Source organism: Rhinolophus sinicus, chromosome 18 (genome assembly GCF_057876585.1).
Source record: "Rhinolophus sinicus isolate RSI-liver-muscle chromosome 18, RSI-T2T, whole genome shotgun sequence".
Taxonomy (NCBI): domain Eukaryota; kingdom Metazoa; phylum Chordata; class Mammalia; order Chiroptera; family Rhinolophidae; genus Rhinolophus; species Rhinolophus sinicus.
The window spans coordinates 8,759,467-9,047,824 of record NC_142518.1 but is presented as its reverse complement, the minus strand read 5'-3'; the positions used below and the strand labels follow the sequence as shown (position 1 = coordinate 9,047,824).

Genomic DNA, 288,358 nt, shown 5'->3' with positions numbered 1-288,358 from the left:
AGTTCAAAACTACATTCTAGAAAGATCACTCTGGCTTTGGTCAGAGGACCACAGTCAGAGCGGAGTCAGGGAGAACAGTTGTAAGGCTTTTGCTGCAAATGGAAATATAAACTGCCTGGGTTGAGGCAGGGCAGGGGTAAGGGAGTGAAATGGCTCTGAGAGCTGTTGAGTAGGTGGGATTGAAGGGGCTTGGCAGGTGGATGGGCAGAGGAGTCAGTGAGAGGATGAACCTGGCTTGAGTAGTTTAGGGGGTAATGGTGTGCTCTCTGAGATAACAGAGCAAGGAGGAGGAGCACTTAGGGTGAGTGAAGAGGAAACCATGGATCGAGTTATGCCCCTGGTTAGTTTGAGGTACAGTGACACCCTCATGAAGATGTCAAGTAGACCCACAGACACTGGCACCCACAGATTTAGCGCACTTGGTTTTGAATGTTCTTGAGGGTCATGACATTGCTAGAATGCTAATGTAAATCCGGAGGTGGAAGGTTGGTGTTTAAGAATGAATCGTGTAGCCTATGCGTGAGACTCTTACATCTACATTTTTGGAGGGATAAGGAGAATTCAGGAAAGGTGGGCAGAGACAAAAGGGAGAAGTGCTTGTAGGGTGAGAAGGAGGAGACAATAAATACAATTCAATCATGTGGAGTTTGAACAGACAGAGTGACATGCAAAAGCCGCTAAAAAGTCAGGCCTGGACCTTGGGTGGTATCAGGACTGGAGCTGTAGGTTAGAGACAGAAGTCTCGTCCACTTTGCCAAACTGCAGCCTTTGATTTCTTAGCTCCATTAAGTGGGGTGGAACTCAGAAACAGACCCTAGCATTTTCAGTTTACTTTCTACAAGGCATCCTGTCAAAATTTGCAGAGGCAGGTTAGCTCTTTAACAATCTGCAAAGGGATTGACGTGAATAATGAACTTGGAAGAGAGAATGAAATCTAACCCACATCAGCAGAATTACGTCTTTATCTCCACACGCCATGGATGAAAAACAAGCATGGTATTTGAAGCCAGAAATGTGCTCAATTTTCACTTCTAACACTTTATTTTTTTCCCTTATTTTAACTTTACTGATGTCTACGTGATACTGCCCTCACCCCCCAAAAAAACTTGGCAGGAGTTTCTTCTCCTCCCTAACATTCCTCCACACCCACACACTGCCCCCCACATACACAAACCCAAAGCATTATTACTAGGTAGTTTAACTCAGAAAAGCATTTACAAATGTAACTTCTTTGTTGGTAAAGAAACACATGGTGATCATTTAAAAATATTGAATGGTGAAAGGTATTCCTGAGGTCTTTAAGACAATAGATTAAATTGGAATCCTTTTCTGCAGTAACATTTGCTGGCACCAAGTTAATTGCTGAAGTCCAAGTAGCATCTCTGCTTCACCTGAGTACCATATGTACCTGTGGCTAATTGACAGACAGATCTCGAAATCCCTGACTCATCTGCACACCTTGTCCTTAGGAATAAAAGTCAATCTCTTTAGGAGAGCTCCAGCCTGAATCATTCATACCAAATCCTTTTGGTGTATACAGAACGGTAGGTTTCTTGGAGTCAGAGACAAATTTGTGAAATCAGGACCACGGAATGGCCCAACTGACTCTTTTCCATCGATGCAAATGTCTTGGCTCTTAAAATGAAGTCTGGATGTCAGATACAGAGATGAAGAGAGTTTATTCAAGTCTCAGCAGTACCTAAATCTGAAGATACCAGCAATGGTGCCCTAATTTTTTCCAGAATTTCTTGTATTCAATGCAGACTGAATGTTTTCTCCTTCTGAAACACATTTCCAAGGACTATGGTAGAAACCACTGTCTGGTGACTTTAAAGGAAAGGGTTGACTGATTGAAGGCCTGTACATTTCTTGGGTTGTTCAATTGCACTTTAGCTTAGAAAACAAAAGAGAATACCATATCCAGTTATCTGACGTCTTAATTCACCCTGATGTCCTATAGGCACATTAATTCAATCTGGCTCAAACTGAACTTATTATCTCTCCCCACAGTGTTGCTTCTTCTCCCATATTCCTATCCTGATGGGCAGTACCACCACCTACCCAGACATCCAATCAAGAAGAATGGGAGTTACCTAAGACCTCTCCTGCTTCTTCACTAGTCTCCAAATTCTCCTGATTCTATCTCTTCAGTCTCTCATTTCCATTCTCTCCTCTGCTTTCCCACCACTTTAATTAAGGTCCCCACCGTGTTTTACCTTGTCTATGATAATAGCGTTCTATCGAATTTTCCTGCCTCCAAACAGCACACCACTCCTGATTACAGCAATTGGCCTTGTCCTCCTTACAAAATGACCCTTCTGTGCTGCAAGTCTGACTTAAGGCCCCTCAGCGGCTTCCCATGACTGCAGGATGATGTCTGAACTGCAAGGCTTTCCCTCTGGGGAAAAAAAAAAAAAACCTGGTCTCTGTCTTTCCTCCTCCCCTGTGGTCCTTCTGCTGTGTGACCCAGTATTTCAGCCATATCATAGGATGCCATGCCATCCTTGTATATGCCAAGTTCCAGGGACTTGCCATCTGTTTCATGTACTCCGCATGCTCTGTTCTCTCTGCCTGGAGCGTCCTTTCCCCCAGCCCCGACTGGGAAACTCCTACTTATATTTTAAGAACATCTTACCCTTACTAGCAGCCAGCCTGTTTTTCCTAACCCTCACCAAAGCAGTTAAAACATTGCCTTGCCATGATATTATCTGAAATCTATCTTTGCTATCATTCTGTGAGCACCTCGAGGAGCCATGATCCATTTGTTTCTAACCCTAGCTCCTGTGATGCCACAACAAAGTGAGGACGGCAAGTCATTTGGCCACAGTCCTAAGGTTTCAAGGAAATCACAGGGCTCTTCAAAGGAGAGTAAGCCGCAGAGCTCCTTTTATTGTCCACTTTGCCCTTTTCCTTGTGTTACTTAGGGACTAGAATCTTTGGCATTCACTGTTTTCCTAGGAGGTACCAGTGGGACATGGAGTTAATGAAAAGAAGTGCAAGAGGGATGGCTGTGTGAACTGTGCAAGGGGCCGATAGTCATGTTTAGACTGAAGGGAATTTGGGAAGCACAATCATGGCCTAGACCTATGTTTTTCTAACTTTTAAAAACGTGACCCCCGCAGAAGGATATACAGTTTTGTTATGAGCCAGTCCACATAAACACATACACAACAGGAATAAAAAAAAGTGAGAAAAAGGTTCATGAAGTAGTTACAGTTACCCTTACTATATGGCAGGCATTCTAATATTTTCTATTCTAATGAGTCTATCTTGTTCTATTTTGGTTTTTAAAGATTTTGGTTATGACCCAGCACATGATTTTATAGTTCACCGATGGGTCATGACCCAGTCTGAGGAATCCTGTTGCCAAATGCCTCCTTTTCACTCAGGTACCACGAATCCTCATTTATAGTCCTGGATAGGTGCTTGGAAGCTGCGACCTTAAGTGAAACTAATTTGACCAGAGACTGATTGATATGAACAAGAATTAAGTTCCTACAGCTTAGTTCTGGACACAAAAATATCACCAAACTTTTAAATAAAGACCCCAACCACTTCTAATGTGAAACTTTGAAATAAATGTGAGCTCTACACACATTTGAGAAAGATGAATGAAAACAAGTCAGAAAATGGATTCCGGTTCCGGGGCACGGGTATCGGAGCCTGTCCCGGCAGCTCGGGGTGCCCGGCGGGACCCTCCTGGGCAGGACGCCCTTCCATCTCAGGGCCACTCACACCCACCCACACTCACTTAGACTCGGACAACGCAGACACGGCAGTTCACCTCACGTGCACGTCCCTGGGACGTGGGAGGACACTGGAGTCCCCGGAGGAAACCCACGCACATGTGGGGAGGAAGCACAAACCACACAGACAGTGGCCCCTGCCTAGGACTGATTTGTTTTTCTCATCAAAATTAGAAGGAAATGACATTAAACGAAAAAGATGTCGTTTGAGGACTTGCTGTACATGCTTATGTGCAGATGAAGGCGGGCAGTGCAGCTCAATTCGGACTCTTCCAAGAGCTAAATAAAGTTGCCTGACTAACAGCATGAAGTCAGAGACTGGAATAGCTAATGGCCTTTTGGTCCTGGCAACTTTGGTCATAGGGATTCGGATGCCTCTGTGCTCTGGCTCCACCAGTTCAGACCGCTTGCAGCAGCCACACTGGGGGTCAGTCTACTCAATGTGGTGCTTCTCCTGTAATTTCTGCTGCTGTGGTTGTTCACTGTGCATATCAAACTGACTGACAATTAGCGGCTAAGTGTGTAAACAAAGCCCACGCAGAATTTAAATTCCTTACTGATGTGCAGTAATGTTTGTGAAGAAATCATTGTTTAGTCCATTGGATTTCACATACAAAAATATGTTGTCTAGTATTTTTGCAACCATGCAAGAGGAGAAAAGAGGAAATTAGAGAGCAGGGCAGATACAAACAATCCAAAATGACAAGTACTATAACTTTCAAATATGTCTTAAGGCCAATTTTAAAATTAAATTATTTAATTATTTGGTTAATTTAATTAATCTAATTGGTTTTTTTTCTTTGAAGTTCATTGGGGTGAGAATTGTTAGTAAAATTACATAGATTTCAGGTGTACAATTCTGTATTACATCATCTATAAATCCCATTGTGTGTTCACCACCCAGAGTCAGTTCTCCTTCCATCACCATATATTTGATTCCCTTTACCCTCATCTACTATCCCTCCTGCCCCCTTACCCTGTGGTAACCACTAAACTGTTGTCTGTGTCTGAGTTTTTGTTTCTTTGTTTGTCTTCTTCCTCTGTTGCTTTCAGTATTTTGAATTTTAAAAATTTCTTTGATGAAGTTGAGTTCTTTGTTGGAGGACCTTCCCCCGCTCCCTTGCATGATATGGTGCAACATTCCGGCTGGCAAAAGGCAAATCCCAGGGCTATGTGCTCACTCACTAAGGGCTTACAGTATTAAGAGACACAAGAGTGGATGCAGATGATAGAGGAAACCCTTGGTTATCCATTAAAATTACCCAGTGAGCTTTAAAAAATTTCAGACCAGTTGAATCGGAATGTCTAGGGCTGGTGACCAGGTGTCAGCATTTTTTTCAAGCTCCCCCGATGTTGTAGCTTAAAAATACACCCATAGACTCTTTGCTATTCCTTTCCTCAATACGTAAAACTTAATTTCTCCCTCCTTGACAGTGGGCTAGACATAGTGACTTGTTTTTAACAAGAGCATATGGCGGCAGTGAATATGTGTGACTTCCAAAACTAAGTCATGAAACACTTGAGACTTCATCCTGGCTTTCTCTCTTGAATCACATGCTTTGGGGGAAGCCAGCTATCATGGCTGTGAGAACACTCAAGCAGCCCTATAGGGAGTTCCACGTTGTAAGGAACTGAGGCCTTTCTGATGGTTGATTTCATGTGTCGACTTGGCTCGGCCACATGGTGCCCAGCCATTTGGACAAACATTATTCTGGGTGTGTCTATGAGGGTATTTCTTGAAGAGATTAACATTTGAATAGGGAGACTGAGTAAAGCAGATTGCCCTCCCTAATGTGGATGGGCCTCATCCAATCAATGGAAGTCCTGACTAGAACAAGACTGAGTAACAGGAAACTCCTCTTGCCTAAGTGCATGAGCTGGACCATCAGTATTTTCCTGCCTTCTTACGTGAACTAAAACATCTGCTCTTCTTGGGTCTCAAGCCCAAGCTTTTGTATTGGAACTGACACCATCAGCTCTCCATGCTTTTGAACTTGTACTAGAACTACAACATCGACTCTCCTGGGTTTCCAGCTTGCTTACAGCAGACCTTGGGACTTCTCAGCCTCCATAATCATGTAAACCAATATATATATACATACATATGCATATGCATATGCATATACATATATAAATTATTGGTTCCTCTCTGGAGAACACTGATAATACAGCCTTCTGCCAATAGCCATGTGAGTGCGCCGTCTTGGAAGCCCCAGTCAAGCCTTCCGATGACTGCAGCCTGAGCTGACATCTTGACTGCAACCTCATAAGAGATGCTGAGGCAGAACCCCTAACTAAGCTTCTCCAAAATTCTTGGCCCACAGAAACTATGTGGGATAATAAATTTTTGTTGTTTTAAGATACTAAGTTTTGGGATAATTTGTTACGTAGCAATAGATTACTACCACCAGGTGATTCCAATATGCAGCCAAACTTAAGGAGCACTGGCTTACTCTTCTGTCAGTAAAAATCATGACGATCAAAGGGATCTTGACCACTTATTTGTATTGTAAGGGATCTGTCAAATGTCTAGCTGAAGCAATGGATCTGCAGTGCTAACTCTTCTTCAGTTTTCAGTATTTTCCAGTTTCATCTTTACATCCAGTCAAACCCTGCATCAGTGAGCTTCATAACTGAACCATATTGCATTGACCTGGCTGTTTCCTTTATGCACTCTGAATTGACTTCCCAGCTTCAATAATTCTGTTATCGCAGGTTTGGGTGTAGACATCTGTTTGGGACAGGGTAAAGGCCCTGTGAAAGACATAATACTGTTCTAAATTTCTCTGCTTGTTTGAACCTTTCCTCTTGATTTTCAGAAGAAAATTCCACAAAAACAAAAAATAGAAGCTACTAGACACAAATTCCTTCGAATTTCTTGTCATTAAACTGCTTTTGTATGCAATCTTTCCTCTCTTTTAGCTGTTATTCTTAAAGAGTCGATGTCTTCTTTTCATAGGCTAATATTTACACCTGTGCTCTGCACCAGATTATCTCCTCCTCTCCTCAAGGGCTGGTCTGCATCTTCTCCATTCTTTCTCTTCTGACTTCTCTTTAAACTACTTATGATTTAAGACCCTTAAAGATTGGACTCTTTCTCCAGCTGAACTGTAGTCTCCTAGAAGGCAAGGGCAGTATCTTGTTAATAGTCATTGAATATATGAGTGAATGCATTAGTTTTGAAAATACTGAAACATTTAATGGACAATAGAGTTAGTCTTTTTCAGTATCTACCCAAAACTTTGCATTTCATTTTGTTGAAAAGGAAAACTTAAATGAAAGTTAGAGCCTCTTCTCCAAAGGCGTAGTAAGATAAGCTACAATGTATTACATTTAATATAGAGATGCATCTTGCTGGTGGTCAGCTGTCAATTTGGTAACCTAACGACCACTTCACAGCATTTAAAGCTTCTTATTGAAACTGAGAAGCTAAATATACAAGACACCCTTTCTCTTATTGCTACCTAAGTGTTCTTGATTTCTCTTCATTTTATAAAGTCAGAAAGGCATGTTGATGCAAAGAGCCTAATGAAATTTTCCCTAGGAAGAGAATCAGTGTAGCAAGGCATTATTAGATGTGAGAATCTTATAGCAGGGTTGCTATGATATGTCTCAATCACACCATTTATTACATTCTCCTTTTGCAATGTAAACTACAAACCAACTACATTGGCTTTTTCCATCACACCCAATATTGTGCATATTCTGTCCTTACTCTGTAGGCTTTTCCTGGAAGTGTCTGTCTACTGCCACAACTTAGAGAGGGTCAGCAAGACACAGAGGAAAGAACATGGACTTCGTATCTAGTGAGAGTTAGTTGAATCCTAGTTCTACCACTTATTAGCTATGTAGTTTTGGGGAAGTTATTTGGTTTTTCAGGATCTCAGTGTCCTCTGCAGTAAAAATAATGTACAGCTCAGAGTTTTCATGGACATTAAATGGGATTTTTAAAAAACATTTATTATAGTGGCAGTTTCATTGCTTTCTGTATTCACAGATGACTTCCAAGTATATGTAGCCTCACTTTTTTACTTAGATCCAGATCAGTGATTCCAACTGCGTATCTGAAAGTCATCTCATAAACAAATCTTCAACACAGTGGCTCTACTCATCTTTCCTTTTATCCTTTCTCTTCTGGTGTTCTCTAGTTTAACAGCAACACCGCTTAGTTATCCAATCTAAAAACTGTATATCATCTTCCATCTTCATCTTCCTCAATCTTCATCCCAGGATCTGCCAGTCAACAAACTGTTGATTATGCCTCTAAAATACTGTAGACATATAGCCTGTCTTCTTTATCCCCACTTCCACTGCCTTGGTTCTGACTCTTGACTCTTCAATCTGGACCATTGCTTGGCTCCAAGTAAACTGCAGTATATCATCCATCTGTTTACACACAAGACACAGTCTTAACAGCCCTTGTAGCTTCAGGGACCACCCACAGTGCTTATCAAGGACCATGCAATTGGCAATGATGTGGACCTCAGTAGCCTGAGCTAGTGAGTCACCACATCCCTGCCCTTGGCACCTTGCACCATTAGCTCCAGGGTCACAACTTACTCCCGCATGCCCCCACCCATAGATGCAGGTCTTTTCTTACTAACGTCAGCCAGTAAAGTCTGGATGAGGTGACTGCTTCTTCAAATGCACAGATACCTCTGGAAGGCTACAGGGATCACACAAAAAAATCAGGGAAACATGACTCCACAAAAGGAATACAGTAAACTTCCAGTAACCAACTCAAAAGAAGTGGAGATACAGGAATTCCCTTACAAAGAATGAAAAATAATTCTTCTAAGGATGCTCAGAGAACTACAGGTAAACAATGTAATGAAATGAAGAAGACAATACAAGAAGAAAATTATAAGTTCAAAAAGATAAAAAAATTAACATTTTGGAGCTCCAAAAAATAATTACCAGACTGAAATTCAATAGAGAGCTTCAACAGTAGGCAGGACCAAAGAAAGAATCAGGCAGCTCTATAAAAGATCATTTGAAATTATCCAGTCAAAGGAACAAAAAGAAAAAGCAATGAAAAACAAATTGGAATCCCAGAAGAAAAAGAGAGGGAGAAAGCTTATTTAAAGAAATAATAGCTGAAAACTGCCTAAACTGGAGAAGAAACTTGGAAATCCAAATACATGAAACTAATATGCACTCCAAAATTTCAATCCAAACTAATCTTTTCCAACACACATTATAATAAAACTGTGTAAAATCAAAGATAAGGAGATAATTTTTAAAGCACCAAAAGAAATAAAAATTTGTCGTACAAGGGAACCCTCATAAGGTTATCAGCAGATTTCTCAGCAGAAACCTTGCAGGCCAGGAGAGAATGGGATGATATATTCAAAGTGCTGAAAGGAAAAAGAAACTGCCAGCTAAGAATACTTTACCCAACAAAGTTCTCCTTCAGAAATGAAGGTGAGATAAAAACTTCCCCTAACAAATAAAATCTGAGGGAACTCATCTTCACTAGACCTGCTTTACATGAAATGCTAAAAGGAGTTCTTCAAGCTGAAATGAAAGTACACTAACTAGTAATATAAATACCTATGAAAAATATACAACACACTGGTAAAGATACACATATGGTCAGATTCAAATACTCTAATATGGTATAAATACTGTAATATGGGGTGTTAACCACTTTAGTAGAGAGATTAAAGGACAAAAGTACTAACTATAGCTATAGTTACAATAATTTGTTCATGGATGCACAATATAAAAAGGTATAAATTGCAACATTAAAAATAAAATGTGGGGATGGGAGTAAAAGAATAAAGTTTTGTATTTGAGCAAAGTTAAATTCTTGTGAGCTTAAAATAGACTATTATATCTATAAGATGTTTCAAGTAAGCCTCAGGGTAAGCACACAGTAAAATCCTGTAGTAGATACACATAAGATTAAGAAAAGGGAATCAAAGTATACCACTACAGAAAATTGTCAGTTCACAAAGGAAGACAGCAAGAGAAGAAGAAAGGAACTACAAAAACAGCCAGAAAACAATGAACAAGATGGCAATAGTAAGTCCTTACCTATCAATTACTTCGAATGTAAGTGGATTACATTCTCCAATCAAAAGTCATGGGGGTGGGAGATGAGGGTAAGGGGGATCGAATATATGGTGATGGAAGGAGAACTGACTCTGGGTGATGAACACACAATGGGATTTATAGATGATGTAATACAGAATTGTACACCTGAAATCTATGTAATTTTACTAACAATTGTCACCCCAATAAATTTAGTAAAATAAAATTAAAAAAAAAAAAGTCATGGAGTGGTTGGATGGATTAAAAACCAAGACCCAACTATATTCTGCTTATAAGAGACTTGTTACAGCTTCAAGGACACAGATAGGCTGAAAGTGAGGGGTGGAAAAAGATACTCCACGCAAATGTAAACTGAAAGAGAGCAAGGGTAGCTATACTTAACATCAGACAAAATATACTTTAAGTCAAATTATGTAATAAGAGACAAAGAGGCTCATTATATAATGATAAGTGGGTCAGTTCATCAAGAAGATATTAATAACTGTATATATATCTCCACTCAGTATTGGAGCACTAAACACATTAAGCAAATACTAACAGATCTGAGAGGAATAATAGACAACAATACCATAATAGTAAGGGATTTCAGTACCTCAATTTCAAAATAGCCTAAGTGTCCATCGATAGATGAATGGATAAAATAAATGTGGTATATATGCATACCATGGAAAAAAGAAGGAAATCCTGCCATTTGTGACAACATGGATAGATTTGGAGGGTATTATGCTGCGTGAAATAAGTCAGACAGAGAAAGATAAATAATGTATGATCTTACTTAGATATGGAATCTAAAAACATCAAACTTAATGGAACCAGAGTAGAATAGTGGTTGTCAGGCGCTGAAGTGTGGAGAAAATTGGGAAATGTTAGTCAAAGCATTCAAACTTTCAATTACATGATTTACAAGTTGTGGGTATCTAATATACCACATGGTGACCATAGTTAACAATTCTGTATTGTATTCTTGAAAGTTGCTGTGAGAGGAGAGATTTAATGTTCTCACCATAACAGCAACAACAACAGCAAAATGCTAATTATGTCAGGTGAAGGATATGTTAAGTAACCGTATTGTGGTAAACATTTTGCAATATATACGTGTATCAAATTATCACGTACACCTCAAACTTACACAATGTGGTATGGTAATTATATCTCAGTAAAGCTGCAAAAAAGAAGTACTGAGAATGCATGTTAGAAAAAGTCTACACCTCAAATTCTTTATCCACAACATAGAACCTAAATGGCACATTTCCTTTTTTAAATTGTCCAGTATTATAAATGGGAATATTATTTATGACAAAATGTCTAGATTACTTCCAACTTACTTTTAATCTTTCTAACTCTTGGCAAATTACATCTCCTTTTATAATGCAACAGTATGTTTAATTAAAGAAATGATGCGTTGATATTGAAACCCAGCCCCTGATATCTGTTGGCCAACAGGGTTCCATATATATTCATCCCAGAAAATTGCTCAGCTTTAGGGAGGGACAGGTCAGCTAGGCGGGGAGGGAGAGTCAGGTTCTAACCAAAGTAGGGCGTGATAAAGTGACTGGCTTCTTTGGAGAGCCTTGCTTTTTCTTTAGATCAAACATACTCAGTCTTGAAAAAAGTCCTCTCACTAATTTGTGCACGTATTTCTTTTGAGATTGATGCTTTTGGAAGGAAAGCACAAAATGACAGTGTCTGTGAGCAGTGCTTTTAGCAAGATATTCCTGACCCAGTTAAAGAATCTCAAATTCCAAGCAAAAACCCCATGCTCCCAATCAATTTCCTCGCAGTTCTGACATATTTTTAGTGAATTCATTACAATTTTTAAACTTTTTCCAATATAAAATATTATGAATATAAATGTAAGATTTTTAGGTTTAATACAGTTGTCATCCATTTTTTGTTTTTGTCATTCTTACCCTAGAAGGAATGGAAGCTGTTCTGGAAATCAGGCTGATAAAATGTCCCATTTTCAAATGTGTTAACAAATGTAATTGGTTCATATAAAAAAGGACATGGAATCTCAATGGCTACCTTAGGAAGAAAAGGTATATTAACAATTGAGAGAATAATAAGGTTTATCGTTGCTTCAACTATAATGAACACATCATAGAACATGCATTTTGATGGTCTAGGTTATAGTTTTAGTCATTGCAGGTTATAGCTTTCTCACCTTTTGGGGTGGGGGGTGTTGCTGAGAAACAATAAGATAATCTCTCAGCCCTAGCATGCCCACCTTCTATGGACTGTGTAGAAAATGTCTGTGGTGCCTATGTCCCCTCCATTGCCTGCGTCTAATTTCAGCCCTGGCTATGGTGCACAGATTCCTTGCATGCTCAGATTTACCACAGGTGTCTGTATTAGTTTACTAAGGCTGCCGTAACCAAGTACCATGAACCGAGTGGCTCACAAACAGAAATTGATTGTTTCACAGTTCTGGAGGCTAGAAATTTGAAATCAAGGTGTTAGTAGGCCATGATCTCTCTGAAGGGCTAGGAAAGGGTGTGTCCCAGAGCTCTCTTCTAGCTTCTGGCAATTCCTTGGCTTGTAGCAGCAGAACGCCAATCTTCACATGGTCTTCTCCTCGTGTGTTTGTAGGTGTGCCCAAATTTCCCCCTTTTTATAAGGATGTATCAGTCATATTGGATTAGGTCCCACCCTGATGACCTGTGGTTATGATATTGACTAAAAAATATGTTTTTCTTGTCTCCATAAACATGGCCTGCCTTGCTCGTATGATTAGTGTAGACATATAGAAAAAGTAACTTTATTGCTGAAAATACCTTTGCGACCTTACTCCCATTTTGGCAGGTGAGCAAACTGAAGCTCAGAAAGTATAATTTTATGATAATACAAGAAGTTAGAAGCAAAGTAGGGCTAGAACCTAGATTCTCTGATATCTAAATTAGCAGTTTTCCCACTACACATTTAATTCCTATTGCCAGGAATACTTCGTATATTAATAAATGTTGTTCCTTTCAGAGGGTGTTTTACAAACTTTTAAGGTAATGGAATGTAAACTTCTTAAAGACAGGGAAGATTCCTATTTATATTTGTGACAAATGGAGTTAATGTCTTTCATAGAATGGGTGCGAAATAGATACAATGTTAGCTCCATAATAGCACAGATTTTTGTCTGGTGTGTTCACTGATATATACCAAGAAACTAGGATAGTGCCTGGCACACAGTAGACATTTAACAAACACTTGTTGAGTGAACAGATGAATGTCTACATGCTTAAAAGACAAGAAATAATTGTTTGTCTCTTGCTTTCTAGTAGAGGGCCACCTAAAATCCGTTAATAGTACAATTACATATGCCAAAGAATGTTCTAGATTGTTTACATAGATCCATGATCTAATTTAATCACCACAATATCGCCATATGGTAAGGAAACTGAGGTTTAGAGGAATTTCATAACTATTCCAATATCACAAAACTAATGATTGACCCAACCATGTCTTGAGCATGTTGCCTCTTATTAGCGTAGCTTAGATAACTGCAGTGTTAATGCTATAGAAAATGAGGGCACAGGAGCTCATGTCTACCCATAAATGAAGCAACCATGTTGCAGACATCATAAACCAAAAGGTGAAGGACTCAGTCTGAGGTTTCTAGACATTGAATCTGATAAGAGTGATGACTCATCCTAAACCAGAAAGAGCCTTTATTTCAACCTGTTAGGTTGTTATAGGTCTGCTGGGAGTGAATTTTATTAAACTAAAATGACTTTCATTGTCATAATCCCTTATGTTATTAAATGCCATTATTAATTGTTGGTTTTCTTTGTTCAATTTATTCTTTCTGAGAAAATAATGTCCTCCGTAGGACAAGGGCAAGCAAATAGAATCTCCTCCTTGGGAAATGTCAGCTCCTTTTGACGGTCTGAAACAATATATCCCAGAGGTTAAGTGGAGGGCTCTGCAGTCAACATTATGACTTTGAGAAGTTTCTTACCCACTTTAAATTACGTGTTCAACATCTGTAAGATGGGATGAAAAAAATACTTAGCTCGTAGTACTGTGGTACTAAATGAAATACTGGATGCTTTGCATAGGACCTGCCTCTAAATGTATGCCTTTGTAAATGCTGTAATACTGTTATTTGTTTGAAGAAAGAGTGCCTTTGCTGGGGTAGGGCTTGTTTCTCTGGGCCTGCAGACACAGCATCGAAGGTTAAATGTGCCCAGATGATTCGGTCCCTTATGTGATGTGGAGCCTCACCGTCCTTACAGCTGTGCCGTCCAGCAAGGTACCACATGTGGCTCTTGAGCACTCCGAATGCAGCTAGTGCAACTGAGGAACTGCCTTTTTAATTTTATTTAAATTTCATGTGTTTACATTGAGACTTAAATAACCACTTGTGACTAGTGACAACCAGATGGGAGAGCACTACGCTATGTCCTGCTGGGGATGGGACTTTGCAAACCTTTGCCCGCTGATTCCATGTTAGGCTCTGCCAGCAGGGAGCACCAGAGGGAGACTTCTGGGAGGAGGAGAAAGGACTTGTTCCTGCCCGTCCATTTCCATTCCTGTCAGTGAGTGCCATTGTTGCTGGGAAATGGCTTATTGGTATCCTCACAGGACAGAATTCAAGGACGCACTGAATAAGCCCATCAAGCAGTGAATTTATTAAAGGAGGACAGTACACTCTCCAGAAGGGAGAGTGGGCAGGCCTGGAGGAGGGCAACTGTGCTGAAGAACAAAGAGGCGAAGGAATTTATTACTTCTAAAATGAGGGTGCAGATATTTAACATTTAGGGGTGGTGTTATAGGCGTTCCTAGGCGGGTCCTCGCTGATTACTCCTTCCTGTCAGGAGGAGGGATTTTTGTCCTTATTTGGCTCCTGTCGGAACTGTCATGGCGGCACAGGGGGTGGAGATTTTCCCTAACCACAGTGCTAATAATATTATGATCCATTATAATTAACTAAAGTTCACCTTGAGGGACAAGATGGCGCCCTGGATCTGCTCTCAGCCACTGAAATCTAGTTCTGGCCGGTCTGGTTGTTGTACTTTTTCTTAAGGATGATCTCATCTCCCTCCTTTGTTTTCCCGCACTTCCTCCTTCCCTTCCTCCCCCTCTCTCCCTGCAGCCCTCTTCTTTCTGCCTACGTAACACCATGGCTGCAATGGTTCTTCACTCTGACAGTGGCAGTTGGTTTCAATATTCACCACACTCCCAGAACTAGCCCCACTGTACCCCTCAGAGATAACCAGGACCAGCTGGGCAGTGCCCACCCCGCCCCTTATGTTTCCTGGTCTGAGTCCCAATTCCATGGGGCTCTTCTTCCAAACCTTTAACTTCCTATTACCTTAACCTCTTACATAGGGGTGAATTATTGCTTCAGTTTCCTCATTTTGTCTTTTGTCTGAGAACAGTTCAATCAGTTCTCTAGATTAAATCTTGTCTGTTAAAATACCAGCACAGTGTTTGTTTTCCTGCCTGGGCTCCAATACAGGCTTCCTGGGATCTCAATCCATGTGGGGGTCGGTTCCCCTGCTGCAGCCAAGTGCAGCTCCAGCCCCACAACTTTACCTAGGACTTCACCTCTGATGCAGTCTAGCTAGGGTGTCTTTCCTTCTGCTAATTCTTAACCTCACCTTTTAGCCAGAATGGTTTACATTGTATTTTAACCATACCTTCCTCACCTTCTGCTTCTATTGCTTTTCTCACTGGATCTCAGTTTTTTAATATATTAATTTTCCACTTTTCTTTACATTGGGATTTTGATTATTATTATTTTTGTTTTGTCTTTTGCTTTTCTCCTATCTTGTTGGTCTTCTCATTTAAAGCCTTATATGTTTTATGTATTTTTTTCTTTCTGTTTTTTATACTGACTGGGTTTATAAAAAATTTTGAAATGAACAAATTAGCTTTTAAAAATTTTATTATAGATGTAAGTCTCTTTGCTTCTTTTTTTATTCTCTTTGTTTCATACATGCTTTAAAATTATTTTTAAATTGTAGTAAAATACACTTCACATGAAATTTGCCATCTTAACCATTTTTAAATGCACAGTTCTGGGGTATTAAGTACATTCACATTGTTGTGCAGCCAACACCACCATCCGTCCCTGTAACTCTTCTCATCTTGTAAAACTGAAACTCCATCCCCATTAAATAATAACCCCATTTTCTCCCCACCCCCGCCCTTGGCAACCGCCATTCTACTTTCTGTCTTTATGATTTTGACTACTCTAAGTACCTCATATTAATATAACTAGAATCATATAGTATTTGTCCTTTTGTGACTGGCTTCTTTCAGTTAGCATAATGTTCAGGGTTTATCCGTGTTTTTCCATTGCAGAATTTCCATCCTTAAAAAAAAAAGCCATCCTTTTTAAGGCAGAATAATATTCCGTTGTATGTACCACATTCATTCATCATTGGACATGTGAGTTGATTCCACATTTTAGCTATTGTGAATAGCACTGCTGTCAGCATGGGTGTGCATCATATATGCTATAAATGACTTTTCATAAGGATCGTAAGAACTGAATGAGTCCCAAAGGGCAGATGAGAGAATACTTTATACGCTGAGGGAAATGGAGGTTTTTCTCCCTCTCACTTCCTCGCACTACTCTGACTCCCCAAAATGTATCCCCCAGCCTAGGTGAGGCATGTTCTCCCAAGACAGTCATCATGTAGTGACTGAGGCCATTTGAAAGTTACTTCTTCTCAGATTCCTAATCCCCATTTTGCTTTTGACCCATTTTTCTCACTGGAACATTTTTGCATGCTGACATTTCACATCATTCAACTCATTGAGCTCTAAATTCATGGTCTATGAAATATATTATCATTGGCTTCTAGACAAATCCTTCTGGTGTTACAAACCTGGAGAGCTTGGCAGCCTGGGCAAGCTCTGAAGGTAGCAGCCCGGGCAAGGATGACCCATGGTGTTCTCAGGTGGTAATGAACTTCGTGATACCAGTAGAGGCCCAATAAGAAATTATGTTGCCACTTCTTGGACAGTTTTACCCCAATCTATTTCCTGCCTATTAATTATGAGGCTCCTTCTCTTCACTTTCTTATCAGGGACATGGAAATGCTCATTTGAGGTACACTTTTCCTCAGCTCCCTCCCCTTGCCACCAAGGCCAAAGAGAGACTAGGTGAAACCGGCATTAGCACAAATAGGAGTTTAAAAATAGTTTATTTCCTTTGGGGGAGGTTCTTTGATTTGTCAGGTTCCATTCTTGGCAACTGACGATAGGCAAAGGACCAGACGCCATCACTTTTAGATAATAGGTCCAAAATGCCACAGCCCTCACTCACATGGGGGTCAGGAAAAGTCCTCTCAGAATATGAAAGCTGCTGGGCAAGGCTTTTAAAAAGTTTTTTACCGTCACCCTTGCAGTAAGTGCTGCTGTGCATCACCCAGGTTTCTCTTCAGGACTGAAGCATCCATCCCCCCACCTGGGGGCACTGGTGGCTGACAACTCTCGGAGACCCTCTTTGGGGATTGCCCTTGGCTGAAGAGAGCCACCTGGTAAGGGTCACACCCCTTCCTCAGGGACAGCCACAGCCATTGACTAGCTGATACAGGAGTAGAACCCCCCCACCCCCACCCCGCATCCAGGCAGGACCATTTAAAAGGTCATCTCAGTTTCAGCACTCTCCACACAGGCTCCGCTGAGGCCATTGTTATGAATGTATTGCAATTAATTTCTCTCTAAGCCTAAACCTGCTTTCCTCACCTCTTTACGGGTGTTCCCAAGAGCACTCCTACAGCTAATAGATTTGGTGCCAGGGGTGATCTGAGGAAGCTCACTAAAATGCGATTTGGGAGGTGCGTCAGGACCCCATCACTGGGCGGAGGTAAAGTACAGACAATTTCTGGTATACCGAAGCCCTGTGATTGTGGAAACTTTCAAATGTGGCAGCCAACTAGGGGAATAAGCTGCGGTGCTGTCACAGCATAACTGTCAGAGAAGTGCTGGCCCTCTGAGGGAGAAAGGGGACTGTCCCCAAAATTGCTGCAGGATCTAGCCAATATATGCTCTTAGGGTCCAAAAGAGAACTATGGTACTGGGTCTTGAGGGTGCTGGACTAGGGGAGGGAGCAAAAGGTAGGGTCAAAGAGAGTGTATTGATTTGGGCTCACTTTTCTGTGATATAGGATTTGACACCCTGGTAAGGATACAAGGAAACCATGCTGACACACAATTATGATGGCTCTTGGAAGCTTGGAGAACACAATGGCCTGCACTAAGTCAAGTAAAAATGATAGAATTGTCTTAGCAGATAGTGTAGAAAGGAACCAAAAGGGTCAGAGAAATGGGCACCCTAGCCTGGATATACTGTGTAAGACTGGAAAACCCAACAGTTGATTATACCCCAAATCCCCAGAGCATGGCAATATGTTACCTTCCATGGCAAAAGGGACCTTGCAGATGTGATTGAGGATTTTGAGATGGATTAGATGAGTGGGCCCAATTTAATGACAAGGGTCTTAATGAGGGATCGAGAGAGGCAGGAAAGTTGAAGAAGGAGCTGTGATGACAGAAGCAGAGATTCAAGTGATACCACTGCTGGCTTTGAAAATGGAGAAGGGGGACATGAGCCGAGGAGTGCAGCAGCCTCTGGAAGCTGGAAAAGGTGAGGAAATGGATTCTCCCCTAGAGCCTCCAGAAAGGAACCCACTCTTGCCGACACCTTAATCTTAGCCCATTGAGACCCATTTCAGACTTCTGACTTCCAGAATTGTAAGAGATGACATTTGTACTGTTTTAAAAAGCCATTAAGTTTTTGGCAACAATAAGAAACTAATACTAATACAGGCATGTTTTGCTAACATAACACATCTGCAGCCATCAGCATTTGGGCATTTGTAGCTGTTGCATTCATGGTAATGGAGCAACTATCCAAGCCGTCCAGATGATCTTCTCCGGTAGTTGTGCAGCAGCATTTCCACACTGAAATGTCTGTTGTTTTATTGTCAATTACATTCTTTTGTATTCCTCCTTTAGATGCTCTCTCCTTTGGGTTCAAAATCCTCAAGATGTGTTCCCACAAATATCTCCCCTATGTTTTGCCTCTTATAGTTTAACAAAGTCCTAAAGGTCTTCCATGGTATAAACCTTCTCTTCCTGAATTTGATTCCACACTCAGCCCCCCTGGCAGGGCATGCGGGAATCTGATGATGGTTATTGACTGAGTGACACTGGTTGGTGGGGTACAAAGCGTTAATTTCGTTCTGCAAGGTCACACACTCAGGCCAGGAAGTAACAGTTTCTCTAAGCAGGGGTAAGAGAACTGCTCTGCAGACACAGGAGGCCCCGTGGGAGGCACTTCCTAGGGGGTTGGGGATTTAGGATACTCAAAGTGTTTCAGGTATTGCCACTCAAATTGCTGGAATCACACTCTTTCCAGGTCACTGCCTTACATCAAAGGCCTGGAAGGGCTGTGAATCCAGCTGATACTGCAATTCACCAAGTAAACTTGGATTCGATCAGACTCAAAGTCTGAGTTAGATTTTTGGACATTTTATTCCTACTGCTTGCTGTAAGAGAGACACAAATTTAAAGCATGTTATAAAAAATCTTTGACTTGAATCTGTGCCTTGCGGTGAAGGCTTAGGCATATGAGTTGTTGTTCTTGACACTTTAAGTTCCGCACTGCCATCAGGAGCGGCCATCCCACTTAATTAGCTGTGTCAGCCTGCTTAGTTTGAGCTCCTGGGCTCCACTATCAGATTATGGACGGAAAGGTCAGTGCGTTTTCCACCCTTACGACTCAGAGTATGGTCTGCAGACCAGCAGCAGGACAGCCCCCAGGAACTTGTTAGAATGCATCATCTCAGGCTCTGTCCTCGATATGCTCAACCAGACTTGCCTTTTAACAAGACTCCCCAGGTGACCCTGTCACCTTACAGCCTGAGAAGCACTTTACACTCAACCTTACTCTGTTTACACAGGTAAACCAGGCTGCATTCAGAGTTTTGCTTCTCACCATCTGCTGGCTCTGCATTCCCTGTGGTTTTCAATTTGCGGCTTCAAGCGCTGGGCCCAGCTTAACATATACTCTATTCTCTCAAATTGAGGCCTAGGAGGAAAGGGTGCTGTCCTCTCCCCAAGGAGCCCTAGAAAAAGCAGATTTCTCTCAATAGTTCCAACTGGGTCACACATTCTTCCTGAACCAATCACTGGGGCCAGAGACATGAGATAGGTATGCTGACCATGGTCAGAGGCTCCCAGGCTATATAACTAGGGGTGTGATCTAGTCGGAAGTGCCCAACAAACGTTGTCCAGGAGTAGTTGATGGGATATCCCAGGAGAATATCTGATCTGACAAGTATTGTTGTACCAGAAAGGCAAATAAATTCTGGGCCAACAAAACAGCAGTTGTTTACTATGCATTTCCATTGAGTTTAGTTTTTTTAACCCATCCCCTAACAACCCCTTTGGCAACCATCAGCCTGTTCTCTATACCTGTAGGTCTGTTTTGTTTTGTTTGTTCATTTATTTTATTTTTCTTCAGATTGCATGTGTGAGATCATACATATGATATTTGTCTTTCTCTGACTTATTTCACTTAGCATAATACTCTCTAGGTCCATCTAAGTTGTTGCAAATGGCAAGATTTCTTCTTTTTTATTGCTGAATAATATTCCATTATGTATACATACCACATCTTCTTTATCTAATCATCTATGATGAGCATCTAGATTGCTTCCATATCTTAGCTATTAATAGTAATGCTGCAGTGAACATAGGGGTGCATATATTTTTTTGGATTAGTGCTTTTTCCCCCCTTTGGCTAAATACCCAGAAGTGGGATTACTGGATCATATGGTAGTTCTATTCTTTTTTTTTTTTTTTTTTTATTAAATTTATTGGGGTGACAATTGTTAGTAAAATTACATAGATTTCAGGTGTACAATTCTGTATTACATCACCTATATATCCCATTGTGTGTTCATCACCCAGAGTCAGTTCTCCTTCCATCACCATATATTCGATCCCCCTTACCCTCATCTCCCACCCCCCCACCCCCCGCCCCCGTTACCCTCTGGTAGTTCTATTCTTAATTTTTTGAGGAACCTCCATACTGTTTTCCATAGTGGCTGAACTAATTCACCGTCCCACCAACAGTGTACAAGGTTCCCTTTTCTCCGCATCCCTGTCTATACTCGTTGTTTGTTCATTTATTGATGATGCTATTCTGACAGGAGTGAGGTGGTATCTCATTGTGGTTTTGATTTGCATTTCTCTGATGATTAGTGATGTTGAGCATCTTTTCATATGTCTATTTGCCATTTGTATGTCCTCTTGGGAGAAATGTCTATTCAGGTCCTCTGCCTGTATTTTAATTGGCAGAGACACTTTAAGTTAGTTTATTTTTGGTGGTTTGTTATTTTAAGTTGGTTTGTTTTTGGTGTTTTAATGGTTTGTTATTTTAAGTTGTTTTTTTTTTGGTGTTAAGTTGTATGAATTCTTTATATATTAACCCCTTATCAGATATATCATTGGTGAGTTGTTGTGATGGCTCCCACTGAGAGTGAGCTGTCTTTCCTGGTGGGCTCTGCCCCATCACTGAATGTCTCCTTGCTCAGCTCAATTTCGACAGTGATATTTCCCCTCATCTTGTGAGTGAAGGCTGGCTCACACTCTGTCTTATTGCCATTCTTCCCAGAATGAGTTGTTGGGATCCATCCTTTGTTGCATGAATGGTCCCCTCTCCACTGCTGGTGACCTCATCTGCAAACCTGCAGAATCACGTACATGCAGAAACTTCTCAGGAACGTTCTACATTGGTCTACTTAGACCTACAGTTGCAATTTTCATTTCAGGGGTTTGCTCTCCAGTTATGACCAATATTCCTTTCCTGGTATGTAGCCTAATTAATAAGGTCCCCAAGATGATGGCTTCTTTCTGTGTTTTAAACTTTGCAGCCTATGAGTGACCTAGCTTTTAAAATATCAATCCCCTCATATTTGTGATTTGAGGCTCCCCAAGAAATAAAATATCACAAGAATAAAGGTTACTCCCATCTTAGTGAACACTCTTTTATTACCTGTGCCACATTCCCTCAGCCTACCTGTGCTGGCATATACCACCTCTTTACTTTTCTGCCTCAGAGCTTTTGCCAAAGTGGAGAGAGCTTTATTGATACACAGGTAGAGCAACTTGAAGTGAAGAAACTGTTGTCAGTAAATAATGGCCCTACCCTTCCGTCTTCCAAAGGGGGCATTTCTGCAGCATATTCTACCTGTTTCTAGAGGGTCCCCAGTGGGATAGAACCCAGCTGCCCTCAGTAACCAATAATACACCTTTTGTTGGCTTTTTCTCTTTTCCAATGAAAATCTCTTTCTCTCTCTCTCTCTCTGTCTATACTACTGCTTCCTGAGGTCAACTTCCAAATTAACTACCTGTACCCCTAAGCCCTGGGACACCAATTTTTGGACTAAATCCACTCTACTACCTGTCTTTATACAGCCTGCTCATGAGCCAAGAATGATTTTCACATTTTTAAATGGTTGAAAAAAATCAAAAGAAGATTTTGTGACACATAAGAATTATATGAAAATCAAATTTCAGTGTTTATAAAGTTTTACTGGAACACAGCCACACCAGTTTTTATATATTATCTATAGCTGCTTTTGCACTGCAATGCAGGGTTGAGTAATTGAGACAGAAACCATCTGGCCCGCAAAGCCTAAAATAGTTACTGACAATAGTGAAAGTTTGCTTACCCATGATCTAGGCATAAATGTTACATTAAAATTGAATTCTAACATTGTCTGTGAAGTATAGACTAAACTCTAAACTTCTGTGTTGCATCAAAATCATTTCAGAATATTTTAGACACTTGAAAAGTTTAGCAGAATTTCTAATTATCATTAATAACTTACTTTTTAGACCTCAGACTAAGATTTAATGTAGTAAACTCCCTTCTGGTTATATGTACACAACGTGAAGTTTAAAACCCCAGAAAACTGTTTCAACATTTAACTTTAACATATACTTCTTAAATAATCTATTTGGTGCTTGGCACACAGTAGGCAGGTAAAATATTTAATAATAAAAAATGACTGTACTTTTCTGATACCAAGTAGTTCTGTTTCATGATAGAAAATTAGCGTCTTATAGAGACACATGTTTCATTTTGTAAGATAAGTGGTCCTGGGCCACAGGGAAACAAGCCTCCTTTTTATAGTTGGCCATAATCACGGTTTGAAATTATATGATCTATTCCTGTCTTTCTAGAGCATGAAGCCCTTTGCACACAGAAAGTAATCAACACCTAAGATTTTTTTCATTTTCCTTTATTACATTTTGTTATACTTGCAAGTTCCTCGTTACTTAGTAATGTACTTGGAAAATGTCCAATAAATTACATTTAGTATCAACTACGGTTTATTCATGTATCTGATTCTATTCCTGTGGAATGCTCTCCCTTACTGAAAAAATCGTTACTAGTTTTCCATTGCTGACAGGTTACATCCAGATTCCTTAGTTAGACTCATCTGGACACAGCCTGTCTCTCTGACCTTATCTATCCCGCTACCATCCAGTTAAATGTCCTCTATTCTGAGAAGCATCCCCAACCTCTTGGCCTCCAAGTTATCTCTTCTCATGCATTAGGTTCCCCAGAAGTAGATTTGGAGACAAGGGTTTGTGTGTGAGTGATTTCTTAAGGAAGTACTCTCAGGAGAAAATGGTGAGGGAGTGGGGGAAGGAGGGGAAGGAAGAGTGTGACTGCAGGTGAAATCCCGCCCAGGGGATTTCAGCCTGCTCCTGCATGGGAAATCTGGAGTGGAAGTTGCTTCTCAGCCTTTGTCTTCCTTGAGGAACAGGACCTGGACTTTTGTACTCTCACAGCCCTGAGTCATTGGCTCAGGGCTGCTCAGGGCCTAGTAGGAGTCTAAGGCACTGTGTGGCTCTAAGGGCATCTTCTGGACCAAGTCGCAGGGATAAGCTGTCACAAACGAAAGCTAGGGGATGGTGCACAGAAGTGGGAAGAGGGATCTCAATGTCTGTTACATCATTTTCCCCTTCAAATGCTTGCCATGTGGCATGGACCAGCTTCTACTCCAAATACCCTTGGAAGGAGCGAGCCCTGGGAGTGAGTCTTGGCTCCCTACCCAACCAAGGGACCATGGTTATATGTCTAAACTTGTCGTAGTTTCTTAGACTGTGCTTCTTTAAATGAGTACAGCTCTACGTCCTTCAGAGGATTACTCTGCAGATTAAAGAGGATACCTGGGAAACCAGTACATGATAGGTCTTCCACACGTGTCAGATCTGAAATTGTCTCCCTTTGCCAGTCTCTCCTTTGCTCTCCTGGCCATATTCTCGAATTATTCTGTATTATATGACACAACGGAATGAACTGTGAGCTTCTCTATCTAGTACAGTTAAGCACCATTGCAAATGATGCGTCATGCCCTAGTCGGGTTAAGCAGGACTGCTCAATCTCTGTAGACATTTTGAACTGGATGATTCTTTGTAATGGGGGGCCGTCCTGTGCATGTAGGTTGTTTAGTAGCATCGTTGTAGCACTTCCTAGTAGTATGTCCTAGTAGCACTTCCCCAAAGTTGTGACAAGCGAAAATGTCTCCAGACACTGCCAAATGTTCCCTAGGGAGCGAAATCACTCCTGGTAGAGAACTACTAGCTTAAAGAAATTCCTAGGAGCTGTGCAGAGTTCATTTCAATCTCGGAAACCATGAAGGTTAATTAACAAACAACAGCACCTTTTAAAAAAATATATAATTTTATTAGTTTCAGGTGCACAAGACAAAGCAAAACTTAGACGTTTATCATTTATATCCTTCACACTGTGTGAACCCCCCCTCCCCCATCCACTATCCCTCTGACATCACACAGAGCCATTACATTTCCACTGTCTCTATTCCTAATGCTGTACTCCGCTTCCTGTAACCATATACATACACATATATACATATATATATATATATATATATATATATATATATATATATAATTATAGTTGGCATTCATTATTGTTCAGCTTAAGCTTCAGGTGTACAGTGCAGTGATCAGGCATCTACATCATCCCTGAGGTGGTCTCCTAAATGGGATACATGTCCATCGGATAACCTACAAAATCTTTACATTCTTGATTACGTTCCCCAAATTAATTTTCAAAACCCCGTGGCCATCTTGTGGTTACCAACTGTTTTCTAATCCCCTCACCTTCCCCCTTATCCCCACCCCCCTCCCGTCTAGCAACCCTCAGTTTTTCCTCTATGTCTCCAAAACTGTTTCTGATTAGTTCATTCACTTATTCTTTTCTTTAGATTCCGCATATAAGTGAGATCACATGGTATTTGTCTTTCTCTGTCTGACTTATTTCACTTAACATAATAGCAACAGCACCTTTTAAATGCTGGAAATATTTTCCTCCTTCCCCACTTTAAGTAATGGCATTTTTTGTGCATGGTTTTTGTTTGTTTGGTTGTTGTGGACATTGGGGAGGGTGAAAGAAAGGAACTTCACATATTCCAAATGCAAGAATTTGAAGAGCCAAGCTTTTAGCGGCATGTGGGTCTCAGAGACCCAGAGAGCTCCCATCTCAATTCTCTGATGGAGCCAGGATTTGAATGCAGACTGCCTTGCTCTGTCAGTGTTTGGGAAGCAGCCATGGAAAGACACATGTGCCATTGCTCCTGGAGTAGTGGGGCCAGGGGGCCAGGGCTATCTCAGCCCATCTTCACGGCTCCCTTCTCAGCTCAGGTACCCCGTAGACTGGAATGTTTCCTTCAGTACTGTTTGCAGATGACTAGACTAGTCCAACCTTCTTATTTTACAGATAAGGAACTTTGGTCCAGAAAGGTAAAGGAACAATTCAAAGTTTCATTGCTCATTTTCAACAGCTGAGAGTTGAACTGGCCCAGTGCTTTTTCCTCAGCAGCCCTCACAACTATCTTAGCCAGATGTCCAGCAGGTATTTTTGACAACTTGAAGTAGGTAGGCATTTTCCCCAGGATCAGTCTGAACTACTTGCTTTGTCATTGTCGATGAACCCAAAAGATGCTATATCCAAGCTGATGATGTGTGGTTTCTAAGAGGAAACATCTCTTTTCCTCATTTTCACCTTTGCCACAATTGCAGAGCCCTTGACACCTTCCTCTTCCCCCTCCAGTGGTTTTGAGAGCTATCAGGCGATCTAAAATGTGCCCACAAACAAATCAGCAATTGTATTCCCTTTCTCCTTATTATCCCCAGGAGGCCCGTTAGTCTGAGGCTCTGCCTTCTGCTAGCTGAGTTTGTGGCCATGGGTGACCTGTGCTCTGTGCCCTGCTGCTCTTACTTAGAGACCTGGTGTGGAGTGGATGGATAATCTTTTCCCTGTTGTCCTCTGCCTAGCAGCTTCTGTGCCCTGGAACTTTACAGAGTTTTTAACGAATGTGACTAGGAACCCTACAAAAGGCACAGACATTTGTCCAGTAGTAAGTGCTGGGTAGAGAGATCACCCAAAGTAGCTGAAGAACGGATTCTATGTGGTACTCAAACTGGATCAAGCTGCTTGTGCAAAATTGTTTGCTTTCTTTTGTTTTAATAAGTTCTGTCCCAGGAGGCCCCTTAATTCCTCAAACAACAACAAAAACGAGATTTCTGACAGGTTCAACCCACTGGACCCACAGATATGCCCAGGCAGTCTTAATTCCCCTTGGTGACCCAGTGGAAGCTCAAGCTAAGACTTCACTATGCTATAAAAAGTAATTCCCACAGTTCAGGATTTTTCTACACCTTGGACTCTTTTCTAGCCACTGAGCTGGTCTGGAATAGATATCTTCCTTTCTCTTCTCCTTCCTATCAGCACCGGGATTCCCAAGTGTCCTCATAAGACCATCTTCTGACTCAGCCTAGTTCCACACTCACTGGCCAAGCATTTGATCCTGTTGAAAGACAGAGTAAGGAGGGTGGGGGAAGGATTAGCAGTAGGAAAATCTGCAAGTTTAGAACAGAGGGTTATATAGTAATTAGTGTTAAATAATAATTTTCAATTTATAAAGGCTCTTGTATATATTTAATACACGTAACAACCCTGGCAGTTGGGCACTGCTTTCCTTATACGATTTTAATTTTTTTGAAAATGCAGCACCAGGAAAATGCTGTATGTCCTCAGAGGAATAGGTATTCACTTTCCTTAACAAAAACCAAATATATATAACCTCATTTTTTTGTTCATGCCCTGACTTTTAGGAACCTCAAGTTCTAATGGAATGAATATTTATAGCCATTATATCAACCTTTATAGTTAGTATGCTTTCTCCCTTTTCTTTGTTCTGATTTTCTATTTGTTTCATCAGCTTCGGGATTATTGCATACTATCAGTTTTCATAATCTGCTTCAAAGGTTTTGAAAGAGGATACATACAAGAAAAATAAATTAATAAAAAAAAAAGAGAGGAAGGGGAGCTGAGAAGTAAAGAGAAGAAGGATCTCCCGTATTGAAAGAAAAGTGAAAAGTCATCATTACGATACCAAAATAAAAAAGATTGGTTTAGAGGAATGGAAATAACAGAGCAGAAATAGAATAGGGCCCCAAAAGAAAATGTTCTAGTTTATAAAAAAAGAGACATGGTTAGGGCTTCAGGAACCAGATCCTTAGCTACCTGTGAGAAGCTAGGAAAGAAAATATGTATTGGAACTTTTGTAGTTTTCCTCTGAGTACAATCATAGGAAATTATTGAAGATTCATTGGAAAAATTATAGGAGATTATTGAACTCTCATTAAATTTATAAAATGTAATTAAATTTTTTATGGCTACTTAATATTCTTTCATACTGATATACTCTAATTTATCTAACCATTGTGCTATTTTTGGACATTCAGGTCATAGGCATTTATTGTTTCATCTGATCTTTATTTGCCCTCCTTCTTTTGGGTAATTGCTCCTTTTCCAATCTAATCATACGATTTGGGTGAAGGCTGTTAAACAAAGAACCTCATCATGCACCGGTAGTTGGTACAACAGATGGATCTATGGCTCAGGCTGGGCCACTCAGATGCTTTCTCTGGGATCTCTTTGAATTAGGAATCCTATTGAGTGTACAGATGTGAGGCTATGAGCAGAGTTGTAAGCAAAGAAGGTTTCACTTCATGGAGGACACAGCAAGAATGAAGAAAGTTGATACCTACAGAGTGTTCTGGTGACGTAGACCTCCTGATTCAGGTGTCTCTAACTAGAATCACACTCCTGTTGGTTATGAGAACCACAAAATCTTATTTTGCTAAAGATGGTTTCCCCCTCAGCTTTATTGAGGTATAATTGACAAGTAAAAAATTGTAAATATTTATGATGTACAATGTGATGATTTAATATACGAGGTCGGACAATTAAGTTCGCGGACTCATCCTAGAAAAAGTGCTACACACCTCATTGCTGAATATCACTATGGTCACCTTTGAAGTACTCCCCTTGTGAAGCTATGCACCGCTGCCCGCGCCTAGTCCACCCTTCAAAGCAATTTTGGAACTCTTTTTCTGGAATGGCCATCAGAGCTGTCATCGTATTACTCTTGATGTCCTGAATGTCATCAAAATGTCTTCCTTTCAATATTTCCTTTTTCTTTGGGTCAAGAAAGAAGTCATTGGGGGCCAGATCAGGTGAGTAGGGAGGGTGTTTCAATATAATCATTTACCTACTGGCTACAAACTCCCTCACAGACAGTGCTGTGTGAGCTGGTGCATTGTGATGCAAGAGCCATGAATTGTTGGCAAAAAGTTCAGGTCACCTAACTTTTTCACGCAGCCTTTTCAGCCCTTCCAAATAGGAAACTTAGTTAACTGGCCAGTTGGTAGAAATTCACAATGAATAATCCCTCTGATATCAAAAGAAGCTTAGCAACATCATTACAAGTTCGCAAACTTAATTGTCAGACCTCGTATGCCGTATTAGATTAAAGAAAATTGAAGACGAATCAATGAAAACACACATGACCAGGTGGTCTCACACATCAGCCCAATGATTCAGCCTTCACCTCGCCAATGGTCTTATGACAACTGCATTTTAAACGTTTGCCCAAAGAAAATACCCATTATTAGAACTGCACAAAGCTTTGATTGTTAAGTCAGCAGGGTTTCCTTAGTTTTTCTGCCTTTTTTTCCCTATTTGCTTTAGTATTAACTCAAAATTTTATGTTTTCTGAGGGAAGAACACACATTTGATTCTTCCCACATATCACTTCCAGGTGTTTACCAATTTACTTCATGGCTGAATGAATTTCTTATACATATTAGTTTTTCCCAAAGCACCTGGCGTAGTGAAGCACTCGATAAACATTTATGGAATAAACAAAAAAAAAATGCATGAATATATGAATGAATAGAAAAAGAGTAAATGAAAGACTGTAGAATGGGTCAATGAACTAAATGTTTTCAAAGTAAAATTTTCCCAAACACCAGAGAATTACAGCTATCTAATTTATCAGTATAACAAATAGTTAATTTATCCCTCTCTTGAGCAGGTTTTCTCAACCTCATCACTGGTGACATTTTGGGTCTGATAATTGTTTGATTTGGGGGTCTATCCTGTGCATTGTAGGATGTTTAGCAGCATCCCTGCCATTGACCCATAAGATGCCACCCCCGTCCCCCACCTTGTTTTGACAATAGGAAAATGTCTCCAGGCATTGCTGAGTGTTCCCTGGGGAGCAAACTCGACCTTGGTTGAGAACCATAGCTCCTAAGATCCTTTGGTTCCCCATCTTCGCTTCTCTCCAGCTACATATTTAATAATGTGTAAATCATTTTTAAACGTCTTTGTTTCCTCCAGCAGCTGAGTGGATATTGGCAGATTTCTCAGTTGTCTAATGTGCATTTGCCTTTCCCATCTTTGCTTGAAGAACTGCAGGACCTTATATTTAGAACAAACATCACTTGCATGTCACCAGCATTTTGGGGCTGAATCAAGCTGTCAGGCTCTGTTATGTTGAAGCTGCTGTTGCCAACTTCAGTAAGCAAAAACAACTACAAATGCTTTCTGACTTCCCTAACAAAGAGTCCTGGTTGACAGATTTAATTCAATCAAATAGATACTGAGGCATTTCATTAATAAAGGACAACCGTAACTGCCATTTCTGAGCTTCTTACTCTTTAACTAGAGAAGGGGGAGGGGGGTTGCTTCTTAAATAATGGAACCATTCTTGATTATTGTGCCTCATAAAAACAAAAGCAAGATAGTGGGTTAACAGTTACCTATTGTATTAGTCATCACTTATTGTGTAGCAAATTACTCCCCAAACTCAGTGGCTTTAAATAACAAGCATGTATCTCAGTTTCTGTGGTCTGGAATTGAGGAGCAGTTTCCTCAGGATGGTCTGGTTCAGGTTCTCTCCTGAGGTTACAGTCAAGTTGTCAGCTGTGGCTGCAGTCAGATGAAGATTTGATTGAAGCTGGGCTGGGGAGTTGTGTCACTCAAATGGCTATTGGCAGGTAGGTTACCAGATTGCAGAAAACAAAGCAAACATACATGCAAAACCCAGTTAAATTTGAATTTCAGAAAACAATGAATAATTTTGTAGTATGTCACATGCAATATTTGTGACATACTTCTACTAAACTTATTCATTGTTTATCTGAAATCCAAATTTAAATGGCATTTTGTTTTTATTTTTATCTGACTACCTTATTGACAGTGCATCTCAGTTCCGTGCCATGTGGGCCTTTCCAAAGGGCTGTTTTTGTATCATCATGGCATGGTGGACAGCTTCCCTGATAATGAGTGACAGGGAAGTGGAGACTGCATTGTTTTTCATGGTCTAGTCTTAGAAGTCACGTGTCATTATTTCTGCCAGTTTCTATTGGTCACTCTGATAGAGTGTGGGAGGGGATTATACAAGGGTGAGGTCATAGGGTGCCATCTTGCAGGCTGGTTCCCACATTTATATTGTGGGATTTGAGAGCTGCTGGGAAAAATCTTCTTCAGTCTTCAGATATTATCCTTTTGTGGTAAGCAGAATTCTAAGGTAACCCCTAATGAGTTACGTCCTTGTATAACACTGTCCCTTTGAATATGGGCAGAACCTGGGACTTGCTTCTAGCCAACAGAACATGACAAAGGTACTGGGATGCCATTCCCTTGATTAGGTTACGTTATACTCCTATGGCAAAAGTGATGGGATTTCCTAATTCTTTTACATGTACGAGTCCCTCTTAGCCTCCGGGAGCAAGAGACTCACCGTTGCTGGCCTTGAGGAAGCTGACATGCTGAGAGGCCTGACATGAGAGGAGCTGACATGTTAGAGGGCCCGTGACAAGGAGGCCGGTGGACTCTAGGAGTAGATAGTGGCCCTCAGCTGACAGTCAACAAGAAAGTGGGGATCTCAGTCCTACAGTGGCAAGGAACTAAATTCCACCAACAATCGTGAGCTTGAGAGAGGACCCTGAGGCTTCCAAAAGGAATGCAGTCCCGGTGACACCTCGATTGTAGTCTTGGGAGACCCTAATGTAGAGGACCCAGCTAACCAGCGCCTGGATTTGTGATGCATGGAAACTGACACAATGTGTGTTGTTTTAAGCTGGTAACTAGTGGTAATTTGTTACGGAGCAATACACAACTAGCTCATCCTTCTATATTTTGCGCTTCATTGGGGCTGATGTTCTACCTTTGGGAGAGTATTAGTAAATCTTACTCTCTTCACATGCACTCTATTAACATTTGTGCACTTACACAATCTGCCTGAAGAGATAAATAAAGCCAATTTGCAAAACTTGATTCAAGAAATAGTTGTAATTAAATGTGGAGAATTGTTCAGATAAGTGAACAACAGGGGACTTGGAGCACCTAGCAGGATGAGTTAACATAGTCTAGGAATTCAGGAAACGGCTTCTGGAGGAAGTGATGTTGAAAGTTGGAAGGGCAAGAGCTTTTTAGGCAAAAAGGAGAGGTGCAGAGTATGAAAACGGAATTTTTAAAAAGTATAAACTATTGTGTCATGACTTACAAAAAAGTGCATAAATTCTCAGTTTGTAGCTTGACAAATTTTCACAAAGCAAACACCCATGCACCTATTGCTCAGATCATATTACCTGCCTCCCCCAAACCCCCCATGTGCCCCATTCCAGAGAGTAACCTGCCCTCCTTCTCTGTCCTGACTTGTAGCACCATAGTTTAGTTTTGACTCTGTTTGTACTTTATATACTTGGACTAATACAGTATGTGCTCTTTTTTTGTATCTGGCATTTTGTCTCCAATGTTGTGTTTGAGATTCATTCATGTTGCATAGAGCTGAAGTTCCTTTCGTCTTATGGATGCATTGTATTCCCTTTTTAGAAGATAACCACATTTGTACATGCCAATGTGGGTGATCTGGGTTGTTTCCTGTTTGGCACTATTATGGCCAGTGCTGCTCTGAGCGTCCCAGTGCGTGATTGGTGAAAGCAGCACACGTTGAGTAGATGCCTAGGAGTGGAACTGAGTCATCAGATAAAGGCATTGGACTTCTGAAGTCAAGGAGGGGGACATCTAAGTTGTGTATAGGGGACTAAGCAACCTAGCCCCAGCCTGCCTTCCCATGCTTGGTTTAGGCCACCTCCTGCAATACAAGTGTTCAGAGGAGAGAGTGGTCTAAACAGATGTTAGAAAGGTGAGCCAGTGCTAGATTGCTCTCTGCCCTGCAAGCCACATTTAATTTGGACTTTATGTTAGAAGAGTTTATTGAGTCTGGTGTTGATGTTTGCTGAAGTACGAGCTTGCATTTAATATATAATCATCTTTTTTTTTTTTTTTTTTTTTTTTTTTCCTGGATAAACCAGAAGACTTAGCTGGCATTTTTCACGGAAGAAATGTGGAGGGTGGTAGAGCTGCTGGTTTGTTTTCATTGACTGTAATGCATTCCTTAGTAGCCATGCACTCTGTAAATGCCACTGTAAAAAAGAAACAAACAACAGGAAAAGCATCAAGGCCACTGTCCACCTGGAGGCCTTCAACCACAGCAATGTTGCTAGCTGTGGAGAGAAGCGTGGTTCCAACACTTTGGTGATAGAAATGCAGGCTGATGCTTGAGCAAACTGGGCACTGTTGGTTCTCTCTGGTTGGAGATGTGGAGTCAGTACACCCTCCTCCTTGCACTGAGCCAGTTCCGTCCAGAATGTCCCCTCCCCATGTTATGACTGGGCTTCCCCTCACTGACTCCTGCTGCTCAGCCGTTCCATCCCGCCCAGGCTTAATCTGAGCGTCTACACCTGCACACCTTCGTGCTCCCTCCCCCTCTCTAGAAAGCTGGCTCTCTAAAGAGGTATATCTTGTCCTCTCCAGCAAGGATTGCACCTGCCTGAAGCCTGTTTCTTGTCTCTTCCCCATGTGTCCACCATCTACTCTCTACCTTCCACTCATTTTCCCAGCTTGCCATCATCTTTCTCACTGCTCTATATCTAGTCACTAAATCCAATCCATTCCATCTAGAAAACCTTCTCATGACCAGTTTTTCCTTTCCACACTTACTGCTGATTTTCCACCCCTATTTCAGGCACTCAGCATCTCTTGAATGACTCCAACTGACTCCCTTGCCCATTCTCCCTACTCTACTTCATTTCCCCCCCCATATGTCCAGAAAGTAGTGTCTTTTTGATACTTTCCTTCTGCCTACAAGCCACAGTCAGGTTTTCACTCTTGGGGCTTCTGAGACTCTCGCTGCCCATTCTGTAAAACCTACAGTCACTGTTCTGGAAAGTGATGAGATGCATGGGCGCACAGTGGACCCATATTCCTTGGTGATGGTTGCTTAGTCCTCTAAAAGCTTAGTCTTTGTCTCACAATCACTGCTAATGCATTGTCTATACACCCTGCCCCCCTCTGCAGGTGCTCAAGGCTCAGGACTCCCCTCAAACCTGTTCCTAGTGTATCGCTCAACCTAAGGAGTCTTATCGTGTACTTCTGCCAGCATTGTGTCTGCAAACTCCTCATAATCTCTTACCCTCTACCTAATCACGAATCATTGTCCATTCTGTTTCAAAGCCTATCTCATGGCAGTCTCTTCTGTCCACCTCTTCTGCCATGCCTTCATTCAAACGCTTATCATCTCGAGAGACATTTGCAACTGACTTCCTTGTCACCATCCCTTCCTTCCGTAATTTATTTACAATTATCCAAATTTATTCTCAAATACTAAACTGCAATGTTACTCAAAAGCCTTTTAAGATGACCTCTATAAGAATATAGTATATTTTATGGCTATTTGACGAGATTCAATAATATGGATAGACTACATTTTGTTTATCCATTTATCAGTAAATGAACATTTTAGTTGTTTCTAGCCTTTGGTGATTATTATTAGTGCTGCTACGGATATTCATGCACAAGTTTTTATTTGGATACCTGGCTTTCAGTTCTTTTGGTATAAACCTGTTGGTAGCATTGCTGGATCATACAGTAATTCTGTATTTAACTTTTTCAGGAACTGCCACACTATTTCCCACAGGGGCTGCACCATTTTACATTCCCCACCAGCAATGTGTGAGGGTTCCAGTATCTCCACATCCTTATTAACACTTGTTACTTTCTGTTTTTTGTTGCTGTTTTATTAAATTATATCCATCCTAGTACATGTGAAGTGGTATCTTACAGTTTTGACTTGCATTTCCTTAATGGCTAATGATGTTGAGCATCTTTTCATGTGCTTATTGGCTATTTGTGTGTCTTTTTTTTGAGAAATGTCTATTCAAGCCCTTTGTTCATTTATCCATAGGGTTGTTTGTGATTTTTGGTATTGTATTCTAAGAGTTCTCTACATATTCTGGACATAAGACCCTTATCAGATATATGATTTGCAAATATTTTCTTCCATTCTATATGTTGTCTTTTCACTTTCCTGATAGTGTCCTTTGATGTCCAAAAGTTTTAAATTATGATTAAGTCCACTTAATCTATTTTTTCTTTCATTGCTTGTGCTTTTGGTGTCATCACTAAGAATCTGTTGCCAAATCCAAAGCCAGAACTACTTTCAGATTTCCACTTCCTACCATAAGCCTTCATCCCATGGTTTACCCAACGTGAATGAGTTCCTAGACATGTCATTTCCTTCACCTAGCAAACGTTTTCCCTTCCTCCCTGATCCAATTCAAATATCACCTCAGTAAATTCTCTAAACCCACAGGGAGTGTTATTTAAATACTTTCCCCCTTCAGGAACTGATCCTATCTCTGTACTCACCTGGTATATAAATGTGTTCCTTTCCTTTTAAGACTGTGGTGCTTTGAGCACAGGAATGAATTTTATTTTTCTCTGAAGCCTATGCCTTTAGTAAATGCTCAATGTTTGTGGCATGGATGGATGAATGAGTAATTATGAGAAGCAATACATTATCTTGTCATATAGCTTTAAAGCCGTTCCTTGTATCCCATCAGTTTTGTGGAGAGGAGAGATAGATTTCTCACTGCAAAGGTCAGATAGATGTAAGACTGATCAAAACACATGGCATTGTCACTTGGTACTGAATAACAAGCAAGGTATTTCTTTTTTATTATTTTTAAATTAAATTTATTGGGATGACAGTTAGTAAAATTACACAGGTTTCAAGTGTGCATTATCTGTATCACATCATCTATATATCACTGGGTGCTCACCACCCAGAGTCAGTTCTCCTTCCATCACCATATATTTGATCCCCTTACCCTCATCTCCCACCCCCCACCCCCTTCCCTCTGGTAACCACTAAACTATTGGCTGTGTCTATGAGTTTTTGTTTCTCATTTGTTTGTCTTGTTCTTTTGCTGTTTTTGGTTCATATACCACATATCAGTGAAATCATATGGTTCTCTGCTTTTTGTGTCTGACTCATTTTGCTTAGCATTATACTCACAAGATCCATCCATGTTGTCACAAATGTTCCTATATCATCTTTTCTTACTGCTGAATAGTATTCCATTGTGTATATATACCACAACTTCTTTATCCATTCATCTATAGAAGGACATTTTGGTTGTTTCCATGTCTTGGCCACTGTAAACAAAGCTGCAATGAACATTGGAGCACACATGTCTTTATGGATAAATGTTTTCAGATTTTTTGGGTAGATACCCAGGAGAGGGATTGCTGGGTTATATGGTAATTCTATTCTTAATCTTTTGAGGAACCTCCGTACTGTTTTCTATAGCGGCTGCACCAGTCTGCATTCCCACCAACAATGTATGAGGGTTCCTTTTTCTCCACAGCCTCTCCAATGCTTGTTACTATTTGTCTTGTTGACGATTGCCATTCTAACAGGGGTGAGGTAATATCTCATTGTGGTTTTGATTTGCATTTCCCTAATAGCTGGTGGGGTTGAGCATTTTTTCATATATCTGTTGGCCATTTGTATGTCTTCTTGGGAGAAGTTTCTGTTCATGCCCTCTGCCCATTTTTTAATTGGATTGTTTGTCTTTTTGTTGTTGAGTTGCATGAGTTCCTTACATATTTTGGATATTAGCCCCTTATTGGAGGCTTTGTTTGTAAATATCTTCTCCCAGTTGGTTGGTGGCTTCTTTATTTTGTAGATGGTTTCTTATGCTGTGCAGAAGCTTTTAAGTTTGATATAGTCCCATTCATTTATTTCAGCTTTTTTTCCCCCTTGCCTTTGAGGTCAAATTTATAAAATCCTCTTTGAACCCAAGGTCCGTAAGTTTAGTACCTATGTTTTCTTCTATGCAGTTTATTGGTTCAGGTCTTATGTTCGACAAAGGAACCAAAAACATTCAGTGGAGAAAAAAAGCATCTTCAATAAATGGTGCTGGGAAAATTTGCCACATGCAAAAGAATGAAACTAGACTGCTATTTGTCACCATATACCAAAATTAACTCAAAATGGATAAAAGACCTAAAGCAGCAAGATTTCTCTTGTTTCACCTACTCCTTGTGGCATTTTTTTGGAGTCCTTCCAATTCTCTGAGGCTGCCGTGCCCATGTTTGCATGAGAAGTCAGGAAAGGGGAATCTCACACGAGGTCTAACTTGGACTTCGTATTTCTATAGAGATACCCTACATCCTATTTTATTTAAAACTAGAAACATGCTCCTAATAAGGAAAAAAGTCAATCATGGCAGTTTGGAATTCTTTCATAGAAGTATATAAAAAATGAATGTTATAGGGCTGCCTGGACTTTATTATCTGATTGCAAACATAGTTGTAATAAGACACAAGACTATCTGTAACGTGGTTACTTTTTTCTTTCCGCTTCTGTTCCTCTCCCATATCTCATGCTTTCTTTCACTCTTCCCCTTTGTCCTTGTATTAGGGCAATCAGAGGGACTATGCTTTCAGCAAAATACCATTTCTTGTACTTAAGGATTTTGTAGTTCGTGAGGCTGGGGACAGTACCTTTCAGGGAAGCCAGACTCCCCGGTCTGCACCGAGAGAGCCTTTCTTAGGTTGAGATGAGATGCCCCGATTTTATACTTGTGTGGCCATGACTTCCCAGAAGAGCTGCACTCCATGTGATAATAAGCTCACAGCCCATTGTGAAGTGGCCTCTATGCCCATGTGAGGCCATGACAATGTAACTTTGCAGTGTCGCCTGTTATTTCTGCACAGTTCATTCTGAGAATTTACAAAAAGGCCCCACACTACTAGGGAAAGACAGCCTATTCCCTAGCCCCGCTAACAATCAAACCCCAGAGCAGGATCTAAGCTATCCCATCTGTCACTGGTTACTCTCTGAAAGTCAGCCAATCAGTGACAGTCTCACACTTTGATAGTCAGCTGATGGGAAGCTGCTGACTGAACACGTGTCTAAGGCTGGCTACTCCCATCCCTTAGAGAATTAAATGTAACCTCAAAACAAACCCATTCCCTAAGTCAGGGGTTTGTTTTGCTAAAAGTGATGCTGCCTGATCAGCAAAACTCTCCCTTACTTAAGTAAAAAATAAATTCAGGCTTTTGATTTCCAAGAGTGTGTGATAGTCTTATCTATCCTCTGTCAGTTTTCCATTATCTCTTGAATGTCTGTATATTCCAGTATTGCAGAGTTCAATCATCTATGCTATATATGCTGAAGACAATAGTTATCAAGCATAAAGGTGTATCCATGCTATATACAGAGGGTGCCAAAAAATGTACACACATTTTAAGAAAGGAAAACTGTATTAAAATTGTGATACTCAATATATACCAAGAACAAAAGGTGAATACAAGTCACATTTGACTTCTGCAGTTACAAGAGGTGCTCAAAGTGGTTCCCATTAGCGTCCAGACACTTCTGATGACGGCGAAGTCCTGCTTGAGCAACGTTGACCAAAGTGTCCACTTGTAGACATTTCCTGACATCCTAGGGGTATATGATGTTAAGTCTTGTGGTTATTGAGCATACATGAAGGTATATTTTACATAGTCACAGGATAAGAAAAGTATGATATCAAAGGGGATTGGATAAGCATTTCATTTATTCAGTTTTGAAAACTTTTCTGTTCATATAGTTTGATTTTTTTTTTTTTTTTTTTAGGTTAGAAAAGTTGAGTTTTCAAATTCATGGCCCTTGAGTCTAATTCTGCCTGGGAATGTGCTTTTAAAATACTTAAGCCAACATCTAGAAACCTGAAAATGTCACATGTAAATCTAGATTTTCCTATTTTGTGGGGAGAATGGTAAATGTGACATTGCAGGGCCTGTGTTACTGCATAGCAGCGCTCGGCAGTAACCAAGGCGCTGCTGCCACCGTCTTTAAAGGGGGGATAGGCTCTACCGCAGCATCAGTTTCTCTATCATCGCCCCAAGAGGGACAAAGATCACCAATTTCTCTTTATTATCATTCTCTCATTTTTCTTACAACAGTGACCTATTACTCTGCACAGAATTGTGTGTCATTCAGTTTTTTGTGTTAATTGCATTATCGCTCCAGAGAGTGAGCATTGTAGTTCATTTCCAGGCTTTTAAATTTGACCCCTTTGACCAGTTTTTGAAAACCAGGATGACAAATCCTTTACTAGTCAGCTTGTTTTATAAGCCCTTTTCCCTCACTGCTGTGGCATCTTGCTTTCAGATTCTTTCAAGGCTAGACATTTAAGTGTTTATCCCTCACTATTTTGGAGGCTTTTGTCTTTTCTCATTATTTCCATTAATAGCACAGTCTTTCTTATTTGAAAAAATATTTTATCACCTGCCTTTAACTGCTGTGCTGGGTTGTAAAAATGGCCATCAGTGATTCTCCTTCTTCTCTCTGTGATCTGTGGGCGTGCTCTCACACACGGACCCTTGGCTGGTCTTGTGACTTCCTTTGGCCAGTGAGACATTAACACATATGATGCAAGCAAAGGCTTCGGAAGCACGTGTGTACTGGGGCTTGCTCTCTTGCTGAGTTTCCAAGCTGTGACGACCAGCATGTGAATGCGGGCTGGTGAGTCCCACAGCTCACTCATCCTGATCACGCCAGCTCCTGCTCAGCCAGCTGCCAGGCACGTGACTGAGGTCATCCCAGGCCCTCCTACCCCATGTTGGCCCAAACCAGAAGAATCATTTAGCTGGCCCACTGAGTTGTGAGAAATGACCAATTTTGTGGTTGTAATAAATTTTCATTTTAAGCTTCTAAGTTTGGTGCTAGTTTATTATATGGCAAAAATTAACTGATACAACCTAAATTAAAGAGCATTCTAGTGTAAAAGAAGACCTACATTTTCCAAAAATGTCAATATCATGAAAGAAGACAAAGACCAAAGAATTATTCCAGATTGGAGGAGAGTAAAGCGGCATGAAAATCAAATATACTATGTCGTACTGGATTGGGTCTTAGACTGGGTGGGGAAATGCTCTAAAAGACATTGCTGGGACAATTGAAAAATCTGGAATGTGGACCGCAGAATAGATAATAGTATTGTGACAATAGTCATGTTCTCGAATTTGATAATTATATTGGGGTTATGGAAGGAAATATCCTTGTTCTTAGGAAATACATGCTGAAAGGGGCATGATTTATGCAACTTGCTCTGTGAGAAAAATAACAGTAATAATATTCTCTTGCAGAGAATACATACTAATAATGTGTGTGTGTGGGAATGAGGAAGAGAGAGCGAGAGAGAGAAGGGGGGGGAGGAAAGTGGGAGGAGGAGATGCTTATAAAGCAACTGTGGCAAAATTTTAAACATTGATCAGTCTGGGTAAAGTTAGATGGGGTTCTTTATACTAGTTTTGTATCTTTTCTTTAAATTTAAAAGTATTTTAAATAAAGTGAAAAGAAAAACTTCGATAATTGAGGAAATAAATTAACTAGTTTCCTTCAGAAACTTCCTAAGAACATTATATCTCAATACATTTGTTTTAAGCAAAAGCCAAGACACTTATTTATGTAGACATCAGACTTGGGGGCTTATGATTGAAATGGGAAATGGAAAATGCTGGAATCATGTTCATTTTATGCCAAATACATGTGGAGATAAACAGAAGCCCTTTACAGGTATGGAGAGGCTGCTGGATAGGGATCAGAAAATCTGGATTTTTGTCTTGATTCTGCTACAACTATCTTTATGTGTTAAAGCATATTACTCTACTCTCTTGGCCTCAGTTTTCTTCCCAGATTAAATGGGAAGGTACTCTCTTAAGGTTCCTACTGATGCTACCATTTATGAAATTCTTATATAAAATGAAACCAAATGTGTTGATAAATGACTTCTAGTGTTGTAATCTTAGTGATCCTTTGCTACTATTATGTGATACCTATATTTATGGCGATAGATGGGTACCTTGTTAAATAGAAGTATAGTAGAAGTGCAGTGAGCATGGGCTCGAGTTATTACGTGGTTGCCGCTGTAGAAGCTAGACTATCTGCAATGTATTAGCAGAGAGTAATTTTTGCATGATCATGGTATTGGAAGTCCTCACTGGTGATCAGGGGAAGTGATATAGATTGAAAGGGCTGGGACTGGTAAGAATCAGCCCCCCCCACACACACACACATATAGCCTTAACTCCCCAAAATGACCCGGGAAAGAAAAATCACCATGACAGAAATGACAGGGTAGCATATGGAACAGAAAGACACATTATAATCTGGGAGACATGTAGTGGATTGCTCATAGGGAAGACTTGTATTTTTAGCAGCACTAAAATTTAACCCAAATAAGAATACCAGTGTCACTGTGAAAAAAATGTCCTGGACCCTTTTGTTATTGTAAGGGATTTGGGGCATATAACATAAAATGGCATTTTTCAGAAAAGTGGTCGATGTCTCTTGGAGCTTGACACCCTGCAGCCTTATTCTGCTCCCTCACCACCTCTCCTCCATCTTTATGGCTTGCTTTCACATTTCTCCCCTCCTGTTCCTTTCACTCTTGTTTTCCCTCCCTTCCAAAATGTGGTGGCCGTTCTGATCAGTATGTAAGCACTTTGGGAGTGTCTCATTGGAAGGTCGTGATTTTTAAAAACTTTTTATTGTTGTAAGTATTCAGCTTAATGAAGTTTCACAAACTGAATGCACTCTGTAAGCAGCACCCCCATTTCAAAAGACAACATTGCCTGCATCCCACGAGCCTTTCTCACGTCTATTGCCATTCAGTAGCTCCCTCCAAGGGTAACCACCATTCTGATTCCAACAGCATAGATTAATTTTGTACATTTGGAACTTTATGTAAATGGAATCATACAGTAGGTATTCTCTATCTTTTGCTCAATATGTGTGAAATTCATCCATACTGGTGCCTGTAGCTGTAGTTTGTTCATTTTTATTGCTGTGTAGTATTGCATGTAAGATATACCACAATCTATTTGTCCACTCTATTCTTGGTGGGCATATGTACTGTTTTTGCATCGCAGCTATTTATGAACAGTGCTGCTGTGAGCATTGTGGTGCTTGACTTTTGGTAAATATGTGTACGTGTTGGGGGTGTACCTGGGAGGGGAATTGCTGGGCTGTAGGAGATGCATGTGCTCAACTTCAGGAGATGTTGTGAGGGCGCTCGTTTGTGAGTCTTTTATGGGCCAAGCACTTGCCATGCCGTCTCAGTGAGTCTGCACAAAATCCTTTCGGGATCTTACTGAGCTTATTATGTTCCCGCTAAACACTTTGAGGTGTAGAAGGGTTACATACACTGTGCAAGGTCCCTTATTGTTTGGGCTGGCACAGAGATGAAAACCTAGCCTGATTTGACTTCAAAGCCTGTTTTTCATTATATTTTATTTTTTTTAATGATGTCCTCCCATAAGCTTCTGATTGCTCACTTAGAACCATGCTGGGCTATTTTAATATGATTTAAGGACAAATGACAGTGGCTTTCCAAGAAATGCTATCTGTTTTATTGGCAATGTTCCTAGCTCTAAAAACCTGTGATGTTTATATGGCCAAGAGTTACTGGCAAAAGGAAAAGATGCAAAATGGTAGAGATCTGTATTCTCCCAGTTTTCAGGTGAGGCAGAGATGCTTACCTGTCTCCCCAAGACTTGAGCTCCCCTTTTACAGTGTTAAGTTTTTGCTGGCAAATCAGGACTGTCCCCACTGTATCTGGTGGGACCACGTGACAGGTTCTCACCACAGGAACGTGAGTGGTAGTGAGGTGTGTCATCTCCAGGCATAAGCGGTTAAAAGCAGGGGTTCCTTCTTCTCCCTGTCTTTTCTTTGCACACCAGACAGATACCAGGATTCAGCCTGGGCCTTTGAGTCCCGTGCTGGAGCCATCAAGGAGCCTGGGTCCCAAATCACTGCTTGGAAGACAGGAGAGGCCAATCAGAAAGGCTGACCGGTATTTGGGCTTTGTATGAGTGAATGATAAACTTCTATTGTGTTAAGCCTCTGAGATTTGGGGCTTCTCTGTTATAGCAGCTTGTGTTCATTACCTTCACTAATATGCCAGGAGAGTCTTTACACTTAGCCTCCATTTCCCCCTGCTTCCATCATTTGGATGCTGGTACTTACTCCATGGCTGAAACCTTGAAGACTTATTTCCCTGCCTCCTTTCTGGCCAGGATGATTGGAATTAAATGCCCTACTTTGCAAGGTCTTGATCCGATTATCTTTGTGAATCATCTTTAGCCCCATCATTTATTGCATTTGCTGTGAAAATGTGATGTAATTTGATGTAAGTTAGCCCTTGAACCTCTTTGTTCTTTGTGAAGGAAGCCATTACAGAATAGAAAAAGGCCTTTTCATGGCAACAATGGAAAATTTAGTGGAACGTCTTTTCATATATAGCCATGCATTCGTACAACTCTTTTATCCTTTTTTCAAGCTTCAAGCCTTGCAGAAGCTTTGTGAGCTAGGACAGGCAGCTTTTGTTGTCTCTATTGGGCAGCTGAAGAAAATGAAGCGCAGAGAGGTTCAGTCATGCTGGACTAGAACCCAGACTTGTGACTCCAGTCTGCTGTCCTTTGGAGGCATCAGGAGTGGGGGAATTATCACAGAATTTCCCAAAGCACATGCTAATGGGCTGCTACACTTGGGAGTCTTCTGTCTGGGTCTGAGGAGTCAGTTACTTAAAGAAATCGGTCATTTCTCAATAAGTCCTTGAAAGTTAATTTCTTGTGGGCTAATTTTACACGGTAGTTTCCCACGTTTTATTAGCCTATTCTAGGGGTTTAATGTACAGCTGTGTACATTGACCACTATACAACCATATCTGGCAGCTCATATACTCATACAATGGATGATAGGAATGCCCCCAAGATCCATGTAAGGGTTTTGGCACATTCTAAGCACAGATCTGAGCCCTGTATCTATAAGTGTAAGCCCTTTTTCTTTCTACTTCAAGACTGTGAAACTAGCAAGTTTCCCAAATTCAGATGCCTACCATCTCTTCCTGGATGCTCGGTTTTCTTATTTCCAGATTCACTCTGGATGCGTGCCATAAGGTCTTGTGCAAATGTTCTCTCCTTGGTTTGCCTGTCTAACAAGATTTGTCTTCCTTCCTCTGCTCATCTCTCTTTCTTGTACATCCCATGTCTTTCCAAGGCCTCCCCATCCTCACCTTTCTTATGAACTTCAAGACGATTGATCCAACCATGGAGATTTTGATTCTCAGTACTCTTCACACACACTGCAGCTCGTCACTGTGTTTCTGTCCTGTAGATCTCTCATGTAGAATACCTTCTCTAAGCCTTCTCACTCATCCGAGTCCTGCTTGAGCCTTACTCTACATTCAGGTTCCCTCCAGACCTTGTGATCTTCCCGTCCTCTCAACACTGCCACCAGATGCTGGGGAAGAGCCCTGGAGGAGAAATCACAGTCCCTGCATTCTGGCATGACATTTCCATGGACCCTGTGGCCCTGGGCAAGCCCCTTAGCTCTTCTGAGCCTCCGTTTCCATTTCTACAAAATGAGGGCATTTGGCTAATGACCTCAAAGTTTCTTTCCAGGTAGCAATTCTCTGAATTTAGGCTTGATTTAAACTAATGGGATCAAACCAAGTTTTTGGCACATGCCCTGTTTAGTTTTCCACAAACACCGGAGCATATTCAGAAAGTCTTGATCTATTTCCTGGCAGTAAGTACCTAGGGATCCAAGTCAATTGAACTCTTTGCGGAATAATTAAATCATGCATGTATTCTTTCATTAGCATACATTTACTGAGTGTATTAGTTGTCTGTTGCTGCACAACCAATTGCCTTAGAATTTAGCAGCTTAAGACAACAGACATTTATTATTGCACCGTTTCTGTGGTCAGGAATCTGTGCACGTCTTAGCTCGGTGCCCTGGCTCAGAATATCTTACAGTCAAGCTATTGGCCAGTATTGCACTCAACTCAAGGCAGAGGATTTGTCCCAGGCTCATCTGTGTGACTGTTGGCAGATTCAGTTCCACAGGCCTTGTGGGTCTGAGACCTCAGTTCCTTGCCGGCTGTTGGCCCAAGGGCGCCCTCAGTTCCTGCCACACGGGCCTCACCATAGGATGGTTCAACATACTGTGGTTTGCACCTTTAGAGCAAGCAGGCAATAGGGGCTGGAGAGAACAAGACAAAAGGCACTGTCTTTCGTAACCTCATGTCACAAGTGACATCTGGTCACATTTGCTGTATTCTGTTTTTTAGTGGAGGCCAACAAGTAGCCATCTGCTTTTTCCATTGAGTTGTGAACTAGTTGAGAAATCAGACAAATAGGTGAGGCAGATGGGAGGCCCAAAATGCAGACATCTCTTAACGTTGCTTTTCTGTTAATGAAATCAATTGTTCTGCACAAAAATGCTAAAGGAGACCTTTTCCAATTATTTTAAATGGGAAAAATTACTATGCGTTACAAATGAACCCCAAACCCTCAACCAACTAAAACACATGAAAATGCCTGTGCGTAAAGAACAAACTGTCATATCACAAGGTGAAATGCTTGAAACATTGCTTCCTTGATGCCACTTAGTTAAGATGGTTGTTAACAAGCGGTTGCTTTGTCTCCAGTCACATCTTACTGCCAGCAACATTCTCGCCGATTCACACTCTGGAGCACTAAAATATCTGTACGTGCTTCTGATCCATCTAAACTTGATTTATTCTAAATGCCAATTGTATTAGGAGTGAAACGTGGGATGTTTCCCACACGCTCTTTTGTGAAAAAGGTTGTATTGATTTTTTTAAGGATAAATGTAATTTTTGAATACAACCCTTATTCGCCTGAAAAGTACTTAGGTGGTTTGGATATTAAAAACCAAGAGGAATTTTCCTGAGAAAACATTAACCGTGGGCACATTCTATGTGGCATACCTGTTTCGCTTGCATTGTAAATAGTGCTAATATTGGGAAATGTGATTTACATCTGTGGGCGAGCAGGCTCTAAAATTCTGTGCTCTACAATTAGTCAGATTTATCTGTTGACTCACAGACTGTGCTGGAGAACTGTGGGCTTTCCCTGAAGGGAAACGTTGAAAACATTACCTCCAGGTATAAAACATTTCCATTATGTTGAAAACATATGGCAAGATCAGAGCACAACATGCCATTTTGGAGGATTGGCCATCCCCCCCAAAAAAGGAAAGTGGAGGAGGTAGGAAAACACCTTCAAATACCACAATCAGATTTAATCCTTTACTTTCTGGGGTCAGGGTGTGGGCAGGGGGGAGGTGAGAGAGACCAGAAGAAATACCCTCCTGGGCTCTCTCCACGTGTAAAGAAACCACTCAGTTTAGGAGACACGACCCTCGCCACAAGCCCTGGAATGTAGTTTCTAACCCTTTACATGCATGAATCTAACAATGGCATTGCAAGTCAGGTGCTGCTGTCATTATTGCTATTATAGACGGAGAAACCGAGACTCGGAGAGCTGAAGGAACAGGAACAGAAAGTGATACATTGGAGACTTGAATCCAGGCCTGTCCAGTGCTAAAGCCTGTGCTCTTAACCACGGTGATCACACCTTATGGTGTGCATGCTGTGCTTAACTCTGGTTTGTAACTGGATGTGCAATGTTGTTGAATTTGTAGCTAGTAACCTGGTGAATTTGGACACATTTTTAACTCATAACATTTTTTATCCATGTTTCTAGAGTCCATTTTTGCCCCTGTCTTTGTCCAGGCTAGTTCTCCTTTGCGTAAGTTCTGTTCAGCAGTATATGGATCTTGTCAGGTTTCAACAGGAATATTTAATTCTAAAACTTCAGAGCTCACCCCTCTCTCATCTCCCTCTAATCTCTTCTGTACTCTGTAGCCAGAATTACGTTCTGAAATGCAAAATTGATCCTGCCCTTCTCCTGCTTAAAACCTTGTAAGGACGTGCCATTACTTATAAGAGAAATCCAAGATCCTTAACCAGGCATGGGACTTTATATTTTTATCCGTGCTTTGCTCTCCAGCCTAATTTCTCATTTCTATTCCAGAATAAAATCCAACCGTTTGAAACTATCTGCAGCCGGCATCGTTTCTCTGTGAAGGGGGATGTGGAACACCGAGAGTTTTGACTGAAATGATTTAGTAAACATACACCCATAGAATCAGAGATCCCCAGAAGGCTGCAAATATATCTCCAATGTGCCCCCTATTAGAAGCCCCAAAGGAACCCAAATATATTCATAGTGAGTTGTTGTTAAGACTGTTTATTAAAAACCCAGAGTCCCCAGTCATCAGTCGTAAGGCTGTCATTGGGTTTGGAGGTAAACAGAGACTCCCAGCAAAACAGTGAGTTGTGTGTTTGTCCAACCAAGTGGGAAAGGTGACTGTTGTTGCCGAATTCTGAACAGCTTGAAAGAGAAAGAAGCTGAGGAGGTATAGCTGCAACCGAAGAAAGAGTAGTCTCTTCAGTGAGGCTAGAGAGGAATGATGTAAAATCAGCCTTAATTCGTTTGTAACCTGAGGTTGGGATCCTCTGGCTCGGGCAGTAACCCACAGGCTGGACAGAGCTGGGACACAGTACCTTGGGGTTGATTTGCAACCTACTGTGGCCTTGCCACTTCATTAACAGCTTGTTAAGTCAGTCCCCACAGACAATAAGAAAATTCCTGATGAGAGGGAAACAATGTGAGCAGTACTGAACATTACCTTGAGAGATACCTCCCAGGATCCGCTAACAGGACCTTTTTGCCTGTCTTGATGTGTCATGTTCAGATATTTAAGTCTACAGACCTTTACATGTGAGCCCATTTTAATGACACTGGAGAGCAAAACAGAAAAAGAAAGTTAGATCCATCCAAGGCTTTCCTGCGATCAATACCATAAATTACATTTTAGACCCTCCAGGTATTAATCTTCTGCTTTGTTTCAGAAAAGCAATTCCATTTTCCTAGCATGGTCTCTTAGAAATAATACTGCTTCTCCATGGTTCTTTTGAAATTTTCCCCCCTCAGGGAGAAAGAAAGGCAAGCTCTTTCCTTTTCACCTCCCTTGCTCCTACAGCCCTTATCTCTCTTAAATTGAATGTTCATTGATGCTCTAAAAATACTACGCACAGAGAAAGGGCAGATGTGAAAATATTTTTTAATATTAACAGCTTGAATATAAGCTGTTTTCAGTGCTTTCTGACACTCCTTGTTTTCATTATTTTGTTTAACAAATATTCATTGTGTTGCCTAAAAATATTTTTTGCTGAAATAATATAATGCTAATAATATTTGTTGAACACTTGTTAAGGGCTAATGATTGTTCTAAGCACTTGACATGAATTGACTAATTTAAATTCCTTTAGAATTCTGTGAAATAGGTATTATTTACACATTAGAACTCTGATGCATAGACAGTTTTGAACCTTTGCCCAGAGGCTCACAGCTAGTAAAAGCAGAACTGAGATTTGATCCCAGGCAATCTCACACCAGCAATTGCATGCTCAACCACTAAGCAAGATCTGGCTGAATCTGTATGTACCTTACACTGGGCTAGGTACCTGGAAGGCTGTACAAAATTAGACACAATGGATACCCGTATTGGGCAGAATAGTGTTCCCCCAAAATTCATGTCCGCTTGGGATTTCAGAATGTGACCTCATTTGGAAATAGGGTCTTTGCAGATAAAATTAGTTAAGATGAAGTCATACTGGATTAAGGTGGACCCTATAAATTGTCCTTATAAGCCGAGGGAGATTTGCAAACAGACAGATACACAGAAGGAAGACAGCCATGTGAAGATGGAGGCAGAGATTGGAGTGATGCAGCTACAAGCTAAGAATGCCAAGAACTGTCAGCAGCCTCCAGAAGCTAGGAAGAGGCAAGGAAGTATTCTTCTCTAGAGCCTTCAGAGGAAACATGGCCCAGAACTGTGGGCTACTGCCGGAGCCAGAGGATCCCAAACCTCAGGTTACAAACGAATTAAGGCTGGTTTTACATCATTCCTCTCTAGCCTCACTGAGGAGATGATAGGCTTTGAGTGGTGTCATTATTAATTAAAGGTGGGGAGGAAGAGAAATGAGAACTAATATTTACTCAATACCCATTAAGTGGCAGCTAACCAATCAATTTAGTCCTTACCTACAATTGTATGAGGTAGATATTACTATGTTGTATTTTACAGTAGCTTCAGTCCTGGGCCATTAAAGCATTACCCAAGGACACCCTGCAAATTTGAGACAGAGGGAGAATTTGAACTCACATCTGACCCCACAAACTATGCCTTTACCACCATGCCACCTGCCTACTGGAAGAATGGGCAAATAATCATGTGGACATAGAATAATTTAAAGGAGAGAAATTGCCCTTTCTAACTTTCTCTACTTGGGATACATGGGAAAAAGCTCATGGGAGTTATTAGAAAAGAACCAGGATAGAATTCATGGGATTTGGGTTCTGAGCCCAAAGTTACATGAACACACTGTGTGATACGGGGCACGTCATGTTATTGCTCTGGGTCTTGGTCCTGTTAAGGTATGACATTAACAGTCAGATATTAGGTAAGGATTAACTTTGAATGGTATTTGTTAGAAAAATTATCTGAAACTTAGAAATAGGCAAAAAAAAAAAAAAAAAAAAAAAAAAAAGCTTACAGGTACTCTTTCAGTGCGGTATTGGGCTTCACATTGTATTGTCTGGGCTATTTTACTGCTCCGTAGAGGCAGAAGAGAACGTGTCGAATTTTGTCCAATGGAAGTGCAAGTAGTTTCTGTCCAAAGAAGAGATAACCCCAAAGGTTACTGTTTATGGCCTTGATGGATATCAACCACTTTTGTATCTAACCCAGGAAACTTATCCTAACATTGCTTATAAATACCTAATTTCTCAAGTGCTTTTTGGATTGGTTTTAGCGGTTTACTGTTTTTTAAAATCAATTCATAAGTTAAATACAATTTTTGACATGTTAATTTTATATTTGCATGAGAATCGTGATTTTATCTTTTTGAAAATTATGCTTGGAGAGTATTTAGATAGAAAGCCTCAAATCTACAACCATTCTGGAATCTCTGGGTCCTCAGAGAGGAAGGCCAGTGTGATTACACGCTTCACAAAGAGCACCACCAAGCTTTGCTCACCTCTTTGGAGGTGCAGTCACCTATTTATAACTCATTTGTGCCAAAGTGATAATGTACTTTTAAATGCTGGCTCATGGTCTACAAACATCTAATGCACACTACCCTCAGCTTGAAGGAAACTATATTCGTTGTTATTTCTAAAGTGCATTTGCACCAAAGTAGGACTATTGCATCTTATGTGGGGGCATGTGTGACCATGTGAAGGTCCCTCCTTCAAAAATTGAAATAAACTTTGTAAATTGAATTCCATTGGTCTTTTTTTCAACCCCAGTATCTTTTAGGCCATTCAGTCACACAACATAGTGACTGAAGGTGTTCTTCATGGTGTATGGACAATTTTGAGGTATTTCTCTTAAGGATTTTCAACAGAAAGATTCGATTATATGCCTTCCTTTATCAATTTATTGCGTCATCCATGAGGGTGGGTCAGAGGTACCGTGACTTTTTATTTCCAACTTTCATTTTCCTAGATAGTGTGGTTATAGTGAACGGCTATAGGAAACTGCTGAATGTCCAACTTCTAACGTGGTAGGTGACTTTGGGTGAGGCATTGAACTCGTAGAGCTTCTGTTTACCTATTGATAGATAAGGATGGATATTGATTCTTTGTAATCTGGCCACCTTGGATGATCATTAGAATTGAATGCTATTATAGATACCATAACATGCTGATATGTGGAAAGTACTATGTCAATATGAGGCTGTGGTGTTATCTTTAGTTCTTCTAGTTTGTGATCTATGAAGAGCGTGTATTACTTGAATCATTCAAATTATACTTAAAAAAAAGAAAACAAAAACCAAATTGATGAAAATAAGGAAAAGCTTAAAGGAGACGTTGAAAGTTGAAAAAGGAATATCTGGCAGACATATGATTTATATTCATCCCACAAATTGGCTTCAGGCTTAAACTAAGAAATGCATAAATTAAAATAAAATTTCCAAATAGATTTTTTTCCCAAAGCTGTGAATCATGCGGTATGGAATTTTGTGCTGTGGTTTAGTTAGAAATGTCCTGCTTTATATTAATGGAGTAAGCAAAATGTAAAATGATATTCATTTAATCATTCTTTAAAATTAAAGTTTATTGTGTTGACAATATTCATTTAATCTTTATTGGAAGTTTGACTTTCAGATTTTGGCAGCTCTGTTCAGTGGCATGGATGAGGAGCTTAATGCTAACACTGTTTAGAAGAATTTTTAAAAATCTACAACCAGTCTGGTTTGTAGCATCTATTTTGAGCCAAGTTGTTTGAAAATACCATAAAGAATCTTAAGCCTTAAGTCATCTTGATGTGTTCTTAAAGCCCAGTGGTGGGAATTGAAAAATGTTTAAAAGACAAATCCCCCAGTAACCCATTATCTGATAAATGGTGGCAGTAGTTGGTTACCTCATATTATTGCTTGAGTGGGGAAAACTTACATAACTTTGTCAATAGGCACAGCTTATCCTCCTTCACCAACTTTTCCCTGGTGATAGGAATAATATTCACTGGGCACTTGAGCTTTGGCAGGCATTGCAGAGAGCTCATGGAAACATAGCCACAACAAGCTTCCTTCCAGAAGCTTCCAGTCTCATGAAAGCAGGAAGCACGTTCTCTCCCTCAGAGCCATGATTTTACTCTTAAAACTATTTTCCTTCAAATCCTGTTATGAAGAAAATGTCTTAAATAAAATCTCCCATAACATTATAGGGGAATTATCTATTTCATCAGACTATGTGACCCTCAAACTCCTTTCCCTGAGATTTTCATCTTATTTATGTAACCCATATCAGTACATTCAAGAGTTCTTTCCATTGAATGTAGACTAGAATTAGAGAAAAGCCAAGAATCCCTCTTGCCATCCACGACGTCTTTACCTACTTAAGTCGCTGGCAGATATGTTCAGAGGTGAATCCTTTTAAAATTTTCTAATGCGGGGACCATGGCTCCCAGAAAATTACATGGTATATACATTGAGTAGACATGGTCATTTAGTTGAGGATTTTCCCCCAAGGCACATCCCAAGTCTGCCATATGCAGCATCACGAGCTAGTGACCTAGCTCTTCCTAGGTCACTCATGGATTCAGGCCCATCTTTGGGAGGCATTTTAGCCTCAGTGTTACTGTTTTGTAGTGGGAGGAAGAGACTCAAGACCCATCAAAGACTTGGCTTATTTTTGGGGAGAGAAATGTGCAATAAGACAGAAATAGTGTTTCAGAAAGGATGACACAAAAAGCCTGGCATTAAGCTCGCCAGAGTTAGCACTGTGAAGCTTTTTACCCAGTGGATAACTAATACTAGTCATAATAACAATAATTTTGTTATTATCTATTAGTTATTGAGAATTTTCTATGTGTGAGACTCCGAGCTAATGGCTTTACTTGCATTTTTCTCAGTTTATCCTCTTCAAACTCTATGAAACAGGAACTACTCAGAAAAGTCAGGTAACCTATCCAAGATCAAACTGTTGATAGGTGGCTGGGCTAGTCTTCTTATCTCCAAAGTTCATGCTTTTAGCCATTCTGCAATATTCCTCCCTATGGAAATGATTCAGTATTTGAGCAGGTTTAAATGGCCATAAATATTGATTTATGAATTCACCTCTTCCTGAAAATGTTATAATGGAGATCTTTGGTTAAGGAAAATCTAGGTCAAGATGAGTTATCTCTATTTCACTGGGGTTCTCAGAAAGCTTTTTCATTTTGGAACTTCATTCCTGACAAAATCAAGCTGGGTAGGTGGACAGGTTGGTCTTTTGTATTTCTTTTCACTTTGAGATTCTATGATGCCTCAGTATTCTTGGAACATTTCTAGGTCTCATATGAAGTATCCAGTGTTAGATTCTGCTTACAATGACTGCTAATGCTTCCACGTCTCCATGTCCCTATTTCTACAGTGAGAATAACATATTTTTTCTTTCTTCTTGGGGCTACTCTAAGCTACTATTATACTACAAGAATAATATAATAGCCTTATAAATTCTTCAAGCTTATAAGGAAGACCAGAAACAAAAATCCAAGTTACAGTTGTCATCTAAATTATTCACATTGCAGTGCAAAAAGAGAAAGACTCATGGAGAAGTTTTGTGGCACACTCAGCTTTATTGAAATTGAACAAGTACTTTTTTTTAAATAATCCCTTTTACAGCACATGTAAAATTTAATTTTTTCATTATGTTTTTACAGGTTGTCTTTTATCTGAGTAAGCAAAAATATGTCTTTTATTTTTTTTTTCTTACTTAAAACATGTAGCCAGGATTCAAACCACGTAGCTCTGGTACCAAAAAGGCAACGGGTTATGAAAATCACAGTACAATTTTAAAATTCTTTAAGTTAGTTAAGGATATTTAAAACGATATTCACTTGGGTTGACAGTAGAAATCATGGGTCAGTTGACATTAGGACTAGTAGTTACACCTACAATGAGAGCAGTAATGGGAAGTTCAGGCTAACATGAGCTACACCATTCAGGACACACCATCTCCATAAATACTGTGGCCAAGAGGTTGCGATGGCTAAATGACACTTGAGCACTTCACACGTAAATACAGCCAAAGCGAAAAACATAGTGCGCTAACTTGGATCTAAAATAAAATGGGCGTTCATTTTTAAGAGGGTATACTATCAAATCAATTACACGAGACACAATTTAAACCCCAAAATTACATCTAGGAAAGAAAAAGAATAAAATGCACACCCACACAGACAGTAAAATAGAAATCTGTTCTTTGTGATTGGTGTTTATTTTTTGTTGCTTTTTTTGATAAGTAGAAATAATCTGTGACCCACAAAAGGATTTCTCTGGTGAAACACTAATTACAGACATTGTAAAGAACTTAGCTCAGGAGGCTTGTTTTAAAAATGAGGCAGCATTTTCCTGAAAAAAGTTTGGTCCTCAGCTCACTGTAGGCTAGTCACTATGGTCAGATGGTAAGCATTTTCCGTGTGTGTGTGTGTGTGTGTGTGTGTGTGTGTGTGTGTGTGTGTGTGTGTTTTAAGCTAACTTTTCAGTACCAGAATTTGTCAAAACCAAACCAAAACACAAATTGCACTCAAGAACTTGGCCTTGCGTATCATGTCTAATTGATGCATCATCTGAGAGAACAATGGTAAAGACTATGAAGGGAATTACGCTCACGTGATTCTGCAACACCTCAATTTTGTGCAAACATTTTCCTTCATTGCCAGATAACTTACAGGTGCCAGGAAACCTGCCCCATGGTCCTCCCTCCCCCATCCCCCAGTCTTCTCCTCTGTCAAAGTGATATAAAGACAATTTCACTGTGTATATACAAGCACAACACTTTAGGCAAGAAGGTCCCAGGGTCTGAAGGGCACATCTATTTCTTGTGGACATCCTCATGCCGAATGATCTTGTATGTGATCCAGTAGAAGATGTTGAAAATGAGGAAGGCCAATGGGAAGGCAGCTCGAGATATTGTGTCAATCCTTTTTGCCCGGTCCACAAACTTCTTCTTGATGGCATCTGCATCTTTCGGGGGTGCTGGGAGCGGGTTGGCAGGTGTGGCCTTGACAGCTGTTCCATCCTTCACTTGGAGGCAATGACCCATCCCATAACCACTGAAATTAAAACGACTTTCACGAGTAACATCTTCTTCCTGGGAAAATAAAGACAAAGGAAGCACACATTGGTTGTCAGTCAAATCAGACGGAAGATGCTTAAAATTCTTCAGAAGTAAAAGATAAATCACAGTTAACTGGTGGCATGGGAGGCTTTTGGGCTGGGTAGTTTTCTTTCAAGTTTAACTCCATTATTCATGGAATAGATACAGTTCATTAACTTTTCAGGCTGAGAAATTAAGGGTAAGACTAATGACTTTGTGGTCATTTTCATTAATTAACGAACAGAGGGTGGGGATGGGAGATGAGTGTAAGGGGAATCAAATATATGGTGATGGAAGGAGAACTGACTCTGGGTGGTGAACACACAATGGGATTTATAGATGATGTAATACAGAATTGTACACCTGAAATCTATGTAATTTTACTAACAATTGTCACCTCATTAAATTGAAAAAACAAACAAACAGAAAGACCTATGTTATATTTAGCACTGACTGTCCCAAAATCATGTTTATTAATCTATAGCTTTGATTACACTGTTTTAAAGCCAAGTCTCCAAATCCCAAAAGTACACTCTAAATCTCTCGTGGACCACTTGTTCATTTCCTTCCTTCCTTCCTTCCTTCCTTCCTTCCTTCCTTCCTTCCTTCCTCCCTCCCTCCCTCCCTCCCTCCCTCCCTCCCTCCCTCCCTTCCTTCCTTCCTTCAAAAAAGTGTGTACTGAACCCCTGCTATGTACCTGGCCCTGTGCTAGAAATTTCTAGTACTATGGCCCACCCATTCACAACCCAGTTCCATCTATTAACATTGATTTTAATAGTAGATGTAAGATTAGCCTTTAAATGTATATGTTTCCCCTCCAACCCTCTAATTCATTTTGGTTATATGGCAGAGATTAAATAGTCATTATTTGCTGTTGAATATTTCTACCATGGCTAATTTTTCTGCTGTCCATTTTTATCATTGATTCTTTGGCTGATTATTTATCTCTACCATATTTAAACATTTTAGCTGATGTCAGTAGTATTTTGTGTTGATTATTTCTACATGAATTGGATAAAAGACTGAAAAATTGTATTTATTTCTGGGAGTAAAGAGTAAATACCCTTAGTAGAGACAAATGTATAGACTCTGGGTGTGAGGTTGCGTCAAAATGGTGGGGTTGAAAAGGCAGGATTGAAATGACCTACTTAATAAAAATTTAGTTGTAAATAGCCATCAATTGAATCTCCTTCTGCAACTAGATTATTGCCTTCCACGACACTATGCAAATCCTTTGAATAAGCAGAGGCACTGCTCTCTTTACCTTGCCAGATAATAATACTGGTTATATTTCCCAAAAGACATAAAAAATTGGTATTCATGTTTTATTTCATCAATGTTTGTTTCATGTCAATAGTGCCTTCGGCCACAGATAAAATATATAATGAAAGAAGGACTATTAACATAATATGAATGACAGCCCAACTGTAATCCAAATGGTACAGCAAGGACAAATTGTATCTTGTGTATTGAAATGAGTTTTGTAAGGTCAACAGGAGATCCCCGGATAGGTAAGGAAAGTAAGAAGAGTATTTCAGTTAATTATACTTTATCCTATACAAAATGGGGAGTAAGAGAGTGTGTGGTTTAAAGAAGTGCAAGGACTTCAGAATGCTTAGACTACATTATAGTATATGTACTCGGATGGTGACTACAGAACCTGGAAGGAAAGGCAGATTGGATTCCATGTGGCTCACTTAGCGAGATTAGTAACACGTAGCCTGAACATGAAGAGGAGAATCCAACAGAGTCCTCGAGGCCTTTGGCTTACCGGCACTGCCCCCCGTAATCCAGTACCTCTGATGAGGCCAGCCCTAAACGTGGCTACTCGTTGCGTTGCAACCTGCCAATGACTAGGGGGGATTCGAGCTGGAGAGAGAGCAGATGTGAGTCATTGCCAAACACTCCATGTCACCCTTCACTGTATAGATCAGATCTCTAGGAAAATCAGGCTAGAAAACAGAAGGCTCATTTACCTGATGCATTAGATCTTATCAATGAATGCATCTAGTACTACCAATAGCAGACAGTAATCATAACTTTCAATCAGCCCATTTATGTCAGGAAGATCAGGCCAAAGCTCTTATAATAAAGTGACCGTAAAACTACTTTATAAAACCATCTGCCCAGTACTTTTATTTATATGGGACTGTCCTATACAAGTTGGTTCAAGATACTCTGTCTCATTTCTTAACAAAATTTATTGAGAGATTTTTCATTCAACAATGAATTGTTCAGTGCTGAATCTATGGCAAGCATTATGCTGGGTGCTGGGAGAGAGTTGACGAAGTTGGACAAGGGCCCTACCTGCATGGGGCTTTCAGAAACCAGTGGAAGAAGCAACCTAAAGGCATTATCATGCAAGGAAGCTGGCAAAGAAGACTAGACTACTGACATTAGAGTTCTTCCATGTACTCAGCTATACAAGCTCAATATGAAGATGTAAATTGGGCTCAGATTCAGGTATTCAGTCGGTTTTCTTTGCCTTAAAATCTGAATGAGATATTTCATGGATGTAAAAGTTTCAATTTAGTGTAGTATTTCAAAAGATGGAATAAACAGATATTAATCATTGCAGTGTCATTGGAACATGTATTGAGTACTTTGCAAAAAAGGAAGCACAGAGATCATTGGGGGAGGGCATGTGCTTATCACATGGGTTATAGCCCTTCTTGGACATCCTATTACTAATTGGTAATTAAGTCTCAACCAGTGAGAGAAGTAGAAACGGTGCCAGTGGTTTAGTAAAGAGAGATCCACACTAGGAATTTTGGGTATTTGGGTTCTAGGCCTGGCTCCAAGGGTTATAAGCTGTGTTGATCTTAGGGAAGATATTTATTCTCTCAGGGATCTCATTCCCAAAATGTTGAGGCTGGACTGGATCGGTGTGTCTCAGCTTTGGCTGCCAGGGAACATTTGTGAATATACGTATGCCTGCCTCCCCTCTCAGCCCCTTCCAGACCAACTGAATGAGAATCTCTGGGAATGAGAACTGAGAATCTGTAGTTTTAAAAACCCAGCGACTCTAATGCAAAAGGTTGGAAACCAGTGGCCTACATGAGCTCTAATGTCCAGCTCTAAAATGCTGAACCTACTCTATATTACTGAGTCTAAAATTACTTTTCAAATGGAAACAATCCCTTGAAAAACATTTCCCCTTATCTGCCTAAATTTACCGGCTGTTTATCCTTCTCATAGCTATAGAATCTTGTAAATTGCTGTTCTTACCTCTATAAACATTTAAAAACTCATGATTAAGCATATAGTTTACTGCTTAAGTGAGATAAGATTATTTTAAAATTCCTGGGCCCCTGAAGAAGTAGGAAGGGTAGTTAGCTGGTGACCTGTGTTTAGCATATAAAACAAAAGGAAATTCAAATACACATGTCCATGTTTCTTTTTAGATTGACTCAGTCATTTAATGTCTATGGTCTTTCTTCACGTACTATGAATGGGCAGCTGAATAGGTCAACTCGTTCCCTTAACTACCAGAGCTAGAACAGAATGATGCCAGGTTAGGTTATCATTATGTAGTGTATTTCCATGCAAACTGTGGGTGCTTAATAAGTGTTTGTTGAATAATGAACAGAAGGGAATTTAAAGAGGTTTTGCTCTATGGTTGAAAATAGTTTCCTTATTCATTCAACATTATTTCAAATTGTGCTTCTTAGCATAGTTGCAGCTAATTAAATCAATTCTTTAAAACTCTTCACCACAAAAATAAATCTGTCGTAGGTAGAAATTATCCATTTAATGTTTCATACACAGGAGATATGAATGCTAGTTTAAGGTCCTCTTATTTACCATTATGACTCATTCAGTGCCTTAAATATAGAACCTTAAATTATCCACATCAAAGGGTATGGTTTTGATTCAGAAAACGTAATTGCAACCAATTTGAAGTTTTGTGTTATAAAGAAGGACTAATTGCCTTTATAGCAGGTTCAGAATAAAATGTTATGGTAATATGGCAAGATTCCTATATGAGGGCAAAATGCAGATGAGGCTGAGCCATGGATAAACTGAAGCTAAAATAAAAAACAATCCGTAGGCACAGCTTAGTTGAACGTATTCACAGGGAGAGTCAGTTAGATCTTCTCAGTAAGAATAGAATTTTAGGCATATATTATCCATTTCTTCTCATTATCCAGGAAACCAGTTAGTTAATTATTGCTGCTGACCAGCCATCTTCAGTAACTTGAAGTAGAAAACATTTCTGGCTCACTCTGTTTTGTTAGTCACTGATTAAATTCCCACAGGAAATGAATCATCCAGTCAAAATTTCAATATATACAATTTCTATATCCCACTTTGCTAAAATCTTAAATCTTGTCTGCTGTATGAAGCACTGCCATGGCACTATGCAACTCATTTGAGACTTGTTTATTTTATGCAATTTCACTTATTATAAAATTTACGCATTCCTGTGTTTGGAATAACTCTTGTCTAGATGTGAAATTGGACCTAAAGCATCACCAGAATTGCATTGTAGTGAATTGTTTGTGAAAAGAAAATGATTTCATGTATTTGATCCCTTTCACCCTCATCTCCCACCCACTTCTTCCCCTACCCACTGGTAACCACTAAACTATTGTCTGTCTATGAATTTTTGTTCTTCATTTGTTTGTCTTGTTCCTTTGTTTTCAGTTTTATATACCACATAGACTTTAATTTAAAAAAAAGAAAATAATTTCAATATAATTTAAAAATTTGGTACTTAATAAAATGAAAGATTTTAGCAGAGCGCATAGTTTCAATTATTCTTTCATGCACTAGAGAGAAGGAAATAAAGACTCCTGAAAATTGGGGTAAGGGAAAATTCTTTCCATCACATTTCTCACCCAGATTCTATGATTGGATTGAGTCTCCCTTCTTTTGGAATAAGAAATTTCTCAGTTGGAACAGAGGTTGTAGTGAGCCTCGATCAATGCCACGACATAATGGGGTCTCCAGCCCTCTTTAGGAAACAGTATGAGTCCAAACACACACACAAAAAGGCCCCTGAGCAAATGAAGGCTGGATGATGCTTAATCGTAGGCCTGCCAGTTTCTATCACCTGGACTTGGGGAAGTGGGATGGCCTTGAGAAATGTGCCATTGTAGCCTCAGTTTCACCCGCTGTATCACGGGACTTGGGAATAGATGTGAATAATAAATAGATGTCGTTTATTGATTATGACTGTATACCATGCACTTAAAACTGCAGTCAATACTCTCAGCAAACCTACTCTACAAATCACATGCTTCCTGTGGAAATGGAGACTGAGAGAAGTTACCTGGCTTCCTAAAGTTATATTGCTAATAAATATTGAAGCTGAGATGGAAATCCACGTCTGTCTAATTCCAAAGACTCTGGAAGTCTTTGATTTTTATGAACTTGCCCCTATAAAATCCCAAAAGGCTTCCATTCAAGATTATGGATGAAGCTCTGACTGAACTTTGTAGAACAACGAAGTTGAAATAAAGTAAACCAAATATAACCCCTTGTTGTTTAATGACGTGTGGTAAAATGAATTAAAACGATCAGTGTCATTTTGGGAAGACAGTGAACACAGTTTTTCCAACGGAAAGTATATCGGTGGATCATCTCTTTTTCATTGAAGGATATAACTATTATTGATTTTTGAAGAAGAGACTTCTGATATTCATTTCTTGAGCACTTGCCATCCATGTATTTATATTTCCAACAGATATTCATTGGGTGTCCATGATGTGCCAGGTTTGTGGTGGGGATACCGCAATGAACAAGAAGACAAAGCCTCTGCTTTTTGGGAGTTTACATTCTAGTGGGGAACACAGATAGTGACATGTAAAAAAATGATACACAAATATGCAAACATATACATATATATGTGTATATGTATACATAAGACAATGCCACATTCACACACACGCACACACAGAGATAATGATGGATGCTTTGAAGAAAAACAAGAGACTTGAGAGAGGTTAGTGGCAGGGAAATTGATGTTTTAGATTGAGTGATCAGAAAAGGTCCAAGGGGATGCCAGGCACTATGCCACGTGCTGGGGATCCAGTGGTGAGCAAAATAAATCCAATTCTTGCCTTCAAGGAGTTGGCAACCTCGAGACGAAGAGAAAAATAAAATAATCGCACAAATACATAATTACTAGCTATGATAAGGGCTCTGAAGGAAAATTATAGGGTGCTATGAGAACTTATTAATGGGGGTCCAGGTCTAATCTGACAGATAGAAGCTTTTCCCTGTAGAAGTGATATTTCATTAGAGATATGAAAAATGAGAGGCATTTAAGAAGTGAAAGCAGAGTTGGGAGATGTCTGAGATGGGAGGGTTTGCTGTAACAGATGGTAGTATAGCTCCTGAAATGCAGGGGGAAGGTGGGGTGAGAAGTTTCAGAAATGACCAGGGGCTAGATTCTGTAGGGCCTTGCAAACCATCTGCCTGTTTGGAGCTTGATTTTAAGAACCAAGGGAAAGAAAAGATGAATAAGACCTTGGCTGTTGGGGGTGGGGGACATAGAGAACTAAATAGAGTAGAAGAGAGAGATTCTTGGGGTATGTACAGAGCTTTGTTGGTGTTTAGAGGAGCCTGAAGTCTCCAGAGTTGGTGAGGTTATACTGCTGAGATACACAAATCACCTATGATTCCCCTAATTTGAAAAAGACTGTAGCTATCTGTTGGATTTTAGTATTCATTTCTAATTTTGCGTTTTACTATTATTTTTAAAGGTTTGCTTCCCAATCCTATTGAAGAATAGGTAGTCAGGGACTGGATTTTGATAGCTGATTTCCACTGTTGTCTTCACTCACTGGAGGGTGAGCTGCTGGGAGCGTGCCCACATCATCTCTGTCGCCATATTTCCTAGTACAACGCTGGCCCCATGGTAGTTATTCAGTAACTGTGCTTGGAATAACCCTCTTGATCTCGAGTAATGGCTCAGAAAGGTTGTGCTCCCTGTGGGAGAGGAGGGGACAGCGATTATCTCCTAGCTGACTTCTCTTTGGCAATTGCAGTCCTTTCTGCAGACTCTGGATCAATCTTCCCCAAAGAACTTCCATTCTATCGCTCTCACTACAGACTCAGCCTTGATATTGTAGAGGAGCAGAGGAAAACACGGGGATAGCATCTGAAAGGCTTGAGTTGAATTCACAACTTCACTGCCTCCTAGATGTGTGAGTTTAGGACAGTTCCTCAACTTTTTGTTCTTCTACTTTCTCGTCTTTAAAATGAAGAGATTAGCCATTTGTCCGTTTTCTGAGTTTGAGTATAGTCCTATAATGCTGGCTGGCATATTGCCTTAAGGCTAATCCCTAGCTGGTTGATATGGTTAAGACTTTTCTTCCCAACCATAGAGTAGACAGCATGCAAATAAGATCTTAATGTCTTTATCCTACTCCTGCCCTGATACCTACTACCAGGGTTGGCTTCAAGAGAGTGCATACTGTGCAGTTGCACTAACGCTCTGTTGTAGCCATCTTGAAATTCATCATAATTTTTGAACAAGGACCCCACATTTTCATTTTGCATTGGGTCCCACAAATTTTGAAGCCAGCCCTGCTTTCTGCTGTAGTAGAATTGATGGAATGCCATTGGCCGATTACTTCCATTTCCAGCCTTAATACTTTAAAAAAGTTTTTCATCTCCTTAATGACCACTCCCAAGCTCCTGTGTGTGACATTCAAGGATCCCTATGTCCTGCCTTTTACCTACGTCTCGGGGTTTCATGATCTTTGACTTTAGTCGACTGCCTCCCTTTGTATAGACTGCCCCTCACCTCTCTTCACCTGTCAAGTTCCTGTATGTCCTTCAAGACTCCACTCTGCCATCTTCCCATTCAGGATGTCTTTTCTTGACCCCTGAGCCTGGGCCATGGGTTTCTCCTCCGCTCCTGTAGTACGTGGTACATGCTTCCATAATGGAATGTGCTGCACCATATTAAAATCAGCTGTTTACATGTCAGCCTCTTTTGTGTAACCTTCAAGTGCAAGGATCCAGTTTTGTGTGTCTCGATAGCCCCAGTACCTAGAACAACACTTGGCTGAAGCTTTCTATATTGAATATATAAACTCTTATAAATGAATGGTAGAAAAAAAAATGTTTTGTAATATGAAGAATACTTTCCTTGCTTATTGATTATGTGGCTTATTTTTGCATATTGAATTCATATCATATTAGGGCAAACCTAAACCTATTGCCACTGAGGTATTTATGATCTCTATTTGAAACAGTGTCCACTTTTTTTGCCCAGTGTTAAGCTAGTGAGCAGCCCAGATAGTGTGAAAATATGTAACATTAGATCCCCCTTATTAACTAAGTGAAAAAAATGTTTGTTGCTTTGCCAAGAAAATAAATAGAATAGACAAACACTCTAGAACACAAAGAAATATTTTTGTCATTTATGTATCTATTGGCAAATCAAAATAATAAAGCTAGGTTAATGAAAAGTCAGAATGTAATAGCTCTATGCAAATATTTCACCAAATAAGTTAGACCTTACCAATTGTTATCCACAGCGAAGACTAAGGAGTGTTTGCATGACATTAAGGGTCTTTGAACCATAGGCCATCTATTTGGGTTTGGTGAAGAGAGTACAGTTCCTGTAAATCTATGGTTATCACCAGTTTTAAGTCTTGAAATACTAATTAATGAAGCATGTGCCCCCACAAAGCTCATAAATTAATACCTGTACTGTGGTGCTGTTCACCACTTAGCTATCATTACACAAAATCTCCTTCATTGCCTCGATCACCCATGTTAAGTGATGTTACATTTTTTTTCCTGTTTTGGAAAGCCAGCAGAGCCTATTATTCAGGACAAAGCTTACCTCCAAGAACAAGGGGAAAATATGTGGACAAGGGAGGACAAACAGAATTCAGCTGTAGTGTGATCAGGGATCCCGGAAGTGATGTTGCCACAGCCTACAAACACATTGCAAGGGTTGGGACACAGGGAGTAGAGTTGGCTAAGACTTCCAGTTACCTCCCAAAACCCACGTTGCTTTCTTTGGCCAGTGGTCATTCTTCCTTTAGCTCAGGGTTGCTTCACCCTGGCACTGTGGACATTTGAGACCAGGTAACTTTTTGTGGTATGGAACTGGGCTGTGTATTTCAAGATGTTGAGCAGCCTCCTTGGCCTCTGCCCACTAGATGCAAGGAGCACCCTTTCCCCTCTGCTGTTGTGACAATGAAAAATGTCTCCAGACACTGCCTAATGTGTCCTGGGGGAGGGGCAAAATCCCCCCTACTTAAGAAGCCCTGCTTTAGCTAGTCACACGTGTGGACTTGCAGAGACTGCATTTTCTAGCCTCCTTGCACATCTAGTGTCAGGAAGTCCCATCAGCTCAATCTCCAAAGCAGAATCTAGTCACGTCTTCACCACCCCCAACACTACATGCTGGTCTGAGCCACCCAGTGGTGGCTCATCGAATCATTCCCACCAGAATTATGGTATTCTTCTACCTGCTCCCCTGGCTTCTAGACCGTCCTTCCCAACAGTAAGGTCTGCTCTCAACACAGCTGCTGGAGGGATCCTCTTAAAGCAGGGGTGTCCAAACTTTTTTCAACGTTTTTCATCAAGGGCCATATGCGGTAAAATACACAAACAGCTGGGCCACTCACTCGAGGTGAAGTACATATTGCCTCACCTGGTTTATTTAAGTAAACTAAATATATTTTTGGAATTTGCTGCAGGCCAATTAACAATGGATTGCGGGCCGCAGTTTGGACACCCCTGTCTTAAAGTGTGTCAAGTCAGATCTTGGTCAGCTCAGAACTCTCCAATGGCTCTCCCCTCACTCAGTAAAAGACAAGTCCTTCTAATTTTCTAAAGTGAAATATGTACTTCACTGTACTTTGCACCACACCATATTTTTAATGGACTGGAAGTAATTATTTAAAATAACTGTCTGAGTTCTGGCTCAAATCTCTATACAGCACAAATGTTTTCACTTAATGTCAGTCTGAGAGAGTAGTTCAAAAATCGATTATGTGGTTGTGATATTTCGATTCCTCAAGAGGGAAGCAATACCTTGTATATACAAATTTTTTCTAGTAGACTTTGTTAATTTTAGTCTAGCTAGAATGCTCAGAAGACACAGTACATTCTAAGAAGCATGAAGGCGAACATCCTCCATCTGGAATATGAGCTGTTCGATTATTAACATCGTTTGCCATCTGTTCAGGGTGCAAAGTGACTGTTGAGACTGTGGACACAGCACACACTGGCGGGGGCAGGTGATTCGGGGATGAGCCCGCAGCCAAACTGAAAGCAATAATAATGACAGCAGCAGCAACAAGTCACCGCAAGCATTGGTTTGCTTTCTGACGTGGAGAATCACGACTGCCAAATTCCCCAGACCACTATTGTTCTTCAATCTATAGATATATGTGCACACTTCAATCTATACCGTGTTTCCCCGAAAATAACCTAGCCAGACAATCAGCTCTAATGCGTCTTTTGGAGCAAAAATTAATATAAAACCCGGTATTATATTATATTATATTATATTATATTATATTATATTATATTATATTATATTATATTATATTATATTAAAGACCCTGTCTTATATTATAGTAAAATAAGTCCGAGTCTTATATTAATTTTTGCTCCAAAAGATGCGTTAAAGCTGATTGTCTGGCCAGGTCTTATTTTCAGGCAAACACGGTATGTTACAGAAAAGCGACCCATGGAAAGGCAGCTTCGTTTTGTTAACCGAGCCCTCTTTCTAGTGCAGCTACAGAGCAGCTCAGAGGCACTTACCCATGCCCTTTGGCCAGGAGTCAGTATCTTTTCATCTTCCTGTATTCTTAATCTGGGAGGATTTGTTATAGAACAGAAACCTACTCACGGTAGCTTAAATAAACGTATTTAACAAATGACTAATTCCCGTTGATAGATGAGTACTTCACTGCTTTCGATTAACACCTTCCATAAATAATTTAAAACTAAATTTGATATTGTTTTTTTCTGGAGTATTTTCAGCAATTCACAAAGCAATTTTAATTTCAAATGCTATTTTCCCTGCATATGAAAGAGGAAATTAGTAAGTGTACTTTTGTCTGTGTTTTACAACAATTAAACAATTCTGATACATCTGTCTGAAAAAAACAAACAAAAAAACCCAAATGTCATTTAGTGGTTGCCAGAGGGTAAGGGGGGTGGGGGGGGAGGTGAGGGTAAGGGGGATCGAATATATGGTGATGGAAGAACTGACTCTGGGTGATGAACACACAATGGGATTTATAGATGATGTAATACAGAATTGTACACCTGAAATCTATGTAATTTTACTAACAATTGTCACCCCAATAAATTTAATTAAAAAAAAAAAAAACAAAAAAAAACAGAAAAAAAAAAACCCAAATGACTATATAAATAATACTGTAATAACCATGTATGGTGTCAGAGGGGTACTAGATTTATTGGGGGGATCACTTTATAAGTTGTATACATGTGTAATCACTATGTTGTACACCTGAAACTAATATAATATTGTATGTCAACTGTAATTGAAAAATAAAAAAAATATTTAAAAAAAGAAATTACTATAAAAATTATTGGAAGAAAATCTTATGTGTCTCCCAGGATAGGGAAGCAGTGCTCTGTACAGGTAAGAAACCTGAGTTCTGGGTCCACAACTCCTAGTTTCAAATATTGGCTTTGCCACTAACCAGTGTGGGATCCGCGTAAGTCACTGAAACCTCTGCATGCCTCAATGTCTTCTGCAGTAAAAATGGAAAAAATGATCCCTTCCTTACAGGGTTTTTGAAAGGATTCAGTGAGATAATGCACATTAAGGGCTTATAACCGTGCCTGGTATATAGTAGGTACTCAATAAATGTTAGCAATGATGACAGTATTGACGATGGTGTAAGCAGGGCTCCCCAGCTCAGCAACTGCAATGAGCAAGTCAGAAAATGAGATTCTTGTCAGTCTCTCAGGGCTGTTATTCTCTCCCAGTTCTGCTTTCCTCCTTTCAGCGTCCTGTACTTATGCATGTTTCAACTGGGCCAACCCTATGGGAACCTTTTCAACTCAAGTCCTTATTATCATCTAATTAGAGTAACAGAAACTCTTCCTTGAAATTCTTGAAAGAGAGACTCTCGTTGGTATCCCAGTTTATGGACTGTTGTCCTTGGATCATTGGATAGGAAAAGGGGTAGGAGATACCCTCAGGACAGCCTAGGACAGGGTGAGGGGCAAGGGACGCCTTCCAGGGTGGTGAATGTTCCTGAAAGCACACCCCAGGAGGAACCGTAGAAGGAATGAGAGAGACTGGCCTGAAAACACAGGAGCTTGGCTCATATGGCAGGTCTTTTCAAAGGAGTGAAGAGCATTTCTACCAGTGGCTCCAAGCTTGCTAATCAGAAACAATTGGTTGACATTAGGGGGAGACAGAATTCAACTCCACATGAGGAAGAACTTTTAACAACTCTGACTGAACATGGCGCACAACACCTTGGAAGGTAATGAAGTTCTGATTACTAGAGATAGTCAAGTGTTTCATCGTCTGTTGGAGGTGTTGGGTATGGATGTAATGTGTGGGTTAGGGGAATAGGCGACCATTTTATGTCCCTTATAATTGTGGAAGTCTCTGATTGTACATGCACATTGCTAAGGTAAGAAGTCCAGAGGGCAAAGCACATTGACGATGCTGACCCAAGTCAGGAAAGATGTAGTCAACAAGCTGTGCCCTGCCATGACCCTCCTTGACCTCCTGGAAGTTTCTAGTCCTTCTGATCCCATTCTGAGAAACCTTGCTCTAATAATAATCAACCCACAGCAACAGCTTTGTTCAGATGTGTTTTCTCTTTCAATTATCTTTGGGTTGCAAAATATTTAATTTCACCATTTCTATGAGTTTCATTTAAGCAGCAAGTCTCTTGCTGTTGTTATCATTCTGAAGAGAATTCTAATATAGAATACATAAAATATATAATATAGAATAACAAAAACCCTAAAAGCGTAACCTCACATTATGTAAAGAATTAGGCAGTGAATGGATGTAGTTTTACAGGTCAACACACCATGTTCGTGGAGGCCTGTGTTTATTACATCCAGTTTTGATAGCCTAGAGGCCCCAAGTAATAATGTCAACCTTCCAAATAGCTGTCTCTTTCTTTCCCTCCCACTGCTCAATTTCTGCTGAAAGGAACTCAGAGAGAGAGGAGTCAACGCTGTTGGCTGTCAAAGTTTGGTGAGCTGTTTGTTTCAATAAACTCAAGAACTGAGAATTCAATCAATGGGATTGGATCTATATTTGGTCTTGTCCTTGATCCCTTCCTATCAACTTTGAAGAGACAGGTTAATGTCATGATGAAATCGCTCAGGTGTGACCTGGAGAAGCATTAGGAGGGGCAGTGAGGAATATCCTGAGGAAAGAGATGTCTGAGGACTATCACTTCATTTCTTTCCACAGCTGCAGAACAAGCATGTTTTCTACAGGTGAAAAACTGTAAACCCGCCTGCTCTGGCCAATCTTATTTCCTTCTGGATTTGAATGCTCCTGGTAAGTTAGGTTCTTCTCTGATGAATATGCACTGTTAGTGCTGTTTTAAAATTAGCAGTTACTAAAGCAGATGAGCACTGTAAGCCATCAGGAGGTACTTTCCTATTGCTTCTCCCAAGGACATTCAAAGCAGCGAAGTGAACCAGAAAGAGTCTATGCTTCATTATTCTGGTTTATTATTTAGTTTTGCAGATCCTCTATGTCCTAGCTCTCTCCTACTTCCCCTGCAACCGTTGTTCACTAGCACTTCAACTATAGCTTCTTGTAAACAACTTTTGCAAACAAAATTAAAGGAAAATAGAAAATAATGGATAAAATGAGCTTGTTTTGTAAATGTCTGCAGTGCATGTCCAAGATTTCCTCTTCTCTCACTACTGTGGTTACCAGATTTACGGTTTCAGACAGAAACCTGTCTGTAGGCCCAGAGGGAAGATTGATTGAGTAAACACAGAAGACAGAGAGACGGGGCACAATTCAAAAACACGGTACAGTACCTATTGATCTAATTGTTGACCAATTGAGTTTCTAGTTTAGAAGGTGCATGAAGGTACGAGCACAGTACTTGGCACATATTGGGGAGTCTGCCTTCATTTCCTTTTCAAAGATGTTGATGCAATAGTTATAATCAGGGGCAAAGAGGAAACCTTAGGTGGTTATAAGAAGATATGTTTTCATAGAAAACAGACAAGTCCTGGGTAAGTGTCTCTTTCTGCCCCCAACCCCCCGCCCCCGTGTATGCCTCCTTGTAAACAAGGCAGATGTCATGCCCAGTTGAAGATGGCAGAGCTTCTACACTGCAGGCTCAGCACACAGGGTCACGGCCATCACAGGTGGGGTGTGGACTGATAAGGCAAGGGAGAGGGGCTCAGTGAGCCTTAGTGAGGCCTAATAGTTAGTGCAAGTACACCTCGTCTCCCCGTCTTAGCAGCCAAATAGGGACCCCTGCTACTGGACCTGTCACTTATAAGGGTATCTGAGAAGCTTTAAGCCATAGAAGCTCAGGTGAACTTGTTTGCCTGGCCTGATACACCCTGAAAGCACTTTTTTTTTTTTTTGCCATGACTCAAAGTAGAAAATATATTTTCCATCACCAACCAGGTCACACACACTCCCTCACATATGAATATGCCTAACAGAAACAAAAGTTTCGCAAAGTGGTATTTACTGTTCCAAAGCAGGATGCACTCTGATATTTTCTAATATTTTTTCTACTTTTTCAAAAAAGCTGGTGGCGAGCCACTAAACTGACTTCATGACCCACAAGTCAGTCACACCCCACAGTTTGAAAGGCACTGTGTTTAATGGTCTTCATTGATTTCATTCATCAAGTATTTACTGCCTATTGACCATGTGCTAGGCATGTGCTAGTCCTGGGGAATCTCAAAGAGAGGCTTCCAAACACACAGGAGCGGCCTGAGGAAGAGTCAGATGTTCTGTTTCAGTTCATCGCAGCTGTCACCGTCATGCTTGAGAAGGTACTGGGATTTCACAGGGAGTCTGGGAAAGGGCCTGCTATGTGCCAGGCATGGTGCTAGGCCCTAGACGTCCTGCATCCTTAGCTCAAATTATAACTCCCTCCGGAAGCTCTTTCCTCCTGGTTTCCGTCACCTCGGTTTAGCAGTAGCCACACCTTTTTTCTATTCTCTCCTAAATGCCTGCGTTTATTAGGTTGGATTTTAACAGTACAGTTGTAAGTCTCTTGTGCACTGAAACAGTGGGCAATTAAATTAATCAAAACAATACATAGGATCATTCTAGAGTCAGAAGACATTTAACGTGAGCAGGAGAAGGTAAGTTTACATAAAGAGCTGAGTTATACTATTCTAGGTAGCTGTCCTTTCCTTTTCCCACAGATTTGTGCATCAGGCTAGAAGTTAGATGCCACTGGGCTGGATTCTGAAGAAGACATTGCTATCTATTTAAAGTGCCCCATATAAGAAATGGCATGACTTCTGATGACTTCATGCTGGCTGGTTTAAACTTTCAGACCACTGTGCTATGAGCCCTGAGTAGAAAGCAGCGATTCATTCAGCAAACATTTCTCAAGTACCTAGTATGTACCAGACAACGTGACAGGCTCTTCAGATTGAAAGATGAATAATAGCCTCTGCTGTTTAGAAAACTTCTGAGATTTTCCTGAGGGTTTTTAAAAAACAGGTGAAGGGAAGAGAAAAGAAATATTCGATACGTGTTGGCTGTGTGCAAGGCACCATTTTTCACATGCAAAATCTATCTTATTCCTAATAGTAATCCCACGAGAAAGGGCTTTATTTAGACCCTTTTACAGATGAAGAAACTAAGACCCAGAGCAGTTAGACCATGGCTCCAAATTAGCCAGAAAGTATAGTACCAGCCAGGATTTGAATTCAGCCAGCTGGACTCCTGGCTGAAGCTCATTTCATTACGCCTCACTTCCCTCCCGTCTCTTTATTCATATGATTTGAAGAGAAAAGGTATATATATTTTAAGAGGACAGGAATTCACATGGCAGAATTATTCCAGAAAAAGGTGCTGTAATGAAACATGGTGACGGGTTACTTGGCTGGGATGAAGAAACCTGGCTTTATGACAGGGATTTTTATATGTTTTTTTTTTTTTTTTTTTTCCATCACAGGAAGTGTGAAAGAGCATTCGATGATTCTATGATGAATTAAGGCATCTAAGGTCTGGCAGCCAGGAACTGGCTGTATGACATTTAGCAAACCTCATAAACTCCCTGTGGAGATCTTGCTGCCAAACCACCTTAATTGGAAGCATTTTGTGCTTTTCAGAATAAAGCCGTGAGACTAGTTAGAATTATTGTTTTACTGCGATACATGCGTGCACAGTTCAGTCCTGTTAACTAAGGTGAAACTCCTCACCCTGGCATGGATTCTAGTGGATGGCATTTCCGAGTGTCTCCCCCTTGTATGTGTGAACACAGCCGAGAGGGCACCTTCTCTGTTACAGGAAAAGGTGGTGTGTGGGCTTCCCATGTGGCTCCCAATGCCACAGTGATAATCCTAGGCCACTGAATAGCTAGTGCTACTCTTCTTAAGGAAAACAACACGGGTGGCTGGTTAGCTCAGTTGGTTAGAGCGCGGTGCTCTTAACAACAAGATCGCCGGTTCGATCCCCACATGGGCCACTGTGAACTGCACCCTCCACAACTAGATTGAAACAACTACTTGACTTGGAGCTGATGGGTCCTGGAAAAGCACACTTAAAATAAATAAAAAGCTTTTTAAAAAAACACACAACGACAAGCAACATAGGATTAAGTTATTCTATACGATTGAAATCTTTCATAATTAAAACTATGTAAACACTTTTTAAAATTTACTAATGAAAGCATAAGCAGCCATAGTGATAAACTTAACATTGCTCATCAAATGGAAACGAATTTTATTTAGAGCTTTGAGGCATTTTTGCATATGTTGATAATGTGCCTTGTTTCAGACTATGCATATTGTGTACATTTTTTTTAATGGGCTATTTGCAATACGTTCTAGCACAGCACTTCTCAAGCGTCAGTGTGCTTGTGCGTCCCCTGGGGATCCCGTTATAAGGCACATTCTGACTCCTGCCTGGGGTGGGGCCTGAGAGTATTTCTCACAAGCTCCGGGTGACACTTCAGGAAGCGAGGACCCAGAGCAGTGGTTCTCAAACGTGGCTGCACATTGGAATCGCCTGGGAAGCCCTAAAAAATCAAGATGCCTTGATATTTTTCTATCCCCAAAGGTATTCTGACTTAATTGGGCTAGGGTGGGGTCTGGGCACGGGATCGTAAAAAGTTCCCAGGTGACTGTATCCTGTAGCCAGGATTGAGAACCTTGCTCTAGTGGGTTACCTGGTCTCTAGAAAATATGAGGGTTCATTTCTGGTGTGACTTTTGTTGCTCTTGAATACATCCAACAGCAGACAGACTGAAATGAAATGGGAACATTTAGTAACTTAGTCTACTAAGGCTTACACCCATGTCAACTTCTTGAAAAGCAATGAAATGATATGCCCAACAAAATTCATACCTCTGTTACCAGTGCAAAGAACCAGACTTTCGATCCCCTTTTGACTTTCTGGTGTAAATCAAAAAAGTTTGTATAGAGTAAAAAGCGAACTATCTAAAGAGGAAATTTGTAATTAAAAGGATTTTCTGGCTATGTCTTCTTCTCGGTTGTCCTAGCTCTCGTTAATTACTCCTCATGGAGTGATCTTTGTTTGTAAGCAGGTTGTGATTATGAAGCTAAGCTTTTAAAACTTTTTCTCTGAAAACGCTCGGTCATCTGTGCGTACAGCATGTCTCTGTCCCCTAGATCAGGTTTTCTCAACCTTGGTACTGTTTGGCGAGGGTGCGATGTCCTGTGCATTGTGGGGTGGTTAGCAGCACCCCCGGTCTCTACCCGCTCAATGCCGGTAGCACACACAGTCCTCCACCCTCCCACGTTGTGAGGACCAAGAATGCCTCCAGACACTGCCAAATGTCCCCGGGGCAGAGGAGAAATAGCCCCTGCTTGAGCACGACTGCCTTACATCAAAGGAGGTTTCCATATCACTGACTCGCACTTTCATCTTGAATGTCTGGGGTCTCAGGTGTCGGGTGTCAGTGTGGGAAGCTCTCCAGATTCATCCCGTGCAAATGAGCAAGGCAGGAGGGGACCATTCTCTGGTGAGCATTGAGTGCCACCTTAAAGAGTGGAGTTTTCGTTACCTACTGAATTATTTAATTGTATTTTATTTATTCACAATGACAAGATGAGGTCAGAATAATTTACAGTTAACATTCCACGATGAAATGAGGTTTACAAATGCCACTTTCTCCTTGAGAAGAGCTCCTCGTCAGCTGGAGGTACTTTCCCCCCCTAGGAATCGCCACGGCTCCAACTATAACTAGTATGGTTAACATTCTGTACCCCATATTAGAAAAATTTTGCACTTAATTTTTTTCTCTTATTGATCTAAAGTTGCATGAAAACAGGTTTTTAAGCAGTTTCCATATCCTCACTCTTCCTTATCTAAAACAGAACTCTGTACAAAGCAAGCGTTCTATAAAATATTTGTTGAACAAATGAATTCCACAGCTTAGAGTGAAAACTATACCCACGTCTGATAGAGCAAGGATCATTTATTTTCTGAATGGTTATACTTGCTTCTGATGATAATTCATCAATTAGGTGGGAAATAACTCCAGCTTCAGTAAAATCTTTTGTCCCCAAATGAGCTTGTTACAAACAAGAATAATATTGATGGAAGACAAATTAATACTGTGATTAGGCAAACCCACATCTCTTTAATGTAATGTCAGGGAAGCACCAGACTTCTCTCTTATTCAGTCGGATCTTTTTATCAGTCCAGTTGTGTTGAAATAACTACAGCTTGTGTCACTATGAAGAATTCTACAGCAATTAAGAGCTGAACAGTAAAAGGAGAAAGTTTAAGATATCTGCCATCATAGCCTTTCTAAGATAGTAATAGAGCTGAAGGCACAGGCTTGATTCCAGAGATGTAAACTAATAGAATTGCATTATGAAACCCATCAAGTTGTTTGGAAAACTCAGTAGCACAAAAATATTTTAGCAATGTCTGCTGGAAGTTGCAATAGGGGAAATACAATTGTTTATCTGTAATTTGGAGAAACCACTATTGTACCTTTAGGGGTGGCACTCGCTGCTCCTTCTAGATCCTTAGCCCTCTTTTTCCACACTTTGGGCACGAAGGGTACTCCCGGCTCTGCTTGGTATTTGGGGAGGAGGCAGGGGGTGGGGTTAAATGAGACAGTGATCGTCATCGGGCCGCTGGCCCAGGAGGCATTGCGTGCGCAAGGAGTTTGCAGGGGAGACAGTATCGGAAGTGCGGAGAGGGAAAGGAAGGAAGTCCGGAAAGCGTGTGTGCGTCACCAGCAGATTCCCACTGTCGCTGGCGGATGGGGCTCGAACCCCTGAGAGACTCAGATTTGACATACTAATGGCGGAGAGAGCTTGGTATTAGGCCACCAACCCCCCAGCTTTCGTTGATTGAAGGTGACTCCTAGGGCATTCACCTCCTGGCGCTTCTGGCCTGCCTTGAGTATGCATGGAACATGCTAGAGTGGCCTGCAGGAAACCACTGCTGTGTGTGGTAGTCAGAATAATGGGTACCAATGATGTCTGTATCCTAATCCCTGGAACCTGTGAGTATGTTACTTATAGGGCAAAGGAAGTTTCAACGTGTGATTAAGTGAAGGAACTAGAGATGGAGAGAGGGCCCTGGATAACACATGTGAGGCCAGTTTAATCACAGGGCTCTTAAAGGGAGAGAGAACCTTTCTCAACTGTGGTCAGAGGGAGACTCGACTATGGAAGAAGGGTCAGAGAGAGGCAGCATTGCTGGCTTTAAAGAGGGAGAAAACAGGCTGTGAGTCCAGAAATGTGCGTGGCCTCTGGAAGTTGGAAAAGGCAAGACATCAGATTCTCCCCTAGAACCTTGCTGCAGAAATGAGACAAAGGGGACGTCCCCTCTGTGTATTGGCCCCCAGGTTGTTTATTTCTTCACTCCAGGCTGAGCTCTGTTAGCTCAAAAGCCTGCTGGAGTCAAACTCAAATTTTACACATTGAATAATTTTTAAAATGGACCCAAGAAGCAGATTTTTCGCCGTCTCGAGCCTGCCTGCTTTGCATACCTTATGACGCTCTGCCCAGCATTTGCTAGCCAGTCATAAGATAGAGCATTGTGGTTATAAGACCCCCAAGCCGCTGCTGCTGCTGCCCTTTGGAACACTGTGACAGTCCCCGCGTGCTGCTGAACCATGTCACCTAGACGGGTAAGTCCCCTCTCTGATGCCCTCTTCCCTGCTGGCTGGTAGCTGTTTGCTGTCAGCCTCTGGACCGTCCCGTGCTTTCCCCTCACACAGCCCTGCCTGAGCCCATCCCATGCAGCTTGTCGTGTGCTACTGCCTCTGGTGGGCCTACCTTTTTCCTTGATCAGTCCCCACATTCCCCAAGCCTCCAGAAGCAACGTAACCTTGCCGACGCCTTGATTGTTGCCCAGAGGCCCCTATTAGATTTCTGACTTTCAAACTGTAGGTAATAAATTCGTCTTGTTACATATAAAGTTTGTGCTGATGTTCTAGCAATGATAAGAAGCATTTGTTACTGCAAATCATTCAAATCACAAAACCATTTTTATATTTACATTTGTTTGACAAGCTTTGCTAAGGTCATAGTATGTATCCCAGATTTGGAAAGGTAATTGCAGCAACATTACCAAAAGATGACCTAGTGTGTATTCATAATGATTTATGCCCTTCGGAAGGGGTTTTCAGGTAAGTGTAGACTAATTATATAATTAAAAGTGTTTAAATAGCAATGCTGAAGCAGTATTTTCCTGATCTTGCCTCATTGCACCCCAACCCTTTCTATACGGAGTGATATTGCTACAGTTCCATTCTGATTATAGCAACTTGAAAACCTTTTGGTGGCTACCACTTCATGAGCAATTGGTCTTCCTTCCTCTCAGGCCCCATGTCCCCAGCCCCTTGCCAGACCCAGCTCTATGATGCCCTGAAAGCACCATGTTGTTTCTCGCCTTGAGCCTTTGCATAAGTGTTCCCTCGGCCTAACCGTCCTCCTCACCCCTTTCTCATCTGTTAAATTCCTACTCCTGTGTCAAGACCCAGCTGGATGGTCGGTTCTCTAGTGCTGCTAAGTGGAGGAGATGCGCCATCCTTGCTCTTCCCCAGAGCCTGCACCTAACCCTCTCATGTAACCCACAACATTATGTGTTGAAATCATTTGTCTGCGAGTCTCTCCATCCTAGCAAACCCCCCCAACACAAACAAAAAAGCCCCCACAAACAGCACTAAAAGGAAACTAGTTAATAAAAGGAGACTAGCTGATACAAGTTTTCCTTATCATTTTAACGTTGAATTCCCTTTAAAATTTTTATATAGCAAAAATTGTCTCTGTACGAAACTAGAACTTGAGCTAAGTTGGATCATTATAGAAATCTAAAGGCTCACTGATGTAGGGTCGGGCTAGTGGCTCCGCCCAAGCACGCTCTCTCCCCTTCCCAGGAGACTCCTGGAAGGAAAAGGATTCTCTCCATCAGCAACTTTCTCATCAACATTGAAAGGCTCCTCAAGTCTCTCATTAGAAACACACAGTGAACAAACTCATGGTCTACGTATACCTCTTCCATCACTTCTCTCTTTTACTTGGAAAGGTTGGCTATACTCAATGTCCTCACTTCCTCACTGCTCCCTTCACAACTGCACTCCCTGAAATCTTGTGTCTGCCTCCATCTCTCCACTGACCCTGCTGCTGTTGAGGTTGCCACCATCCTCTGAGTTTCTAAAAGCCATGGCAGCTTCTTAGCTTTGAGCCTATTCATATTCTGCATCTTTAGACACTACGAGCTTTCTTCCTGGTTTCTATTACCATAAGAATCTTCTTCTTCTGCCTCCTGTTCTGCTCTGTTTGAAGCATTCTCCACAGTGCCCGACTGGATTGATTTCTTTTTTCCATAATGCACATTTGACCATACCACCCCCCTATCTAAAAACCCTTTGTTGTTTCCCCGTTGCCTTGAGAAGAAAGTCCAGCCCTCTTAGCATGGTGTGAGCCTTTCTTTGCCTAGCTCTCCTGTCTTGTTATTCAACTCTGAGGGAGCGAGGTGTTGGCCTGGTGTTTGTCTTAGTTGGCTTTTTCTAGAAAGTTCCAAGACAAGGATTTGAGTGCAAATAGTTTATCTGGAAGGTGATCTCTGGAGGCACCACTAGAGGAGTGAGAAAATGAGGGAGGGGAAGAAACAACGTCAATCAAGGTGCATTGGTAAGCAGGTTACAATGTGGGCGACTTGGGCTCAGTCCCACTGGGAATAACTGGGAGCCAGTACAGAACATGCCTCAGAGGGACAGGGAAGCTGCAGTATGTATTCCCAGCCCCCAACTATTATTGGTGGAGGGCTGTGCCTGGAGTAAGTCCTCAGCATTTCCAGCTTGCCCTGTAAAACTTGAATATGCTTCTGGGGCCTGAGTAAGACGCCCTCCTTCTCCCTACACCAAGGCAGAGGGGAGCTCTTAGTAGGAAACCATCATTGTATATGGAAACAGTGAGTGCCACGGGGATATGGGTGGGGCAGCAACAGTGTTTACAACAGCGTCCCTCGGGTGTGTTCCCATAACACCCCTACGGCCTCTATCACGCATGTCATATGTACATAGAAAATGTATCTGCTTATTAGCCCGTCTCTCCCTGGACTGAGTGCATCCCAAGGGTCGAGTCTATTGGCCTTTGTGGATGGCTTGTAGTAGGTGTGCAATGCATGTACACTGAGTATATGAATGACTGAATGAATAAAATGAGATGGTCTGAAAACATGACATTGAGTGTAAGGGAAAGAGAAGATTATAAAAAGAAGACAATCAGACAGAAAAGTATGATCTAGGAGGAAGGAAGGTAGTGAAGAAAATAGAGATAATGGGAAATAACCTGAGATGAAAGGAAGAATTGGAGAGACACTAAAAAGGGATTTCATTGGCAGGGCTGCTTCTGCAAATCACTCTGCATCTTGCAAAAGACAATTCCATATTGCAAGCCCTAAAACAACAGCCTGTCATCATACCTAGCAAAAGGGAACAAACTTGGGAGAAAGCACCTTAAAAACATTTCAGGCCTCTGTATCCATCACAGGCACCAGCTCTCTACCCTGGCGGCAGAGGAGAATTACAAAATACCATGACAGTTATTTATTCTTGCTGGCTTCCATAGTTATGTCCAAATCCCTAATCCACATAGGTCTGTTTAAGCCTCATCTACACCTCTCAACATTTAAGACAAAAACCAAACATGCTTCCTCCTCCCCGGGGAAGCAGTTACAACCTCTTCAACATGCAGCTTGCTAAGGAAGCAGTTGTTACCTTAATTAATGATCTATGAAATCCTCTTTAAACACCTTGTGCAAACAATGTGGCAGAACATGAAAAAATGCCAAACGACAACAGAAAGCACACACTGTTTCGCTGTGTTCTTCTCAAAAGAGAGAGAGAGAAAAGCTAAGATTAAGGGCTTTCCTTGCCAAGCACAAAGAAAAAGGAGATCTGGAGGGATTTCCAGTCTACAAATGTCTTTATAAAGTGTCTTTCTTTCTGTTTGTTAAGCTCTCAATGGCTAGTTTTGCAGGGTGCAGTGACCGGGGTTAACGTCCTGGACAGGACTGTGGATACATTAGTTGCAAAGGTCTGACGAATTAGAGCACCTTTACCCCTCAGTCATATCCGGAGTCCTGGGGACGCTGGCTACTCAGTGTGCTTCTCTGAACTAGCAGCGTCAACGCCACCTGGCACCTACTTGGAAAAGTCAGCTCCCGGGCTCTGAGCTGTTGAGTCGGACTCTCGGGCTGGGGCCCAGGAATCTGCGTTTTACCTGGGCCTCCAGGTGATTCTCATGTGCATCCGAGTTTGAGAAGTCCTTGATCGACACTACAAAGATCAAGATGTGGTCCATACAAGGTGCCAGTCTGCAGCTGGACGAGTGCATTTGTTATTGGTTACTCTCAGTTCCTGTGCTTATTGCTCGTCTACCCAGCCCGGATTCTTACATGCATTCTGCCAGTTTTAGTAACAAATCCAATAGAAAAGTTCCCACTGGATTCTTTCTAGAATGGATGAAATCGTTGTTCTGTTTGTTTAACACTGTCTTACTGCCTTCCCTGTTTCTATAACACTAAACATTGTGTGTGCCTATCAAACCACACATGTTTAGGTGCTAATCCTAAAAATAAGCTTTCATTATGACTCTTCGCACCACTGTACATTCCCTAAATAGGCGTGATAAAGAACTTAATCTTTTCCTACCCACATACAAGCATCTTTATCTCCCAGAATCTACGTATTAATTCAGAGTCTGAACTTAATATTTCCCAGATGTGGACCCTGCCTTCATGCGTGAAGCTATGCATAGATAGCATTATAGATCTTAGCTACGTAGGGCATGTAGTGTGGATACACATGGTTATGTTTTAATGAATGAAGCCAATCAGATTCAGTTTTCCTTCATACTCAATTGAGTGTGCATTTAAAAAAATAAATCAAATTTTCAAAGATAGGTTGCTGGATAGAATTTGCCTTTTTCTAATGTAAGGGAAAGGCAACTGGCCATCACCCAATGGGCCCCACCTATATATGAATTATGCGGGAATTGGCTCTGACTAAAGTTAGCAGAACTGAAAGCACTCTCTTGGCTTAGTGGGCAGCTGTTTTGCAAGGGACACAATTTGCATACAAGAAACAAAATAATTAAGACAGTTTCATATTGAGAAATGTTGCCTAACAGTGTTCTAAACCAGGGTTTTCTCCATGTAAGCCACTTTCCACATGAAGGGCTGGATAATTATTTGTTGTGGGGGCTGTCTTGTACATTGTAGAATGTTTGTCAGCATCCCGGGCCACTACTCACTAGATGCCAGTAGCACCCCTCCCTTAGATGTGACAACCACATACTGGGGGTGCCAAAAAGTGTATACACATGTTAAGAGAGGTTATCCATACTCAAGCAGGAGTTCGCCGTAATCAGAAGTGTCTGGACGCTGATGGGAACCACTTTGAGCACTTCTTATAATCGTATTCATCTTTTGTTATCGGTATATATTGAGTATTACAATTAATACAGTTTTTTCCTTTCTTAAAATGTGTATACATTTTTTTCCGCCACCCTCTGAATATCTTGCCACGCGTGCCTTGGAGGGGGCCAAATGGCCCAGGTTGAGAACCATTGCTCTAAGCCTTTGGCAAGGAAGACAAAAAGGTGAGAGACCTTAAGCAAGATTCTCAAAGGTTGATCCTCCTTTGATTATAGTTCAATGGGTTCCTCATTTGCTTAGGTTTGTTTGGTTGATTAGGCTTAGCTGTAGTGGCATCTGCATTTCAACAGCCTTCTTTCAAAGTCAGTTTACATTTTAATTGTGTTGGAAGGGTCTTAATGGGTTCTCTACCTTTGGGAAAAGTGCCCTTGTACTTAAGATGTAGATTAGCCACAAGCAGAATCAGTGGGAGGTAAAATGGAAGAATTCAGCTTGTCCCTAATTTGTTCCACTTCTCTTGTTTAGACACAGTAGAGTAAATGTAGGAACTCATTTCAACCCTATGATTATAAAAATAGTTGTACATGGGTCACATCTTGCTGTGCAATCTAATTTCCCTTTGTGGAAGAAAGAAGAAGAGTGAAATAGAAGGGGTCTGTAGGTAGCCTATTGTAGCCATTCTAAGATAATTTGATTTTAATTTGCAGAACATGTTCCCTGACAAATTGAGCAAAAGCTTTATGACCCAGAGTCTGCTACATACCTTTGTGTGGAGAAAGTGGATACTAAAATGAGCAGTCCCTAAACAGAACTTACCATGTGCCAGGGCCTATTTTATGAGCTTTCTTTACTCATGGGGCTCATTTTATTCTCACCACTATCCTATGAAGTGTCCATTTTACAGATGAGGAAACTAAGGCACAGGGAGGGTTTTTGTTTTTGTTTTTGTTTTAAGTAATCCGCCAAGGTCACAGAACTGGTAAATTACAGGGACTCCATTTGAATGTTTGTAGCTTAGCCCATAGTTTTAGGAGGTGAAAAACGCAACTCCGAAAGCTCAAGCCATCTGAGACCATGCTAAAGTGAGAAACAGCAAGGCTACTTCATAATTTTGTCTACACAAGGCACAAACAAGGTTACTGTGCCACCCACAAAATACTAAACCTCCTTTTCTCGGTTAAGATGAGTGACTGCTGCTTCTTTACCATTTGTAGTTTTATCCTCACTTTATCTGTCTGCCCTCCTGAAGATAAGATTTACTGAGATACCCAGTCGTAGACTTTCCCCGCATTCTGACAGCATCCAATCTAGAGCAAAGCCCTGCTTCCTTAGACTTTTCTCTCAAATCTCCCAGTTCACGGAGACCCCGCTCTCCACGGCTCCCGATGGTGTGCATTCTCGCTCACTGCAAAGAGTAGTAAGCCCAGTGACAGGCTTGTTCCTGGTGGCCTTTGGCTGAAGGGCATTGGCACCTATTTATCAACGTTACAAAGCTGGAAGTGGTAGCCAATTTTCTATCAGTATCAGAAAGATTAATACAATCTAGAAATTGGGCCAAATCCAATGAGGTGACAATTTACAGGAATACATATAAAGTCCTTTATTTAGGTTAGAAAAAAACACCCAAGCACATAATCAAGAGGAGAGAACTTGAGAGCTATTCGTATTAGTAATAGGAAAAAAAAAGACTTGGGAAATGTACGAGCATTAGCAAGGTCAAATGAGCCAATGGTGGAATATGACTACTTAAAAGCACAACTGTAATTGAATGCTCTATTAAAAAGTGCAGATGAAGAGGGAGGATAATACTGCTCTTCTGTGTTACATGTTGATCATGTTCTTTCATATTTTGTGACTCATTTCAAAATGCTCACTAGCAAACTAGGGAAAGGGTGATTGATCAGTGTGCTGAGGGGCTATAAGCCATATCGTAGGAAGGACTAGTTCTATCGATTCAGAAAACTTGAGAAGACCTCCCAGCTCACCATCCTGAAATGTTTGAGGGGATGTTTCCAGGAAGAGAGGAGGAGATTTTTACCCCCAAGGAAGAGGAGTGCCGGTCTAACTGGAGACATTCCAGGACCCCGTGGTTTAAATAAACCACTCCCAGGTGACCATTTGCTCTGGGTTTTGTCTTCTGCCCTTCACCAGTGGGGCCTGGTGTCCCCTTGGAATGTCGGGGAGAAAATAGATAGTGCAGGGCTTCCGGACCTACTGAGTGGAGGGACAAGGGCTTCTTCTAAGTTGCTCCCCTCCAGGCCATTGCATGGGGGTTTGAGGCTAAAGCCTGGACGAAAATCAAGTAGCTCATTGTCCTTATAGGTTTATTTCCTTCCAGTACGCCAATGGGTAGATGATTGGTTGAAAGCACAACTCAGATATCGGTAAAGTGTCTAAATAATATCTCCCAGTACCGTTTCAAGATTGTATTCTTCTGTAAGACATGTACAATGAGTGGGCAGAAGTGACACATTACGGAAAGGAACAAATTAGGTACTAGGGGTGCTTGAAAGTGTGGGATTATTTCAGCCCTGTGTAGGATCAGGAAATTATCTTTTGGGGAATTAGCAATTTAGCTAAGACTTAAAGGCTAGACAAAGGAGGGGGCAGAGAGAAAGATCACACATGCACAAAAATGAGCACTGAATTGTTCCTTTCCCAAGTTACCATCATCTGAGACATTTTGATCAGGGCCTCCCATTCTTACTGTTTTCTAATCAGGTTAAGAGGCCCTTATTTTCTTCTTGGGGAGGTTGAAGTCTAAACGGTATAGTAACATTATTCCCTTTAAAAGGTGGCTTATTATCAGATGGTCTAAAAGCCATAACCATGTTCTCAAGAAGCCACAGATTCTGTTTTGTCTCTGAAAATAAAGAAGGGCTATGTGGGCAACCAGAAACTTCTATAATCAGGCACAATGCCAGAAGTCAGATGTGGTGTGGCCAGATATAAAAGCAGAGGGAGAGAGAAATGCATGTGAGGCTTTCAAGTTCTTGGGGGAAGTTGTTATAACCATCACATAGTGTGAAAACTTCTTACTGGAGCTAAGGAGATAACATAAAAGTAGGATTTTATTGCATAGACCTGGGGCATCACCTTCTAATAGACTGGGGTTGGCCCAAGCACAGTGATTTGCAAGTTCTGTCAGTGAAGAGCTGGGCTTGATTGTGTGTGTCTGGGAAACTCTTGCTTTGATCATATTGACAGTGGCTGCTTTTTGAGATATAGAAAAGATAATCAAAGCAAATAACCTAGCCGCAAATTGCCGGATCCTTCCTTGAAAGTGACCCCATTTCATAACTTGATTGTTCAGTAAACACCAGGCATTCTTCCCATGCAAGTAAGTGTAATCTCAGGAAATGATCTGATTCTATACTGATGTGGAATAGAAGGTATTATAGAAAATATTAGTGTATTAGAGGTGTTTTGTGTGTGCGCCCGCCCGAGAGAGAGAGAGAGAGAGAGAGAGAGAGAGAGAGAGAGAGAGAGAGAGAATGAGAATGAGAGAGAGAATGTAAGATGTAAAATGTGAACTCAACAGCAGCAGTTAAGGTCACGGATGCTAGAGCCAGACTGCCTACATGTGTGGCTTTGGGTATTTAACCTCTCTTTGCTTTAGTTTCTTTATTTGTAAGATGGAGATCAGAATACTGCCTTTGTTACTGGCAGGATGACTACTTAATTTATCCAAACAAGGACAATTTTGATAGTGGAAAGTGGCATTCACAGACTGGTATAGCTTTATAATGTTAATTATTACAAAGTAAAAAAAAAAAACTATCAAACAACAAAACAGTTACAGATTTATATCATGCGAAAAATCACAAACCGATTCAATCATGAACATTGAGAGTTCCACAGCAAGACAGACTGCTTAGCCTCTATTTTGTTTGTTTCATGTTCACCGAACCTATGATTTTCCATGTTTTTCACTGACCCCACAAGTGGTGGCCTGATGGCTTCATGGATTTTGCATGCCATGTCATGGACCAAAGCTGATACCAAAGTGGCCAGCAGGACGGCAGAATCCCACCAACGACAGAGACCAAGACAAAGAATCATTTGTCCCCAGCCTCTTGTGTCTGAGTACACTTCATTTGATCAGCAAGCTTCCTTCAAGCTATCTTGGAAAGAGAGTGTTAGTTATGACATTGCTTCTGGAAAGGGTCAAGAGAAGAGGTCAGGGATAGTGATGAGGGTTATTTTCACCACATGTTAAAGTGAGAACTTGCGCACTGCACATGCATACCCCCACCCCAGAAGATCATGTCACGACAGACACCGAGTGTACAAGGTGGAGGTCAACCAAACCCACCTCAGTTTATTTTAATGCAAGTATTCATAAGTGTTTAAAATGAATAATCCAGGACAAATGCTAAATCACACAGGGCATCAGGAAAATAGGCAAGCCCAGGACTTCTGTGGTAAGTAAGGCTGTGTGATCAGACTACTCACACAGGTGTTGTGGGGATTAAATCAATTACTGTATGAGAAGTGCCCAGAAGAGTTCCTGGTATATAATAAGCACTCGAGCAGTGTCAGTTCTTGTTACTATTTTTTTTTTTATCATGGTTCAGACTCAGAAAACTTGAAAAACACTGCCTTAGAGAGAAAGATGCCGTATCCTAAGGGACAAATAATTGGAAATGTCTCGCACTCCTTTTTTTCAAAATTCAATCATCAATGAAAATAACAACCTTGATTGCAAAGGTCAAGCATGATTTGTTTTGCTCCCCACCTCCCCTCAACTCTTTGCTAATTAAATTTCGTATTTTGTACAGCCATTTTGAGATGTACGGTCAAACTCAAGAACGTCTCCATAAAAAACATGTAGGCTTGGATGTCTCAAATATTTTTTTAAGACAACAAAGCAGTGAGTACAATCATGTAAATATATGGGTAAGGTTGAAGAGAGGAAAAATGGACAGCAAGGCAGTCCAGGAATTTGGAGGCCAACGATGGGATAGGTTATCCATATGGATATTGAAGACCCTTCAGGAAAGGTGACATTAAGAAGAGAATTGGGTTGATAGTGACGTAGGCGCTAAAGTCATTAACTAGTAAGGAGTGTGGCTGGAGGCCGGTAGATACCAGCAGTGATAAGGGAAATCAGTGATGAAGTTGGATAACTTGAACTTCAGAGGCTCCAAAGGAGCTGGGTTTGAGGAAGGAGGAAAGCAAGATACAGTTGAGGCATCCCAATGAGGAGCAAGGAGGACACCTGACGTGGCTGCCAGTGGTGGACATCAAAGGGAGACTCTCTAGAGATGCCATGTATATCTAATTACTTGCCCACTCTACTGGCATGTCTCCTAGGCATCTCAATTTAAAAGCATCAAAATATGACTTTTGAGTACTACCTCAAATCTGCTTCTGTCACAGTAGTCCCCATCTTAAAAAGGTACACTGCCGACCCAGTTGTTTAATGCAAACATCTAAGCCATATTCCTCTTTTCCTCGCCTTCCCACATCAAATGCATCAGCATAGCCTGTCAGTTGTACCTCCAAAGGATAAACCACTGGGATATAAATTTCATCAAGGGATTGCGTTTTGTCTGTCCTGTTGAATATATTCTAAGGATGCCGATAGTGGCTGGCACATAGTAGGAAGCAAGTATTTGTGGAATGAAGGATTGAATCTTGAATCTGACCTCTTCGCTCTGTTCCCATGACCAATACCATAGTCTACGCCACCAATATGTCTCACCTATATTTCTATCATAGCTTCCTAACTGATCTGCTGCTGCTACCTGACCCCACGGACTATCCACTCCATAGCCCGATATTTGCTATGTTGAAACTAACCAGTGGATTTTAATCAGAATAAAATCTGTTTCCACTGGTCTGCCAAATCTATACGAACCTGAAATTAGCTTTTCCTCCAACCTCATGTTTTACTACTTTGTCTTTCTCATTCGTTACCACCTGCTCTAATACTGCCTAGATTTTCCCCAGCTCTCCTTATCATAATAAGACTCACCGGGACTCTTGTGAAAAGTACTACAGTAATTCACAATGATCTCCCTGGAGACTCTGATTCATAAGGTTTTGGGGTGGAACACAAGAATCTGTACTTTTAACAAGCACTCCAGGTGATTCTTATGGTAAGATTAGATACAGATACAGCCGAAGGATCCTCCCCACAGCGTCCCAATTATTCAGAATTGAGAAGCAAAATGAAACTCATTTTCCATCTCTGGTCTAGGAGAGCGTGCAGTCGGTGGCCACCTATTATGCTGATCCAGGGAATTCTGGGAACATAATTTATGTGCCGAAGTACCCTCACATTCTAGTAAGATTTCCTGGGTGGCACAGTGACCTGAAACTTGTGCCACTTTGTGCTAGACTCCTGTGGACAAGGTTGAAGAAATGGTTATCACCAACAGGGAGGAGAAAATTGAGAAAGGCTGCGTGTTCAACGCTGTACAACAAGGAGTGTGTCTATGTGCTTCCGTTTCCGTTTCCGTTTCCTCAGGCTGTGGCAGGACAAAATGTTCCTGAGAGGTAGGGAAGAGAAAGATGCCAGGTAGCAGCATACCAGCCCAGAGTATGAGCAGGAACATTGTAGATATAGTGAGAACTCGGTGAGCTTATACACGTACACAGTCGTCAGCCTAAGCGACATCTAAATCACAGCAAATGTTCAGCTGTACACCTAGGTATCTGCAAGCATTATGCTTCACAATGAAACATCTGATAGGATAGCATATAACTCTGGCTTTACCAGCAGGTTTCATTTATCAATTTGGGGGGAGGGAGATTTTGAAAACAATCTCTCATCTCCTGTGTATAAAATTTCAACTTCAGTATTGTAATGATATTGTTACAGGCACTAGCATTCTCCATATCAAAGGCCGTGTTTCTCTCCCAGCATCTGAAACTGAAAACAAGAGCAAGGCTTCTGGTGTCCTCTGTGAAATTGGCTTCGTTACCAGAGCAGTGCTTTCCAAATGTGTCTGTGCACTGGAATTACCTGGGGAGCTTCAGAAATACCGACTCCTTGCTCCATCCTGAGACTGGGATTTAACTGGTGTGGGGTGTGGCCCCGATTTGGGACTTTTGAAAGTTCCACAGGCTCTTCTAATGTGCAGGCAAGCTTGGGAACCACTGAACTGGAGATTTGGAGCCATGTATTTCCTACCTCAGACCTCTGGAGAGTGTGAAGTTTGGGTTTCTGCATTAAAGTTAAGTCAAGAGGATGAAGCCCATCTGCTTGGATTTATCAAGTTGCAATCAACATGGGAAGGAACCTTATTTACATAAAACCAGAGCAATTGGTGAACAAGTTAAAGCAGTTATGTATATACAGTCACACACACACACATACAAATTATCAATGTTGAACACAACAGCATTTTAAAGTAATTTTCTCAGATTGAGTATGTCTTCAATTCGAGTTGCCAGATAAAACACAGGGCTCCCAGTTAAATTTGAATTTCAGATAAACAATGACTAATTTATTAATATCAGAATGTCCCATGCCATATTTGGGACATACATGTACTAAATATTGTTTCTTGTTTATCTGAAATTCAAGTTTAACTGTGTACCCTGTATTTTTATTTGCCAAGTGTGACAACTCTGCCCCAATTTTAAACGACTGACCTGAGCAGTAATTCAGTAGAGTAGGACAGATGAGCACCACGCTTAAGCTTAGCTTCTTGCCCATTCTGTGCTCCTCTGTTTCCTGAATCCCATTGCCTGCTTCACTACCTCACGCTCTACCTGACTATGCGCCCTGAGGGGCAGCTGTACCTTGTTCTGCCTCTTCTGTCTTCTCCGCAGCCGCAGGAACTCCTTGTGCTGCCTGGAGACAAAATTCACTGCTGCATATTCCAGTAAAGCGGCAAACACAAACAGGAGGCACACCGCCATCCAGATGTCAATCGCTTTGACATAGGAGACCTGAGGGACGGAGAGAGAGGCGTCATGAAACTTGTGGGGAGACTAGGTTGCTAATGTTGTGAGCAGCGGAATAAGCTGATTTGTAGATTCTGGGCAGAGCAGTGAGAGGTACAGCCCTGCCCTCCCCGCCCCCACCACCCTGGGCCCTTGTTCCATCTCTCTCAGTGTAGCCCGCTTGCTCATATAGCCTCATCCCTGAGAATAGCTCCAAAGATGATTGCAAGAATTTCCTCGATGAAAAAAAAGAAAAACAAAACTTCAAGGTAAAATAGAGTGGACATGATTCTCGAAACTGCTCATTTCCTTTTATTTTTTCTTAACATTTAAAAATGAATATAATTAAGTTAATTCTAAAACTTGGATGAGAAATAAACTAGGTAGGGTCTTGGGCCCTTCAAATACCAATCTGTCATTTTCACTGATTTGTTGACCCTAACTGGCATGAAAACACATTTCATAAATGGTTTTAAACTCTCACAATTCAAGAATATTGAACCAAAATAAAACATCAGTGCTCTTGCCTTGGAAGGTAGCTATTAGGTTGGTGCAAAAGTAATTGCAGTTTTTGTAATTATTTTTAACTTTTTAAACCACAATTACTTTTGCACCGACCTAATAGTTAAGAAGCAAATTTGTATAACCCTTCAATGGTTGCTTGAGTATTTAGTACAACTTACAATTTGATAAAGCAGATTCTGAAAGCAAATACTTTTTATTTGGGATGGAAAGTGACCCTCATCTCACTCAACTTCCAATTATTTCTTTTTTAAGATAAGGGGGAAAGTAACTAGATAAAGTTATAATCTATTGGACCCCAGACTACAAAGGATGCTTATCAAACTGCCAGCTGGATGTGTACTATCTAGTCCTAATTTTTAAATAGGGTTTCCTAATTTTTGATAGCTGACACTGAGTGCTTGCCAACCAGTATTTTAAGCACTTTAGGTGTACCAATTTTCTAACCATCACACAAACTGTATTACCCCCATTTTCTGAGGAGGAAACTGGAATACAGAGGGGTTATTACCGAAGGTCACAAAGCTAGTAAGTGGCAGAGCTAAGATTGGAATGGGGACCCAGTCTGACTAGTGGATTTACTTTCCGGATACACAGTTTGTATCTTGCATTTCCCTTTCACCTTTATAGTGAGCATTTCCTGTGTCATTTACCTTTCTTCTAAATCATAATTTCCAATGCTTGCATAAGGGTCCATACCATGATCAGTCAGTCTATATTATAAGACATTTAGGTGATTTTTAGTTTTAGTTTTTGCTACAGTAATTTGGGAGCTATGAACATTCTTCCCTCCAAATATTTGACTGTATCCATGATTATTTGTTAGATCAGTTTTTAGACTGGGATTATGGGAATAAATGATAAGAAAGTAGGCTGTTGACTTAGTCGCAGCACAGAGGATGTAAAAGCAGACTCCAGAGCAAGATGCCTCAGTTAGAAACACTGCTCTGTTCCTGTTGGTCTCTATAACTTTGCCAAGTTGTTTAACCTCTCTCTGCCCCCTTCCTTATCTGTATACCGGACAGTAATAGTACCTGTCTTGTAGAATTATGTGGATAAAATCACTTAATATATGCAAAGCACTTAGAATAGTGGCTGGCACAGAATAAGTGCTATGTAAATGTTCGCAATTATTTGGCTACATAAGGGTATGATTTTGTTAATGGAGAAATTTTGGAAAAGACAGAAAAATCAACAAGGAAAATAAAAGTCACCCACAAGCTTAATATATTCCAATTATTATTTTTAAGGCTACCCCCTTCCTTAAACTGTTTGTCTCAGTGAATCAGAACGACTTGTCAGTCCCACGTAAGTTGTGACAAAGTGGGCCAATACTTTGTCATCTTTAGCACCGTGAATTATCACTCTTCTTACCTGGGATGCTGTTCTTATTCCTTCTGATTAACAGACATCTCAGAATCATTCAGGGCTTGGCTCAGATACCAACTCCCCTGGGAAGCCTCCCTAACCATTCTTGCTCTCTCCCGTCTGGGTTAGGGCCACTTTTCTTTGCTCCCTTATCACTTTCTGTTGAACCTCTCTGCTGTTCTTTCTTAGTCTGCCCGCTTCCCTAACCCCACCACTAGACTATAAGATCTGGCAAATAGTCAGTGAGCATTAGATATGTGGGATGGATGGATAAATGATTGAACGATGGGAGGAAGGATATATCTGGCCATCTTTCCATTTTTTTGCTTTAATTTAAATAATGGTGTACTATGTAACATTACCCACAATTGCATATATTTGATATTTCTAAGAATCAACTATTAGTGCATTTTAATTCTCTCGGCACGCCTAGCATTCCTGGAATGTTTCTTTCCTTAATAAGCGATAATTTGTCTTGTATTTGCTCTATTGTAATAATAGAACATTACCAATCACAGCATTATATTGTAATAATAGAATATTTAATTATAATAATAATTAAATCCTATTATAATAGAACATTACCAATCACAGCATTCCCAGTTATATATTATTCAGATGGCCCATAAATATTTTAAGACCCAATAATGAAAGGAATTTGCCAATGCCTGAGATAGGTCCATCCCAAGAGCTAAGTCCAATTGAGCTGACTGTCCTTCCTCCCCTTCCTAGTGTTTACAGCATTCAGTCATTTGTAAACCATTTCCCCATCTCGTTCTGGCTGTCAGAAGGCCAAGCACGTATTTGGCTTCTGTTATAGCTGCTCATAAATGAAGCCTTTCCGTCTCTTAATCATTTTGGTTGGTCTCCGAGTTTCCTCCAAATCACGAACATCTTTCCAGCATTGAAGTGCTGTTATTAAATGCATTATTCACAGGGATTGAGAGGGTGTTGTGAGACATCCATTACATACAGTGTGATGTCCCTTGGTGTTGGTCTCTCAGGGTCGAAATGTCTTTTTGTTGCTTTTACCCAGCTCTGATGTCAGATTCTCTCTCTTTGACTGCTAATCCTTAGATGTTTTCAGCTCACATCTTTCCATCACATTCTTTTTATGATTCTTGGGCTTACAGGATCCCTTCCTGAACTGCTTTACTACAATCTTGCAACATTTTTCAAAGGTAATTAAGCTCTCAAATGCTATTATGACTTGCAGGCATATTTAATTTAGAAAAATAAACCCTGCAGGCCTACTATGTGGAAGGTACTGTACTAGGGGGAGATGAGACAGAAGGTGTAAGGATAAGTAAGATACACAGCGATTCTTTCTAGGACTTCCCAGACTACACTCTAGGAAACCCCATTCTCACTGTGCTCCAGAAAGTATCATTCATATAGGTCAGGGAGCAGCACATTATGGCCTATGGGTCAAATCTGGCCCACCACATTTATTTATTTTATAAATAAAGTTTTATTGTACACATCCATACACATTCATTTACATGTTGTCTATGGCTGCTTTTGCACTAAAATGGCACAGTTGAGGCATTGTGACAGAGACCATATGACCTGCAAAGCCTAAAGTACTTACTATGTGGCCCTTACAGAAAACGTTCGCCAACCCTTGAACTAGACTATAGTGTTTGGTTTGTCCTGGGGTTGTAGCTCCTAGTGGCCCTGCTTGATACTAGAGAAACCCATGGTCTACTGAGGGAGACAGTCAAGTGAACATATAACTGATAGATGCAAAGTGGATAGCCCAATGTGCCCAAGTAGAGGAAAGATCAAAAGATTGATGGAATCTGGGGAGGTTGAACAGGAAAAATCAGAAAAGCCTTCATTCCTGGATGACGTGGCTTTTGACTTAGGACTTGAGGAAAGCCAGGACTTTGATGGGTGGAAGAAGCTGTAAAAGCAAAGCCATGAAGATGAGAGACAGTAGGTGGGCTCGGGGATGGTTAACAACCCAGGGACCGGGGCATGCTGGGTACCTGGGAAGTGCATGGTGAGATGTGGGCAAATAGGCTGGGCCAGCACCTTGAAGGCCAGGCAGAGGGGTTTGAGTTTCAGACTGCTTGTAAAACTAACCTGATGATGGTTTTGAGGTGGGGGATTGATGTGTAAGTCCTTTTCTAGTAATTGTGAATTTCTTTGTTCCCAAAAGCAGGAGTCTTAGCAAAAGCAGACATTTTTCTTCCTTATAGAAATTTACCTCCCCTCCTCTTGCCATTCTCTACACAGGTCCGGTTCTCTTCCAAGCTTTCTAACATCTCTGAATCCTTTGCTGGATGTTGTTCTTTTTGTTATTTGTGTTCCTTGTACTCTTTCCTCTTCCGTTTTCACTTTTGTGTTCACGTCCTCAATGAATCCATCCACTCCTATAGTTTTCGTGTGTGTGTGTGTGTGTGTGTGTGTCCTATAGCAGAGATTGGCCAAGTTCTCATGAATCCCTTTTCCTCTTCTTGGGACACCAATAACCTAGATTTTCCAGTTCAGTTGGATCCCCAGTAGAATGTGGGCAGAAGGAATATATGCCACTTCAGGACCTCTAAAGTCTCCCACTGGGTACTTGGGACTTAATCCTTCTGCAGCCACCTTGGATGTCACCCATTTACGATGGCAGTGCCATAAAGTGGAAGAAGCTGGAATCCCTAAAAGACCCAGGGCCACGCACTCCACAGTGAATGAGAAAAAAACTTTTATTGTATTAAGCCACAGAGATTTCAGGATTTTATGTTTCCAACACTCTTAAATCCATCACTCAGACCTGACCTCTCGCCAGCATTCCTGTGCTAATTCTAAAATGCTTGCACTTAGCATTTGCAAAATCAAACTCATTAAATGCCCCTCCTTCCCACTCATCTCATTTGAATCTTTCTTCTCACTAGCAACCCTCGTTTCACCCTTGGTTCTTTCCTTGCCTTTATCTCTGATATTCAGTCTGTTGCAAAAGCTCACCATTTCTTTCTGCAAAGCACCCTTGGGTTTATTCTTTTGTCTCCATTCCAGAGATGTCATTACAACTCTGGCCATCAACACTTACACCTGGTTATTATGACAACTTCCAAACTGAACCCCATGTATTCAGTTCCTTCCCGTGGCACTTTATCCTTTTGCTTCTGCAAGATTAAATTTAAAACTCCAATTTTATTTTGCAACACACCTGCTTAAGAACTACTCTGGCTGCCTATTACGGGCTCTAGTATCCAAGATCTCACACAGCATGTGTCCACCCTAGTTATTCAATGTTATTCTACTCTTTCCTAACACAAACCTTGTACTTTGTTTAAGCAATTCTACTTACCCCTGAGGAAGCCAAGTCCATTCCTACAGAGAATCCCAGTGTGTCTCAAGTAGGTATGATTTTGCAGCCCAGGGGACATTTGGCAATGTCCGGAGATAATTTTGGTTGTCACAACCAGGGGGAGGTGCTACTGGTATCTAGTAGGTAGAGGCCAGGAATGCTGCTAAATATCCGATAATGCACAGGACAGCGCCCACGATGACGAGTCATCCATCCCCAAATGTCAGTAATTTTGAGACAGAGAACGCTCCCACGCCCCAACTCAGGTATCAGTGTCCACTCCTGTGGTTTGCAGTTGGGAGTGATGATACCCTAAGAGGACTTTCACAATGTCTGAAGATGTTTTTGGTTGTCCCAGCTGGGGAGCTGGGTTTTACCACTGACTTCTAGTGGGTAGATGCCAAGGATACTGCTAAACAGCCAACAATGCGTAAGATAGCTTCCATGACAAAGAATTGTCCCAGCCCCAAATGTTCATTGTGTTAAGGGTGAGAAATCCTGGTCTACACTCTTTTCCCAGCATAGCAGTTCTTCCTGTCTTTTCTATACCTGTGTATTTCCAGAGAATTTCTCAAGGAATAGCTTAAATTCCATCTCCAGAGGGATGCTTTCTCTGCCTGTGCTAGCCCACAGTGGTCTTACCCATCTTTAGAATTTGTAATGCACTTACAGTTAGGATCATCCAGTGTAGTATGCTTCATGCATGCATGTTTTATCCACCCAACTGAAGGATAGGATACTTGGAGGATAAAGATACAGTAATGTCTTTTGTATCTGTGCCACCAAGGACAAATCTTTGTACATACAGTAAGTGCCCCATAGTTTCTGTTGATCGACACATTATTCAAACCATATACAAATTCAGATTCTTTTCATAATCACTGCTTTATATGAAGACTCAGCTACCAAAAGGAAAAAAATTAGCTTAGGTCTTTTAAAGCTGGTAGCTGATGATGTCCAGATTACTCTTGATTTATTTTCACTAAGGAAAAGAATGCTTATTATTCTCATGACTTTACAATTCATGTAGTTTACAAACATATCTGGTGAAAAAGTAGCGCCAGTTGAGTGGTTTAGGTTTTTGTGGTACTAAAGAAACGTTTAGCTGATACTTGAACAGATCAAGTTAGATAGTGGAGTTTAGCTCATTGCTCACTTGTGGTATCATGTTGACATTTCCATTAATGTAATTTCAACACTATCTGGGCATTAAAAAAAACTTTAGCAAGTTTTCTTGAGGCTATTTTTCATTAATTGTATATTCAGGTCATAGAATATATTATGTATATGTGTATATATATAATTAATAAATATTATATATATAATGGAAAATCAAGCCATGAATTTATTTACTTTAGTCCCATAATTTGTTTTTGTTTGTATTAAAAAACTATACCATTTCCTGTGTCATGAAGCCAGTTCATGGGTCAGGCCATTTTCTTTTTTAATTTACCTGTGGGTTGAGCCATATTCTACCTGGTGTTTCTCCCAGCACAGAAGAGTAGATCATCATTGGATAGGATTGCCTAACTGTTCCTACAGCTTGGATGCCCTCTCCAGCCCTCATGGGCAAGGCACTCCTATGCGACAATGTGCCAACTGAAATAGATCCTCATTCCAAGCCCCTAGGCTGACCCCAGAGAGCTGTGACATTCCTCCAGCAGCCAATCAGGGAGGATTGGCTACGAACATGTCTATTGAGAAGTTCTCTACAGTGGAGAAAAATTACACATGACTGATCAACCAAGTATTTTTAAATAGAAAAGCAACAAAATGAAATTTGTAGGGCAATCTCAAAATACTAAGGTAATTTTCTGTCGTTAAGCGGAATGCCCTTTCACACCCACCTGCTTGAGTCAGTATTTAATTATCCACCAACTGTGCATGGAAACCATTGCTAAACCAGAATAGCAGTTTTTTCGCTCTGTACAGTACAATTTCTTTTTATCTAATTTAGAAGGAAAAATTTTAATTAACCCTGATTATTGCAGCTGCTGAAATGAAAGATACCTGTTGGTCACAGTAGACTGACCTGTGCTTCCATTACATGGAACAGAAGCCTTTATAGCTCCCATCAATACTATTATTCAGCACGATTAAGTACACCACCACCCTCTCCATTCTCATTTTATGGGAGAGAAAAATAAGTTTATTAAATGCATGTCTAAATCCTATACAGCTAGTCATCAACCAAGGTAGAAATGAGAATTCTGGCTTTGATTTTCCGTTTTGTCTCTTACCTACATTCAGTCACTGTAAAAATAGCCGAAAAAAATATAGACAGTTGAATGAATCCTAGTGCCAAAGATTCACGGTGTACAATTTTATCTTTATAATTCCACTGCCAACTTGCTATCTTTATTGCCTAATTAAAGAGCTCATATCTGCTGTTTAATGCCAGAAAAATCAGATGTCCTTGGCAGAGAGGGACAGTGGCAGCACTGACTACCTGGCCTACCCAGTGTCACCACTCCCACTCCATTTTCTCTTCATGTCTTACACTCTGGTTGGGTTTGGGGTAGTGAGTCAACACAACTCTTCTGAGGATGCTGTTTGCAGAAACAGCCATTGGGTGGCAGTGCTTCCTAGCCTGGTATCTGCAGGAGCCAACTAGTTACAAATGGTGCTCCTTAGATCACAACACTTTCATCAGGACAGGATCTGAACAACCTTAGGGGACCACTTAGCTTGTTGGTTGTTGGGTGGCACACAGGCCTCATTAGCTGATATTATTCCTCTCCATTATGGGGGTCAAAAAAATTCAAAGTAGCCTGCCAGAGCACACTCCCCATGTGAATTTTGTGAGTGGAGAAGTAAAAGAAGGGTAGAAGTGCCAGTCTCAGAATACCTGAGGAATACTGGTGATATGGACCATTAGAGATACCATTGGTATAATCTGCATAAAGGTACCCTCCTCCCCCAGTGTCAGCCTTCTACCAATGCAGGCACCTGGGGGAGGAAGCCAAGACGAGGGGGGTGTGGCATCTGGAGGAAGGGGAGGAAGCAGGCCTGGGGCATCTTCTCCCCTGTGCTGCATCTGCCCCCTGTGTCACCACATTCTCAGCTGACGGATAGGAATGCTGATTCCTTCCCTAGTCTCCTTCCTGTGGCTGCACCTTCAATGACAACACAAGTGCAGTATATTGCTTCTCAAACCAGAGCAGGAGTGAGGAGGGAGAGGGAGCCGGGAGCAAATTGCCCAGTAGTGTAAAAACAAACAGAATGATGAAAGGGGCCAATTGGATTATCTTAGTACTGGAAAGACAAGCACAGGCTTTGGGGGATAATCAGCCGATGTTCTACTCAGTAGAGATTTGTGTAGTCAGTGCGTGCACACATGCGTGTGTGTGTGTTGGGGGTGGGTATTGGGAAAGAAAGGAAGCAAATGAACAGCTTTGGGGCCAGGCCAACTTGGATTTGAATCCTAGCCGAATGGCCAGTGAACTTGGGAAAATTACTTAACCTTTTGGAATCTCAGTTTCCTCATATTGAAGTAGGGCCCAAGGATTCCAGTGTCACGGGGTTGTTGAGGGAGTGAATAAAATACTTTATATTAATCTTAACACTCATTTGGCAGATTGTAGATACTCAGTCACATTGGTTTGCCAGGGATGAGCTCTTGAAAACATTGCATAATTCGAAACTTGAGTAATTCAAGGCAATTTTCCCTAGAGCAAAAAATGTAAAGTAGAATCAGTTGTATTTCGCGTTCTATGCATGCAGCAAGACTGTTAGTGTTTTTCTATTGCCCTAGTTCAAATTCACATGAGTTAAGTTCACATAAAATGGAACCTCGTTGCAGCGAGTACTCCTGTATGTCAGGGGGGCTGAGCTATGCTGTTACAGAAACAAAACAAAACAACAAACCATCACCACCATCAACAGGAAGCTTGCAACAAGACAACTCTATGAGTTGTCTCCATATATACACACACACACACATATATATATATATATACACATATATATACTTACATATATATATACATACACACATATATATATATGTATATATATATATATATATGTATATATATATATATATATAAAGAAAACTGAGTTTACTCGTTAACTTTGCCAAGATCACACAGAGAGAGTGGTTGAGCGGCTATTCACGTCTCCTCTGGCTTGCCGCCACACTCTGGGATTTTCTGGCCTGTCGACCCCTGTGGAAACCTCCCTCTCTGGGGAGTGAGTCAGGAGAATTTCTCAGAGACTGTGGTTTCATCAGATGACAACATCTGATGTGAGAGGTGAGAGGTGAGAAAGAGCATGCCATGGGGTGGCAGGTAAGAAGCAGCAGTGCAGTTGCACCTGCAGCCAGGCAGATACTATGAAAACGAATGATTAAAGCTGACCAGCTAATCGCACTGTTCTTCGTTTGCTGTCTGAGTCAGCACCAAGTGCTGTTTGCACTTCTTTATTTACTGCTCCCCTCCCCCCCACCCCCAGGCTCAAATGTCATACTTGTGAGCAAGGAAGGAAGGAGGGAAGTCTAATGAAAACAGTCCAGTCTTGTTCTTTGGACTAAGGCTGAGTAAAAGGCCTTGGAATGACGGAGAGGGCTTATTGTGATGACAAAGGTTTTTCTCCTGCTTCTCATCTGGGCTTCCCCAGAGAGGGGGCTTCATGGGAGGCGGAGTATGGAAAAGCTGAGGAGTCCCCACTTCCCAGGCTGGGCCTGCTGACATGACTTCCAAGTTGGCTATGCTCCCTAGAGCAGATGGGGCCAGATCAGGAGGGCAGCACTGGCCAAGCCTCTCCCCGCCAAGCATTTCTGAAACCCAGAACTTTATCAGTGAGTGGGCAGGCCAGTGCCAAGTGAGGGTGTGTAGGCTCTTCACTGTCCCACAGCAATCATGATGGTGTGTCCTGAGTCTGAGATGGCCGGTAGGTAGGTAAGATAGGTAAGGAATGGGTGATTCTGGGCTACAAAACGGTGGCAGCCTTTGGAAGCCCAGTTCAGTGATAGAGAAGCCATTTCTTCAAGAACACCTAGAGTCCTGTGAGGACTCCGGGGTACAAAGAGACTTCTCCAGGTGCTAAGCTTCGCCACTGTGCCCCTGAAGCCTCTGAGCACTGCAGTATTGCATCCTGGGAACAAGGACAAGTGTTTCTTTGGTGGAGGGCCAAAGAATATTTTGCAACTGAGAATATAGCATGAGATAGTTACTTCACTGAGTGGCAAAGTCAGTGGTGGCCAAGAAACTTGACCGCACCACCCCTTGCCTGTGGCCTGGTTCCGCATCAGCTCTGTACTTGAATGTGAGCTCACAAGTGGAGGCAGCAGGTTGGTGAGGCTTCTCCATGAGGCCACCCTGACAGAAACCGTCCCTCCTTCGCATGAGACCCTGGGCACTCATGCCTGGTGCGTGCTAACCTAAAGCTCTTGAAGCGAATCAGCTACCTACTGTTTCATAGCATCCAAAGTAAGGTAAAAATGGACAGATTTCAGGCCCCCATCGTGCCCCACGTTACGTGTGGGGAGGAGGAAACAACAAGCGGAGCTGCAGGTCAATCCAAGGTTGGGAATTCATGTGGTACTAAAGCCTCTGGCTGGGCTGGTGATTTCACTTTTTCTTACTGTAAATGAACGAAGATCCGGCCTCCACAGTGACCATTTCCTGTAGCTGAGCAGCATTTTGATGCAAGGCATCTCCATGCCTTTCTCCTCACCACTAAAACCAGAAGCACAAATCACCCACTAATAATTACATACTTATTTGCAGTAGATATTAGCCTGCAGGAGTCTGTTACTAATTAAAAAGGAATCCTATGGCCTCTTGAATAAAATGACACAAATAGACGTGCAAGCTCTCTGAAGAAATGAAAAAGGCCGTGCCATCAGGAGGCATTACTCTATTTCAGTATGGAGGTGTACTGACTGCTAAAAAAAGTTGTAAATGCGAAAAGATTTTGATTGGGCTCATTGAACACATCAGTTTCTAATATATCACTTGCGCATATCTGCTTCAGAGACTTTAGATGAATCTGAGTCCCTTGGTGGAAATCAATCCTGTAGGATTCTATAAACTAGGAGGAGGCAGCAGGGCTGTGATGGAGAGAGCTGTGAGGTTATGCCAGCGCTGTGGGTCTTGGCTTTGCCACTGGCCGACTTGGCCCCATCGCTTCACCTTTCTGGGCTTCAGGATCCTTTTTGAAAATATACAAGGTTTCTGCAGTTCTATGATTCTGTGACTCAGAGGAAAGAGAAAGTGATGAGAGAGGAAACTAAGTCAGTAGCAGGATGGGGTCCGAGTCTCAGGGTGACCGCGACCGTGGGTCCCAGCACTAGCCTTCCGGCCCTCTGCTGTGCCTTCAGTGTCATCCAATAATGCAAATTCATTGAGTGCCTCTGTGTGCCAGGCAGAACTTGCCTAAAATGATGAATTCCTTCCTTAGAAACAAATTGTACTGATGAAAAACATTTACATGTATAAGACTATTTGTAGCAGATGCACTGAGTTCACCGGGAGATTTAGTGGGAAAGTCTCCTGTAAACCATCAGCAATTCACACCAAGCCCTTGTGCCCCTCTGCTTTTCTGCTTAAGAGATTTTTCTGGCTCTTGAATAACTTTCTCAACTTGCATGCAAGGAAGCCTAGAACACTCCCAGGGGGAGGCCTCAGCCATGAACGGGTGGGAGTTGGTGTATAAAGACCCCCGATTTCTGGTTATTTGGTGGGACAAGTCTGATGAGAATTCTGTATGGTTTTTCAGAGGATCCCCAGCAGGACTGAACCCTAGTTGCCCTCCATGGATGGTAACCAATTGAGTAATAATACACTTGATTGGCTTTTCTCCTTTCCTTGGTTACGCTCCACACACTCTCACTTGACCTTTCTGAGACTATATTTCAAATGAACTATCTGCATCTAAATACCTGTTGTAGAGTCTGCAGTTTACTGAAAGAAATGACTCAAACCCAATATGAGGTCAGGGAAGGCTGACACAAAAATGATGTGTGCCTCACCATGCACCATTCAGAATAAGGTTGGCAAACAAGCCACACATCCTCCGAAAAATTCCTTTCTTATTGACAAGATCCCTATATCTGGCTGGTTTGCACATCAGCAGTGAGAATGGGGTGTCGATATGGTTCAAAAACTAATCTGATGAGGTAGCTATGAAATCAATTTGGGATCTATATTACTCATGTAATTTAGCACCCATCACTTCCCTTTTTGCTCTGCACAGCTAGTTTTAGATGGATGAAATTAGAATTATGTAACTATAACAAAAACGAACATTTCCTATCTAATATGATGCAAGAATTATTCAGCATATACCAACCCCCTGGGGTCAGGGAAATAACTGGAGCACCTTATTTGCAGAAACATCATATAAATAAGCTGTTCCATGCTAGGTATGAAGTTTCTTAGGGAGATTGAGTCCCAGTTATATTTTGAGCCTCTAAGGATGTAGAAAGTATGAAGGTACAAATTACTCCTGTTGACAGGACATCAATTTAAAATGTTAACAGCATTACACTAAAAGATCAATGCAGACTTAGTTGGAATAGTGCATGGGAGGCTGCCTTCTAAAATGGCTCCCAGTGATTCCTACCCTGTTATTCATACCCTTGACTCCTTCTCTAGTTGGGGCTTCAAGTGTGCCTGCACTCCCAGTTGACACCTTGATTTTAGCCTCCTGAGAGACCCTGGGACAGAGGTCCCAGTTAAGTTGTTCCTGGAAACTGTGAGATTAAAATGTTGTTCTTTGAGCCAGTGAGTGTGGGGGGAGGAGGGTAATTTGTTGTGCAGCAATAGATAACTAATAAATGTCATCTCTAGGAGAGGGAGGGCGAGAGCTGAGAGACAAATTGTTTACTTCGGGCCTCACGAACCCAGAAGTTGGTTAAAATTTGTTGGTTTATTTTTGGACTTTTTAAAGAGCAAAGTTTAGTTAAAAATAATAGATAAGCTATCTGTGAGGATAATTAATCAGTATAAGAGAATAAGAACCTTAATATAACATAAGGAACACAGTCAATAATATTGTAATTATGTATAGTGTCACATAGGTACTATATTTATTGGGGTGATAGGTGGGAGGGGGTTGGGGAGCTGGGTGAAGAAGGTGAAGGGATTAAGAAGTACACATAGATAGTTACAAAATAGTCACGGGGATGTAAAGCAAAGCATAGGGAATATAGTCAATGATATGGCAATAACCATGCATAAGGCCAGGTGGGTAGTAGACTAGTCAGGGGGGTCACTTCTTAAATTATATAAATGTCTATCCACTATGCTGTACACCTGAAACTAATATAATATTGAACGTCAACTGTAATTGAAAAATTAAAAAGGGGATGGGGGAAAGCTAAAGGGGAATAAGAGGATCAGATTTCCAGGTATAAAACAAGTGAGTCATGGGGATGTAATGCACCGCATGGGGAATATAGTCAATAATATTGTACAGCGTAGTACGGTGTCAGATGGTTGCTGGACTTATCATGGTGATCACTTCTCTCGGTATATAAATGTTGAATAACTATGGGTACAGCTGAAACTAATATATTGTATGTTACCTATATTTTTATGAAAATTGTAAAGAGACTAAGAAGCATAATATATTTATTTTTAATCTACACATCCAAGTAGGCTCCCTGCTTGAACATGTATAAAGTAGCTATTCAAAATTAATTTATCTATGCTGGAATCCTGGATTGGCAAAGTACTGCCCCTGGGTAAAACCTGTCCTGCTAACTTCTTTGTAAATAAAGTTTAATTAGAACGCAGCCATACCCATTCATTTACATATTGTCTATGGCTCTCTAGTCTCTGTTTACAATGGTAGAGTTGAGTATTTGCACCAGAGACCTTACAGCCCAAAAAGCCTAATATATTTACTATCTAGCCCTTCACAGAAAAAAAAACATTTTTATGAACTCCTGATCTAATCATATATTACAACTCAAGCTAAGCACTATCCGTGGCAGTCTGAATTAATAAGTGTTCTCTATATTTTGATCAACATAGAATGTAAAACTGGATAATTTGTATTCCAAAGCATTCCATTATAAGGTTCCTTTTCTCTGGAATCCCTTAAATTGTCATCTCAATTTCTTGTTGCCTTTGTATATATAGATATAGGGTCCCAAAATGAATTGCGTATTTTTAGCAGTCAGTCAACAAATCATTGTAAACTGTTGCCCATATGTGAGATGCTGAGAGAAACACAAAGACAAGATTTGGTTACTGTCCTTGAGCAACCTGTTTTATAGAGGTATAGGAAATAGATACTAGCTATGCCCTCAATCAGTGCTGGGTGGGCGTGGTGGTAAAACCCATTAGTACCAGTATTCAACTTTGAGGATCCAAATCAGGCCTTGCCTTTTCCTAGCTGTACACCTTGGGCAAGATGTGTAATCACTCTGTGCCTCAGGTTTCTCAGCTGAAAAATGGGGATAATAATGGAACCCATCTCATAGGTTTGCTGTAAGGATTGAGATAATCATGAAATAATAAGTGAGTAGTGCTTAGAAATGGGCCTGGTACTTTGTAAATGCTCAAACATGTTAACTCTTGTCCTCACAGTAGAGTTGACCTCTTGTGCTCCCACCTTGCCATTAGAGTACTGCAAATTAGTTAGATTAATTAATGGTTTCATCCAATTTAGGATCTTCATTAAAGTTAAATGTGAGACTCAGTCTCGTGTGACTTCTTCCTAGATGGAAGCACTTGAAAAATTTCGGGCAACTACAGTATCTTGAAATCAATGATATCGATGAGGGGCAAGCTTTCCTGCTACTATGCTTGTTTTAAAATTATCCTTTGTTCTGAAATGGCTCAGTTTTACCTTTAAATCCCCAAATGTTAATTTCAGAAAACTGGGCAAAATCATTCCTGTGGAATTTTAGATAAACAGGATGCAAACTGTATATTCTCTCAAATGCTACTTAGAGATTCATTTATGCTTTTATAATTCATAATTGAATTTGATCTTTTCCATAAACTTTTGTTGAGCTTTATCCAGTATTATGACTCATGGTGGTAATGTTGAAGGCATTTCGTTTATGAGTAACATTATGAAAATACTAAATTTGCATAATTTTTCCCAGTTTTCTCTAATATTCTGAAGCATGTTGTCACCATCAAAAATTACTATTATGTATGTTGCGTAGGGTACATTGATCTTTCAAAAATTTTTGAATATATAATTCATTCTATCTTCACATATCACAGTTGTGCAGATACTGAGGTCGGAGAGCTTGAGAGATTTTCCTAATGCCAAAAAATTAGTTAAGAGCAAAGCCAAGCCTGGAATAGGATTCTTGATCCAACCTTATTTCCACTATGGCATCACATATTCATTCTACTTTTAACACTTGGAACATTTTTACTGTATTCTAATTCTTTCAACATATTTCCTAGCATCTTAGATCTAACGATTAAGTGGAATATTTAATTAACCAGAGTGCTTTCTACAATACCTTTCTCTAGGAGGTTTATGATTATGGAAAGGGTTTGGACCAGATGATCTCTTAGACCCTTCCCCATTCTTTTATTTGTCTTTGATCATTGGAAACAAATTTTTAAAAAACGTATTAAATTTATTGGGGTAACATTGATAACATTATATAAATTTCATGTATATAACTTTATAATACAACATCTGTGTATAGGGAGCTCCCACCCAAAATCTAGTCTTCTGTCATGATGTATTTGACCCCCTTTACCCTCTTTGTCTTCCCGACACTCCCCCTCCCCCTCTGGTAACCATTATTCTGTTGTATGTATCTCTGAGTTTGTTTTTCTGTTTGTTCATTTGTTGCTTTTTGTTTTATATCCCACATATGAGTGAAATCATACAATTCTTATCCTTTTCTGTCTGACTTATTTTGCTTAGCATAATACTGTCAGGATCCACCCATGTTGTAACAAATGGCAGTATTTCATCTTTTCTTATGGCCGAGTAATATTCCAATATGTATGTATTACATCTTCTTTATCCAATCATTCACCAATGGTTGTTATCATGTCTTGGCTACTGTGAATAATGCTACAGTGAACATAGGAGTACATATATCTTTATGAGTAAATGTTTTCAGATTTTTGGGGTAGATAACCAGAAGAAGGATTTCTGGGTCATGTGGTAGCTCTATTCTTCATTTTTGAGGAACCTCCATACAGTTTTCCATAGTGGTTGTACCAATTTACATTCCCACCAACAGTGTGTGAGGGTTCCCTTTTCTCCACCTCCTCTCCAATACTTGTTATTTCTTGTCTTATTAATAATAGCCATTCTAACAGGTGTGGGATGGTATCTCATTGTGGTTTTGATTTGCATTTCCCTTATAACTAGTGATGTGGAGAATCTTTTCATAATCTGTTGGCCATCTGTATGTCTTCCTTGAAAAGTGTCTATTCAGGTCCTCTGCCCATTTTCAAAATCAGATTGTTTGTTTTGTTGTTGAGTTGTATGAATTTTTAACATACTTTGGTTACTAGCCCATTGGTAACAGATTTCGTTTATTCAGCGTTAAGATGATTTGTGCCACACCTCAGTGTTGTCAGTGGTTAAAGACTCACTATATGACCTCCTTCTCTAATTTTAAGATTTATCATGAGTTCAATATTTGCCTTGCTTGTTCTTACTAATTCTCTAATGGTGATTGAGTTATTTAGAGTAATTTGCAAAGGCTAGATGACAGAATACCAATCATAGAATTTTAGAGCTGAGACAACTTTCTAGATCAGCTAATCAAATTCCTTCATTTTTCAGATGAGGAAAGGAATGGAAAAGGGCAAGATTGTATATGGCTGACTGCCTTAGACTATGCTAATTTCATGCATTCTGAAGGCATAATTAAGCATGAAGGTGGAGGGGGCTATTGAGGAAAAATAAGTAACAACTAACTAAAATTTTATTTATGTTAGCAGGCTCCCATTTGGGGATGAACATGTGTCCTGAAAAATTAAGTTGCTAGAGTCAGTCACAACTCATTGCAAATTATTTCAATAAATCCAATACTCAACTAAGACTAATTGGCTGGACTTTCCATTGCAGAAGGGAAAATAAAGGACTGAGGAGGTTTCTAAACTTGGAACCAGAACAGTCATATGGGATTAGTGGCTTCTTCAGGGGCAGGGTACAGAATAAAGGAAGTAAAAAATGGTGGTGATAAACACGGGGCACTTTGCCATTTTTCCTGCTACACTTGGGTTGATGGTATGCTACTGGCCACATCTGGGGACCAATATGGTAGGCTACTAATGTCTAGAAGGGAATCACAGGACTTGTTTGGAAGACTATCTTCTTGCCAGGCACCTCCAATCTATCCTTAATATTTTCTTTCCAGTGTATCACTCTCTCTTTCTCCACTCTTCTTTCCTAAGAGGAATTCCAAATGAGGGAAAGCTATGGAAATACTCATCCATTCATTCAACAACTGATTCTGAGAACCTTCTAGGTGCCAAGAGCTGTCAGATCTTGAGGATACAACACTGTACAAGACATGCTCCCTGTTCTCAAGGACCTTGTATGTGTTGACAAGTAAATAAACAATTATGTTACACTGCAAGAATTGTTCAAATAGCAGGAAGTACAGGTGCTAGAGGAGCAGAGAGGAGCCAGTGTGGGCTTAGGATGTGCGTGGTTAGAAAACATGTATCAGAGGAAATGTCCAGTGAGTTGAGACTTGAATTGAGCACAAATGGAATACCTAATAACATAATTAATGGGAGAGATTTAACTGGTATTTTCTGAACTCTGTAAGTAAAGAGTATGCTTTCTTTGCAAATACCCATAGAATATATAAAAATCAACCACGTACTAGACTGCAAAGACAATCTCAATAAATTTCGAAAATTGGAAATAGTACAGCAAACATTTTCTCATGATAATAAGGCAAAACTAGGACTAACAAAAACTAGAACAACAAAACCCAGAAAATAAAAGTCTTTACATTTTTTGGGGGGAAATGAATTTCTCTTTATCCTTGAATAAAAGAGGAAATACAAGCTGAAATTGCACAGTTTCTAGAAAATAGTAATAAAACAATATGTGTCATAATTTATAAAGCATATCTGCAGCAGTACTCAGAATGATATTTATATTTAATATTTTTACCAGTAAACAACAAAAATAGACTATGGGAAAGTAGAAGGAAGGAATTATAAAGATAAAAGCGGGAATTAATTACTTGCAAAAACTAAGTTATTTGAAAAATAAATACAATGAAAAACTAGCCTTTTATATAAAATGACAAGATAAATCACTACATACACTAATCAAGAAAGAGAAAAATATAACTACATAAAATAAATGATAATAGGGAATAAAGCAAAAATAAAATTAAGACTCATAAGAGACTACTTTGTTCAACTTAAACATATATTTCAAACCTGGGTGATATAGACAATATTATAAAGAAATGTGATTTACTGAAACTTATCCCAGAAGAAATTAAAAACAAAAATTAAGCAGACCATTTCTCTAGAAGAAATAGAGACATTTTTCAGTATATAGATAACCATGATTTCTCTTCTTAGACAAATTAACGTAAAGTATTTTACCAATAGGTTTTCTTACAGCAAATGATTGCATTCTTGAATGAATCCCATTTGGTCATAACTTATTATTTTTAAGGACTTACTGAATTGTTTGCCACATAGAGTTATTGTATCCATTTTCTTAAGTAAGCCTCATCTACAGTTATCTTTCGTGTGTGTGTGTGTGTGTGTGTGTGTGTGTGTGTAATCTTTTTGAAGAATTTTGGTATCAGTGTTACATTTGCTATATATTTTAGAAGTTTTTCTGGAATAGACAAAACAAATTAGAATTACTTATTCTTTCAAGGTATACTCGAAGTCCTCTGTGAAACCATCTGGGCCTGGAACTCTAATGTGAAAAATTATAAGATCATCTACTGATATGCTAAACAGATATTCATAGAATGCAACATAAATTCTTAATAAAATATTCAATAATATTAATTTATGCAAAATATGCAAAAGCCACAACTATGTTTAATGGGGAAACACTAGTAGAATTATAACTAGTGTTGGGAACATGACAGGCAGGCACACATTACCATTATCATGCAGCGTTAGATCAGAGGTAGACAGTAAGGCAATTAGGCAAAAGAACTTAACCGAGGCATAAAAAGTAGAAAGGAGATAGTAATATTATAACTACATGTGAATGATATAACAATCTACCTGGAAAACCCAAGAGAACCAACTGAAAAATCTACAAGTAGTAAGAGAATTCAGTAAGGCAGAAAAGTACAAACTTAATATATAGAAATCAAAAGTTTTATTCATATAAAAATATAAAAGTAATTCACAGCAGCAACAGAAAAGAATAAAATATTTGATAAACTTAACAGGAAATGCGCCAGAACATAAGAGTTAATTTAAACAAATGAAAAGACATTTCTTGTACTTGTATAGGAAGGTTCAATATCATATGTTTTAATCCTTTTATAGATTACATTTATAACCGTGATGTGTTCCTGATACATATAAGAAATGTTTACCTGGTGAGAGGAATACAAACTTAGGAACTGAGCCTATGGAAGACGGGGTCAGGGGAGACTTTTAAAAACTACCTTGTACAGGCGTTCATGTAAATGTATTACCTGTTCAGAAAATTAAATAAACACTTTTGTAAATCAAGTGCAATTAAACCTCTAAAGACTGAACGTTCATACACATATTGTTTGGGGGTGGGAATTCTTACTAGAATAATTTCTCTATTTTTTGTCATCATTTACATCTGAAATACAGTTTTGAAACTGAGTTAACTTAAGTCAATTGTGTCTCTCATCTCCCTGTGCAGTAATATATAACCTGAAGTTGATGTGGAAAAATATGAGCTGAGCTTTCCGGAACTCTGAAATCAAGTTATATCTGCCCTTTTAAGTAAAATTGTAGTGTTGATCATGAGTTTTCCTTAATAGGTCTTTGTGTGTGAATGTGTACATGTGAATGAGTGCATGTGTGTTCTACTTCATAAATTTTAAAGAGACAGAGATCTTAAAATGTATAATTCATCCTCGTTTATCATAAGGCAACAAAAGGAATTATAGTGTCAAACTGGGAAGTATTCAGGAAAATAATAAACCCCAGATGTCCTGGCACCTCAGTTCTATCCCCCTAACTATTCTATTCCCCTTTCTCAAATATCTGGAAATTAAAAGCGATCAAATATTTATATTAGTATTACATTTATTTGGACAGAGTTGCAAATTTTAATAAACCACAAACTTGAGATATTATTTAGCTCAAAATTATTAGTAATCTGTGAAAATGTACTTTATTCAGACTGGATGATATTAACGAATCTTTTCTATTTTAAAATCAAGTTTTAGCAAAGTTATCTACTTCCTAGAACTTATTATATTTTTCTTGGCATAGTTTCAACTATAGAGTTTTTCCCAGATGGATGAATTTTACTGCCTTCTTTCTTTGGAATTTAATTTCTCTGATCATTCATCTAGTCCAGAATTGGACAACTCTTCTTTGATCAATATGAGTTAATCTCTTCTCTCAAGAATAACAAGAAGTAGAACTGCCAATGCATTTATTATCTCTTCATACAACTAAAATGATAGGAAAGACAGCACACTGCCGAGTTGGAAGGTCGTTTTTGGTCCTTTACCATGACACCTACTTGTTGACTTTCTAAATACCATTAAAGATAAATAAACAATTTGAGACCTTCTCTTCCACAGAAGGAAAATATCCCTTTCTCAAAGTATGTAAAATGGTCTCATGTGAGTATAAATTCATTCATCCATGTAGCATCTTTGAATATCAGTAAAGTGCAGTGTTACCCATTTTGCTCCTGGCACCATTTTAAGGGCCAGGGATTAAAAGATGAATGAGACAAGGTCCTGCCAAACAAAGAATTTACAGTCTAGTAGAAGAAACAAAGAAATGCCATGAGCTGTATTTCAATCAATGAAATCTGCATCTCTAGCCAAAACCTTATATTAACTCCACACTTGTATATCCAATGCCAACTCAGTAACTCTACTTTGAGGTACAATGGACATCTATTCTATCCTGTTCTACCTGCAGTCTTTCCCATGGTCATGTTAGTTGGTAACTCCATCATTCCAGTTGCTATGCTAAATAGTTTAACTACTTGCTTTCATTAAATTTCACATCTAATTCATCAGGAAGTTCTCTTGGCTCTACTTTAATATACACCCAGCAGAATGTGGCCATTTCTCATCTCTCTACTGCCAGCCACTGGTCCTACTCTCCATCATCTCTCATTTGAATGAGTACAATAGCCTCCTAACTAGTATCCCTGCTCCCTCCCTTGTTCTCCCAGAGTCTATCATCAACAGAGCAACCTCAGTAACCTTGTTAAAACATAAATCATATCATGTCACTTCTCTGTTCAAAACCATCCATGGCCCATATTTCACTTAGAATATAAGCTGGAATCCTTCCAGTGGTCAGCAAGGACCTACATGGCCATCCGCCATAATAACTGACCTCGTGTGCTAATTTCCCCTTCACTCTCTACTCAAGACACACTATCCTCTGTGTTGCTCCCGCCTTCGAGTCTTCATGCTGACTGTTTCCTCTGCCTGGAATGTTCTTTCCTAGATATCTGTGTGCCTTTCTCCTCACTCCATTCAATCTTTGCTCAATATGTTCTCAATGAAGTCTACTCTAACCATACTATTTAAAACTGTATCCCTCTATTTGTGCTCTTAATCTCCCGTCGTTCTTGTTTTTTTAAATCCCACAGCGCATATCTCCTTCCGAAGTACCATATAATTTTCTTATTATGTATATTGTTTATTATCTGTCTCCCTCTGCTGGAATGTAACCTATAAGAGTATGTGGGTCTTTTTCATTCATAAATTCCAAGAGAACCTGGCACCTAGTAGATCTACTCCGTAAACATTTCTTGAATGAATTTGTTGACTGAAAAAATTTTCCAGAACCTAGTTTGCAACAAAAAGTTTCATTTTTTTCAATGACCAATTTACCATAATTGCAATTTATTATATTGCCAAATCATTTTAAAAGCGTTTGTGGTGAATTGGCCTGTTTCCAGTTCCTTAGATGTGGTGTGAGAGTCTTCTTACTGCAGGAGTCATCAAAGTTTTCCTGTAAAGGGCCACGTAGTAATTATTTTAGGTTGGGACCATGCATTCTCTGCTACAACTACTCAATTCGACTTTTGTGTTACAAAAGCAGCCCTAGACACTGTGTAAATGAATAACCATGGCTACACTCCAATAAAACTGTATTTGTAGAAAACAGATAGAGGGCTGGATTTGGCCCATGGGCCATAGCTTGCTGACCCCTGCTTTAGAGAACACTGGAGCCCTTAAGGCAGATAGAAGGGTTCAGGTCATATACCCAGTGTCTGATCCGGCTAAGCTCAGGGCTTTTATGTACTCAGACTGTGGAGCTCTGGATCTGCATTCATTTATACTGTCCTATTGGGTAAATGAGTTAAACCCATTTTTTAAAATCTTAAAATGGCAAATATCGAATCCCATTTCAGAGTGATGAAAACAAATTGCGAAAGTGTACATGACAAGGGCAAAACATAAACATGGATGGCCCTGGTCTTTTCTTTTCGCCTTTTCTGCTGAGAAGAAGATTTCTTTGTTGCCAGGGCTCTCCGATGAGGTCAGCTAATTTAGCATTCATGCTATTGGCTGTATAGAACTGAGGCCAAGGCAAAAGAAGCCTAAAACATAGTAGACTTATTTATGCTGGAAAGAATACAAAGCTACTCTACAGAGAACAACAATGGATTTGGAAAGAAGGAGGAGGAGGAGGAGGGCGGGAGAGAGAGCAGAAAAGCCATTCTGAGATGGATTTCAGCGAGAGAGTTTTAGAACTTTAGAAGAAGTAGGATTAGAGGCAGCTCTCGTTCCCTGCTTTGTAGACTGGAGGGCTGAAGAGGGAGGGAGACAGGCCTTCTAAGAAGTGTTGCTCTGTGTTATGATGTAATTGTCCTTCTGGAGTTTTTAGAGAGAATGCAATAAAGACTAAAACTATAATTTAATTTTACAGTGTAGGACTTGGAATAAAAGCATTTCGTTGCCTGGCCTAGAGGCAGCCTAAGTTTATAAGGGTTATGTAAGTCCAGCACTAAACACAGAACTTAAAATGGTAATTACATAGTTTTTGCTATGGTGTTTATACTTGATGAGGGGGAGATAAGGGAAAACTTCATAGAGTAGAGTCTTAAGTTGAATTTTATAAGATAAGTAGGTGTTTGTCAAGCTGGTAAGCAATAGGACTGTGAGTTCAGGCTTTGGAACCAGAAAGTCTGGACTTTGATGTCTGGTGCAGTCACTTGCAGCCTTTGGATATGTTGCCCAATATCTATGGGACTCAGGTTCCTGGGAATGACCATGACAGTAACTAACGTACAACTAGGTTGTAAGAGTGAAATTTGATAACCCATCCAAGGCACTTAGAAGAAAGACGAAATGTAATTAAGGTTATCTTGTGTTAGTTAAGTTGTTGTTATGAGTATTTAACCTGCACGACTGGAGCCAAATAGCATGTGGAAAAGAGGAGGCCTTTTGCGGATGCACTAATCATCCTCACCACTCATCATCAGCAAGCACGTTTCTTTGGGGGCTTAGATTCTTCAAGATTTTGCAATTAAGCCTCCTATAATCGGGACACAAAAACCTTCGATGTACTTTGGCAGTTAAATTGTAGCAATAAAATCATGACATCTGAAAAAAAAAAAAAAAGTGGTTCGAGAAGCAAGACCACAACACAATAATGGTGTTCTGCTTCTTTGCTGGAACTCGACTCCTACAGTCTGCAGCCAGAGCCGCGCTCCCGTACTCTGGACACCTGGCCCACAGGGCTGGCTTTCTCCTGATCCTGGTTTTATGAGCAGTTTACAGAGCTTTGATACATCAAAGAGGAAGCGCCAAAAGCAGAGGAGTGCCTAAATGGACCTTTCATCACACAAGAGAACAGGAGTAAATCTACTGAAGTCAAGGCACCGCCAAGAGTAGTAAATACTATCTCTGCATGTGTTTGGGCGCAGAGTCCTGCAGATTCCAAAGTAAATTACTATATGGAAAAGCAGAGAAGTTGAGCCAACGATGATGATGCTCTGGTTTTCTGTTACATTTCTGCCGCCCCAAATATTCGATATTTTTGCCTTCAGGTAATTTAGGTAGTTTCAAGACTTAAGTAAATCTACCTGATCCTTTAAGTCATAGACTAGAGACATCTCCACAGAATCCTGCTGCAACCACCCTTGTCCTGTGTCTACCCCTGTACCCGTCCTAGCTTGTTTCTGCCTAGGGATTGTATTCTTGCAGGTTCTCTCCCTATCTTTGCCTGGCTTGCTTCTTCCATCATTCAAGTCTCTGCTCAAATGCCCCCTCCTCAGAGAGGTCTTTTCTGATCACTCAGCAGAGTTAGCTCTCCCCACTCCCACCTAACAATTTACCACTCCAACACTTTTCTATGCTTTATTTTTCTTCTTTGCGCTTATCACTACCCATGCCTCTATTCTGCTTTATATTTTTGTGTGTTTGTTATTCATATGTCTCATTATAAGTTCTATGAGGACAAGAGCTTTTCCTGTCTTAGTTATTTATGATTGCATCCTCAGTGCTTGGAACAGTACCTGGAACAGATGTTCCTAAATATTTGTTGAATGACCGAATAACTACTAGAATAGGAATTCAGTCACATTTGACTGACAAAAGAAATTGACTTCCCAACAAGTTCAGTGGTCTGCCCAAGTTCAAAGATGTCAAGTCTTGCAGAGCCAGGACATGAACCCTAATCATCTCTCTCCTGCTTTAGGACTCTGTCAACTATGAACATGTATTTGAGTGACCACTGTATGCTAAGCTCTGCACAAAGGGAAATTTGGAGGACACATAAAAAACAAGAGGTGGATTTGGCCCTCAAGGATCTTCCAGTCTAACATTGACCTTACAACACGTACACCTAAAAGGATACAAATTTACCTAATAATTGTTTATTCTGGAGAAGTGTTTCTCCGCTGTGGCTGCCCTTTAAAACAAATAAGAAACTAAAAAGTAATACCCATTAAGTTCTCCATGTGACTAATGTGCAACCCCTGCTTCAAAAACACTGTCGTGGCCCAAGCTGTCTCAAATTGTAAGGTGTACATGGATCACCTGGGGTCTTGTTAAATTGTCGATGTGACACAGGAGGGCTGGGGCAGGGCCTGAGGTCCTACATCTCTAACAAGCTCCCCAGGGATGCCCATCCTGCTGGTCGTCGACCACGGTGGGGAGGTTTCTGAGTGTAAGAGGTGATCTGTGTTAGAAAATAAAGTCTGTTCAGTTATAAAATATATATGCAGAGAACCATGTCATGACACCACAGATGGATCTGTGGCATAGAACTCATTACATGGTGAGATTCCATTATATTTGGGGAAATGTGGAAAAACAACAATGCATAAAAAAGCAAGCAACTGAGCCCAGTATAAAGCCTAGCCCACGAGTACTGGGAGGGTGCAGAGGGAAGCATTTAAGAAAATATCCTAAGAATGAAAATAAGTACCACGCTATAGAGACCTTCTCTGGACTGATTCTGAGAATGGAACAAATCTAAAAGTGCAGCTGCAGGGAACAATGGTGATAGAAGAGTCAGGAAGGGTTTGTACAGGAACCCTCAGGTTGGCTTATTTGCACCAAGGATAACAGATTTCTCATGGGAATCTGATGGGGTCATCAGCTTTTCAGGTCTATCGCAGGGAGTATATCAGGGGTGGCTGAAAAAAAATAAAGTAAGGCCCATTCCAGGTGTCCTTTTCCAGAGGACAGGAAGGAGAAGGAGAAGACACCACCACAAGGGTAACAGAGAGCCTCAGCAAGCACCCAGCTCCCTGATCCACAGATGCTTCCCCAAACCCAGCTTGGCTCTGATCTCAGCTGCTTTGTTGTTACCCAGCTTCTTGGACTTCCAAAATGAAATTTCAAGATTCTTTTTTTTTTTTTTTTTTTTTTTTGTCTTTAGTTGTCCTGTCGTGGCTGCCTCAATGTCCTGAATTGATTAAAAACATTTTGCTTTCATGGTCATTTTGACTTTCGGGAAGAACCAGAAGTCATATGATGTCACATCTGGTGAATAAGGTGGATGACGGTCATGTTTTTATTTGACAGAAATTGCCATATACCAGAAGCGATGTGTGACATGGAGCGTTGTCATGATGGAGGATGATTTACGGCACACTTTAAAACACACCTTCTCTCTACCATAGCTCACACCCAACTGACTGCACTGAACAAGTTGAAACTTGTCACACACTGTTACTAAGGTCCCATGCGCCACTTCCCATATTGAAGATCCCTGCCTTTCTGTTGGATGGCACGAGGCAGCAGCATTCACCGCATTTTGTGATCACAACAGGGAAAGGCTCCATGTCACACATCGCTTCTGGTACAGCAATTTCTGTCAAAAACATTACAGTGTGTCCTCATCCACTTTATTCACCAGATCTGGCACCGTGTGACTTCTGGCTCTTCCCCAAAGTCAAAATGACCATGAAAGGAAATCGTTTTGAATTGATTCAGGACATCGAGGCAGCCACAACAGCGCAACTAAAGACACTCACGAAAGAGGACTTCCAGAACTGCTTCAGAAAGTGGCAAGAATGATGGGATAAGTGTGTTCAAAGTAAGGGGGAGTATTCTGAGGGGAGTTAATGGCAATGTGTGTTTTACTGTCATATATATCTATTATATCTATTACATATCTATTACATATATATGTAATACATATACATATATGTATACATATATATGTAATATATATTACATATATAATATATATTTATATATTTTTACTTAAACATTAAGCATATTGATTGATCATACCTCGTTTGTTCTAAGTTAGGTGTGTTCTTTGGAACTTTACATTTCAGCCCACCTGATTTTACTGCGCAATAGCTGAATACAGCAACATGGAGTTAAGCTATAATTGGGTGACATATAATATAAAATGTCAATTTACCTTTAAATAGATTATATTTTAAATTATATAATATCATTTTATAATATAAAGCAATTATAATATCAGGCATAGTTTTACTCTGAAATTTGTCAACACTTCGATCCTTACATCTAAAAAAGCACTTTTCTCCCTATCCACAGGCTTAGAATTACAAAGTATGGGAAAAACAGTTCTCTGGAATTATTTAAAACTTCCTGCTTGAACTTCATTTATTAACAAATTCTTCCCTCATGAAACAGTAATACCACTTTCACAAATGATTAAGGTTTTGGTGCTATTCAATTTAAACAGGAGAAGAATAAAGAATATATTCACATTTGCATGTAATTATCTCACAGATGGAATGCTCTACAGTGACTGCTACACTATGATGTTTAAACTGTTGACACATATCTTCTGGAATATAGAGAGTTTTACTGATATTATATAGATAATAAGCAAAAGGATATAGGAAAAATCCCTTCTTCCACCTTCTGTCCAAGACCACACTTCTTCTCATCATCAACATTCACAAAAGGATATTCTTTTGATTTTCAGTTAAGTAACATACCAGAGAACCCTCCATTCACTTATTCTAGAATATAAATGGATATTGGTGAAGTCACTAAAACAATAAAATCCTATGTCAAAGAGCTCAAGCTAGGGGTGCCACAGCTATTCTCTAGCCTTACAAACACAGGCAGCTGTGGGTCCTCCTGATTTCTCTTTTGGGGATGCAAATGAAAGTGAGATCCTTGTGTACTTGGCGGCATTGGGGTGGAGATGAGGAGATTGTGATGAAATGGAAGGCAAAGGAGTAGGCTATCTTTATTATAATTTTAAAAAATGCAATTCACAAGCTACTTTTTTTTTTCCATCCATGCTGAATAGATTGCTACTAGAATTCCTTGATGGGTAGAAAGGATCTGAGATCCACTTCTTAGGTCTCAGTGCCCAGGCTTCATTAGGGAGGAGGGTGGAAGGAGTGGTTGGAGGCTCTCTCTAATGAGACAGGAGACTTCTTTGTTTTCCCAACGGTGAAAGGTACAAGAAACATTCAGATGTATTTTCCCTTCCTGCCATATTTACTTGATTAACGTGTCACAAAAGAACAGAAGGGAACAAAGATTTTGTTAATGTTTTTTCTGAACAGATTAATTTGCACACCACGAAGAAAAATTGATCCTTTTCATGTCTGCTACTCTATTGAGAGTGTCTTACGCAGAAAATCAATTTCCTTGTCTCAAGTTGGTTTGCCTATTTAATTAACTTAGAGGCTTAATGGAGACAACCATGATTAAAACACAGTTTGAGAAAGCTTTCAAATTTGTCATTTATTATATATAATAATATTTCATCAGAGATATCCCTGTAGTCATTATGGTATGTTAGATTTTGTTTTCTTTGCACCAGTGTCTTATTAGTTCTTGAAGGTGATTAGTGCAGTAGTCACTGTGATAATCAGACTAAAATATTCCTATTCTTTAATATATGCAATATAATATTATTGGAGCTAGTGTATCGTTTTTCATATGCATCTGTAACTTGGTGTTTTATTTGTCTTGTTTAGAAATTTTGAACTGAACAACTGTTAACATATTTGTCAACTAACTTATTCAAAACAATGAAGAGTTTTAATGATCAACTTTTAGGATACTACTTTTTATATCTGCTTAATGTTTTTTTAGCTCTACTTTTTTTTTTTTTTAGAGTAAGTGACCTAAATCCGTATGTCCCTGATGAGATAGAGAAGAAGACTTAGACAGGAATATATGTTTGAAATCTAATTAGGCAGGTCAGAGAAAACGTAAATGTTAGGGAGAAAGATCACATATTTTATCTTGGACTTTAAACATTATTTTAATCTCTCATCATTAAAAGTAAAGTTTATTTAAAGTTGCTTAAGTATTTTTAAATAATTGAGCAATGAATGTATTCTTACTGTCCTCTAATTTTGGCTAGCTGTCCTGTATCTACATTGTCAATGCATAAAGCCGTTATGTACTTTTTCTCCTTTATAGTCTTAATTTAGTTTTAATTGTACAAATAAATAAGGACCAACAGCCATTATACTCTTAAAGTTCATAGTACAGATATACTACAGTGTGCTTATTCATTCAACTGTTGATGGACATTTGGGTTGTGTTCAGTTTTAGAATATTTTGAATACTACTTCTAGGAACATTTCTATACAAGCCTCTGTGTGGACGTGTGTTTTAATTGCTCTTGGGTAAAATATTTAAGTGTGGGATTGTTGTGTTATATGCTAAATGTCTCTTTAATTTTATAATGCAATGCCATATTATTTTCAAACGGGCTTTAACATTTTGCATTCCTACCAGCAATACATGAGGATTTCAGTTGTTCAACTTTCTCACCAACATTAAGTTATAATCAGTGTTTTTAACTTGAACCATTCTAGTAGGTGTATAATGATGTCTCATTGTGATTTTATTTTGCATCACCCTAATGACTAAAGATGGTGAGCATCTTTTCTTGTGTTTATTGGCCATTTGTGTATCTTCTTTGTAGTGTCTCTTGAAACTTTTTGGCCTTTCGTTTTATTGTATTGTTGCTCTTTTTATTGGCTTGTAAGAGCTCTTTTTATGTTTTGGATATAAGATTTCCGTTCAGTTATATGTCTTGCAAATATTTTCTCCCAGTCCATGGCTTGCTTTTTCATTTACTTAAAGTCAATTTAAATTTTAATAAGGTCCATGTTAGCATTTTTTTTTCTTTCATGGTTTGTCCTTTTTGTGATTTGTCTGAGAAAACTTTGTTTAATCCAGTGTCTCAAAGATTTTCTCCTATGTTTTCTTTCCAAAGTTTAATAGTTTTAGCTCCTACATTTAGATCTATTGTTGTTCAAAATGCAGTTCAAATATCATTTCCCCTGTGACTCTTCCAGGAAGTGTTCATCCGACCTTCCTTCTGTACTTTCTCAGCACCGTATGTACATTTACCTCGGAGTATTTAATTGTAATTATTGAAGTGTTCATTTTCCCCCACTAGACAGTGAGCTTCAGTGCATAGTGATAAGTCTTGTTCATTTATGAATACCAAATGCCTAGACCATGCCTGATATGTAATAGGCCCTCAAATAATAGTTGTGAAATAAGTGAATGAATAAATGAAAGAATGCAATTATTTAACATTATTTCCTTAAATCAAAATGAGCATTTCATTAAAATCTCACAAGAAACCCATGAAGCAGACATTGTATTATCTCCATGTTTGTAAATTATTATTGGTTCTCCAAAGCCTAATAAATTAAGATCAAACTATTTAGCTTGACTTTCAAAAATGTGTATGATATTATACCCCCTCAACCCCTTCCAGCTTTATTTTCTGCTAGTCCCTTTCAAATATCCAATGCAACAATTGCACTGGGTAATTCATTGTTCTTCATCTGTGCCCTTGATTTCTGCCTCTTCACATTCTTTCAAGTTGTGTCTTCCACCTTAAAATTCTCTCCACCCCATTTTGCTTGAGAATATCCTACCCATCTCAAAAGCTAACAGTTTTATGTACCTTCCCAAGGTCTGACCAGATAAATGACCAGGTAAATGTGAGTGCCCCTTTAGTCACACCACCACAAATCTCCATCTGTCTTATCTTAAATGAGATAAATAGTGTTTCTCCCTCGCTTTCTACCATTTTTCTCTTGGTACCTCTCTTCTGGCTGTGGCGTGTTCTCTTCTATTAGTAGGTTCCTATTGCTCCTCCCTCCAAATTGCCCTGTTTGGTCTCACATAACCTCAGGGCAGGAGTCGTGAGATCTGGATTACAGCTCTAGCTCCATCAGGCACTGGCAGCAGGGCTTGGGCTCTTAATTGTCACCTTTGCAAAGGAGATCTAGTCCTACCTGCCTTTGAAAGCTGCTCTGGAAATTAAATAACCCAGTGGATGGGCAAGTCACTTGTGAATTTAATATGCCACACAAGTATAAACTATTGAAATCAACCTTTAGCTTGAAAGCATGCATCTCTCAACCCCACAGATGAAGACAAATGTGTTTGGGAGGAATGTTTTAGGGCAGGTGTATTTTTGGCATTTTCTCAAAATGGCTCTTGACTCCTGAGTCTCCCTGTGGCCAACGTGAGCCCTGAACACCACCTTCTTGTTCCTCCCTGCATTTTGCTTTGTGTTTAGTTAGATGCTTTTGGATCCCACTGCGCAATGCCCAACATTTGTTCACACTTCCTCATATCAGGCTTTCTACAGCTAATGTGAAGGGAAATGATGACTTATTTTGCCCAATTTACGTGGGTTTTTGTAATTGTGAAAACCCAGGCCAAAAAAGTAGCTGTCACTATCTTTTATGAGGTCCAGGATACAGATGGCAGGAAAAGAAAGCTGAAGCCAAGTAAATAGTCACTTCCTATTTTCAACACCATCAAAGGGTCTTGCCTCCCTAGGTAAAACTGTGAGGTTACTGTAACTGGGCTGCCCATCTTCCTCTGCTAATGAACCCTGCCCACCTCTGTTAAACCTCCCCCTCTGGACTCTGTCACCTTCAGTCTTCTCTGTCACATGTCTACCTGCTCATCCCTCTGCCATTTGCACACATATCCATACAAAGTGTCTATGGGCTCAAAGAAGAAAAGACCAAAAAAAAATAGAGTTTACAGTCCTTTCTCCATATTTTTTCTCAGTTTTCTATTGCTAAAAGTATAACTTAATTCCCATCCCAGAGGAAGAGATTGGAAATATAACCCAATAGGAGTATGAAGAACATACAGCCATCAGAAATGGAGAAGAGAAAAATGAAGGTGTCAATTGAGTGTTCATCTTTACTAGTACAAGGAAAAAATAATTATATTTATTAGACACTTTGATCTGTAAGTAAAGTGGATCTGTGGCTTAAATCAAGGAAAATATACATCCTCCACTTTGCAATTACCTTTTATGTATCCAAGCCAAGCAATCAAACCATGGGCAGAGCAAACATGGAAATTGCTGTTCACTTTTATCTGCCTACACCATTGCTATGGATCATGGAAGTTATATTAGTTGCATAGAATCAGTATTTCTTATTAATGCCCACATTGGAAAGTTGTTCAGGCCATTTTTTATGTATGCCACCATCAAAACTCTTCACATGAAGATGAAGGCTTAAGCTTTAATATGTTTTTAGAGATTAGACAATGAACACTATTTACTACACCCATTAAAGTGCCATGATTAATACTAGAGGTTAGCACTAGAAAGGTATGGGATAAATAAGCAAAAGAGAAATTGCTTTTATCAAACTATAAAGTCAAAATCCAATACTGAATTGAATTATCTTCTCCTATTTATTCCCTCAAATCAGCATTTAATTTGACTAGTAAGGATGTTTAAGGATAGAGCAACGCTTTCAACAATTTAGAATCACTCAAAGTAGGAAATAAGATTTATTGTTTGGTAGACCAAGGAGACATCTGGATTTTTCTTGTTCTGTTTTTTTTTTAAGCATAGTAATTAAAAAGATAAATAAAATCCATCCTTTGGAATCTTATATCAGCAAATACTTCAAGTTATGATAATGCAATAAATTACCGTGGTCCAATGCCCTGGGCTTTTCCTTTTGAGATTTTGGCTGTAGGGAATGCCATACTTCTTTACCTTGAACTAGCAGGCTTTGGATCCACATTTTTTCCCCATAAAGAACTTTCTGTTTTTTAGAAAGCTTGGGATATCATTTAAAAGAGGTATTTTCCAAATATCTAAATGGCCCCATTAGTTTATTAAAATCCACAACCCTCAATTTCTCTATTCCTAAAAAATAAAATCCACTTCATTTCTACACTTGATCTTAAAAGGACGAGAAGCGATTCATTTCTTTATTTGATTACTCCACTAGTGTATCTAAATGCCAATTTCCACTAAACAAAGCAAGAGATATGAGCTCTACTGAGGAGAAGACTCTGGAAATCAGATATAAGACTGTCATTTGGGTACTATCATGGGGAATCTCTCTGAAAAACAAATCTGTCCTAAGAACTGGAAGGGCTCTCCTGTTGGCCATAGAAGAAGGGCAAAGGAGGTGAGGAGTATAGAGAAAATCCAGTAAGACTGGAACACCTGGGGAAGCAGAACCCAGCGGGGTGGTCCACACCAGAGCACAGGGCCTGCAGATCTGTTCCCAGGTGCTGGAGAGAATGGAAAAGTATTCTTCTCTCAGTGGCTTCCTACTTTAGCTCTGCGTTAAATACACACGGGACCCATACTCCAGTCCTCTTTCTCTTCCAAGATTCCTGAATCTACATAGTACACTTTCTTCTAATTCTGAAAATTTCAAAATATTTTTATCACCACTTCCCACCTTCCACTTTTCTAATACCTTGTGACATCTATGCTGTGTATGTTTCAGTAATGGATGTTGTGACAATGATGCACGATGTCAGCATGTTCCCATTTCATTCATGGAGCTGTCTTGGCACTCATGACCTTGGCCATATTGCTACAGGAATGAGAAAGAGCCCTTCTAAGCCAAGGAGAAAAGGGAAGCACAAAAAGAAAAATGACATTCCTGGTATGGTTCAAATGTGAGGAAAAATGATCGTTAAACCCAGCACCTGGTGAAGTCTCTTAGGCTTCCACTGGAAGACTCAATATTCTTTTCCTTACTCCAATTATATTGGGGTAACTACTATCAAGATGGTGTCAATTGGAGCCTCTTCTTCCAGAGATGACCCCATGATCTCTAATAACCTGAGCTAATCCCTGGGTGTTTCTCAGGCCTTTTCATTTTCTCTACCTCTATTCCTTGGCCATTTAAAAGAATGCAAAGAGAAGAAACGAGGTGTATTCATTTTCTATTGCCCTGTAACATATGACCATGAATTTAGTGGCTTAAAACAATGCTGACTTAATTAGCTCATTTCTGTAGGTTGGAAATCTGGCTCAACATGGCTGAGTTCTCTGCTTACATACGGTCTCACAAGGCTGAAGTCAAGGTGTCAGCCAGTTGTGTTCTCATCTGGAACTTTGTGTCCTCTTCCAAACTCACTCTATTATTGGTAGAATTCAATTCCTTGCAGTTGTAGGACTGAGCTACCTGTTTCCTTGATCATTGTCAGTCAGGGGCCTCTCTTAGCTTCTTAAGGCTGCCCACACTCCTCTGATGGCCTCCTCCAACTTTAAGCCAGAATTGAATCTCTTGTGCTTCCAGTTTCTCTGACTTCCTCTTCTGCAACTTGCCAGAGAAAGCTTTCTGCTTTGAAGGGCTCCTGTGATTAGATCTGGCCCACCCAGATCATCTCCCTGTGTTCTGGAAAACTGTGCCTTATAGCATGACATAATCACGGAAGAGATAATCTCATCATATTTACAGATTCTGGAGGAAAAGGACAGGGAGGCTTGATAGGAAAGGGCAATTTTAGAATTCTGCCGACCACACCAAGTCAAAAAGCGTATGAAAAAGGATCCCTTTTCTTTCCTCTGAGCCAAATAATTCTCAAGAATCATTTTTTCAAAATCCAAGAAGTAGAAAAATTTTTTAAAAACCTAGGCAAAATAAAAATTATTTTCTGCTCAGTGGACATATTAAGAGCAAGCATCCATGTAGCTATACTTGATGAATTGTATAAGCAAGTGCAAATAATTGCACATTATTAGGTGAGCATTTATGGGAGGTGAACATCCCAATGGCATCAGATAATCAACAATGTGACTCCCTTCTGAATCTAATGAGTCAGCAAAGGAAAGACAGTCAATCAGCACTGTCCTCTGTCCTCATTCCATCAAATGACTGAGGAGCTAGATGACTGAATGATCATACCTGGTTGTGCCCTGAAATATGTCTCTTTCCTGAAAAATTGTTTCCGACATGACACTGGCACATATAAAGGGGTAGAGATAAAGACTTAGTTCTTCCGGTATTAGGAAGAGCAGATTCTCATTAGCCAAAGAACTGCCAGGCACCTAGCCTAGGCAGATGGGCTTAATGACAGAAAAATCCCATGACTCCCTTTAAGTCACTGACAGAGATGAAGTGCCCTCACTTGGGAAATTTCTCCCCTGCCACATTTGGCTTGTGCTCTCTGGCCACATGGATGTCCTTGAATATATAACCTTTAGAGAAGTATATTACAGATTTTACAAAATGATTCTTATGGAACCCACGTTCCCATTTTATTAAAGTGTTACTGTGTCTTGGGCTGCCTGGAAGGGGAGCTGCTCTTTTTCTCCTAAATCTTTTATTTCCTATTCAGAGCCAGGTTGAACAATTTACAAGTCATGAATATGTATAATTTGACCTGGGCCCTCCTAACTCATATACCAATGGAGCCATTAGGCATATGCTGGGTCCTGAAAGCCAAATGGACCAGAAAGAACATTTTCAGCAGGCTTCAGTGATCATTTCACTGGTCATTTCACACAGCGAGTTCTGGAGATTCACACCCAATCTCCCAGTATTTGTTTGAGCAGTCTAGATCCACATGTGAATGCTTCCCCAATTCATTGGCTAATGCTCTAACTTTTTCTTGATTGAACAGACACAATGAGGGCCTAATCTGACACCCAGAGTAACGTTATAAATAGCTAGTACTTACTGAGGGCTTCCTGTATGCTACACACTGCCCTTAAAAGCCTTACATGGGTTAACTCCAGTGATGTCCACACTGTGAGGCAAGTCCTGTTGTGATACCCTTTATACAAATGAGGTATCAGGCATGTAAATGCAACCACCATCATATAGCTCTCCCCAGACATCTTCACTTCGGAGTCTATGCTCTGAACCACTTAACTGTGAGGGAGTTCATCTCTCTTCTGATAACATGTGCAGGACAGGAATCCTACCATGTAGAATTCTGCACGTGAAAATAAAATGGTCATTTTGAAAACACCGCAGAGAACTTCAAAAAAGGCAAAAATTGTTACCCCTGAAAAACTTCATTAGATTGTTGAGTTCTACATAATTTTAGTAAGCCAAAGAGTACTCAGATAACAGAGTTCAAGTGAAAAATTGTGCTTGGGTAGTAACATGATGTGCAAAAACTTGGAATAAGCACCTCACAAAAAAAGAGAAATAAATGACCACCAAGGATATGAAAAAGTGCTCATCGTCCTTAGTCATTAGGGGCATGCAAGCTTAAACCACAGTGAGCTGCCTCTGAATACCACCTAAATAGCCAAAATGAAAAAGACTGACAATAATGAGTGTTGACATAGATGTGGAGCAACTGGAACTCTCATGCATTGCTAGGGAAATGTAAATTGTTTCACTCAATCGGGAAAACTGTCAATATATTCTGGTGCCAAGCAATATATCCTGTGGCCCAGCAATTCCACTCATTGATATATTTTCAAGATAAATGAGTATATATGTCCATGGGTAACTGTGTCAAATGTTCATAGCAGATTTAACACATAATGGACTAAAAGCTAGAATTGATGCCCATCAACAGGATAATGGACAACAAAAAGGCACAAATTACAGCTGCACAAACAACATGGGTACATCTCACAGAAATTAGTTCTGTGAAAGAAGCCAGTCATAAAATAATCCATAATGTAAAATTCTATTTATATGAAGTTCAAGAAGAGGCAAAACAAATCAATAGTTAAATAATGGTGGTTACTCCTAGGGTGGGGGGTATTTTGACTGTGAAGAGAAAATAAACTTTCTGGGGTACTAGAAATATTCTATATCTTGATATGAATTGTCTATACATGTAAAAATATGAATTGTCTATACATGTAAAAATTCATTGGGTGGCACCCTTGACATTAGGGCATTTTATGAATTTAAATGTATGTGTTGTTTTACTCCAATGAGAAGGAAAAGAAGATTCATGCCTGGGAAATTTTTCACTTGGTGAATGAACAGGACATCTTAGCTCCTTTTCATTTCCTTTTCATTTGTGTGATTCCTTTCCTTATGGTGCAATCAATACACTTGTTGATCATTTTTCTTATGATGAGTTTACCACATAATTCTTGGCATCTTCCAAGCAAAAATGTTGGAGCATCACACATTTCCTTCCTTAAAAGTGCCTGCTATATATTGCCTCTCTCGGCAAAGCAGTGGGCAGTTTGAGACCTCCTCCTAGCTCTCCCTCACTTCTTCCTCCTTCTCCTCTTTTTCCTGCTCCTCCTCCTCCTCTTCTTCCCCCCCTCTTCGTCCTCCTCCTCCATATCACGAACACAAATCTTTAAGGAAAGCAAGCATTAAAATTTATATCCATTTAAAATGTGTGTACGCGTGCTGTGGTTTGGGTTTGGTGTTACTATACCATGCAAAGAGGAAGAAACCATGCAATGGTACGGAAACAATTTGCAAAATATTCTTCCAACTAGGAGTTAAACTTGAATTCAATACTAAAGTACTGATTGGATCACCAGATATGTGAAATGCACATATAAAGTACTTGTTCTATATATCATGTAAAACCTTCTTTTGCTATGAATATTTTGACATCTGTTTCAGCAGTTCTTATTACAAATACTCTGCAAAGTAATACAAGTTTTTAAAAAATTGTATGAAAACATTCACAGGAAAGATAAAAAGAGCAAATATAGCAAACAAACAAATGCAGATTTATCTAAATAGGATTAAACTCTCCTCAGGTTTAGACAGATTTCAGTCTTTTCTGTGGTGTCTTCAGACATTTATAAGAATTTAGAATCTTACAAAAACAACACAGGTCCCAGAGTTGCTAATGATGGGCAGCAACAGAAAATAGAACTGAAGAGCTCGTTTTAACAGTTGTCCCTGGGTTTCTCATACTGACCCCAAAATAGGAAAGCATTGTCACTGAATAGAGAAAACCATAAATAATTATAATGCAGGAGAGATTTTTTTTCTAAGAGTGTTAAATCACCCAATTTAACCAATGTTGAAGCTTTCCTTGCCTCTGATGTGGAATTTCCTCCAATGGAAAATTCCCAATCTTCCTCTAGTTAAATTCATTTGACAGATACATATAGAACAGCTGTTCATACCAAGCTCTGTGCGATGCTCAGTGTGCAGTGAGTATCTGCCTTCATGAGGTGTATAGTCTACAGTGTCATATTTCTCAGCATTGGGGATGTGATTCCCATTAAGAGTCACCTGGGAAGGAAAGTTTGGGTGACTTACTAAGAAAGATAGGAGTTTGAAGGAGAGAAGAGAACTACCTTTTATGGAACATACCATGCAAGACTTTAATTACGGACTATGTTATACCCTATAGTAGTCTTAAGAGGTAGCTATTAACATTATAATTGGCTTGACCAAGGCCACTTACAGCAAACAAGGGATTCAGATCCAAGGAAATCTGAACCCTGGATATTTTATGCTACTGCAGAAAGCTGCCTCACCACCACCCTTCCCAAGTATCCTTGGCAAACCTTCCTTTTCATAGTCCTCAAAACTTCAAAGAAACACATATTAAGTAGCTTTAGTATGCTTTTCCTTTATACTGAAAATGCCAATTCAGCAACCCCTTTGCATCTGACACAGAGAACCAGAGTTCAAGGGAACTGGATTAGCGGTTAGGAGACATGCAACTGAGACCCTACCCTTTCTCTAGTAAAATCTTTTCTAGGTGCCCCGCTCTTATCCATAAAAGGTAATAATATTTGCCCTGTTTATGTCTAAGAATTGTTTTGATAATTAAAACATAAGAGATTTGAAGACTGTAAATATTAGGTAAAAATTGAGTATTGTTATTAATGGAGTTAGCCTATCCTCTCAAACTAGTATAGATATTGTGTATTTTCTTTTCAATGTTTTAAAGTTGTTAAAATTTTTTTCATGTATGGTTTTTATTTTTGTCGTGCTTGTTTTCAGAGCTACATAGAAATTGACATTTATATTCTTCAATATATGTACTATTATGTATGTATCCCTTATATGAAACTCGTGGGAGCTTTTAAGCACTGTAATTAAGAGTTTTTTCAGATTTTATTAAGGTAATACTGTAACATGTACAATTTATTGCCTATTACTCCTAGTGGAGCTTAGGGAAGACCCTGTAATCAAACGCATTAATATTTCTTTGGCAAACAGTACGATTCACATTAAATACCTCGAGCCTATAATTAGCTTCCCATCAGTTCAGGGCAAGTTTGCTGCCAGATAAGCTACAGAAAACCTTTCGGTTTCAAGAGCTTTGGGGATTTCAGAAGTGAGGATAAGGGATTCTGCACCTGTACGTTTTCAGAAGTGCTAAATATTTATGTTTTATATTAAGTCTGCTTTTTCTGCTCAATCTTAGATGCTTTATGGCCATTCCTTTATTGGGTGGGAGCTACCCTGCCCTCTCTAGTGCTCTTACACCCTGTGAGAAATTCTTCCTCTTCCTCGCCCCACCTCCCCAGGGCTCCCCACCATCCACAAGGGTGGGTCTCTGGGCAGCCATGTACACACATGTCACTCTATTCCTGTCATAGCAGTTGATTTGTCCAGGGAGAACAGGCAGCCTGAGCTAGGCTAATCAGAGTCCTTTCCCCAACCCTGCCTGTCACAGAGGATGGGAACACAGGTGGACTCCTGTCTCAAAATTCCTTTCCTCTGGGAATTCGGAAATGGGCCAGAAAGAGAGAGCAGTTCCTCCTCTAAGTACTTGGAATTATACAACATGGGAACACCCCAGCTCTGTCAGCAGCCAGGTTTTCTACCCCTGTGGGTAAGAGACAAGAGTGAGAGAGACGGGAACAAATCAGGTCTCTCACGTAGAGACAGAGAGAGGATTCCCATAGCGTTTTCCATGCCTCTAATCCGGGTTGGATGCCCAGGCACACCTGAATTCTTTGATTCTATAAGACATTTCAGTTGCTTTCAAATAGGTATCACTTTTTAAAAGAAACACTTTAAAAAGTTTAGAATAATATTAGATATATGAAAAGTTGCAAAGATAGCACAGATATTTTCCATATACCCTACACCAGATTTCCCTAATGTTAACATCTTACTTTGGTATGGTACATTTGTTGCACATAATGAACCAATATTGATACCTCAGTTTTCACCTAATTTTGTTGCTGGTTTTCAAGGATTCCATCCAGGATACCATGTTACATTTAGTTACTGTCTCTCCTTAGGCTTATTTTGTCTGTGACAGTTTCTCAGACTTGTTTTTATGACTGTGACAATTTTGAGGAGTACTGGTTAGGCATTTTGTAGAATGCCTCTCTGTTGGGAATTGTCTGATGTTTTTCTCATAATTAGACCAGGGTTATGGGTTTGGGGGAAGAAGACTACAGAATTAAATTTCCCTTCTCATCACATCATATCAAGGGTACATGCTATCAGTAAAACATCATTGTTGATATTGACCTTGATCACCTGACTAAAGTAGTGTTTGTCAGGTTTCTCTCCTGTGAAGTTATTCTTTTTTCCCGTGTCCCTACTGTCCTCTTTGGAAGAAAGTCCCTATGCATAGTCTGCACATAAGAAGTGGGGAATTATGCTCCACCTCCTTGATGGTAAAATATTTACATAAATTGTTTAGAATACTCCTGCATGGGAGATTTGTCTACTATCCCCAACTATTTTTATCTGACCATTTATATCAGTATAGACTCATGAGTATTTATTTTATGAGTTACAATTCAATTCTACTTTATTTTTCTTAAATTGTTCCAGCATTGGCCACTGGGAACTCATTCAGGTGGTTCCTAAGTCCCTTTAACACACATCTCTCATGTTCTTTTGTTTATTTTTAACCCAGTCTCAGTATGACCAGGGAAGACCAGGAGCAGTGATTCTACGTGGGCATTAGGGAGAGTATTTCTTTGCTCTCAGTTTAAACTGTAATATTTGATTCCCATGATGTGGGGATGGGAGCACATGTTCAAAACTCCTCCCTAGGAATTGTTTCCAATGGAGATAACACGAGACACACACATCTTGCATGACCTGATTAATTTCACATAAAGAACAAATTAACACTTTTTTGGAGGCCTTCAAAAACCATGACAGAAATTGTCTTGCATTGTCATATTTTAAGTGTATATTATCCATATTATACAATCCATTTACTTTTGAATAGTGACACAGACTCTAGCCCTCATATTTCTCTTATTTGCTTATTGGTGACATTTACTAACAAAAGAAAGGTTCCTACTCCTAAGCTACCACCTAGCTAGTCTCACGGACACACAGGTGTTATAAACAGATCCTGCTGATGGATGGTGGCACTATTGGCTCCTAGAAAACCTTTATTAAATGATCTGGGCCTCCTCTTCTCTCAGCCACACATGTGGACTCAGATTCCGTTTTTGCTGTATATCTTCATTTTCTCAGTGGACATTACAAAGCCAATTTATAATTCTACAGTTATTTACTCTCATTGCAATTCAGAAGGTTCATTTAAATGCTAACCACCTAATGCTTTTCTTTAAAGAACTGCTCAAAAACTATGTCTCTGTGAAACACTATGCATTTTACAAAATGATTTCTATGGAGATACTAGCAATTGCAGGAGGATTTGAGATTCTTTATCAGCCTTCCTGTCTTTTCAGGTTAAACTTGCTGAAGGCAGTTTTGTCTGCTGTTGAATAATTAATAGAACACATAAGATTTTTACTCATTTCCTAAACTTTATTATTCATTTTAGTACTACACTGATTTGATTTTAACCCATTTAAATTATTTATTCCAAATTCCATGCAAAATTGCATTCAAATATAAAGATTTATTCACTTAATTAACCTTTTGATTAAAAAATAAAACCCCAGTACTTATCTATATGGATTTTCCCCTTGAAATAGACTGTGGAGAATTGTAACTTAGAGGCTGTATTTCAAGTGGTTACTAATTATGGTCAAATCTACATGGGGGAGGAATTAAAGGAATTACTCCATGAACAATTATAAGATCTCTTATGAAAACCCTTGTTGAAAAATAAAGGTGCTACTGTTGTAACGAGTGAACATTTCCACTCCTTGTCAGTCTACTAGTCTTGAAACTATGTCTATGGGGCCTCAGTGTCTAGTAAGTGAGCCCAGATGGTTTGGGCTGACATGGATGGTTTCATTTATTAATTCCACAAATAATTTTGCTCTGTGCTAGAAACAGTGGAGATTCAAAGATGAGCAATATATAATCATTGTCCTAAATGTGAGGGTTGTCTAGTAGGAAAACAAAGAGAAGTGCAAAAATAACCATAATATAAGGCAGAATGAGATAAAGGACCAAAGAGAGGAGCTTAACTAGTCTAGAAAAGGAAGGCATTATTTCTGTCTAGGGAGATCCAAGGGCCTTACATTTCCTTATTTTCTACCTCACTCCTGTGCACAATCCACATTCCAGCTAAATAGAATTTCTTCCCCCAAGTCTTCACTGCTTACTCATCTCTGATATTTATTTAAGGTCTCCCCCGTCATATCTGCTTATTGTAACTCTATGAAATCTTAATACATCAGCTCAAGTATTGCTGCTTCCATTAAATCACTCATTGTTTTTATAAGCTAGGTATTAAGATATGAATCTCCCTTCTTTGACATCCCATAGCACTTACATCTAGTCATCTTTGTAATATGTGTATCGTTCTGTGTACTTCTCTGCTTCTTCCTGTTAGATCAAGGGTTTTATTGGAACACAGCCACACTCATGTTTACATATTGTCTGTGGCTGCTTTTGCACTACAACTGCACAGTCGATTAGTTGTAACAGACACTATATGGCCCACAACACCTAAAGTGTTTACTATCTGGCCTTTTGTAGACAATATTTGCTGACTCTTGTACTAGATCATAAATTCATCAAGGGCAGGGACTATTTTACTATCTTTTGACCTACTTAATGCCTAACAAAGTAAGTAGATGCATCTTGAATATTTATTGAGTTGAATCAAACCCACTTAAAGTAAATAACTATGTGATTTCAGTGAGTGCATCCAGGGAGCAAGCAGGAACCATTAAGAGAAATTGACATGTGAAGAGGAATTACTGACCAGGAGATAAGGTCCCCTCTCTCCAAAGAAGTCCAGAGTGTGTTACAATAAAAAAAAATTAAGAATAATTAGTCGAGTGACGTCATCAAAATGGCAGTGTGAGGTGAGCCTCTGGAAATCCCCCCTGGAATTTACAACAAAGCAAACGACCATAACTCCACAAAGGACTCCTTGCACAGCAGACAGGCATGATGAATAGGCTCACTGCTGAATTCACCTAAAGGTGGGCAAATTGCACCAGCAGTGGGGGGGGGGAGGAAGAGAGATGTGTGGAGACGGGGCCACGAGGGTGCAGGACACAGACCTACCTCAGTGCTCCAAGCTCGCTGCTTCCCGGAACTACCGCAGCTGCGGGAGAGGGAAGAACTCGGACTGCTAGGGCTCCGCTTATGGCCCACAGGGCTGAGGGAGCAGCATGTAATACGGATGAACCCAATGCTCATGGCAGAGACCTTGGAGCAAAGACTGAGGGAAGAAGGCTGAAAACGGTGGTTTAAGCCCTCACTGCCACAGAGAATGGAAGCCTTAGGCACTGAGACTAGCCGCCCCTCCCTGCCCTCCCAGAGCTTGCCCCGCCCCCACCTGCCAGGTGCTAGAAGCAGAACCGTAGCAGTGTCAGATCAAAAGAACAGAATATTTGCAGTTCTGAGAACTGTGGTCCGCAGATATGCAGCCCAACTAGTTTCAGCAAAGGTAAGGGATCTGTGGAAGCAGGACCGGCTATGGTGGTGGTCACTGCCATTGCTCTGGGCCACCTCTCACAACCCACCCCGCCCCTGTCCCCACCTATCTGGGTGGATCCCTGGAGGAGTAAACAGAACTGCTGAAACACACGGGCTCTGAATCTGATGCAGATAGAGCTTTGGAACTTCCAAAGCTCTCTGCATCCCCACACAGACATGGCGCCCAATGACCCAGGCAGACTGTTAACAAAGGAGAAGCCCGCCTTCCAGGGAATCCCTCCATTGTGTGAGAAGCTGGAATAGTGCAGAGAAAACATAACGCTACAGTGTGAGAGAGAGAAAAATGGCTGCAGTCAGAGAGAAATTAAAACATTCTACCAACACGTACTGGAAAACAAAAGAAAGACCTCTTCCTATTACCCTATTGCAGAACCCACTCCTGTAGATGTCTAGGAAGAGAAATAATAAATCATTAATTGCCATGAATAACCAAGGTAACAAGACAGCTCAGAAAGAAAGTGAAAAGCCTCCAGAAAACGAACTTAAAGATATGGAAATATGTGACTTAAATGACACAGAATTCAAGATTGCAGTTCTGAAAAAACTCAACGAGATGCAAGAAAACACAGAAAGGCAGTTTAATGAACTCAGAAACACAATAAAAGAACAACATGAATGTTTTACGAAAGAGATTGAAATTTTACGAAAGAACCAAATAGAATTTCTGGAGATGAAGAACTCAGTGGAAGAAATGAAGAATGAAAAGGCCAGCTTGGGTAACAGAGCTGACCAGATGGAGGAAAGAATCAGTGACATCGAAGAATCAGTGAAATCTGGAAATGACACAGATGGAAGAAGAGAGTAACTTGAGTGTTGAAAGAAATGGAAGAACTCTACAAGAACTTTCTGACTCTGTCAGAAAGAGCAATATAAGAATAATGGGCATACCAGAAGGGGAAGAAAGGGAAAAGGGAACAGAGAGTATATTCAAACAAATTGTTGATGAGAACTTCCCAAACTTGTGGAAAGAACTGGATCCTCGAATCCAAGAAGCAAATAGAACACCTAATTAACTCAACCCCAACAGGCTTTCTCCAAGGCACATTGTATTGAAGCTGTCTAAAATCAACGACAAAGAAAGAATCCTCAAGGCAGCCAGGGAAAAGGAGACGGTAACCTACAAAGGAAAGCCCATTAGATTATCATCAGATTTTCAACAGAAACTGTACAAGCCGGGAGGGAGTGGAACCAAATATTCAAACTATTGAAAGAGAGAAATTATGAATCAAGAACAATATACCCAGCAAAGATATCCTTTAGATATGAAGGCGGAATAAAGACCTTTCCAGACGTACAGAAGGTGAGGGAATTTTCTAATACACGACCTGCACTACAAGAAATACTAAAGGAGGCTATTCGACCACCATCAACAGGGACAATTTGTGGCAATCAAAACATAAGAAAGGGGGGGAGTAAAGTCCTGAACTGGAATATGGGAATGGAGAAAGTAAGCGTGCTGAAGAAAATGGAATACTCTAAATATCAAACTTTCCTTTACATAAACTTAAGGGTAACCACTCAAAAGAAATCCAGAACTGAAATATATACTGTAATAAAAGAAGAAACAGAGGGAAACAACATAGAATACCACCACACAGAAATAATAGACAACAACAAAAAGGCAAAGAAACAATGGAGACACAGCCTTACCAGAAAACTAAAGATAGAATGACAGGAAATCCTCACATATCAATAAGCACCCTAAACGTAAATGGACTGAACTCACCAATAAAAAGGCACAGAGTAGCAGATTGGATCAAAAAACTAAACCCAACCATATGCTGTCTCCAAGAGACACATCACATCTCAGCTACAAGGACAAGCATAGACTCAAAGTGAAAGGGTAGAAATTGACACTCCAAGCAAATGGTATCCAGAGAAAAAAATCAGGTGTACCCATAATGATATCAGATGAAACAGACTTCAGGGTGAAAAAAGATAACAAGAGACAAAGATGGATATTTCATAATCGTAAAGGGAACTATAGAACAAGAAGACATAACAGTCATCAATATTTATGCCCCCAACCAGGGAGCACCGAAGTATACCAAGCAACTACTAACAGAACTAAAGGGAGAAATTGACCAAAACACAATTATACTAGGGGACTTAAATACATCATTGACAGCTATGGATAGATCATCCAAACAGAAAAGAAATAATGAAATAGCAGCCCTAAATGACACATTAGATGAAATGGACTTAATTGACATATAGAGCACTTCATCCTAAAACATCAGACTATACATTTTTTTCTAGTGTACATGGAACATTCTCAAGGATAGACCATATATTGGGACATAAAATCAGCCTCAGCAAATTTAAGAAGATTGAAATCATACCAAGCATATTCTCTGATCACAAGGCTTTGAAATTGGATATCAACTGCAAAAAGAAAGCAGGAAAAACCACAAATACATGGAGATTAAACAGCATAATTTTAAAGAATGACCGGGTCAAAGAAGAAATTAGAGGAGAGATCAGAAGATACATAGAAACAAATGACAATGAAAATACATCCTACAAAAATTTTTGGGATGCAGTGAAAGCAGTTTTAAGAGGGAAATTTATGTCAGTACAGGCCTATCTCAAGAAACAAAAAAATCCCAAATAAGTAACTTCACGTTACACCTTAAAGAACTAGAAAAAGAAGAACAAGTGAAACCCAAGGGCAGCATGGGAAAGGAGATAACAAAAATCAGAGCAGAACTGAATGAAATAGAGAGCAAAAAGACAATAGAAAAAATTAATGTGACAAAGAGCAAGTTTTTTGAGAAGATTAACAAAATTGACAAACCCTTGGTTAGACTCACTAAGATAAAAAGAGAAAAGACACTAATAAACAAAATCAGAATTGAAAAAGGGGAAGTTATCACGGATGCCACAGAAATACAAAGGACCATCCAAGAATACTATGATGGACTATATGGCACCAAATTCAATAACCTAGAAGAAATGGACAAGTTCTTAGAAACATATAGCCTTCCAAGGCTGAACCATGAAGAACTGGAAAATCTAAACAGACCGATCACCAGTAACGAAATTGAATCAGTCATCCAAAGCCTTCCCAAAAGCAAAAGTCTGGGACCAGATGGCTTCACTAGTGAATTCTACCAAACCTTCAAAGAGGATCTAATACCAATCCTGCTCAAACTCTTCCAAAAAATTGAAGAAGAGACAGTACTCCCTAACTCATTTTATGAGGCCAACATTACGCTGATACCAAAACCTGGTAAGGGCAACACAAAAAAAGAGAACTACAAAAACTGAGGGTTTTTAGATGGGAGGGGGGTGGGGATAAGCGGGAAGGTGAGGGGATTAGAAAACAGTCAGTAACCACAAGATGGCCATGGGGTTCTGAAAATTAATTTGGGGAATGTAATCAATAATGTTGTAAAGATTTTGTAGGGTATCCGATGGACACTTGTCTCATTAGGGAGACCACCTCAGGGATGATGTAGATGCCTGATCACTGCACTGTACACCTGAAGCTGAAGCTGAACAATAATGAATGTCAACTACAAGTTCGTATGTATATGTATGTGTGTGTATATATATATGTACGTATATATGTGTATATGTATGTACTTACAAGAAGCAGAGCACAGCATTAGGAATAGAGACAGTGGAAACGTAACAGCTGTATGCGATGTCAGAGGGATAGTGGATGGGGGGAAGGGGGGTTCACACAGTGTGAGGGATATAAATGATAAACGTCTAAGTTTTGCTTTGTCTTGTGCACCTGAAACTAATAAAAAAAAAAGCAAAAGCCATGAGTGAAATAAAGAAAAAAAGAAAAAAGAGAACTACAGACCAATATCTCTGATGAATACAAATGCAAAAATCCTGAACAAAATTCTAGCAAATCAAATGCAACAATGAATTCAAAAGATTATTCATCACGACCAAGTGGGGTTCTTCCCAGGGGCACAAGGATGGTTCAACATACGCAAATCCATCAATGTGATACATCACATAAACAAAATAGAGGACAAAAATCATATGATTTTATCAATTGATGCAGAAAAAGCATTTGACAAGATACAACATCCATTTATGATTAAAACAATAAAATAGGTAAAGAAGGAAAATACCTTAACATAGTAAAGGCCATATATGACAAACCCTAAACTAATCTCATAATTAATGGTGAAAATCTGAAGCCCTTTGCTCTACATTCAGGAACACGACAGGCCTGTCCCCTATCACCTCTGGTTTTCAACATAGTGTTGGAAGTCCTCGCCAGAACAATTAGGCAAGACAAATAAATAAAAGGCATCCAAATTGGAAAAGAAGAAGTTAAATTGTCACTTTTTGCAGATGACATGATGCTATATATAGAAAACCCTAAAGACTCCACCAAAAAGCTATTAGAAACAATCAACAAATACAGTAAAGTTGCTGGCTACAAAATCAACGTACAAAAGTCCATTGCATTACTATATACTAACAATGAAATCTCAGAAAAAGAAATAATAAATAAAAAAATTCATTTTGCAATTGCAGCAAAAAGAATAAAATACCTAGGAAAACTTAACCAAGGACATGAAAGGCCTATATGCTGAAAACTATAACACGTTCTTAAAAGAAATTGAAGAAGACACAAAGAAATGGAAAGACATTGCGTGCTCATGGATTGGAAGAATCAACATTGTTAAAATGGCCATATTACCCAAAGCAATATACAGATTTAATGCAATCCCTATCAAAATCCCAATGACAGTTTTTAAAGAAATAGAACAAAAAATCATCAGATTTGTTTGGAACCACAAAAGACCCCGAATAGCCAAAGCAATCTTAAGAAAAAAGAACAATACTGGAGGTATCACACTCCCTGACTTTAGCTTGTACTACACGGCAACAATAATCAAAACAGCATGGTATTGGCAGAAAAACAGACACATAGACCAATGGAATAGAATTGTGAACTCAGAAATAAAACCACATAAATATGGACAGACAATTTTTGACAAAGAAGCAAAAAACATACAATGGAGAAAAGACAGCCTCTTCAATAAATGGTGCTGGGAGAATTGGAAAGCCACATGCAAAATAATGAAACTGGATTGCTATCTGTCACCATGTACCAAAATTAATTCAAAATGGATCAAAGACTTAAGCATAAGACCTGACATAATAAACTGCATAGAAGAAAATAGGTACTAAACTTATGGACCTTGGGTTCAAAGAGCATTTTATGAATTTGACTCCAAAGGCAAGGGAAGTAAAAGCTAAAATAAATGAATGGGACTATATCAAACTTAAAAGCTTCTGCACAGCAAAAGAAACCACTGACAAAATAAAGAGGCATCCAACTGAATGGGAGAAGATTTTTGCAAACAGTGCCTCTAAGAAGGGGCTGATATCCAAAATATACAAGGAACTCATGCAACTCAACAACAGAAAAACAAACAACCCAATTGAAAAATAGGCAGAGGACCTGAAGAAACATTTCTCCAAAGAGGACATACAAATGGCAAATAGACGTATGAAAAAATGCTCAACGTCACTAATCATCAGAGAAATGCAAATCAAAAGCACAATGAGATACCACTTCACCCCAGTTAGAATGGCTATCATCAACAAGACAAATAGTAACAAGTGTTGGAGAGGCTGTGGAGAAAAAGGAACCCTCATACACTGTTGGTGGGAATGCAGACTGGTGCAGCCGTTATGGAAGGCAGTGTGGAGGTTCCTCAAAAAATTACAAATAGAATTACCGTATGAGCCAGCAATCCCTCTCCTGGGTATCTACCCCAAAAATCTGAAAACATTTATCCATAAAGACACGTGTGCTCCAATGTTCATTGCAGCTTTGTTTACGGTGGCCAAGACATGGAAACAACCAAAATGTCCTTCGATAGATGAATGGATGAAGAAGTTGTGGTATATATACACAATGGAATACTATTCGGCGGTAAGAAAAGATGATATAGGAACATTTGTGACAATATGGATGGATCTTGAGATTATAATGCTAAGCGAAATAAGCGAGACAGAAGAAGCAGAGAACCATATGATTTCACTGATATGTGGTATATAAACCAAAAACAACAAAAGAACAAGACAAATGAGAAACAGAAACTCATAGACACAGACAATAGTTTAGTGGTTACCAGAGGGTAATGGGGGTGGGGGGTGGGAGATGAGGGTAAGGGGGATCAAATATATGGTGATGGAAGGAGAACTGACTCTGGGTGGTGAACACACAATGAGATTTATAGATGATGTAATACAGAATTGTACAGCTGAAATCTATGTAACTTTACTAACAATTGTCACCCCAACAAACTTCAATTAAAAATAGAAGAAGTAGAAGAAGAACTAGTCAATTATAAGCTTAAATACGTTGGAATATATCACTTTGAAGCAAATCTTTTGATGAAACATTTTGTAGAACAAAACTGATTTTCTTATTAGGATATTAATATTTGTGCCCACACATACCAGTCATTAATTTTTTACAAGACATTTGTTCTCAGTCTTAGAGTTCATAGACCAGTTATTTAATAAATGCAGTCTTCATTGATTAGAACAACTGTACTCTTAGCATTTACAGGCTAATGCTAGTTCTGATAATTATTTCAATTATCTAAATTGTCACATTCAATTTATTTAAATTCCATGTCAAATTTCAAAAAGAAATCAAAGATTCAAAACCATGGCAGTGACTTCCAGTGAAGGTCAAGATGGTGTAACAAGGACCAGATTTACCCTCCATCCTGAATCAACTAAAAAAGCTGGATAAAACACGAAAAAGTAGTTTTCAAAGCTTTAGACATTAGACAGACAGGATAGTGCTCCCTGAAACATGGAAAACAAACGAGGTCAGTCCTGCTGTTGCTCCAGATTACTGTCTTGAGAGAGTTTTCAGGTCACGATGCAGAGAGGAGGAACCTAAACAGAGCCAAACAAACTCCAGAAATTGAAGAGATGGAGCTGAGGGTCTGTAGAGTCTACAGAAGCTAGAGTTCACAGGGTAGTATTTGAGGGTGGAAAGAGCCAGTAAACTTCAAGGAATTAGAAGGAAGGTAGATAAGAGGGGAAAGCTTAAAGGACAGGTGGGACAAATCAAAGACAAATAGTATAAACCTAACCATGTCAATAATCATACTAAATATAAATGGTCTAAACCTCCTAATTAAGAAACTCCTGGGTGGGGTTTTCTGCCAAGGCCTAATGATCATGAACCTCATGGTGGTGTCACAACTGGGCCTGTAGTTACTGTTGATACCACTGATAGGCAGTGGGCTCCCCCACTACTTCTCTGGTTCCGATGGGCACTACTCAATCCACTGGCTCTCATGGTAACTCCAAATGGGGAAGTATGCTTCAGCACCCAGTGGCACTATTCTTTGATGTGTAAGCTGTAAATCAGTGCTTTCTTGTGTTCCCAGAGCCTTGTGGAGGATGCTTTCTATTGTTCCTCACAACCTTCCTTCCTTACTACTCATGTCTGAGTTACAGATCTCAGGTTGTAACTCAAAACACCTGTTCCAATCCTGAGATGCTGTCCTTGGCTCAAGCCTGTGGAACCCCCTTTTTTATTCCCTTAGGATGAGTGTTACTCCAGTAGTTGACTTTGGCTTTATTTCTGTCTCCAGCAATTCCTTACGTATAATCATTCACTGTGTCCCATTAATTCTACTGCCAAAATTTATCTCAACTATATCCATTTCTTTTCATTCCCACAGCCAATACCTTATGTAAGCCATCTCTCCCTTGTTAGTGCTGTACTTCCCAAACTAGTCTCCCTTCACTCTAACTCCTCTCAAATCTTATTCCATACAGTGGTTACCATAGCCCTTTAAAAAAGATAAATAAGGTCATGTTACGTCTCCATAATTAAACTTACAGAGGACTACAAGGCCCTGTGGGATCTGGGTGCCTTTGTGTTTGCCACTTCTTTACTTTTCAACATTCTAGCCATGTTTTATTTATTTCTGATTTCCTGAAGTTTACTGGCTCTTTCCAACCTCAGATCCTACAAACCAACTCTTTCTTCCTCTGGGATCATCTTCTGCCACTGTCATCTAGGCACCTATTACTTAGACTTCAAGTCCCACTCAGACTTCACTTCCTTGTAAAAGCCTTTTCTGACCCTTGGACAATTACCACTTTCTTTGTTTCGTGCTCCCTTGGGACTGAGGGTTACTTCTTAACAAGCATTATCAGCTAATTACATGCTCTGTATTTGTCACTCCATTGGGATATGAGCTCTCTGAGCGCTGGGAGCATGTCTGCTTTACTCACACTGCATATCAGCTGGCTCTAAAAGGAGTTCAGTCTAGTAGTTCATTAAATTTAAGATGCCAGTGATTGTAAGATTCACCATTACTTTATACACCAATAAGGAAGAAAAGCACCTTCAATTAAACTATGATTTGTCTTGAATTTTAAGCTGCAACCCAACTCAGAGCTGTGAGAATAGTAAAAAGTGTGTCTTAGAATACAGGATATACTGTGAACATTAAATCAAATGAATGAGAAAAGATTAATCCCATAACACATTTCCAGATTTGCAGAGCATACCTTCTATAGAGTCCCACCAAAAAAGAAATCCATGGTTTGGAACCAATAATAAAATTTAGGGTGAAGGGGAATGATCTTCTATTTGAACCAATTACAGAATGTTAATTCCTTTTTTTAAGGGCTCTTTTAATTGGGGTTACATAGGGCAAGAAACTTTATTATGTACCAACTTCTGTTTAGTATCTTATACCTTGAGGTTCTCTCCAGTGACAGAAAGCTGTTCATTTCCCTTTCCACAAGAAAAGATTGTTTAGGAAGTGAGCTGGAAACAGCAGTGGGAAGCAAAATAAAGGGAGAAGTCAGCACTGGATAGAAAATGCACTATGATTACTCAAAACTGAACCATAATTTAAGAATATGAAGGATCCTTGAGGTCACATAATCCTTGGAGTCCCGTCAATCAACTGTCAAGCATATGAACTGCAACAGGCATAAAGGGACATCCATTTTAAAGGCTGAAGGGACATTAGTGATTATAAAATGAGAAGGAGAGTAACATAGTAAGAAAGGAATGGAGTTTAGGGTCCAATTAACGTTGATTTCTAGCTTTTGCACGTATTAATTGTGTAACATTTAGTTTCAATTTACCAAGAAAATGGGACCAGTAATATCGAACTCACAGAGTTGTTGAGAGGATTAAATAATATATAAATGAAAAGCACTTAGTAGCAGGTCTGGAAACTAGTCAGTAAACATCAGCTTTTATTTTCATTCTGAAAAAGAAGAGGAAACTGCCTAAAGTGGGTGAGTATTCTCTGTTGTTTATTCATTACTGGTGCAGTCTGCTTTTGTTCAACCTTTTAGTTGCCATTAAATGATAGATAATGGCTTATACCTGATTGGGCTTTTAATAGAATCACACATGTGAGTTGATGAAAATGATGGTTAAAATGGCTACAGCTGATAGAAGCAATTAACATCAACTGAGTTCAGTTAGAAAATCTGCTGAGGGAGAATGTATAATGGAAGCCTCAGGAACAATTTATAAGTTATTCTTAATATGAAAGCAAAAGGGCAATCAGGCAAGCATTGTCTCATCATCAAAATGATGAACAAAGATGCTAACTGCATGTGATCTACAGCAAATGCAATATGCACAGCTGAAAGGCAGGGGTTTCAGAGCCTGGAAAGTAACTATCTCCCAGTCAAAAGCTTCCACCTGTAATTAACACGGTATGGAATTTATGTGATGAAACTTAAGATTCTCAGTTCTTTTTTGGGTGAATTTGAATTGACTAGTGGTTGAATCTTGGTTTTTCACTTGCTAGAAACATAATTGTGGGCAAATTGCTTAACCTCCTTATGTTTCAGTTTCCCTACCTGTAAATTGGTGATACAAAGTAGTACTTACGTCATATGTTTGCTATGAGATAACCTATGTATGGGCTCTGTGGGGACAGAGCCAGGAGAGCAGTTTCCAGGCTCTCGGCCTCACATGGAAAGGTGCTGGCTCGGGTAGTAAATGGCCATCAGCTGTGATTGCATGGCCGTCAGCTGTGGCTAATTGGCCGTCGGCTGTAACCAGTGAGCCATTGGCCACTAATATAACTGCCGTGGCTACGCTAGCAGTAAATGGGGGCTAGTAAGGGCGGATTGTAGATTGTGGACTGCAGAGAGGCAGATACTGGCAGTGAGATTATAGTGGTGTGACTCCCCTACCTATGGCTCCGTGGGTGTTCCTTTTTGGCCTCACCATATCCTGTGTTCTTATGTGGGGAGCGGGAGCTGAGACCCCGCAGGCTGCCCCGCACGACAGGCTGTCATGCAGGGTCTCAGCTCCCGCTCCCCACATAAGAACGCAGGACATGGTGAGGCCAAAAAGGAACAACAATGGAGCCACAGATAGGGGGTTCATACCACTATATTCTCAATGGTGGCTGGTCGAGACACAAAAGCAAACATCCGCCAGTACCCCAATGAGGGGTCTTCCTGTACCCTAGTCTCGCTGGCGGCCAGGCGAGACACAGGAAGTAGGATAAACACAATCCACAATCCGCTTGCTAACTGCACTTGCTAGCCGTAATTCGTGCTTGCTAGCGTAGCCACAGCAGTTATATTAGTGGCCAATGGCTCACTGGTTACAGCTGATGGCCAACTAGTCACAGCTGATGGCCATCCATCCACAGCTGATCGCCATCTAATAACCGAGCCAGCACCTTTCCAAGTGAGGCTGAGAGCCTGGAAACTGCTCTCCTGGCTCTGTCCCCACATGGGCTTTAGCACAGTGCCAGGCATGTAGAAGGAACTGGTAAATGGTAAATGTGAAAGGGGGTGATTGATCACACACACAGTGATCGATCATACCAGCTGAGAGTCAGGCTGCCTGCATCAAGGTCTCGCTCTGTGTGAATCTGAACAACTTATTTAAACCCTCTGTGTCTTAGTATCTTCATCTACAAAGTGAGGATAATAGTCTCTAGTTCATAGTGTTGTTGTGAAGTTTAAGTTAATATATATTCTGGTACTTGATAGACATAGTAAAAACACTTCCCCAGAAAACAAAATTTAGAGCCACACAGTTCTCAGTCCTAGCTACACATTTAAATCACCTGCGCAGCTTAAAAAAGAATTCTGATACCTGGACCCTACTGCCAGATACCGTCTTTCCCCAAAAATAAGACCTAGCCGGACCATCAGCTCTAATGCTTCTTTTGGAGCAAAAATTAATATAAGACCCGGTCTTATTCTACTGTAATATAAGACTAGGTCTTAACTAACAAAATGTAATATAAGACTGAGTTTTATATTAATTTTTGCTCCAAAAGACGCATTACAGCTCATGGTCCAGCTACATCTTATTTTTGGGGAAACACAGTAGTTGATTTAATTTGTCTGTGGTGGAGGCTAAGGAAGCTTTAAAATCTCCTCAGCTGATTCTAATGTGCAGCAAAGGTTGAGACACCCCTGCTTTAGTGACTCTTCCTTATGAGGCTAACTAAGCTCCGGCACTAATTCTTACATGATCACAGAACATTAGGAACTGTTGAATGCGGTTCCCTTACAGTACTTCAACAATAACTAGTGAGGGCCTCTTCCATGCAAGTCATGTGGATCATGTAGAGCTGAATAATATTTGGTCCTCTCTGCAAGAGTTTGCAATATATTAGGGCAAGTACACATGGGCTGTGGTCACCAGGCCACGTGTCTGAAAGCAATGATTGATATAACACACAAAAAAACGCCACAGAGGCCAGGAAGGGAGAGAGGCCATTTACATTTGGTGGAGATCCATGAGGGCTTCATGTAAGAAGTGGCATCCAGTTCAAGCAGATCTTTGAAAAATGGAAAGTAAATTAACCTTCATAGTCATCAGTTTTTCCATCCCTAACAGGATTGCTGAGGACCTCTCTTCTGCTAATAACACAAAACTTTAAGATATTGTAAGATCAGTTAATCTGTAGTTTGTAAAATATTTTGACATGCCAGTTTTGTTACGGCATAGTCAATTTTGGAAAGCAAAGTGGAGTCACCATCCTTTTTTTGCGAGACATGGAAAATGGTTTGCTTTAGCCATATCATGCAGTTTGCTTTAGATTGGAAGTCCTGGCTTCTCAAGTCCAAAGCAGTCCTTAGGTTCAAATGCACAGGTAATCTTTGATGACATTAAAATCAGAGAAAAACAAAAACCCACTTGGTTTTCATTAAGAAAATAAAAGGGGGGTATCTTTTGATGTTTGGGCCCCCATGGAAAAGTATGGTGTTGCACCCCTGGCCCAGAGTGGCTTTAGAGAGCTCAGATAAGGAGACCCCTGGATACCCTTATCAGAATTCCAAAATCTGTTTGCCTCCAAACTTGAGGATCAAGAAGGGGAGATGGATGCTTACATTGGCACACTGAGAAACCTCCAACTCAGTTGTGACAGTGCTGAGGAAGTAAAGCAGAGTTCAAATAGCCTATCTGGATGCCCTCTCATCTAAACCATCACTGTTTTATTATTATTATTTCTTTGGGTAGATTGCTCTATATGAAATAGCTATCAAAGAAAAACGGATAGACATCATAGAAATGGCAACATGAGGTGAGCCTCTTGAAATCTCCCCTGGAATTTACAAAAATTTGAACACCTATAATTCCACAAAAGACTCCCTGCACAGCAGACAGGCAAGACTAAGAGGTGCGCAACTGAAATTATCTAAAGGTGGGCAAATTGGGTGAGCGAGGGAGGAGGGAAGCGGGAAGTGCAGAGATGTGGGCGGCACAGGTGCAGGACGCAGACCGGAGCTCAGAGCTCCGAGCTCCCTATATTTCGAAGCTACTGCAGCTGCGGGAGAGGAAAGAACTCAGATTGCTAGGGCTCTGCTTATGTCCCACAGGGCTGAGGGAGCAGCATATAACATGGCTGAACCCAATACTCACGGCAGAGACCTCGGAGCAAAGACTGAGGGAAGAAGGGTGAAAACAGTGGTTTAAGCCCTCACTGCCGAGCAGAGAACGGAAGCCTTAGGCACTGAGACTATCCGCCCCCTCCCTACCCTCCCAGAGCTCGCCCCACCTCCACCCTCTGAGTACTACAAGAGGAACAGTAGCAGTGTCAGATCAAAAGAACAGAATATTTGCAGTTCTGAGAACTGTGGCCCGCAGCCACAGACTTGCAGCCCAACTAGTTTCAGCAAAGGGGAGGGAGCCTTGGGTGTAGGACCGGCTGTGGTGGTGGTCGCCGCCATTGCTCTGGGCCCCCTTCACAACCCACCCTGCCCCTGTCCCCAGCTATCTGAGTGGATCCCTGCAGGAGTAAACAGAGCCGCTGAAATACACAGGCCCTGAATCGGGTGCAGAAAGTGCTTTGGAACTTCAGAAGCTCTCCACACCCCCCCACGGAGGTGGTGCCCTAAGACCCAGACAACCTGCTCACAGAGGAGAAGCCCACCTTCCAGGGAATCCCCCCACTGTGTGAGAAGCCGGAAGAGTGCAGAGAAAATATAACACTACAGTGTGAGAGAAAATAAAAGGCTTCAGTGGGAGAGAAAATAAAGCATTCTACCAACACCTACTGGAAAGCAAAAGACAGACCTCTTCCTATCAACCTGTTGTAGAACCCACTCCTTTAGATGCCTAGAAAGAGAAATAATAATTCATTAATTGCCATGAATAACCAAGGCAACAAGACAGCTCAGAAAGAAAGTGAAAAGTCTCCAGAAAAGGAACTTAAAGATATGGAAATACGTGACTTAAATGACAGAGAATTCAAGATTGCAGTTCTGAAAAAACTCGACGAGATGCAAGAAAACACAGACAAGCAGTTTAATGAACTGAGAAACACAATCAAAGAACAGCATGAACGTTTTACCAAAGAGATTGAAATTGTAAAAAAGTACCAAATAGAATTTCTGGAGAGGAAGAACTCAGTGGAAGAAATGAAGAATGAAATGGCCAGCTTGGGTAACAGAGCTGACCAGATGGAGGAAAGAATCAGTGACATTGAAGAATCAGTGAAATCTGGAAATGACACAGATGGAAGAAGAGAGTAACTTGAGTGTTGAAAGAAATGAAAGAACTCTACAAGAACTTTCTGACTCCATGAGAAAGAGCAATATAAGAATAATGGGCATACCAGAAGGAGAAGAAAGGGAAAAGGGAACAGAGAGTATATTCAAACAAATAGTTGATGAGAACTTCCCAAACTTGTGGAAAGAACTGGATCCTCGAATCCAAGAAGCAAACAGAACACCTAATTACCTCAATCCTAACAGACCTTCTGCAAGGCACATTGTATTGAAGCTGTCTAAAATCAATGACAAAGAAAGAATCCTCAAGGCAGCCAGGGAAAAGAAGACGGTAACTTACAAAGGAAAGCCCATTAGATTATCATCAGATTTTTCAGCAGAAACTCTACAAGCCAGGAGGGAGTGGAACCAAATATTTAAACTATTGAAAAAAGAGAAATTATGAGCCAAGAATAATATATCCAGCAAAGATATCCTTTAGATGTGAAGGAGGAATAAAGACCTTTCTGTTAGGAATACAGAAGCTGAGGGAATTTTCTAACACACAATCTACATTACAAGAAATACTGAAGGAGGCTATTCGACCTGAAACAAAAAAGCAAAAGAATACAAAATCATGACTAGTATTACGAACAGACTGATAGGAGCGTGACATGGCAACTCCTCCACCAAATAAGACATTATACACTTACACATAACATACAGGGTAAAGAAGAAAAACAAAAACAAAAAGAGGAAAAAGACAACTTGCTACTGCAGCACAGAATTCAAATTCTACTCACGGCATAAATAGGGATAATTTGTAACAACAGAAACATAAAAGGGGAGAGAGTAAAGATCTGAACCGGCACAAGGGAATGGAGAAAGTAAGCGTGCTGAAGAAAATGGAATACTCTAAATATCAAATTTTCTTTTACATAAACTTAATAGCAGCCACTCAAAAAAAGAAAATCCATAACTGAAATATATAACATAGAAAAAGAAGAAACGGGAAAAATCATAGAATACCACCACACTGAAATAACAGACAGCAACAGAAAGGCAAAGGAACAATGGAGACACAGTCCTACCAGAAAACCAAAGATAGAATGATAGTAAATCATCATATATCAATAATCACCCTAAATGTAAATGGACTGAACTCACCAATAGAAAGGCACAGAGTAGCAGATTGGATCAAAAAACTAAACCCAACCATATGCTGCTTCAAAAAGAAACATCTCAGCTACAAGGACAAACATAGACTCAAAGCAAAAGGATGAAAATTGACACTCCAAGCAAATGGTATCCAGAGAAAATCAGGTGTAGCCATACTGATAGCAGATGAAACAGACTTCAGGATAAAAAAGGTAACAAGAGACAAAGATGGACATTTCATAATGATAAAGGGGACAATACAACAAGAAGACATAACAGTCATCAATATTTATGCCCCCAACCAGGGAGCACCGAAATACACCAAGCAACTACTAACAGAACTAAAGGGAGAAATTGATCTAAACAAAATTATAGTAGGGAACCTACATACATCATTGACAGCTATGGATAGATCATCCAAACAGAAAAGAAATAACGAAATAGCAGCCCTAAGTGATACATTAGATGAAATGGACATAATTGACATTTATAAAGCACTTCATCCTAAAACATCAGACTATACATTTTTTTCTAGTGTACATGGAACATTCTCTAGACCATATATTGGGACATAAATCAGCCTCAGCAAATTTAAGAAGATTGAAATCATACCAAGCATATTCTCTGATCACAGGCTTTGAAATTGGATATCAACTGCAAAAAGAAAGCAGGAAAAACCACAAATATGTGGAGATTAAACATACTTTTAAAGAACGACTGGGTCAAAGAAGAAATAAGAGGAGAGATCAAAAGATACACAGAAACAAATGAGAAAGAAAATACATCCCACCCAAATTTTTGGGATACAGCGAAAGCAGTTTTAAGAGGGATATTTATATCATTACAGGCGTATCTCAAGAAAGAAGAAAAATCCCAGATAAATAACTTCACGTTACACCTTAAAGAACTAGAAAAGAAGAACAAACGAAACCCAAAGTCAGCAGAAGAAAGGAAATAATAAAAATCAGAGCAAAGCTAAACGAAATAGAGAAAAAAAAACAATAGAAAAAAATCAACGCGACAAAGAGCTGGTTCTTTGAAAAGGTTAATAAAATTGACAAACATTTGGCTAGACTCACTAAGATACAAAGATAAAAGACACAAATAAACAAAATCAGAAAAGAAAGAGGGGAAGTTATCACGGACACCACAGAAATACAAAGGACCATCCAAGAATACTATGATGGGCTATATGCCACAAAATTCAATAACCTAGAAGAAATGGACAAGTTCTTAGAAACATATAGCCTTCCTAGGCTGAACCATGAAGAACTGGAAAATCTAAACAGACCAATCACCAGTAACAAAATTGAATCAGTCATCCAAAACCTTCCCAAAAGCAAAAGTCCGGGACCAGATGGCTTCACTAGTGAATTCTACCAAACCTTCAAAGAGGATCTAATACCAATCTTGCTGAAACTCTTCCAAAAAATTGAAGAAGAGACAGTACTCCCTAACTCATTTTATGAGGCCAACATTACCCTGATACCAAAACCTGGTAAGGACAGCACAAAAAAAGAAAACTACAGACCAATATCTCTGATGAATACAGATTCAAAAATCCTAAACAAAATTCTAGCAAATATAATGCAACAATGTGTTAAAAAGATTATACATCACGACCAAGTGGGATTCATCCCAGGGGCACAAGGATGGTTCAATATATGCAAATCGATCAATGTGATACACCACATAAACGAAATAAAGGACAAAAAATCGTATGATTATATCAATAGATGCAGAAAAAACATTTGTCTAGACACAATATCCATTTATGATTAAAATACTTAATAAAATGAGTATAGGAGGAAAATACCTTAACATAATAAAGGCTATATATAACAAACCCTCAGCTAATATCATAATTAACTGTGAAAAACTGAAGCCCTTTGCTCTATGTTCAGGAACACGACAGGGCTGTCCCCTATCACCTCTGCTTTTCAACATAGTATTGGAAGTCCTAGCCAGAGCAGTCAGGCAAGAGAAATAAATAAAAGGTATCCAAATTGGAAAAGAAGAAGTTAAATTGTCATTTTTTGCAGATAACATGATGCTATATATAGAAAACCCTAAAGACTCCACCAAAAAAGTTATTAGAAACAATAAATGAATACAGCAAAGTTGCTGGCTAAAAAAATCAACGTATAAAAGTCCATTGCTTTCCTATATACTAACAATGAAATCTCAGAAAAAGAAATAAAATTAAAAAAAAATTCCTTTTACAGTTGCAGCAAAAAGAATAAAATAAAGTACCTAGGAATAAACTTAACCAAGGATGCGAAAGACCTATACACTGAAAACTGTAAGACATTTTTAAAAGAAATTGAAGAAGACACAAAGATATGGAAAGACATTCCTTGTTCATGGATTGAAAAAATCAATATAGTTAAGATGGCCATGTTACCCAAAGCAATATACAGATTTAATGCAATCCCCATCAAAATCCCAATGACATTTTTTAATGAATATAGAACAAAAAATCATCAGATTTCTATGAAACCACATGAGACCCCGAATAGCCAAAGCAATCTTAAGAGAAAAGAACAATACTGGAGGTATCACACTCCCTGACTTTGGCTTGTACTACAGGGCTACAATAATCAAAACAGTATGGTATTGGCAGAAAAACAGACACATAGACCAATGGAATAGAATTGAGAACCCAGAAATCAACCCACATAAATATGGACAGATAACTTTTGACAAAGAAGCCAAAAACATACAATGGGGAAAAGACAGCCTCTTCAATAAATGGTGCTGGGAGAATTGGAAAGCCACATGCAAAAGAATGAAACTGGACTGCTACCTGTCACTGTGTACAAAAATTAACTCAAAGTGGATCAAAGACCTAAACATAAGACCTGAAACAATAAACTGCATAGAAGAAAACATAGGTACTAAACTTATGGACCTTAAGTTCAAAGAGGATTTTATGAATGTGACTTCAAGGGAAGTAAAAGCTAAAATAAGGCAATGGGGACTATATCAAACTGAAAAGCTTCTGCACAGCAAAAGACACCATTGACAAAATAAAGAGACTACCAACTGAATGGGAGAAGATTTTTGCAAACAGTGCCTCCGATAAGGGGCTAATATCCAAAATATACAAGGAACTCATGCAACTCAACAACAACAAAAAAACAAACAACCCAATTGAAAAATAGGCAGAGGACCTGAAGAAACATTTCTCCAAAGAGGACATACAAATGGCAAATAGACGTATGAAAAAATGCTCAACGTCACTAATCATCAGAGAAATGCAAATAAAAACCACAATGAGACATCACCTCACCCCAGTCAGAATGGCTATCATCAACAAGACAAATAACAAGTGTTGGAGAGGCTGTGGAGAAAAAGGAACCCTCATACACTATTGGTGGGAATGAAGATTTGTGCAGCTGCTGTGGAAGGCAGTGTTCCTCCTCAAAAAATTAAGAATAGGATTACCATACTACCCAGCAATCCTTCTCCTAGATATCTAACCAAAATATCAGAAAACATTTATCTGTAAAGATATATGTGCTCCAATGTTCATTGCAACATTGTTTACAGTGGCCAAGACATGGAAACAACCAAAGTGCCCTTTGATAGATGATTGGATAAAGAAGATGTGGTATATATTGCACAATGGAATCCTATTCTGTCATAAGAAAAAATGAAACAGTGCCATTTGCGATAACTTGGATGAATCTTGAGATTTAATGCTAAGTGAAATAAGTCAGACAGAAAAAGTAGAGAACCATATGATTTCACTGATATGTGGTATATAAAACTGAAAACAACAAAGGAACAAGAAAACTGATGAAACAAAAACTCACAGACACAGACAATAGTTTAGTGGTTACCAGAGGGTAAGGGGGGTGGGGGGGTGGTAGATGAGGGTAAAGGGGATGAAATATATGGTGATGGAAAGAGAACTGACTCTGGGTTGTGAAAACACACAGTGTGATATATAGATGATGTAATACAGAATTGTATACCTGAAGCCTATGTAACTTAACTAACAATTGTTACCCCAATAAACTTTAATTAAAAAAATGAATATAACACTCCTCGATACAATCAGAGAAGTGAAGCTTTATAAGAATGTTATGTTGGAGTAACATAATGTAGGAAGCCAGGATTCTCTATGGTATAGACTCACCAGTTAAAGTATCCTAAGAAAGGCTGGATGGATTTTTCTTAATGACAAGACTTTAGAGATGTATATATTCATTCATTTAATCAACAAACATTTATTGAGCAGATACTATAGGTTGGGTGCTGTTATAGGGAACAAGTTAGATAAAGGTGTTTGCCTCCATGGAGCTCTCAGTCAAGCTAAGGGAAACAGGTAGTATGTAGTAAACATAATCCATAATAAAGCTCAGTATAAATCGTAGTGTTGCTATAAGGTGATAAGTTCTGGTGGGGAAACAAAAGTTAAAAGGATGAGTTGGGTCAACTTTTTGATGAGGGCATGGGTGAAGTGATAATGCCGTGTTTCCCTGAAAATAAGACCTTGCCGGACCATCAGCTTTAATGTGACTTTTGTGGCAAAAATTAATATAAGACTTGGTATTGCATTATATTGTATTGTATTATATGATATTATATTAGACCCAGTTTTATATTAAAATAAGACTGGGTATTATATTATGCTATGCTATATTATATTATACCTGGTCTTATATTAAAATAAAACTGGATCTTATGTTAATTTTTGCTCCAAAAGACGCATTAGAGCTGATGGTCTGGATAGGTCTTATTTTCGGGGAAACACGGTGGCCAGAACAGGCTTTATTGAGAAGGTAAGATTTGAATAATGACTTTGGAAAGTGGAAAATTTAATTTTGTGAATATCAAGAGGCAGAGCATTCCAGGCACAGAGAACAATTATTGCAAAGGCCCAGGGATGACAGCACGTCCCTGGCATATTTGGAAAACACAACGGAAGCCAGTGTGCCTGGAGCAGTGAGCAAGGAGGTGATAGTTAGCTGGTTGTCATCTTGGTAATTGAAATAATTGGTCCATGTGTCTTCCATCATTTAATAGGCTATCCTGACCTAACACACATGGTGGTGTTCATATGAGTCCCAAGCAAACAAAAGAAAGCTAGCTATAAGCATTTTTCAAGTCTCTGCTTATGTCATATTTGCCACTGTCCCATTGGCCAAGGCAAGTCATATGTTCAAATTGACAGTCAAATGGGAGAGGGCTATTACCCAAAGGGTATTGATACAGAGAGAATTAGTACAACCATTTTTGTAAAAAATCTACCCCATTGCCTTTATTGAATCCAATCTCCTATTTTATGTATATGTCAGTCCTCTTAAGGACAGAATTTCTGTTTCTTTATGTCTATATCTTGAGTATGTAGGACATGCTCCATAATCGTTCAGCTTTTTCCTTACCGTGTGGCATTTATAAGAACTGAAGACACTTGCCTCTATGAGCCAGGTAGAGTTATCCATTTTAGTGAAATGGAAAGAGTTCAAAATTATCCTGAACCTCAAAATGCTATTCCCCCCAAATTTATAAGCCTCACCAGAACTTGAGCAGAAGCACAACCTGGGTAGCTTTTCCGACTGTCAGCATCCCTGTAAAGGCTGCCAACGATATTCTTGAACTCAAGTGCCAGTGGCGCTCCAGCTCTGTCCCAAGAGAATTCATGCACATCATCGCTTTGCATATTTTTATCACACACTCACTACATCAATGACTCTTCAATTTGCTGTGGCTCGGGAAATGTCAGAGGAAAGGTTTATGAAGTCTCTCACATATGCAGACATCTGGCTAAAGCAAGCAGGCCTGCAGATCAATTTGCCAAAGCTTGGGATTTCTGAGTTTTCAATCTTTTATCCAAGAACTTAGTGAAGTCCTGATTTTACAAGACAATATGGTTCCCAACCTCTTTCAGAAATACTGATCTGACCTAGGAAATTCATTCCAATTAGCTGGGGATGTACCTGATTCACGGAGCAGTCATCTTTATTTTTTAGTTAAAACAAACATCCAAACAAGTGCTTATTTCACAACTTCTATAGGTATTCGTCTCACTGCTTTCATAGTTTCTCTTGCTGCAGTCTCTATATAGAAACATTCCCATGGGGGAAGAAAACAAGACCAAATGTGACAGAATTATGGCCTCTTTTGTTTTAAATTCCAAGCTGTCCTGGGTTTGGCAGCTGCTTGAAATGGTCCAGCTGGTCTTAGTTGACCAGATGGCTGAAAAGTAAGGGGAAATTTCCTTATACAGGAAATAGGGCATCTCAGTTAATAATGGCTAAAGACAATGCCTCTGGATCCTCGTTCCAAGAAGATGGTTATGGACTTGTCAGAGTCACCTGTGCCCTTGTGTGATCCCAACTGTTCCCTACCAATGCGCACTCTCACCTAACAGCCTCCGGGCTGCTGCCACAGATGAGGACTGAAGACACATTTAGGAGGGACCACAACTCATTCAGCTATAATAGCAGAGTGAGGAAAATGATTGCTTAACCCTATTTGGCCACACCCAAACCCTGCCTGATGTCCCGTAGCCTTCTATTCCATTCATCCTGGTGTTTTCGTGCAGGTGGGAAAGACAGCAATACACCCAGCCTTTATTTTGCCACTGGGCATTTTATGCTCCAAACATTTAGAACTTGATCAGCAGAACAGCTTCTTGGAGGTTGGCAGAGATATATTTTAAAAACCAATTTTACAGCTTTAAATGGAAGGTACCTATGGAACAGATATTATGCTGGTATTTCATTTTTCCTGTATTTAGGGAAAAGATTGAACTTCTGAAAACCAGACCAAACAAAGCAAACACCACAAAAAGCTTTGGTTGGCAGGAAGGCAGGAAATTAACTTGGAATCAATAGACACAAGTTTCTTTCTTGAAATGTGTTTAAAATTTGTGAAGCATGTTGGAAACCTGCCCAGATTGTCTTCTAGAAAAGCTTATTTGAGTAGGAAGTCCTCATTGCCTGGAATGACCTTTATCTCCTCCTGCTTCACCTATTTAATCGGCTTCATAGATTCAGCTCAGGTTCCCTCCTTCAGGCCATTTTCCTAACACTGCTCCTTCTCTCCTTCTCTGGCTTCCTCTTTCTTCTCTCCCCCTCTCCCTGTCCTTTCTCCCTCCTCCATTTAATAGGTTACGCATCTTCTTTGATGTTCTTATACATTCATGTGCTGCTTAATGTTCTGAGAACTGCGTCGTTAGGCGGTTCCGTCACTGTGCAGACATCATAGAGGCGCTTACACACGCCTAGACGGTCTAGCCTACTGCACACCTGGGCCGTGTGGGGTAGCCCATTGCTCCTGGGCTATAGGCCTGCACAGCATGTGCTGTACTGAATGCTGTAGGCAACTGTGACACCGTGGTAAGTGTTTGTGTGTCTAAACATATGTAAACATAGAAAAGGTACAGCAAAAATATGGTATAAAAGATAAAAAATGGTCCACCTGTATAGGGCACTTACTATAAATGGAGCTTGCAGGACTGGAAGCTGCTCTGGGTGAGTGAGTGAGTGAGTGAGAGTGAGTGTGAAGGTCTAGGACATGACTGTCCCCTGCTGTACACTTTGTAGACACTGTCCCACAAGCCCTCCCCGTGCTTCCTTCCTACCGGGTCGGAAATAGAACATCAGAGATGTCAGTGCTGCTCCATGAACAGGGATATGGGCTCGGTTGATGAAATATTTAGGAGAAACTGGCTGGGTAAGGTGTGTTGCTCTTATGTGCAACACACCTGAATTGGTTCCAACTCCTGGCAACCCTGTGAATGGGTGACGTCCACAGTGTCCTGTCCTCACAGCCCTGCTCAGCTCCTGGAGACTCAGCCTATGGCTTCTTTTATGGAGTCAGTCCATCTCATATTCAGTCTCCCTCTTTTCCTGCTGCCTTCTATTTCCCCAGCATTATTGTCTTTTCCAAAGAGCCTTGTCTTCTCATGATGTGCCCGAAGGAGGACAGCTTCAGTTTTGTCATTTTTCCCTCCAGTGATGTCTCAGGCTTAATTTGCCCTAGGACCCACTTGTTCATCTTTCTGGTGGATCAGGGTTTCCGTAGAGCTCTCCCCCAACACTATATTCAGATGAATCATTTTTTTCCCTATAAGCCTTTCAACTGTCCAACTTTCGCATCCATACTTCATAACTGGGAATGCGAGGGAGTGGATGGTCTTAGCCTAGTCTCTAATGACACTTCTTTGCTCTTGGTCATCATCCCTAAATCTTCCTTTGCCGCCCTTCCGAGTCTTCTCTTGATTTCTTGGCTGCGGTCTCTGTTTGAATTGATGACTGAGCCAAGGTAGGCAAAATGAACAATTTAGAGGTCTTCATTGTCTGTTAAAGTTGTACATTTTTTTTGTAGTCATGATTTATGTCTTCTTGGTGTTCAAATGCAGTCCTGCTCTGGCACTTCCTTCTTTCACTTTAATCAGACCTCGTTTCAAATCACTGCTCCTTTCTGCCAGTAAGAGGGTGTCATCTGCATATCTTAAGTTATCAATAAGGCATAGATCATCATAATAGTGACTGTCAGGAGGGAGTGAAAGGTGACCTGAGGATCAGTAGGAATAAGAAATTAAAATGGAGAGACAAAGGAACACAGAGGGTAGTCATGGCCATGCAGTTTTGGCTACTGCATGTTGGAGTGGTGGTCAGATTCAGGAACTTTGTAGTATTCATTAAAAAAAAGAGTGTTTAACATGGAGAGGATGTACAACTGAGAATGCAGTATTTTGACTTTGGAAAAAATTTTTGGTTCTGTTGACCCTGTCTGGCACAAAGGGCTCTCTCTGGCATCGAACTAATGGAAGAAATAAAACTTATCTATGCTTTACAGCATTACGACCTGAAAATATTTCCAAAATATCGGGGCAGGCTGGCTCCACCCTACCACAGAAAGCTTTTTCTAGCAGTGGCACTTAATTCTTGTTAAAGTCTCTTCTATGGACCTGTGTCCTTGTACAGGTTCTTAGGTCCTCAACGAAGATTTTACAGCAATGTACCCTGAAGACCATCAGGCTAGATCCGGGAGGGCTGTGAGTATGTAAATCTGGGAGGAGTGGGGGGACAGGCTTCTCTGTGCTGAACAGGTCAGTGGCTGACTGATTGGGATGTCGTCTGTGTGCTCATAATTGAGGTGCTGTGAGTGAGAATCTATTACCAAACCTCACACATATTGCTCCCATTAGAGAAAAAAAGTTCCTTCTGAACTACATATCCTCCCCTTTCTTACAGAAAAATTGAGCTCCATTATAATCTTAGGGGACCACGTCATATATGCAGTCCATCATTGACCAAAACGTTGTTATATGACGTGTGACTCTCTTCCACATTGTTTAATAATCACCATTCCAAGTACCTGAGGGCAGGGACTATGTTTTATTTATCTTTGATTTCCCCGCCTCTAGCACAGATATATAAATGTTAGTTAAATGAATGGATGAATGACTTGCCAATTAGATTGCACATGGAATACCACTTGACTACAAGTCTTTTCAACACTGTTTATTCATTCGCTATCTGACTCTTTACTGGGCACCTACAATGAGCCAGGTGTGCTAATGGTGGGTATGTAAGCATGGGCAAAATCAATGGAGTCCTTGCCCTCATAGGGATAAAACTCTAAAATTAAGTATGTTTTTTTATAAGTATAACAGCATGGGAATGGGATATTCTTACTGTCTCGGAATTTTGCCTAAAGCCTCATTCTGAAGAGAGATTCTAAACATGTGCATGCAGGATGCAGGGCTTTCTAGAAGAAAGAAAAAGCTGTCTAGAGACCATTACACCCAACACCCTGCGTTAGTACACCCAACACCCTGCATTATAGAGGACTAGACATTTGAAAAGAATTAATTGAAGTAATACAAATTGTGGATGTTGACAGTGTTGTGGCATTTTCCCTTCTCTCCTACAGATGGGGAGAAGGCGATTTGCCCCCACCCCTGTAAGAGAAGAGACTAGCATCTCCCCCACATGTCATATATCTGCTGAGCTGCTGAAATTCCAACAAGTTGCCCTGGATCAGAGAATAAAGGTGTTCTTAGGAGAACCTGCCATGTGTTCTTAGTAGTTTGAGTTTTGTATGAAAACACGAACACCAATACTTTTTTCTTACCTGGATTAACTCTGAAGGCAGTAGGATAGCTGGGCTACACAAGATGATAAGGTGAAGGCAGGAGGGTTAACAATTAAGTTGCATTTCCACTATTTAGCAAGGCAAGAATGCATGTTCTTGGTGGGCCAAATGAATGGTGTGGAAGATAGCCAGATGTGAATAATCTTGCAAACAGGTCAACCAGGAGGACTGTCTACCTGAGTAAGGAGACCCCAGGAGTTGTATGGGATATGATGCTAGGAAGTGACACCTAAGAGGAGATTGTAAGACATCAGCCAAAGAGTGCATTATTTCATCCAGGAATGGTGTCATGTGTGGGATCCTCAGCGATCTGCAAAGAACTCAAGTTCAACTCACAAGAAGGCTGGCATTTGGAGGCTTGCCATTACAGAAGGCAAGAGTTAGAATATAACAGTGTCACTCACCAAGAACTTTTTTCCATCCACCCTTTCACCGTCAGCCCTCAACAGTAGTCAGCATCAGGAGTGGGGAAGAGAATTGGAAAAGCAAGGGGAGGAACTGAAGGAACAGAAAATGTGCCCACCTCACTGTACATCTTCAAGCCTAAGGTGAGGCCTGAGCTGGGGGCAAGGGGGGAAAGGGCACTGGATTGACTGAGACTGAAGCTTTGTTTCAGGGCAGATGACTTTTGAAAAATCTTACAATGGACTACTCTAAAGTATTTATCGCCAATACTTTACCTAGCTATTAAATTGTAAAATATACATTTGTTCATTCTGGGTCTAATGGCATGACATGTCTCTGGAATCTTCCTGCAGTGTCCTCCAGGGGCAGGGAAAACAGAACCAACCGAGGATGTTTAATGGCAGTGACTGGGAAAAAAATCAGAGCCGTTGTTTATTCAGACCCTCTAGAGTTTAACCCATTCAATGAACTGCCTACCTATGAAAAACATTGCCACACGTGTACACACACGCAGATGAGAAACTTTGGCTCCTCTCATTGACAGAATGACTACAACCAAATAATGGACCACTCAAAGAACATGGTGTCTTCTATTCATAAGGCCCTTTATATGAGTCTTGTAATATAACCTCCCATCACATGGAAGTCTCTTCTGTTACATTATGGACAGGGAACAATAAAAACAATTAGAATGAATTGAGTGCCTACCATGTACAAAAACTGGGCTAAACTATATAGGGAATGCCTCATATCATCCTCATTTAATTTTTGAAAGGGGTAGATAATATTCTTATTTTAGAAATGAGGAAATAGGCTTAGAGAGGTTGAGTGAAGTTTCTAAGATTTAGATTCAGGCCTACCTGTGTTTCAAAATAGATGTTTGTGGCCATATTCTTAACTTCCCAAAGTCTACTTGAGACCTTCTAGAAAGAACAATATACTCCTTTAGAGAAATTCTGTTCCTCTATAGTACATGTCATATTATTATGAGATTCTTCCATATATTAAAACTCTAATATTTTTCTGTAAAACTTTTATCCATAGATCTGCTTCTAGTCTGTCTTCTACATGGGCGTACGTGGCTGTTCAGTAATATGTCCATTTAATGAGGATTTATTGATCTCGTGTAACTCACACACTGTTCAGGGTGCTGAAGTTAACATGATAAACACGACGAAGTTTTTGCTTGAATGGAACATGCATTCCATTGGGCATCTTACCATAGATTAGCCCTCCTTCACTCTAATCATTCTCAGTTCTTTCTTTTGTACATTGCAAAATAAGATTTAAAACTATATATGCGTATGTCTCCTAGAACACAGTGAGACACCAATGCATATACGAATATGTTACGATGATCATACTTAACAAAGCAAAAAAGATCCCCAATGGTAAAATAAATGCCAGTTAATACATCAGACTATTAAGTCATTGCAAATTATGTTCATGATAGATTTTTAATGCCATGGGAAATGGCACATAGTATAGAACTGTGTAAAAGTTTGATCTCAATTTTCTGTGTGTGCACACGTGTGGGTTTGCTTACAAATGTGCATATTAAGAAAAAGGCTGGAAGGAAATATACCCAAATCTTAAGAGTCACTTACTGGATGGTTAACATTCATAATATCTTCTTGTTTTCTATCTTTTCTATAGCAAGCATGTCTTACTTTTGAAGTGTCATGTGTGTGCCTACTCTGTAAAAGGTTGTTGCCAAAAAACCCTAGAACACCTGTACAATCAGCATAGTGGAGTATCTGCTCAGGGACTGCAGTGTTTATAAATTAAAATTAGTTTTTATATGTGTGCGTGCATGTGTGTGTGTGTAAGTAAGTGTATGGTCCATTATTTTCCTTGACTCACTTTTTATCCCATTTTCCTTTCTCACTGTCATCCATGTGAGTCACATCTACCCACAGTCAGCTGACAGCCAACCGTGTTTAATAATAGCCTAAGAAAAATACAGGTAGGAAGATAAACCTACTGGTGGCAAAAAAAATAACCACCATGAGTTCGGTGCCCAGTATAAAATGATTTTTGATTATACCCTCATTTGGCTCCTGATTGTCTCTACGTACAAAGATCACTGATCAGTGAACATTTAGTTAGCAACAGTTTTGACCATTGATGTAGAATCATAATCGCTAATGCTAATGAATAACAAATTGATGAAAATGCAAACTCCCATTTTGAAAATAAATTGCCACTATTTTCATAGCAATAAGTGGTCGGAGGCTAAATGTCTTATGTTTCAACACTATCTGCTTACAATTTGTCACCAGTACTTTAACTATTAAATTGTAAAATACATATTTGTGCATCCTGGGGGTTGGCATGCAGTAATGACAATAATTAATAACTAATGAGAAATAAGCAAATGAATTTGTTTGGGAGGGGGCACAGAGTGGATTAGAATTCCTATTAGGTAAAATTGATTTGTGATTACGTAGCAGGAAAAAAACCTTAGTATTTCTGGCATCTGTATTCCAACAGAAATATCACACAGGTATTTTGTACTATTTGTTATTCTAGAAAATAAAACAGTGTCAGAGACAGATCTATTCCTTTCGCTATTAGCATACAAAATCTAATATTTATCTTTGGAGTCATGGAACTCGAAGAGTTTGCATAAGTATTTTCCCAGTATCCCGCCCATCTCTATTATGGCCATCGACCTCCTCCATATGTCATCTTTTCTTCCAACACAGGAGATAATGTAGAACACAACCTAACATTTCACATCATGTCAAATGTAGCACAACTGAACAGAAGGCCAAGCCAGCAAAGATATGGGATTACTTCACGATTTTTTCTGGAACTGGGTTTTAGAGAGACTGCTCAACCCGTGTGAGGCAGTGTACACTGAATACTAAATTGAACTCACACTCCTGTAAAATTGAAGCCAACTGCTCAATGTACTCAGTGAAACGGGGAAACCCACACAGGCACACTTCTGGGGACCTGGGGAATTTCACAAGCAGGACATTTATCATTACTTGCTTAAGCAATATTTACAAATGCAAAGGGCCTGCTTTACATAAAAATAGATTATGCAGCCATTATGGATTATTATTTGATGTGCTAAAAAGTGTCTATGTGTCCCTGCCATCCATCCCACACTTCTCTGTCAACCTGCCACAGTTGCTGGAATTTTCACCAGCTTGGATGACTCCACTGTTCCTTCTCTAGGCAACTGTGTCACTCAAAAATAGTAGTGTATCTGCCATTAAAGTAAATTAAGGCATAGCAAAGATTCATGTATCTGATTTGCTGCACCCTAATATTATACATTCATTATAGATATAGATATAGACGTAGATATATAGATAGATATATGTATAGCTTTTCTGTGTAAACTTCTAGGAGCTTAATTCAAACTTATTACTGTAAGTGACTTTACTAAGCATACAAATCACAATAACTTCACCAATAAATACTTGAGAGTACAACATAAGTTTTGCATTACTCTTATTCCAACTCCTGCAAGCTTCATGGTTCATAAACCGCGTGAGGTCAAAAGCACCGAATGGCTTCTCAGACAGAATTCCCGAGCATTCCTCTGCCTCTGATCATTCCTTGCTCTCTCCACCCTGATTCCTCTTTCCACTAATTGATCTGATTATGAAGTTGCCCCACATCCTCAGAGCTCTGATTCTCTCCAACTCAGCTCTTGGTTCTCTTACTGCATTTGTATCTACAACAGAGCCACAGAATGGCAAATATTTCTGTCTTCCCAGAATCCTCCAGCCCACAAGACCTTTTACAAACTCTCAGGTCACTTGTTGTCAAGTGAGGAGATTTCTTACCTTTGGCAGAGATGCCCTGGAGCCTGAACTCTGGGTAGTCATCGTTAAGACTGTGGTGATGCCCAGTGCCACCCTGGCAGGGGCTGCATCCATGTTTATCCAAAAGGAGACCCAGGACAGAATGACTATCAGCAGACTGGGGATGTACATCTGGATCAAATAATATCCCATCTGGCGTTCGAGGTGAAACTTAACCTCGATGCAGGTAAACTTTCCTGGAAGCAGGAAATGATGATGTAAAATCCAATTTGAATTTATCTTTCCTATTCCAGCCTCTGACTTTATTAAAACAAACAAACAAACAAAAAACTAAGAGTATTACAGATGGATTTGGAAGATTGCGCAAAACGTTCACCCTACGTAACCATTTCCAACTTAACCAGTAATGGAATGACTGTGAGAATGAGTGATCCAAAGAGTCACTGCATGAAAATCGTGTGGCATATTAATTTGCAATACGGTCATAAACTGACCAGTGGAAACAAAATATTCACATTTTGTGGGGTTATAACATATAATACGTAGCATATATATAACCTACAGCACATATGTATAGCATATAATATACAGCATGTAATATATAACATGTAATATATGTAATAGTTGAAACCATTCCTTCCTAAGTAGTAAAGTTCACATGGAGCTTCCAGAGTATTTGGGTAATTGTGTATCTATTTTTGTGTTACCAATAGCAAGAGAAAAATACTAATTTTTATAAGCCATGTATACAGTCCAGTCATTATAAAAATTTCCTAGCCTTCTGGGTAATTGCTTGAGGACATTTAGAATATTCCTAGAATCTGTTTACAGTGTTGCATTGCCTATAAAAAAGAGTGCATATAAAGCCATTAAAAGTTGTAATATACTACGTCCAAGGGGAAGTATATTAGTATACTTCACCTTGCCACGGTTTTCCCTCTTTAATTGGCTTGGAGTTAGAACCTCAGAAGGCCATTTGGCTTAGCCCACACAATTTATAAGAGATGGGGTTGGGTTCTTCGTGCTCAGGAGGGACACCTTGGAATCAGGTTTTAGTTACTTTATAGGAAGCACTGTTGACTGCTGAAACAAGTGTTCCTGGAGTATTCTGCTCAGCGAGGGACCTGGAGCCATCACTGAACATATCTTGATGGTCTCTCTGTGATCTGCTGTGTGGTATCAAAACTGGGACATTCATAGGAAAAGCCATCAGCTTTACTGGGCAGACATCATCTTCCAGGTAACAACAGATGCCCACTTGTTGCTTCTACCTCCAGTGCCTCCGCTGCCTCATGTGTCTGTCAGCACTACTGACAATGCACGACTTTAGAGCCAGCTGAATTCCCGCCAGCTGATTTTCATCCAAGCTCCTTTTGCTGTCCAGAACCAGAGAGCCCAACAGCTGTGTTTCTGGGTTTACAAAGACCTGTGTTATTCCTCCCTTTCACTAAGGCAGAGAGTGCAAATTGACATGAGAATCCAATGTCAAAAGTGGATGCCAGGAACCGGCCAGGATTTATATGTTTCCTGTACCACTTACAAGGAAGGTCTCAGACAACTTTCCTCAGACTCATTTGACAGCAGATGGTCACCAAAAGAACAGCAAAAGATTCCCACATCTCTTTCCTTTTCTCTCTATTTTGGAGAAATTCTCTGTTGTGCTCACTGACCTACTCCACAGGGTATAGGTATCTTATCTGTTGAGGGGGTTTGGAGCCAAGCCCAGGTCCTTGCCTTGTAGCTCCATTTTCTTGGTAAATATGGTACGAGACTGTAACAATTAAGGTGATGGGATATATACCCCAAGCTGCAGATGGAGCTCACTTAGGTTTAGCAGCTGAAAGAAAACTTACCAGTGTTGTAGTGTTTTGTGCAGTAGCCGAGTTCCTTCTCTTCCTTCAAAATAAACTGGGGCAGGGTCAATCCTTCAGCAACTTGAACTGGACCATCGCTTAGCCACTCAAATATCAGGTCATTCATCGTGTACCCAACTGGAGTAAGCAAATCATAGTGGAAAATTGAATACATCTTTCCAAGAGACCCTTGAAAGTCTAGCTATCCATGTAAAGAAATCAGAAGATGGTCTAAAGCACACACATGCTCAATCAACTCAAAAGCATTCTTAATAAAAGAGCTGCAATCATCATGACAACCACTTGTTACTGGAGCCAAAGAAATGGAAGACAGCAAGCTATTTCTGAATGACTTTTTCTGTGTAATGAGAGAGTGGAATCTGTAAAGTCCATTTTCTTCTGCCTTCTTTATTCACTAAATCTTTCTGAAGAACAAACAAGTAAACAAATATGAAAATCCTTTGAAGACTGTCTTTACTTGACAGAGCTATGTCTGTGACAATCAAATGAGACAATACAATTCATGGACCAGTCTTAGTATTTCAAATGAAAAACATTCTTATTTTTTTTAAATTTATTAATGAGAATGCATTCATCACAGACCTGCCTAAAGCATTCCCATTGCAACTTGGCCCCTGTCCTTGGCTGTATTAGCTTTGTTTTCAGAAAGCTTCTGTTGAAGTCCTTATGGTCAATCCTCAGTTACATTAGCAATAGGGAAAGCTATAGGCAGGTAACTTCAGAGGGAGTTGCTTTACAAAATCTTTATAACATTATTGATTACATACCCAAATTGATTTTCGTATCCCTGTTGCAATATTGTGGTTACTGATTGTGCTTTCTAAAGATTTTGTAGGGTATCTGATGGACACTTGTCCCATTAGGGAGACCACCTCAAGGAAGATGTAGATGCCTGATCACTGCACTGTAGGCCTGAAGCTGAAGCTGAACAATAATGAATGTCAACTACAATTTTATGTGTGTGTATATATATATATATATATATATATATATATATATATATATACAGTTACAAGAAGCAGAGTACAGCATTAAGAATAGAGACTGGAAATGTAATGGCTGTGTGCAATGTCAGAGGGGTAGTAGGTTGGGGGAGGGGGGTTATCACTTTGTGAGGCATATAAATGATAAATGTCTATTACCTTGTTTTGTACACCTGAAACTAATAAAAAAAAAAAAAGCGGGAGTTGCTGAATATGCAAATCAAGCATATTCATTTGTGCTACTGTGTTGCTAAATGGGCCCACTCATCACAGTGATTAACGTGAAGTAAAACATTCTCCATTACGTAAGGCGATATTGTTATGACTCTTGAGCCATCCAAAATAAGATTGTTACCAGTTTTCTAAACCAAAGTTAGCTCTAAGTCTCCAAGGTCCTGTGAACTAGGTCATTATCTGTCAAGTGCTTCTGGATCTTTTTGTACCCTAGAAATGAAGGCTGTTCTTCCTTCAGGCATCATTTCTCTCCCCTCCCCCTTTGTTTGTGATATGTGAACTCTAAAATGAGAGTGAGAAAGACAGGGATGTTATGTGAGTTTTTGGTTGGCCAATAATCTCATCACGTTTATTAAGTTTATAGATTCTTATAATTGTTTACTGCAAATTAGGGACTCACCAAAGCTACCCAGAAATCAATGGCAAAGTTAATTGGAATCTACTTTCCTCTGTCTTTGGACCATCTTTTCCATTCAAAGCCAAAAAATAACATGGAAAGCAAGGAATTACAAAGAGAACCCTATACGAGCATTGATGTTCTAAGGAGTGGATGGCCAACCCTATCTCTTTTATTCCAAGGCTGCATGAGGAGTTCGTGGGCATCTCCAACAAATACTAGAAGCTCATCATCAAGCACCCCACGTCCTTGTCTGGCAAGCTTCTTACTGACCACCGCAGTGATAGTCCTCGTCAGCCACCCTGAAGCCCTGGCCTGACGCAGACAGAAGAGGTGAAGAGGTGGGGAAGGTGGGGGTGGAAAGTAAAGAGTAGTTTCTACGCTTTACATTCAAAGTCAGTGGTAAACACATATCTCTCCTTCTTTGATTTTACTATTTCTAGGTCCTGCAAGGACCAATCATAGTTACTAATTGGAGTTTTTAAAGCCTTGGTGAAGCCTCAGGTGATAGCTATGGTTGCTGTTTTATAGAGAAAATAAATGTTGGGTTGAGGCAGGGGTGAGTGTGGCGCAGTAGAGAAGACAGAAGGAATCATTATGTAAGAAACTGTTTTTCTTAACTTTCTTCTCAAGAAAAGGGATAATAGGGGGAAAAAGAATATATAAAGTTTATTGTAAATCAGAAATATTCATTTTATCCCTGACAACTTCTTAAAACAAAGATGGTTTGTTATTTTGTTTATTTCTGTAGGAAGTTTTAAGGGAACTCTATGGTGGTTCTTAATGATCAGAAGGAAACCCTGTCACTGACTCTTTTTTAATAATAGGTGATGTGTCTTTTAATATTATTTATTATTTTTCTAAACCAAGAAGTTAAAACTGTTTCTTTGCTCCAGCCTCATTAAATCTCCCGCCGTCCCTGTAGGTCAATAGGACTCATTATTCTCTGCATTTTACAAACAGAGAAACTGACAGAGCAAGCCAGAAAAAAATGTCATGGCTCTTGTCTGAAAATCCCACTACCTTGGAGGCATCAGCAACTTATGGCATATGTCAAAGATTTCAGTGGCATCAAGGCTAGGCCATAAACGGGGCAAAGTAGATAGCATTTCTCTACTTCCTTCACCATGCCTTTGTGTATCCTCTGCCCATCTACGGGAGATGCCCCTTATTCCATATCATCGCATGTCCCTCATTCTTCCATCCTCCTTTGACAAAGGATCCTGTATCTTGTCCTCAAATCAATTACCCCTTCTTGCCCAAATTCCTTTGGGGTGGTGGTCTATATGAGCATAAGATAGAAAGAAATACAATTTTCTGATTAGAGAGTAATTCATTATAGAGGTTGAATGACTAACAATCTTTATTTTCCCAGGAGACATTTTCATTTCAAAGAAAAGCTTACTCAATCAGGCTTGTTTTGTGAGGGAGGGTGAGTTATTTGGCATTTTTATTTGAAAGATTCTCTATGCTCTACTGGGTATGAGACATACACACGCACTTTTGCTTGTCCTTTCATTAGGACCTTGGCAGTTGGAAGTAGGTAGAAAATGAGTCTTATGGGTCTTTTCTCCTTAATGACACACTAAAAGAACCAGGTTATTGGTTAAAATGAGCAGGCAGTCATTTCAACAGTGGTGACTTACAACTCTCCAGCTGCATTGTACAAGTCTGGACATCCATTGGAAAATTCTTCAAGTCCATGGGACAGGATAAGGTCAAGGTGAGTCTTAGCAGAAAAGAAAATGAAGAAAGAAAGAAAGAAAGAAAAATAACTTTTTAATCTGTGAGGTCTGATTCTTGAGAAAGAAAGCAAAATTACGTTTAGTACTAAAGCAAAGTGACACTGATTCAAATAATGAAATCTAAGCTCTCAGGGCATTTTTCAAATGAACAGTAGTCATTGGTAAATTTTTAAAATATTGTAGAATTTCACTATAATCCCTTTCTATTTCCTATCTTCCAGCCTCTGACTCCCACCTCCCCAGTGGCACCAGTCTTAAGTTTATTCTAGAATCAACAAGAGCATTGAGAAATAGTGTAACAAGGACACTGGGCTCTTACCCATATTGATGTCCAAAAGACAAAGTTTATACTGTTTTAGAATTATACTTTGGGCAGGTGGACTTTGCTTCAAGGACAATAAATGATATGATGAGCATAATTGGTTGTGATAAGCATTGGTTCTCCTTCCATCAAATGGGCAAATGCTTAACTCCACTCTTTTCATTTGCTCATCTACATGGATGGGTTAACAATATATTGTAGCATTCATTCTAGAATATTGACAAATCTGGAGCAAGTAATCCTTGAGCTAAAAAAGAAAACACTTAAGGATAGTGGCTTGTACATAGTTTTCACCTCTCTGCACCCAAGAGGGGATACTCTGCTCCCCTTTGCCTCTTTCCTTTTCCAGACTCCAGTCAGTTCTGACCAAGCCTTATATCAGGATTTTGTTTGAGCTGCCATCCGTGTGGTCAATCTCTTTTCCAGCATTTCATTTTCTAGTCCTCAAGGAGATGGTGCATACTTCTTGCTCTTCCACTTTTCTATACCTCAGATTTTCAGGAAGAAAATTAAGATTGAGAATCAGCATATCTGGGTTCCCTCCCCAGTATTGCCTCAACCAGTCTCTGTCCCCTAAGCAAGATCTTAAACTTGATATATATCCATCTCCTTGTCAAATGATGGGAAGGGGTAACATGAAGCTTTTTCCCATTTAGCTCCAATACCGGAATCCCTGTCATTCTAAAGTTCACTGCTCCAATATTTGTTCATTTTCTCTGAAAAATCTTTTATATCCATAGACCCCTCTGACTCTGGCACTGTTACCTAAACTTTCCCTTGTTGTCATGCTCATTCTCACCCTCACCTCCTGGTTCTCTTCTCTTTCCTTTCTCTGCTTCATTTTATACGTTCTATATAAGCCAAGACAAAACAAAAAGTAGTGGCATACATATTTTAAAGAAAGAAAAGGTTTGGGATTTGAAGTGAGATTAGACAAAGAATCTATGCTGACAAACTTCAAAATGGTTAAAATACAACAATGATTGGGGAAAGCAAGATACAAAACAGTGCAGTATAATCTCAATTATGTAAAAATATGTTTTCATTCTTGAAAATAAGCAAAACACTATTAGTAGTAGATATTTTTGGTTGGTGGGATGATTCATATTTTGTTTTTACTCTTCTTCATTATCTGTATTGACAAGTATAGGTTATTTGAAGATGTCTTTATGTAATTCAACATGCCTTCAAATAATAGCTGAAAGGTAGAATTATAAAATGCTGTTTTATTCAGCAATCTTCTATTATAATCTTATTATTTACATTTTTCCATAAACATACAGTATTTCACCTTCATTGCTAAATAAGTTACCTAGCTTCTGTGGGCTATCCTGAGAACACAAATACCATGTATCTAAAGGAAAAAAAATAGTTTTGAGTTCTAAACAACTGACTTAAAAATAGCATTTTAGACAAGAAAAATCATGTTTGTCAATCAAAGTGTTCATTTAGAGACATAGATATAAATACAGATATTTAGATTTTTTTCCCAGTATAAAAAACTTAATTTTTTCAAAAACACAATTTTATTGGGATTAATACCACAAACTCTTTATAAAGGCAGAGTAAAAGGATTAAAATGAAAATCTTTAGTAATTAAATTTAAAAAAAAAATCAGACGCTTTATTAAGGGGGGAAAAACTGCAAAAGTATGAGTTTAAAATTGTTATTAACACAGTGAGAATCTATTCTTTCCTATTTTTAAAAGAGGAAATATTTTCATCAAACAAAAATATGTTCATCATACAAAAATAATCAGTATGTGCATAATTTAAGTGAATCAAAATCAGAAAATCTGGAAATTTCCTACTTTTGAGAAATTACAAAGTAATAACAGTGGAAATGAATCCAACTTAAGCATGCAACATGGAATTCAACTGTATTTTGTTTCCTATTGAAAAAATCTGATTTTAATATTTTAAACTATATGTGTCTTGAATATGACCTTATTCTGAAGTGAACTTTCCACATTTATTTAGGGAGCAGAGGCCTCACACACAATTATTTCTGCCTTTGTGGCAGATCTAACAGTCCTACAGGGACCCAGAATTCTTGAGGTCAAAACTATTACCAGCATGGAAAACCCCACTGAGAGAAATTCCCACCAAGCATGAAACTGTCCCTGAATTTTGTCTCAGCTGGAAACTCAGTGGCTATTTCCCTTACTCCTTAGTGTTATTTCATTTCCTTTCTAGATAGGTTTAGTGTGGGAACCCAATGGGTGCCAGTAACAAAGAGGAAAGTTAACAGTTCCGTGATTTGCTAATCTGTTGTCAGCTGAACAAATGGGAAGTGATTGTAAAGCTCTAATCTGTCCCTTCACAGGCTGTGCAGGCCATTGTTTATGATGTCCAGTTCACCAAACATCTGTAGGTGTAAAATGCAGAGTTGCCCTTTAATTATTTTTTCCTTTTTTATTGAAGCTACTATTAAACACAGTAAAAGCACACAAATCTTAAGATGAGGCGTGATGACTTGTTACATCCTATATCTACCCATTTAACAAGCATCCAGATTTAGAATATTCCCGTCAATCACCCCAGAACATTCCCTTTTGCTCTCTTCGCAGTCAAAAACCTTCAAAAGGGGGAAATGAGCTTATTATTTTGTACAGAGATGCAGAGATTGCATCAAATAAGACTGACACATGGAGCATTATACCAAAACGTGAACAATTTTTATCTCCTTTACTCTGGATCTCCATCTATTTTTGGTGGGTCTCACAGAAAGTATTTTAATTGAAACTCAGACTTTTTGCTGGCAGACACTGCCTACAGCATGTCAGATTTGCTCTCCTCTTTCCCACAGTCTAAAATATTAAGGCCATGGCACCTGAAGGCAGTGAGCCGAGGCTGCCCATCTTCCGTTTGATTTCTGTTACAGAACTCATTTCCGGAAGCATTATCACACGTTCCTCCACTGTCATTGTGGCCGACATACAAGCCTTCAGGAGGCCTCTGCTCCCGTTTGCACAGGAGAAGGAACCAAGTTTCCTTACAGAAGCGCCCTGCTTCACTGAGAGTAAGAAGGCTGAGCAAACATTTTGATTTTAAAGGCAAAAGAATAAGACAAAGCATAAGAAGTCAGAGTCCCCAAATCTCACTTCCCTTCCTTACTACTCTCCAGTTCACCTTGCTCATAAAACCAGCTCTTGAGTTTATACCTTACTTAAAGTTTAAATGACTGATAGAGGCAGACATTGTAAACTGTTTCAGTTACTTTTACAGTTTGTAAAATCAAATATTATATTTTTATTTACTTATTTCTCCCCTATTACAATGCAAGACCCATGAAAGCTTGGACTTGCTGTTCTCTACCATCTAAAACAGTGCCTGGCACAGAGTAGGTAGTCAGTAAATATTTGTTGAACAAATGAATGAATCTGTGTCCTCAAGGTCTGTGGGAGAATTTCAAGCTTCTGTCCTGCGGAAATGGGAAAGGATAAAAGATTCAGAAGAGAGGAGCCTGGTCATCAGAACCCACAGGATGTTGCCAAATTACAAGACAGGCAAAGGAAGCCAGCAAAGCTTGCCTGGCCCCTTCTGTAAGTTGCTGGCAGATTCCCACTAGACATAAAGCAAATCATACTGGAGGAAAGCCAGGAAGCTTGGTTCACCTGCGTTGGCCAGGACTGTTTTCACATTATTAGAAGGATGCAAATTAACCATTTAACTTTACAGTGTTATGGTGGACAGAAGGCACGTTGATTCATTAATGAACTACTGGTTCATAAGGATCTGAGTGGTATTAGCATTGGGAGTCCATTCCCAGTGAAAGATCCTTGGGAGAAAAAAAAAAAAAGCTATTTGGAGAGAAAATGAATTTGCAGGTAGATATACAATAAGTGAGCTTGCCTAAAGCAACCGTTGCCAACATACTATTTTGGAAGAGTTAATTCTAATGGTTATGATAGTCTGTCTTGTTTGGAAAGGAAGGACAACGGAATACTTCTGGGTTTTTCAGGAAAAGCAAGAGAGTCTCAAGTATGTTGCTGTCGTTCCTTTGTTTGGGGACCCCGTCTAGCACACTGCAGCGTACTACAAACCCTCAGCAGTATGCGGCTATATTGGAAAGGGCAGGACCTGTGCTGTTCTTGTAGGATTCAGACACCTAATAAGGAAACTTTTCCAAATGATGATGATGATAGCATTGATAGTCACAATTCTCTGAGCACCTGCTGTAGCTCAAGCACTGTCATTACAGTCACAGAGTACCACGACGCAAGGCAGAGCGCGGTCTCTGTTTTTGAGATAAACCAATTGAAGCTCAGAGAGGTTAAGCCATTTTCCCAAGGTCATACAACCGGTAAATGACCAAAGTTAGATGTGAACCCAACTTTAACTGACATCAAAGTTCATTGATTATTTCCCACTCTACCATATTTCCTCCTTAGAAAAGGAATCCCTTACTAATGTATCAGCCTCTTTTGTCTCTGAAGCCAGCAGAGTGTCATAGACGCCTTAGATTGCCTTGTACCTGCCCAGGGATACCCTTTCATTTTTCTTCAGGCATCCAGACTTCTTGTAACCTGCCCTTTTAAAAACCCCTCCGCTCTTCCCGCAGCCGCATAGTAGAAGCATCACTGACTGGATTCAGGGAACGGGGTGGTTGACCCAGATTACCCAGAAAGAGCTATTGGACCTTCACTCGACCTTTGGGCCTCATTCCTCACCCAAAACCCCATGCTGTTTAAAACATGATTCTGAACTATAAGTGAAGGTGACCAGTTGAAAGGATTCCCTATTATAAGTGAATTTGCACTCTTGACTATGATAAAAGCCCTTAAGTGAAAGTAACAATGCTTCTGAAAGTAGGAACTTTCTGGGAATCTGGGTGGATAGGTGGGATATTTATTGTCCCCATAGGGTTTCGTCATCCAGCATCCTAGAACACAATCCACTCTTTCCCCACGAACATACGGACAGCCGTATTGTACAATGTAGGTCTGTTGAATCTCTCCTCTCAGTTCTACCTTGAAATGTCTGAGCCTTATGACATTCTAATGTCAGAGAGATTTGACAGGATGCATCAAGTACCAAACTAGAGTGTCATCTTAACCCATCGAGACCTTAAGTGAAATTAGCCTGGGGGCAACTTAGCAGTCAAGTGAAAAGTGCATCATTAATACAACCCACACATGGGAAGAGCGAGGGAAGAGTTAGGGAGTCAGTGGATTAAAAGACACTGTCAGGCTTGTTGTCTGATCAAGATATCCTTTCACACAGTGGGTTTCAAACTCTGGTGGGCATAAGTGTCATCTGAGGGGAATGCAGATTCTCGGGCCCTCTTGATAAGCAGCCCAAGTAATACTGATGCTCATGTCCTAGAGCACATTTTAAGAAGCACTGTTTCAGCGTGTGCCAAGGGATGACTTTAATTCCTGTCAACATGATAGACTAAAAGGAGAAAATTGGGAAAGGGAAATAGGAAAGAGGATTGATAAATGGGTCTGCAATTTTTCAGTAGCATGAAGTATTACTTTCTATTGGAAACCAGGGCAGGACAATTAGGCTCAAGTAGGCTTCTAAGTGACTGGACCAGGGGTAGTGAGACAAGGGGGTGTCAATCAAGAGCCTTGGTCACAATGGAGAAGCATGCTGGAAAAGTCAGGGCAGTGAAACCAAGGTTAGTCCACTGGCAGCCAAGACTGGTGGGCATGGCTAGAAAACTGGCAAGATAGATGCTAAGAGGGGTGGGAGGGCAGTTTCCAGGTGCAGCAGAGAGGAAACCAAACAGCATGCCTATCAACACATGACTGTGCAAAGGGAGGCAATGGCCCTCTGGAAGGCAGTGGCAGTGTATCAGGGCACTGTCTCTGATCTCTGGCTAGAAGATCAGCCACGGAGAAATTCCAAAGGAAGTTGCAGAGCTGGCTGACCATGCATTGGATTGACTGCACCTGAAAAGTTCTAAAAGCTCATGATGCTGGTCAGGGAGGAGGAGAAAACACAGAGGACCATTCCAGGTCCTTGGTGATATGGTATTAGTGTTAAACAGAACTCTGCCTGAGTTGTAATCTAGTATATCCATTCAGCAATTTTTGGTAAGCATTTATTGGGCACCATGCATATCATAAACTTGAAAGAAGAGTTTCTATCTTGAAGGAACTCCTAGTCTAATGTCATATTTATAGACATATATATATAATATATATTATATATGATGTGCTATATATATCCTTTTAATGGAATATATCTCAGGAGTTGTGCATTTATCCTTCAACTTTTAAAGTTGTTTTCAATCCCCATTTAAAGAATCCTTCCAGATTATGTAAATCTGACAGACATGAGCTAAATCGAGTAAAAGCCTTCTAATTACTCCCTTGGTACCTGGATAAGTGTTCACACTGATTGGGTAGAGCACATAACCTACCCTCCTTACAGACCTAGATCCTGAGAGAGCTCTTTGGGTCTATCAGGGAGGTATAACTTGCAATCACCATTCGATGCTCCTGAATCAAAACCCAAGGTGCCCACAAAGGGATCTTGATTCATGGCGAACAAAACCCAAGTTTGGCTAGGCAGGCAAGGAATGAAAATGTTAAACTCATCTTCTGAAAGCTCTGTAATTAAACGGCTGCTTTGAATGCACTCATGTAAAGCATAGAGAGTGTCCTGCTCACTGTAGCCTTGAGCTGTTCACCTGGTCCATGAGAAGGCACAGATGTGGCTGTACCTGGGAAGGCTTTGCACATAAGTTAAGGTTGAAAATTCATGCTGTGTTAATTATTAGGCATTCCAGAAAGATCCTAATGCATGTCCTTGCTTAAACACCTTCCAACTCTTACTGTTGCATATAATCAACTAACAGTCATTTAGCTAAAGGCTCCCATGAGTATTAAGATGCAAATCTACAGAGAGACAAGTGTTTCAAGTACTGTTAGTCATTTCCTCCTTCATGTATATGAATTAATAGATTCCCAGATTCCTGACGGATATCCACAAGAGCAGACTTTGACGCTGAGAGTATCAAATGGAAGGGTGACCCTGGATGGAAAACAGGGCTCAGGACATTGTGGCTGTGGCACCAGGGAGAAATCTTTTTTTTTTTTTCAATATTGTCTAGGGCTGAACCTAAACCCTATGTTGATCCTAAGCAGTACGGTTAGACTCAACCCCCTTAGCTAACTCCAAGTAAGTGAAGCCCTGTTTTTTTCCTGTTGACCTTGGGATTTGGGGAAGATAAATGGCAACACTGCTGGTTCATCAATGGTTCTACTCCTCTTCCCTGACGCAAATGCCAGTGACTGACTAGGAAGGCCCATGTTTACCAAACATTATAAAGGCATCACAGAAAATACCCATATGCATTGAGCAATACTAGCTGGGAAGGACAAAAATACAATATCTGCTCCCATCTGTGCCTGGTCCCTTCAGAAAATGTGCACACATATGGTTGGCCCATGTTAATTAAGTCCAAATATGAATTGGATTCAACTGATGAATCTGCAACTAAAACTTTTCCAAATGCTTTGATATTTCCTGAACGAAAATGTTTTGAAGGTGTCGAATAGGAGAGGGCTAAATTGACCACCACCAGAAAGAAGAGCTCAAATTACTCAAGATTCAAATAACCAATACTGCCCACATTTTTGTTACATTTTAAATTTCAAAGTCATTTCACATCAAGAATTTATTTATAGACACAACTATTCATGAAGATAAAATGTTATTAGCCAGCACATTAAAATAATGAGGACTGACTTGTCCATTTCATGGTCACTGTGTGTCTAAGTTCACAGCCATTTAATAGTGACATTGAGGGGAAGAAAGAGAAAAGCACTATATGGCAATTTTCTTAATGTTTTATTTGGGATTATTTTACTTCTGGCAAAACAGGAGGAGAATAAGTACTTGTGTACTGCAAATGTGATTTTAAGAAAACCAGAGTAAATTGTTTTTGGTGTCTGCTGACAGCCGAGAGCAACACTGTGTTACTTTGCTGGTATTTTGCTGCATTAAGACTTCTATTGTGGTAACTTGCAGAGAGTTGCTGGCCATGTTTCTGGTGGCAAAGGTGGAAGAGAGAACAGAGTCTTGGTCAGATGGTATGATGGTCCATCCTTGATTAGATAACACTTTGAAACTAAGCACGGTTCCTCTGTTTCTTCTTAACAAGCAGCTAAGGAGGAAACCCAAGCCATTTCTGAAAGAATTTGCAACTGCCACTTCTGTTATGAGCTACATGCCTTCCAAAGGGAGGATAACCCAAGGCAAGGGAACCCATCTGCTTGGGACCAAGCATGGAAGAGGAGAGGAGACTGAATGTAACAGGTGCTGAATAAGGAAATGTCCGTGTGTGGGTTAGGAAGAAGAGGGAGAGCTGTCTCCCCACCGCCCTCCCCTTTATCTTATAGCCAACCCAGAGTGATTTCAACAGTCACTAAACGTTTAGTATGAATCTGGAACTGAGAAAACCTACAGATCAAAGCAGGGTCATGTGACTTCTCAGGGTCACTTAGTAAGACTGCATTTGAATTCAAGTCTTCATGACCTTCAGAACTGACATCTGCTCCACCCCCATAGCATTCCATTCTATTACTATCTTTAATCTCGTAGGTCCCTTAGTGCTTTCTACCCTTCATCTAACTGCTCAAATTTAGGAAAATATCCCCACTAAAATGAAGCGTCAAGTAAAACATTTGTTTTATTGTCCTTTGAAAGGAATGATCAGTCAGATATGGGTTGGCCGTGCTTTGAGTGTGTGTCACGTATGGAACTTCACATAATTATAAATGTCCTTAATTGTCTTTAAATGACTGTCCAATGATAAATGTGTCCTCTTCAGTACAGATGTTCGTTTGTAATTTTAAATGCCATGAGCAAGGATAGACTTGTTGGAAAGACTGCTGGGCTTTGAGGAGGGACAATTTTTTCCCCATTTTAAAATGGAATGCCTTTCCTTTGGATTATGTAGTAGGAGAATGTACTGAAGTAATTCATGTGTCTCATAAGAGCCGTGGTGATATTATGTGTGTTTATTTGGGGATTATAGCCATCTAGAGAGCCCTTCAAAAGCAGTGCTGTAGACCAGGGAGAAGCCCACGACAACATAAGTTGAGCAGGCTCACCAGGACCTATGCCTTTCCTTTGGCTTCCTGCCACAAGAAAATTCAGGTAATGAGTAATATCAGATTAGCCCTTCAACTCTGCTGGCTCAAATCTACCATGTGATTTCCTTTAGCCTGTGCATCCAGTTAATAATTGTCCCAACCAACCATTTTTGTACAATTGTCTGAAAGTATATAAACCCGTACTTCATGAGCACATTCTAAAATAACGTCTCATGGATACTCCTGCTGATTGAATCAGAGGGTACAAATGATGTAGTTTGCAATTGGGATATTTCTCAGTAGGGAGTTTGGTATCAAGTCCTTGTCATTGTGTAAACTGTATGTTGAACGTAAGGCTGCTTCTTAAACTATATCTTCCCTGCCCTACTCCAAACTTAGGTTCCTCTCCTCAGGAGATGGATATTCAGTATGGGAGAGCAAGGTTCAAAGATCTATAAGTAGTTTGAGATAGGCACCTTAAATTTAAATCTCATCTTGCTGACTCCCAAGCCCTAAGGGACATGAGGAACCCACTCTTATATTTCCTGAACCAGAAGGAATTTTGTGATTTGGGAAGGAAGAGATCATTTCGAGTTATAGACTTATGATATGAGCTAGAAGTCGCTTTAGACTTCATCTGGTCTCCTGGTTGAATCTCATTTTATAGATAAGGAAACTGAGACTCAGAATGATAAACTGATGGGGTTAGAGAGGCTGTTCTATGAGCCTGGAAGATACAGTAAATGATGGAAGGAAGTGTGGGGCTCCTGATGCCCTCTGCTACCTTTTCAGTATTCTGTTCTTTGCACCGTTGCTTTCAGAGCAAACTCTGATGAATGTTAATGCAGTGGGAAGTTACCTCCAAAAGGAGGAAAACCTACTGGTTACTACTGCTAGCCCAATAAGGTAAACAGTCCAAGGACAGGTGGGCATGCCAGCTGCCATGCATTCCTTTGTACAATTCCGTCTTTTCTTTCAACAAGGGTAATATCCTTACTCTGTTGTGTTTGAACCAATATTGTGCCCTTGAGTGTACATATGTGTATTTCTGAACCCAATCAGGAGCTCAACAGAGATTTTCAGCACTTCAAGAGAGTCTGTCATGTACAGATCACACTTTGTAGACTTTAATGCTTCTACCCTCAGCCACGCCTTTTTTTTGGAAACCACTCTCCAGAAATACCTCCCCCGCACCACTTAGCTCTGCTCCTGCTGAATCCACCAGCGAATGTGCACGCCAGCGCCTCCCACCCTCCCAATCATGCTTGCCTCTAGGAAGAACGGAATCATTGTGGTTTCCATGGCATTTTCCAGCACTTCTCTGAAGCCTCACTGATTAATTCTGATGTGGGCGCGTATGTTACAATCATTAATTACTGCATTAAATCAAGTCACAAAACTAATGAGGATTTGGACACAGAGTCGGAAAATGAGAATGTAATTTTGCCTGGATTATAGGATATAAATATAAACATGGTCCAAATAAGCACAGAGAGAAGAAATCACAGCTTTTCAGAGCTGCTTTCTAACAGAAAATATAGGCTTACGTGTCTCATCAAAACTGAGAGTAAGATAGTCAAAGTATCACCATTGGTAACATTTAGGCAGGGCTTAGTTCACTGTGCATTTTATTTTTGGCTCTGACATCTAAATCGAGAATGTTCTTTTTTCCTATGCTATAAAAATCATTCTATAACTGAAGTTACATCGTTTGAAGTTCTTACATCAGGCCTTAGGGTGAGTCAAGGATGGGAGGCTGTGTGAGAAAAGTTGGCCTTTCATGTGTGGGGGTGGAGTCGGTCATTAGACAGGATTGTTTGGAGAGCACCGTTGGATGTCTGTCTAGAAATCTACGCTCCACCTACTGTCAATGGTGCCTGCAATCTATCATTAGAGGGAGAAGACATGTCAATCCCCAAGAGTTCTCCGTTACAACTTAAGTACTACTTGGAAGGCAGAACACTGAATCATCCACACCTGGAATTATGAATGGAATCAAAAGGGGTTAACAAGCAAATCACCTCCAAATGCCATAAAGGAATAAATTTCAGGTCAGATAGTTTGATGATGAGGGGAGCAGGAAACTTGGTGATATAGGGTGCTGTTGTGGAGGGAGAATCCCATAATTATTTATGGTTTAGAGGACTCTCTGCAGTTGGAGGGTAGCATAAGGCCCCCAGGTACCTGGTCAGTCAAATAAGAAGACACAAAGGCAAACTATTTTCTTAACAACTTTGCTAAAGACATACCCATTCTGGAGGCATACAATAAACCTGGAAGCAGTTGTTACCAGTTGGAAAGTCAAAGCTCCTTAAGAAAGATAGAACCTTATCCTCTAAACAAACAAAAAAGTTTAAATTCTCTAGTACATCAAATATGCACACATTTTTAGGGGCATTCAAAGACCCCCTGGAGCTTTTAACTCGCCCAAAGATTAAGCACCTCTCAAGGAATGGGTCAGTCCCATCCTTAATGTTTGGAGTTTGTAAGGCTCTATCTTGATCAGTTTACTCTTTGTCTTAGAGGCTGGAACAGAAAGTACAATCGTTAAATTACAAGAAAATACCAAGGGGCCCTAGTGTATAATGGCAATGCCACTTTTGACTATTCATATAACATATATTGTATTCTGATTCTCTTAACAGAATCATCTCTTTTTCAAAGCTGAGAAAATAGAGGTTCAGAGAGATGACAAATTTCCATAGGTCATACAGCCAGTTCTGAGGCCAGAGACTCAAGCCCAAGGATGTTTGACTCTAATACCCGTGCATCCTACAGTATCAGAAGTAGCCAGGATAACATTCAACATCATAAGGCTCAGAGCAGAGGCTCCAAACTGTACAGCAAGCTAAAAATTGCAAGATGAAGAGCACCTTCATTTTGTACTGAAGTAGAACACACAGTAAAATTAAATCAACAACATAGTGTTGGTGACAAAATGTATATTCACTAACTCCAATTGGACAAAATTGTGTGAAAGCAAACACTGTGACATAATACCTACATCCTTCCAAAAATGGTAGCCATTTGTTTATCCTGTTAACAAATGTAGGGAAAAGCGACTAAGTTGCAGCAAATGTGAGGTGAGCTATATAAGAAAGAATTTCTGCACAATGTCAGAGTAACATTATAGGATCCAAAGAGAGAATATAAAATCTCCTCCTCTGAACATCTTTAAAAATAGAATGAGTTTTCAACAGGTTGACTAAAGGTAGGGAGTTGACATAATGAGTCTCTTTAGCCCTTTGATCCCTGGGATAGTAAAATTTTTCAGGAAGTAGACATGCTATATAAGCTACATTTGCTATATAAAACTATCAAGTAGATCTTCCTAGTCGAAAGTCAATTGTTGTACCTTGAATTCAAACAGTCTTTTCAGAAATTTGCAAAATTTGAAGATACTTTATGTTCTCATCTGAAATCTTACCTTCTTCCTCCAATAGTCCTTTAAAAATGGGTCCCAAAAAGGCTGGTTCCAAAACAACATGTCTTTGGAATTGTATTTGTTTGTGTCTTTGGACTTGAGTTGAAGTAAATGAAGAATTAATGTGTGGTAGGAGATGATACCACTGACACAGAAGTCAAGAGCTTTGCTTTTTGTCCTAGCTTTTCTTTTTATGGGCTCCATTATTGGCTCTCCTGATTTCTGAAAGAAGTCACTTCCTCATCAGTAAAACAAGGGTGTTAGATTATATATTTTGTAATCTGATGCCTTCAAATTAGAAAACAACAACAACAAACTTATGCTTCTATAAAAACTCAGAATTCCGGCAGAAAATTCTCAGAAGCCATGGGAAGTAAAAAGGAAAAACCCAAATATTAGCAAAGACATTGTGGACATGTGTGATAAGCTGCTTCTTTCCAAAAATGCTCACCTTCTCTTTTTATCTTTAATATTGCACATCATATGCCACGATGCCTTGACTTCTGCAATTTATTTTGTTCAGTTCAACATATATTGTTTGAGCAAAAATATCTATGAGACTCAAGGCTCACCTCATTATTCCTATGGATTCAGGCCTTCTTAAGGAACATTAATTTAGAATTTGTCTCTGAAGAGGGTGTACAAAGCAAGACTTGTGTGCTTGTTTACACTTTGGTCAGGGATGATCCATACTTAGTGGGGTGGGTCAACAAAAAAACTTAAAATAAAATAAACAGTAAGCTAAAACATATCAGGGAAGTGAATATTAAAAAGGAAATCAGAAGAAGAATGGACAGAAATAGATTTGATACATTTTCATCAACAAAGACTGTGTCCTGCAACACTGGATAGAAATTTTCTAACTGAACTGAATTTTCTGACTGAATTTTCTAAGGCCTTTGGTTCCTATTTAAAGATTTGTTTGGATTTTATTAAGGGATCCAAGTTTGAACATGCAGAATACTTACGGAGTTCTAGTCTACTGTCACCTCTTTGTTTCAACCCCTGCCTTTTGGGAAATAGCGGTATAAAATCAGCAAGTGTGTGCTTACTTGTTAATGAAGTCAGTGCACTGCATAGCTCTCTTTGTGTTTTGTTTGGCCATCAAAGCCTTGGGCTTTGGTTCCCATGTAGAGTTAATTCTACCTCTGCTCCTCCAAAGCTAGGAAAGCATGGAATTGTTCCTAGATGAAATGCTGTCATCTATTTGCTTTAGGTTTTAGGAAAATGGAAATATAAAAGATCACCACAGAACATTTTTTAAATGTAGACCAATGTTTAAGTAATTGCTTAAATGTGTAGGATGGAGGTAAATCATGAGTGTATCTTTGGTACTTCTGTGGTATCCCTTCCTTGTGTCTTTCTTAACCCTCTTTGTGCTATCTGATTTCTCCTCTCAGGCATCCAACATGATAGTTCTCACTATTATTCATGGACATTAAACCTACTACCATGTTTCCCCGAAAATAAGACTTAGCCGGACCATCAGTCTCATGTGCCTTTTGGAGCAAAAATTAATATAAGACCTGGTCTTATATTAAAAATAAGACCAGGTATAATATAATATAATACCAGGTATTACATTAATTTTTGCTCTAAAAGACGCATTAGAGCTGATGGTTTGGCTAGGTCTTTTTTTCGGGGAAACACGGTATCAGAAAGAAATTTTCATATCAGCTCTTTATTGCTTACTATGAATTTAGGCCAGTGGATTTCCTCTCCCAGGAGTATTTGCATTATAAACCTGAAAGCATCCTAATGGAATGTCAGAAGGGACTTTCCAGCACCTTTAAGACACCAGAAACTATAGCCCACTTTGCCTTAAACTTGGACCTGGGCATATGCACCTGGACATATATTAGTACTAATTACTCCCTGCCCTCTAGTTAAATTGAGTCCAGTGACTCAAGTAAATAGGAGTGTGGATGCCAAAACCCAAATTCTAACAATATTTGAGTAACACAGTTCATTTGTAAAGTTAGAACCACTTTTCTTTTCCTTGTTCTTTATTCCTATTACTTAATTTATGAGGTGTTATCAAAAACTATGGTGAATGTTTAAATAAAAATATTATTACAGTAAAAGACATATTGCCATTAATCCCCCTCAAAATACTCCCCCTCACTTTGAACTTATCCCATCGTTTTTGCCACTTTCTGAAGCAGTTCTGGAAGTCCTCTTTCATGAGTGTCTTTAGTTGCGCTCTCATAGCTGCCTCAATGTCCTGAATCATATTGACTTTGCAGAAGAGCCAGAAGTCGCACGATGCCAGATCCAGTGAATAAGGTGGATGAGAGCACATCATAATGTTTTTATTTATGACAGAAATTGCCATACCAGAAGTGATGTGTGACATGGAGTCTTTCTGTTGTGATCAAACAATATGGTGAATGCTGCTGCTGCGTGCCATCCAATGGAAAGGCAGGGATCTTCAATATAGGAAGCAGCTCATCAAACCTTAGTAACAGTGTGTGACAAGTTTCAACTTGTTCAGTGCAGTCAGTCGGGTGTGAGCTACGGTTGAGAGAAGGTATGTTTTAAAGTGTGCTGTAAATCATCCCCCATCATGACAATGCTCCGTGTCACATATCGCTTCTGGTATATGGAAATTTCTGTCAAATAAAAACATTACAGTGTGTCCTCATCCACCTTATTCACCAGATCTGGCAGCGCACGACTTCTGGCTCTTCCCCAAAGTCAAAATGATTCAGGATATTGTGGCAGCCGTGACAGCACAACTAAAGACACTCACAAAAGAGGACTTCCAAAACTGTTTCAGAAGTGGCAAGAAAGATGGGATAAGTGTGTTAGAAGCAAGGGGGAGTATTTTGAGGGGGGATTAATGACAATGTGTCTTTTACTGTAATAATTTTTTACTGTAATAAATTTAAACATTCATCGCATTGTTTGATCACACCTCGTATCTTATGTCTGCCTGCCTTGTTAGACAGGAGCCCTTCCAGGGCAGGTACCACATCTTACTCAACTCTGGATCTCTAGGCCCAGTACAGTGTCTGGCTCATTGAAAACCCTTCTAGGCAAACAATTAGATTCCTGCAGTTCAAAACTGCAGCCAAGAACTGTGTTTCCCTAAAATGACATGCCCAGTTCTCCTATACCAAGGGTTTTTCCTGTAATTTCATAGAATACCCCCAGTGAAGGAAAAGCTAAACCAGCCTGCCACAGGACAACCTGCACTCAATCCAAAACAATTGTTAGGGTATTTCAGAGCCTGTAATATGCTACACTTGGAACCAGAAGTAGAAGAATTGCCTCTGGGTCAAGAACTGGGGAACATTGTATTCTTCATGGTTCTAGAATGGAAAGGCCTTCATAGAACAGAAGGAATAAATCCTGGTTTTAGTTCAGCAGTGTAAGATGCCATATACAGTGGTACCTTGGTTTTTTAACGTAATCCATTCCAGAAGACCATTCGAGTTCTGAAACGTTCGAAAACAGCCGACAGTTAGGCCTCAGTATCTTGCACTGAGCGGAAGCTGTGTGACATGTTTGACTTCCGAGGGGTGTTCGAAAACCGAAGCATTTACTTCCAGGTTTACAGCGTTGGTAAACCGAAATGGTCATCAACGGAGACGTTCGAAAACCGAGGTACTACTGTATTTACTAGAGCAAATGCCACCCAAAGCCCAGAGGGTTAGCTGGAGTAGCTGATGCCCTGTGCTCCTTTTTATAGCTCTCTTTCCCTGTATCACGCTCTGCATATATCCCATTTCATTAGCTCATATAAACTTAGGTTGTGCCCAGTACTGCATCTTACTCTAAATGTATCACCATGTGAAATAGTCTGTGTTTCCTCAAAAATTTTATAACAGAAACAGTAGAGTTCTTTAAAAATAAAGTAGGGGAATTTCCTGGTTCTTTGTGCAAGCAGTGACTCTGCTACTTTTTACAAATGAGCAGCCTCTTTTGATCCACAAGACATTGGGGTTGTCAGCCATCAGCAAGCTATGAAATTACTAGGGTAAGAATGGAATATACAGTACAGACCTAAATTGTATATTGAGTTGTGAAATGAGGTTTTAATGGTGGTGAGTCTGCAAACTTGTAAAAATTGTTCGCATGGACACTAGCTGTCCACTTCTTGGGGAAGGAGTTAATAAGATTGGAGAGAAAGGAGGAATTTTATAAAGAATCTTTAAAATGTCAGTATTTATTCAACGTACTATATATCTCTCATATACAGTACATTCTCTTGGCCCTTTGGGAGGGGTTGCAGAATATGCAAATTCCAAATATCTTGGCTTTAAAGAACTTACTAATTAGAAAGATTAACTTTAAAGTACAGATAGCCATCATTTCAATTACTCTGTGTCATGCACTGTGACAGGGATTTTCATGTACTCTATGTCCAGGGTCAGCAAACTATGGCCAAAGGGCCAAATCTAGTCCACTGCCTGTTTTTGTAATAAAGTTTTATTGAAATGTAGACAGGCCCAATGGTTTGAGTGTGGTTTATGGCTGCTTTTGTGCTACAATGGCAGAGTTGAGTAGTTGCGACAGAGTCGAGACAGTCTGGCCTGCAAAACTGAAATACTTTCTGTCTGGTCCTTGACAGAAAGTATTTGCTGACTTCTGCTCTATATCATTCAGTCTCACAGGAATACTCAGAGATAAATATGGTGTTTCCCATTTTACAACGAAGGTAACTGAGGGTTATAGGTTATGTAACTTGGTAAGTGGCAAACCTTGAATTTTATTTTAGATTTGTCTGATTCCAAAAATCCATATTCTTATGCTACATTCATGTACAGAAATAGCCAAAATATGAGGTAGGAAGAAACAAGAGCCTTATAGATTCACAGAGAAACTGCTACTGGAATTCCAAAAAGAGATAGATTATTTTGAGCCTTGGGTGGTAAAGATTGTAAAGCAGATCATATTTAAATGTAAAAGGAAAAATGGATCTCAGAAATTGTCTCAAGCTGAAGAAAAGTTCAGAGATCAAGTTCACATGTTTAGTTAGCATCAGAGCTTGGATTAAGACCAGTTTTCTACTCACCTAGTCCAGTTTTCTACTCACCATGCTCTTGGTTACCAGGCTGAGCCATTGAATGTGTGTGGGTTTGTGTGTATGTGTGTGTATAAATGTTATAGAATGGCAGAACCATTTGAAAGAGAATTTGTACATTATGCTCAATTGTAATTGAACTAAAGGGCCTGTACTTCCTTTATTGAATCAATCAAAAACACATTTGTTTTTTTGGTTTATTATTTACACAATACGATCATTCATCCACCATGCTACCAAATATATTCTTGTAGACAATCATACTTCTGAGACCATGGGTACCTCTGTCACTCTAACCAACTTTAAGATTCAAATGATAAACAAGAGACCCCAAGAATCAAATGTTCATATACATCTTCCCATGCAGAATCAGGCAACTCTAGGCCAGGAGAAAAATGGAAACGGGAGCAGGAGCAGCCAAAGGAAGCTTACCTGATACTGTAGAGCACTTTGCCATTTTTTGAAATCCGAAGCAGTTTGTTATCGGTGGTGACATCGTGGAAGTTTGCACCCTTCTCATTGGCAAAGAACAAATCAGGTTTCCAAATGGAGTCCAGCATTGATGGGTCCAAGTCCAGGGAGTCATCAGGGTACTCGCTGTATGCCAGCCGGGAGTCATTCCACTGTTGTCTCAGAAAAATGTTCACTCGATAATCCTACAGAAATGCCATGCGTAAGAGTTACTTATTGCCTGTTCAACAGAAGAGGTCCATCTATATTTTCCCCTCACTCTTCTCCCTGATTTGGTGCAGTGTTGTTGTCTGAGAAACCAGGCTGTGTGTATATCTTGGTAAAAAAATAAACCACTCAGTTCTAGGAGTGGGAACAGAAGGGAGAAAGAAAGAAGACTCAACCAAACCAGAATGCTGATTGAATAGATTGACTTGGTTGATTTTTTTTAATGTTTCAATTATTCATTCTGGAAGGAAATAATACGAAGTCAAGCTGATTTTGCTATAGAAAAAGGTAACGATGAGTACAGAAGTCAGTCTGTGATGGCAGATTGTCAAATAAAACTGATTCATTTTCCAAATCAGAAATGACATGATGTCTTTTCTCATTCTACTCAGATGCTCTGGGCAGAAGGAAACCCACTCTGTACTTTTGGTAGTGAAAATATTATTATAAAACTTTGACATGATAGGGCAATATTTTTTAAATTCATCAACATAAATATTAAGATGCTTCATGTTGACAAGATAATTCCCTCACAGCTACTAACTTTTGAAATTCTTAAATATTTTATCATTTCTCCGAATGGGTTATATCTATAGTAGTTGACTTGATGCTTCACCAAAAGAGATCTTTTGCATGTTCTTCTAATCTGAGCACCTTCTGACAAGGGTGTTCCTCCCTATGGAAGCCTCAGGTATACCCTGTCATTCCCACTTGATCTGGGAATTTCCTTCTGTGCTAATGAATCAGGTTAGGAGAGTGACTGCTCTCCTGGGGATTTCTACTCAAAGGTCTTTAGGTTCATGGCAATTGTTGCTTCGTTTGATAGAGTGGACCCAGGTAGAGGCTTGAATAGTATTCCCCAGTCAGGAGGAAGTATGGTTCAGGGATAATAGTTGTCCACTCCTGCCACTTGTGGTTACTTAGGGTGATACATTCTCATTCTTTCTTAACCTCTTTCCTTTACCTTTTTCATCATCACTTGCTCCATTTCCATACTTTTGGCCTTGAATTTTTGGTCGTTGTTTACTTTCTTCAAATGGTGACCAACTTGTCCTAGTTTGCCTGAGAACTGCCCAGTTTTAGCCCCCAAAGCCCCACATTCAGGGAACCCACTCAGTCCTGGGCAAAACCAGGACGGTTGGTTACTTTACCAGGTACAGTGGAGACAACCTCAGGATGGTCAGTTTTGGTTAATTCTCTTAGGGCCAAAAGAAAAAAAAATAACTAACTTATAAAGATCAGTGTGTATGGAAAAGAGCTTCAATTCAGTTCCTTCTACCTATTACTAAACTCTCCAAATTCCCATGACTTCTTTTGAAATACAGCCATCCTGATCATCAGCCTGATAGAGTATTTTGAAGGTGGTATTTCTTAGAAAGCATGCCCAGTGTAGTAGGCCTAAAGAATGCTAATAATCAAATAGTTACTAACTTCTGAAAATCAGTCATAAAAATCCAGCTCATTTGGAAAGGCTGAAATATTAAAACAAATAACTTTAAAGTTCTCCATTGTACAACATAAGAGCTTTCTGACTTGGAAAATTTTATCAGCTGACTTTTATCTGGGATTGTACCAGGTCTGCACAGCAAATTCTCAGACTTAGGAGGGCACTGTTGTGGGCCCAGCCATGCTTTCAACCCATTCTATGTGTTTACTGCCCCCCCATCTCCCACCCTCTGAGAGAACCAGGAAATGGCAGAACCTCAAAGTTCTCCCCATCACCAATTTTGGAACTGTCCAAAGGGAACAGAAGGATGTAACTGGAAAGAATTTACCAGGTCTGTGTTTCATTGGCAACAGGAGTTGAATCTTTGGAATTGCGTGTGAGTAAAGAGTAGAATGTGTGATTTGCAGAAAGTCAAAAAAAGAGCTATTGAAAATATCCAATGTAAGTATGAACTAAATACATCAACTGTGAGATTTTCTTAAGGTTTCCTTATAGGGAAAAAAATGCAGCTTCTCCAGTGTTTGATATCCACCCCTTTTATTTCCCTTAGACTGAGAACCACTTATCCGTAACAATTTTTGGGGGGAGAGGGTCTATAAGCTTGTTTCAGTAGGAAGTAGGAGAGAAGACGATCTCATCCCTTAACCAATTCTGGAGGTACAGAAACTCTATGTATGATATGTAATAACAGTTGGAAATAACAGAGGCAAATGAATTAAATGTCTTAGGCCATTGGGAGGCCAACACGCCTCCCCTGCCACCCAGGAGGTAACCATAAGATGAGAAAGGCCATGAGAAGCCAGATAGAGAGTATTGGGCAGCAAAATCACCAAGGGAACATTGTTCTAATCCTCCCTTGAGCCTGAGAATGATTTAAAGATGCATATTGAGAGACTCTAGAGAATATTACATTAGTAACATACAATATGAAAACATTGACCTGTAAAAACATCTCAATATAAGTTTTCACAGCTAATGTGTATCTTTTAAAAAAAGTCTTTCCCATGAGTATTCTCCAGTGTTTCCCAGTTTTCTATTCTGAATTTTATATAGAGAGAAAACAATAAAATAGATTCTCCCAGTATTATAACTTTAAAAACATCACTGAATCTATCATATCACAATAGAACCATTAAATGTCTAACAGTTAATTTAAAATAAATTAATCCTCCTATTTGTAAACAAGGATAAGTGGAAAACTAAGAGGAAAAAATATGTTTTATGCCACAATGACAGGAATTATAGGAAATGAGGTCTTTATTAGATCTTTGGAAGGATTTGTTCTTTTTCATACATAGGAATTAAAATTTTCCATAGTTTTGGTTATGATGATATACACTATTCTAAAATAAATAGCAACCCTTAAAACCTGTTAGAATAGGAAAGGACACACAGGAATCTAAAGAAGTAGATCGCCAAAGAAAAGATTTTCTGGGGCTGTTGGCTTGTAATTCTTTTAGTTCTCTGTCATTTTCAACGTAGGGTAGACATTTGACACATGTGATTTATCTGTGCATTATCTCTGTTTATTTACAGATAGATTTATTATTTCATGATATTCCAAACCACAGGAGATAGTTAGATTGTTCTGTAGTCTTTCTTTGTCTTTATTTTTGCTTCTAGGTTTAATTAAATATTAAAGGGGAAGTAAATATTGAGAAACATGTTTAAATGCAGACTGAGTTTTCTGTTAGACTGACTTCTCTCTCCAGAGACAGATTCTACTTCAAATAAAAATTTCCTTGTATTAAAATTTGTTTTCCTAAGATTGACTCTCTGGGTATTGGATTAGGTAATGGAAAATTCAATTAGTATATATGTGTGTATGTATGTAAATGCATACACACATATCTTAATTTTTCAAAAGCTACATGTAAGTCATCTAATCTTTATTATATTCTTAACACAGGCAATACAGGTGCCTACAGTCCATACTATTATTTCATATACAATTTAGAATAACTAAACTTTCACTTTTTCTGGTGCCTTCTAATACTATGCCCATGCCACAAAGTTTGTTTCCTTAAATTGAATTATTTTGGTACTATTATATTTGGTCTGGCATTTGTACATAGAGATTTCAACTCTGCCTCATACATACTCATATTAAACCTTACTAGTACTCTTTTATTATATATGTATGCATTTTTAATCCAATTATGTTATCAAAGACAAGGGTATGCTTTGTTGATTCCCCATAGTGCCTATGTGGCACTTTGATTTTAACCTCTGGCTACACAGCGGTACAGTTTTCATCATCTTGAGTCTGTGCTAGCTTTGATAGAGGAAGTTAGCCTTGAATTTAAAATTATGGGGTGGCAGTTACTTTGTGATGAATCCAGGCTTTAACATTGCATTGTTAATTTAGAGACCAAGGTCACCTTATATCTCAGTTTAACAAAATGCCAGGCTTGTGGTAGATTCTTGGTTCTTCCCTAAAAAGTCAGAAATAAAAAATGTAGCTACCTGCTATTCCTGATAAGTTAGCATCTCCTTACGAATTGCTTATGCAGCTATTGAATGAAAGGGAACCCATAGTGTCATTTCAGCAAGTACAGCACAGCATGCATTCTTATAAGGAGCTGTCTACCTCTTATCCTGTTCCTCAGGAATGCGATTTCAGATCAGAGATAGAACAACTGTTCACCCTGCAGCAGTAACCAGCAGAGCACGTGGAAATTATCTTTTGGGACAGAGTTTGGGGGAGCCGGAATCATAATATGGGCACGCTCGCTGAGTGGACAAATTATATATACTTTCAGCTCTTGTTCCTCCCGCCCCCCAAGTTTGTTAAATAAGGAGGGTGTCAGGATCTGATGCTGTGACCTGGGCAGTGTTCCAGCACCCACAGGTCTAAATCACACTCTGTGTACCCACGTCATTCCAGGCAATCATTGCAAAGCTTCAAGGAGACTATCTTGTCTCCATTTTCTGATGGCCCAGCCCTGGGGAGAACTGCCTGCAGATGGCATGCAAATCCTCTTGACATTTACTGACATTATTAATATTCCCAAACTATGCCTTTAAATCAGGAAAGAGGGAGTAGCAAATACACGCTCCATCCTGTAAATTTTCTTGCCATCAGCAGCTAAAGAAAAGGGGGTAAGAAAGAAAAGGGAATGGTAAACTGACATCCCCGAAACAATATATAACTTGTTTCATTATACATACCTTACTAGTCTTTTGGAACCACCCACACACACAAAAATATTCCAGTGAATATTAACACAGGGTCAATTATAGATATCAATACCGGGTCCATCAACAGATCCCTGACTCTTAATGAACAAAAGTGTATATTTTGGAATAATGTATATCATCATAATGATCCGGGAAAATATCCCTTAGAATAACACAAGTATGTTGTCCTATGAGCACATATCTTCAACAGTAACATCTCAAAGGAGGTCAAGGTCCTCTTGACTCTATAGTGAGCCTATATTTTGTGGGCAAGTATCATTGACAATCACTTAGTGGGAGTTCATCACACACAAGAGGGGCAGAATGGATAGCATCCAAAGAAAGTCATGTTGGGTTCTTAAAACAGATAATCTTTGCTTCTCATTAGAAACAAACACCCAAACTAAACCCTTCAATAATGCTATCAGGATCACGGGGGGGGGGGGGGGGAGGAACCTGAGAGTAGAGAGTAAAATCATGTTTAGAAACTCAAAACTCTGAGGTATTCTTGGAAAAATTCGTACCAGAAAATGTAGAGAAAGCAAAACTCGTGTCCCCCCAAAGAGCACTAGTCACTGTCCTCGTTGACCACATACATTGCTGTGCTTGGAAGCCAAGGCACTGAGGTCCTGGTTCCAACTAAAAGACAGTTGAGGAAAGAACCTGGTTCTGTTTAACTTTTTTCGACCAATTTTTTTGAGCCAAATTTTGTGCAAGTGTGGACAAATTCATGGGTGATCGTATCTCAGGGTTTTGATAAAGACAGTTTGGGCAATGATGACCCTCTGTGGGTGTATCAGGTAGGTTCCCAGGCAGGGCCTCGGAGATCTGGAAAGATCAAACCTTTCAAGGTGGAACAATTCTCACGCTCTTATGAGCATGTGAATATTTAAATATTGATGTGATGCCTTAGATCTGGCTTGGCAACTTATGACCTGTGGGCCAAATTTGTCTACAGCATGATTTCATAAGTAAAGTTTTCTTGGAGTACAGCCACACCTACTTCTTACTATTGTTTATGGTGGCTTTCATGCCAAAAGGGCAGAATTGAGTACTTGTGACACAGAGTGTCTGGCCTTCAAAGTCTTAGGTATTTAGTGTGGCCTTTTACAGAAAAGCTTTTGCCAGTCCCTACCTTACGTGACATGAGGATTCATTCTTTGATTTAAGCATGATAGACTGTCAAAAAATATTTTTTAAAATTTCACACAAAAGCCATAATTAAATAAAATAAAAGATACTTTTTATTATATCATTACATTAAAAGCTAAGAAATAAAATAAAAGAAGCATAATATGCATCACTCTTCTGATCATGCGATTCAGTATATCTCATTCAGCAGAATAGACAGGCCATTGATATTACACTTGAGCAATGAGTTCCAAGTTTTCTCATAGGAAACATGACAAAGGACACCTTAATAAGTGACCAGGAAGCACCTAAGCAGCCCATTTATTATACACCTTCAGTAGCTGTTATATCCATAGTTTCCGTTTTCATCTCCTTAAATATTAAGCTTTTCCTTGCATTAATGAGCATTGAAAAGGTACACATTTATGTTTTTGATTGAGGGTAAAATGCAATGAGGAATTTAATCAAAGCAACAGGAGGCTAATTAATGCAATCAGCATTAGGTCGTGCAAATATTGTCATTGAATGCCATTGTGTAAAGCTGGTGACAATGATTTGGGCTGCTGGGAGATTTGCCCCTCTGTTCAGGCAATAAAACCAAGAGAGGAGAGACAGAAACTGAATGCCAAGCCCAGAGTTGGATTATTCTTTCCATGTTCCGCTTTTCTTATGAATCATTTAGTAACTACCAAAATTATCTTATTTGGGTAAAATTCGTAATGCACTACATCCTGTCAAAGCCCCAGAAGTCTCATTACTTGACAATGCTATATCAGAGTAATATTAAAATAGGTAGTGGGGTTGCATTATTTCTAATTTTGCCAGTGGAAAGGAGTGGTAAAAGGTAAGTTATTTCTAGCATCAAGGACACCAGAAAGAAAAATAATTTGTTAAACATGATCCCAGTAGCCTAAAAGAGAAAATTCATCAAAACGGGAACACAGTTTTTTGCTTCTCAGTGGCATTATGCTCATTATTTCACTTCTTGGGTGTTTCTAAGACATCAGCCATCATAGTACTTGATCAAGCTCAACTATATTCTATTTTGATCTCATCCAATAATGCAGCAATATACTTTACATAGTCATGAAAATTAAAACCAGCCAATTGACTTAGGGTGTAAAATAAATTGTTTATTGGGACCAAGAAATATTTCACCCCCCCAAAAAAAACACAACACAAAACAAACAGATTCATAGAAACAGAGACCAGAGGGATGGTTACCAGAAGGGAGGAGGTGGGGGATGGGTGAAAAGGGGCAGGGGGATTTGGTTAATAATATCATGATAAGTCCACACGGTGACAGATGATTACTAGAATTAGTGGGGTGATCACATTGCAAGGAATAAAAGTGTCAGCTCACTGTATTGTACACCTGAAACTAATATAACCACTATAAGATTGTATACTAACCAAACTTCAATAAAAAATAAATGAAAAAAAAGTGCAATCTCCACACTATCTCCTAGCACTGTAAGGCCACTGATCTAATAGGCTGTGTTCCAGGCAACACCATAACCATGACATTTATAAGGAATCTTGGTGAATTTTATAGTATCTAAAATCTTTATCATGTACATGGAACATGTTTGCATGTACATTATAATAAGCTTTTAATAGTTTTATGTTTATGTTATTTTTTTAAAGTCATGCATGTAACATAATTGCTATGGACTTGGGGTTACTTTTCATTGCCAGAAAATTGTGTGTGTGTGTGTGTGTGTGTGTGTGGTAAAGTCAGCCCCCTTGGCATATATCTTAAATGCTGCATATCCTAGGCTTGACTATGTTAAAACTTCCATTACATGAAAAAGACTGGCTATAAAAAATATCTCCTGAAATTTGAAATTTATATTTCTGAATCATTGGAGATGAAAATATTTGAATATCCTTAACTATACACCATGCTTGTTACTGATAATTCTACCTAAATCTAACCAAACGTCAAGTGTTTCCAAAATTTCTCTGGCATGATGGATAAAAGGTTATTGAATTATAAGTAATGAACACTTGACTAATGACTTTCTAGTCAAACAGTATAAATAATTGCTTTTTAGAGGTGAGTGAACTTGGAAATTGGCACTCAGTAAATGTCCCACAAATACACAACGTTGCTCTTCGATCCCGTATCCCATTCCTTCACACCATGGCTTCAATGCTCAGTCCCACTCACCATTGTAGTTTCTGCTATTGACCCAAAGCTGTTGATAAATATGTTGCAGGTAACATTTACAGGAGGCCCTGCAAGTTGAACAATAAATAGAAAATTTGACAGGTTGTGTTCATGGCATAATCACGTCACGATTTTCTCTTGCCAGTGGCATTGCAGCACTTACCATGGTGGTTTCTGTGACTGATCCAAAACTGTTGATAAAAATATTGCAAGTAACGTTTACTGGAGGACCTGCAGAGTGCAATAAGAATATTGCAATAGACAGGGAGGCAAAAATACAGCTTCATCAACATCTGTGCAAATGACTAGCGATGTAAACAAAATTAAAATGGTGGTGAGATGGCAAAAGAAAAGTTTTACCCAGGGGTTCATAGTGATAACATTCCCACTAGTATTTTGAATAATGACAGTTAAGCAATAACTTACCCTGAAGAGTTTTGGATTTGGAAAATATAAGCTGAAGACTATTAAACTGAATTCATTTTCAGTAGTTGCTATCAAAATAGCTTTTCAGGTGGGTGTCTTTCCTTGACTTTAGGGTCAACAGCATTGTAGATGTCAACAGTGGGCACCCCATGGTGAGGAAATAACCTGGGTCATGAGTTTAAATGGAATTGCATTTTGAACTGTGGATGGGTCAGGAATATTCACCTCCTTTTGCATGACACCCTTTAAATCAGTAGATCTAGTTTGATTCTCTCGATACCTCTGAATTTACCCCATTCCTTCAATAATCCTTTGAACCCCGATGAAAAATGATGCACAGAAACACAAAAACAAAGAAAATTAGCTCATTTTAAGAAATAAACACAAAAAATGTTACTTACTGTCCAGTTTGTTGTCTCAATAAATATAGTACCAAGCAAGAGTTATTAATGCTAGATGTGCTTCGAACAAAGAAACTATTTTTTTTTCTCCAGAGAACCAGGGACTAACTCTCTTCCTCTTGCCCTTTGGCTCCCATCCAAGCACTAACCAGGACAGACTCTGTTTAGTTTCAGGGATCAGATGAGATCAGGTGTGCTCAAGGGTTATGGCCACGGACTCTGTGCTCTTTGACAATAGAGAAATGACTCGCTGATGATTTCCAGTCTCGTTTTGCTGGGGAATGTTTATTGCCCTCATCTAGTTTCCTCCTAACGCTGTCTCAGATAAGAACAGATTGCCATAACCATCTACTCACTCACTGCTTGCCCCTGTGGAAGTCTGTCTGTCTTCACTCAAAGGTTGAACAAGTTGGTTCAAGCTACACCCAGTTGGTTCTGTACCCAACCAGCCAGTGGGATCTGAATGAGGATGAATTTGGCTTGAGACCTCCCTCGAATGCTGGTGATAAAACACAGCCCTGGAGCCTCATGTCATTAAACTCTACCAGTCTGCGTTGGGTTCTCAAAGTGAGGAAAGAAAACTTGGGCTGAAAATCTAATTTAAATCCCCAGGCAAGGACTTTTGTTAAAAGAAGGAGTAAGGAGTTTTGGTAAAAGAGACGTGTTAAGCTCTTTTTCTTTTTAACAGAACTAACTTTTCAGTTTGGATGCAAAAGTAAATGTGTTTATTTAAAAAAATATTTGCAGATGGTGAATCACAGGCATGACCATATTACCCAAACATTTTTCAGCCTCCAAGTCTTGTGATTCGTCCCTTTATCCCCTCCTCTTTTATTTTAGCATCTGTCAAGATGACTTCTCCATGGTCACTTCCTACTCTGTTTGATTTTGTTTCTCTTTTTTTGGTTACTCAAAACAAAACAAAACAAAAATGGGTCTCTTTATTAGCTGTAAAATTCTATTCTACAACAAATGCATTTCTCTGCTAATAAGAAATAAAGTAGACAAGGTAGAGGCAAGTCATGAGAAATCTATATGTTTGCTTTTTTTTGTTCTTTTTACAATAAAATGTTTCCTTTTAAATAGTCCAGTTCAGGATGGAAAACTGTCATAAAGTTTTATATGCAAGATAGAGAGAAAGTACATGATGGGGGAAAGAAACAGGAAAAAGAGAAATGTCATCTTAACAGGAGGAATTTGAACATTTAAATGTAGGTTACCTTGTACTGTACATTATCTGTGTGGCCTCCTCATCTAACTTGGAAGCATTTAGAAGGCTGGGTCATACCATCATATATTTGTTTTTGTCCTTCTCAGTAAATGGTAGTGTGGGTGTATTAGTGGAACTCAAAATATTTTTTAAGCTACCACATATTGACACATGAAGAATGTTAAAAATGTATCTATTTTAAGCCTCACAAAAGAGGAATTGTTTTACTGCTCCAGTAAATATTTTCAGATGAGGAAACTGGGGGTTAGAGGGGTAAAGTAATTTGCTTAAAGTTGTGCCACAGTAATTAGAAAAGCTGAGAGTGTCTCATTCTGATTACAGAAACCTAAACTTTCAGCCACTTTGCTCCACTACATTCATTGCACAACGTCCTCTCTCCTTCCTGACCCATGATATTGTCCCTTGGTTTGTACATTTCTGGGATAATTTTACCTTTTACATCTGATTTCTTCAATCTTGGCATTGTCTCAAGGTTCATTTGCATTTGGATATAAAAGTATCAAAGGGAAAAAAAGTAACTTTTTTTGATAAGGGATTAGCGCATGCCCATAATAAGAACTGACACATGTTAAAACTGCGCTGGGTGAGAGTGAGTGCCTTATTTCATTCTTCAGTAATTAGGTGCTACCATGTCCACCATCTTATAGATAAGGAAACTGAGGCACAGAGGTGGTTAATTAATTTTCCCAAGGTCACAGAGTGTAAGAGGCAGAAATTACCTAACTTTAGGGACACTTTTTTTAAACTACAGGGGTAAAATGACTGAGGCCGATAGAATTATCCTAATGACAGAAGCTACCTCAATATGGGACTCAGCCTGCGAGTCCTTTGGGTTGAATGATAGGATTGTTTTACACTTTTGAGAGTTATCCTGATATGTGCCAGTACAACCTTTCATCTGTGTTTTAGCCCAATAATCTGCTAAGGTGTTCTAATTAACGAGGACATATTCTTACATGAATGAATGTGTTCTGTAAATTGTAGAAAAATAGTTAACACTAGTTAAGGTCATCTAATTGATTTATCAACAAAGTTATGCTATTCCGAAGTGAATTGGATGGGGATTTGACTAGGAAAAAAGAATTACGTAGACATCGTCTCTATCACTATCCTCCCCTTCCTTCTTTCCTCCTTTGTCTCCCATCTTTTTTCTTCCCTCCCTCCCTCTTTCCCTCTCTTGTTCTCTTTCTTACTTTGTATTTTTTGCCTTATTCTTATGAGAAAGAGCAATATTTCTATAACTCAAGTATGTAATTCAAATATAAAAGGAAATAAGAAATAGATTTGGACTTATTTCATTTAGCATAGTACCCTCAAGGTCCATCCATGTCCCAAATGGCAAGATTTTGTCTTTTTTTTTTTTTAATGGATGAGTAGCATTCCATTGTGTGTGTGTGTGTGTGTGTGTGTGTGTGTGTGTGTGTGTCTGTCTGTCTGTCTGTCTTTATCCATTCATCCATCAATGGACACTTAGGTTGTTTTCATATTTTGGCTATGATAAATAATGCTGCTATGAACATTGGGGTGATATCTTTTAGAATTAGTGTTTTTGTTTTCTTTGGAAAGATACTCAGAAGTAGAATATCTGTATCATGTGGTAGTTCTATTGTTAATTTTTTGAGGAATCTCCATACTATTTTCAATAGTGACTATGCCAATTTACAATCCCACCAACAGTCAGATGGAGAAAGACAAATATGATATAATTTCACTCACATGTGGAATATAAAAAGAAAACAACAACAAAAAACCCTCATAAATACAGACAACACATTGGCAGTTACCAGAGGAGAAAGGGATATGGGGAGGGCGAAATGGGTAAAGTGGGTCAGTTATATGGTGATGGATGGAAACTAGACTTTTGGTGGGGAGCATACCTTAGGGCATACAGATGTCAAATTATGATGTTGTACACCGAAAACTTATATAATATTATAAAGCAATGTTACCGCAATAAAAAATAGATTTGACTACTTTAAATGTATTTGGAAGAATGGCTCTCCTCCCTGACCCCCAGCACAAAGTATGACAAGCCTCATCCCATATTGAATCTCTTGGTTGCTATATATCACTCTCTCAGGTTGTCTTCTTTGGAATAGGGCATTTGTCTTGGTAACCCAAGTAAAATTACAATTATGCTACTTGAAAGGAATAATAGAGTTATCGATTATTGTCCGTAAACATCTTTACTTTGGGATCAGTTGATCAAATGGCTGTAAGAGGGCATAGTCTCACGATAAATAGTGCTTCCAAGTTATATCTCCTGCTATTCACACTGTGATTGGAAAATCAGCAGAATCAGCACCATCTGAGAGCCTGTTGGAAATGCAAACCCTCAGACCCCATTCGAGTCCTGCTGAAGCACTTTAACAGAGGGGATTTGTTTCTGTAGATCACTTGTACTTTGCTTCAGTATTTCATGAGTGTTCCTTTAAATGTTGACTGTAGTCTGTTAACAAAACTTCTAAGGTCAAACAAGTATGGGAAACCCTCTGAAATAAGGCTAGGCAAGTTTCTTTAGCATAGATTTCCCCAAAGTTGTGCAACAATCACCACTGTCTATTTCTAAGTTTTCCATCACTTCAAACAGAAACTTTGTAACTGTTAAGCAATAAGTCCCTGTTCTCCTCTCTCCCCAGCCCCTGGCAACTTCTAATCTACTTTCTGTCTCTGTGAATTTGTCTATTCAAGATATCTCATATAAATAGAATCATACAGTATTTATCTTTTCTGTCTGGCTTCTTTCACTTAGCATCATGTTTTTCAAAGTTCATCCATCTTGTAGCATGCATCAGAATTTCTTCCCTTTTTATGGATGAATAATAATCCATTGCATGTATATACTATATTTTGTTTATTTGTTCATGGATACTTGAGTTGTTTTCACCTTTTGGCTATTGTGAGTAAAGCTGCAATGAAATGTTTGAGTTCCTCCTTTCAATTCTTTTGGATCTATGCCTAGGAGTGGAATTTCTGGGTCAGATGCTAATTCTATATTTATTTAAGGAACTGCCATACTGTTTCCCACAGTGGCTGCACCATTTTACATTGCCACAAGCCATGTATGAGAATTCCAATTTCTTCACATATTTGCTAACACCTATTTTCCATCTTTTGATTATAGCCATCCCAGTGGTATCTCATTGTGGTTTTGATTTTCATTTCCCTAATGACTAGTGACATTGAGCATCTTTTCATGTGATTATCAGCCATCTTCTTTTGGAAGTCTATTCAAGTCCTTTGCCCATTTTTGTATTGGGTAGTTTGTTTTTCTGTTGTTGAGTTGCAGGAGTTCATATGTTCTGGATATTAAACTCTTATCAGATATAATGATTTGCAAGGTTTTCTCCCATTTTGTATGTTTTCTTTATTTTTCTTGATAATGTCCTTCGATGCACCAAAGTTTTTAGTTTGTTTTTTTTTCATCACCAAAAAGTATTTATTCAGGAAAAAGAAAAGGTTGCAACCCAGTCATGCAGCCATGGCAAGCCATATGCATACGCTGGCCTGCATCCTGAAACGAAGCACTATTTATAGAAGGGAAATGGAAATTAAGGGAAGGAGAAGTTAGAGTTTTCAGTTTTGTTTTTTTGTTTGTTTGTTTGTTTTTTTAATTTTATTTTATTAAATTTATTGGGGTGACAATTGTTAGTAAAATTACATAGATTTCAGGTGTACAATTCTGTATTACATCATTTTCTAGATATTATAGCCAGAAAGTCAGTGCTCATAGGTGACCTCGGAGCTGTCCACACTGCTGATAGGAGCTGCAGTTCTGTTCCCTGCATTTCAGTTTTAATGAAGTCCAGTTTATCTACTTTTCCTTTTGCTGCTCATGCTTTGGTATTATCAAAAAAAAAAAAAAATTAACTACCAAATCCATGGTCATGAAGATTTACCCCTATATTTTCTTTTAAAAGTTTTACTGTTTCACCTCTTGTAGTTAGGCTGTTGATTCATTTGGAGATAATTTTTGTGTATGGTGTGAGATAGAGGTCCAGCTTCATTCTTTTGCATGTGGAAATCCACTTTTCCCAGCATTATTTGTTGAAGATTCTAGTCTCTTCCCCCTTTGAATGGACTTGTTGACCTTGTCAAAATCAACTGGCCATAAATATATAGATTTATTTTCTGGACTCTCAATTCTATTCCATTCGTGATTATGTTTATGCTGATGCCAGTATTGCATTATTTTGATTACTGTAGCTTTGTTTTAAGTTTTGAAATCAGGAATTGTTAATCCTTTCACTTTTTTGTTCTTTTTCAAGATTGTTTTGGCTATTCAAGGCCCTTTACAATTTCATATGAAGTTGAGGATTGGCTTTTTCACTTTTGAAAAAAAAAAAAAAAAACAACACCCAAAGGCAATTGAAATTTTTATAGGAGTTGCATTGAATCTATAGATTGCTTTGGGTAGTAGCAACATTTTACCAAGATGAAGTCTTTCCATTTATTAAGTTTTCTTCGTGTATGTTACAATTTTGCTGAATTCATTTATTAGCTCTAGTAGTTTTATTTTGGATTATTTGGGGTTTAAAATATATAAAGTAAATATTGCAAATAAAAAATGGTTTGGTGGTTGCCAGAGGGTAAGGGGGGTGGGGGGTGGGGGGTGGGAGATGAGGGTAAGAGGGATCGAATATATGGTGATGGAAGGAGAACTGACTCTGGGTGATGAACACACAATGGGATTTATAGATGATGTAATACAGAATTGTACACCTGAAATCTATGTAATTTTACTAACAATTGTCACCCCAATAAATTTAATAAAATTAAAAAAAATAGTTTTACTTCTTACTTCTTTTTAGTTTTACTTCTTTTACTTCTTACTTTCAAATTTGGATGCTTTTTCTTTTTCATGTCTAATTGCTCCAGATAAAACTTCTAATACATGTTGAATCGCAGTGATAAAAGCTGGCATCCTTACCTTGTTTTTGATCTTAGGGAGAAAGCTTTTAGTCTTTCACCATTGAGTATGCCTCTTATAAATGGCAGATAGTTGGATCATGTTGTTAGTTTTGAATTTTTCATAAATGCCCTTTATCAGGATAAATAAGTTTCTTTCTATTCCTAGTTTTTCTGAGTTTTTTTTTTTTTTTCTTGTGGAAGAGTATTGGACTTTGTCAACTGCTTTTTCTGCATCAGTTGAGATGATCATGTGTTTTCTTTCCTTCATTCTGTTATTGTGGGGTATTACTTTGATTTTATTATATTGAACTACTTTTGCATTCCTGGGATAAATCCCAGTTGGTCATGGTGTATAATTCATTTACTATGCTGTTGGATTTGTTTTCCTAATATTTTGTTGAGGATTTTTACATCTGTATTCACAAGGGATATTGGCCTGTGATTTCCTTTTCTTGTAGTATCTTTATCTGGTTTTGCTATCAGTGTAATGTTGGCCTCATACAATGAGTTAGGAAATATTCTTTCCTCTTTTATTTCTTGGAACAGTTTGAGAAACATTGGTGATAATTCTTATTTAAATGTTTGGAAGAATTCACCAGTGAAGCTGTACAGTCCTGAACTTTTCTTTGGAAGGTTTTTGATTACTCATTCAATCTCTTTACTTGTTACAGGTCTGTTAAAGTTTTCTATTTCATCTTCAGTGAGTTTAGGCAACTTGTGTGCTTCTAGGTATTTGTCCATTTCATCTAGGTTATCTAATATGTTTATAATCTTCTGTTATGATTCTTTGTTATTTTTGTAAGGTCAATAGTAATACCTCCACTTTCATCTCTAATTTTAGTTATTTGAGTCTTCTCTCTTTTTTTTTTTTTTTTTTGTCAGTCTAGCTAATGGTTTGTAATTTTTGTGGATATTTTAAAAGAACCAACTTTTGGTTTTGTTAATTCTCTAATTGCTTTTTATTTTTCTCTATTCTAATCTTATTATTTACTTCATCTGAGAACTTTGGGTTCAGTTTGCTCTTCTTTTCCAAGTGTCTCAAGCTGTACTATTAGGTTATTGATTTTAGATCTTTTTTTTTATGCAGGCATTTATATTATAAATTTTCCTTTGAGCACTGCCTTTATTGTATGGCATAAGTTTTTGTATGTTGTGTCTTTGTTTTTATTCATCTATAATTTTCCTTGTAATTTCTTCTCTGACCCATTGATTGTTTAAGAGTATGTTAACTTCCAAATATTTGAATTTTCTGGTTTTCCTTTTATTGTTGATTTTTAGCTTCATTCCGCTATGGTTGGAAATATTCCTTTTATGATTTTAATCTTTTAAAATTTATTAAGATTTTTGGCCCAATATATGGTCTGTTCTGGAGAATGTTTCATATACACTTGAGAAGAATGTGTATTCTGCTGTTTCTGGGCAGAACATTCTATTCTATGTTTGTTAGGTCTAGTTCGTTTATAGTATTGTTCATGTCCTCTATTTCCTTACTGATCCCTATAGATGTTCTATCCATTATTGAAAATGGTATATTAAAGTCTCCAACTATTACTGTAGAAGTGTTATTTCTTCCATCAGTTCTGTCAAGGTTTACCTCATATTTGGGGCTCTGTTGTTTGGTGTAAATATTTTTAGAATTGTTTATATCACCTTGATGATTTGACCCTTTTGTTAGCATATATAATGTCATTCTTTGTCTCTTTAAGTGATTATGACTTAAAGTCTATTTTGTTGGATTTTAGTATAGCCACCTCAGCTCTCTTTGGTTACTCTCTTTGGTCTCTCTTTTTCCATTTTTTCACTCTCACTCTACTTGTGTCTTTGGATCTAAAGTGAGTCTCTTGTAGGTAGCATATAGTTGGATCATAGGTATTTTATCCATTCTTCTAATCTATGTCTTTTGACTAGGGAGTTTAGTCCATGTCCATTTAAAGTACTTGATGATAAGGAATGACTTACTTCTGGCATTTGGTATTTGATCTCTGTATATATTACAGCTTTTTGTCTCTTGTTTTCTCTATTACTACTTTCTTTTGTATGTAGTTGACTTTTTTGCAGTAAAGCAAAAAAAATTTCTCCTTAATTTCCCTTTTTGTATACTTTTTAAGATACTTTGTTTGTGGTTACCATGGGGATTACATTTAACACCCCCAATTTATAACAGTCTAGTTTGAATTGATACTAGCTTAACTTCAATAACATAAAAACTCCACTCCTATACAGTTACATTCTTCTCCCTTTATGTTGTTGTCACAAATTATATCTTTATTCATTGTGTGCCTGATAGCATAGATTAATAACTTTTTAAAATACATTTGTCTTTTAAATCCTGTAGTAGACAAAAAGTGGAGTTATAAACCAAAAGTACAATAATACTGCTTTTATATTTACCAATGTATTTACCTTTACCAGAGACCTTTATTTCCTCATTAGGCTTTGAGTTACTGTCTAGCATCCCTTCTTTTCAACCTTAAGGACTCCTTTTATCATTTATTGCAGGGTGGGTCTAGCTATGAACTCTCTCAGTTTTTGTTCACATGGGAATGTCAATTTCTCCTTCATTTGTGAAAGACAGTTTTGCTGGATGTAAACAATCAGTTGCAGTTTTTTTGTTTTGTTTTGTTTTTAATTTTCAGCACTTTAAATATATCATCCCAGTGCCTTCTGGTCTCTAAGGTTTCTAATGAGAAATTGGCTAATGATCTTATTGGTGATTCCATGTAAGTAATGAGTCGCTTTTCTCTTACTGTTTTAAAAATCTCTCATTGTCTTTGGCTTTCAGCAGTTTGATTATTAAGTTTCTCAGTGTGAATCTCTTTGGCTTTCCTATTTGGACTTCATTGGTGTTAGTAGATTTATAGATTTATGTATTTTATCAAAGTTGGGAAGCCAAAGTTTCCGCAAATACTTTATTCAAATATTCTTTATGCCCCTTTCTTTCTTCTCCTTCTGAGACTCCCAGTATGTGTATGATGGTCCATTTGATGGTGTACCATTTGTCATTTAGACCCTGTTTAGCTTTCTTTATTCTTTTTCTGCTATGCTCCTCAGACTATAATTTAATTGTTCTATCTTCAAGTTCACTGATTTTTTCTTCTGTCTATTCAAATCTCTTGTTGAACTCTTCTACTGAATTTTCTATTTCTGTTATTGTACTTTTCAGCTCCAGAATTTCTTTTCTTTTTTTTTAAATAATAGCTGGATCTTTATTGGTATTCTCATTTTATTCATACATTGCTTTCCTGGTTTTCTTTCATTCTTTGTCCTTGTTTCTTTTTATATCTTTAAGCATATTTAAGACAGTTGTTTCAAAGGCTTTGTTTAGTAAATCCAAAGTCGAGACTTCCTTGTGGATCATTTCTATCAATTTATTTTGTTCCTTAGAATGGGATATAGTTTCCTGTTTCTTTGTATGTTTACAATTTTAATAATAATTGGATATTTGGGGGCCAGCCCACTGGCTCAGGTGGTTGGAGCGCCGTGCTCCTAATGCTGAGGTCGCCAGTTCGATTCCCACATGGGCCAGTGAGCTGCACCCTCTACAGCTAAGATTGTGAACAACGGCTCTCCCTGGAGCTGGGCTGCCGTGAGCAGCTGGAGGTCAACATGAGCTGCCACGTTCTGCTGTAGGCTACTGTGTGCTGCTAGGAGTGGCCAGTGACCAGTGTGAGTGGCTGGCAGCCGGCGAGAGCTGCCATGAGCTGCCGGCCAACAACTGGTGACCGACTGCCTCAGCCAGGGGGAACGCAAGGCTCATAATACCAGCATGGGGCAGGGAGCTGTGTCCTGCACAACTGGACTGAGAAATAATGGCTTGAACTGGAGTGGGGGCCTGGCGGAAAAAGGTGAAAAGGGAAAAAAATAATTGGACACTTGAGTATTATAATGTGATAACTGAAATCAGATTCTCCCCCTTCCCCAGAGTTTTCTGAATGTGTTTTGATTGTTGAAGGCTGTAGTAGGCCATCTGTTTATTGACTTTCCCAAAGCATTTTCGCAAAGACTATATTCCTTCTCATGTGTGGCCATTGCAGTCTGTGTTCCTTAGCTTGTGTTTAGCTAGAGTTTTGACAGGGATTTCCTTGAACACCAAGAACTAAAATATCAACCAACACTCTAAACAAACAAACAGACAGACAAAGTACACTTTTCTCAGTCTTTGCAGATTGTCTATGTGCTGGGGCATTCCTTCAATACTTAGCCAGTCTTGAACTAAACTAGGGATCAGCCCAAGATGAAATCTTAGGATCTGCTCAGGTCTTTTCTGAGCGTGCATCTTGCCCTGAGCATGCATGTGGCTTTCTAAATTCCCCTGCATACATGGCTGATATTGAATTAACTAATTTCCTTAAGAAACTCTCCTCAGCTTTTGATCCCTGGACTTAGATGATCTATTGTATATTTCAACTATAATCTTTTGCCCCCGGCATCTGAAGGTTTTTAGTGTGTTTTTTTTTTCTGGCAGTGTTTTTGATCAAGACCTGATGCTTTCCCATCCTGAGTTCCAAGTTAGGTGGAACAGAGATGAGCACTGTTATGGGTTGAATTATGTCCCGTCAAATTCACATGTTGAAATCCTAACCCCCAGCAACTCAAAATATAAACATATTTGGAGACGTCTTTAAAGAGATAATTAGCGTTAAATGAGTTCATGATGGTAGGCTATAATATGATATACGTAGTGTCCTAACAAGAAGAGGAGAAAAGAGATTCCAGGGATATGTGTGCACAGAGGAAAGACCATGTGATGACACAGTAAAAAGTGGTGATCTGCAAGCCAGAGAGAAAGACCCAGGAGAAACCAAATCTGCTGACACCTGTATCTAAGAATTCTGGTCTCTAGAACTCTGAGAAAGTAAATTTCTGTTATTTAAGCCACCCAGTCTGTGGTGTTTTGTTATGGTAGCCCTAGAAAACTAATACAAATGCCTTGCATCAGTCCTTCTGATAGTACATAGACATGTTAGAATAGACAAAATAATTTGTGAATAATCTTTTGTCTGCCCTCTCTGGAAACAGGGACCCAGGCTCTACATTGAAAATGTAGGCTGTCACTGATTCAAAACCAAAACCACTAATGGGAGGGTATGGGGCAAGGGAAGTAAAAACTTTCCTACTATTTTGAAGTTGGCTTTTTCTTGATTCAGTAATCTCTAGGTTGCTGTAAATGTTTGACTATTTTCCAGAGTTCTGACCAAGTTAGTTCTGACAGTTTGTACTTTTTGATGTTGCTGTTGGGGAACAAGAGCTTAGAGCTGCCTACTTTGCTATTTTGTTGACGTCAGGCTCCCCCTTCCCAAAACTTTAATACACTCATGTGAATTATGGTGTTTCTGAAGGGGAACACATAGTATGTCTTGTTTCTCAAATTTATTTGACTACAGGAGATTTTTAAAACAAACCATCCTTTGCATGGAGCACATTAGAAAGATGGTAAACAGTCTGCCAAACATAGTTTTGAAAATGCTGATCCACATTAGCAATTTATTAACTCAATTAACAAATTCTTGTTGAACAGTAAATATGCTAGACGTAGTAACAGAACTATGAATGAGACTAACAGCAATCATAGGGTTATTGTAAAACCCTGTGCTCCCGCCAAAGAGGGAATGTTTTATTGGGGGCTGCAGGGTAGGTGCCTGGGACAGAGCAGTAATGGAAGAGGAACAAAGAATCAGTAAAGATCAGTTTAACCTTTCCAAGTTATTTTTCTGAGGCTAAATTTATGTAATGATCATGTAATCTAGAGCTATAACTCAGGGATGCAAATGAAAAACTCTGCTAGTAATCAGATTTGATAAATGTATTTATTCCTAGATGAGTTCTCATAAAAATTCAGTGTCAGGGAAACAAAAGAAAAAATAAACAACAGGGATTACATCAAATGAAAAAGTTTTTCACAGCAAAGGAGCCCATCAACAAAATGAAAAGACATCCTACTGAATGGATGAAGATATTTGCCAATGATGCATCTGATAAGGGGCTAATATACAAAATTTATTAAAAACTCATACAATTTAACACCAAAAACCAAACAACCCAATTAAAAAATGGGCAGAGGACCTGAATAGACATTTCTCCAAAGAGGACATACAGATGCCCAATAGACACATGAAAAGAAGCTCGACATCACTAATCATTACAGAAATGCAAATAAAAAACAATGAGATATCACCTAACTGTTGTCAGAATGGCTATCATCAATAAATCGACAAACAACAAGTGCTGGCGAGGATGTGGAGAAACGGGAACCCTGGTGCACTGTTGGTGGGATTGCAGATTGGGAAACAAAACGGAATTACCTTATGACCCAGCAATTCAACTCCTGGGTATTTAGCTTAAGAAATCCAAAACACTAATTCAAAAAAATACATGCACGCCTATGTTTACTGCAGTGCTATTCACAATAGCCAAGATATGGAAACAACCAAAATACTCATAATAGACGATTGAATAAAGAAACTGTGGTACATTTATACAAGGGAGTATTATGCAGCCATAAAGAAGAATGAAATCTTACCATTTGCAACAGTATGGATGGATCCAGAGGATATTATGCTAAGTGAAATAAGTCAGACAGAGAAAGACAAATACTATGTGATCTCACTTATGTGTGGAATCTAAAAAGCAGAATAAATGAGCAAACATAACAGAAATAGACTCATAGATACAGAGAACAAACTGATGGTTGCTAGATGGGAGGGGGCTTAGGGAAGGGTGAGAAAGGTAATGGGATTAGGAAGTAGACATTGGTAGTCACAAAATAGTGACAGGGATGTGAAATACAGTATGGGGAATATAGTCAATATGTTGTAAAAGCTACATATGGTGTCAGATGGGTACTAGACTTATCAGGGGGATCACTTCAAAAATTATATAAATGCACTGTACACCTGAAGCTAATATAAAATAATATTGAATGTCAACTATAAGAAATGTATATACACACACACATATACACACACGATGTAAAGTACAGCATACGGAATCAATGGTACTGTAATAGCTATGTATGGTGTCAGGTGTGTAGTAGACTTGGGGTCATCACTTTGTGAGGCTGTAAATGTCTAATCATTATGTTGTTTTGTACACCTTAAATTAATAATAAAAAATAAATTCAGTTCCCTAGGTGATGAGTCAACAACATGTTTTTAAAGGACGAAATAGTGAATATTTTAGGCTTTATGGGCCACAAAATCTCTGTCACAGCTACGCTTTTCTGTCTTCATGGTGAAAATAGACATATACAATATACAATATGTTAAAAAATGGGTGTGGGTGTGTTCCAGGAAATATTTACTTACAAAGCAGGTGGTGGACCAGATTTGGCCCATGGGCCAAGTTTGCCGAGCCCTCCTTTGGACTCAGAGTAGGTTGGAGAACAACAGAAATTTTTCTGGAGTTCCATAATGTTTCCATACATGGAAGTGAGGACCAGCCATGAACACGGAGGAGCATAGAGGCTATCTGAAGGACTGTCTACCATGAGTTTGATATTGTGCTCTGTGGCATGAACAAAATCCACTTTAGCAGAAAGGTTGGATGTTAAATGATGTCCTTTGGGCCAGCTGCATTATAGTAGTCCCAGGTGAAAACCATCAAGTCTGAATTAGACTGTTGTGTTATCACAAGAGCTAGGAGGCAGTGTGTAAGTACCATGGGGTCACTCCAGACAACAGATACTTAATATATTTAACTCAGTCATTATACTTAATAGGACTCAGGCATTGCTCATAAAAATGAATTGATGGTAAGAGCATTCAGTAACCTGCATATTTAAAACCTGGAACCAATTTTTATAACTTCTACCATGGTAACGAAAATTTTATCTTATCCATAGTGACTATATTGAAATAAACCCATATATATTATATATGTAATATATATTTCATATATGTAATATATAATATATATTATATATAATATATAATTATATGTTATATATATGTATGTGTTGACCAAAGCTTTCTAAGGTAACAGTAAATATTACTTTTTTTTTAAGCTTCATGATGCATTCAGTTTAAAACATAAGCATTAGAGATAAATATTGTATGATGTCACTTCTTTGTGGAATCTGAAAAAGTTGAACTTATAGAAACAGAGGGTAGAGTGGTGGTTACCAAGGCCTGGGGCTGAGGAAAATAGAGAGGTGTTTGTCAAAGGGTACAAACTTCCAGTTATAATATGAGTAAGTTCTGGGGATCTAATGTGCAGCATGGAGACTGTAGTTAACAACAGTACTGTATACTTGAAAGTTGCTGAGTAGATCTTAAATGTTCTCACCACAAAAAAGAAGTTGTAACTATTTGACATGATGGAGGTTAGCTAACACTACGGTGGTAACCATTTTGTGATATTAACACTATGGTGGTGATCGTTTTTTAATATATAAGTGTATTAGTCACATTCTGTACACCTTAAACTTACCCAGTGTTTTAGGCTAACTATATCTCAATAAAGCTGGAAGAAATTTAAATGAGGGCTACAACAAAGATTTTTAAAAATAGCATTAGAAATAAATAGTGTAACACCCAAAACAACTAGTCACTATTTGTTAGTTTTGCCTCAGTTAATGTTATTTTCCAACCTCATTTTAAGGCAAAAGACTTGAGAGTAGAGGGCATTCTTTGAGTTCCAAAATGAAAATGATGCTTTTTTCCTCTCTTGTCACAGCTAGACCTGAATGGCATTTTCATTTTGCATTTCACGTGTCCTCAAGTACCACAATTGCTTTAGTACAGGGCCCTTGGAAGGGAATGGAATATTAAATATACGTGCTTGATTTATACAGAAATTAAATTTCTTTTGGAATAAGATTTTTGTCTAGCAGGAAGATTCTTGCCATTAGCTCAAGAGACAAAGGGGAAAATAAAGCACATAGAGGAAGCAAGAAGATACAAAGTTGAGGGTCAGAGCCTTGCTATTTTAACATGTGGAAGTGCTGTTTCTTGTGATGGCTTTCTGTGTTGCTTGCTGCTTTGATGCCCATGAAAGAGAGAACCTTGGAAGATGGAAGGATTGCAGGGGGCAGGGGTGGGGAATGGCTTTTTATGGTGATACTCCCTTTGTGAGGGGTGATTTGAGAGGCATCTAACCTGAAATAATGGAGAAAGTTTCTTAAAATACCATAATTGTAATTAGAAATAATCACAGAAAGTGGCCTATTGCTTTTAAACTTCTTGAAAATTCACAAAAAATGATGAATCATGTACCATTGATTCTTCTTCCCAACCCAAAGTCAAAATCATTTTACCAGTCCTATTACATTCAGTTTGGTTGCTAACATCCAGGTCTGTACAAAGAGCAAAATAGTCCAAGAGGTAAAGGTATTAGACATTTACTGATTCCCACAGCCTGATGCGATTGTTCAGTAAACTATTTGCTGGACCAGACATGTTGATAAAATGATGAAATTGCCAGAGTGATTAATCAGCACCTAAGGTAGCTTAAATATAGAGAACCAAATGGCAGCCATTGTGAGTCCTTCCTACTAATGGCTACCAGTTGGCTGCTCTCACACAAGGATGTGTGAACAGATGGATGTGCACACAGCTCTGATCCATATCAGAGGGCTTTGAGAATGCTGGCAAGTTTCTGTCTTTTCACGCTGAGGATTTCTTCATGATTTAAAGAGAAGGGATAAGACAGGGGCCTTCATCTCATAAAGGAGGATCACTTTTAAGAGAGAAAGTGGGTGCTATTAATAATTACACAGGAACACCAGGCATAAACCCGGACTGTCCTGAGAAGACCTAGACTTTGGGTCATACTACTCAAAGGTGTATTTGAAATAGGGCAACTACAAGTCTGTCTTGTTTTTGCCATTAGCTCTGCTTATTACCAGAGCTACTAGCTCTATTTTTGCCACTAGCTCTGTTTAATCTGTGAACTTCAAACAGATTACAGAAACTCTGAGATTCTTAATTCTGTAGAATGAAAATGATGATTACCTTGATGCTAATTGTGAGAATTATTAGTAATGTATGGAAGTCCATAATAGTTGCTCATTAAATTATAGTCTATAATAGTAGTAGTATTGCTATCATTATTACAAGTTCATTGGATTGTCAAAATATGCTTATGCAGAAGATACATCATTAAACACATTTTAATATAAAGTAAACTGAATTGTTGAGACTATAACTTAGATCTCCTAACATTTTCGATGCTAATCTTTACTGAAATAATGCCCATCTCATCCAATTTCCTCTCTCTTCTCTCCATAAGCTCCTGTTTTTTCCTCATCTTTGTAGAACTTTTTAGCAGGATCCAACCACCTTTTACAACTTTCTTGCTTCCAGCAGTGATGCGTAAACATTCTTCATGTCTGAACAACCACATAGTATCGTGGGTTTGCGATAATTGCTGCTAGCTTCTTTATTTAAAATCGGGTTTCTCAAGCTTGGGACTATTGGCATTTTGGGCCGGATCATTCTTTGTTGTAAGGACTGTCCTGTGCACTGTAGGATGTTGAGCAGTATTCTTTGTTTCTACTCACTAGATGCCAGTAACACCCCACCTCCCGTGGCCTCTGTCCAGACATTGCCAAATGTCCACGAGGGGACAAAATATCACCTCCGGTTAAGAACCACTACATTATAAAAAGAAGGTAAAAATGGCAGGATGGATGAAAAGGTTATTCAGTAAGGATTATGTGTTATGTGATAATGAAGTGAGCTTCAAATTATTTTTCTGCTCAGCCAAACAAATCATTAATATCATATTAAATATCATATTAAAATATTTTAGTCACGTGATTGGCAAAATTCTTCTATCTCATACATTTCAACAAGATGTGGATTTTAAAAAACATTTAAACATATTTTGGGTGAAAACATGGCAGTATTATTGAATTTATATTTCTTTGTGGGATTTGTTCCTCAGAAAATTTAATTTGGTGCCTCTTTGCAAGTATTTGCTGAATTCTGTGCATTTCCATCTTATAAATCTTCAGCCATTCATTAAATCAACAAACATGTATTGAGTACCCATTATGTGCCTGGTATATGCTTGGTCTTTTAAATATCATTCATAATGAGATAGTTAATTATGGGACTAAATATAAGAAAATCAGTCATTAAGGACAAATCAGAAACAGTTTTCTGAAAAGCCCTGGAGTCATTCTGTAAGAAATGTCAAATGAAACGAAAACGGTATACCCAACCAAGCATCATGAAGAAAACATTATTTGTTAAGCCTCTTTCTAATACAGGTGAACTGCTTTTTTGTTCATTGCAGGATCATAGTAACCTTAAAGTGAGGAGTTTACGTTCTGGGAGATGTGGGGCATTTTGCTTGTGGTGAGAAGGTTCATTTCCCATTTTAAAGATCTCAGAGACTAAATGGAAACCTTCATATTGAGAGTAATGTATAAGTGTAATCTACATATATCTCTGTTTATGCTATAATAAAATGTCATCAGATGGAAAATTGCTGGAACACATGAAATTCTTGCTATCTCAGGATTGGGGTGGATAATAAATAAAGGCCCATTTAATCTTAGAAGATGACAATTTTAAATGTCATTTGGAATTAGTTTTGAAATGAAGAGATCCAAGAATTTCTCATGAACCCAAATGATACTTCCTTTCATTTTAGGAAGTATGAAAAATAGAATTAAAGACAACTTTCTCTCATGATAATTGAATCCTCTACTACATCACAAAATAAATAGCAAGTTCATCAACTTGTTAGGTTCTGACAAACTAAAAATATATTTTTTGCATTAATAATTCTAAAGTAGGAACTATGCTGTATTTGGGATTATAATAATGGAATTATTATATATACATGTTTCAATTTTCAAATTTTCTCATCCTTCAATGTCCAGTACAAATAATACCTACTCGATGAAATTTTCCGATTCTCCCCACTTGAACATTATATTTCTTGGCACTTCCCTAGCCCCGTAATCCTTACCATGTTGCATTATAGTCAGATTTTCCAATGTGTCTAATCTTTTCTAGTATGCTCTAGACAGAGTATGGTTCAGATCTGATTCATGTAATGTTTCCCAAGGCATTTTAGTATAGTACTGAGCACATAGTAGACATTCAATAAACGCTCATTGAATGCTATTAATCAGAATATAAGCCTTCTGGGGTAAGGAAATGCCAGTGGTATCCCAGGAAATCTGTGCATTTCCATTTCATTTCAGAATAACTTTCAATACAAAACATTCTAACTCCATCACATCAGTCAGCTTCCATCCCTTCAGTTTCAAAGGGTAGTTCATTCAAAGGTCATGCATTTAAATCAACTATCTCATCTACACCTGTGAAATCAGAAGTGAATTCTGTTTATCTCTACAGAATACTCAACAGAATGATAAAATTATGACAAACACATGACAGTCACCAATGAGTAGCATTGCAACATGGCCCTTTGCTGTTCTCTTTGAGGTGGGGTTGACTGTTGCCCTTCCTCCTGACATCATGCCTGACCAGTGAAGCAAGGAATAATGGAGGAAAAAGCATAATCTTTGGAGCTAGAAGAACTGGATGTGACTCCTGTCTCTGCTACGTAGTACTCGTATTTGTGTGATCCTCTGTAGGTTATTTAATCACTCTGGGCTCCAGTTTCCTCATCCATAAGACAAGAAATATCTTCACTTAACTCTCAGGTTCATTGGGAGGACTGAATGTAATAGTGCATATGAAATGCCACCTATTTCTTTTCTCTTACCATTTCCTTCCCTTTTCAAGGAAGGATCCTCCTCCTAAACCTTGAGATTTACCCCTTTATTTAACAATCAGATGCACTTTTCTCAATCACCATATTTCTGTCCTCCATTTTATTATACTCACCCTACTCACAGTGTCAAGAAAAGGACCTGGATTTTTAAAGTATAAATAGGCTCTGGGAGAAAGAAAGATCTTATTGGCAAAGCATTGTGTTATTAAATCTAACACTCATGAGTGTAGGGAATAATTGTGCTGCAGTGGAAAACTATGCCTTATCTAAAGTACCCCCTTCCGTGTTACCTGACTCTGGTTCTATGGGAGCTACTTTACAACTCTGTGAATTGTATAATGGATTAAAATGTAGAATATCTCTTACTTAGAGACATGCAAATTCTGTCCTGTCCTGTTGAGGTTCAAGGGACGTCCCTCCCCCACTGTGGAAGAGGCTAGTTTTGCTGCATTTGCACATTCATTTCAATATTCTTGAGCTATAAATGTGTCTGTTTTTCGGACTTTCTTTAGAAGTGGTTACACCGTCTGCCTAGTTCCCTCAGTGATTAATGAGTTAAATAAAATCTTTAACACGTATTCATTTTGTATCTGCATGAGAGTCATGATTTTACGTTTTTTAAAAAATTATCTTTTAATGCAAGTTTTTTTTAAAAAAGAAATCATTACCCTTTGGAAACGTTAGACTCAGAGCCAGGCTTTGCAAACTTGTACATCTAAATCCTGTTCAAGGCCATTGCACTGCTGGGCAACTCAGCACTTGCTGGTTTGCTGTCAAAGAGATCTTAGAGCACCATGCCTGCCAATGAATAGTATCCATGCTCTCATTTCCTTCTCTGTTCCTCTGTGGCTTCCACAAATGGGGACTTGTTTCATCATTAGGCATTCTGCACCATTTTTCTGAGGGTAGGAAGGTCACCATTGTACTGTTAGAAAACAGAGGTTTTCTATGTCAGCAAGAGATCTAAAAATAGAAGCCAGAGTTCCTGACATGCTCTTCTCTACTAACAACTAGGACAGCAGCTTCCCTACTGCAGAGGGAAACCCTGAAATCATGATGCCTCTTGTGTTTACATGTGCTCCAGTTTGACTGACAGGCCCTACCACTTGTATAGCATAGGACTTCCATATCTCCTATCTCATCCAACACTATGCATCTTTGTTTTTCAGTTTAATTAAAAGGACATTTATTGGACTTTTGTACATTGGATGCTTACTTAGTTTGTGTTACCTTTGAGTCAGATTCAGGTGAAAGTAGTTTATTAGGCAGGTGAGTGATACACCATTTGGGAAGTGGGGGACAGAGACAGGGTAGAGAAGGAAACTAAGAAAAGGTGCTTTAGCAAGTCCATTATCCCCTAGGGGCAAATAAAGCTTTATCCCATGAGCAACTCTGGAAGACACACTTCTCTGAGCTCTTGTGCCCAAGAGCAGAAGGAGTTGGGGTATTTTACGTTGACTCCTACCAGTCATTAGATGAGAGTATTCTCAGGGCGCATTAATTCATCTTCACTTCTGATCTGCCACAAGTGTAGGTAAGGTGGCTTGGGTCAGAGAAAGCCCTCAATCGAAGAAATGCAACTGCTGGCATTTGAAAATCAGATGGTGCACTGATGTGGTGCAGGCTTGGGGATGGTGGTGCCCATAAGGTGCCAGGAGTACCAAAATGTATTCAAACCTTGCATTCACAATCTGTCCTGGCAGAAAGACGTGAGTTAGACTAACTGTAATGTAATGTGATAATAAGACTAATGTTTTAAGGGAATACAGCAGAGATGGCAACAAATTGTACATGAGAAAAGGACAAGAGGAAAGGAGAAGAAAGAATCTTTGTAGGGAGGTTGATGTATTTCTTTACATTTAGAGGAGGGGGAAGATACGGCTCTCTTTTATGAAAAGCATATATCACCAGTCAAAGTGTAACCAGCAATTGAAGGTTGAACCTGCATTATTGCTCCTTGTATTTCATATTCTCCCTGAAATTCAAAGGCCCCCAAATTTTGCATTGAGATTAAAGAATTTTTAAAGTTGTGGAGGAGCTGTCCTATATCTGGATTTTAATTTTATTTGTTATTTTTTAAAGGAACTTTATTGACATATAATTAAGTACAATAAAGCATACTAGTAGGAACTATCCTATGTCTAGATTTTAATGTCTCTTATTTCCACCTCCGTTTCAGTGTGACAGGATGTCTTAGGCTGAGCTGAGTAGAGCTGTTCCTCCAAGAGTAAAGAAGGCTCTAATTTTATGTGTTGTACCAAACAATGGAGTGGCATTGGAGAAAAGAAAGTCCTTTGATGATAAATGGCCCCATTCCCAAACTCTCAGGTAATGGAGGTAGAAAGCCCCCCAAGTTAAAAGGCGAGAGTCTCCCTAAGAGAGTCTTCTTTCTGGGGATTAGCCCGGGTGGATGCCTCCCTCTCCAGAAGTCCCCTTCCAGTCAGATGCACTGGGCATTTGCAAACACAGACATTCATAGCCTGCCCAGGCTGCCACAAGAAACATGCTGTGCCTGTGGACTCAAGCACCAGATAGCCGAGGTTTGACCAGCTGCTCTGCTTCTCACAGCTGGGCCAGCTGTCAGGATTCTGAACATTAGTTTATGAACCTTAAAAAGGCAATTGGTAGCAGTAGCCCGTATCAGTACTACAGGGAGTAATGAGATCACACATGGAACACACTTAATATGTTGCCTGGCACATCATGATGCACACATTGTCTCTGTAAACTTGTACTTCACGTCCTCACTTGTTTTGCACCTTTCCCTTACCTTTCAGCCATCACCAACCCTGCTGACTCAGAATCCTAGGCACTGCAACGTGATTCCATACATAGCTGCGTGTTTATATAGATGAGGATTGGCTTGTGTTGCTCAGATTTGTTTTATGTGTGTTATTTAATTTGCCCAGCAAGGTAACACATTGCTAGAAGGCGGTTGTCTGTTACTGCTTTCAGTATGTTCCCTAAGTCCCTATAAGCATATCATAAGTGTTTCTCCCAAATACTTTGTGATTAATTTGTGCTTTGCTACAAAGTAAACTTGACTTTGTACATAAGCAGTAAGTGCTTCCTTTGCTTAAGAAAAGACCACGTACATTATTTCAGAGAGCAGTCTCCTGGTTCTTAAAGAATGCTACTCCAGCAAGCAGTACTCAAAACCTTCTCTCCCCTGTTCACTTTTCAAGCTTGGGCTTTTCGTATATGTTGGAAAGTAACCATAAAGAGAATCAAATTGCAGACTTTAAGTCTCAGACTTAGCATTTTCTCCCACCATGCTCAAATGACGAAGATCACTGAATGAAAAGCCCAGATAGTAAACTGCATTACGGAGTAAACTATAGGACTAGAGAAAATGCCAGATGGGAGGGCATGCTTTCGGTATGTCATAGTCAACAATTCCATGGAATATATTTAAATATATCACAAATTTGTACTGAAAGAAGATGTAAAAAAAAATGACTACAAAATGCCGTTAGTCAGAGGCAAAATCACAGAATGTACAACCCATGAAGGTAGCAGTCGCTGTATCCCTTCTCCTTTCCTCAGTCACTAACGGCCTCCCTGCCAGGGTCTACAAGCTAGTTCTAATACATTCCAAGAAGAAAGCTGTTGGGTAATTGGAGAGAAATCAGCTTTACTCATTCATTTAATTATCAAATATTTATGGAGGATTAAAAATATGCTCAAATCTGAGGATGCAGAATTGAATAATAAACAGATTCTGAGGCAAAACTCCCCAAAGGCTCTCGCCGGCCTCCAGACTCACAATCTCTAGCACGGTGCTGTCATTAAGAAATGGATACAAGTCTAACTCATGAACATGTACAACCACACAAATCTTCTAGGCCTTTTCTGTCCTACTAATGGTGACAGGGTGGACTCATACCAGACTGGTGGCATTGAAAGCTAGCTCTGCACCCTCAATAGCTATGTGACTATGAACAACTACAGAGCTGTCTTTTCTTTTTCCTTATATGTAAAATGGGGATAATAATTACATGCATGTACTTCTCTATAAGGTTGAGAGGATTAAATGAATTAATATGTAAAGTGCTTAGCAGAATGGATGACACATGATAAAGACTCAAGTGACGTAAAGTAATAATAATGTTATTAACTCTTTCTGGGCCCCTACAATTAAAATGGTGCAAAATATATAGATGTGTGCAGTGAGGAGTAAAGTGTTAGCCAAGAAGACAGATGATGGGTAACTTGGCCACTATGCCCCTTCACTACCCCTCATCTTTGTCTGAGTGTTGTACATGATACCTCTGGCTTCATCTTGTAGTTTGTGTTCAGAATACATAAAAAAATCTCCCTACTCAATAAGCCTACTGGGCAGTATATTTTTAGTAGAAGCTATGTTATTATGATGCATTTACAGTTTATAAATGCTTTCTGAATGTCTGGGTCGTCTGTCCTGATGGTAAAGAGGGCCATCAGGACAAAACATCAAGAGCTTGGTGCTTTTTTGGCTTCATGGTAACGATGCCCAGAACCAGCCTGTGCCTGTAGCAGTGGCCCCTCTGTGGCAGGTGACAGAGCGTCACTTCACCAAGAAAATACAGGCCACTGGATGTGAACTCACCCAGACTACCTTTGCCTCCACCTGTAAAGGTTACTATCGGAGCATAGAAGTGGTATTTCTCCTCCAGGGCAAGAGTAATCTATCTAGCCTCATGAGATCGGGCCTTCCTTCTTCCTATTCCAGACCTATCCTCCATCAATTATTCTCTATGTCTCTTGTACTTTCAATCTCCCTTTTCCCTTATTTCACAAGCATACTCTTCTCATCTTAATATAAAAACAAAGAAACAAAACAAAACAGTAAATCTACCTTTTCTCCAACTCTGTAAGCTAATATCTGATCTCCTTTTCTCTCCCTGGCATTAGTCTCTTAAATGAGAAGTCTAAATATTCACTTTCCTTCACCCTCTCAAATTTCATTCACACTACAACCAGCTACAGTCTGGGCTTTTGTCTCACTACTCTAGAGGAAACTTATATAATTTTACTAACAATTGTCACCCCAATGCATTTAATTAAAGAAATGTCCCAGTGACCAAATCCAATGGTTTATTTCCTTGCCTCTTTCTACACAACATCCCTGTTGCACTTGGCATGGTTGATTTCCTCATCCACAAAACTCTCTTCCATTAACATCAATGACTATATCTTTTCCTGGTTTTCTTCCAGATTTTCTGACCACTCCTTCTCCATATTCCCTGTTGAGTCCTTCTCTTCCCCCCACTCCCTCAATGTTCATGTTCACGGAAGTTTCATCCTTATTCATCTTCTCTATTCATTCTACACATTTTCAGAGTGGTCTTAGTTAATACTGTCATAATCTGTTGACTCCCATTTCTACATTTCTAGCCCCAACATCTGTTGTTGGCCCCAGATTAACATGTTCAACTGCAGATTAGATATTTCTATGTGGATTTGTGGCAATCACCTCAAAAATATACCCAAAGCTGAACTTGTTATCTTCCTCCATCGGCATCTTCTTCCTCTTATAGCTTTTCTTTGAGTAAATGAAATCACCTCCTGTTCAATTGCCTAAGCTGGAATCTTGAGTCAAACATTTTCTATTGTATTTTCCCTACCTTGTCTAATGCAATTTGACCTTAAATTTATTTTGTTAATCTAGCCCCTGCTTTCTAATCCCATTGCCACTGCTTAAACCTAAACCTTCCTCATTTCTCTCTTGTGCATAATTGTCATGGTACTCTGATCCCCCACTTTTCTAGTATGTCCTTTGAAAGACAGCTTGAGTTATCCTCCTAGAAACTACATCTAATCATGCCTCTTCTCTGCTTAAAATCCTTGATTGCCTTCCTGTTGCCTACAGTTAAATCTTAATACCTTAATAATCTCCTTCACACTCTGGTCCTAACTAACTATTCTCTAGCCTCGTCTTCTATGACTTCCCTCATTTTACCTCCTCTAGGTATACTCATCTTTTGTTATTCCCCAAACTGGCTATATTCTTTCCAGACATGCAGTGTTCCCTACTGGAAATTCCCTTTTCCATTCACTGAACACCTACTCATCTCTCAAGACCCAACTCAAACATCACCTCTTTTATGAAGCCTAGAGCTACTTCTTTTTCTCCTCTGTAGATTGAGCTCTCGCATATATAAGACTCTCCAACAAAATATAAAGCTCATCATTACTAGTAGGTGCCTTAGTTGGGCCTCCCAAACATTATAAAGATTCATATGCCATTGCCTTATACTCTGGGAGAATCCTGCATCTTGAGAACCATTCTTCAATTCTTGGTGAACCTAGAAGATGAGACTCAAAAGGAGAATTTTGGAGGAGAATCAACCACAGGCTCACTGGTTGGAAGGCATTAAGGGCTATAACCATGAACTGAACCAAAAATTACTTTAGCAGTTGGAACTTACTGGTAATTCAGGTATATCCAATATTAGCAATGTGTATCATTTGGGTGCATTGGTTTTATTTACTAAATCCTGAAGGAACTGAGTAGGAGATTTGTCTCAGGACAGTGGATTCTATTTGGGTATGTTTGATGTAACTGTACATCCCTATTGAGTATTGGGCATAGAAAATAAAGCTTTTTATGTATAGGATGTTGGCCCTGGAATAGTGGTAAAGTAGAAGGAGGAGGGATAGAAAGGTTGTAGTTAGAATGCTGGGAAGTTGACAATTTTTTAAAATTCTCCTCTACTTAGTGCCTACTACAGCTCCATATGCATATTAAATGCTTGGTATGTGTCTCCATGTGAATGAATCCATTCATTCAGCATTAAAGATTTATTAAGCTCCTACAAAGACAGGAAATGCATAAAAACCTGGGAATTCAAAGATAAATTAGATTCACTCTGTAATACAAAGGGGGTGCCACCCACTATGTTAAAAATGTATTCACTAAAGTATTGGACCTAGAGAACAAGTGTCCTTGTCATCATTCTTTAAATGATGACCTGCATTCCTCTCCATCCTAGACTTTATGCATCTAGAAAGGTAGTTGATATCAGTCTTGTCTGGCAGAAAAATAACTTTTTCTTCTCCCTAAATAACAAGAATGGTGAACAAACTTCCAGCTGTTTTCCATTCGGAGAAATTCATTAGGAGTCAAATGAGATAACACATGGGAAAATATTTCATGCATTTTAAAAGAATCATAAATATTAGCAGATGATAACTTACTATTTTAGGTCATTTGTTCATATCCAACTTTGTATTAGTACAGATTCTGGGATTTAAAGATTTTAAAATTCAAAATTAACATACAAAAATGAGTCGCATTCTATACACTAACAATGAATTTCCTGAATAAGAAATGAAGACATTGATCCCAATTAAAATATCATCAAAAACAATAAAACACTTAGGTATAAATTTAAGGAGATGAAAGATTTTTCTTCTTAAGACTATAAGACATTGATAAAAGAAATCAAAGACACAATTAAATGGAAAGGTATCCCATATTCATGGATTGGAAGAATTAATATTGTTAAAATGTCGATACTATCAAAATCCATCTATAGATGCAGTGCAATCCCTATCAAGATTCCAATGGCATTTTTTTACAGAAGTGGAAAAAAAACACTTATAAAATTTATGTGGAATCACAAAAGACCACAAATAGCCAAAGAAATCTGGAGAAAGAAGAATAAAGCAGGGGCATCACACTTCCCCATTTCAACCTATACTATAAAGATATAGTCATCAAAATAATATAGTACTGGCATAAAAACAAACAAATGGACCAATGGAAGAGAATGCCCAGAAATAAATCCATGCATATACAGTCAACTAATATTTGACAAAGGAGCCAACAATACTCAATGGAGAAAACACAGTCTTTTCAATAAATGGTGCTGGGATAATTGGGTATCCACATGAGAAAGAATGAAACTGAATCCATATCTTACACTACTCACAAAAATTAACTCAAAATGGATTATAGGCTTAAATATAAGTCTAAATGAAAACATTAAAATCCTAGAAGAAAACATAGGACTAAAGCTCCTTGACATGGGTCTTAGTAATGATTTTTTTGGATATGAAACCTGAAGCACAAGCAACAAGATAAAAAATAAACAAGTGGGACTACATCAAACTAAAAAGCTTCTGCACAGGGAAAGAAACCATCAACAAAGTGAAAGGAAAACCTATGGAATGAAAAAAACAATATTTGCAAACCATATATCTGATGGGGGTTAATACATCCAAAATACATAACGAACTCATACAACTCAATAGCAAGAAAACAAAAAGCAAAAAAGTTCCATTGAAAAATGAGCAAAGGACCTGAATAGACATTTTTCAAAGAAGATATATAAAAGGCCAACAGGTACATGAAAAGATGCTCAACATCACTAGTCAGTAGGGAAATGCAAATAAAAATAACAATGAGATATCACCGCACACCTGTTAGAACTGCCACCATCAAAAAGACAACAGACATGGGACGGCATAGGAATGGCCGCAGCGAGGTGGTCTTCTTGAGTTTTCCTCCGGAACTTACCACAAATTGAACATCTATAACCCATCAAAGGACTCTCTGCTCATCACACAGAACAGCTAAGAGACTTGTAAGAGAATTACTTAAAGGTGGGCAAACCAGACAAGCAGGGGAACAGGGAAGGGAATGGAGTGGAGACACAGCCACATCCATGGCTGTGGAGATGCAGGGGGCCCCAGGATAGAACAGAGATCACAAGAGCCAGGAGGTGGGCTCTTTCCCTGCGTCCCACAGCTGATCTCTCGTGCCGAGAGAGCAGGGTATCCAGCATTTCTGGCAGTAACCTCAGCTGAGACCTCCAGCTGGGCCCTGGGTCAGACAAAGGAAGTAAACACCATATCTGGGCCCCTCCACCCACTTTCCCACAGCAATCCTACCCCCATCCTCCCAGAGACTCAAGCTGGCCCCTGAACTGAAAAGTAGTGCCAGATTACAGAGGAGCTGTAGCGCTCAGGATCTGGGAAGACCTGGTTTGCAGCTGTGACCTAGGGAAGAGGCTAGGAAGAGTGTGACACTGCTTGGATCGGAGACAGAAGACTCCTCCATCCCCAGCCCCCACCTTTTCTGGCCTGCCTAGGGCAGGGCAATTACAACTACGGAAATGCACCCAGGGGTCAGCAGCAAGTAGCAGAGGCAGCTCTGGGCTTTCAGAAGCTCGGAAATCTCACACCGTCCACACCCCCCACCCCAGATGGAAGAAGTCCCCTAAGACTCAGGAGACCTGGGCACAGAGCTGGCTGTGGTACTATCAGCACTTGTATGTGCAGGCAAGAGCAGAAACTGTACTGACTTTGTAAAAACTACCATCCATACCCCATACTCCCAGTCATCTAGAATGGCAGTGCCAGGGTCACTGTAGGTGCCAGGTGGCCAGCTATGCCGGCACAAGGCGCAGAGGACTCTTTGGTACAACAGAGGACAACCTGGAGATTGGTGGGCTTAAGCCAAGACTGGCGCTGCTTTTTTTTTTCTTTGTATTTTTGATATTTTTGCCTGTGTTGAGTGTGGGTTATCGGTTGTTTTTACATGTGAGTGCATTTGGTTTTCTCTTTGTTGTTATTGTTGTTGTTGTTGTGCTTGGTGATTTGCTTTGCTCTGAAATTGTCTCAGGGCCCAGCCCAAGAGGCACAAGATTCAACAAACCCAGGGACCAACTCCAGACCAAACCAGAGTATTGCCAGGTTTGACCTACAAGTGACACACCCAGAGGGAATTTTCTATAGGCACAAAAGCCCATAGGGGCCAAGCCTTATTTGAGCGGTCAGCCCTCACGCAGCAGATCCACCATGGGTATAGCCAAGTCTCACAACTAGTCAGCCTAGGAGTCGATCCAACCTACTGACAAGCCAAAAGCAATTAAAGCTCGACTTTAACAGGACAATATACCCAACACAAGGGTCACCTTTGGAGCACACGCACAGGACGATAGGGAAGTGGTACAAGTCAAATATAAAGGACACATACTACATAAGATCACCCAGCAAAGACCAAGAACACTAGGGGATCTACATAATACATCGAAGAAAACACAGAGAGTCAGCCAGAATGGGGAAACAAAGAAACATGTCCCAAATAAAAGAACAGAAGAAACCTCCAGAATTGAAACAAATGAAATAGAGGTAACCAATCTATCAGAGACAGAGTTCAAAACACTGATGATAAGAATGTTTAAGGAACTTAGTGATGACATAAAGAAGGATAGAGAAATCATAATGAACAACCAGTTAGAACTAAAGAATACAATAACTGAAATAAAGAACACATTTGAAGGAATTACCAGTAAGTTAAATGAGGCAGAGGATCGAATCAGTGACTTAGAAGACAAGTTAGCAGAGATCACCCCCCAAAAAAAAAACAATGAAAATGGTTTAAGAGACCTTGGGGATAACATCAAGCGCAACAATATGCACATCATGGGAATACCAGAAAGTGAAGAGAGGGAGCAAGGGATTCAGAACATATCTTAAGTAATAATGACCGTAAACTTCCCTAACCTGGTGAAGGAAACCGACATACAAGCCCAGGAAGTGCAGAGAGTTCCAACCAGGATGAACTCAAACAGGTCCACATCAAGACACATTATAGTTAAAATGGCAAAGGTTAAAGACAAAGAGAGAATCCTAAAAGCAGCAAGAGAAAGACAGAGGGTTACATACAAGGGAACTCCCATAAGACTATCAAATGACTTTTCTACAGAAACATTGAAGGCCAGGAGGGAGTGGCAGGAGATACTCAAAGTGACGAAAAACAAAGGCCTACAACCTAGATTGCTTTATACAGCAAGGCTATCATTTAAAATTGAAGGAGAGATAAAGAGCTTCCCAGAATAGAATAAGCTAAAGGAACTCATTACCACCAATTCAGCATTGCAGGAAATATTAAAAGGGCATCTGTAAGCAGAAGAAAGATGAAAACAATCTAACTACAAATTTTAAAATGGCAATAACTATGTACCTATCAATAATCACTTTAAATGTAAATGGATTAAATGCTCCAATCAAAAGATCTTGGCTGAGTGGATAAGAAAACAAGACCCTTGCATATGCTGTATAAAAGAGACTCACCTCAGATCAAAAGACACACACAGGCTGAAAGTGAAGGGTTGGAGTAAGATATTTCATGCAAATGGAAATAAGAAAAAATCTGGAGTAGCAGTGCTTATATCTGACAAAATAGACTTTAATATGAACAATATATTAAAAGACAAAGATGGGCACCACATAATAATAAAGAGATCGATCCGACAAGAGGACATAACCCTAATAAACATCTACGCACCCAACATAGGAGCACCTAAATATATGAAACAGATATTGACTGACATAAAGACAGAGATCAACAGTAACACTATCATAGTAGGGGACTTCAACACACTTCTGACAACAAGGGACAGGTCTTCCAGACAGAAAATCAATATGGGAACAACGGCCTTAAATGACACATTGGACCACTTGGATTTAATCGATATTTTCAGAGCATTTCACCCCAAAGCTGCAGAATACACATTTTTCTCAAGTGTACATGGAAAATTTTCCAAGATAGACCACATGTTAGGCCACATAACAAGTCTCGATAAATTTAAGAAAATTGAAATCATACCAATTGTCTTCTCTGGCCACAGTGCTATGAAATTAAAGATCAACTACAGGAAAAAAACTGAAAGGCACACAAATATGTGGAGGCTGAATAACATGTTACTAAATAATGAATGGGTCAACAATGAGATCCAGGAAGAAATCAAAAGATATCTTGAAACAAACAAAAATGAAAACACAACAACCCAAAAATCTATGGGATGCAGCAAAAGCAGTCCTCAGAAGGAAATTTATAGCAATGCGGCCTACCTGAAGAAACAAGAAAAACTACAAATCAGCAGTTTATCCTTACACTTAAGGGAACTGGAAAAAGAACAGCAAAATAAGCCCAAAGGGAGTACAAGGAAGGAGATAATGAAAATCAGAGCAGGAATAAATAAAATAGAGACAAAAAAAAAAAAAATGATCAATGAATCCAAGAACTGGTTTTTCGAGAAGACAAACAAAATCGACAAACTTTTAGCCAGACTCATCAAAAAAAAAGAGAGCAGACCCAAATTAGTAAAATCGGCAATGAAACAGAAGTGACAAGAGACAGCACAGAAATACAAAAAAAAATTTAAGAAATTACTATGAGCAACTATATGCCAACAAATTAGACAATCTGGAAGAAATGGACAATTTACTAGAAGCATACAACCTTCCAAGGCAAACTCAAGAAGAAACTGAAAACCTGAATAGATTGATTACTACTAGGAAAATTGAATCCGTAATCAACAAGCTCCCAACTAGCAAAAGCCCTGGACTAGATGGCTTTACAGATGAATTTTACAAAACATTCAAAAAAGAATTACTACCTAGTTTCCTCAAACTATTCCAAAAAATCCAGAAGGAGGGAAGGCTCTCAAATACTTTTTACGAGGCCATTATCACCCTGATCCTCAAATAAGACAAAAACATTACAAAAAAAGAAAACTACAGGCTGATATCCCTAATGAACATAGATGCAAAAATCCTCAACAAAATATTAGCGAACAGATTTCAGCAATACATTAAAAAGATCATACACCACGATCATGTGGGATTCATTCCTGGTATGCAAGGGTGGTTCAACATCTGCATATCAATTAATGTAATACACCACAGTAACAAACTGAAAAATAAAAATCATATGATCATATCACTAGATGCTGAAAAAGCATTTGAGAAAATCTAGCAGCCATTTGTGATAAAAACACTTAAGAAAGTGGAACTAGAGGGACCATATCTCCACATAATAAAGGCCATATATGATAAACCCATAGATAACATCATACTCAATGGGGAAAAGCTAAAACCATTCCCCTTAAGATTAAGAACAAGGCAAGGTTGCCCACTTTCTCCACTTCTATTCAACACAGTTCTGGAAGTTCTAGCCACAGCAATCAAACAAGAAAAAGAAATAAAAGGCATCCAAATTGGTAAGGAGGAAGTAAAATTGTCATTATAAGCAGATGACATGATACTATATATAGAGAAACCTAAAGACTCCACCAAAAACTATTAGAACTGATAATTGAATTTAGAAAAGGAGCAGGATACAAAATTAATATTCAGAAATCAGTTACATTTGTATATACCAATAATGAAATACCAGAAGGAGAAATTTAAAAAACAGTCCCATTTACAATTGCTTCAAAGACTATAAAATGCCTAGGAATAAATTTAACCAAAGAAGTAAAAGACCTGTACTCAGAAAATTATAAGACACTGAAGAGAGAAATCAAAGAAGATACAAATAGATGGAAACACATACCATGCTCATGGATAGGAAGAATTAATATAGTTAAAATGTCCATACTGCCTAAGGCAACATACAGATTCAATGCAATTCCTATCAAACTACTAATGACATTTTTCACAGAAATAGAACATATCCTAAAATTTATATGAAACCATAAAAGACCCTGGATAGCCTCAACAATCTTGAGAAAGAAGAAAGTGGGAGGTATAATGATACCTGACATCAAATTATACTACAGGGCTACAGTAATCAAAACAGCATGGTACTGGCATAAAAAAAAGACACATAGATCAATGGAACAGAATAGGGAGCCCAGAAATAAATCCATGCCTATATGGCCATTTAATCTATGACAATGGAAGCAAGAATTTATGGTGGGGTAAAGACAGTCTATTCAATAAATGGTGCTGGGAAACCCGGACAGACACATGCAAAAAAATGAAGCTGGACCACCTCCTTACACTATATATAAGAATAAATTCAAAATGGATTAAAGACTTAAATATAAGATCTGAAACCATAAAACTCCTAGAAGAAAATATAAGAAGAAAGTTTACAGACATTACCTGGAGGAAGATTTTTACTGATATATCCCCTCGGGCAAGGGAAGTAAGAGAAAAAATAAACATATGGGATTGTGTCAAACTAAAAAGTTTTTTCACAGCAAAGGAAACCATTAACAAAACAAAAAGACAGCCTGCTGAATGGGAGAAGATATTTGTCAATGATATACCCGATAAGGGGTTAAAATCCCAAATTTATTTAAAAAAAAATCACTCAACTCCAAAAAACAAACAACCCAATTAAAAAATGGGCAGAGACATGAAGAGACATTTTTCTAAAGCGGACATACAGATGGCAAATAGATATATGAAAAAATGCTCAACCTCCCTAATCATTAGAGAAATGCAAATAAAAACCACAATGAGATACCACCTCACCCCGGTGAAAATGGCTATCATCAATAAATCAACAAACAACAAGTGCTGGCAAGGATGTGGAGAAAAGGGAACCCTTGTTCACTGTTGGTGGGATTGCAGATTGGTGCAGCCACTATGGAAATCAGTATAGAGATATCTCAAAAAACTGAAAATGGAACTACCTTATCACCCAGCAATTCCACTCCTAGGTATCTATCCAGAGAAATCCAAAATTCTAATTCAAAAAAATTTATGCACCTCTATGTTTATTGCAGCACTATACACAACAGCCAAGACATGGAAACAAGCGAAATGCCCATCGGTAGATGACTGGATTGAGAAACTGTGGTACGTTTATACAATGGAGTATTACTCAGCCATAAAGAAGAATGAAATCTTACCATTTGCAACGATATGGATGGGCCTAGAGAACATTATGCTGAGTGAAATAAGTCAGACGGAGAAAGACAAATACCATATGATCTCACTTATATGTGGAATCTAAAGAAAGGAATAAATGAACGAACTAATCAGAAACAGTCTCAGAGACATAGAGGAAAAACTGAGGGTTGCTAGATGGGAGGGGGAGTGGGGACAAGGGGGAAGGTGAGGGGATTAGAAAGCACAATCGATAACCACAAGATTGCCACGGGGATATGAAAGACAGTTTGGGGAATATAATCAATAATGTTGTAAAGATTTTGTAGGGTATCCGATGGACATTTGTCTCATTAGGGAGACCACCTCAGGGATGATGTAGATGCCTGATCACTGCATTGTACACCTGAAGCTGAAGCTGAACAATAATGAATGTAAACTACAATTATATATGTATACACTTATAAGAAGCGGAGTATAACATAAGGAATAGAGACAATGGAAATGTAATGAATGTGTGCGATGTCAGAGGGGTAGTAGATGGGGGAAGGGTGTTATCACTGTGTGAGGGAGATAAATGATAAATGTCTAACTATTACATTGTTTTGTACACCTGAAACTAATTAAAAATGAAAAAAAAAAAGGATGAGACTAATGCTGGGATAGATGTGAGAAAAGGGAACTCTGTACTGTTGATGGGAGTGTAAGTTGGTGCAGCCACCATGAAAAACAGTGTGGAGGATATTCAAAAAAGTAAAAATAGAACTACCGTATTATTTAGCAATTCCACTTCTGGGATAGTTATTCAAAGGAAATGAAAACACTAACTCCAAAAAATATTTGCACCCCCATGTTTATACCAGCATTATTAACACTAGCCAAGACATGGAAAACAACCTAGGTATCACTGGATGAATGAATGGATGGATAAAGAATGAATGACTGGATAAAGAATATATATATATATTCTTTATATATAAGAATATATATATATATATATATATATATATATATATATACACACACACACATATATACATACACACATATACATGCATATATACATATATGTATGTATATATGTATATATATATGATTGAAGATATATGTATATATGTGTATACACGTTTATATATCTTCAGTCATAAATATTGAGGAAATTGTACCATTTGGCAACATAGGTGGACATTGAAGGCATTATGCTAAGTGAAATAAGTCAGACGGAAAAACACAAATACTATATGATCTTATAGGTGGAATCTTAAAATAAAATAAAATAAACCTCAAACTCATGCAAAAAGAGATCAGACTTGTGGTTACCAGAGGTCGAGGGTGGTGGGGAAGGGAGTTGTAGATAGGTGATGAACAGGTACAGACTTCCAGTTATAAGTGCTAGGGAGGTAATGTACAGCATGGTGACTATAGCTAACACTGCTCTATGACATATAGACAAGTTGTTAAGAGAGTAAATCCTAAGAATTTTCATCACAAGGAATTTTTTTCTTTTTATCTGTATGAGAAGATGGATGTTAGTTGAACTTCCTACAGTAATATTTTCACAATAAATGTAATCCAAATCATCATGCTGTATGCCTTAAACTTACACAATGATGTATTTTAATTATTTCTCAATAAAAGTGTAAAAATGATTAGTATTATACGTTTTTCTATTCACTTGATAGGTGTTTATTGGCCGCCTACCTACTGTCAGATGTTGCAGACAATGGAGAATGAGATAAGTCCAGTCCCTGGCCTCCTTGAAGTAGTCTAGGAGGGAGATGGAAGCAGCCAATCACAAAAGAGATTGTAGACTGAGCATGTAGGAGAGGATGGACTGACTACTTTAAGAGAAGTTTTGTAGAGGAAATGATACTGATGCTGAAGTCTGTAGGATGAGTAGGCATTAGGCTGGTGGAAAAGCAAGAACGGTGAAAGGAAATGAAAATGCAAAGCACCGGAAGTGTGAAATGTTTGAGAAACAGGAAGCAGAGCATTGAGGCGGGGGCAGAGTGAGAGGGCAGCATGGTTGAGATGGGGAATGATGATAATGTGGACAGTATTGATGCTCTACCCAGGTTCCTTGGATCTCGTTTACCATTTTGTGCCTCACCTCAGTGCGCTTTTGCTTCCAGGAGGCAGCACATGTGATCTTTCCCAGGGGACTGTCCTGGGGCTACTGGAGCTCACTCTGCCCACATGAGGACAGACCGAAGCATCGGGGAATTTACTCTCCCCGCTAACCCACATGCACCCTGAGGGCCGTCTTTACTCAATAACTGACAGAAGGGAATGTGAAAAGCCAATTCTGTTGCCCGCAGTCAGGACAATTCTGGGGTGCACTTGACATTCCAGAGTTCCCCTGAGGGATTAGGGTGAACCCACCCTCTGTTGGACTTTGCCTGAGATCACACCCTTACTGGGCTTTCCCTATCATTTGCTGATTTCATCACTCTCTCTTATCTCTCCCCTGCCCACTTATCCTTAATAAATCACTTGCACACAGGGTGTGCTTCTCAGAAACCCAATGTCAGACATATATGGTTAAAAAAACCTAACCACGACGACCCTTGTAAGCTATTTGCAGATGTATGAACTTTATCAGAAAGTGACAAGAAGTCCTGGGAGAGTTTTAAGAGTCATGAGAGGCCTAGAACAGCAAGGATACTAGTATTTTGAGCTCTGTACTCCCTTGGGTGACAGCTCAGCTTGCTCTTCCTGTGCCTCTGGATAAAGATATAGGCAATCAGGCACCCCAGAGCAGCTGCACTATGGAGTTTCTAAAAATAGTACAGGAGTTTATTTCTGCTCTTACCGTTCCTTTGGGATCTATTTATTATCCACTCTACATGTATTCTTTTTTTTTTTTTTTTGCCTTCTTTGCACCTGTCACATCACCCCTCAGAAGTCAATAACTTTTTAAGCTTTTTTCAAAGGGATCATTCTGTGATTTATATGACATATCGTATGATGTCACTGATGAGCACTTTTTGTTAACTCCCTCAACTGCTTTGCTCTATCACTGAAGCACATAATTTATTCAGACATTTACATGAAAAGTTAGACACTGAGGGGATATCTGCTCCCTTGAGACTTTATGTATGCACAGTGTGTTCTGACACATATTGTTAGCATCTGGTTCCAGATTCTTACGTAATAATTGTTCTTTCAATGTATGGAGGAATGAGAAAGGCCCACTGGTGAAGGATTCATAAGTCAATCATGGAAGCTTCACATGTCAATCCACTTCCACTGAGCTCCACAAAGTTGCCTTCAGCCAAGCTATGTTTTTGTTAACTATACATTGATGCCTCTTAAATAAACTCAGTTGGGGTGAGTGGGTACTGTGAAAGATTCTTCCCCCCAGGGACCCTACACAAACCCAGTTTCAAAAGTAGGCAGGAAATAGCTGTGCATGTAATCATGCTATTTGCGGAATTTGGTTGACAGGTGAATGTGTGGGATTTTTCTTGAGATAAGTATATTCTCTTGCTGAGGAAATCCTATTTTTTAATGGGCTTTGGGATATTTGCCCCAAGGCACACATTTATACACTTTGCTGAAAGCCCTGCATGTTATAAACTGGGTTGGCATCAGGAGACATGGAACAGGAGGCCACCTGCTGGGTTTTAAGCAGGAATATTTGCTCAGAAGAGTTGAATAAAGGATGAGTTTCAATGAGGCATATGTGCGTGATAAACAAATGTGAATATCGGAAATGTAGGTGCTTGGGGGAAATAAAAGGAGCGCATATCCAAGACAGTGGGTAATTCCTCCTATTTTTGGACGGCTAGAGAACATGCATGTGACAATCGAGGATTACTTTGGTAAGGAGCATGGCAAGTATGAGCCTGGTCACAGAGTGGTCACTCACTCCAGGAAATGAAATAGGAATATTCCAGAGAAAAATAAATACTAAATAGTATAGCAGCTGTGTTCCTAACCAGCTATAACCTCAAACTTTAGAATAAGCAGAGTGGCATTTTATCTATAAAAAATCCTCCTGGAAAAAAAAATGGAAATTTTGGTGCCAGGGCTTGCTAGTCACAAGGCATGGTATTGAGCCTACTTGTATGTGACACTTGGTTTCAAACACGGATAATTTCTTCTTAAATTTTTGTAGTTTGGGAAGACACTATATACTTTATTTTGAAAGCAAATCTCAGAATCTTGGGAAAAAAGGGTATCCTCTTGTTTTATTCCATGACTTCTATAACTAAGGATTCAGCAAAGCCATCTCCCCATCCCCCAGGACCTAATGCCACGGTGTGCCTCCTAGAAACGGAGAAGAAGCGGTGATATCAGAAGCAAATGATAACAAGGAATCTGAGCACACATCCAGACTATATAAAACAAAATTCAAAAACAGGGTAAGCAAACTGTGTACATGCTAAATAGCTTCTTTATACTTAATGTTCATTCTTCAAAGCTCAGTATAGCTAAGAATGCCAACCCTCAATCACCAGAAAAACTTTACAATTTGTGTTCCATTATCTGTGGATTATACAATGGAATGTGGGCAACGCTAATACCATCACTGTGGACACCGCAAAACAATGGTTCAAATAATGGACTAATTTGATACAGAATGTGTAGTGGTTCCGTCATCCATGTGTCTTCATCTACTGTATGAAATAAATGACATGGGTCATGAGCCATTGATTAAGTCTAACGTAGTTTTAATATTTCCTTCTACTTTGTTCTCTGTATTTTCCTATGGCACTGGAGTAAGAAAGAGGAAGGAAAAGAAATCATATTTCCTTATTTGGCAAATTCTCTCAGAGAAAGCATGGGAGAAGAACTAGTAATAAAGAAGTTATATATGAATTTTTTCTCCAAGGCATTTAGTGATATTTCAAAGATATTTCTCTTTCTGTATCCATCCATTGAAAACAATTTTTCAGTAGTTTTTCCTGGGAACTTACATATCTAAGTATATGAAACATGATCAATTTTGAGAAGATTAACTTGGAATATATTTTAATATTAATAAAGGAAGACCTTAATCTTAAATCTAAACAAATTTCTTAAGATAAATACCATGTTTCCCCGAAAATAAGACCTACCCCGAAAATAAACCCCAGTGAAGATCGTCAGCCAGAAGGACGCATTTAGTACATTATGACGATGTTCCAGAAGATGACATGACTGTATTTGAATACATGTAGATTGTTGTACATGAAAAAATAAGACATCCCCTGAAAATACGCCCTAATGTGTCTTTTGGAGCAAAAATTAATATAAGACTCGGTCTTATTTTCGGGGAAACACAGTATTGCATAATTTCAATTTTAAAATAAGGGATTTTTTTTTAGTATGGATTCAAATTTTAAAAATTTCAAGGAAGTGATGGGAAAATTTTTTGACAAACATTTGAATGGAAATTGTACAACCACAATATTTATCCATCTTGGAAAACTGCCTGAAAAAGAAGATGGCAATCTAAAAGGAAATTCTTCATACAGTCATGAAACTGTCACATCCTGCTGAAGAAATGTCTTTAGTTCAAGGTTAAAGCTCACTTGTTTAAATGTGCATTTGCTACTCAGCCTTCAAGAATCATAAAGACTAAAACAGAAGGTAATTATCAGATCAAAGTAGTTTGACTAATTTTTCTTTTGTCTTCAATGTTTGTTTTTTCAAACCACCATTTGCTTATTTATTTATGTAAATGAAGCAGGAGATAAATAACCTGCAATGATAATCTAACTTGTAGAGTAATTTTCTTGTGGCATTGGAATGCTAATGTTGACCATGTATCAATATGAAAGCCACATTTACTGAATGCAGGGGCCTTCTATTGTGAATATTATCTTTCTAGCAAATCATCATATTTTATATATATTTAGGTTTCCCATCATCATCATCATATTTTTATGGCAAAATATTTTTTTAGATTTATGGATTTTACCAAGACCACATTTTCCAAAGTATAAATAAAATGCCAGTTCCCCAGCATGTTATTTAAAGAATCTATGATCAAATAAGTACCGGGTAAACTCCTGTGTAAAAAACATTTTTAAAATATTTATTCGTGTATTTTTACTGCAAGTTTTCTCAAAATCTTTTAATCTGTTAATGAATATTGGGACTATCTCAGAGGACGTTTTGCAGAATTTCCCATTCTTATTTTCCATTTTAAACCTTACATCTGAGAACATTTCATGGGACTGGTGTTTTGAGAAACATTTTTGGCCAGATGCTGAACTAAAAAAATATGTTAGCTGCTATTCCCAGACAGCCACTGTACATACATTTGCTATCTCCAGACCAAAAGCAAGGCAAAAATTGTAAGTGGCTGATTTCTTCGGTAATCCACTCATAAGTTTCCAGAGTTTTCCCAGAGAATATTGATCATCCTTGAAATATTGGGAGTTGAAATAGATTATGAGCAACTGCAAACAAATTCTGGACAGAAAGAAGCATTTCTCAGAGGATAGACCAATTCTCTAGGAAGATTGTATGCATCCAGGTTCTTCTGTGTGTGACTCAATAATTTACAAAAGAACATACCCAAAGATGTTAATTTAGGTTATAAAGACAGGGACTATCAAAGTTGGAAATGACAGAGCGAGACATCTTGGTTCAAGTCCTTTATTTTGGAGATGACGCGAATGAATCCCAGAGAGGTGAGGTGACCGTGCTCCAGGTCTCAGGCGGCAAAACTGGAGTTCAAATCAGGTCTCATGAGTCTCAGTTTAGATTTACTTATCTCTTGTGGACTCCCCCCCCCCTTTATTTGGTAAGGCAATACCAGTACGCAGTATCTTGGTAAAATACCTTGAAGGTATTATCCTTCAGATACAGAAGCAGCATTTTCTCATGCTAGTCCTGTAGTGCTTTAACTACAAGGAGTAATGAATTTGTTAAAGTGACTGTTTCAGGATCCCATCATTCAGTGAGTCTGGGGATGTAGAGCTGGAGAAGTGTGGGGCCCAGGTATGGCCCTTTTTCACAGGACTCTCAAATGGCTCTGAAGCAGGTGTTCTGAAAAACGTGGCTTGAGAAACACATCTGGTTGCTAGTTTGGTTTAGTATTAAATCCTAAGTCTTTTGATTTGCCGTACTCTATACAGTGCTCAAGTACTAAAACCAGAGTTAATGCAAAGGAAAAAGTAGAATATAAGAAATCCATTGTGGACATTGCACAGAATATGTATAAATTATCCTGAATCACATCATCCAACAGTGTGGTTTGTCAAATGTGAGCATCATTCACTTTTCAGACTTCAAGGTTCAAAGCTTAATAAACAGACCCCTTGTTTTCTTAATACATTTTTTGGGGGGAGGCAAAGAATGCTTTTTTTTTCTAAGAGAAAGCATGATGAGAGAAATCTCAACTGCCTTGTTGTACATGAAGTGGTTCTAGAAATCAGCATCTTGGAGTATTTAAATGTAAATAAATCAGAAGAAAATTAATTACATTATGTTCTATGTACACTTGGGTTTTTTATTAGATTAATTGGGGTGACATTGGTTAATAATATATATAGGTTTCAAGTGTACATTTCTATAATGCATCATTTATATATTGCATTGCGTGTTCACCACCCGGAATCAGTTCTCCTTTACACTTGGATTTTAAAAATAAAAGAAAAATGATGTGGCAAACTGGTTCTGAGGTTTTCCTCAAGTAGCAGAATTGCCATAAGCAGCTGTATTTCAGGTTCAGTAACCAAAGCAGCCAAGAGTGGAAAACAAGCAACTGTCTCTCAGACTTGCTGTTTCCTTTCTGTTCTGGTCTTCATGCTCTTCTAACCCCCCACCCCCATTCATTGTTTCCCAAAACTGATCAAGGAAGGCTCACTGAACTGCTCATCAGTTTTGGAGATGTCTGCTCGGCCACCTGAGGGTTAGGGTGGCTTTGCTCATAAGTTAGTTGATTTTGTGTTTATTATCTTCCATTTCCCTCCAGAGACACTCTCCTCTTTTCTGTTCTTCGCTGTACCCTAGGAAGCTAACCTTGTAGGTTTGCATCACTGAGCTTGCCCTCTGACTTACCCTCTCACTTCTAGTGGGATTTGGCCAATGAGAAGCTCCCACAAGAAAATGCAAAGCAGGAGGAGAGTGAGGTCAGGCTATTTATTCCCTAGCTTCTTCCCTGCTAGGACAGCACAGATTGAATACATTGTCCCCCAGGTCTCATTAGGTGGCTTCTCTAGATAACCACCTTCTCCAGGTTCAGTTCAGGTAACCATCCCACCCTTCACTTCATCAGGCCCACTGTTGATAATCCCAGAGTGCTACACTTTCCCTCTAGAGATTGGTTTTCCATCCCTCTCACACCCCATTGGAGTATGCCATTTCTTACCTGCAAACATCCTGGATGATACAGCATTCAACTTATAAATTCTATTCCAGTTTTTACTGAAATGAGAACTGACATTTAAAAGCTTAAATTTCTGTTTACCACTATATACTTAGCAAGTAACATGGCGCTTGGCACATAGTAATTTTTCACTATTTTTTTATTAAAAGAATAAACAAATGAATTCTATGCTTAGACTCAATTATAAGCATGTAAAACCTTTACATGTAACTTTTGTGCCCACGTATGTGCCCCCTTGTCACAAATTTATTCCGTGCTTTGACAATGCATGGGCAACTATAGCTTAGTTTTCTCAAGAAAATTTGACCCCCTTCCCATCAGAGAAAAAGAAGAAATAGAAAACAAGATAATTGCAAATTATCAATTCAATAATTTGGACTCAATTCAGGATTTTCTTCTGCCTTCTTGGATGAATGTGTGAATAAAACAGAGCCACCATTCGGTATACTCATACTCATAAGGGAATGGTGAGTATCCAGCCCAGGGCATGAGTCAGAAAGAGTGCCCAACCTCACTCTTCTGTTTGCCCCATGACCACACTTGGCTGGCTAGCCAGACTAGGCTCCAAGGCGTGACCTAGGGACTTTATTCTTAAACTTCTTGTACACTTAGAATAGCACTTAGAGATCTATTCCTTTTGTTCCTTTCCTTCCTTTAGTGGATTTCACGTGGATAAAAGTGTCTGCAATCAGTCACAAGTCTCCAGAGTAGCTCTCTCAAGAAAGAAGTCAATGAGCAAATGCTACATGCCACAGTCAGGACAGCCTCTTAGGTGTTAACTCCAAGAAGAACCCAGAATGCTTCTGATGACCTTGTTGTTATGAGGCTTGATCAATTATAGTTCCATTTTACGACCCTATTCCGAATGGGCCTGATCAATACACCAAGAAACATGTCCAACACCACCGAGAACGAACTAATAACTATTGTTTTGTCATTCTAAACCTGATCACCCCAACTGGACACATTATAATTAATGTCCAGTCATTAAGTACTGAGATACCCTGATCACTGTGCCATTATCTTTTTTAAAAAATTAAGTCTCGGATTATCAGCAAAATGGGCTGAATTGTCTTTTTTGAAGGGGAGGAACAGCAAGCAGTATAGAATTCAGGATAAAATGTTTAGGCTCTTTCAATAGTGAAAATTAAAGATATGAAGTCACCCAGAACCAGCTAAGGAGCAGTGCAATATATTCTCAAAAACTAAATCATGGGCTTCCATTTCCAGTGCTCTTAGCCTGCCATGTTTATAGAGAACAAATGTTCTTTCAGAAATACTTATTCTAAAACAGGAAATCAATTCAGCACATTTGTGCAGTGACCCTTGCAACTGCAGTAACTGGACAAGAAAATACATCAGAAATGACAGTCATATATCTTCAGTTAAATTTAGGGCCCTTTCTAGGACCAAGTGAAATTGGTTCTATGTCTTTTACTTGGTTCATTGAAAAAGAGTCCAAGAAAATAATCAAGGATGGAATTTAAATGGATAAAGAAAATTATTTCCCACAAATGGCTCCCTATTTGTTTCATATTTAGGAATAGAAATAGCCCTTTCAGGTTGGAAATCTTCTCCTCAAACTAATAAAAGGAGAACCAGCGGAGACACATGGCATCTACATTCTGTTTAAGATGCTAGAACTTCTGAGATGTTGGAACTTCTTTGACTTGTTTTTTTTTTTTCCATTAAAAAAAAAGAATCAAACAACTATAAGGACCCAGTCATCATGAAGGGTAAGCTTTGAATAGTGTCATCTGTGAAAGAGAAATGAGGGACTAGTAATATTCAAATTATTTGTAATAATCTTCATAGTTGAAAACAAATCATTCAGATGCATGATCTTCCTTGATGCTCAAAACAACCCAAATGAGGTGACAAAGGCAGAAGAAAACCTGAGGCATGGAGAGGTGAAAATACCTTATCTTAAAAGTGGCTGAATCAGGGCATGAACCTCAGTTCTTTGAATCTAAACCCAGGGCTCTTTCCACTATACTACTCTGTCACCATGGAATGGAAGACATTCCAGGAAGGTGAACTTACTGGAATATACCAGAGTGCACTAGAATGCTGTAGATCCCTCCTTCTTGATGTCAACTCAAATCCCTGACAAGCACCTTGTAGGCCCATAGTAGCAGCCTAGTATATACAGATGTGTTGATTGGTGTCCATACAGCACACAAAAGCTAAAATAAATTGTGACATGGATTTCAGGTGTTCAAAAATCTTCCTCTATGTCATCCATGAACAAAACTGTCAGATATAAATTTACCCTTGTTACCCCCAACCTCTCCTTTCATTAGCCTTTTCCCCCCTTTACCACCTATCGTCTTGTTCTAAAGTGGCTATCCCCTTTCATGTGCCTGCAGGCTTCTGCCCCTTTCTGTACTCATGTCAAATACTCGTGATGCTCGCAAGCATTCTACTGTTTTTCTCAGGGTCCACAGTAATATCTGATGCCCGCATCCACCAGGGTGATCAAAGAAGTGATCACGCTGAGGCTGCATTATCACTAACTGAGAAAATCACACTTTCCACGTGTCCCTGCTGGACATTTGTGCTCAAGCCAGTCCCTGTAGGGATTTGTACGCACAACGTTTGAGCTTGAGCTCCACAGTCTACAGACAAGAGAATTTCCAAGTGGAGAAACCTGAAGACCTCTAGTTTTTTGGAAGTGAATCTATTTCTACTTATATCTGAAACACCTCTTGAGCTGATAACTTTTTGGAAAATGAAGGAAGCCATATTGCATGCAAATGTAGGTTTTAATGTCACACATCACACTTTCAAATTTAGGTCTCCAGACGTGGAAAAAAAAACTAGTGTGCATGGCATGTACAAAGAAATGGAGTGAATAATTATCTCCTGGAAATATCTATTCCAGATCCTATCCCAAAATAAATGTTATGGTGAAATGTATATACTCACATTGGGATGAAACTTAGGATATAACTCTAAATTAATTTTATGTTCAAAGATAATTTCATTGCAATAGATGAAGGCTTTGTTTCAAAGAGAGAAAATTAGAACTAATGCATTTTGCCCGGGTTTGAACATTTCATTTGGCTTCTTTAAAAGCTTAATGTTTAAAGTGGCATTTTCAAGATACACTAATACTGACAAAGGAATAGCTGATAGAATGATGAAATAACACCATGATAAATCAGCTGACAATGAGACAAAACACCCCTTAAGTGGGGAAAGAGCCTCCTCTGTTGACATACAATTGACATTTACCATAGTTTCAAAACCAGGTAATGGTGAGTGGACATAGCTTGTATTTTTATGTGACTGAGGATTTTGAAAATTTATGTTTTGACAAGATCTGACGCAGGTCTCTATGGATCTTATAGATGGAATGCAATTGGCAACTCTGACTCATGACTTTGTTTATATACTTGTGCTTCAGCACATTAGAAAAGCTATTTTTTCCTGTAGTTTCTAAGAATGGCTCTCAATTACAGACCTAACTCTGAATCATTTCTGGTTCCCTTTTCTAGCTTACATCCATCTTCCTTCTTGTATATGTGCCCATTATGACATCTTTCAGAGTCTATCACGGACATGGAATCGACGTGAAATATTTTACTGACTTAAAAGTATGCAGGAAAAATTCCTTCTGGTAAGAAAAATTATGGCTATGTATTTCTTTTTCCCTTGCCAATGCATGGCAGCAAGGAAACAGAGAAATATGCTAATATTTAGTAAGACTTCTAGAAAAGCCATTCCCTCTACTCAACAGCCCATATTTGGCTCTTGCTTTTATTCTTGTAGTCGAATCTTGCCCTTCTGTCTTCTTATTAATCGCTATTATTGTCATTTTCATCATCACCATCATTGTCATCATGTTTATTGTTATGATAGTCCGTTTGCTTTTTGGCATTGACAGGGAACCTGTCACTATTCCAGATACAGTCACATTTCCTAATCACCCTTCATTTCTATCTGCTATATAAAATCTGCCATTGATACATTGCTAACTGACTATAGTACGCACTATAGGGTTCTCCCTAGCCTTCTCACTGTTACAAGTTCCCTGTTATCTCTGTATTTCTTTCTCCTCAGCTCAACAAAATCCCCTTTGCTAGCCACTGTGACCGCTGGTGATGCCTCAAAAGTTCCCTCCCTCAACTTCTACTACCACTAACTGGACACACTAATCTTAACAGCTGATCTGCATTTTCCTTTCGTGGTTCTTATTTCCTCATTCTGGAAGAAAGGATAACTTCTTTTCATATAGATAGATAGATAGATAGATAGATAGATAGATAGATAGATAGATATGATATGATATGATATGATATGATAGATATGAATAATAAGGTAACTCATTGCCCACTCAGATGTGGTGTGGGGAGGTGAGTTGATAACACATAAATATGCAAAAGTACCATATTAGACACATAAAGTTTCACAGGAACACCAAGGAGGGAAAATTGTTTTAGTCTAAAATAATGGGGACTGTTTTACATCCAGGAAAAGCCAAGATTCTCAGAGTAAAGAAAATTGTGGCAGCTGTTAGGTAATTGATATAAATGGTCTCTGTAAATAAAATTTACCAAAAAAGTACCAGTGTTCATTGAAGTGGAGAGTTAAAGGGAGAGGGAGCCAAAACTCAGTGAAGTCCATTAATGTTAGAGTCTTAAATGATGTCCATCCCATTTCCCTTTTGTAAGTCTTTAAAACATCCTGTGTTCAGGCTTTTGAGTAGTGTATAGATCTCAAATACATGGCCATGCTTCGCTACACTTGATATTCTCCTCATTTATGTATCCTTTAGAATCATGACGAATGTCATTTCCAAAGGGTAACATCCCAGAAGAACCAGAAAAAAAAGCTGTGAGTGGAAATAATTGCCCATTCTATGAGGTCACTTAAAGTAGCAATGGCAGCATGGATGTTTTATTACTCTTTTCACTTTTATGCCCTTTTGAAAAATTGTAGCTAGAAAATAATGAATAATAACTGCTATTAAACAAGATACTGATAAACTTGAAATAATGTTCCATCTCTGGACCTTCTCTATGAAGCTTTCCATGAATAGTTTAACAGGAAACCATCTCTCCATTTAGTGGAATCCTGTAGTGTTTTATCTGTGCTTCCTTATGTTACTTAACTATTAGCTACTTCTATCTAATAATATATGTTTCATATTATTTTGTAAGTATTCATGTAACATCTGCTCTCCCCACTGAAATTTTTTTTTTTGATGGTTGCACTCAAACTTGTTTCATCTTTCAACTTCTTAAAGCATGCAGTAGTTAATATTTTGCATATAGTTCAGATTCCAAAGTTACTGAATGGCTAAGTGAGTAAATGTATGAATGAGCATTCCCATTGAAAGCTGATTCTCGAATTATTACTCTTAGGATTTTGTTTCAAATATGGACTTCCAAAGCAATGATCACAAAATTAATATGAAATGGTATAAACATGAAAACTGTTTTCAGGAAAATTGAGCTTTAAACTTGGTTCCGTTGTCTTATTGGAAAATACTCTATAAATCAAAAACATTTGTTTTGCCAAAATTCTGATGTATTTCTTTATGAAATGTTCCCTTAGCTGGGTATATTCAGAGGTATGGCATTTAAAGAAGAAATGAATTTAGAATTTAGTTTTTCTGTTCTTATTTGCCAATAATAAAAATTAATCGAGCCTCAAGGAAAGCAATCCAATTAAATTGCTAATAAGCAAAACCAAAGCAATGCATGAATTATGACATAACACCTAGAATATTACACGTTTCTCCTCTTACAAAATATTATAAATACTTCACAATGCATTATATCAAATTAAATTGCAAGATAAAATGCAATTGTCATTTAAAATATTAATGTGTATTTAAAAATTAAAGCATTAAAGTAATTCAGTTATTAATAATTGCTTTTTGTTACTGTATTTTTCTGACTCAGAATAAAAATAAACCAAATAGTTAAAAATTAATTTCTACAGACTGTTAATTACATTTTTGTAATGTTAACAAAACAAATGAAAGCACCAAAATTTTGGTTTGTTTCTAATTGAACAAAGAAAGTATCCACCATCTTTGACATGTGCACTTAATAATTCTATTATATTTGTTAATTTCAGATAAATAACTTCAAGTAAATAAATAGAATAAGCAAGAGGAAACCACAAATTTCTGATGCATTACTGGAGCCTCTTCTCACAGTATTTAAAAATGAGAGAGGCCTGAATCTGTGTAAAATGGCATGTTTTATATTGAGATTTAATCTTCACTTTGGGAGTGGGTATTTAAAATCCAAACCAAGCATTTTGGTGTAACTATTGAATCTTAGTGTGAGGCTTGATAGACATTCATACAAGTGAAGCCCATCAGTTGCTCTCATATTTATTTCCAATCACACTCTCACTTAAGATAAAATAGGGAATGTGGCAATAATATCTGACATTAGTTTTCTTTGTAGAATAGAACACAAATGAGGAAAGTTTTCAGAAGTGGCAAGCAACATATAACATTTAAGTTATTAAATTAACTAGTTCAAAAGAGTGCCAAAGTGAATACCATACTTGTTTCCATTTTATAATAAAAAGCCCTGAAAACTTTTTTTCAGAGTATTTAAATGTCTAGAAGATTTCCCACAGACTTAACATAAGTTTAAATGAAACCTACCTTTAAAATTTGGCCTGATTCTTGCATCGTATCCTGATGTCCTTCCCATTAATTTATCCAAGAAATCTGAAGGAGACAGGGTCTGCGAAGGTTGTTTTCCAGACCTGGAGTCATGGTCTTTGCACAATGCCGTCCTAAACACATCATTAACTCTTTTAGCAACAATTCTATTCTTCTCACCTGAGAACTAATGTGCAGGTGTTTGACCTCATGTTTTATAAATATATTTGATATGTCAGTAAGAAGAAAAAGAAAATTACAAACTCTTTGGTCAACTTCTGAAGTTGTGCATGGTCTAGAGTTAACTTTAAATAATAAATCCTGAATCATATCTCCTAAGTCTCCAAACTTTAGCCATACATAAGACACTTAAGATGATACAACATGCATAGTTTTAGATTGTAGATTTTATGGATATATAGTTAAAGCTATTTATTTCTAGAGTTATCAAAAAAATGAAGATGACAATTTCTAAAATTTATGATTATCTTAAAATAATTTCCCCATGAATTTCAAAAAAATTCTTCCAGCATCTCAGACGTTAATGTAAGTCCTCTACTTTTTATAAGAAATCTGTAATAAGTTGGGAAGAACAAAGTAAACATGAACTAATTATCCAATTGCTTATTTTCTCACCCACTAGATTCTATTCCAACTATCAACTGTTAATACTTTTCACTGTATTGTCTAAAAGAAAATCTTCACTTGGAAATTTAACTTCATTCTAAAATAGGTCAACAATGTGCATGTCTGTACTTCTATTATCAGTTGTTTCTATATTAGCATTTAAATAGTGGACTCCAATAAAGTATTCATAGAAAAGAACTTCTAAATTATATTATTTTGCATTATCAAAAACTCTAAATGTTGATTAAAAAATTTTTCAGATTTTTATTTTCATTAAAGGGCTTATAAAAAGAGCATATTTAGTTTGTAGTGAAAATGAATTTTCACAATACGTAGTGGTGACTGAATGTTGATTTCTTCCCTAAAGTATACATTTTACAAGCTTTGTTTTTAAGTTTAACAAATAAACCTGTTAATTCTATAACTAAGAAAATACCACATTCTTGCCAGTTTTTCAAAGAAGTAGTATTAAATATAAGTGCAAAGATAATGTAAACATTTGGTAGGAGTTAAAATTGATGTAATCATCTAGAAATACTCACATTCCCATATGCAGAATCATCTGATTAATCAAGTATTATTTGATTAGGATGGTGGTGATGATGGTGGTAGTGGTGGTGAAGATGATGATGATGATGATGATGATGATGATGATTCTAATTCTAATAACACCCAGCCTACAATTTTTCTTAATCATAGTAGGAGGTGTGAACCTGAAAGGAACATAGTGGGGTTTCCCAGTACTCATAGCATTGATGCTATATGTTCCATTTCTCTTGGTTCTGTGAAAAAAATACCATAAAATGTGGTTAAAATTAAATGAAGAGTCCTACACTTTGTTGTATGAACATCTCCTATTTCTATCTTGTCTTAGAACCTCTTCCATTAGGATGGCTATTTTACTTACTGGTAATAATCTGATATTTTGAAATATCAATTGATTTGACAATTTGTAAATTAGGTAGAAAATGCCAGCATACAAATAATGATTTCTCACTTACTTTAATTATGCATAGTCCATTTCTCATGCATACAAAGATATCACATTAATTACATTTAGTAGACAATCAATTTCCAAATACACTGAACAGTAGAATGTAGCGACAGAATGAGATTTTAAATGTTTCTGATCTTTCAAGAAATTTCCTGAATTCTAGTCCTCATAGTATGCATCTAGTTGCTGAAATATAATAAGAAGTCCCAAGTTGGCTAAGAATTAGGGCTCTTTTATATTTTTTTATAAAATGAGCATGATCCTGGTAAATTAATCCAATCACTTCCACCATATGAAAAGCGTTGCATCTAATAATCCCTTTAAATGACTCCCAGAAGAATTTAAAAGCAAAAAAACAAAGAAAAACAAAAAACAAAACTCACCATTATATAGAAATGTAAAGAGCATGCAACTCATCAGACTACTTTAATATCACATTGGCTGTGAGCTGTGTTGAAATGCATAGAGTGGGCTTATGCATCATAAAACTTGCCTTTTGAAAATTTACTACCCTCCCACCATAATTAAGCTTTTTAAAAGAACAAAAGAAATCTAATTGTCCTACATAAAATTAAAATAACGTGGTCCATGGCATAGAAAATAGATAAAAATTGCATGACACGTTCTCTTTCAGTTTTCATGTGAAAAATATCAGCATGCAAAGTCTTTTCACCTACCTGAAGTGGTTGGTCTCTAAGAAAAATGCAAACAAGGCTGTCAAAATGTTCACTAGCTGCCGGTTCATTCCTGTTTCTGTGATGCTTGTGGAAAATATCCCCGAAATGATTCCAGAAAGAAGCTAGGACAAAGTATCTATCTATTGTCCAGATTCAAAACCTGGCAGGAATCTAGTTTCCTTGAAAATCAAAAAGAGATTTGGGTTTGTACAGTTTGCTGAGAAAAAACAAAAAGTGCCAGTCCTAGGCATCATGGTCAGGTCAAACTGGGGCTCAGGACCATCAGTTAACCCAGGAAAGACAAAGCCTTAGAACTGAAGGATCCTCCAGCTGCTTTTCCTGAATAAGAAAAACGCTGCTACCTTAATCACATCACCATGCAAAGGGGGCTGGTGACAATGCCATGCTGGAATTAGGGTTGCTGTGGCTTTTGTTTTAAGTCCTTTCTGTTTAGCAAATCCCTTTTCTCTAGAAAATGTTGTCTTTTTAAAAGAAGTTGTAAATGAGGGAGAAGGAAGGACTTTGTGCGCTGGAGTGGGTAGGGAGAAGAGGGCAGAAATGCTGAGATCCTGTGCTGGAATGAGGGCTACAGAAAGAGACGGAGACGTGATCTTACCCAGCCTATAAATTTCAGCACTCGGACAGCTCCTAGCGCTGAAGTGCGCATGTTTCCTTTTTCAGTAGCTTGGGGCGGGGGTCGGGGAGAGGCGTTCAAGAAGGGACATGCCTGCCATTCAAAAGCAAAGAGTTGACTGGCCGTTCAGCGAACGGGTCCTGAAGGGGGTGCAATGACAACCAGGGCAGAGCAGAGGTCAGGGTAGACGGAGAGGGTGAAGGAGGCTAGATGTGAACTCCTGGAAATGCAAGTCTGCCGGTGGGTGGGCGGGACGGGAGTTTGAAGCAGAAAAGCAAAGGGAATAAAGTCTAGGTGTGGAAACAGGAAATTAGGGGAAGCAGAGCAGCACAGGATCTGGAGTACTGAAATTATAATAGGGGAGTGGGTAGTTTACTTCTTGTCAGTGAAACCTGGAGGCAAAAGGGGAGTCCTGTGCTAAATAAGAGGGGACATTTCCGTGGCATAGAGAAGCCCGCGTGCGGAGAGAGGGGGAAGGAAGGTTCATGAGTATCGATAAATTAGTTTAGAAGCCCTTTATGCCTTCCTCACCCCTTTAGTATTTTCGTTTGATTTTCGCCGCCTGTTTCCAAAGGATCTCTCTGCTAGGGAAAGCCCCTTCCGCTGAGCTTTCTTCAGTGGCTCAAAATCCCTGGGCATCCTCTTCCAAGTCCCACATTTGTAGAGGAGGAGAAATGGGCCAGAAGGGGGCAGTAGCAATCTTTTTCTGCCCTGGTTAAAGGTTAGAGTAGGGCCCCATGTGAAAAATGGAGCAAGAAGCTGAATAATAATGAATGTCAACTATAATTTTATATATATATATATATATATATATATATATATATATATATGTATATATATATACATATATATATATGTAGTCACAAGAAGTGGAGTGGAGTACAGCATTAGGAATAGAGACAGTAGAAATGTAATGGCTGTGTGCGATGTCAGAGGGGTAGTAGATGGGGGAGGGGGGTTATCACTGTGTGAGGGGTATAAATGATAAATGTCTAACTATTACATTGTTTTGTACACCTGAAACTAATAAAAAAAAAATGGAGCAAGAAAGGGTGAGACTGCCGCTTGTGTTTCATCTGCCCATTCCAGATGCTAATCACCGGGGAGGGTCATGTAATAAAGTGTAGATGTTCTCCTAAATTGGCTAAAGAGACAAACTAGTGAAAGTTTATAAATCCTGTACAAAAGCATGACAAATAACGTTGCTCTTTCAAATTAAATTTATAAATTTTAATAATCAAAGAGGAAGGGTACATAGTTCAATGCAAGTAACTAGTGGCTTCTGGTAAGGGGAAATGAAAAACACATGTTTGACCACAAGCTGGGTGAGTAACCTATTGTCTGTGAAATATAGCTTGGTAGTCACCTTGGCACTCCACTGCAGGTCTTAGTTTTAAAACAAAATAATGTGATTAATTTTTAGTGCATAAATGACGAATCTGCCCTTGGATCAGTTTAAATATCATAACAGAACAACAAAGAGTTCTATTTTTAAATAGAAAAAAATTTTTCTGAGAAAAAAATTGGGAGTTCTTTTCACCTTTTAATGTTAATATAAATCACCTGAGAATCTTGTTGAAATGCAGTTTCTGATCTAGTAGGTCTGAGGTGGTGGTTGAGATGCTGCATTTCTAACAAGTTCCTAGCGGAGGTTGATGCTGCTGACCCACTGATCACACTTTGAGCAGCAGTGGTCTGTACGCCCTCTTATCGGATTTCTATTCCACCAAGACAGTGAGAATACAGGAACTTCTCTTTAATGAAAAGAAGCAATGCCCAAGCATTCTGCTTACATACAAAATCAATTCTTTGGATGTGTTCTCTTAACTTTCAAAGCCCAGAAAAAGTGATTCAATTTAAAAGAAAGACAGTGTAGTGTAGTGTAGTGTAGTGTAGTGTAGTGTAAGACATCCCTGGACTGCAGCTTTGAATCCGTTCACTTCCTAATTCATCCACATGGAAACTGTAAACCTGGTTTTATCCCTGCACTCCTGACCCAAAAAAAAAAAATCAATTCCTGGAAATATATTTCTTCAGTTGGTGCTATGGAAAAATCATACAAGATTCTTTTGTGCTCAAGATTCTTTCCAAAAGATAACATATATATGTGAAAGTAGAAGAGACGGATTTGCCCCAAATTAGTTTGAGGTTACACTGTTGCTTAAAGTAATACAGTCTTTACAAATCATTTCTTTCAACAGCAGTCTTGTTATTAACCAGGAGTAGGGTGTGTAGGGAGACCTGTGACAAAGGGAGACTCTGGCTAGAGCATGAACTCATAGCATTTATTATTTTGGAGTTGGAAGGGTCTTCAGAGGGGATCTAGTCTAGCCTCCTCATTTACTTCTCAGTTCTCCTCAATTTGGATTCCAGCTCTGTTGATCCACAGAAGTAGCTCTCACTAAGTCTGCCAGTGAACTCCTTGTAACTAAGACTTAAGGATATGTTTTTGTTGTCGTCTTACTTGACAGTTCCATGACACTGAACATCATCGGTCTCTTTTCCCTTTTTTACAAAGTTTTATTTTATTGTGATAAGAACCCTTAACATGAGATCTACTCTTTCAACAGATTTTTAAGTGTACAATATTGTTAACTATAGGTACAATATTGTACAGTGGATCTCTAGAATGTACTCACCTTGCATCACTGAAATTTCATACCCATTGATCAAGAACTCCGCATTTCTCCCTCTCCTCTGTCCCTAGCAATCACCATTCCTTTCTCTTGAAGCACTTTCCTCTCTCGACCCTGTTACACAGTGCCCTCCTGGCTTGCCTTCTGGTCTGTCTCCTTGGTAGGCATATCCTCCATCTTGCTTATAAAAGTTGGATTTCCTAAAGGCTATATTCTAGGCCCTCTCTTCTTCTCATGCAACACTCAGACAATATTATGCACATCCATAACTTCCATTATCCTTTTATGCAGATGACACACAAATATATATTTCTATCCAGACCTGTACATCCAGCTGCTTCCTAAACAATTCCTGTTGGATGTCTCAAAGGCTCCTCAAACTCCACATGTCAGAACCGAACCTTTAATACTTCTTCCAAATCTTGTTTCTATTCTACTGTGCCTGTTTCCTTGCTGCCAACCAAACGCCAAGGCATCATCTCTAAGACTCCCTCTCCATCACCCACCATATTCAGTTCTTCACCAAGCCCTATTGATTTTATCTCTCAAACATTTCCCAAATGTGTCCCTCTCTTCATCTCAACCCCCATGACCACAGCTGATCTATCGTCTCTTGCTTATATTGCAGCAGTAGTTACCTGAATGGTCTACCTGGACCAATAGCTGATCATACTCTACCTCATTCTCTACACTGCAGCCAGAATGATTGTCCAAAAATCCAAACTTGATTATGTCACACCCCCTGATTAACACTATGACTCTCCATTGATCTTTGCATAGAACAAGAAAACTACTTAGCTTGACCTAAAAGTTCCACATGGCCTGGCCCATGACTACATTGTCCTTCATCTCATCCTCTACTCATCTCATTCCTTCCCCTCTAGCCATATTGGTCTCTTTTTAGTGCCTCATGCTTACCATGTTGTGTAATCTCATGGCATGCTCATACCTCCCATTTTGTCTTCTTCACTTTAGCTTCTTTTTCAAATCTCTGCTCATGGGTTATTTCCTCAAGAAGGCCTTCCCTGACCTGCATAACTATATCAACTCCCCCTATTACACACCCCCTTGATACGCAGCAACTCCTATTCAAAGAGCTTGTCATTATGGTATGTATACATGTGTATGATGAATTGCTTAGCTAATGAGCTTTATAATGCACAGAAACAGCATCTATTTTGGTCCGTAATGGTATCTCCATACATTCAGTGATAATGGAAATAATCATAATGTCATTGATGCTGATTAAGGTACAATTTTTTAAATGCACGCAGAAGTGCTGCCTAAACAAAACAGCATGATTGAATATGTGTGTTTCTGTCAAAAATTACTTGTTAGGAAAATTAACAATTTAAGATCTATGATTATTTGAAAGAAAATCAAGCTCAGTGGATTGCAAGTCTTCAGCATAAAAGGAAAATACAAATAGGAGACTATGAACCTGATGTCCTTGACCCAGGTTGCACTTCTAACAATGATCAATTATGTGGCCTTAGGCAAGTTATTTAATCCCACTGAGCCTTATTTTAATAATATGTAAAATACAGTTGATAATATTGCCACATAAGTTACTTCCATATGGAATAATCTTGGAAGTCATATAAAATCATAGCTGAGGATATGTTTTAGGTTCTTAAAATCAGCTCTTAGCATCTATTGACTGCTAAAATTCATGGTTTGATTTTATCCCTTGAGCAATTCCACTTGCAAGTACAGTAAGTCCCAGGAGCTTGGAAAGGTCTTATTTGCAATGTAATAGAATACTGAAGTTGAAAACACCTATGCTTCTAATTCACTACATTACAATTGGTTGTGGTACCCTCATTTTGTATGCCTCTTATCAGAGAAATAAGAAGATTCTGACCCATCCTATAATATCATAAGGGTCAGTACACAATATTTGGTGTAGATGATGCTACATATTAAAAATTCTAAATAGATATGAACAAATAGAGACATTTCATATGAATATAAGTATCATTTGAATGTCAGTATCATTTACTGACACTGATAAGCCTCTAACATATACATAATGCTTTACAGTTTTCAAAATACCCACACGACGTGGTAGGCAGAGCAATGATTAATTGCCATCTTTTTTTCCAATGAGGAATCTAAAGTTCATGTAAGTTGATCAATTTTCCCAAGTCCACATGAGTATTAACCGACAAAGTCATACGTTTTATATTTACTACCTAAGTAAATAACATTTCTCATCATATGTATGATTGATGTTATTTTTAAGTCACTGAAAACCTACTATACCCACAACTATTTTTTAAATAACTATATTTATGATTCCAGTGCAGTAAGTGCCTTTTTCTTGATGGCATTTTGGTCTCCATTAAATTGCGATCCACATACAACCAAATGATAAATGGAAAGCCCATTATTAAGAGTCTCAAAGTCAATTTCCTTAGGGAAAGAGTTGAACGATGTCTAATATGTCAGCATTCTTTATCAGGCCTCCTTGTGAACTCTTAATGGGTCTTCCTATGCAGAGATGGTCCTCCTAAAATATGGGCATTCTTGCTTCCACTTGAAAAAATAAAGATTAAGAAAGGACTTACTAATTTACAGTTCACACCAGCCAAGAAGTAGAAGTTTGAGGCAAATTAGACAGGGCAAGACGTTGTTTTACCAAATCTTTAGTTACTTCCTCACAGAGAACAGTAAAGCCAAGTTCATCTTGATAAAATGTACTTGCTGAATTTTAGGAGAGATTCTCCTGCCTCAAACAGACCCTCTTCTCACTTAGAGCCCAAGGTTGGAATGGATTTCTGGGTTAGAAAACCCTGTGACATGAGGATGTGTGGTCATTAGGGTATTTGTTAACACATGTGGCTTGTGAGATTCATGATTAGTGCTTGCCATTATTTGACTATATATAGTATCTCAGGGATCAGGTACAGAGCCTGTCTCTTAAATCTGAAATCTCTAAGCTACCACTGCAGAACCAACAAATGACCCAACTTTCATGGCCACTCACTGGCCCATATGTCCTTTATCTCCTTGCAATGGTTGTATTAGTAATGAAAGACACACTATAGAGCCCACTCTGTTGGATTAAATAAGTTGTCAGGAAGACAGAGATTTAAAAAGGAGGATGAAAAATGAAGTATAGTTCCTGCATGTTGATTTGTGCAGGCAGCTGCAAGCACTACTACTAATGAAATTAGAGATGTATTATAGAAATGTACACTTGAAACCTATATAATAATTTTCCTAACAAATGTCACCCCAATACATTTAATTTAAAAAATAAATAAATAAATAATAAACTTATTATTCAACAATTTAAAAAAACAGCTATTTTCAATGGCCAGCGTTGTCCACAGAGCAAGGATGCCTAAAGAGCTGATGTCACCCCGCATTTATTCCCTTTCATTTTTAGAAATCCAGTTTGCTTCTCTCTTCTTTATCTTGTGGAAGGAATAAAGATGCTCAGCATGCAGAGAAGCAAGCTTCAAGGCCATGAAGTCTAAATTGTGAAATCACTGCTCTCCTAGGTTCCATGCAGACGATTGGATGTCTGTCCAGAGCATTTCTGGATTAAATTACTTAGAAGTCAGAAAATTCATTTTAAGATTGCAACTCTTCTGCTTATTAGTGTTCAGTGTTCACAGACCACATACGTTGTCCAGCACTTGAAAAAATGTTTATTTCCAGCAATGATTCATATGTGATTGCTTCTCTGTTGGCTAATGTGAGAAATGCAGCATTTCTTTTCATAAACATCAAGTGGGCAAACATTAATTTGAAAGGTAAATCAAATGTAATACCACTTGAATGTATTAAAAATGTTCTTCCTTTGCAACAATTCTAAAGTTGAAAATAATGAATAACAAAAGATTGGTTGTTGTGTATCTCTTGTCTTAGAATCTCCAAACTTTGGTGTTGCAAATGACGGGAAAGCTGTCTTGACATCACCTTCATTGTCATAATATTCTTGCTGAAAATTTCTCTTGGGGAATTCTCACATTTTAATGTTTTGTTATTGACTTAAAAAATTAATGTTTAGCCCCCCTCCTTCCCATAAAATGCCTTCTCTTGGTTCACAGAAGTCTTCAAAGAAGCTGATTTTGAAAGAGAAAATTATTTTAACTTGAACAATAGCAATAGTTTTTACATTTGCAAGTAAGCTAGTCCTTGGTAGTTGAAGCGGAATTCTACTCATTATATTCAATGATGGCATTTTGATTATTGTTCTAAAGCATAGTATGGATGCATATGTAATCAACAGTCCTGCCAATCAACCAGTCAACAAATATTAATTGAACATTTACTGTATACAAAGTAGTGTGTATTTCTCTGAAGATGACGCAAAGTAGCATAAGACGTTATTTCTGCCTCCTAAGGACTTATTATCTATTTATTAAAACAAGAAAAATATTAAAGAAGTGGGGTTCTAGGTCAGGCACTATCTGGTGAGATTGGCCTACTGACACTCAAGGCTTCAAAATGTGACATTTCACCTATGTAGTCTTCACAGTCTAGACTTTTGTTCTTAGCTTGGCAGGTTCACAAAATTGATCTTGTCAGTGTCTCAAAAATGTTACTAGTCAGGGATGTGACATACTAACCCAATACTACCTAAAAGCCTGACATATAAACCAGAATGAAAATAGAGCTCTCAGTCTGGCAAGTAACCCACGTAGGCTGAGCATCATGTAAGTTCCTTGGCTGCTCACTGCCTGGAAAGATCTCATGATTAACATGAAATTAGAATAATAGGATTTAAATTTTTTTCAAATTTTTAAAACTTTTAAATTAAATTTATTGTGGTAACATTGGTTAATAACATATAAGCTTCAGGTGTACAGTTTTTAGGATTTGACTCTGGTTGAAATGTAAGAAAGTTGAGTAGAATCTATCTCAAATAGACTGACAGAAACATCTCCAACTTCAGAATACCCATTCTTGAAACTGAATATTTATATTATGCGGTCTCATTACTCATTTCTTGGATTTGGATTTGGTTTGCCTCTCAGTCTTATTTATGCTCTAATTCTAATCAACTCCACTGCTAATTGACATATTCATTGCTTTTTGAAAATGGTACATTATGAAATATTGCATACTTATAAAAATATATATATGGAATATATGTAAAGTATGCATAATAATAATAAAACAAATTTCTATGTAACCACATGTAGCGTAAAACGTGGAAAATCACCAACACCTCTGAAATCCCTGAATGCTAATTCACTACCCTATTCTATCTCTTAGGTTAACTTCTAATCCTGAATATTTTGTTATCATTTTCTTGCTTTGCTTTATTATTCTAATACACACACATTTATTGTTTAGTTTCTCATGTTTTAAACTGTACATAAATTGAATGAGATTATTTATATTCTTCTGTGGCTTGCTTTGTTTGGTGAATATTACGTTATTGCACATAGCAAGAATTCATTCATTTTCAGACTATATTGCTCCGTTCTATGAGAATTCTACCATTTATTCATCCATTTCACTGCTGATGGGTTTTTGGGTTGTTTCCCGTTTTTTTGCTATGATAAATAATGCTGCAAAATATTCTTGTATATTTCTTTTGCGGTACATGTGCATATTTAGAGGGAGAATTATTGAGTCCTAAGGTATGCCCAGCTTCAACTTTATTAGAGAATGCCAAGTTGTTTCCTACCATGTTGTAATAATTTATACTCTTACCGTAGTGTAGAAAAGTTCTAATTTATATCCTCATCAACACTTGGTGTTGTCAGACTTCTTAATTTTTGCCAATCTGGAAAATGTTAAATAGCATCTCGTTGTTGTCTTTGATTGCATTTATCTAGTTACTAATGAGCTTGAGTACCATTTCAATATGTTTACTGGCCATTATGTTTTATCTGTGAAATACCTGTTTATTTCTTTTGAAACTATTCAATTAGGTTGATTCCTTTTTCTTATTTATGTGTAAAAGCTATTTATAGCAATCCTTTGCTAGTTGTGTTTTACACATATCTTTTCCTAGTTTGTGGCTTTTCACTTTCTTGATCGTATTTTTAATATAACATTTATTAATTTTGCTCCTTACGGTTTTTGTGATTTTTGTCTTGTAAATATCAATATTGAGATTATGAAGATGTCTTTCTATATTTTCTTCTAAGACTTTTAAAGTATCACTCACACTTAAATAATTAATACCTAGAGTAAATATTGTCTATTTTAATTACTTACGTGACTGTCATACACTTAGAATTGTTAATTGATGTGTGTAGATCATATATGAAAACAGCAATTCGTTGCTTTCCTTCTAAGGGTTTGGAAATTAAAATGCCCTATAATATCAATATAGCATATTATAGCATAGATTTGCTAAGTCACTTCAAAGCGATAAAATGACTTTTAATCTAAAAAGACTTGACTGTAGCTCTGATAATGTAGGGCTATAGTATAAACTATTCAAAAACCTTTATGGTGTAAAACAAGAATTTGTTACCATCTCTCAAGTTTCTGTAGGCTGAGTGGGTTCCTCTGGACATTCTTGTTTGGGATCTCTCAAGCTGTTAGATGGAAGGCTTTGGTCATCTGAGGGTGTAATTGGGTCTGACTTCCAAGATGGCTTGCTTACATGATTGGTATTTGATATTGGTTGTAAATACTGGATGGGAACTCAGCTGGCCTAATCAGCCACACAGTGTTTCCTGGGGGCTCGGGCTTCTTACACCATGGTGCCTTGGTTCTGAGAAGGTATATCCTAACAGTGAGCATTCCAAGAGAACAAGGAAGATGCTGCTGCAAGGATTCTTATGACATAGTGTCGGGAGTCATGCTGTGTCACTTCTGCTGCATTTTACCGGGTACACATGGTCACTTCAGTTTCAATATAGAAAGGGACTTCTCTAGGGTGTGAATACTAGAGAGTATGGTTCATTGGGCAGTCCTCTTTGAAGATTAACTACAACAGCCATGTCAAAGGATTTCCACTATTACATTCACAGAGAGTGCTGTGTCATCTAATTCAATCAACAAAGGAGATCAGATAGACTATAAAACCTCTCCATACACAACATCCAAAATTTGTAGATTAGAATATGTTTTTAAAAGCAAAGTTTAACTGGCCATAACTAAGAGAAATTCTCAGAAACCCCAAACAAGAGAATATGAATCCAGAGTAAAATTCAAATGCTAAAGACAGGCAGTACCCTAGAGTATCTTTAGATTTCCAAGACAGGATGTCAGTTTAATGGCATCTTGGGGCGGAGGGTGCAGGGAGAATGGGAGAGAAAGCCTAGAGCCCAGGCAAGGTGGATGGTCTATTTGGAGACTCTCTGTGTGAACCATACGAAAGGAGAGATAGCATGGAAGCATTTGCCTGCCCAAAACTTGACTGTAAATAGAACTAAAACATATCTGAGAATGTGTAACCACAGGAAAACATCATATGGACTTGTGATCCTAACTATATAATGTGAACACCTCAAACCAAGAATGTACTTAAAGTTGTTCTAAATTGGTAACTTCAAGTATCTCTGGTGGAAGCCATGCTAATAATCCACTTGGGTGAAACAAATTTCAACATATACCTCAAAGCTTTTCTTCAGCTAAAGTTATAGTGGATATGATTTGTAAACACAAGTCACAGAACATATGACAAAGCAAGGCCCCATATGTAAAAGCCTGAGGAAGCAATGAGTAATAGAGTAAGACACTCAAGCACTTCAGATATTAGAATTATCAGACTTAGAACAAATGTATTAATTGTGTTTAACAATTACAGAATCAAAGAATGAGTAAGAAATAGGTGACTCAAAAATAACCAAATAGAATATCTAAAAATGAAGAGCATCATAATTTACATTTACAAGTCAATGAGCTATTTAAATATTGTATTGGATATAACTTAAGAGATAACTGTTGAACTTGAAGATAGACCAAAAGTATTATTCAGAAAAGAACACAGAGACAAAGAATTTGATAACATGTAAAAGACGCTAAGGAACACAGAGGATAAAGAGAGGAGAGCTAATGCATGTCAGATAGAAGTTTCAAAGACATAATAGATTTCAGGAGCAGTGATTTTTGAAGAGGCAATGGCTAAATTTTTTTAGAATTGATGAAAAAATTTGAATCATCAGAATCAGAAATTCCAGTGAAATTCAAGCAGCAATAAATGAAAAGATTATCACACTTAAATAAATTGTACTGAAAGTGTAACTAAAAACCTAAAGACAAAGAAAAGACCTTGAGATCAGTCAGAATTGATTTTAAAAATTACTAGGTGACAACAGTTAGATGAACAGCTGAATTCTCAGCAATAATGAAAGCACAAGAAGACAATGAAATGAATTACTATTCAATATACTGACAGAATATAGCTGTCAACCTAGGGTTATATACCTGCAAAGTTCTTCAAACAAACAAATATATATATATATACATACACACACACACACATATATATATATATATATATATACATGTGTGTATATATATATATACATGTGTGTGTGTATATATGTATATGTGTGTATATATATATATATATATATATATATATATATATATATATATATGTGTGTGTGTATTTCCAGGCAAACAAAACAGAGTGTTCACTAACAATGGAACAACAAGAAAGGAATAAAAGAAAAGTAAAACTTAGAGTGAAAGACTATTTCAGGAAAAAGGGAAATTAGTCCAGAAGGAAGGTATACAATGACTTCCAGAAGGAAGGTAGTGAACATAGAAAGTGTTATACAAATGGGTAAATATGAATAAATAATAACAATATGTATTAATTTCAGACAAAAGTACATTTAAGGCCAAAAAAGAATCTTACTAGGGAGAGCCAGGGATAGTACCCAGGTCAATCTAATTAAAGCTATACTTTGATACCTCATTGGAATAGAGCAGAAAGAAAAATCAAGGAAGATAGATGAAGATGAGCACAGAGAACAATAGAGGAAGTAGAAGGCCAGAGGGGCATCCTGAGAAGTTTTTAAATGCTGAAGAAAAAGTTACATATGACCTCTCTCTCTCTCTCTCTCTCTCTCTCTCTCTCTCTCTCTCTCAACCCCACCCCCACCCACCCACCCCCGCCTCTCCTCAGAGACCAAGATGCTGGAATTAGTTCACTTTATATGGGAATGTTACAGGACAATTTAATTGTTGCATTCAAGAATATAAAGTCCATTTTATGAAATACACCAAACTAGCATAAACCCATTTCCTTTCTGGACAGCCATATATAAGGGCCATGCATCTATAATATGTAAATGATGGGAATTTCTGCTAAATGGTTGACTATTGGACCAGGCAAGGAAGAAATGAGTGGAATCTCCAAACTTTTTAAAAAACATGTGAGTCTATCATGAACCCACTTGCTCCACTCCAGGATTATGCGTCTATGGCACATAATATTAATTGAAAATTTAAAAGATGTATTAGGTTGGTGCAAAAGTAGTTGCAGTTTAAAAGGTTAATAATTGCAGAAACTGCAATTACTTTTGCACCAACCTAATATATCCAAGTTCTAGCTCCCCTGCTTGCTACCTCTACAATCCTAGACAAATTAGTAACTCTCTGAGCTCCAGTTTCCCTTTCAGTAAAATGGGAGATAAAATCACCTTCCTTGTCTGTCACCCCTGCTTGGAACAAAGATCCAATGACATGGGTTACAGGGCTATATAAACTTCAAGGACTCCAATAAATATACGTTGTTGTTATTCTTTTTTTTAAACATTTTTTAAAATTAGTTTCAGGTGCACAAAACAATGTAATAGTTAGACGTTTATCATTTATATCCCTCACACAGTGACAACCCCCCTCCCCCCATCCACTACCCCTCTGACATCGCACAGAGCCATTACATTTCCGCTGTCTCTTTTCCTAATGCTGTGTGCTCCGCTTCTTGCAACTGTGTGTGTGTGTGTGTGTGTGTGTGTGTGTGTGTGTGTAACATTGTAGTTGACGTTCCTTGTTGTTCAGCTTCAGCTTCAGGTGTACAGTGCAGTGTGTTGTTGTTATTCTTGAATAAATGCTTTCATTCTCACAATCATATGAGGCTATTTATGTAATAGCCTCCTTAATGATTTCCTTAATTCTGAGAGGTTTATGATTTATATTCAACATTTCACATTAATTTAGGAAAATAGGAAAAAAGAAATGTGTTTTTCAATGATGATTAATTATGTATGCAAAATACATGTGAAGAAAATATGATCATATTATTTTTCAGATGGACAATTACATGAGTTTCTGGAAAGAAAACCTAATTCAACTTTTAAGTTACTAACTTTAGCAGTAAAAAGTATGTCTAGTAATCGTGCCAAATGACTTAGATAAATTGCTAAATGTGAATGGGGAGAGAATTCAACTGATGCAAAGGAAAGGTCTTTTTGTCAGAGAAAAAATTTTGAAGGGAGGTGGAGGTAATTTAATGTAACCATAAGACTACTGGAAAATATTGAGTTGTGTTTACTTTTTGACCAGGACACCAAGAAATGTATTCAGCTAAAGAGAATGAAACAATTGAGTAACCATTCATCTTTCTCCTTTTAAGGACAACTATTTTTATTATGACTTGCAATGTCTTGAAGCTAAGGCCAAATTAATTTGCAAAACTAAATCAGTTTTTAAGTAAATATATGAGACAAATCTAGTTGAACAGGTTTCCATCATATAATTAGAAAATAAGCTTTTCTATTTATTTGTAGGGTACCATAAAGGAAGGATAAATGCAATTCTCAATGTCATCCATACAAAATCACATTGATACAGATAAGAATGAAAATGAAATATGAATAATGTATGAGGAATCATTTTCTTGCATTTCCAGAAGCCACTTAAAAATTAAAATGAAAGGATGCCATGATTAATCTTTTGTTACATAAGGACGTTGAAAACAATATTACTGTGGACATCAGACCCTTTGATTCCATTATTTTGAGTAGACCCATTATCCCCAGGGGTATGTCCTTTCATTATGGAGTCACAGCTCCTTCCACCAGGATTACACACCCCTTCTACTTTCTTGTTCTCTCTGGCAATCCATTCTCTTCCTAGTGTCTTCTTATCAAGAAACTATAGTGCCCTTGGGCACTTGATTTTCCCTGTATGTCCCTGGAGAGTCCCTCACCACCCTCCATCCCGCTGTATGTCTCTGGAGGCTGACATCAGTACACTGCACAAATTAGGCTTTCTTGGCATCTGCCTTCCAGTTGATTTCAGCCAACAGGAGGCACCAGCAGGAGATCAGAGTAGGGAAGGAGCTCCTTCCTTCCATCAGCTCCCTCCCAGCTAAGCAGAAATTTGTTATTAATAGTTGCTTTTTCTGTTGAAAGCCAAATTCAAAGAGACAGAAACTAGGTTGGTAGTTTTCAGAGACTTGGGGGAGGTGAAAATAGGGACTGATTGCTAATGGATATGGGGTTTTCGTGGGTGATAAACATGTTCTCGAATTAGATAGTGGTGACGCTTGCAAAGTTTGCAAATATACTAAGACCATTTAACTGTGCATATTAAAATGGTGAATTTTATGATGTGTGAATAATATCTCAATTAAAAATTGATAGGAAATATACAATGGAATATGTTTCAGCCATAAAAAGAATGAAATCTTACTATTTACAGCAACATAAATGGACTGTGAGGCATTATGCTAAGTGAAAAAAAATTAGACAGAGAAGGACAAATAACGCATTATCTCACTTATATGTAGAATTAAAGAAAAAAAAAACAACCCAAGCTCATAGATGCAGAGAACAACTGGTGGTTGCCAGAGGCAAAGAGCGTAGGGGGTGGATGAAGTGGGTGAAAGGAGTCAAAAGATACAAACCTCCAGATACAAAATAAATAAGTCCTTGCGATATAATGTACAATGTGGTGACTATACTCAATAGTAATATTGTATATTTGAAAGTTGCTAATAGAGTAGATCCTAAAAGTGCTTCTCACTAGAAAAAAAATGTGTAACTGTGTGGTGATAGATGTTAACTAGACTTGTTGTAGTGATCATTTTGCAATATGTATATAAAAGTATTGAATCATTATGTTGTAAACCTGAAACTAATGTGTTGTAGTCAATTATACCTCAATAAAAAATGGATAGAAAAGTTTCAAGTCCAACTTTTGTATTACAAATCAAAGAAAATATGAATAATTTTTTAAAAGACACACTAAAAACTGAAATCATAACATAAAAGTATGAACCAAGAAAAATATGTCATTTATATCAATTAATATAAATAGATGGGGTGGGGGGCGAAGAGAGAGAAAGAAGAAAAACCACAGTTCCTGGAAGGTGCTGTCTCTTACAGCTACAGCTCTTTCCAGTTTCCAGTAATGGCTCCACAATTGTGCCTTCAGGCTAGGATGGTAACAGCTCCCAGCTGTTGTGGGTTCCAACTATCCTAGTTGGCTTCATTTAATCCTGAGCACAGATTTTCATAAATAATCTTTTTAGTAAACCCCCCTCAAGTAATCCATTTGAGTACACCCTCTGTTCCCAGCCAGGACCCTTTCCCATGCAAGCCATCACTGCTCATGAGAACATGTCCAAAACTATCTGTCTAACCTTTAATTCCCTGTTTGCAAGCTTTGGTTCATCATTCCTGTCTCTTCTTCTACGTCACCTCTAGCACACATTCCTGTGCTCTATTTTGACTTTGTACTTTGTTTTAGGTTCAAATATAATAAAGAGTAAGACATATTTTCCCTACAATTACAGAAATCCATTCTTCATACTTCTCATAGCTTTCAGTCTTGGAAGAGGCACTAGTTAGGAGCTGGGTTTGAAATTTTAAGTCATTGTTTCTTGCTTTGCTTCATCTCCTTTCTAGCCTTTCTTATTTTCTTTCAATCTTAACTAATACCTTCATCCCTATTTTTTTCCTGAACTCAATTCTTATAACACTGTAAGTCCCGAGGCCCCCTTTATAAAGCCACTAAATTAGATTATTGATGACAAACCAAAGGACTCTGAGTCTGTGAGTCTGAAAGTCCTTTGCTCTCTTAATATAACAGTGTGTATTTTCCACCCTTCAGGGCACAATACAGAGTTCATCTTAAAATGGTTTTTGTCTGATCAAAGAAAGGAGGTCAATTTACTTGGAAATGCTATCATGTTTACTTAAACTAAACACTGTTGCTAGTTCTTTTAGTGTATTAAAAAATTCAAGTAAAGGATGCTCAAGGGTCAGATAGTCTGTTGTCAAGAGGCTGTTGGACCAGGGAGGATAAATAAAGATGAGACTGGAATGGATTTTTGGAACCAGATTCCACTTTGGCTTTATGCTTCAATCTATTACAGTCTCTTTTTGTACACCCAAGGGCCAGCTTGGTTTCTTCAAGATATGGTCAGAACACACTCTTTAGATGATGATAGAGAAAGGGAGGACTTTTTGCCCACAGTAGAAGGGTCCATTTTATTTTCCTGGTAATAAGCTTAAGAGGTACCACTCTTTAGAGAGGAGTGAGATAAGTGAGGGGTAATTTGGTCTGGGTAATGGAGTCTGTGAAACAGGAGATCCAGATCAAGCATTCTGGAGCCACCCCAATGGTGGAGGGAATGGCGTTGGTTTCTGAAGTCATCTCTGCAGCATTCTGTTGTAGAATGAGCATCGGACTCTGAAGTTGGACAGCTCTGTGTTTGAATCCTGGTTCTGTCATTTACTAGGACCAGGACATACTGGACTAAACCAGTGATGGAAATAAGTTTCTAGAGAGATTCTAGCTTTGGTGACCTTGAAATCATTTATTCATTCAACACATATTTTATTGAGTGCCTACTATGTTCAGGGCCCTATTCTGAACATGGGGAGGATATTAAAAATGCAAGTAATTGGAAGTCCCTAACCTCATAGAATTTATCATGACTTTGCAAAGACTGGCCTTCTCTCCAGCCATCAATTGACCCTAAAAGGGCTAAATGGCACATTGCCCCTCTTGTGTCCATAGGCAATCATGCAAAATGCACTAATTAAATGTCTCCATAATGACTGTGCTTCAGGAGTGGCCTGGTGCCAGTGCCTTGAAAAGACTGTGCTCCAAATGCCGCTCTTGTCCTGCAGCTAATGGATAAAGTGACCACAGCATATGCCTAGAATTGATCGTTTTCTTTAGATTTAATCAAGTACTCTTCCCTCCTCCCTGAAAATGTTAATGCTTTCTTTCTACTACAGCCGCTATACCTTAACATGAAAAGAATTAAATTTTCTCCTCTGATTTTTAATTATCCCCTGACAGCTTTGGGAAATGGTATGGGTAACACAAATCAAAAATGCCAGTTGGCTTTGGAATGCATCCTGCATGCTTTTGAAACAGATCTTCTGAGTTATGTTTTGAATGAATATTAACGTTAATTTGTGTTTCCTTAACAGACACCAACAGATGAGCAGAAAAGGGAAATCAGCCCTTCACAAATACAATGGTGTGATGGGAGGACTTGAAAGTATTAACAATACCATGAAGGTAATTGGCCAGCCGAACAGGGAGAGGTCACGGGATATTTGCTTTTCTTTTTTCAATTACATTTATTGGTGTGACATTGGTCAATAACATTATATAAATTTAACATGTACAACTTTATAATATAATATCATACTATTCTATTGTGTGCTCACCACCCAAAGTCTAGTCTCCTTCTGTCACCTTGTATTTGACCCCCTTTACCTTCTTGATCCACCCCTTGACCCCCTTACCATCTGGTAGCCACTTGGAATATTTCTTAAGAATGTCTTTGCAAGTGACACGTGATGTGATAAAAAAAAATACGGTGAATGTTTAAATTTTTTAAAAATTATTTCAGTAAAAGACACATTGCCATTAATCCCCCTCAAAACACTCCCCCTCACTTCAAACACACTTACTTATCCCATCGTTCCTGCCACTTTCTTAAGCAGTTCTGGAAGTCCTCTCCTCTTTCCTGAGTGTCTTTAGTTGCGCTGTTTATGGCTGCCTTGATTGCTTGAATGGATTCAAAACGGTTACCTTTCATGGTCATTTTGACTTTGGGGAAGAGCCAGAAGTCACACAGTGCAGATCCGGTGAATAAGGTGGATGAGGACACACTGTAATGTGTTTATTTGACAGAAATCACAGTACCAGAAGCGATATGTGAGACAGAGCCTTTCCGTTGTGATCACAAAATACGGTGAATGCTGCTGCTGAGTGCCATCCAATGGAAAGGCAGGGGTCTTCAATGTGGGAAGCATCACGATGAACCTTAGTAACAATGTGTGACAAGTTTCAACTTGTTTGGTGTAGTCAGTAGGGTGTGAGCTACGGTTGAGAGAAGGTGTGTTTTAAAGTGTGCCCTAAATCATCCTCCATCATCACAAGGCTCCATGTCACACATCACTCTGTCACACAACACTTTGGGCAATTTCTGTCAAATAAAAATATTACAGTGTGTCCTCATCCACGTTATTCACCGGATCTGGCACCATGTGACTTCTGGCTGTTCCTTAAAGTCAAAATGACCATGAAAGGTAACCATTTTGAACTGATTCAGGACATGGAGGCAGCCACAACAGCAAAACTAAAGACACTCCTGAAAGAGGACTTCCGGAACTGCTTCAGAAATGATGGGAGAAGTGTGTTCAAAGCGAGGGGGAGTATTTTGAGGGGGATTAATGGCAATGTGTCTTTTACTGTAATAATTTTTTTTGTTTAAACATTTACCATAATGTTTGATCATACCTCATATATCAGAATAATCCTCAACTGAGGTTCCATTTATATCAATGCTTCTCTAAGTATCTTTGAGACAGGACTAATTTTTTTTTAAAAGAAAATTTCCAGTCTAAAAGTTTTGAAGTGCCAACTCTAAATTTCTGTACTTTTTATTTTCATCATTGAACTAGTAATCAACAGCTAGCACTGGTCTATGAACTGCACATTGAGTAGCCCTGGTTTATATAAATAAAAGCCATCACCTTTCAAGGGACAGATATTATGCTAAATATTTTATGAATATCATACTTTAGTCTTTACAACAGTCCTGTGGGACAGTTCTTCCTTCCTGTTTCACAGATGACAAAATGAGCTTTAGAGAGTTTAAGTAATATGGTGAAAGTGACAAAGTCAATCAGCGGTGGGAAATGTTTCTTCCTGACTCGGATCTAGCCGCTACCGTCTTTTCTTAAGGATCAGCAAGTATCCAGGTTGGATCATTTGTAATGTGCAGGATTATTGACAGAAGAATGGCATTAGGCAGAATCAGATCCAACAGTCCAAGGTCATAAATTAAAGCTGGAAGCAAAAGACCAGGAGAACTAGGTCAGCCATGAGTCAGGGGCCTACGTAACGGAAGATAAGAATGGTTGACACTGCGTTGGCCGCTGGACTATGGAGTGTTCCTTGTAAGCAACTACCCCAATGGGAAAAAAAACTGAATAAAGGATTTTGCTATTGTTAAGCATCCCTTTTTTCCTAAAGTAACCAAAGATATTCTTATGAATAGATGTCACCTGATTCTGCCATCACCTTTCAATGTACTGTCTGTCTGTGTCTCACTATAACTCACTGGTCCTGATCTTTTTAAGATGATAGAGCCATCAGTTTCTATCCATAAAGCTTTACTGTACATGGCAAAGGGAGGGACACGTCCTTTGGCCATCTTTGAGGCTCAATTGGAGAGCCTTTATCCTCAGACCAAATGGTATGCCATCTAGAGTCATCAGATTCAAGTACTTGTCTCCTCTTTATCAGAACATTCTCTTCACAGGGAGGCATGCCCTGTGAAGCCAACAGAACCTGGATAATTAAAAGTCAGAGGGGAAATTTTAACTCTTTTCATGTTAAGGTATAGTGGCTGTGGTAGAAAGAAAGCATTAGCATTTTCCAGGGAGGAGTGCTATGTCAGCCCTTAAGGCTGGGAGGCGGGCACAGGGTGATTACTGAGCTCTTTGCTGGGAAACAGGGAATTAGCTCCTAGGAGACCCACTGGAAATGAAGTGTGGCATCTTAGGGCTGGATCAGTCTCTTGGGAGCAGGGGACATTAAAGCTAATATTAGAAACTCACGTTGGAAGCTAAAGTAGGAGGAAGAGATACAAGGTGGAAAGTGATACAGGAGAAACTGAAAAAAGTGCACTGTCAAAGCAGGGATGCAAGGCGAAAGGGGGGAACCAAGCAAGAAGAGTCTGTTTAGGGAAGGTAGTGGGTCAAATGTGGCAGACAAGGCCGGAGCATGTCCAAGCCCCAGGGTTTGGCACAAGATCAAATACGTATTTCATCCAAATTGTAGGGACTACAGAAAAGCACTCACAGACACACACAGACTACAGGAAATTAGTCACCCATATTCTCACACCCCAGAGATGACCATTTCAGTATGTTTTCTTTACATTGTTTCGAAAGTAAGCAAAGCCCAACCAAGCGGGTTCCCTGACTGCATTGTGAGTCGTGTGTTGTTGGAGAGAGGGAGCGATATCAAGGCCAGGAGTCTGAAATAGGGGCAGCTAAGCCAGTTCTGAAAACTAGTGATAATGTTGCAGATGGCCCAGGCATCATGGATTTCTGACCCAGAGAGAACTTGAAGACCGTCCAGCTGGTGGTTTTAAAAGTCTGTTCTTCCGAGCTGTATAGGTTCAGCACAGAGACCTCAGGGGTTGTCTGGCGGGCAGGATAGGGGAGGGTTGAGTGTACAGCAAAGTGGTCAAGGTTATAAGACCCCGATCTGGCTTCAACCCAGAGGCTCTGCTTTATTTTGTGTATATATTCCTTTCTGGGTAAGATTTCATTTGAAGAAAGGATTCTGCTGCTTTTCAAAAAGGAAAATAAAAACAATTAAAAGCCATTGTTCTAATACTGATTAAGGAAACTAAAGTCCCAAGAGATGAAAGGACAGTTACAAGATCCTGTGGCCAGGTATGGTGGCTAAAAGCAGCATTCTTTATTCCCTAGCCCTTCTCTGCCATTCCCCCTCAAATCAGCTATATCCTTTTATAGTCTTCTTTATAACCGGCCTCCTCTTACTCAGAAAACATCTGGTCTTGGCTCAGGATTCTACAGGAATAAGGTAATCAACCATCTGTGCTTTCCCAAGTCTGTGAGGTTGCCCTGGGTGCAGGACTCGGAGTGCTGAAACCAAGAAAGTCCCAGACAAACAGTCGGTCACCCAATTAGGAAGACCTCAATTGCCAGATCTTTCCTTACTCACCACTCTGTTTTTGTTGCTGGAAGCTGCAGTAAGTTTCTGTCTTTCTTTAGATTCTCACAGAGTCATTCACTCTTTGGAACCCAATTTTGGAGCCAATTGGGTAGCTTCCTTATTTCTGCTTTCTGACCCCTGGTTTCTGATTCACACCTATGTGGATACATTCTACTGCTTACTTCTCTCCATCACGAACAACACCCTCTATCCAGCCTTCTTTTTTTTTTCTCCCCCTCTGGGGTCTGATTACATGTAGTCACTGAAGAAGATGTCACTGGGTGTCACTTGCTGTCCATATAAAATGCAATAACTGCTGGCTACTTTCTTAATCAATCCTGCCAGACTTCTGGTACATTCTGGAAGCCACTGGACCCAAATTCAGACTTTTGTAGAACTTCTTTCTATCTTTTTTTCTCTTCACTGCTGACAGTTTTGGAAAACATTGTATCTTGGCTGGTGGAGTTTACATTTTATCCCCCTGTGCAGCCTGTGAACTGAGTGCCCAGACCCATAGATTAGCAGGGGATGATGTTTTTAAAAATCCATTTATCAAACAGCTAGAAAGAGTCTCTTTGGACCACTGCTGATCAGTATATCTAAATTATTCTCACCACCTAGTTTTACCTTAATACTTGCTACGTCTCCTCCAAGGAGGGTTTAAGTAACTCAAGTACGGCACTTTAGTGTGTGATTTGGCAAGCACTCTGCCCAAGCGCCCCTGTTACTTCACTCAGCATTAGGCCTGTGGGGAGAGCTTGTGGCCTCAGCTCTGCTCACCTGCCCACTCAAATCTATTCTGGGCTTACTTCGTAGGTTCTGATCTGAACTGCTTTTCAGAGTCCCAGACATGTTCTTTTTCAAAAACAAAACAAAACAAAACAAAAAACCAGTTTGGCTCATTTCTGTGTCTCTCCTGCTCTTTCCAGCTGCACTGATGGCACTCAGACCTAAGTGCTGAAGAGATGCCATTAGAGACGTGAAATGGCATCGAAATCCACACCATAGAGCATTCTAGTTCAGCTAGCATGTGAAAGATCATGGTGCTTTTCTTTCTGTTCAGTAAACACTGAGTTACACTTTTGCCACTTTGGTTTTTTGTTGCTTTGGAGGGGAAAATCACTTTACTTCTTTCCAAAGGTATAAATAAGGAGATAGACACCAATTATGTTGTAAGCTTTCTATGGGAAAGAAAATCTGTTAATTAACAGATTTCCTGTAGAAGCTACGTCAGTGGAAGAAGGCCTGGAGGGGGAAGTGTCCAGTAAGCTTGAAATAGAATTTAGGATTGTAACTCATAGTGTGTTACCTTGGGACTCATCAGATACCAGCATCTATTTGTACAGATAAGGAAAGTGAGATTCAAAGAGATCTACGTGGTGGTTCTCCCCTCTGACTGCACATTAACTCTTCCTGGGAGCTTTGGAAACCAGGGATGCCTGGGCCCCACCTCCAGAGCCGATCTTATTGGTCAGGGATGGAGCCTGGCATTGATGGTTTTTTAAAAGCCACCCTCAGGTGGTTCTCCTCCACAACCAAAGTCCAGAATTCCCATTTTAAAGCTCAGTGGCGGATTGGGAAGTAGAACAATGCCATGTGTGTCCCAGATCAGAGAGGTGCCCACTGCCCCCAGGCTGCCATCTTGAAGAATGCTGGCTGCGGGCATTACAGAGAACACTGAAAGGAGGTGAGCTCCGGCCACACTGGAAAGGGAACATGTTGAGGCCAGGGACGATTTGAGGAATAGGCAGAATGCTAGTCCCATGTAAGTCAAGTACAAGCATTTCCCAGGATACACGGGACACACAAGGACATGCTGATATAGTATATAATTCAGCTTGGACTTCAGTAGGGTCTTACCCTATTGTGGTACCCTCTGTAAAGAGGTAGTAATCATTCAGCAAACGGGGTGATGATGGAGCTTCTTTAGGAGGCCGGTCATTCTCCCAAGTCAGTAGGTCATTTGGTAAGGCCCTCCTTTGCCACCCTACCATCCTGTCCTCTGCTACACAGAATCTGCCTTGCTCTACAGTGTGCTCTAGAAGCTAATACAGTGTTGACATATAGTCGATCCTCATTATTTGCTGGTTCCATATTTGTGAATTCATCGACTCACTAAAATTTGTCCCCACCACGTCAATAGTTGCAGTGCTTTCAAGGTCATTGGTCGGTATGTGCAGGGCAATAAAAGAAATGTAACCTCCCATAGCACATGCATGCATCCAGCTGAGTTTGAACCAGACAAAAGTCTATCTACTTGTTTCAGCTTTCACTCTGTAGACAAGTATCCTTTTCCTGGTCAATTTAGTGCCATGTTTTAAAGTTTTTTGTGCTTTTTGTTGGTGATTTCACTGTTTAAAATGGATCCCAAGTGTAATACTGAGGTGCTGTCTAGTGTTGCCAAACATAAAAAGGCTGTGGTTTGCTTTATGGCGAAAGCACATGTTACATAATCTTTGTTCAGGCATGAGTTATAATGGTACTGGCTGTGAGGTCTGTGTTAATGAACCAACAATATGTATTCAATAAGGTATCTTCAACAGAATTGCACATAAAACAAGGTTATGTCTTGATCAGTTGATGACAGTGTTACCAGAGACTCTCAGGAACCTAACCTTACACTTCCCCTAGGAGCAATGTTTTGATATTTGCTGATTCAGTGTTCATGGTGACTTTATAGAACATAACTATTGCAAATAATGACAAATGACTGCATCTGGCATGTGCTCAGCAAATATTTGTTAGACAAATGAGAAACTAAATAAAAATCTCACATTTGCATGTTTTTATGCATATAAAAGTTTTTATGTTGTATATCTGTATTTGATTCACTGTTGGTCTTGGGGCCTCAAAGACACCAAAAATAGCTAACCATTATTGAGCACTGACTATGAATCAGGCACTTTATATATACGAGGTGTGATCAAAAACTACAGTGAATGTTTAAACTTTTAAAAAATATATTACAATAAAAGACATTGCCATTAATTCCCCTCAAAACACTCCCCCTCGCTTCAAACACACTTATTCCATTATTCCTGCCACTTTCTGAAGCAGTTCTAGAAGTCCTCTTTCATGAGTGTCTTTAGTTGTGCTGCTGTGGCTGCCTTGATGTCCTGAATTGATTCAAAATGTTTACCTTTCATGGTCATTTTGACTTTCGAGAAGAGCCAGAAGTTGCATAGTTCCAGATCCAGTGAATAAGGTGGATGAGGACACACCATGATGTTTTTATTTGACAGAAATTGCCATACCAGAAGTGATGTGTGACATGGAGCCTTTCTGTTGGGACCAAAGAATATGGTGAGTACTGCTGCCGAGTGCCATCCAATGGAAAGGCAGGGACCTTCCATACAGGAAGTGGCTCATCGAACCTTAGTAACAGTGTGTGACAAGTTTCAACTTTTTTGGAGTAGTCAGTCAGATGTTAGCTGCAGTTGAGATAAGGTGTGTTTTACAGTGTGCTGTAAATCATCCTCCATCATGACAAAGCTCAGTGTCACACATCACTTCTGGTATAGGGCAGTTTCTGTCAAATAAAAGCATCAGGGGTGTCCTCATCCACCTTATTCACTGGATCTGGCACCATGCGACTTCTGGCTCTTCCCCAAAGTCAAAATGACCATGAAAGGAAGACACTTGAATTGATTCAGGGCATTGAGGCAGCCACAACAGCACAACTAAAGACACTCACGAAAGAGGACTTCCAGAACTGCTTCAGAAAGTGGCAAGAACGATGGGATAAGTGTGTTCGAAGCGAATGGGAGTATTTTGAGGGAAATTAATGGCAATGTGTCTTTTACTGTAATAATTTTTTTATTTAAACATTCACCGTAGTCTTTGATCACACCTCGTATATTATTTTATTTAATCCTTTCAGCAGTCCTAGGAAGCAAACACTTATCTTCTTCATTCTATAGAGATGGTAACTGAGACCCAAAGAAATGAAGGAACTTACCCAAAGTCTCTCTGTTAGAAAGAGGTAAATACACATTTGAACCCAGGTAGCTTTACCACTATTATGGGCTGAATTGTGTCCCCCCAAAATTCACATGTTGAAGTCCTCCCCAATACCTCAAAGTGTGTCTATATTTGGAGATAGGGTCTTTAAAGAGGTAATTCTGTTAAATGAGGTCCTTGGGGTTGGCTGTAGCCAAGTATGACTGGTGTCCTTCTAAGAAGGGGAGATTCAGACAGTGACATGCACAGAGGAAAGACCATGTGAAGACACAGGGAGAAGATGACCTTTTACAAGTCAAGGAGAGAGGCCCTCAGAACAAATCAACCCTGCCACCACCTTTGTCTTAGACTTGTAGCTTTCAGAACTGTGAGGACATTTCTGTTGCTTAAGCTACTTAGACTATTGTATTTTGTTATGGAAGCCCTAGCCCATAACTACAATCTCAATGCCTGGCTGATAAATAAGACATGGCCCTAGATTCCAAATCGCTCAGAGTATAGCCATTTGTTATGACCCTCTTGAATCACTTTTCCCCAGAGAAGGAACAGTATAATTGTGAATGAGGCTGTGCATAAATCTGTATTTCTTAACTGCCTGCAAGAATGGAGCAAGCGAGAAAAAGTGCTGGATATTGGGCCAAAGCCAAGTGGAGCGTAAAGGTGGCAAAACCAGAACAAAGCAGCAGGAGGGCTGCCAAGTCATATAATTACAAGCAAAACACGGAGGAGTTGTGCTGGATGAGAAACAAGCCAAATGACCCAGTCAAGAAGGACCAGGTCACAAAGGCAAAGGTTTAAAAAGCAAAGCCCAAAGGCATAAGGCAATGGGAAAGGGATCATGGGGGCTGCTTTCTGGAATCATAGCCCACCTGAGACCCAATTGGCAGTAACATCCAGCTTTGAAAAGCTTAAACCCACTTCCCTTTCATGTTTCTTTATCTGGATAAAAACAATTGCGTTCAAATTAAATTCTGACATCCCCACCAAACTATGGGTTGAGTGGCAAACAGATCATCACTGTGTCCTGTTGGGTTCCCCCACAGCAGATGCTGAGAGGAAGATTGTGGCATACAGTAGTTTATAATTTTAATAGCAGGGAGGACAAATCCCTCCTTATTTTCTATCTTTTCAAAAGCATTTTTGGTCATTTTGCATATTTTGTTTTCTTATATACACTCTTAAAACATTATTTTCCATTTAAAAAGAAAGCCTGTTATGCTTCTGAGTGAAATTATCTGAAATTTATATATTTATTTGTAAATGATTAACATTTTTGTCATATCAAGGCTTTCAATCCAGGAGCTTGGTATGTCTGTACATTTATTCGGGTCTTGTTTTACGCCCCTCAAAATGTATAGCTCTCTGAAATAAATCTTGTATTTTCTTTGTTAAATTTTTTCCTACCGTGTTTCCCCCAAAATAAGACCTAGCTGGACAATCGGCTCTAATGCATCTTTGGAGCAAAAATTAATAGAAGACCCGGTCTTATTTTACTACAAGACTGGGAATATAATATAATATAATAATATAATATAATATAATATAATATAATATAATATAATATAATATAATATAATATAATTAATATAATATAATACCGGGTCTTATATTAATTTTTGCTCCAAAAGACGCATTAGAGCTGATTGTCCGGCTAGGTCTTATTTTTGGGGAAACAGAGTATGTATGTTATAGTTTTTGTGTTTATTGTTAATGGGATGTGTGTGTATGATTTTTTTGTCCCATCTTCATTTCCATTTGGTTTCTACTAGTAAGTGAATTGATTGTTAAAATATTTTTCCTGGTAACCAGTAGCTTACTAAATTATTTTACTTGTGATCCAGTAGTTCACTTTTAATTGTGCACGTTAAATTTCCTAGGAAACCATCATATAATTTGCCAATCAGTTCCAATATTTACATGCTTCTTTAGTTTTTAAGGCTTACGGCATTGACTAGAATGCTGAAGAAATGAAAATAACATCTCTTCCTTGAGAGAGTATAAGCTGTCGGCTAGTGTTTACTGTTAGAGTTGTAATTGTGACCAGGTTTTTTGCATGTAATCCCTCCTGCTACCTGTCCTATTCAGGATGATATTGTTGGAACAGAGCACCTCCCTGAGCAGAGCCACATGTAGTCAGAGGGTTTTTAGGGACATGTTTTGACAGTTGTTCTGCACAGCTGTGAGGTTGATGGCAAGGGTGGGGGGGTGGGGGGGAGGGAGCAAGCAAGCCCAGCAGGGTGTGAAGTACCTCCCAGGGGTCAGTTGCCCTCCACTATTTTTAGTCATTGTAGGAGAATTTTTGAAAACAAAGAAAATATGAATTTTTCACTTTTTAGGTCTGGTCAGAATGCCTCCTCATTAAGCAGAGTGGAGTGAAATGCTTCCCACAACGTATCCTGTGCCCGATGGGAAGCTGGAGGCTCAGTCTGCCACTCCCTCACTGTGTCTCAGGACTGTGTGGTAGGCTCGTGGCCCTGCTGCTGTTTGCAAAGCCCAGGGTCACATGTCGCACATGTCTCTGTCCTCAGTGACAAAACCCGCTTCACATAACCAGGCCCACAAGTATCCACACACCAAAGTTTATCAATGACGGCACAGAGCTCGTTTACCTCCTCTTACTCTTATGAGGAATTTCTTTTGATGCTTTAGAAATGAGTGGCTGGGGCAATTTGCTCCCTCTACCTTCACCTTTCCTGTTTTGAAATCACCATGTAAGCTCAGAGAAGCAAGATCTAGTCGCCCTAGTTATCAGATGAACTCTCTCTTCTATCTTGACCCCACACCATCCCCTTTACATCATCTTTGCATGTGATACAAGTATTTATTTGAGTGCTTTGGGCTCTAAGCTGTGTAGAGCAAGAAGCTGTACTTTATTTCTCCTCTTCTGTGCTCTGAGACACCTGTAATAATTATCAACCTAAAATTAACGCAATCCATCAGATACACAGTGTTAGGTCGCCCTTCAGAATTTTGTGTTTTTTTCCGGGCTAATCCTGGCTGGAATGGCATGGCACTAAACTAAATTTAACATGTGTACAATGAGAAGATTTCGCCTCATTTTTCTGGGACTCTGATGCTCTGGTATTTTCAACCAGCTGGCTGTGATAGCTCGAGTTGCCTAGTAACCAGCTGAAGACCAGCGCCAGAGTGGAACCTAGAGAAGCCACGTTCCTTAATAAAGAAAGCAGCAGCCAGGAGCTAGCAGGTGTATGGTCACAGATGGGCTGGATCCTCACTCCTCTGAGGATGTGACTGACACAGCTTTTGTTAAGCTACTCAAATCCTCCATCTGTAAAATGGGCCTGACATTTGACAGTGGGTCCCTCTCGCACGTACTGTGAGGGTTAATAAAGAATCCAGAAAACAGTCTGAATCCTTCAGAACAAAGGCACAAGGGAAATATATTGGATTTATTATAATTTGGTGCTAGCACAAAGATAATGTTGGAAAATTGGATCAGCTAAATTGCCAACTTCGAGATTCTAAGGCAAATGCAGTCATGTCAGCTTTCCTGCTTGCCTTATAGATGAAATAACTGTGTTTATATAATCCCCTCAAAGACAGAAAGTAGTGATAAATGCATTGAAAACTAAGGGAAAATGTATCGAGATATTCAAAGACAATCTGAGTTATAGTGTGAGGCCAATCCACGCATGTGGCATTTACTCACTGTGAATCTGACTAATCTTTTTGAGAGAAGTCTGTCCCTTGAAGGAGTAGAAACTCATGTACCAGGTGTATAGTGCCATGAACACAATATAAACATGGCTTCATTTGGCTTTCAGTCACCTCTGTCGATGCCGAGGTGGAGTTTGGGGTCATTTGAGCCCACATACCTTACCTAGGGTTCAAGCCCCTCTCGTACCCCTGCAACCTGAGCATCCGTTTATCCCTCTCTCCATTTTCCCATGCAGACCTTGCATTTCCTTCATGCTGGTTTGTTTCTCCTCTCCCCAAATACGCTGAACTCGTCACAGCTGCAAACGTGAAGGCTCACAAACTTCTGTTTTTGCATTTTTTTCACAGTTCTCTTGGATGATCAGAAACAAAATGATCCTGAAAAGTCCCAGCTCAATGCCTTCTTTGTAAAATGGACTGTTTTATTTCCCAGGCCCACAGTGGTCATAAAGACCCTGAGGTGTCACCAGGCATCAAGAAGGTTGAATTTTTTTCTCTGCTGTTTTCTGCATATATTTAACACCAATTACTTCATCTCTCTCAATCTTAGATGCTCATCTGTAGAACAGATAATAACACACTCAAAGGTTGTTGAGATTAAATAAGGATATGTATGTGTAATAAATGTATATGTACACGTATACACATATATCTTTATGTGTAAGGATAGACATAGATATAGATGGTCATATGTATACATATATATGCAGAAATTTCATAAATACTCAGTGTTCAATAAGCTTTATATTGATAGCACTCAAGCACATGCGTAAGCCCTCCCTCTCTCCGTTCTTCCTTCCCTCCCTCCTCTCCCCCTTTTCTAGCTCTTATACCAATCAGGACAGCTTTTGGAGAGGCTACAATGGGACTATGTCACCTAACAAAATAGATATGCAGATGTATTCCTTTGGGGAGGATTTGAAATCAGGTTAAAAAGTAAAACATATCATCTACTAGCTGCATTATAATTTTCTACAATATTTAGAGAATCCAGCCACTCTGTTTCTTCACTCCTTGCTGCGATCATTTGTTACTCGCAAGTGCAAACAGTATGATTATGAAATAAGGCAAAGAAACATTCTGTATTTTGGGGGAAAGAATGCCTTGGTTCTTTCTTAAGGGGACAAGTTTTAATTGTCTTATATTGAATATTTGTACGTAGTGTTCACCTATTATAAGAGAAAAACATGAAAAGCCACAATCCTAGAGAGACAGACCACTTTACACACAAAACTCTCCAGGGTTCCTGGGCCATTTGAGCCTTCTCTCTGGGCATCGGGGAGCTCATTGTGCAGAGACACGACTGCCTTGGCTAAATCTGATCCACCAGCAAGGACTCAGAAAGACATTCATTTAATCACTTGGCCTGAAACCGCTGCTGAAATTGCAGCCACTTGAAGTGACGTAGGAAACCAAGTCCCTGCACTTAGCATGGAAGATGAAAGGCGGAATCAGACAGTGTTGATTGCAGGGCAAGTACTGTGGTGCACTCACCCTCAGAACACCAGGGAATTTCTAAACACTGCCCTGACCCACATTAGTTTTCTTCAAATACAGGAACTGCTGGAAATTTCATTGTCTTGCCCCACAAAACCCACCTGTGTGCTGCTATGGGGGCAGGTGATTCCCACAGCCCACTAACTCCAGTGGAGTGAGACTTTGAAGACTTGCTCTTTTCTTTTTCTATTTAAAATAAACAGCATAATAGGGTCTCTTCCCTTCCGGTTTGCCCAGGACTTTTCTGACTTTAGCACCTCCTGGTCCGGGAAAACCCTGCAGTACTGGGAAAACACAGAACAGCTTCCTTATACGTATAGCCAGGAGTGGGGAATGTCACATGACCACCAACTTCTTTAACTATTAGGTCTGTGCAAAAGTAATTGTGGTCTTTGCAATTTTAACCTTTTAAACCGCGATTACTTCTGCACCCACCTAATAGTATAAGACTTTGACTCGTTCAATTTAGAAAAATCCAGAAAAAACAGTTTTCTGATCAACCCATAATCCTAATGCTATCCCAGATCTGCTCTTCTCCAATTCAGTGGTTACAATTATTTTTGAGGCCGGAACTCCTTTGAAAAACTGATGAAAGTTGTGGAACCTCTTCCTAGAAAGAAAATCTATGCATATTCATATTGTATTGAAGTATAACATACATAAAGTGAGTTAATCAAAAGGTTACAACTTGATAAATTTTCCCAAACCAAATATACCCAGATCAAGAGTACCCAGATCAAAAATAGGACATTGCCAGCTTCCTGTCGGGCCTCTCGTTCCCCTGTCAGTCACTACAAACCCACCAGGGATAAGTGCTACCCCAGCTTCTAATATCTTGATTAATTTTTGTCTGATTTTGAATTTCATATAAATGAAATCATCTAGTATGTACACTTTTATATTGGCTTCTTAAAATTCAACACTGTGTTTGGGAGAGTAGACCAAATTATGTGTAGTTGCATTGCATTAATTCCCATGTGTATTCCATTGTATTAACATACCACATTTTATTTCTCCATTCTATTATTGATGGACATTTGGGTAGTTTTAGATTTGGACTATTGTGAATAGTATTGCTACAAACATTTTCATGCATGTTTTTTAGTGAACAACTGTATGCATTTCTGTTGGATATAAACCAAAAAGTAGAATGGCTGGATCCTAGAATGTGCATATGTTCAGCCTTAGCAGATACTGGTTTTTATTTCATTTATTTTTTTTATTTTACATAGAGTAAATTTTGTTTTGATGTAAAGTTCTGTGAGTTTTGACAAATGCATCGAGTCATGTAACCACTATGACATCAGGATTAAACAAAAATTCCACCAAGTTTCCTCATCTTGCCCCTTTATACTCAACTCCTCACACACCTTTTGCCCTGACAAACCACTGATCACTCTCTCTAGTTTTGCTTTTTTCAGAATGTCATGTAAGTGGAATTATACTGTGTGTAACCTCTGTTAGACTGCTTCCCTTCATTTAGCACAGTATATTTCAGATTCGTTTTTGTTGTTTCTATGTACTTAATTCATTCCTTTTTATTACTTAGTAGCATTCCATTGTATGGCTCACAGTTTGTTAATTCATGTATCTGTTGAAAGGCATTCCTTTTTTCCTTTAAGGCTTCTATAAATGTACAGGTTTGTGTGTGAAGGTAATTTTTCATTTCTCTAGGATAATCATTGAGGAATGTTGGTGTATTTGGTGTTTTGTTTACCTTTATAAGAAACTGCAAAATTGTTTTCCAGAATGACTGTCCCATTTCGAGTTCCCATCAGTAATACCCTGTTTGCCTGAAAATGAGACCTAGCTGACAATCAGCTCTAATGCGTCTTTTGGAGCAAAAAATAATATGACTCGGTATATATATTATATTATATTATATTATATTATATTATATTATATTATATTATATTAATTATATTAATTATATTAATTATATTTATTACTTATATTATATTATATTATATTATATTATATTATATTATATTATATTGGCCCAGTCTTATAGTAAAATAAGACCAGGTCTTACATTAATTTTTGCTCCGAAAGATACATTTGAGCTGATTGTCTGGCTAGGTTTTGTTTTTAGGGAAACACGGTATATGAGAGCTGCAGTTGCTCTGCGTCCTCACCAGCACTTGGTATTGTCAGCTTATTTTATAAGCCATTTTGATAGTTGTGCAGTGATACCTGATTGTGGTTTTCATTCACATTTCCTTAATGACTATCATGTTGAACATATTTTCATGTGCTTATTTGCCATCCTCAGATAATTACTTGATGTATTCTGTCCAGGGTTTTAGTTGCAATTCGTGGCAGGATAGGGTAAAGTGTGCTTACTCCATCTCAGCCAGACCTGGAAGTCCGCAATACCTATGGAATTGAATTTTAGTATATTCCTCAGAGGATGTGCTTTAGACAGCACAGCAAACAAATGGGACATTGACAGCATGAGAACTCCAGATAAGATGAATACATCTCAAGGACACCTCTTCTTTGAATCATGTCTCCCAGTTCACTGAGAACCTGTATTTTATATGATAAGCTCCTGCAAACTTCAAGTGGGCAAAATAACTTGTGTGAGTTAATGAAAAATGCACCTCACACCTGCTTTCTGATTATCAACCCATTTTGCTTTCTAAGAACACAAATTCAGCCATTCCCCTTAGATTATGGTATTTTAAAATACCATAGAAAGTAGTTGGGTCTGCTTTGGTGCTTTGTCCTTTTGCATAATTCTACTGGAAGGACATCAAGTTTGATTTGACCTAGTAGTTCTCGGGGTAGGGAAACCGGCTTTCCCTAAAGTACACACACTTCTCAGGCCGCCTTAACAACAGAATGGGTAGGCGTGGGTCATAACGATCAGCTATGACAATACATGTGCCAAACTGGAGCTGGTCTCAAAATGTACTGTTTCTGGTGTAGCCAGAGCTGAAGTCTTAAGATGCCCAAGAAGAAGAGGGAAAAGGGGGGTCAAATATGTGGTGATGGAAAGAGAACTGACTTTGGGTGGTGAACACACAATGCAATATATAGATAATGCTTTATATAAATGTACACTTGAAACCTATATAATTTTGCTAACCAAGGTCACCCTAATAAATTTAATTTTAAAAAGATGCCCAAGTCTTGTCATCCATCCTCACTTATTAGGCAGGATTACTTGAACCCATAAGTACTATTCTCGGAGGATGTCAGGTATTTGGAATGGCTCCATCAATTCATCAGGTCATTAGAGTAGCACTACTCAAAATGTGGCCTGAACACGGCAGCATCACCATCACCTGGGAGCTTGTTAGAAATCCCGGTGCTTATGCAACTCCTTCTGAATCAGACCTCTGGGGGTGGGCACAGAAATCTGTAGCTCCCTGAGCTTTCCAAGGAATTCTTATGCATTCTGAAGTTGAAGAACCACTGATTAGGAACATACTTATCACAAAACTGAATTTCAAAGTTAGGAAGAGGAAATGAGCTGCCTCTCCCAATATTTTCAAATTTCTACTGAGTATTGATCTATCACTCTTTGAGGACCAGACTTCCCTAAACCTACACCTAAATAAAGAACTAAAATGGCTTCAGTGACAACAGTGAACAAGACTCCCAGCTTCCAGGAGAGTGTGGGACTCGTTTTCCAATCAGAGGTGGTGAAATGTTATTGTGCAGTGTAGGGAAAAATACAACCCTATTTTCAAACTATCTTAAAGGAAATGCACACAGTAAAGTAATTTTTAAATGAAGACAATTACTTATTTTCCTTATAATTAATGTTTTAAAAAATAATATTCAGAAAACAGGAGGACAAAACAAGCAAAGCTATCTGTGGCATATTTCCCTCAGGAAAGATATTATTTTCTGAGCATAATGCCATAGCAAAGTGAGCAAATTCTGTACTAATTCTGACTATAATCTCAGTCTTGAGCCTCGTTAAAGGCATTCTGAGAACTGAAATCAAGTAAACTGGCAAACTGGCAAAAAAAGACAGAAGCTGTCTTCTAAATTGGTCTCGAATTGGTCAGATGCTGTTAATAAATATTTATTGAGTACTTAATTATGTGCAGAGTGTGTGCTTCACACTGAAGCTGACCATCATTATACCAATTTGGAAGTATGATAAGTCACCTTATAAAATGTCCACCAAAACCCATGTAGGCGATAAAAGGTGATACTTCCAACTTCGTTCCCATCTCCCACTCCTTACCAACATGTGTTTTTTTCCACAGGAAGCTGATACTACTGATTTAGCATCAGGGCCACAGAATTTTCATTGTTTCTTTGTTTCATCCAGCCATGGAGACTCTGATTCACCCTCCCCACTCCCAGTTATTACCAACAGCATGCATTTTGCAAGCTGATGAATTGAAATCTGAGGTGCAAAGTGTGGACGTGGAACTAAGCTAAAGAGATTATTATACAGAAGGAATTTATTTTGGGGAGAATTGTCTGTCCCTGCTGTTCAAACTGTAAACACCAGTTACATATCATATAATAGTTGTAACTGTTTTCCCGATTAATTTCTCTATGAAAAATTCATCAGCAATGAATTAGTCATCACATCTTGTTCTTGGGACTGGAGCCCAGGTGCATCATCAGTTTAAGTCCCCACTCTGCCCCCCAGACTTCAATTGCTGCTTATTGAAGAAGGATGGACAATGTTGGCTCTGAAACTGGAACTGCACAGATATTTGTCACATTGCACATGCAGCCCCTGGAGGAATCATAGCTGCCTGCCCATCTTCCTCCAGCTTGAATCTCAAGCAGATGAGCAGCTGAGAAGAGGGAGAGGATTATTTAAAAGGTGACAGTGCTGACGAATGGATCAACTGGGCACTATCTCCATTCAGGAATGCCAGAGGAACTTATAAGCAGGACAAGGGAATTCTTGGATGAAAGGCTGGGTGGCTAGATGCCTGGGATCCCTTGACATCTCATCATGCTCCCTCTGATAATTTCCTTATGTTTGGAAAGAAATGGCGGTGCTGTAGGACTTTTTTCAGAAAAAGGGGATGGAAACAATCCCCTTCAATAAGCCAAAGGGATTTTTCTTTGGTTGTGAGAGGGCTTTGTTTACTTGCCCAGGCGTCTGTCCCAGGGTCTGTTCCAGCTTTATTCCAGTGTCGTCACTGATCAGCAGTGGCTCCTGTCACTCAAGGATTTGGAGAGTCCATTGGCAGATATTAATTCACAACGGGAGAAGGCCCAGCTCTGTATGACTAAGATGAGACTTTCCTAAGCCTTTCGGGTTTGAGGACCCCTTACACCATCAGAAATACCTCTAAATCACTGTACGATTTTACCTGTTCCTAGTATTTGTTGATTAAGAAAATATTTGTACTAGGACAAAAAAATGACACTAGTTTCAGAAACAGTTTTAAATGATTTTGTATTTGATTCATCATAACACCTGCAGACATTTGAAAATAGCAGTCCATATGTAAAAAGACCTATTTTTATTCATTATACAGCTGATACTTGGTGAGTAGAAGAGCTAGAGAGTCCCTTTGCATAGCACTTAGAGTTCCTGAGTGTCCACAAAGCATGGATTTGAAACTAGTGACTTAACACAATGAATGTTATCAAATACATGAATGAATAAATACAAAATAAATAAATGGAGAAAAAAACAAACGTGGACTTATTAGTAAAACAGAAGGAAGTAGACCTCCTCACTGAGTCCGGAATTACAGTAATTTTGGTTGGTTAATTATTTTGTGATAATTCATGTTACTACTATGAACATCTGTGATGAATTTAGGGGCACTCTTTGCTTTTGGGTCAACAAACTGTATTAGTAGAGCAATCAGAAGAAATAAGTCTTCTTTAGAAGTAAATTTTAGCTATGAAAATGGTGATTCTAAAGATTTTTTTTTCTCTTTAGGTATTCAGGACTGCAGATCATGCAAACATTTAGGGCTCTGAGATGTAACGTTGCCAGGATGGATACACATGTCCTAAGTGCCCTGAGCGAGGATGAAAGGTAATTGGATGCCTCCTACCATACCACCTGTGGTGCTGATGGGATGATGACCACTCAGAAAGTGAGGGAAACAGCCGTTTAAAGAGGGATGTTGGGTCCTAGCAGAGCCATGCTATAGCTAAGAACAGGCTCGTGGACCACTACTTCTCTAGCTTCCCATTCAACTCTGAAGCACAAATCCATACCTAGGATCTCTGGGAGTGATGATGGGGACTCAAGTTGCCATTAAATGGAATTTTGAGCAAAGGATAAAGCATCACCTGAATCTTATCTTGGTTCAGTCCCTCTCTTCTATTTGAAGTCCCCACAGTCACTGTACCCACAGAGGACAATGACCAGGGAAGAACGACATCATTTCTTTTTAGTGAGCCTGGACCTGAAACTCCGATGCAGTTTTCTAGGTGACTGGACTAAAATCCATGGCTTAGACCCAAGGAGGGAGGGAGAGTTCATCTTCCCTTTTGAAGCCCCACCTTCAAAATTTTACCACCTTGATGGAAACTGTATTAGGCATATGAGGCCACGGTTTAGAACCTCCAAGTGTATGTGAGAGGAAAGAAGGGAAGGAAGTCAGAGCCCAAGGCCAGATCCTGCTCCACACGGGCAAGAGAAACAGAGACATACACCCATGTACTTGACTCTCTAACACACAGGGTCAAACACACACTAGAGTACTAGAATCTGAACCACTCGGATTACCAACAGCTGCTTTAGAAAGCAGGTGGGAAAAAGGCAGAGATCCTCTTTTTCCTCTGTAGTACCTATGGCTCTCATTCTAGAATACCACTGTCCACTTATGAATTCTACCTTGGAAGATATATAACTCTGGAAATCTTCACACAATGAAATTTTTTGGCAGATGAAATTCTGCCCGCAACCTTTTTGGCACAAGAAGATGCATGGAAACAGTCTTTGACTTTCTGAAGCAGAAGAATAATCAGGCTCATGCTGGCATTTGATGAGTTAAGTGAACTGAAATATGAAGTCTGACAAATTTGTTAATGGAATTTCCTTTAACCAAGAGGATCAACAAAATCCATAGGAAGTAAATCTTTGCTTCATCTCCTGCTGCTGTTATTGACAGAATTATGGATATATATATATATATATATATATATATATATATATATATATATATATATTTCTGCAGCAAGCCAATGAATTGCTTGATTTTATAAAAAGTGGATAAAAACAGTATCTAACTCTAAGGAGATAAGAATGTTCTAGAATGGTGCCGCCCATTAATTTGCACTGTCAAATATGATAGCCAGCAGCCACATATAATTATTGAGCATTTAAAGTGTGACAGTATGACTGAGGAATTAAATATTTAAGTTAATTTTAAATAATTTGATCTTAAGTAGCCACATGTGTCTAAGAACTACCATATTGGAAAGCACAGTGCTGGAAGAACTGTTTCCATTCATGGGTACTATATTTTATTAAATACACCATAGACACAAAAGAGTATATAACATACGAATATATAGTTGAAATAATAATAAAATAATCCACATACCCTTTAACATTTCTTAAGGTAGAGAATATTACCCAAACCTCTGAAGTTCCCCAAGTACCCCTGCCTGATTGCTTTATATCTTACCCTACTCCTAGAGGTAACTATCCTGAATTTTGTGTTTATCATTCCCTTACTTTGTTTTTACCAAAAATTTTATTCATTCCTAAACAAAATTTTATTTCACTTCACATGTTTTTGGATGTTTGATAAACAGAATTGTACTGTGTCCATTCTTCGGTGACTTGCTTTCTTACTCAATATTCTGTTTAACAGTCACCCATTATTGATGGATATAGCTGTATTTCGTTCTCACTGCTGTTATTAATATACTGATACACTTTATTTAAATGAAAGCACAGATTAGGCATTCTTTTGTGCCCTGCTCCAGTGTATTAATATACTATAGTTTTTTTATCCATTCTCCAGTCAATGGTAATACGGTGTTGTTTCTATTTTCTTGCTATTACAAACACTCAGAATATTTTTCACATGTTTCTAGGGTCAGGTAAGGAAGAGTCTCTCCTAAGTACATGTCTGGGAGTCAAGCTGCTAGGTAATAACGATACACGTATTTTTACTTTGTGAGGTAATGCCAAGTTGTTTTCCAAAATGGTTGTACCAATTTATATACTCACCAATAGTTCAAGAAATGTTTGGTTCTCCACATTCTGGCAATAATCATCTTTGTCAGACATATTAATTTTTGCTTATCTGGTAGGCATAACATGCCATCCCATCGTATCCTTCCTTAGCATCCCCAGATTATTAATGGAATCAAGGATGTTTTCATTCATTTATCTTTTCTTTTGAAATACCTGCTTGTTTTTATTTTTTCTTTCATTGATTTGTGGAATTTTAAAAAATATTCTGATGTTAATCCTTTGCCAGTCATATGTACTGAAAATATCTTCTCCTTATTTGTGGTTTGTATTTTACTTTTTGTCATCTATTTATTGAACGTGAATTCTTAGTTTTTATGTACTTAAGTTTAGCAGTATTTCCTATGCTTGTGAATTTGTCATCTTTTTAAAGAAATCCTCCCCACCCAGAGGTTATAACACTATTCTCTGATATGTTCTCCTTTTAGTTTTCATTTTTCACTTGCCTTTGAGTCTTTTATCCAACTGTAATTAATTTTCATTATCACATAAAATGGGGATACAAGTTCATTTCTTTCCATAGGGATAACTATTCATTCCAGTTTTAGTTATTGAATAGATGGGTTATTTACTCACTGATTTCCCATGCCAGCTCTTGTATATGTAGGTCAATTCGAGGCCCTCTCTTTTCTTGTATCTTTGAGCTCTTTTCGTGTATCTTTCATCTCTTTCATGTATACGTGGGCACAATTCCAGACCTTCCTTTCTGTTCTGTTAGTCTGCTTGTATAACCCTGAGATGATACCACAATTTCTTAATTACTATAATATTAAAAGAAAGGAGCCAGACACAGAACAATAGTCTATGCTTGCATTTATATAAAACTCAAAACAGAATGCTCCACATTATCTCCAGTGAGGCATAGAGAAGGGAAAGAGATAATATCAGAAAGGTAGTAGGTGAAACAGATCATAGAGAGAGATGGAAGCCACTGGAAGGTTTGCAGCTAAAAACTGACATGACCTGGCTTAGGTCTTCAAAGTATCACTCTGGAGCCTAGTTGAGAATAGATCTCTGTGAGGCAGTAGTGGGAGCAGGGATACCAGCTATGAGGCCAGTGCAATAATCCAGGTGAGACAAGATGGCACATGGGACCATCGTGGTGGCACTAGAGGTAGTGACATGTGGTCAGATTCCTGGTATATTATGAACATAAAGCTGATCATATTTGCTGTTGAATCCACTGTGAGGCTTAAGAGAAGAGAGGCATTGAAAGAAGAAGAGAGGTATCAAGTGTGACACATTAAGATTTTGGGCTGGAATATATGTAAACTACACATACATAAATAGTGCCCAGTAGAGATTTGGAACATGGTATGGATATGAGCTTAAGAAGTAGTTCCTCTCTCTCCCTCGTGGGGCATAAATGTAAAGAACAACCTAGTTCAGACTTTAATACCCTATAGTTCCTTAAAACTAGAGCTACCCTCCCATTCAAGTGGTGACCTTGAGTTATGTTTGCCAGATAATGAAGTGGAGATGAAAGAGCAATATCTGTAAACCTTGATTAGGCAACTGATAGGCAGTAACACCACTGCCCACCTTGGGAAACAGCCAGAGTAAACGAGAGAGCTGTAATGATGTTGCTTCCAAGAGGACAATTGTTTTTAAGATCAAGTGCTATTTTAATGTGGGCCTAGAGATTTTTGAGATTCCTGTGTCTTCTGGGTATAAATAGAACATTTGAGCCCCTTGGAAGAAAGCTTAGGCATTTGCCAAGATGACCATCATTTTCTGCTGCTCGTGACCAGTGCAATGCTTTCCAAATGCTGTTCTAATTGCTTCAGTCCTTTAAGATGGATGGCTTGATATGACCTGATTGACTATGTGACCTTAAGAAATGACAGACCCCATCAACATGACATAGTGTCTCTCCATACATCTCCATCTGCAAAGCCAGGACCAGGCACTTCATATTCAGGTTAACATTATCAACACCAAATGAATCTGTGTGTTTGCTACAGAAGCTGTGCTTTGTCGTTCCATGGGTTTATAATAGATGTCTAACCAAAAGACTTGGCCAGCAACTGCCTGCCCCTGTGCCACTCTCATGCCTTCTGTACTTAACATCCCTCAGACCCGTAAGGACTCAGACAATTATGCTCATATTCTACTATCCATCCATGTGGGTTAATTGCAAATGTAAGATCAGCAGCATTACATGTTCTTGACTTGGTGTTCTTTTTAAGATAAAAAGGAAACTCCAGGGCACTAACCAACAGTAAACATTGACTAGGTTGAAGCAAAACCCTTCCTTTAAAGTAATGCAAGGAATGTTAAGAGATGCTTTAATGTGACTTGAAGATCCTTTCCATTTGCATCATTAGTCAAGTACAGCAGCTATTTTTATATCATCATGACTGCAGCTTTTGAAATCTGTAAAAACAGTGTAAAAATGGGCCAGAGTACAAAACAAAAGCTTTTCTCTGTCACCCACACTGTTTTAATGCAGTAACACACTATGAAGTTCTCACACATAAAACAGCGATTGTCCTAGGCACCAGGAGATGTAAAGAGATAACAAATGTCCCCACCTTGAAGGAGTTGGTTATTGTGGGAAGACAGAGTTAGAAGCCAATGGTTTTTGAGATGGCAAATGCCCGATGATCACTTCTAGGGGACAGTTTAGTAGTGAGTAAGAGATGAATGCTATAGTCAGATAATAACACAAATTAACATTCATCACATATGGTAGTTTTAAGAGTGTTACATGTATCATCTCATTTAAGCTTTATTACAACCTATGAAGTAAGATTTATTTTTTATTATAACCATTTTGCAGACAAGGATATTGAGTTATAGTCAGGTTAGGAGGTTCCCCAAGTCACACAGATAGCAAGTGGTACAGCCGGAATCTGGAAGAATCCAGGCAGTCCTGCTCCAGAATCTGTGTCACAACCTCTGTGTTGTTCTGCCATTCTGATGTCTGGGTGGGAAAATCGGCTCTACCACTTACCATTGTAACAAAAGTTGGGTGAAAACCGAGAGCTTGTGATTTTATGCCCTGGTCTGTCTGTGCAAAACTTTTACAAATTTGGAAAGCAGAAGTCATGATAATATTTAAATAGCTGCTTATTGACTGGTCAGATCTAGTAAAGGATCTTTAAATCACATTCAGATATCTTTTTCATGCTCTACGTTGGAAGAGGGTTGCCCTTCAGTCTAGCAAATGTTTATAGTTCAGACTTTAAATGTGTTACCTTAAGAATACCAAATCAAAAACACTTAGGGGTGCTGACTCTATATTGGCAAATAACTGAATGAACAGCAGAATTTGAACTTTAGTGGTATATATTTAGCTGCTCTAAGACTTACTTTGCTCCCCGGTGAAAGGCTTATAATATCTACATTATAGGGTCTGTGTGAAGGTTAAAAGAGCTATTGAGAGTAACATACTTAAAGTTGTGCCTGGCACATAAAAAAAGAAAACTTCATGAAAATGACGATGATGACGATGATGATGATGATGGTGATGATGATGATGGTGGTGGCGATGATGATGGGGATGGGGATGGGGATGGTGATGATGATAAGAACTCTGCTGTTGGCGTGCTCAATTTTAGAACCTTCAATTTTAGGATGCTAGGCTAAGATGCTCTATGTTTTATACTTATGAATATGATATTTAGTATTAGAAACATTTATCAATGAGTTTTTCTGTAGTTCATTACTGGCTTTTACGTGCTTTATCTTTGCCATCTCTCTGAGACTTTATAAGAGCATTTGAAAGAAAAAATTTACCAATTGCCCTATGACCAGAGTTGACTTGGACAAAATTGGGTGAGGAGTTTTGCTTAGATAAAAGCAAAAATTGCTCAAGCTTTAGAATTTGCAGAATATGATTCTGAATAATCTTGTGAACAGATTAGAGCATTCCCAGAGATGAAAGAAGTAGTGTAATAATGTTACCTGTAAATGGAATATCTCACCGAATTCATTATACATACTATATATACATCTACTTCCAATACAGAGTCCATTTAACGAGGCACATTGAATTTCAATAAATAATTCCTTGGGCATTCTTTATCTAAATTAATTTATAATTGTGTTCACTGAGCATATGTGTTCTTTGTGATCAATGATGAGACATCATGAAAGGCTTCTTCTGGAAGTTTCCTCTCAGATTTTAGAATACCAGTTGGGAGTGAAAGCACATTTTAAAAATTCTGGAATGTATAATTAAATCAAATGGTTAGTCCTGCTTGCTATTGTGTGTTTGTGTGTGTGTGTGTGTGTGTGTATGCATTTTTACTGTACTCAATTCCATAAAATAGAAACATTTAGTTGATTTTTTCAGCTTTCTAAAGCAATATTTACAGTGTATTCTTAGATGTGAGAGTGGGCTAAAACACAGACTTCTAAATAGAACCAAATTTCATTAAATTGGAAGAAAATTTCGCCATTAAGAGGGTGTGTATGCATGTGTGCTGTTTTTATGCCCATGCATTGTAATCACCCTTCAGGCTCTGAAATGATAAGAGTATTAGATCTCCTAGAATTCATTTATAGTCACACAGTGAAGGGGAAAAAATCTCCAGATCAACATATTAGAGTATCTAGTAAAAAGACGTCACAAAGCTCTAATTTTAGTAATGAAGATTGTGTGATTTTCTATCTTCCATTCTTTCTTTCTGCACAGGCTTCACTTCCCCTGCCAGTAAACATCCATTGTTCAAATGTGAAAGAGCTCAAGGGACGGGCAGCTGGATTTTCACTCTAAATTGCTGGCTTGCATGCATTGCCAACTGCCAATATCAAGTGCTCATCCCCGTCTCATGATTCGCAGTTGACCCCTGAGATAAACCATTGGGTGCGGGCCGAATACTGACTTATCCCTAGCTTTGGGGTGTGCAGTAAATACCAAGGCCTTAGTGAAGGCTGGGAGAGGCCACCCGAGTATTAATTAGGCCAGTAAGTGAAAATTGGAATTCAGCAACACAGATCAGACATAAAGCCAGAAGGGCCACTGAAAACTAGTCTGGAAGCAAAAGGAAAACAAGGAAAAATCCTGGGTCAGCAATATGAAATCTGACTCAGTTAAAGGAGGTTTTAAATGATGATCCCCCAGATATGGTGTAAAAACTGCGAGTGAACTCTGTCTCTGATATTCAGTACTCAGCACCTTTATTTTAAGCACCCAATAAAGCTCTGGAGAATAAATGAAAGAATGAATGTGAATGTTCAAAGCCCAGTTTAGTGTTAATTCTCCACTTGGCCTCTCTGTTCTCCTGCATGCCTACTTCTGTCTTTTCTCTCTTGTGCATTCTCTCTCTCTCTCTCTCTCTCTCTCTCTCTCTCTCTCTCTCTCGACTGATAACCTCCCCTCCATCCATGTTACACAAAACAATGGCGATATCATGACTGGACTCCTGAGATAATATCATCTTTATTCCAAGGATCACCCCAAATGGACTCAAATCTCATTAGTACAAATTCCACACAATCTGTGCGTACCTTCTCACAAAAGTATTGGAGTCAACTTAAAATAAAAATGTATAGACATGTGAACCCAGGCTAGTGAAACTGAATTTAAATTGTGGTCAGGAATGATATAAAGAAAGTGAGACTGTAGGTATAACAGCAATAAAATAATCAACTGAAATAATCACCATAGCTGGCATGTAAATTGAGCTGGGAGCTTCCTGGCAGGCAAGATATCTAGAGAAACATTATAAATCATAAAACTGTCACCACCTAATAGAAGAAATTGCCATTGTTTTATTTTTTTCTTTAAAAATATTTTATTAAAATATAGCTAACATACAATACTATATTAGTTTCAGGTGGTTGCCAGATGGGAAGGAGGTTGGGTGGAAAAGGTGAAAGGATTAAGAAGTACAAATTACAAAATAGTCACAGGGATGTACAGCATAGGGAATATAGTCAATAATATGGTAATAAATATGGTGCCAGGTGGGTACTAGACTTATTGGGTTGATCACTTTGTAGATTATATAAATGTCTAACCACTATGCTGTACACCTGGAACTAATGTAAAACAATATTAAATGTCAACTGTAATTGAAAATTTTAAAAAGGGGGGGGAGGTGAAGAGGAATAAACGGTTCAAATAAGTCATGGGGATGTGATGTGCAGAAATTGCCATCGTTTTAAAACCAGGTCTTATCATAATGCTAGACACATACTAGGTGCTCAATAAACATTTGTGAAATGACTACAAGAAGGTAAACATTTTCATAGAGAAAATGTAACATTATATGCACACAGAAACACACAGAAAGAAGACCTAAGTCTGTGTAT

General features: G+C 39.0%; 1 protein-coding gene across 3 annotated transcripts; it reads right to left on the bottom strand.

Annotated features, from left to right (window-relative positions):
- Positions 1-52,587: 52,587 nt before the first annotated feature.
- GLRA2 (glycine receptor alpha 2) lies at positions 52,588-244,132 on the bottom strand. Of its 3 annotated transcripts, XM_019746238.3 has the most exons (10): positions 244,046-244,132; positions 243,430-243,608; positions 241,132-241,265; positions 192,057-192,124; positions 183,717-183,940; positions 165,359-165,441; positions 162,078-162,215; positions 160,246-160,460; positions 86,914-87,063; positions 52,588-54,128 (listed from the first exon to the last, which is right to left on the bottom strand). In XM_019746238.3, exons 2-10 carry the CDS (start codon positions 243,495-243,497, stop codon positions 53,850-53,852), a joined length of 1,359 nt encoding a protein of 452 aa, XP_019601797.1. In that variant the 5' UTR covers positions 243,498-243,608; positions 244,046-244,132; the 3' UTR covers positions 52,588-53,849. The 3 variants fall into 3 exon arrangements, with proteins under 3 accessions (XP_019601797.1, XP_019601798.1, XP_088650973.1); XM_019746239.3 differs by lacking the exons at positions 192,057-192,124; positions 244,046-244,132 and adding an exon at positions 191,894-191,961 and having other exon boundaries at positions 243,430-244,029; XM_088794847.1 differs by lacking the exons at positions 192,057-192,124; positions 244,046-244,132 and having other exon boundaries at positions 53,719-54,128; positions 243,430-243,569.
- Between the last annotated feature and the right edge of the window lie 44,226 nt (positions 244,133-288,358).

Excerpts from the sequence above, each read along its gene's own strand:
- GLRA2 (XM_019746238.3), bottom strand. The coding sequence starts at position 243,497 with ATGAACCGGCAGCTAGTGAACATTTTGACAGCCTTGTTTGCATTTTTC. Across the intron at positions 241,266-243,429 it reads TTAGAGACCAACCACTTCAG|GACGGCATTGTGCAAAGACC; the intron begins GTAGGTGAAAAG and ends TGATGTGTTTAG. Across the intron at positions 54,129-86,913 it reads GACAGAAGAGGCAGAACAAG|GAAGAAGATGTTACTCGTGA; the intron begins GTACAGCTGCCC and ends TTATTTTCCCAG.